A 281,280-nucleotide genomic window follows, 5' to 3' on the forward strand; every position below is an offset into this window, starting at 1 on the left:
CACAGAAATTGGTGGTTAACAGTAAATATGCTCATCTTTTTAAAAAAAAAGTGTGTTTAAGAATCAGAGCCCCTTCTTTTTCCAAAGTAAATAAATTGTGAAATCTCTAGTCTCCTGAAGACTGGACCATTTATGCAACTCCCTTGAGAAGAGGAAATAAGGGACAAAAATCCTGAACTCATCCCATCTCTGCCCTAGGAAAACCTAAGATACTTGTCAAGAGGAAGGGAACGAGAAGCTGGCCTACCAGGGGATTGTTCCTCATCCTAGCTGTACAGCCGGGGGCAAATGTCGTCTAGCTCTTTGCAGTGGGGGTGAGGGTGAATCAGAGCCAGCAACACCTTCCAGAAGTGTTCAATATTATAATGAGGAATAAATGAGATAGTTTCAAGAGTATACAAATTACCTAGAGATTTGGGCAAAATGCAGACTCTGACACATAAGTCTGGAGGGTGGCCTGAGATTCTGCATCTCAGCAAGTTGCCAAGAGGTGCTGATGCTGCAGATCCAAGGACCACATTTTGAGTAACGAGGATATAAGAGAATCACAGGTATTAGCAATTATTATTGGCGTTGTTAATATGATCTCTATAGCAAAAGTAGAATGCTGGTAAGTGGCAGAGCTAGGATTCAAACCCCGGACTACATCACTTCCCCACCAACCTCCATGTTGCTCTGAAAAAGAGCAGAATATGCTTGGAGCAAGGCACGCAGTGGCTTCAGAGTCATTATGCCATTGGTCTACCAGCCCAGTGACTTCCCTTGTGACATTTCAGCCCAATATCTTAAAGGCTGCAGAAAATAATCCCAGCGGGGTAGTTATGGATTCATTATAGCCTCCATCACATTATCACATGCTGAGGACTTTCCAGGATGCCCAGAAAACGTCTGTCAGCAAAGACAGATTCAATCAAAAATGAAAATCGAGGCTTAATTTAGCCTGGGGAGGAAACCGATTAACCAGGAGATGGGAGATTAACCCCCTGGGCCACATCTCAGGGGTGAGCAGAGGCTGACTGCTCTGTGTTCATTAGAATCAATTAAGGGCTGTCTGCCCCAGGAATCACAGGGAGGAGGTTCTCTTCTAAGACTGAACAGGCCCGGAGACACGGGCACGGGGCTTAACTCTCACTGCTTCTCAGTGGAGAGTTGGGCCTGAATAAGCAGACATTTGGCTTTATAGAGGGTGTGATGAGGCTGCTGAGACAAGCCTGACAGTATTATTTTACCCTTACTGCACTTTTGAGGCAAGAGTGCTTTGCATTTTTATATTGGTTTATCTTGAATATGCCAGTAATCACGGGAAAAGGAAGCAGAGATAAATTCCAAGATAGAGAAAGAAGTGGGCAGTCCTCACATTCTAAAACCTTGGTGTCAGACCCTTTATAAATGGTGTGCATTGGAGCTGGGAGTTTGTGTAGATGCATCAGCCACTAGCTGTAGAATGTTGAGGCCTAATGATATGCTTGCAATCACAGCAGTTTAAAATTGGACTGATAAGAGTCACGACGAAAAATAGCTGCTATTCAGTCTCAGGCACTGTGTTGAGCACAATAAAGGCATTATCACAGTAAATCTTTCTTATGGAGGATGGATCTGTGACCCCTATTTTACCAAGAACTGGAGTGATGTTACTTGCCTGTTTCCGTAGGCAGAGGCGATGCTACAAATAAATCTACCTTTTTATACCGATTGAATCTTTTGGTAGAGACAAGATATTCAGCACAAATTAGATCACAGAATTTGAGAAAGAATATGAGAGAAAAGGGAATGGAGGAGTCTTGTCATTATTGACTAGGATATAAGCACTATCACCCAATCATTTTTAGTTATACGAAGCATTCAACAGAATACCTGTAAGCTTTATTTGTGGGCAGCATGCTGGAGGTTCAGACTAGTTCTAGATGTGGCTGTAGTTTCTTAATGCTTCTCTTGTGTCTGCACTTAGAGCCACACCCATTTGAGGAAGGCAATGATGATCTGACAGAATTCTCACTAGGCTTGGCATCACAAAGCCTGAGTTTGGGGGTTATTCAGTTTTCCTGGGTCTCTCCCATGTATACAAGAGGCATACATGTTATTAAACTTCTGTTAGTTTTTCTCCTGTTAATCTGTCTCATGTCAATTTTATTCTTAGACCAGCCAAAAGAACTTATAAGGGTAGAGGAGAAATTTTACCTCCCCAACAGTTGGCACAGTCAGCAGGATCAAGCTTACTGGCTGGAACCCTGCACTTCCCCCTGAGGCTGCTGCAGCTGAGAGATCCTGGGACATCTGACAAAAGCCATCTGAAGGTAAAATTTCTTACCATGTCAGCCTCCCAGATCTCTGCCTGCAGGGTCCAATGGAAGCAAGAGTGTTGAGTTTTTTTCTTTCTAAATTTAGATTAGCAGGAGAAAATGTTGGTGGAGCAAGTTCCTTGGATATAGTTGACTCCTGTAAAAATTCGGTATGAGTACTCTTTTTTGCTCTGGGAAAGATTTGCTCTGAGCTAACATCTGTTGCCAATCTTCCTCTTTTTTTTTTCTCCCCACAGCCCCATTACATAATTGTATATTCTACTCTTAAGTCCTTCTAGTTCTTCCACATGACCCGCCACCGCAGCATGGCTACTGACAGACGAGTGGTGTGGTTCCATGCCTAGGAACCGAACCTAGGCTGCTGAAGCAGAGCTCGCCGAACTTTAACGGCTAGGCCATCAGGGCTGGCTCTGAGTACTATTGTTTTTATTGATACTTTTCCTCCCAGCAATGGTCACTGTATTTTTTTGTCTCTGTCTTGTTTTATGTCTTGAGATCTTGGCTTTATGACCAGCAAGAATATTCTCTCTGGTCTCTGCCAGCCAGAGGATGCACGTACTGGCATGCATTTGGTGACCAGTCGAGTAGACTGGGATTCCAAGCCAGTTGGTCAGAAGCATGGGTAATAACCTGGGCTTTGTCTCACTGTACCCGTTCTCAGGGGATTTGTCATAAGGAGTTCCATTCCATAGGGTGCCTTTGTCATCTCAGCCATCATCATCTTATTAGTGCTTAAAAAGTCCCATTCCAGTAGCACCTGTCTGGTGTCACAGATTAGTGGATATGTGGTTGGAGGCATCTCACATTCTCATGAGAAACTGGAGACACCATTTGGACTACACCATTCTTACTGCCTGTGACAACAAAAGATCTTTGCTTTCAACTACTGCCTTCTTGTTTGTCTCAATTTTTGGCCTTTCTTTTGGTTATCTTTGGGAACGAGCTTTCTTAATCTTATAAGGGCTGCATCCTTTGCACTGTTTTGTGATATGCCTCTTGCATCTTTGATTAAGCCATGAAAAACTTATTGGTTTTAATAACTATTGAGATTAATAGAGCCTACTCATCAATGGCCAGACAATGGATCTTTTAAATTGGAAAAACTTCTATATTGAAATTTTTTTTAGAAAGTTCTCAGTCTAAATAATTTTCCTGAAGTTATAGAAAATAGAAATCTTTTGATTTCCATCTTAGTTGGAAATCTCCCTGATATAAAAAAAACAAGTTTAGTTGGATAGGCAGATCATTCTCTTGATATTCAGGCTACAAACCAGTTCTTTGGAAAATTGAAAACAACTATCTTTGTCTTGCATATATCTACAAAACCAGAAATGTGGCTCTAGAAACAATTCAAAAGCTCACCTATCTTTGCCATCCCCAAAACCTCCCCTATTCATCTCAAAATGCTTGTAGATGTTGGGACATTAGAAACAGAATTGTTCTGCACTTAAAAGATTAAATTACTCTAGACTTCTGATAATAGACAAATATGCCCCCAAAACTCCACCCTCGAAAAAACTTGGAAACTGTCTCCGTGCCTTTGTAATGTAGATTTTCTACACTTATCTTCTCTAGAACCTAGGAGCCATGGCTTCTCTAGGAGCAATTCTTTGAAATGCAAACTTCAGAGAGATGTTTCTCTTCAGAAGAAAAAAAAGAGAGGAAGAATTTGGATATTGGGCTAATGAAAAATCTTAAATATCCTCTCCATAAATATTAGTAAAAATAAAAGCTATAAGCTCTGGGGCCGGCCCCGTGGCATAGTGGTTAAGTGCGTGCGCTCTGCTGCTGGCGACCCAGGTTCGGATCCCAGGCGCGCACCGGTGCACCACTTGTCAGGCCATGCTGTGGCGGTGTCCCATATAAAGGGGAGGAAGATGGGCACAGATATTAGCCCAGGGCCAGTCTTCCTCAGCAAAATGAGGAGGATTGGCAGGGATGTTAGCTCAGGGCTGATCTTCCTCACACACACACACTAAATAAATAAATAAATATTTAAAAAAAAAGAAAAGCTATAAGCTCTGTTTTCATCTGTCGTATGTTTGTGTGTGTCTATATATGTATGTTACAGATGTGTGATTTTTTTACCTCTGGATAGTATTGTCAAAATTAATTTGTAAAGAGCTCTGTTCAATTGACTTTAAAGCAACCAAGTGTTTATATAAATTAAGGATGGGGTACTCTAAATTCTCAGAAATATAGTAGAAACTAACCCAAATAAATTTCAAGTTCACATGATCTAGGATTAATCTTTAGTAAATAAAAGCTAGTTTAAGTTTGTTGGTTTAATCAAGACAGACATGTCTTAGGAATTATCAACATTGAATATAATGTAGATAATTTTTGTTCTACCTGGGTTTACTAGTTAAATTCATGTTATCTCTTGCAAAATGTGTCAGCAGGAAAAATAACAGAATGATGGCTGATTTTGTCTAATATCTCATGAAGTTTCCATGGGTAATCTAAACATAATTGTTGGAAGCAAATAAATTAAATAGATGTAAATAAGATAAGAGTTTATAGATAAACTTTTTAGCAACAATTATATTTTATGGTATGTGTGCTTAAAAATAGCTTACAGACCAGCCCTGTGGCGTGGTGTTTAAGTTCGGCACACTCCACTTCGGCAGCCCAGGTTCATGGGTTTAGGTCCCAGGCGTGGACCTACATCACTCAATAAGCCATACTGCAGCAGCGTCCCACATACAAAATAGAGGAAGATTGGCACAGATGTTAGCTCAGGGCCAATCTCCCTCACCAACAACAACAAAAAATTAGCTTCCAAAATCTTTTTGGTAACTTGAGTTAGCGTTTTGCTAAGTTAAGTTAAATGATGGGAATTCATTGAATGTCTAGATCATTTCCAAGTAGGATAAAATACTGAAACATTAATTGCTAAACAAGTCTAAGTTTACCTACTTTTGACCTCTTATTCCAGAGGAACTAAAGATGTTTGGATCTGTCAGTAAACATGGTTTTATGCCATGCTGAAAATCATATAAAATGTATTGATAAAATGTGCCAAGCTGCAGAATGCTAATATAAAAGACAGTTCACAATTGCTTACTTCTTAGTTTTCACTACAGATTAAGGGTCTAAGAGTTATGAATTCTAATTAATATATGTAATTAAAGCTACTAGAAATAAGAAAAACAACTCTATACAAGGAAAGTAAGATGTGTTTTTTTGATTAAGAGGAGGTGTGAAGTATGGAGTTGTGTTTCTGTTAAAGGGGGAAAAAAAGCAATCTTGTTCTGGTTGTTTTGGAATGAGAAAAGGGAGAGAAAGAATCTTGCCTTGAGTAGTCAAGTTGGCTAAAAATTGGATTGTTATTATAAGGGTTTTGGAAATAGTTTTTAATATCAATGGTGTGCTTGTATAAAACTGAAACTTGATTTTCTTTCGTCTACTAAAATGACAAAGTTTTCTTGGACTATTGGTCTGCTTTTGATAAGATATTGTGAAAGGCTTTCTTTACCCTTGATATTATCTGCCTAGAAAACAAGGATTCTGTGTTTATCAAAATAATTTTCTGTTTGCTGTCTTTATCATTAGGTCTTTGATTGCTTAAGAAAGCTAAATCTTTTCTATTAAAAGAGCAAGGTTTTTCCTTTTTACAAACATTTAACTTTCTGTATTTGCCTTTAGCAACTTCTACTGTCACTTTGGTTATATGGATAACTAAGCATTGTTTCATAGTGACCTATGATTCTATTTGACCAAATGTTTTAAAGCTTTTTTGATATTTTTGACAAATTTCCCAAAATCAAATTCTATATGAAGTCTTTTGACCTCAAGCTAAATTTGAAATTTTCCAAAGGGCCCCTAGAACACTTCAAGAGATTTGTTCTCTCTTGTTATAAAAAGAGAGATGTTAAACTAATTACGCTTATTTGATATGTTAAATTACATGGGAAGCATTTTCTAATAAGTGATGCTAAACCTTCTTAGATTATACTTGTGTGAATATATGTTATTAATATTAGTGTTCTAGAAATTATACAAAATTTCTAAAAGTCTGCTATGTACTGGTTTAATATTATTGGTCATAATTCTAGTTATTATCTTAAAAGTTGTGTGTCACAGAAACAGCCAAATTTCCTTATTGCATTATGATGAACTCTCATCTGACCTTTAATCAGGGCCATATTTAAGTCTTTGTCATTTACAGAGAGTTATTGTTTTACTCTGATTCTTTTGCAAATATGTCTCATCTTCAGAGAGATTCATGGAAAGGACTCTGACACTCGTTCTAGAATACAGGGTTTTTATAAAATTTCAGACCATACCACTGAACTGGGTAAAAATCTGCAGAACTAACAGAGAAGCCTATGGCTTCATAAAACTGCTAACAAATGATCAAGATCAACAAGAATTAATAACATGGGACTGAATGAACTGAGGGTGATTATAATTTTTATGACTTCTGTTTGAAACATTTCTGGTTCTTTATTTTTGCTTTCCAAATATAACAAAATATTTCCTCTTTAGCTAACTATGACTTACAGCAATTTGATAAATTATACTTTTGTAAGCAGAACTGAAATATTTATCTTTTTCTCCTACCTGATACTTCTGGAATTCAGAAACTCTTAGTGAGTATTCTTATTTTCATGGCAATATAGTTATATGCATAAGTTCAATAAGAATCTGTTCTCCTTGTAACAGCACACAATGGGAAACATTGGTTATATTACCAAAGCTTTGACTAGAATGTCATATTTGATAGAGACAGGCATAAACTCAGATATGACCAGACAGCTTTAAGGAACTAAGATTGACTTTATGGAGCCAAATAAAGCCCTTTGGAAATATCAGCCTGGTACCTTGCTTACAGGGTTCCTAACAAGTTTACCAGGTGTGTAAAGGTCACTTCATGGCAGGTGCAGGAACCTCAAGATATTTTGGGGACCTCGAGAAGAGAGGAATTCATCTAAATCTATAGGTATTACAGGTGAAGTCTGATGGCAAGTCATTGGCTTAGCTTTCCTGGCCTCAAGAGACCTTTAAAATTTCAATCCAAAATTCCTTATGAAAAGTTCCAGCAAAGCAGATTTTAAAAAGCCTATATGATCAATTGCTATTCTTGCTCTACTTATATAAATAATTGGACTAAGTTTATTGAAACTAGACTTATTTTGCAAACAAAGTGATCTTAAGTTGGCTATCTTTGGTAAAGGTGAGGGTGATTTTAGAGAGAAAAATTATGTTTCAGTAAGACATCTTTGTGGATATTGGATTCTAGTGCTATTCATTGCCTTTTAAGGTTTTATTTTCTACATGCAAACTGTACTCGATCCTGAATTCGTCCAGCTGTCTCCAATATTTGGCTACAACTCTCCAAACTAATGTTTCCAATTTTTTCTCCTACTCTTCTGACTTGGAATCATTAAGAACTAAAACTGCCCTTTTTCCAAATCCATGAAAACTACAGTTGAACAACTTGATATAAACTTCAAAGAAATCACCATAATAGCTCATGTTTAGACAATCTTCTTTGTGCCTGTTGCTATGTGGGCCACTCAGAAAGTGTACCTGAAGACCCAATGACATCATTGGAGATGGTCAAACTGTAAAATAGGTTTTGACTCCTACATCTAGAAATCTTCTCTTCTTTCAACTGGCTGCCCTCCACGCTCAGACTGGGTTATAGTTTGCTCCAATCATTAACTTTTGTTTTTCTTGTGTGTCTATAGAAAGACCTCTTATTAAATACCTGATTGTTTGCACCTTATAGGCTTAACTTTGGGAGCACACCTACATCACCCACCTCCTGAAATGAGACACAACTTTTTAACTGAACTGACCTATTCTCGGGACTGAGTGACTCGTTCAATAAGATATGGAGAAATCTATCAACTTAGATTCAGGACTACTAAACTTCTTGGGGAAGTTTCAAAGGTGGGACTGCAGAGGAGCTGAATTTTTCACCCCAAAATATGTCTCTATGGCATAAGGATCACTTTAGACTTGTATTTTTAAGAAACAGCAGACATGGGGGAAGCTTTGAAAACCAAGTAGACACTTTATAAACTACATTTACATTTATAAGGGAAATCTCCATTTGTAAGGGTGTCTCCCTCACTATACCAGAAAGAGGAGGATGACTTAATCTCTAGAAACTCTTATCAATGGAAAAGGCAAGGACTTGAATCTGCATAACAACCTTAACCTTGTTTACTGTGCTTTTCCTGTAACTTCCCATAACTGACTCCCCCCACCCCAACATCTTCTTTTGTCTTTAGCTGAAGATGGTATTTAAGGTGGTGGCTTCAGCCATTTTGACAAGTTACTCAGTTTTCCTGGGTCTCTCCCATGTATACAGGAGGTATACATGTTATTAAACCTCTGTTAGTTTTTCTCCTGTTAAAAAAACAAAAAACCTGAGTTTGCATTCAGGTCACCAATGTGCCCTGGGAACTTGAGGAATGCAACTAACCTTTCTAATCCTGTAAACTCATCTATAAAATGGAGCTAATCCTACTTACTCTACAGTACCATTGAGATGAACAAACAAGATAATACTTGTGAAAATTACTTGAGTGTGCTCTGTCAGTGTTAGGTATTATCCTTAGAGGGAAATTGCTCTCCTTTCTTCCCCAGAGAAATCCCCAATCTCAAGTAGCCTTTAGTTTCTAGTTCTCTCTCAAAGGGAATTGCAAGGGATACATGAATCATCAGAACACACAGCACTGCTTTTGCCTTCTTTAGAGTCATTTTTCATTTTTCTCCTCTTTCTACTGGCAACATGGCCTTTTGAAGACTGAGTGACCCTGATTGGTTGGCTCACTCCTTCATGACCAACTAGAAGCTCTCTTTAGGAAACATTAAAATGTGTCTGCTCCCAGCATCCACACTGAGAGAGGGAAGTTGGCATGAAGATAATCCAAAATCACAAGCAAACTACCCAATACATTTGTATCTGACTTTAGGTCAGAGACTTGCCCTCAAAAATTTCAGAAACATGGGGCTGGCCTGGTGGTGTAGAGGTTAAGTTCGCGCACTCTGCTTCTGCAGCCCAGTGATTGCAGGTTCAGATCCCAGTCACGGACCTATGCACCACTTATCAAGCCATTCTGTGGCAGGCATCCCACGTAGAAAGTAGAGGAAGATGGATATGGATGTTAGCCCAGGGCCAATCTTCCTCAGCAAAAAGAGGAGGATTGGCAACAGATGTTAACTCAGGGCTAATACTCCTCACAAAAAAAATTTCAGGAACAAACACAAGCACACACTCCTGGCATGTGCACACAACATACGCATCCTCAGTGGGACGAGAAACTCCTGCCCTATCTCATGCCACCTGTCAAAGCAGGCTTTCCTTCAACTCTCAGTAACAGCTGAGAGGACAAAAACTGGAAACAGAAGTCAAAGTGGGGCCATTAAGCAGTGGTCACGGAACAAAAGCCTCATTGACAGAGCAAAAACAGAGTTAGGAGTGGGCTGAGTTCTTCACAATATAAGAGCAGGACTTCCTAAACTCTGTGACCCTCCCCCAGTACTAAGGTTATCTTGCCTCTGGGAAGATTGACCTCAGCTTTCCTGGACATGTCCAGGCAGAGGCTGTAAAGTCATTCCGATTGGGATGTGTCCAGAGAGGATGGGAAGCTCCACTTCCTGGATGATTTCTTCAGTACCTTTCAGCATTTGTCCTGCTCCCACAGAAGAAAGCTCAGGAAGGAAAAACATGAAGCTTGCTTCTACATATGGTTTCTGTTTTCTTCCCAGCTTGTAATTGTTTTACTTCTTGTCTTTTTCCTATTTCCTCTCCTTCTTCCTGACTATTTCTTTTCATTCTTTTCAATTCTTATAATTTGGGGGAAAAATTAATTTATGCTAATGATTAAGAAAAAGAAGTCTAGGGGCTGGCCCCATGGTGTAGCAGTTAAGTGTGCGCGCTCCGCTGCTGGCAGCCCGGGTTCGGATCCCGGGCGCGTGCCAACGCATGACTTGTCAGGCCATGCTGTGGCGGCGTCCCATATAAAGTGGAGGAAGATCAGCACAGATGTTAGCCCAGGGCCAGGCTTCCTCAGCAAAAAGAGGAGGATTGGCAGGGGTGTTAGCTCAGGGCTGATCTTCCTCACAAAAAACAAAAAAGAAAGAAAGAAGGAAAAAGAAGTCTAATATTGTGAAAAACGCTAGAGGCAAGGGTTTTGAATCCTAAATTCCTCTCCCAGGAATTTCTTTGAAGAGTATGCCAAACCTCTCATCTTCCACTTCTGCCATTAACTTTGATTTGACGTTATACATTAACCTGGCATCTGTTTCCTTGCCGAGGAATTACAAGGGTGTCTTAAATGTACTAACATTACGTATTCTAGGAGTTTTCCTGTCACAGGGTGGGCAGCCTCTAGCTCCACAATTTCCCCCAGTACAATGTTCAAAGGGAAATGTGCAACTGGCCTATTCTCAAATTTAGTCACAGCTCTGAGAAGGCCCCAGTTGCCCACTCTATTTTGTTCACTGCCACATGGAAATACAAGGATCAACTCTAAGGCTCAGAATATGTGGAGATAATTAGACACTCCTGAGAGAAAAGGAAGTGAGGGATTAACCAACAAGATCTATTAACTAAAGGATTAATTCTTTTGTCTGAGATATTGTACGTAGAGTCTTTCTCCCTTCTCCAAGCTCCTCTTCCAAGTCATCCTCGATTAAACCAAAGCCTATGAGAGGAAGAAGAATGTTTCTTTCTTTATCTCTAAGATTAAAATTTTCTACCTGGAATTGTGGGTGCTAGTTAATGACAGGCAAGGCCCTGGCTTGTAGGGGCATATGAAGCAGAGTTTGAAGTACAGGGCAACAGAATGGATTTTCCAGTTGCTTTGGTAACGCATCCAACATAATTTTTAAATGCAATAATATCTGTCATTTTTTGCATGCCACATAGTGATTAGCACCTTACATAGTGTCTTAGTTGGGATTTTCCATAAACAGAGCCTAAGTAAAGAGTTAGGAAGGTGATGTCTAAATACACAAGTAAGGGGATGGAGAGAGTGAGGTAGGGAGGAGGAAAGGCCAGGAAAGGGTGTGTTTCAAAGTCACTGGGCAAAGCAACGGGGCTGGCTCTGCAGGGAGCTCTGAGGAGTGTACAAAACACCCCACAACTGAGCGCTGGGGTATTTATCCACTGCCTCCCATCCCCCCTCAAATAGGGCTGCCCTGAGAGGTGTTGACTGCCAACCCCCCCACTTCCAGGCTGCTATTCTGCATAGGCTGAGCCAGCTCTGGCTGTCTGGAAGAAAGCCCTGTGACAGAAAATGGAAAGAGGCTCACTGCATCGGAGGTGGGATGCAGTCATTGCCAATGAGAACAGATGCACAACTGTCCATCTCAGGCACAGCTGATGTCAGAGACAGACCACCAGAATGTGACGAGCAACAACAAAAGGGTCTGCTACGCGTAGATGCATATCATGCCCCGTCTGCTCCTTTCACCTCATGTCTTTTGTGTAACCTCTACGGAGAGCAGTTTAGCAATATCTTTCCAAATTAAAAATGCACATACCACTTGATCAAGAAGTTCAGATTCTAGGCATTTGCCCTATGAATATTCTTGCTCATGTGTGAAATGTATGTACAATATTTATTGAAGCATTATTTTTAATGGCAAACAAATTGGGAGGAAAAAACTCAGTGTCAATCAATATGGGACCAATCAAGTAAATAATGATATGTCCATGAAACAATGAAATCTGGGTGATAATTAACTATATTTAACAAGCTGCACGAAACTGTCACTAACAATCAGAATGGACACTCAATAGATAAGAACAGAAGCCAGATGGCATGCCTGTAACGATGCATACTGGCTGAATGTCAGTCGCAAATAGCAAACTACATGGGAGTTAAAAGAATGAGACCTCCCTATAGTCACAGTTACGCTCCTACTTTTAAAGTTGGTTTTAGATCATTGTTCTGTTAAGAAGCTCAGGCTAAAAGTTCAACCATCTTGCCCTCAATTCCCCTGGCTAATTTCTTCTGCTCTGAGAACACAGCCTTCCTGTAGCACAGAATGTCGATGCTTTTTTGAAGGGTGAATGGAAGAATATATTCAATATATTAGGCTTATTATGCAGTTATTAGTAGAGTTGAGTTTTTTCCTGTTCCAATCTCCATTTTATTCTAGATGTTTAAGCAGCTGATTGAATTATAAAGCCAGAGTCCTGCATGTGAATGGCCAGACCTTGCAAAGTTAAACTAATTCCACAGCAGGATCACTTCATCAAGAAAACTGATAAATCACACTCAGTGGGTTTTTTTCCTTCTTCCTGACAGCTTTCCTCTCAGTTTTAATATGCAAAAAAAATTGTACCAGCCGGAAGAAAAAGTGTCCAGAACCTGGAATCCTACTCAGTCTCCGCTGTGAGAACCAAGAGCCTGGAGAGCTATGTCTAGACCCATCTGACACAAACCTCATCTGGCCTCCTGCATTGCGTCTTTGAAGGCGGAGAAAATTCACCAGCCCAACCCACTCTCATCATGTTTTTAAATCTCAAAAGGGGCTCACCCAGGATTCCATGCCTAGAATCATGGCTTATTTTCAAGGTGACAAAGCAGTTCTCATCCTAGATTGGACCCTCCTGGGGAGCTGGTTAAGCCTGCAGGGTCCCTCCTGCACCCACTTATGCAGTCATCCCTCTCTTGGCTTCAATATGTGTTCAGTCACGGGCAGGATGTCAACATAGTGGGACGCACCCAAAGCAACCATCGCAGTTCAGACTATCAAAAAAGCAAAAAGCAGTCCCTGTACGGTGTGCTGTCTGGTATTCTGCTTTTATTGCAAATGGAGAGAAATCCCTGAAGATAAAAGGAAAACCTCCATGTCAGGGTTAATTCCAGGAGTGGCGTGGATTCAGCACAGTGTGGGAGAAAGTCTCTGCCCGTTAGAAACATCTTTCCCCAACTGGAAGTTTTATGAAGGACTGTGTACAATCTCATAAGGCAAATGCACTTGCCCCTTCTCTTTTCCCGTCCATGGAGACTGGAGTTTGGATCCACAGTGGTTTAAAACAAAGCACACGGTGAGAAGTCTCATTCATCACAGTGATAAGGACTGCAGTAAAGTTTTAAAGAGTTGGGCGTCGTTCAGCTCTGTTCACTGGGGCTGAATATGATGATAAAACTTGTTGATTTCCTAGTCTTCATGAGGGATTGTGAAGGAGCCACGGGGAGTTTGGGGCTGCAGAGGGAGGCAAAGAGGCTTGTGGGGAGATGAGTGCTCAGAGCAGACAAGAGAGGAGCGTGTGCTGGCACCTGTTTGGAGCATCAGTCTCCAGACCGGCTTGTCCTGGTTCTCTGTCTTGTCACTGAACCTTGCTCAGGACTGAGACAGGGACAGAGATGCAAAGCTCACCACATGAACTCTGGAAAGTCCAAAGTATAGAAACACAAGTTAGCCATTTCCTGCCTAGATCTTGCAGCTAATGGAAGGGAAAACATCAGACAAGGTTTTTTTTAATTTTTGATTTTCTTTTATAAACAAAATACTATTTAAATCATAGGGGTAAGTTGTAGAGGTAAATTTCTTTCCCATTAGAACCCTCCTTTCCATTTGCCATTAAAAATATTTCAGATACACAAAACACCCCTGTCCCCACCCATTACATTCTCTTCCTTCCCTACATGCCCTGTGACACTTACTCCAAGTTTGGTGTTTGTTTTTTCCACATATGCCTCTATACTTTAATTACATATGTATATACTACTAAACAATACCTAGTTGTTTTTTTGCATTCTCTTAACTTTTAAAAAATACACGTATTTTCTTCTGCATTTGATATTTACCCATATTGATACAACTCCTCTAGTTTAATCTGGCTGCCATTTAATAATCCATTTTATGAATCTGCACATTTATCACTTCTCCTATTGGTCGGTATTTAAGTTTTTTCCAACTTTTCACTATTTCAATACTGCTGCTGCAGTAAACATCAATAAACATCCTTGTACTTGTCTCCTTGTGCACATGTGAAATGATCGTGACATGTTTTTTTAAAAAACAGTACATCTTGGAGACATTTTCATGCCAGTACATGTTGTTTTAACGCATCCTTTTAACATCTGAACAGCATTCTAGCATATGAAAGCACTAAAATATATTTAATCCAGGATTACTGCTAGACATTTATTTATTTATTTATTTTTTTTAAAGATTTATTTATTTATTTTCCCCCCAAAGCCCCAATAGATAGTTGTATGTCATAGTTGCACAGCCTTCTAGTTGCCGTATGTGGGATGCAGCCTCAGCGTGGCCGGAGAAGCGGTGCGCCGGTGTGCGCCCGGGATCCGAACCCGGGCCGCCAGCATCAGAGAGCACGCACTTAACCGCTAAGCCACAGGGCTGGCCCGACTGCTAGACATTTAGATTGCCCCTCCCTTCGTTTGTGCTATTAACAACAATGCTCACATGTCTCCGTGAACACATGTGACGGTTTCTCTAGAGTACGTACCTAGAATTGCAATTGCTTGGTCAAAGGATGTATGTACTTTCACCTTTGCTACATACTGCCAAATCGCTCTCCAAAGTAGCTTTATTATTTGCACAACCACCAGCATTTTGTGAGGATCTCCACTGCTCTGCCACCTCGCCATCTCTCAGGACTGTCAGTCTTATTTGTTTTTGCAAGTGGATGGATTTGAAATGACATCTCATAACATTTATTTTCATTTGTGTGATTACTCATAATATTGAGTCTCTTCTCATATGTTTATTGACCATTTGGTTTTCATCTTCCATTAATTGTGTGTCCTTTGTTCCCTTTCCTTCTGGGTGAGCCCTATAAAAGTTTGTTTCCAATAATCCCTATATTCTATTTACTTTAGAAGAAGACAGTCCATTGAAAGACTGATTAAGAAAAATCTAATAAGTGAATAATTAGTAAAATAAGTCTATAAGTAAAATAATTTTAAAATTTAATAAGTAAATAAAATTGATACATCTGCTTCTCAGAGCTTTGGGAACTCAACAATAATGGCAGTACTATAGGTGAGAAATCTTCCCCCGAGGAATGCGGGTCTGTGCTTGCAGTGGGAACGTGACACTGCTTCATGCCCCCTTAGCTAAGGAAATAGTGTCGTACAGTGACTCTCCACCTAGAGTTTAATGGATAGCACCTAATCTAATCCTTGCAACAAAACTGTGAAAGAAGTATTATGTATCTCCTTTGAGGATGAGGAAATGGAGACTCAGAGAATAAATGTCTATCCTGAGGTCATAGATTTTGTAATCAGCAGAGCCAGCATTCAGACCCAGGTTTATCCGCCTCCAAAGCACATGAACTTTCTACCTTACACAAGAGTCGTAATCCTTATGGATAATGTAGTTTGAAGAAAAGGTTGGTATTTGGATTTGTAGCCATTCTTTCAGAAATAATTATTATTTGGGGAGCTAAAGATTATTCCTAACCTTTTCTAAATCTAACCATTAGAGACTTTTACAGGCACACTCTCTCCACACTACATCTCCAAGAGAGAACTGTGACGATCACATTATTGTTCAAATATTGTACATGCTGTGGGGAATTGACATGCATTCTCTTCTTCTTCTTCCCTTAGACTACTTGTCCTCCTGCTAAGAAAAGAGTGGTTAGTTTTTCAGGAAGCAATATCATCTGCTTCCTCAGGGGGTTGATGATTTGACAAGGCATGCCAAGGGGAAGAGATGAATCAGGCTTTGAGAGAATATAAAACAAGTTTTAGTTTCAAAAAGTGCTAGAATTTATTTGGAAAAATTTTAAATCAAACACACACCCAATCAATATATTATACATTTTTTTAAACCAATGGTTTGTTTCTCAAATATAGTTGTTGGATGATTACAGAAGGAAGCCAGACTGAGCCCTCACAGTATGCAATTGTGGGAAACTGCAGGAATTTCTGAAGTGATTTTCATAGCTTTTAAGATGTCTTGAACCCTGGAAGACTTCCCATGAGTTTTAGGGCAAAACATTTTTTTTTTACCCCAATGGGGAGATGGCCACGGCCCTCTGCATTGTACATAGTCACCATGAATGTGATTTCAGTTGAAGCTCTGCTGGACAGTTCCCACTGCAACCTCCTACCTCCCACAAACATTTCTCCACTTTCTGCCTTAAGCTTCTTTCTGAAGTCAAGGAAGCTTGCTTGGCGTTTTACAGAGCCAGAAATTCAAGAGAGTTAATGCCTCTGGAGGCAACTCTCATCCAATAGAAGAGTGAGTCAATAAATAAATGCCCTGTCTCTGGCCCTTCAAAGGGAAATTCCAAAGTGTATTCTACATCTCATTTGCCTACAGCGGTACTCAATTCAATAATGCAACCTTTCTTGGTTTTCTTCCTTCCCACTATCTTATTCTCCCTACTATCTTAATCCTGCCTCCTGGGAGCACCTCCCAAATAAACTACTTAGACCCAAGTCTTTTTCTCAGGTTCTGCTTTTGAGGGAACCAAAAGCAAGACCTCCAAATTCTCATACATACTCATGCATCATTTTAAATATAACCTCCTCCTCCAGGAAGCCTTCACTGACTTCTTCTAAGTATAAGAACTGTAGCTAAACTTCCTTTTTATCACATTATATTTTAATAGGCTGTGTATTTATCTATATCTCTCACTAGACTGTGAACTTTTTTTTTTTTTTTTTGGTGAGGAAGATCAGCTCTGAGCTAACATCCATGCCAATCCTCCTCTTTCTGCTGAAGAAGACAGACTCTGGGCTAACATCCGTGCCCATCTTCCTCTACTTTGTACGGGATGCCACCACAGCATGACCTGACAACCGGTGCATTGGTGCGCGCCCGGGATCCAAACCCGGGCCGCCAGCAGCAGAGCGCACGCAATTAACCGCGACACCACGGGGCTGGTCCCTAAACTGTGAACTTCTTGAAGATAGGGACTGTATATCATTGCATGCCTAGTCCCTAGCACAATATCTGGCACATTGTAGACACTCAATAAATATCTAATGAATAAATAGAAACAATAACTTATAGGTAGTGGCCTAGGTACTCAGTTATGTTCCCAGATGAACAATATTCACAACAATCCCTTTGGTCAAGAGGATTCAATGCACTGGAATTGACAGATAGAAAAATCAGATACATTGCAAAGCAACATGCTTTGAGCTTCAATGGAGACATGAAACAAACATTGCCTAAGCTCTCCTTGGAAGGGCAGGAAAATGCTCTCAGAAGAGATATTCGAACAAAGACTCAAAGAAACCTGGTGTATCTTCAGTGAAAAGATTAAAAACAATTAAAATATAATGACTCACATTTGTTGTGCCCTTGTTTTGTGCCTGCTACTTGTACAAAGGGCTTTCAGGCATTATCTCATTTAACCTCTAGGCAGGTATTGAGCAGTTTCATTTCCCAATTGAAGAGACTGAGGCTTATGAGGTTAAGAATTCGTCTTGAGTTGCACATGTAGCAAAGATAAAACCAGGATTCCAGTTTATTTAACACCTGGGCTCTTAACCCAGCATTTGTTATAATAAAACTTGCTAGTCTAATGGGAGAAGAGTCAAATCACAGGTTATTCCCCTTGTGCCATGGATTCTTATGTGAAACCAGCCACAGCAAAGACAAAGAAAGGTTCAGGTAAAAGGGGTATGGTGTCATCTTTGAGGAATGACAAACACTGTGACATATCCCCACACACCCGCAGCCACATGCTCACCCCACACCAAAGCTCGCATTTATCTTTCTGCAGTTGGAGAGTTTCCGAGCCTGCCTCCCTCTCGGGTTAGAACGGTGTGCACCAGCCTCTTTCCTCCCTCTTGCTTGATTCAAACTTTCTTGAAAAACAAGAAAATATGGTTCTACTGAAATCACCTCTTAGTTCTTCAAGCACTTCTCAATCATTTAAAATCAGTCCTCAGAACCTCCCAAGAGGTGCAGCTGTGCACATCACACATACACACACACACGCACACACACAGATGCACCAAAGAAAGATCTCCAACAATCACCCGGGGTATACAAATAAGGGGTGATCTGGGAACACTATTCAGTAATTAGGAGATAATGTAAAATATTTTAAGGCTAAACTCTTAACTCAAGACTTCAAATTTCCTCTCAAAATCTGATCAACTCCGCTTAGAGACACATTATTTCAGTTGTTTCATCCTCAGTAGAGTCAGAGTACTATTTTGGGAACTCCTCACAGGTGAAATTATGCTTAACATGATCTAGTATAGAAGTCACTTTATAAAGGTAAGAGGAAGAAAGAAACAGAGAGAGAGGGAGGGAGGAAGGGAGGAAGGGAAGAAGGAAGGGATGAAGGGAGGAAAAGGGGAAAGGGAAGGAGAAGGAAAGGAGAGGAAACTGCTTCTCCTTTAATGGGAATAAGTGTAACTGCTGAATAAAAAAAAAAATAAACAGTAGGGAAAGCTTTCTTTTCCATGAAAAGAAAAGAGGACACTTCTTACATTGCCTCTGTTCTGCAGGACAGCAGACAGAAGGGAAAATTCCAGAGGAGAAGAAAATATCCTTACCCTTATTTGAAATGCAGTGTGGATAGACGAAGAAATTGAGATCTTCTAATGGCCCAGATACAGCATAATTGATTAAGCGAGGAGACTGATTAAGCGAGGAGACTGGGATGAAATGAGTAACTTCACTTTATAGTCTTTAAAGGAACTGGCTCAGGCTTGGAAGAGGCAGAAAGACTAATCGCAGAGTGACAGGCAGTTATCGGTACCATATCAAAGGTCTGTTAATAGGATCTTGGAATGAGAATTGGGCTTTGAGTTGGTTTAGCTGAAGACCGTTAAGAACCTCTTCCGGTAAGACTGTAATCCCCACAGGATTGAAGAAAGTGACTGCACTGCATAAAACGTGACCATAATTTACGGCACACTGTCTGGCAAAGATCTCAGGCAGCCCCTGAGGAATCCACAGGTCTGTGATTCCTCATTAATTGATACAAAGGGTACTGTTTTCCAGATGACCTCACACCTAATTGAATAAGGCAGACATACTTACCACACGTGATCATGTTTATTGAATGCATTACCTTCATTTAGCACTTATCACCTTTTACCAGTAGCATGTACCGGTTAAGAGGGCTGGCTCTGAAATCTGATAGACCCAAGCCCTATCAAAAAATAGCTCTGTGAGTTTCATCATCCTTAAAATGATAACAAAGGGGGCCAGCCAGGTGGCACAAGTGGTTAAGTGCGCACGTTCCGCTGCGGCAGCCCGGGGTTCGCCAGTTTGGATCCTGGGCGCGCACAGAGTCTTCCTCAGCAAAAAGAGGAGGATTGGCTGATGTTAGCTCAGGGCCGATTCTCCTCACAAATAAATAAATAAATAAAATGGTAACAAAGAACAATATCTGCCTCAAAATGTTGTTGTAGGTGAAGGAGACTAATGCATGAAGACTATAATATCTGGCACACAGTAAACATTTGTAAATAGCATTGTTATTTGCATTTTCTGAAAGCAGTATGTATGGGTTTATTCACTATATTTTGCTCCCTGGGCAAATTCAACTAATATTTTTCAAGCACCTATTTTGTGCACAATGCTTTCACATATGCTTTTTATTCCTCACAGCACGTGACTGAGGTAGGCATTATTATTCCTACTAAAAGCTAAGAAAATGAAAGCTCAGGCAGCACAAAATACTCTACCCTTCATCACTTGGCTAGAAAGTTGTGAAGTGTTTGATTTGGGCTCAGTTCTGACTCCACAACGTGGACGCTTACACTACATGATACAGTGTTATGACCTTTTTTTTAATATATGAATTTCTATAGCCCGTGGAAATTCTATCCATTGGTGTTCTAATAAACCAGCTCTCCAAAAAGCAAGCCCAAATTTGCCATGTTTGCCAATTTCTGTGGTGTAAATATTCCCACCACTGGCAATTTCAAGCTACCAACAACCAGCTTGGAAAATTCTTCTATACTCAACAATCTGTTCTCACTAGCCATCACAAGCCAGCTCCAGCACACCACTGATCATATTCTTTATATGAAACTCATAGAAACAGAATAGAAAAGTGGTTTCCAGGGGCTGGGGTGGCAGAGGGACGAGTGATAGGAAGAGGTTGGTAAAAGGGTACAAACTTGCAGTTATAAGACGAATAAGGTCTGAGGATTTAATGTATAATGTGGTGACTATAGTTGATAACACCATACTGTATAATTGAAACTTGCTGAGAGAGTGTAAATTAAACATTGTCACCAAAAAGGGGAGGGAGGAGTGGCAGTAAATATGTGAGGTGATTGATGTGTTAATTAACTCAATGGGGGGAATCTGTTCCATGACTTGTATGTGTATCAAATCATCACATGTATACTTTAAATATATTACAATTTTATTTGTCAATTATACCTCAATAAAGCTGAAATAATACAGTCAGATAATAATTTAAAAGGATATATATATACACACACAATCTCCCATATCCAGTTAGCACTAAAATTCGAATTTCAGACCAGTGGTTTTCAACCTTGACTGCACATTATAGTCACCTGGTGAGCTTTTTAAACATTTCTGTTGCCTAGGCTGCACCCCAGACTAGTTACATTAGAATCTCTGGAGATGGGACCCCATCATCCATATTTCAAAGTGTCCAAAACTGATGGAGTTAAAGCTTTAGCCTATGCCTCTTTCTGCCTGTTACTGGCTATGTTCTTTCACACTCAGGGTCCCTGAGTGTCTCAGGGCTTGTGCTTGCAACCTTGGAACCACTCTGGAGAGGCAGAAGTGCGTTGGAGGGGCCAGGCCAGCACCCAGGCAGAGCCAGGCCGTAAGTCAGAGCCAGCAAACAGCAGGGAGCAAGGCAGGGTGAGCAGCAATTCAGAAACAAGACAGGCAGCCAAGAGCAAGGGAGAAATCTAGTTCCAGACACAAGGAGAGGGGCTGAAGAGACACAGAAGCTAAGTAACAGATAATCAAATGGGAGTTGCCAAGGCTCAGGTTGGGAATCACAAAGACTGGGGTTCAATCTTCTGCCCAGCCACTTACTATGCCCCTGTGGGCATCTTATTTAAATGCTCTTTGCCTCAGTTTCCTTTTCTATAAATGAGAGCAATGGTATCTTCATGTAAAGGATTTAATGATACAAGAGAACCTATTATATGGTAGTATGCAATAATATTAGGTTTTAAAAATTGGTCTTATTACTGGTAAGAAGGCCAACTCTTCCTCAACCAGCAAAGACTATTTTTATTTTACTTTATCCTGTTTTTTGAGCTCAGGTACACAGATTTGAATTGATCACTTTCTTAAATACATGACACACCGTTATCACCCGTCCATCCATGGCACTCTTTTTAATTGTTTTTCACTTTATTTCTTGCTCTATTTCTTCTTTCTAATCTCATTCTCTTCCCCTCATAAGCACCTTCACTCCAGTCTTTAGTATACATCCTTCAAATCTATATATATATTTATTCAAGTCCCTCTATATCTATGAAAAATACAAAGTATAGCTAGTGGGTGAACCCTTTAAATTTACATAAATAGTATCATATTAGTTTGCCAGGGCTGCCATAACAAAATACCACAAACAAAGTGGCTTAAACAACAGACATTTCTTGCAATTCTAGAGGCTAGAAGTCTAAGATTAAGGTGTCGGCAGGGCTGGGTTCTTCTTTCTTCTTCTGAGGCCTCTGTCCTTGGCCTGCAGATGGCTGCCTCTCACTGTGTCCTCACACGGTCTTTCCTCTGTGTGTGGAACATACCTGGTATCTAAATTTCCTCTTCTTATAAGGACACCATTCAGATTGTATTGGGGCCCAACCTAAAAAAGAAATTTTTTTTAACTTAATTACCTTTTTTAAGACCTTGTCTCCAAATATGGTTACATTCTGTGGTCCTAGGGGTTAGGGCTTCAACAAATGAATTTGGGGGGGACATAATTCAGCCCATACCAATTATTGTTCTATTGTGGTAGATTATTGCAGTGCTGACGCCCACATGCCTCCTCAGAACCATGTTCTCATGTACCCTCTTTGTCACTGGCTTCAGGTTTGGCACAAAACTTGCTCTGGCTAATGGGACATCAGAAAACATAATCAACCAAAGGCTTAACAACTGTTTGTGCACTGGGGCTTGCCCTCGTTTGCTGCTGGCAACCCTTCTGCTACCATGTGAGAAAGCCCCAGCTAGCCTACAAGTTGTTACAGACATGAGGCCCTCCCAGACATAAGCATCCAGCATCAATGGCTAGACGGGCAAGCAAAGCCATCTTGGACAACCTAATAACAATTGTTCCAATTGCCAACCAACTGCAGGGGAACAAGTGATCCCAGGAGAGACCAACAGAATTGCCCTGCTTATCCCAACCCAAAATGTTGACTCACAGCCTCATGAGCTAATAAACAGTTGTTGTAAGGCAGTAAGTTTGAGATGGTTTGTTAGCAGCAACAGATCTCATAGCAGCTACAGATCTCATTCTGTTTCTTGCTTTTTTTCAGTTAACATTACGGATTTGAGAAGTTACTATTTGTAGATCTGTTTCACTCCTTCTGGCTGCTATATGGCATTCTGTCATAGGCACATGTCATATTTTTCATATCCATTCTTCTAGGGATGAACAGTTGAGCTGCCTCCAACTTTTTGTTCCACACACATTCCTGTAGACATCTCATTATCTGCCTGTGTAAGAGTTTCTCTGGACATACTACTCAGAAGTGAAATTGCTGGGTCGCAAAGCATATGAATACTTAATTCCACTGAATATTGTTGAATTGGTCTTCAGAATAGCTGCAGAAATTTACACACCTTCCAGAAGTGAAGGAGGGATAGCCAGGAGACTTTTATGTTTCTTATTGGAGCAGGAATCTTTCCCTGATGGAGGCTAGCTTTTGGTCTGCAAGAGATAGTAAGTACTGGGCCGGCCCTGTGGCTTGGTGGTTAAGTGCGCGCGCTGCAATGCTGGCGGCCCGGGTTCGGATCCCGGGTGCGCATCGAGGCACCACTTCTCCGTCCATCCTGAGGCCGAGTCCCACATACAGCAACTAGAAGGATGTGCAGCTATGACATGCAACTATCTGCTGGGGCTTTGGGGGGAAAAATAAAATAAATAAAATCTTTAAAAAAAAAAAAAAAAAAAAAAGAGATAGTAAGTACAAATCCCTGGCTGGATCACAAAGGAGTGGACCAGAAATCAAAGCCAAGATATTGCCAGAGCAGATCTTAAGAACCTTTCCCTCTACTTCTCTTATTCACTGCCCTTCCCTGGAACTGACATAGTGTTGTTTTTGTTATTCACCTGATATATTATCAAATTCAGTTTTCTGTTCTCTAGTCCTAAACTGAAATTTTGTGATTTTTAATATTTTCATTACTCCAACATAAAAGATCTAAAAGGTAATCAGAATTACTAGTAGTAGACAGTTTTGTTGAAAACAACTTGTTCAAGTTATCAGTGTCCTTGAGTCATGTGAAGATTAAAAAAAAAATTTCTGATAACACCAGAAAACAATTATGTTATATTGTTAAGAGGAAACTATCAGTTACAGAATATGACACAATGCATAATCACAACTATGATTAGAGCATTTGCTCTGAGGCTCTTTGCCAATACCAACTGCTTAGACTCTGGTCCTAAGGCTTTGCAGAGCAAGAAGGCAGAATTTCAGGCCCAAAGCCTGCCCAAGGTTGGGTTTATTACAACAATTCTTTCCCTCACTAAGCATGACCACTAAGGATAGGCTCAACCAGATCAAAACCCATCTGCTATCCTCCTATACCACAGACATGCATAGCCTGGAAAAGGCCAGGGAACCTCAAGCTTCTAAGGCACTCTGGAAGAAGGCAGGAAGGCACATTCATCCTTGACCTCAGGGAAGCTGAATAAATAATTTTCATGCGTAATGACCAGCAAATTAGCAAAGATAACCAGGCATACAAGAAAGCGAGGCAACATGAGAGAAAATAAACAAAATGAATAGACAGCAGAATTACACATTAATCATAAAACAACCATGATTATTATGTCTACAGACTTGAAAAACAAGTTTGAAAATATTCAGTGGTAACAGGAAACTATAAGAATTGATACAGTAGATTTGAAACAAAAAAACAGAACTTCTAGATATAAAATACAAAATAAAAAGAATTAAGAGCTCAGTGGCTGCATTGGATAGAAAATTAGACATAGCTGAAGAGAGATTAGGAAAGAAGATGACGTTTTCCAGTGTCTTAGTCCATTGAGACTTCTATAACAGAATACCATAGATTGAGCGCCTTATAAACAACAGAAATTTACTTGTCACAGTTCTTCAGGCTGGGAAGTCCAAGATCACAGTACCAGCAGACTCAGTGTTTGGTGAGGGCCCACCTCCTGGTTCATAGATGGCCTCTTTTCCCTGTGTCCTCACATGGCAGAAGGGGCAAGCTAGCTCCCTGGGGTCTCTTTTATAAGGGCACTGATCCCAATCTCGAGGGTTTGCCCTCATGACCTAATCGCCGTCCAAAGGCCGCACCTCCTGATTCCATGACATTGGAATTAGGATTTCAACATACAAATTTTGGAGGAACACAAATATCCAGACCATAGCATTCAGATACAGCACAGAGACAGAAAGAATATAGTGATTAGAGTCTCGGAAGGAGAAAGAAAATGGAACAGAGGCAATATTTGAAGAGATAATATCTGAGAATTTTTCAGAGTTTATGAATAAAACTAATCCACAAATTCAGGCTCAGAAAACCCAAACAAGATAAATAAAAGGAAATCCATATCTATATGCATTATAGCAAAACTGTGACAAAAAACAAAATGACCAGGAAAAAAAGAAAAAAATTTAGGAAAAGAGAATAAAGATAGATTACCCTCAAAGTTTAGCAGTGGACAGATAACTGACTTCAACAGCAACAATAAAACCCCAATGTTCTGAAAGAAAATTAGTGCCAATCTCAAATTCTATACTGAGAAAAATTATCTTTCAAGAATGAGGTTGAAGTAAACACTCTTCAAACAAGCCAAAACTGAATTCATGATCAAAAGACACTCACTGGTAAAGGATAAGTATCAAGCAAAAGGAAGGTGATCCCAGATGGAAAGCTGAGATGTAAGAGGGAATGAAGAGCAAAGAAAGTGATAAACACATAGGTAGGGGCCGGCCCCGTGGCTTAGTGGTTAAGTGCGGGCGCTCTGCTACCAGCGGCCCAGGTTGGAATCCGGGCGCGCACCAACGCACCGCTTGTCCGGCCATGCTGAGGCGGCGTCCCACATACAGCAACTAGAAGGATGTGCAACTATGACATACAACTATCTACTGGGGTTTTGGGGAGAAAAAGAGGGAGAAAAGGAGGAGTATTGGCAATAAATGTTAGCTCAGGGCCAGTCTTCCTCAGCAAAAAGAAGAGGATTGGCACGGATGTTAGCTCAGGGCTGATCTTCCTCACAAAAAAAAAAAAGGTAAATGTAAACTAAATAATGACATGTACAAACACCCATACATAGAGAGAGTTAAAATATCACATAATAATAAGATAGGGGAGGTATAACAGAAGTTGAGGTATTCTAAGGTCTATCAAGGAGGAAACTAAAGAATTTTATTAGATTTTTATTTTATACAAGTTGGGTGTGCATGTTGTCAATTCCATGATAACTACTAACACAGTCATGGAAAAAACAATAGAATGAAAACATATTGTCTAGGTTAACCATTCTGAAACTGCTAGACATGTAAACAGGAATTAAACAATTAAGTAAATGTATAGTGGATACTGGGGTCAGGTTTCTCACTGTCAGAGTGTGGGTTTACAAATAAGCGAGAGAGCAAGCTAGAATGATCCATGTGGTAATGAAATAAAGTTGGAGACAACAGTAAGAACTCATGTTTAGCTTAATATAGATACACATGGTTACATAATAGCAATATTTATAGATATGCACACATATATTTCTTTGCTCTGTTAGCTAAGAGGACCTAAAAGAAATGACACCCGGTAGTAATAAGCACAGTTAGAGCCTAGATCTTGGTTTCTAACATCATTCTCCAATAAAAGGAACCAGGGCTCCCTGGAGAAATGGCTGATTCTAGGATCAGGGCAGGAAATACACAAGAGAGCCTGGAATATCTTGTAGTGCCAAAAAGTAAGGAAACGCTCAAAAAAAAGAAAAGCACATTGATAGAAGTATGTCAAAGGGTCACAGGAGCCAACTGAAAGAGCTCCTGATGACCAAAGATGCCACAATTTGGGCTACAACGTAAAGCAGTATTGGATTATAACCCAAAATATAAAATAAATATCCATGAGTCAATAGTGACATAAATACATAATTGAATAAATTAATAAATGGGGAAGAAGAGACAAATCTGTGTAGAAAAATTCCAAATAATGTTTGTAGATGATCCATCCTACAGGAGGGGAAGCATTCCCCACTCTTTAAGTATTAGCTGTACATAGTGACTTCCTTCCAAAGAGTACAGTGTGGAAAGAAGATAAAAAAAGTGACTTCACAGTGGAGAAATTTGACAAACACTACCTCAGCCAGGTGATCAAGGACGACATCAACAGTCACAAGTCACTCTAATGGTATGCATCTTTCAGATGATGTGATGAAAATATCACTTTTCCTGTGTGATCTTCCTCCCAAAAACTCATAACTCGAGTCTAATCATGAGAAAATACCAAAAAAATTACAATAGAGGGACATCCTACAAAATACGTGACCAATACTCCTCAAAAACAAGGAAAGTGTAAAAAATTGTCACAGCCAAGAGAAGCCTAGGGAGACATGACAGTGAAAAGTAGTGTGACGTCATCCTAGAGCAGAAAAAGAGCATTAGATAAAAACTAAGGATATCTGAATAACCTATGGACTTTAGTCAATAATAATGTATCAATGTTGTTTCATTCATTAAAACAAATATTGTAATTAATGTGTAGTTTAGGGATACACGTAAAGGGAGTAAAACTACAGAAAAGCTAAAAAAATATAGTGATTATCCAAAGAGAAGATAGGAGATTGCCATCGTAAGGGCCACCTTACGGTCTTTTCCGGGGGTGCCAGAATGTTGTATTTCCTGATCTGAATGATGGATAATTAGATGTTAAAACAGATGTTTGGTTTAGTAATATTCGTTAAGCTCTATTACTATATAGGCTATGCATATCTGTTTTATGTACTTTTATCACCATAAAAATGTAACAAAAGGGAGGGGGATGAAATACACTGAAATAATAAAGGAGATTTTTCTCTGAATGGAGAAATTATGGATATTTTTTCTTTTTCCTACATTTTAAAATATTTTCTAATTTTTCTGCAATGCACATGAATGCTATTTACTATCTGAGGAAAATTAACTCTACTTATTAAAGAAGGAAAGAAAAGCAGATTGTCAAAGAGTATCTGGCCAGGAATAGCCTTTTTCTTTCCATTTACAATTTTATGTTGTGCTAAAAGTTGACTAGAAATACACAAGTTATGGTCATCTAATTGTATACCAAATGGAAATGTAAAGTAGAGTATAATGCCTGAAAAATCTAGAAATGCTGTATTATAGTTTCCCGTAAGTCATTGTAATGCTTTAAAAGATCGTTTTCATAATTCCCAGTTCAGAAATAAGCTCACAAACAACAAAAATACAATGACTTTGGAGAAGACACAATGACCCACAGAAAAGATGGCAAAAAGTTGCTTATCATTTCACAGGCTCCATTTAGAAGCAATTAAGCATCTGGCCTTGTGCTTTCATTTATAATGTCAAATACCAGAGGGGAAATTATATGTGAAATAGACAACAGCCTCAGCTTGATTTTGTGCAGACATTTCAAGGGAACCACTCCACAAGATGTTTGTCCTTAGGGAAGTCGAATATTGGAGAAATTTTCAGTATATGTGACCTTCTGCAAGTCACATAGGCCTCTCTGGGCCTCAAGGTCCTCATCTATAAAATGAGGGCTTGGAAGAAATGACCACTAAGGACCCTCCTAGTATTAAAATCTTATGACTGAAGCCTATTCAACATACAAGAGGACAGATCTTACGATAAAATCAATGGTGAAGATAATAGCATTGAATATTCCATAACATTTTAATCTATAACAATGCTTCTCAATTTATGCTCATTTTAACCTCAGCAACTTCTGTTTTAAGTCAGAATAGAAATATCATTATACCTATCTTGGAAAACAAGAAAACTAAAATGAAGTGGATATTGACACAATGCAACAGAAAGTGCAAAATTTCGGTGTTTTCTGAAAACACAGGACCTTGCAGTATGTAACTGTGGGCTCTTGAGCATTCTGGTTCTAGAGGTTTTGTGCGGGTTTTTGGGGTTTTTTTTCCCCATCTGTAAAATGAGCAGATGATACTAGGCTGGATGATCTCTGTGATTCTCTTATTTTATGACTATAACAAATTCACATTCTAGTAAGGAGGGGTGGTTGGGCCAAAAGCAATGTCTCATGATTCTAAAAATAGCTTTCCCCTAGTTAATGCTCATCTCACACAGCTCAGACACCTTTGATGCATGTGGAGATGGTCTAGAGGTCACGCATTTGGACACTCCTCATGGTCCCCAACAACCAACACAGTGTACAGTAGTCTCCTCTATAATTGTCACTGAATTGAGTCTACGAAAATCCACATTCTAATTCCAACTCATGATCTCTGGACCGCAGTTTTTTAATCTATAAAATTAAGGGCTTTAAAACACTACATGGATGATAGATGTCTTGCCTGACAGCATTGTTATCCCCTCCCAATGTTTTTGAGGCAATGCAACCAGGCGGGTGTCATTCTCCATACAAGACAGCAGCTCAGCCCCAGTGGCCAGAACATTTCCCACGGTCACATTACCTGGACTTCACCCCTCCCCTCAGGCATTCGAGTGTGTGTCCTTGCTTTGATCATCTTTCAACAAACTTTGATTCTGGCGCTTTTGGATTCTGCGGCCTGGCCTTCATGACAGTGGGTCTCAAACTTCATGGGGCATCAGAAACACCTGAAGGGCTTGTTAAAACAGAGAGCTGGACTCCACCCCCAGAGTTTCTGATTCAGCAGGTGTGGGGCCTGAGAATGTGAATTTTGCATTTCTAACAAGTTCCCAGGTGATGCAGATGCTGCTGGCCCAGGGACCACACTTTGGGATGCTCACTGCTCTGAAAGGGATACAGCTCCAAGAGTAGGGAGACTTGATAGTCAGCAAGATTTTCACACTGAAAGCAGTCTGGCTCCCTTCACTTTTCACCCATCCTTGCACGTTCTGCCCTCTGGAGCAATGTTGAGGAAGTCTGCCCCTCTTCCACTTGACTGCCCTCCAAACATCTGAAGATAACTTTCCTGCCAACCCCCACCCCCTTATGGTCATTTCCAAGCAGGCCATCATAAAAAGTTGCCTGATAAAATGTAAACTATTTTCTCTAGTATTGTGGAGGAGTAGTGATGGACCACGTCAATATTAACAATTTTGTTAAAAAATAAAACAAAAAAGAAGTAATGAGACCGGTTCATGTGGTTTTTAAATTTCTCCAAATTCTAAGGACATTTGTTTAAAAAACAGTCAGTCGTCATACCACATTCTGCAGTGTATCATTGTCTGTTATTTTGAATAAATCTCCTCTCCCCAGTTTGATTGTATAGGTTGGATTCTGAGCTCCACCATTAATTATCTCTTGACTCTAGGCAAATTTTTTAAACTCTTGGCCTCAGTTTCCCCATACGGTTGTTCTGAGGACCAGAAGCAGTGCACGTGTGCATGCGCACATATACGACAGAACAGGGCCTGCGCAGAGTAAGCCCTGTATGTGTTTGCTATTATTGTAAGCTGCTTAAGGAAAAGGACAATGTAAATAGATATGTTTAAATAAGTGGTTGTCTTATAAAGGAATTGATTTCTCTAAGTAGCTAAATTCATTTAATAATAGAGGCTAATAGCTCTTAGACTTAAAAATCTACAACTGCTCATGTCCTAAGAAAATGGATTGACTTAACTTAGCAGAACGAATAAATTCAGGGTTTGCTCATAAATACATTGATGAGTTGCTGGGTTTCATGTTTATTTTTCATTTTCCCAACCCCCTCACAATTCTTCTGACACCCGCCTATCACATCTGACCCCTCCATCTAGGTGGCGACCGGGAGAGCCCCGTGAGTCAGTCACCGGTCCCCAGGTAAGCCAACCAGAGTGCTTGGGAGTCTTAGAGCTAGAACCCAGAAAGAAAGTCAGTCGCTCCTTGAATGGTTTCCTGTAGGAAGGGAAGCTCATGCTGTATTTATACTCTAGGTTTCTGTGACATAGATTAGAGAAATGGAGGAAACATCGTACGCTAAAAAGGGGAAGAGGGCCAGCCCCAGTAGCCTAGAGGTTGAATTCAGCCCACTCTGCTTCCGTGGCCCAGGTTCAGTTCCCGGGCACGGACCTACACCACTCATCTGTCGGTGGCCGTGACGTGGCAGCAACTCACATACAAAAAGAGGAGGACCGGCAGTGGATGTTAGCTCAGGGCAAGTCTTCCTCAGCACAAAAAAAAAAGGAAGAGAGAAACTAGTATATAGAGAGAATCAAAGGTAAAAGAAATAGAAAGTCAATTCTGAGAGCATTTGTGTTCCTGATCCAGGTGTTCCTGAGAACTGGTCGTATTTGTGTTCTCAGGTTCTATGAGGCACTCCAGGATCCTTAAAATACGTCCCCCTTTTTCTTAATGTAGCCAGCATGATTTTCTTCCTTTTGCACCTAAATGATCCTAAATAATAGTGTGTCCACCCAAGGCAACTCCTCTGAAGCTTATCACTCATTTAGGTGTAATTGAGCCTACCCCCAGAACTCTCTAGTGAACTGAGGTTTTAAAGTGACAAGTAAAAAATATAAGCATAAAAGTATTCATCTGAGATGTAATACTGAAGATGTTCTGTTCTCAAAAGAGAAAAAAAAGATGTAGTGAAATTGCAGGAGGTTCAAGTCTGAATCTGACATAAGGCCCAAGTCAGTAGGAAGAAGAATTAATGTAAGAGACAGGTGTAGCCCAGGCATAACCAGGCTCATTGTCCAGATCAGCTCTGAGATTCTGGCTTCGGGAAAAAGAAAAATCTCAGCCTTCAATAAATTCTGCAAATTCAAGTTCTGCCCCATCACATGAGGGATACAGGCTGCAATAGACAACCTTGGTGAGAGAGAGAGAGAGAGAGAAAAGGAAGAACTCCTCTAAGACAGGGAAAAAAAGGATGACTACAGAAGACAAAGCTTCTTTCTGGATCTTCTTGAGAAGTCTTAAGCCACATTTCCACTCTCCCGACAGAGCGATCAGAAGACAAGCCTCCAGGGCTAGATAGCAATGAATGAGGAAGATCTGCGGGCCAGGCCTTGAGCTGCCCCCAAGAGCGGCACTGTGTCCTCCCTTTACATGCCCAAGGTCGTGCTGTTTTCTTCATTGTCTAGAACAGCATTAGATGCTACCCTAGCAGGCACTTCCTAGAACTGACAAACCGTAATCTGAGTTTGATGGTTTCTTCCTTATCTCCAAAGAAAATTTACCAAAAATAATCAGCAAGGCTTACCATGCAAGTCATGGCCATAGTTAATATTATGACTGGCACTAACATGGCCTTAGATTCCAGTTTTCAAAGGGAAAACAGGCAACCCATCTGCTCTGGCTGATATGCTCTATCTCACTGCCCCCACTGATTGAAGACCTGAACTTTAAACCAGCATGCAGACTGAAAATTTCAAGAAAACGCAGGAGCTACAAAGCTCTTGCCTAATCAAGGCCACCTAGGTTGGGATCTTGCTGTCAGTCCCTGGCTGTAAATGAGTATTTAGGCAATATTAGTCTTTCAGCTTCCATTACGATAAACATCCTTTGTTCGTTTATTCCTTCTTTGTTGGATCACTGCCTTCACAAGTTTGACTTTAATTGATTCCTTTAATTGGCCTCTGTAGGGGGTGAAAGTGCAAAATTTCCCACAGACTAACAAGAGAGAGGGAGAGGTGGTCTGTCCCAGGAAAGCATTAGAATGAAGTAGGGGAGAGGGGTCATGAGAGGTTTGTAGTAAAGGGAGCTTTCCTTTAATTTAAAGACCCTCAGAAGGTACACTTGCTTATCTCGATTAGTTAGAAAAAACAATATTTCATCACATGTGAACGTCTTGATCTAACTATTGAAGTGGCTAGAATAGGGAGTGGTTTACAAACTGCAAGATGCGTATAAATAGGAGGTCACAGCTACTTTTTCATTCACTCATCCTACAAGAGTTCTCTTGCTTAGCTCATCAATCCTGCCTTAAAAGTTATGCTCCTTCAGGGAAGAGACTGGGTAAAGAGCTATGAAAACTTAACTCTCATCACTATCATTCTTCTGGGTTGACATTCCCGGTTCCCAAAATCAAGGCCGAACCCCCAGCTCCACTACTGACCATGTATATGACCTTGGACAAGTCACTGAATCTCTTTAAGCTTTACTATCCTCATTCAAAAAAAAGAAAGAAAGAAAGAAAGAAAGATGGGGTTGCTACGTGCCCATCCATTCTTTCTTTCAACCAGCAATTATAATTCACTGTAGTAACTGCAATAAATGGGTTTGAATAAAATCCTGTGGCGCAAAGAAGAAGGATCACTCGATTCTGTCCGGAGGAGCTGGGACAGGGTGCTCAGGGAAGGCAAATCGGAGCTTGCAAGATTCAAATCAACCATAAGCAGGGCTCATTGTGAGAAAAGGCAGGAAATCACAAGAGCCAAATGAGTTGATACCTGGGCTCCGTGGATGGAGCCTCCCATGAAGGGAACTGTGGGAGCAGAGACTGGAAAGGACGTTGGGCCCAGATTATGCACACTTGGAATCAAATGAGAAACTGCACTGAAAAACACTTTCTAAATTGCAAAACAAACATGAACATCTGCTGTTACGATTACTTCTTTTCCTCTTTCCTTCCCTAATCTCCTTAAGTGCTGCTGAGAATGCCAAATTCTCCCACCAGGGTTTCATAAAGAAAAACTTTGAAGGCTTCAGACCTGAGGGTGAACCTGGGCTCTGCACACTTGCCATGTCAACCTCAATTTCCTCATCTTTAAGCTGAGGATAGTAATGCCTACTCTGCAAAAATGTTGTGGACGGTGGAGATCATTTGTATAAAATGCCTGGCACCTTCTAGGTGGTCAATAAATGGTATCTATTAGCATATTTTTATTAGCAATACTGTATCTGAAGTGCCAAGATCAATGCCTGGCACAGAGGAGATGTTAATAAATCTCCTTCGTTACCATTGGAGGTGAGAAGGGCAGTCTCTGGATTAGCATTATTTGAGAAGGGCTCAGATTTCTACTTCTCCAACAATTCTCTTCACCTGAAAGTTCCACTCTCATCATTCAATGAGTTATGGAAAAACTTTTCCAAAGTGGGCTTTTCAGGCAAAATAGTTCTATGGTCTGAATATGTGCTAGAAACACACACACACGTGCACATGCGTGCACACAAAGCCGTGCAGCATTTCCCAAAATTATGTGTCCACAGAATACTTTCCTCTATGGAGCCAAACTCAGTTGGAGAAAAGGCAAGTCAGGACTTGATCTGCAAGAGGCCCCTATTAATATCCAGACTTCTTATCCAAGAGGAGATAAAACTTGAACACCTTACAGTAATAGTGACAATATCTACAGCTCTATGTGCTTACAATGTTACATACATTATCTCATTTAATCAATGTTCGTTAAGGTCTTAAGATAATAATAGCCATGCTTATATAACACTATGTGCCAGGAACTCCTCCAAGCATTTTAATAATTGTTTAATTCTTGAAAAAACCCTACAAGGTGCCATTAGTATCCTCCTTTTAAAGGTGAGGAAACTAATGCACAGAGAGGTTAAGTGATTTTCCCAAGGTGACAACATCTGAGGGGCTGAGCTGGTAGTCAAACCCAGGCAGTCTGGCTCCAGAGTCCATGCTCTTAACCACTGCATCATTTACCATCAATTCAGGGACCCATTGCTGGACACGTAAACTGAGGCACAGAAATAGAAGAGACACTTCACAGGAAAATCAAAAGATGCCCATGAGAAACATGATGAATCCTCAGATCACCCTCTGAAATTCCTGGACAAGACAAGATAGAATTACTCCTACAGAGTTGGTTATGATGTGATAGAGAGTTTAGGACACACAGGGAGCCAGTCTCACTTGCAGAAGGCCCTGGAACAATTCACAAGAAAGTGTTTATCAGACAACCCTAAACAAAGGTAGTTCCTTCTCCTGCCTGAACCAAGCACCCAGTTTGACATGGATCTTCTAGAGTCTAGTAATGGAACTAGTCTCAGCATCAGCGGCTTGCCATATGGCCCACAAAAAGAGCAGCAGCTTGCTGCCAAAACCCTCCCTAATTGGACCACACCTGCCCAGGTAGCGGGGTCCACCTGCTGCTCGTTGTGCTTGTTTAGTCACTTCCTCATTAAACCAATTCTAGGTCTGCTTCACTTACTGCTTCTAAATTTAACAAATGAGCTGATAGGGCTCCTTCATTGTGTTTACAAAGCCACAGATTCAGTCGGACGTCTGGCTAAAATATTTTAGACCACAAAATCAACTCAGTGGGGCTGGAGCCTGATGCCATGTGTCATTGTCATTGATAGCACCTGGAGATGGCTTTGTTTTGCCCCCACAGGCACAGTCACACTAATATAACGTGGAGGACTTGGTTCCTTTTCCAGCACACTTGCTTGTCTTCTCAGGGAAGAGAGGATTTATGGGAGCTCAAGAGCCCGCATGCCCTGAGATTCTCCCCGCCATCACTCAGCAGGTGCCAACGTCTGAAACCGACAGGACACCAGCCCAGGTAACTGATGCTCAGGCTGGAGGCTTCAAAACCTCTCCAAGCAATAGTTTACCTTATACGGTCCAGCCAAATGATAAACGATCACCCAGCCACAAAAAGGGATTATTAGAAAATCAGTGTAGAAGTATAAGACAGTGTTTTGATGTAAGAGAATTTAAAACATCAAAATTCAGAATGGTCTGTATACTCTGGATGCAACTATGCAAAAGTATTTATGCAAGTGGTATATAATTGACAAAGTGAAAGCTGTTATTGTACTGACGTGTTGGGAAAAGAATTTTTTAAATTATTGCATATACTTTTTGTATTTTACCAACCTGACCAACATAGTATAAGGTTTAGAACATAAAAGAATCCTATTCCGTGATAGCTTTTGTAAGGCAAGGAAGTTAATAGCCATTGATTATGTACTACATGCCTAAGGATGTACACAAAATACTGCAGTCAACCTTGCAACAAAATTCCAAGGTGGGCAGTATTATCTCCTTTCAGATAACACAAAGTAACTCACTAGTAAATGACTATAATAGACCGAGTTATGGTTCTAAATCTTTACTCTCTCCCCAGTAATAGGATCAAACATCCATTCCCTTTGCCACGTAAACCTGCAATGCCACTTGGACTCTGGGTTCAGCTACAGGACTTGTTTTGGCTGATGGGATGTTAGTAGATAAGATGCAAACAGAGGCTTCAGAAGTGCTTGCGCAGTTGGACATCTTCTCTTCCACTTCTGCCATCGCCAGCTTAGTCTTCTGCTTCCAAGAAGGAAACACATGAAGCAGAGCCACCCCAACTGAGCCAAGCCTAGATCAGTCTACCTCCCACCCACCCAACCCCCACACCGTCCCACAGACACGTGAGCTAAATTAATCCTTACTGTTGTACGCTCTGAGATTTTTGTGATTGGTTGTTGCTTAGCATTATTGTAGCCATGGTTAATTGAAATGGTGACCAAGTCAGAATTCAAACTCAGATCTCTCACTCCAAATCCATAGCCTTTTTTCTGTGCCATACAAACACATAGTCTAAATCTTGCACTAAAATCACCTTCATATATGGGAAATTGGGCTGAACCAAATGGGATATTGAACAAGTTCATCTTTGTCATTTTTCTGTCTTCTTACTATGACCTCCCCCATTTAAATATCCAAATTGGTCTGGTGCACGCCCTACAAATGTATGAGTTCTATTAAACCTATTCCAACAGAAGTATTACCCTGAACTTGTAAAATTGGGCTAGACATGGTTGGGAACAAATTTTACATATTAATGTCTGCTGTTAGATAAACAGAATCATAAAGATGTAGCAGGGAAATGGTTGAATAGGGAAATAGCTAAATAAACTGTGGTATAGCCAAACAATGGAATATTATCTCTCTGTTTTACATATGTAAAGGCAAAATATGTATACTTGCTTATTTTTGCATGAGCATAGAGAAAAGAATGGAAGGATACACACCACACTGTTACATTGGTTACCTCGGGTGGCGGAGCACAGTTGTGAGTGAAAGATTATCAGCATTTCCGTTATACGTCTTTCTACTCTTTTGCTTGTTACAATAATCTTATATAACTTTTAAGCCGTTATTTCTTTGAATGCTTTTCTTCTCTTTTTTCTCTCTCCTTTCCTTCTGGTACTCCCATTATGTGTATATTGGTGCGCTTGATAATCTCCCACATTTTTCTGAGATTCTCTTCCTTTTTATTCATACTTTTTTCTCTCTATTTCTCTTCTTGCATGGTCTCTATTAATCTACAAGTTTGCGAATTCTTTTTTCTGCCACTTCAAGTCAACTGTTGAGCCGCCCCCTAGTAAAATGTTTATTTCAGTTATGTACTTTTCAACTCCAGAATTTCCACTTAGTTGTATGTTATAATTCCGTTCCTTGATTGATATTTTCTGTTTGATGTGACATTGTCATCACTCTTTTCTTCTTGAATCAAGGTTTTCTTTAGTTCTGTGAACATATTTACAATAGCTATTTTGAAGCCTTTTCCTGTTAAATCTGACATCTGGCCACTCTCACAAGCAGTTTCTATCGTCTTCTTTTTTTCCCAGTGTATGGGCCACACTTTCCCATTTCTTTGCATGCCTCATGATTTTGTGTTGGTAACTGGATATTTCAGATTGTATAGTGTAGCAACTCAGGGTACTGATATTCCCTCCACAGCTTATTTTTGTATTTGTGTGTTTATTTTTTACTGACTGACTGGATTTTAGTGAAGTCAATTCCACACACATGCAGTGTTAAGCCTCTGGTGTTGCTCCTCAGGGAGGTGCAGATTTGTGCAGATCTGGGGACGCTCACAATCACCCTAGGATGACAATGGTATTGGTAAGACTCTTTCTTTCCCTGACCACCCCCAGCTGTTAAACTCTACTAATTGCCTACTGATCATTGTTTTGAACAATGCCCTGGGGCGCAAATTGCTCAATAAACTAATCCAAATCGTAACTCCTTTGGAGGAACAGTTTCTGAGCTTCGTGTTTGATATTTGTTCTGACTGCAGGAGGAATCCTCCCAGCTGTCTTATTCCCCAGATCTCTCCTGCAAACTAGCCTGCCTACAGCGTAAGCCATTTCTTCATTAAATCCATGTGTCTCCATCCAAATGTCTTTCACTTTCTTGAGAGGGTCCCTAGGTTTGAACTTCTCCACACTCCATTGCAAATGAAGTCAGTTCCTTTGGGAAGAGATTAGGAGCTATCTGTTTTATGGACTGCTTCTCCCCCAGGCAAAATCTCCGAGCCACATCTCTGAAGCAGGAGGTGAGGAGGATGGACGGCTTTGCTCTGAGTGACACCCTGCTCTATTTGCTGAGCACCCGGTCGGGGGTTGGGAGGGAGGTAGCACCTGAAGTCCTCTTGGCTTGCCTCTCCTGGGATGGAACCACCACCTCACAAGCCCTGACAAAGGCAGCAAGGCCCAGTTTTCACAGCGTACCACGCCGAAGATAGAACATTGTCCCACAAGTAGGGGCTGAGTGGGAGAAGGGAGCCCCTGCCTCCCAGCCACACACACCTGGGACTTAGCTCAGCATCACCGAGATGAGAACTACTGAAGTCTTGCTGTTCCTGGGAAGAAAGCCCTCCAACTGGAAACGGGGGGAGAGGGAGCCCTGTGTTCTTGGCTGCAGCATTCTGGAGGGAAGTCTCTACTTCGTTGAGCAGGAGTGATGAAGAAGGGAGTGGTCTTAGTTCAAGCAGCGGATCTCTTCCCTTTCATACCAAATTTCATAGATTTTCTTGAATAGGTGTTTCTTTCACTTTTTTTTTTTATTGCCCTTAGGACCATTCCAGAGTCTTTACGTGGCTGGGTTTTTTTAATAATTTCACCAGTTCCAGTGGTGAGTAGATTGGCAGAGCTCCTCATGCTGTCACGCCAGAAGACTCTGGCTAATCAAATGACCTTGTATAACATTGTAATGAATGAAAATGTAACATGAAAAGAAAAAGATCTGGAAGGTTTTTTACTCCAAACCTGATCGCTTATAGATGTAGAAACTGAGGCCCAAAGTCAGTGGTCCACCCTCATACCCTTCCTTTGGCTATGGCGTGCTGGGAGCCCAGGCAGGCCCAGGAGAGATGCAGCAAGTGCAGTCCTGGAGGCTGACTAAGGCAGACAATGAGAATCTTCATGCTGCCCAGCTCGGCCTCCCTAGTTCAACCAGGCAGCTCCCAGCAAGGGGGTATTTTATTTATGTGGCACAGGGACCCCAACAATGCCAGCTAAATCAAACATCCCTGGAGAGCCAATTCCCAAGTTTCCTTAGAATTCTACATTCGGTCATCACTCCTTTAATCTTATACTACTAAAGATAACTCTGGTTTGTTTGACAAAAATGTATCTGGAGTACAGATTCTTAAAAGAGAATGTTCCCAGTTGGTAGCAGTATTTAAGGAAATATAGTTTTCCAATTTGGGAATTTGTAACCCCCTCTGATTTCATTTGCATGATTCTTCAAACCCCGTTTTTGCCCATACACTGCTCAAATTGCCAGGGGAGTTGCGTAGTGTAGTCATGGTAACCATGAAGCCTCACTATCATACCCACACACACACCCCACACGCACACACGCTTCACACACTTACCCACCACCATAACTCACTCAAACCCAAAAATCATTTATATCCTGAAAATGAGCTTAAAATAACAAATACCGAAGTTGTATGAACCTCCACATGTTGTGTTTTTGTCACTATGTCTAATTACTATTCACACCGAAGGTGGAAAATATAAAGGGGATTTGGTAGCAGATTGCTTGTGGTGAAGGACTTGCTTTTTTTTGGGGGGGTGGGGAGGAAGATCAGCCCCGAGCTAACATCTGCCAATCCTCCTCTTTTTTTTTTTCTTTGCTGAGGATGATTGGCCCTGGGCTAACATCCGTGCCCATCTTCCTCTACTTTATATGGGACGCCGCCACAGCATGACTTGACAAGTGGTGGGTCTGTGCGTGCCCGGGATCCGAACCGGTGAACCCCGGGCCGCCGCAGCAGAGTGCGCGTACTTAACCGCTTGCGCCACCATGCCGGTCCCAGGACTTGCTTTTTAATAGAGGAGAATGGGGGATTTGTACGTTCCCCTCTCTGCTGGGAGGAAAGCTGGAATTGAAGGTGGCTTTCAAGATGTGCTCCTTCCTGATTGTTTTCACTTTCCTTGCAGTAATAATTATTCTTGGCTAATACTGTTGGTTTTTAATTAGTGCTTCCGACACTGTAGTTGAATTTCGTGAAAGCAAAGGCCTGCCTTCTACGATCTGGGTCCCAATTATTTGACCAAGAGCTGAATCGTAAGGACAGGAGGCAAGAATTCCCTTGCATTTGCTTTTGTCAGACCATACCCAGGAGAGATGCCCAGCGCTCAGGAGCCTGGTTCCAGGGAAACATTGATGAACAGATCTGCACTCAGGGGCAGGAGACCAAGTCAGTGAGCAGACCTGTAAACCGTGTCTTAAAACTAAGCCCTGGAGAAACTGAGAGTCTTTGGTCTGGAGAAGTGTGTGGGATTTTAAGTCACAATGTCTGTGTTTTATGTGAAATGATCTCTGAAGAGTAGAGGAATTGCTCCTGAAAAAGGAGAATCCTTAACCAGGGAGACACCTGCCCCAAGCATTTGCCACCCCTCCAAAGCAGAGGATGGGAGAGTGTCCTCACTATTCATTCTGAAGCCCCTGCCTACCCCTGCTCCCTACAGTGATGTGGTGGCATGTGCAAGAAGCTCTCCTGGGGAAGTGATTCCCGTCTCCTTCCCACTCTCAGTCTATTACTTTCCTAGCCTGGGTTAGCCCAGAGTAGAGCCCAAGACAAAGGTTGATGTGAGAGTGGTTTATTTGGGAGGATGATTCCAGGGAGCAGGACTGAGGGACAAGGGACAGAAAAGGAAGAGAGTAAGGGAAGCCAATACAAAGGTGCATTTGCGTGTCTAATTGGCCCTCACTCTTGGGCCACTTACTAGCCTAGAATCATCTGAGAATTCAGGAAATGTGTCTCTGAATCATCTGCCTGCAGTAAACAAGGGGAAAGCATTTATCCATGGGCTCCTGTCCCCTATTGGTGCAGGGCTTCCCCCACGGGGCAGGAACGACCCTCCATTTCAGAGTTGAGCATGTGCGAGTGCTGAGCAGTTCTTAAGTGTGCCATGCTGTGCTGTCAAATATGCCCGGGGCAGCAAGCAAGAGGTCCACAGCACAGACCTGAGGAAAGTTGCTGTCAGGTCACACCCACAGGAAACTTGTCACAAGTGTGTGGATTGATTGTCGCAGCAGTAGGGATTGAAATAAGAGGATGTGAGGTGGTGCCTCGGAGGTATCCAATCCACCCATCAGAAGAGTGACCATCAGGGCAGAGGAGAAGTGGACACTGTCCTGGGATCCACAGTCATTCCTTGGGCATATAGTACAAAGACCTGACTGGCCATTTTGGACCCAGGAATGCAGTTTCCCATTCACTTTTCTAGAATCTTCTCCAACTACTCTACTGTACTTGATTTACATCCATCTGAAACTGCCCGCATCCTCAGACATGAATTCTGTCTCCCTCGGACCTGTTGGAATGCACAGTGATGACCCAAGCCTATAATCTACGATTCTGCACTTTTTCAGTTTTCCCCTGCTGGAGGAATCAGGATCTCTGAACACACCCTCCTGCTGTATTCCTAGAATTCTCATGATGACCTCTTTCTTGCTTCTGTGGGCACCACCTGCTGTCCCCTTCTGACCTGACCTTGTTCCATGTCCCGGCCTCCTCCTCACCTTCTGTGCTCTTCTGCCCCCATCATCTAATTCATTCTCTCTCTCTCTCTCCTCTTTCTCCTCTTTCCCCTAGGCTAGGTTTCCCCAGGGAAAATCCTATACGCAGTGTAAATTACATCTGAGAACTTGATGCAAATGTAATATTGATTTTTGAGCAAGATTATGTCAATTGTGGATAGTCTATTATTTTGCTTGCCGAAATTCCTTTAATGAAATTATGTTCTTTGATATGAGGCGGGCCAAAAAAGGTAAATATATAGTGATCACATCATGAAAACCTGAGATTCTAAAGCATTCTATTGGTGTCACAGGCATTGCATTCAGACTCAATGAAAGCCTAACACCAGAATTTTGGAAGAGACAAAATTTCTGCTAAACTTTGCCCAGTCTTCTTACATCTCTTTTCCATGTAAGAAACCCAAATCTCCCTCAATCATTCTTTCTATGATGTGTGGCCTATGTTTGTATGTTTCCTATATGTTTCTAAGTTTCCTATAAACTGGGCCACATTTACAGTAATCACCCATGTTTCTTAGGGTTTTCTCCAGGCTGTTACTATATGATTTCTAATTCCATTCAGAGTTTCACCTGGTTATTTCTGGAAGTCCACAAAGGGTGTCACACGTTTGCATACAAGTATTTTCCTCATATTCTTCTGCCTGCTTTGCTTCCCCACTTTGATGTTTAGTGTCCCTCACAAAGCCTTTCTCCACTGTCACCACAGCTAGGGCTGCTGCTCACAGTCCCCCAGCCTTCCTTCAGCCCCTTTCCCACAGGGCTCCCATGCAAGTCCAGGGAGGTGACCAGTGACCGATCTCTGAGACGACCAATCTCTGAGATGAATTTTCTTCCCCAGGCATGGTGCACACATCTGGTCTCTGTTCCTCTCCAGCCAAAAAGAATTCTGCCATGCAAACTGATGCCAGGAAGGTCCATTTCATGAAACACACCAGAACTCACGCTCAGATACGTTTTCAGATACTTTATCCATCTGTCTCTTCTGGTCTCCTTTTTCTGCATGCTCATCTTTAGCTGAAGAACATTCTGGAGATGGCATGGTTCCTTCAGGCCAGACTTAGTGTACCCTGATTTTTCTACTACACTTGCTGTTGCGCTTTCTACCCGTTTGGCTTCAGGGAGAGTTATTTGTACTGAAGAGATGAAACATGAAACACTTTTTTTCCCTTAGAACTACAGATTCAAGGAAAGGCAAAGCGGGGAGGCCACAAACGTTTGCAGACATCAGATGAATAAAAGGAGGCTCAGAGAGGTCCCTCACTTGCCCAAGCTTACCCATCTGATAAATGATAGAACCAGGAGTTGAACCCTGGGACTTTCTGACTGCAAAACCAGCTCTAACTCTCTTTCTCTCTCTCTTTCTCTCTCTCTCTTTCTCTCTCTGTCTCTCTCTCTCTGTCTTCTTTCACAGTTTCCACTGAAGTGGCCAAACGATGTTTCCTGTCACTACCCTGTGGGTATCTCACTTAAGATACGAATATGAAACTAAACTCTGTTTTCTCTGTGGGTCTTTCATTTTTCTTTTTCCTTTAAGTTATCCCTGAGCCCAGATTTCCCTCCATATTACACTTACAGATCACCTGCCACCTTTTTCCTTCTGCGGAAGCCACTGGTAAGGATTAAGCAAAGTACATCCTGCCAAGTGTCTCAGAATGAAACACATCCCACATTGTGTGCATTTGCTTTCTTGCATCCTACCAAGACTTACACGTAGAAAATTCTATTTCTGTGTTTGGTTTTATATGCATTCCCTAGAGGACATTGTTCTCACCGGGGAAAGTCAAACTTAGAGGGACCCTACAGCCATTTGTCCACTTCTTCTATTTTAAAGATGAGGAAATTGGGGTTCGGCAACCAGCCTAAGACCTCACAGCCTTCCCTAGATCGCACAAATTAGGAGTGGAGCCAAGAACCTCTGAGCTCCCAAGTTGAGCTTCTCCCAGCGTGACTGCCTTTACATGGATCAGTTGTACTGAAAAGATTTGCTCCCATGAGCTCGGCTAGGGCAGTGGCTACACATTTCTAAATATAGATAACGTCACCTCCTATATGTGGAAGAGTTCAATGTTTGAGTAGACATATTACGAATATACAAAGCACCACTCACTGCTGCGTTCTTGTTTATAACACAATCTTCACAAATTCCTAGGTACACCCAGAGGTTTTTGCCTATAAGAAATTGTCCAGCAACATTAAATGGTGAAGGATGATTAGATAAGCATGGATTAAATGCCAGCCGTCTGCTAGGATGGTGCCAGTTGTTTCCACATAAGCATTTAATAAATGTTTGCTGAATCTGAATCTTGACAATTGCGCCAAAGATCAGGAAAGCCCCTCTATTTCAGGCCTGAGCATATTACAAATGGTTGAAGGACACCCTGGGCCCTCCAGCAAAAGTCTTCTGGAATCATCTCCACATTCTGATGCAGCCTAAAGAATACAGGGGAAATATTTCTAGTTTTGCAAAAGCCGTCTCATTCCAGAGAGACTGGGACAGAAGGCTAACCGAACTTGGAGCACAAACCTGTTTTACATCTTCAAGGTAGCTACTGCCCTCTAGTGTTATAGGAATAAAGCAAAAAGTATACCTTGGTGGAATCTGAACCCAACCTCACAAAGTTTTTCAATCAATGTCTCAGCAGCAGTAGGTACTTGGAAAACAATATCCAAGAGGATACTGCACTGGTGTTGACCAGCTGTGGCTCCCAAGGTTTCTACTCAGCCAATTCACATCGATACTTCCATACTTGTTAAAATATGCTTCCATACCAGCTGGCAAAAAGCCACTCTAAGCCCCCTGAGTACCTCCACCACCACTCTAAAGCCGGGATCCTCTCCTGGACACCCCCAGACTCTCCACCATTCAATAACTAAAGCCTTAATGCCCGGTGAAGCAGGGGCCTCTGAGACCCTGATCCAGAGCTATAACTGCAGCGTTAGGTCAGCGTTTGAATCAATCCAACGATTAAATATTTTGAATGTGACTCTTTAATTGCTCCTCAGCATTCAACTAGCATGCTCCTTCATCTGTCCATTCATCATCTATCAGCGCCTACTATGTCCCAGACACCATGTTAGTTACAATGCACAGGGAAAAACGAGGGTTCTATTACATCACAGTCCTGTGGAATCCTTTACACTTAAGATGGCATCTAATTTGGTTACCATTGTCCTAGTGGCCTGGAAATATCTGCAGCCAATGACTAATCTACACCCAGGCTTCTCTGGGAGGAATTCACTATGCTATATGCCAGGTGATGAGGGGCCAGACCTTGGTTGCACTTCTTAATAGCTCTGTGGCCTTTGGCGAGTTACTTTACCTTCCTGCACTTCAGGCTCCCCATCTCTAAAGGGAAGAAAATAACACTGAGATCATCAGGTGAATACAAGGATTAAAGGAGATAGTCTTTAATTATCACAGTCCTTGTCATATAGAAAGTTTTCACTAAGGGTTTGCTAATATTTGGATCACAGTATTAAAGGTTAAAAATGTATTCAGCAATCACCAAATTAAATGTTTCTACTGCTTTAATATACTAAAGAACAAAAAAAGCTTAGGTCATCAGAGCAATTCCACTTTCCAGGGACTGTCAGATGGAAAAACATTGAAAGGGAGATGGAAACTAGAGCATGAAAAATAGGAAGAGAAAACAAAAATGGCTTTGGTCGTTTCACACGCACAATATCAGTTTAATCACTCGGTAGATGCATTCACTGTACATGGCATTATTTACAGACTTATCCAAACAGCTCAAGGTGGACATATGGTAAAGGTTTATCCAGGAAGTTGTCAAGTCATTGTAAACCGGGTAAGGGTCCCTTTGCCCGTCACTTGCAGACTTCAATTTCACAGCTCACGGCATGTGCTCTGTGTCCTTCTCATGGCCATGGGACCGAGGACTGGTGAGTATGACAAGACTGTGAAACATAACTGACTTTTCATCATCTCAACTTGAAGGTGCTTTACAGAAAGATGGCAGGCTTCCGAAGAAACATCTTCCTCCACTGGCTGTGTGTCAGCACATTTCATCAACAGCAATAGTATTACAAATGCTTTCTATACCTACAAAGCATAATTTACAGATCTCAGAGCACTTCACAGGACCAACCACAACGGATACCTGATGAGATTGTCTTTATTAACTTTGTTCCCAGACACCACAGCAAATTACCATAGTGGACATTAATACTCAACCTCTCATGTCTGAAAAGCTAGAAGTGTCCCATCCAGTTAAAGGACTGAGATAGCCACATTTGTTGCAGCGGCTGCAGAAAGGATTCAAAACCATTGGTCAAACATTCAGGGAAGACCGTGAATAGTCACCCACATCTAGATACTTTTGACCCTTCCCCAAAAATGGTACCTCTCTAGCTCCCCTCCCACTAGAGAGAATAAAACCTCTTAATCTCTCAGCATTGCTTATTGGAGCCCAGAGGCTTAGCTTGGACTTTCCAAATTTAGCATACTATTTTGAAATAGAAAAGAAAACAAGATGCATAAGCATAAATCAGTATGGAAAGATGGACCAGCAACCTTTAAGAAAAGCTCTTCCTTGTATCTCAATCTGCTTTATCTACTTAACCCACCACATCAAGAACAGAGAAGTAATAACGAAAGATTAAGACACTCTCTTAGTCTGCGAGGGTTGGGGACCTCCAGGATTCGGGTGGACCAAAAAGATGGGACCAAATCTCAAGCAGAAAAATAACCTTAAAGACTCCTCCATTCCTGAAACTGCAAATGCACAGATCAGCTATTTTAATGCTTGACCCATTTGAAACAGGATTGACAAATCTGTTTAACTCCTTGATAAACATTTCAAACTTTTAAATTTTAAAATATGTTGTTGATTTTTATCCCTTATGTGAAAATAGCCCAAAGCAAAACTGACCAATCTATGGCATGTATATTAAACAATAAAATAGTTTTCATATCTATATGTGGGGGGGGTATTTTTTATTTTTATATGTCACAAATACCTCCATTTTACTTATCCAAAATGTAATTTTAAAAAGTTGAGCTATCTTTCAAAGTCTGCTATTAAACTTACTGGACATAGATCTGTCTATTCAGGACTACCTATAAAATATCTTTTTTCTGCCTCCCTTGTCACAGACTAAGTTCTAACACACTTCTCAGCAAAATATTACCCATATTCTGATTGCAAATCTTCAGTTTATAGTTTAATATTTCCACTGTAAAATATGTAGGATGTAGGTTTCTGAAAATTATTCTTATTAAAATCCTTAGTACAAATACCAGCAAATTAGCTAGTAGCAATCCATTCAAACATTTGTTAAAGTTGGGTTTTCTTGACTCATCCATACCAACTCCATATTGAAAAGAAAACTATATCATAAAACACATTTTAAAGAAGGTTAGTTTTGTCACTTTCAAATATTTTTGAGGTCGATAGAATTTGCTTTGTAATTCTTTGGGAGAAACACTTTAATAAACAAAAGTCACAACTTGTTCATCAATTGCTTACCAGTGATTTTTCTAAGCATTTTTTAAGCAATCGTTTGATATAGTCTGAAGTCTAATTTTCCTGGAAAGCCATTTGTATAGGTCCTTTGTCCATACCCTGTTGAAATCACAAATGCTGATTTAGAGAAATCCGAATCACTGAGATTATATATTGCATGTAAGAAATGGAGGACAGGACAGTTGGTTTTGAGTGGCTTGTTCTCCTGAGCGACAGTTGCTGTGATTAAACACACCTTTCCACCCACCCACATTTACTCTGGGAGAAGACAGCTCCTGAAAGACCTTTGCTTTCTAAAGAAATACATATTTATGGTCTCTGAAATTTTAAGACATTTTAAGCCAGCAGGACCAAAGGTGAATGGACAGCTAAGTGTGTGCTTTCAAGTGAGATGACAAGGACTCCTCGTTCCCCCGCTCAGGGCTTGATCCTTCTGGAGAATATATTATGGTCCTGCTAAGTAGATGCCCTGTTCATTCTGTAATTAGCAACAACTGTAACAACTTTTATTTCTCCATTTAACCTTCATGGATAGTTCTAGTCTCTGTTTCATTTCATCATTAATCTTTTTGGAAACCTCCTTGCTGTCACAAAAGCCATGCATATAAATTTCCCCACGATGCTTCTGAAAATTAAATAAAATGTGCTTTAAGCTTGCATCAAATTCAAAGGCTCTGTGATTTATTTCCAAACTGTTCTTAGGGCTGTGCTTAAACACAGCACAGCTACCCAGAAAAGCACAAAGTTTTTGATGGCGGGGGCGGGGGGAGGTCACTTGGAGGTTAAGACCCAGTACAGCCCGGGACACATAAGAGCCATTCCATAAATACATGTTGAATGGAAGTCTAAGTGGAGCAATTTATCCCACTCAGCCTTTCTCTTATCTAAAGGAGAAATTTTCACCCTTTTCAAGAGACATTTGCAAGCCAAGTTCAAGTTGATGTCAGCATGTTGGGTTCCTACCTAGGTATGTCTTTATCATCTGTGCATCCCTAGCTAGGAGAAAGCTTTTAGGATCAAAGAGTACAATTACAAAGCCTAATGGATTACAATGTGCCACAAATATATTTGTGTCTATAAAAAATCTTTACCACATGGAAATGGGCAAAACAGGGCTCATCAACCCCCAGGTGAGAGGGTGTTCATTCTCTGCTGAGCTTAGGAAACAATTAGAGGCCTACAGCCTGGCATGGCCTCATAAGGACAAGGTCTGAGTGAAACCAAGTGGTTTCTAGGGAAGGGAATATTTTCACTGACACTCTTGAGTTACTGATGCACTGCCACTAGTCGATTGCCTCTGAACTTTGGGAAGATGGTGATCGTTTTTCATGGGCTGCTAGCTTTTGTGAGTTTCTGGTTGAGCTGTCAGGTTTACATTATCAGGGCGATAGAACTTCCCCAACAAATCAAATTGGCAGGTTGTCAGTGCTGCTCAAAATATGGTTCAAGGACTGACACCATCCACATCACCTGGGAGCTTGTTAAAAATGCAAACTTTCAGACCCCATCCCAGATTTCTGGAGTGGGGCCCAGCAGTGTGAGTTTTATCACCTCTCCACGTGATTCTGACACATGTTCAAGTTTAAGAAGCATGATCCATCTATCCCCTCTCCCTTTCTCCCTTAATGCCAAGATCCTCAATTTGGAGGAGGGGAAGCAATGTTCCCAAGAAAATACACATTTCTCAGCCTCCCCTGCAACAAAAGGAGGTCAATGATATCTGGGTGGAAGCAACTGGAAGGGCATCCAGGAAAGCAGTTTCAGGGGAGGCTGGCTCAGCTGGAGGTGCTGCCCCTTTGCCCCTTGCCCTTCATCCTGCTTCCTTCCTGAATCGTGGATGGGAGGATGAGTGCTCCAGCAGCCATTTCAGTCCGTGAGGCAGCCTCAGTGACTAAAAACTGAGGAGCCTAAAGGCAGGAGTCTGTTCCCAATGATCAGATCACAAAGCAGCCATACCAGCCATGCCTTTCTTTCCTCCAGATTCCCTTCATATGAGAGACAAATAAACCTTTAACTTATTATAAAAGTATTCTAAACCTGATTATTTGGGTTTTCAGGTATATGCCATCCAACCTAATCCTAACTAAATCCCAAATATTGGTTCAGCTTTAGCTCAGATGTCCCCAAAAAGCCAGACATGGAGGTAGAAACACCTTCCCAAGACCACTGGTAGCCATGCCCCACTGACCAATGTCATGCTTGCATTCCTGGCCCCCATCCCTTCTTCCATGTAAAATTTTCTGTGAAATAGATTAAGTGAAAACTGCTTATATTCTTCAGAAAAATGAGCCAGTGTGTCTTTTTCTTTACCTGGTTTATAAAGAAAAGAAATTGGCACACTCCTTGAAGAAAAGAGAAACTGGAGAGGGCAACCACTTCAGAAATCCAGAGCTGACTGGTAAAGAAGCAAGAATTGTCTTAGAAGCAAAAGGTGCATTTTACCAATCATGAGACCATTGCACTTTGTTTTTATTGCCAATTTAATATCCATCTCGCCCACTCACTATAAGTAGAACAAGGCAGGAACTGTGACCAGATTTTTCAGCAGTGGATCCCCAGGGCTTAACATGGAGACTGGCTCACAGTAAGAGCTCAGTAAGGATTTGTTGAATGAATGAATGAATGAATACTAATTTTTCATATTTATACTGATCCTTCCACTCATTCTAGGTAAAACAAGTGAGTCTTCAATGCATAGCCTCAGGGAATGAAGGGTAGTGTTTGTCACATTGTCCCGTTCCCCCAAAGACTCTATGGGAGGCTCTGTAGTAGGGTATCAGTGACTGAGGGATTATTGTAGGCCTTGTAACCCACTCCTAGCACTACATGTCACTTTGGTCACATCATTTAACCTTTCAAGGTCCCTGTATGTAAAATAAGAAAGTTGAAGGAAATGACTCTCAACATTCCTCCCAGCTGATTCCATCAATTCAGGAATCCAGACGAGACCTTAGTGTCTGAAAATAATCTCTATCCCCAGTACTTAAAGGTTTGCTTACAATTATTTTTATTATTATTTTTAATGAACTAACACAAGGTACCAGGGAACCCTGGACATAGGGTTATTTATTACATGACGTCAGGCTAATGTGCTATAAACTTCACAAATCGGCACACCCCTTTCACTGATTATTTCCCATAAAACAAAAGATCAAAAATCAGCATCAAGAGATGACACAATACAGTTGAGACTACTAAAAGCAGCTACTCTCAAACTGGGCATCATAAAATACATCAATAACTGTGAACAGATTTGCTCAGCGAAGGAGAGCCTCATCTCTCTAACTCTCCACAGATGCCGTAGGGAGTTTCTCAGAGTAGAACATGAAATGAGAAAGGAACGGATGGCCAGGAATGCTGTACATTATCTCCCAATGACCTGCCACAGAGACTATTTTTAGATAAACATTTATCTCAGCAGTAGTGACAGCATTTAACAAGTGACCAGGTACCAGTGCCAGATAATCCTTCATGGGGAAAGGCTGCAGGGCACGGCGGCACCTTTACAAAGGCCTAAGTGATGGATGAGATGGGAATTGCCCTTGGTTGGTGAGGTGGTTGGTGTAAGGAGCCATAAAGATAACGCAGAAGTTAGAGCTTTGGAATCAAATGAAGTTCACCCCAAAATTACTGCAGCCACCTCAACACTCAAAAATTAATCCGATTTTAGATTTACAAAATCCATCTTAACCAGAAATGCAGATTCTAACTGCCTTGTAAATTTCTTAAGTGGTAGCTGCTCATTGAATTGCATTATCCCATTGAAGAATAATGTTATAAAGGATGTGGTGATCCCAGGTTTACACAATTCTCTTTTATGAACCTAGCCACTGTATTTCATCTCGCAAGAATATGGAAAGTATATTACATTGGGCCTTTCATTATTGACATAGCATTTATGTTAGGTACCTCTTGCAAAACAATTAGAGAAACACTAATACAAAATGGTATGTTTATATATCTGGAGGAATCAGGGTGTCAAATCAGAGATGATGTGTCTTTCTTCCCTGTACAGAGAAAAAAGGGGGTGAATAAAGAGGTGGGGGACAAGAGAAGCAGAGTAAACATTTTAACCATTAAAACCGATCTCAGGATAGAAAGATGTCTTAATATTTACTCCTCCCCCATTTACCTGTTACTCCAGAGAATAACAGACAGATGGCCTGAAGTTATCATGGAACCTAAGCGTTTCTCCAAAACTGAGAAAACACTCAGTGCAGCCATCATTACTCTGTTTTAAATTTTTGGAAATTTCTGGTAGGGAAACTGTGGCACTTGACAGCATTGACCGTGTTGCAAATCAACTCAAAGAACTAGTTCTTGCAGACTGATGTTCACCTGGCCTCGGCAAGTTCACCTCCAGTGGCAGGAGCTCATAGCTCACTGTCCCTTTCCCGCAAGACAGTTCTGATGGATGAAACGCTGTTCCTTTTCTACGTAGTCAAGACTTGAGTCTATTGCTGACCCTTGCCACGGCAGTTTGTCCTAGGTTCCTCACCCCACCTCCACTCCCGTTCATGTTCCAAACTGGATCTCAGGAAAGGTTCTGTTGGAGCACTCAAGGAAAACATATTTGACATCCACTGCACTCCCTACTCCCATGCCAGTGACATCTGTTTCAAATGCCCCAAACTGACACACGTAGCATAGATTTCTCACGGGACTTGACCATTATAACAAACATGGATCGTGTTTTACTGCTAAAAGAAATGGAAAGAATTACACTCTGAAGAACTGTGGCTATACTTTCCCATCCCTCTCTCAATCCCCCACATTGTCCACCACGTTGTCTTCTCGCCTACAAAGAGAGTGCCAGAGGCCACTGAACTTCTGCTGTTTCCGGGGGAGCGGCAAAGTCAAATGCCAGCATTGAAGGATGAGCTTGAGTTTCACAAGCGATCTGTGTAAGAAGAAAGTAACTACTCCACCTACACGAAGAAAAGTGCCTGGATTAAATGAACTGTACAACGTGAGCTTGCTACGTGCATCCTCCCAACAGCAAGTTAAATGACTATGAGAAAGTGTGCTTGCATTTCATTCAATCAGATCCAATTTCTTGGGACTCTAAACACCAAGTCCTCCCAAGATATGGCTAAAATGCTGGCAAGTATTTGCAGATACCATTTCTGCAAATGAAACCCAAATACAGTTATATACAAAGTTAGTTTACAGAATACCTATCCCATTAAGTTTCTTTGAATAGATTAAAATAGGAATAAATATCATTCTTAAATTTACCTCCTAATCATCATGGGAAGCTTAGGACACTTGGGGGGGGAAAGTAGATTTCTATAGATATTGCTCAAATATTTGGTTTTCTATATCAGAGTATCTTCAATGCTATTGTGCTGATTTTCAAATGGAAAATATGATAGATGATACTTTTAAATGCAAAAATATATGTATCCTGTACTTCAAGCCCAACATTCATATGATGACTCTTAACTTTCTGCCAAGTCAATTTATTAGGTCATTGGGCTCCAAGGAACTTTATGAAGGAACTTGAGCGTTTGTCACCCTCAAATTCGTTTTGAAATGGAAATAAGTCCTTGCACCTCACTTAGGGAAATGCGCACTCCTTGCTTAGTGTATGCACCCACTGGAGGGTTTATCCCTCTTCCTCTGCCTTGGGCTGGGGAGACCTGAAGCCAAGAACACAGCTCTGTGATTATAAGGGAAGCTCAGGACACCCCCAAGTCAGTCACCTGAGTAACAATCATATTGACAGCTGAAATGAGTTCTAAACTAGGGGTCACAAAATCAACTTCTCCTCCTGTGCTATCCAGGCGTTCTCTGGAAAGTGACAGACAAGAAGTGTGGGCGCATGGAAGGTTCCTGGACAAGGTTCTTCCAACATTTCCTTTCTTCATATGTTGTTCACATCAGGACCTGTTCTCGCGTCTCTGGCAGTCGAAGAGCGATCAGGCCACCCCCAACGAGAGAAGTGGCAGCCAGAAGGATGGGGACCACTTTGGTTATCCCAACAAAGGAAGCAAAGATGGTATTTCCCAGGATGGCTCCAAATTTGCATAATCCATTGAGGATGCCAAAGGCTGTTGCCCTGTAAAAGAAGAAGAAAGTAAATAATTCTGAAAGACATGAACTAGACTTCACTAGATGAGTGGGACTGGGGTCTGTCTTTTCCTTCTTGTGGGAGAAGGTATAGTAAAGGTATGGGAGGGAATTTTTTTCCTAAATATAAAAGTGATACATTTTCATTTTAGTCAAATTTGGAAATACAGAATAATATAAAGATGCAGGGATATATAATCTGACCACTGAAAGGCAATCACCACTGTTAACATTTTGGAGTATTTCCTTCAAACTTGTTTCTTTTTCTTTTCAAGTACATCTCTTTTTGAAATGTTCGCAGGTAGTACATGAGTATTGTGAAATACTAAAAGAATGAAGAAGAATGAAGCAGAAAGTGTGTTACTCTCTTAATAACACCCTCAACCCTCTTGTGGCAGAGACTGCTAGATGTCCCTAAATAGTATTTCTCCAAATGTAAGACTACATTTCCCAGACTCCCTTGCTGCTAAATGTGACCATGTGACTAAGTTTTGGCCAATGGGATGAAAGTACAAGTGGCAGCTCCTTAAGGGAGAGAAACTCCCTTAAGAGATGTCAAGAGTGGGCCTTTTGCTTTCTTCTCTTTCATCCTTTTTCCTTCCATCTTGCTTCCTGGAATGTAGATGGCCTCATCTTGGACCATGGCTGAGATCATGAAAGGGAGAACAACAAGATAGGAAGAGTCTGCAGGGCTTGCTCTGGACTTCTACAGGAGAAAAAAATAAAATGCCTGCCTTCCTAAGGCTGCAATTATTTGGGGTTTCTGTCACCTATGGCAGAACCTGATCCTAATTATTATTCCTCAATCACACTTCCCAGTGATAACTATTATTAACCATCTGTCCTTTCTTGACTCCATCTCTATACAGAGACAATATTCCTAGCACTCTCTCCCCAGCTGAAGTAAAATATTTCTTTTTAATGCCACAAATTTATTAAGAATGTGGCTTTATTTTTGTACTTTAAATTCTTTTTCACATTTTTTTCTGTAACTGCACCACACTATAGCTTTTTAATCACCAGCCCCCAATCCCAGTCTTTTTGTTTTCAGAATATTCTTGGGTATTTTCACATGTGTATTTTTCCAAATAAACTTTAGAATAATTTTTTCAAGTTCCCATGGGGGAAAAAAATCTTATTGAATTTTGAATGGACTCTTTTAACTCAGAGAAAAACTAAAGAAAATTTGATATTTTTATAAGATTAAATCTTAGAATTCAATAATGTATATCTTAACATACATTTAAATCTTCTTTTATATCTCTCAGTAAAGCTTTATGGTTTTCCTCACACAAGTGTTTCACCTTTCTCATCAAGTTGATTCCTAGATATTTTATGATTTCTGTTGTTATTGAATGAATGTCAATGTTATTTTTAATTTTTAATATATTTTAAAGGCTCTATATTAAGTTGCTTTTATCACTGACCACGTTACCAAATTATTTTATTGTTTCTAGTAGTCTCTTTAAGTAATTCTTTTGGAGTTCCTAGATAATACATCCCATTCAAATAAAAATTTCTCCTCCTCTTATTTTTTGTAAAACTTAGAAGTTCTTTGGTTCAGGAATGAGGGACCCCAAATGTAGCATGCTGTACTTTTCCACAGCCACCTATATCCCAGTACCTTGTCACCAATTTTTCTTTTTCATATACCTGCCTTCCACACCACTTCACATTCCTTTTTAACCACAGGGCCACTTTATCTGCCATCCTTAAAATTCACAATTCCCCCTCCATGAGGATAAATAACCACTAAGTAATGGCCTTGACCCCATGCCTTTAAACCAGGCCTCTTTCCATATGGCTTGTACGAAATAAAAGTAAACCCTACCATTCCTTCCACATTCTCTGCAGTGCTCTAGACTAGCATGCCTCATCCTCACCTTTATTTCTCTCCACCTCTCCCTCACTCTGGGTTTATCTGGTTCTTCACCTTTGCACTTTATCTCCCATTGGCAGACTTGTCCTCATCTCTCTTGTGGACTGCAGGACATCGATGGTTTTGCCCTCTTATCTCTCTCTCCTGGACATGGTATGCACTTTTCCTTTGCTTCTTGCCGTCCACCCCACCCTATCAAGCCTTAGCCTGCCCACTTCCAGGCCTATGCCAGCCCCATGCAGGAGAAACTCAACAACTTAAGAGACGTTTGGTCTATGGAAGAACAGGAAGACCAAGATGACCACGGTGGAGAATCACGGAGCAGACAGACTTCCAGCCAAAGAAGTCCCAATAAGTCCCAGAGGGAAGCCTGGGGAAGAACTGACCTCTGGTTGGTGGGATACAGCTCCACCGTGATCACATCCAGAGCATTCCAGGCAGCAATGCTGGTCCCGCAGAACAGGCACTGCCAGCCGATCATTGCGGACTCGCTGTTGCCAAAAAACAGGAAGAAGCAGCAGACCGCCGAGATTAGCATGGAGCCACCTACGGAGGGAGGTGAAGGGCAGAAAGAAACGTGAAACCCATGTCTTGGACAAGACTATCACCCAAAGGTCTGGCCCCATCTCCCATCCTTACAGGTACACCTGAAGTAACAAATGTCCATCTCTACACTGAGAGCACAGCTTGATTCCATGGTACCCCAGCCATGGAACTAGAGCCCTCTGCGTGGTCATGTCATCAGAGTTAGCCTCCAGGTAGGACTTTGAAATCATCATTCCGTGGTGCTGCCCAGCCCAGAATAACTGGGAACAAGGCAGAGGGGGTATTAGCTCAGACCTTGTTATGTGTCAGACATTGTTCTCGTGCTTGAGATACATCAGTATCAAAAAACCCCATTCTCGTGGAGCTTACATTTTGGTGAGAACATAACTGTAAATGGTCTACAGAAGGAAAACCTGAAGAAGAGCCATTTACCCCATCTCCACCCCAGATATCTGATCTGCCCTGCTCAGCCCTACTCTGTGCCCCAGGGAAGCTAACCCCTGTGGACCGCATACCCTAGTCAGTGGGGAGGAGCTCCCTTGTCAGCTAGGAGGAGAAAGAGGTTTGAGTATTTCTTCCCAACTCCCGTCCTGTTTTATAAGCCTTTTTTTGGCAATGGCTTACAATAAATGTTGATCAATGTTTGTTGAGTACAAAATACTATCATCAAATAAATCAAGTGATAGTCAGGGAACCGACCCTTCAAGTATGTTAGGTCTTCCTACTATAGGTGCTATGGCCCACTGTACTTCCCCTCTCATAAGTCTTGTGCCCTTTGTGATTGAGAGGCCTGAGTTCAAATCCCAGCTTCTCCTGTGTGACTTTGAGTGAATCACTTAACCTCTCTGTCCTGTGTCACTTTCCCCATCTATAAAATGTTGATAAAACTAGTACCGACCTCACAGGGTTATTGTGAGGGATAAATGTGTGAATATTTACAAAATGCTTAGAACAAAGCCTGAGCTATAATAAGCACTTCATAGGTGTTAGTTAAATGAAATTTCTAGTTTATGTCTATCTCTCTCAATAGATCATTTGCTTCTTAAGCACAGGGATGCTGTCTGTCTCGATTACTGTTGTATTCCCATTGCCTACCACACAGCCTGGCAGAGAATAAATGCTGCATAAATAAATGTTTATTGAATGAATAAATGAGGAGTGACAGCCTCATCAGGAAAACTTCTACTCTGTTGTTAACAAGAAACTGCTTCTACCCAGGAAAGAGCACAGCAGAGTAACAGGACAAATGATACTCCAGCAGATTCTATAGAGGGATTTGTCTGGGGACCATGGACAAAGTTATTTCAAAACAGGTCACCCACATCTCATTGAGATATTTATTGAGCATCTACTATTTACTGTGCACTGAGAATATCGCCATTGATCCATCATATGCCAGGCCTTTTATTTAAAGACAGAGGGATACAAAGGGGACACATTCTGAGCTCTTAACACTCTAGCTCAAAAACAAAATACAGACATTAATAAAAGAGTAGTATATAAGGAATGATTAAATATCCCAGATATCCAATTTGGGGAGTATGGCTATTTAGCATTATAGAAATCAATTTTAATCTGGGATATACTCATGACGACAGGAAGGGCTTCAATGGCGAGGAAAAGGCTGTCCACTGTCTCCTTGCCCTGCCTGCTCCCTGTGCCCAGCCTTCCCTCTGCTCCCGTGTGGGAGTGGGCACTGGTCACAGGCGGTGGGCCATTCTGATGCACATGCGCACCCACTCCACCCCTCATAGACGCCACTTTCCCCAGAACTTCCTCAGCTACTCCAGGACCTGACCATAGAATCCACTGTTCCTGGGACTCAAAAGGCCAGTGGCAGAATGGCAGAAGTGTCACACATCTACTCTTACACGCTTTATCTCATTGGAGCAAACAGAGGTATTATTTTAACAATTGTGAAAAGGAAGGTCAGAGAGGTAAAGGAAGTTGTGCAGACTCATAAAGTGAATGTTGGCTAAGCTGGCCACCCGACTCCCAGCCACTGGTCTTTTACGCGATGCCATCCTGTAGCACCTTCTGCTGAAAAGCTTGGTGCTTCAGACTAATCTAAGAAAGAGGCCATCTTCATTGGTTCCAGTCAGCAGCATTACCAAGTGGCAACTCTGTGGCAGGCACCGTGCTGGGCTCGGGCATTACAGAAGTTAATAAGCCACCACCATTCCCTCAGTGGGCTTTGGGTCTAATCAGGCCACTTCCCCTACAGAGGAGACAGCTCAACCTGCCATGTCTAAGAGATGACTCCATCCCCACCACAAGATGAAAAAGCTGAAATCACAGGCATTACTTGTGCTCACCATTCTGAATATTCAAGCTACTATTTACAATAACAATATTCAACATGAGCCAAACACCAGGAAAAGCATCCCTTCCCATAAAGACCCGATCAATTTGCTCTTTCGTCTCTGACAAAATGCCTATGTGATTTATCTTGTTTCCCTTTGAGCTTTGCTGCTAGGAATCTCGGAATTAATTTTACTGATCAACTACATTCCAGGGCAGATCTCACAGCAAGTTTATGAGTGTGTTGTCTGCTCCCCACCTCTGGCATTGGCTCACATTCTAATTTACATCTTCCCTGGACCTGGGTGTATACATTTTGTTTCCTGCTCACCATGCATGGCGTGTGTTCTGTAACAAATTGCTGCAAATCCCGGCAGAATGCAGCAAAGCATCCAAGAATATGGCTACCATTTTTGAGAACCTGCAATGCACCAGCACAAGGTGCTTTGGGTATATTTTGTTCAATCCTCATAAACCCCTATCAGCCTGTTATAGGTATCCTCATCTTACAGATGAAACTGAGGCCCAGAGAAGTAAAGGAACATGATCAAAGTCAAACAGCCTTTAGGTGATAGGATTCCAACATGAGTCTGTCTAACTCCAAAGCCCAAAGTGTTATCATTATTATTTAATATAATAAGTAATATGATAATAAGCAATATGATGTATTTTAAATCATCAAATGAAATCAATGCTCATTTAAGAGCATTTCATATATTTTTCCAACAATAATCTTACAAAGCAGGTAGAGTGGATATATTTAATTTCCCTTTTGAAGTGCTAATAGAATAAATGACTGTCACAGAGTTGCTGAATCAGGAAATGAAGACGAGTTTCTGGCCTGGACCAGACATCTCAGACTAACCCATGGGACCCTGGGGTGTCGTAGATGTGCCTCCTTGGCTCTACACCGTCAGATTCCATCTTACCTGTGTGGTTTCCTGTGCAATATTTCTTTCAGAAAAATAAAAATTCACTGCTTTAACACTTTAAGCCCCGGCCCTAGCCCACTAGAACACAGATGCGGCGTCCCTAACAACTCACCGATCATCTTGAGCCTCCCAACTTTATCCATGAGCAGGGCAGAAATGATGTTCCCAGGCAAGACAGAGAGACTACCAAGGAAGCTGACGAGGTAAATCAGGAAGTCATTATCTTGCTCAAAGTCCATGTGGCAGCCCTCCTTCTGCTCCAGAAAGGTGACGTTGATAAACCGACAGTTGATGAACTTATGCTCGTAGAGGTCTGGGGAGAGAAGAAAACCTCTGGTTCATGTAAAGGAAAGGGGGCTGGGGAGATTCAGGACAGAAGCAGGGATGAAGTTATGCCCCTTCGATGGCCATGCTGCACCAGCTTCTGGCAATCAGACAGTCTCAAAGTCAAGGTGACATGTGGCCAGACATAGATGAAGCGAGAAACCTCCCAAAATGTAATGTCCTATTCAAGGTCCTATTAGCAAGAAGAAATGAAATGAACATTAATTGAGGGGCATGTTTAAGTACATCATCTCTCAAGCCAGATAACAGTCCTGTTTGTATCAATGAGATGACACTGAGGGCCACAGTCACTGGGCCACTCCTCCAAGGCTACCCAGCTTACAGAAAGTAGAAGACAAGAGAATTGAGCCCAGATTGAGATAACCACTCAGGCAGAAACCTGAACATTTTTCAAAACAAAAACCATTTGTTCAGTGGTTGCGAGGGCAGGGCTGGGGAAAGATGAATAGGTAGAGCACAAAGGATTTTTAGGGCAGTAAAAATACTTTGTGTGATATTATGATGATGGATACGTGTCATTATACATTTGTGCAAGTCCATAGAAGGGACAAAACCAAGAATGAACCCCGAGGTAAACTATGGACTTTGGGTGATCATGATGTGTCAATGTAGATTCATCAATTGGAACAAATGTACCACTCTGGTGGGGGACGTTGATAATGGGGAGGCTATGTCTAGGGGCAGAAGGGATATAGAAATCTCTGTACTTTTCCTCTAACTTTGTCATAAACCTAAAACTTCCCTAAAAAAATAAATTCTTAGAAAAATAAAAACCACTTGCTTTGGAACCAGTTCCCATGTCTTCTGACACCTTCTAACACCAGCTCTTCCAGCAGAAAGATTCACTAAACAGGCTCTCAGGAAACCTGGGTTTGGGGAACTGGTTCTGCTGCTGACCCTCTTTAACTCCCTGAGGCTCCGCCTACAAAATTAGAGGAGGACACCTGATTATCTCCATTGCTTCCCCGCTCTGACATTTCATGACTATAAGGGTTTGCAAAAATCCCCAGGTCAAGAGTATGCAGAAAAAGAGGCATCATTAAAACTTGAAGGAAGAAAATAAAAGATATGCCAAGTTTTAATGATAAATAATGAATGTATAGAATTCATTATTTTTTTAAGTTCAGCCTAAAAAAAAAAAAATAGGAAGGTAAATCCCAAAATGCATTATTTAGAGACTGAAGGATATTTGGAGAGCAGATATTGAGCCTCTTCAGGCTGACATCATGGAGGAAAAAGATGTTCTTGCATAAACCCATAAACCATCCCTTGGTGCTGATGTCATCAAAAAGCCCTGATCTGGACATACTGCAAGTAGTTCAGTGGAAAGATCACAGACTTTAGAACCAAACAATTGAGGAATGAATCCGGGCTCCTCCAACTGGCTAGCTGTGGCCTTGGGCAAGTTGCTTAAGCCTCTGTTTCCTTAGCTATAGGATGGGGATAATAGTACATTTCTCACTTGAGACCGCGTAGGTGAAGCCCCTGGGAAAAGCTCAGTTAGTTTCCTTATATCCCAACTCCACTTGGTATTAATTTATGATGAGAGTAGTAAAAGTAACAAGCAGTGGTGGAATTTTGTGATTTTTCTCAATCATGGAAATCTGAAATGGTGTGATTTTAAAATATTCTGTCATCTCACTCCATGCACAAAGCATGAAAAGATGAAATTTTCCTTTTTCATTTATTATCGTGAGAATATGAGTTTTGAATTTTGCAAATTTCAAATTAGGCAAGGTCTTCAAGAATGCACTCCATGCATAAAATGCAGCCCTTCTGGAATGCTGTTTTTTTATCTGTGTTATACTTTTTTCCTACCAAAGACCCTCAGCATCAGTCTTATTGAGATCAGAAAACTTGCCTAGAACCTTTGTTTCCATTTTACATGTGATAAAACTGAGATGCAGATAAATTAAATGCCTTAGTAAAGAGTGTAAACCTAATTCGTGCCATACCTGGGACTAGAACTCATTTCTCTATCCTAAGGCTCAGCACTTGTATCTGTGAATACTTTCCTATTCCTAAAGCTTATGACTGAGTAGTTTGGTTCTTAGACAAGACTAGTCCACCTTTGTTGCAGTCTATCCACTGGGTCCATGTTCTTACCTGTGTTATAAAAGATGGTTGACTCAATGGTGCAATTTTTGAAATAGGTATCAGTAGATGTAACATCTTCAAAATAGCACTCATCAAACAACGTGTCCTCAAAGAGTACATGTTTAAAGTACATCTTTGTGAACCTGTGGAAAAGATATTAGCCCCTGAGTGATTCATCCAGGAAAAAAGGAGACTTGAGACTCAAATGGAGAACACAGAATGGCAGAAAAAGAAGAACTGCACACCAAAAAGTGCTGGAACGTTATTTTCAACCCAGGCTAGTTTCCCATTTCTTAGCTATGTGTTTACAAATAGGGAAGGGCCTCAGGACTGTGGAAGCTGGTGTTTAGTCCAGATACATATGGGGTTCTATGCATCAGCCTGGTGTTTCCCAAATGCAGGTCCATGGGCCTTCTGCATCAGAATCCTAGAAATGTGAAAGAGTGTGAAATGCAAATATTGATAACATCTCACTTTATGAGCTTTAAAAATATGCATGTCCCCTGGTTCGTCTTAGAGGTTTGGAAGCAATAGAAGCGTGAGGATCTGAGAATGTTCATTTTTTAAATTACCCAAACAAAATGTGGGGAAATAGGCACTTTCATTCACATTGTTGGTAGAATATAATGGTGCAGTCTCTTTAGAAAGCAATTTTGCAAAATTTAAAATGCATAATCCCTTTGACCTAAGAATACCACCCCTAAGAATTCATCCTACATATACTTTCTCATGCATTCAGAGATATGTTCACTGATCTTCACTGCAGCATTGCTTATAACAGCAATGGATTACTAAGATAGATAGATAGATAGATAGATAGATAGATAGATAGATAGATAGATAGATACCACACACATACCACACGTGGAATACCACGTAGCCATTATACTAATTAGGTAGATCTATATGTCTTAATATGGAACAATCTTCAAGATACATTGTTAACTGAAAAAAGTAAATGCAATACAGTGTTTATGGCATGTAACCATTTGTGTGAGAAAGGATATGGCACATATGCCTACAAAGGCATAGAATAAACCTACAGATTTACACAAGAACCTGGTAGAGGTGGTTGGCCCTGGGGAAGTGCAGTGGGGGTTAGGAATGAGACAAACTTAATTTTTCCTTTATACTAAGTGTATATATTACTTTTTCACTTAAAAATAAAACAGTTAATAAGGGATAAAGCACCTAGATGCTTATGAGGTGCAGCCTCTGTTGCCTATATTTACCAAGCTTGGTCAAACTTTTAAGCTAGAAACGTTTGGATACGTCTTCATTTGTGAAGAATTACAACTTGTTCATTCATTCAGCTGTGTATTCATTTATTTACAGATTCAGTCTTCAGCGAACACTTACTGAGCTTGACACTGGGTGCTATGAGTACAGGGCGGAAAGACATGGTCCCTGCCTTCAAGTCTAATTGAAAAAAAAAACAGACAACTACAATACAGTGGGAATCAACAGGATAGAGGTAGCACGGGGTACTGAGGGTCATTGTTCCTCTCCAGGACCACCAGATAACTCAGTCCATGACCACATACGATGGCCAGAGCCCCTTACCCTCCACGCTATATTGTGTTCTGCTCAGAACCCTATCCTAGAGCCACATATCATTAGCTTCTACAAAAAGACCTCCCACCCAATAAGAAGGCCTGGGCAGGTGCTTCCAAAGAGAGGTCCCCAGACCATTTACATCAGAATAAAATGGGAGGTTATTATGAAAGATGCAGTTTGCTACATTCCAACCGAGACCTCTTGAACCATAATCACCAGAAGCAGATGCTAGATTATTATACTTTTAAAAATGTGCGTGGTCTACAAAGCCAAATTATTTTGAATAATTTTTCTTAGGGTCAAATTTGCTACAGACTTTTAAACAGAGCTCTCCAAAAGCTATCACTGAACTCTGCAAATTTCCATGGAAAAACTAATTGGTAAGCCTTTTGTTACAGGAAGATGCCTCTGATTTCAAAATTAATGTAATTTGTACGCTAGATGTGTTTACTCAGGAAAGCTATTCCTGGAGACTGTCTCAGGTCTCTGCCTTTCTTAACGTATCCTTCTCTTTAATATAGTAACAGGCCGCTGATGTGGCCTTCATTGATATTTTAATGTTCTGCCAAGGGTGAGTGAGAAAGCAGAGCCATAAATCATAATGGGCCTGACGCAAGCAGACCTTAAAATGTATCTCCAAGTGAGTTATAAAAAGCCAAAGTTATAAAGGAAGAGATAAAAGGAGAAAGGGCTAACGCATATTTTATGAGTCTTTATATAAATCATCTCCTCTGATCTCTAATTTATATACTGAACTGGTCCAAGATTCTTCATTCAGAAGAGTTCAAAGGCTGAAAGAAAAGTTAGCAAAAGTATCCCGTGGAACTTTTCCTTCAAGGAAACAGAAGCCATTGGCAATCCAGAGTCTATGGCAAAATTATTATTACAAACGCTATTTCAGTTACCCTCAGGCCCAATGCTTAGTCCACCAAATGACCTAAACTGCTCCAAAAGTCATATCTATTTAGTCACCATGTTTTAGATGTGATGGCATCACCCTCAAGAAACTCAGTCTAATTAAAGAGATAAACAAGAATACTGACAATTAAAATTTAATGTGATAATTATCAAGATAGAAGTATCTTGATATACGCTATAAAATCACTTCAAAGGGGGCACTTGTGATCCAGTTGGGAAAAGCGTGAGAAGAACTTATCCTGAAGGGCAAGTAAAAGCTATCTAAGCAAAGATGTGGAGGAAGTGTATTCCAGGCAGAGGGAAGAGCATGTGCAAAGACAGAGAGGCATGTAATATATACATTCTAAGTGCCTTTTTTAAAAAGTAGAAAAATCTCCTTCACATAAATTATATCACCTTTCAGTGAGAAAATAAGTAAAGGGTGTAGTTCCCCCAAACTTCCACACATATACCCTACTATAATAAGCCTTCCAGATAGTGTGAAATAAAAGAGAATTCTTCAGAAAAGAACTGGAACCCTAGTCTCTCACACATGATCTCATATCAGGTCCTAATCTGAGGTAAAGCAAAGCACAAATAAGAGGATGATTCCCTCCAGAAGATATATGCTTAATTTGCTTAAAGAATGGGGGAAACAGAAAGTCTTGCCTCAATATTCTATATGACTTCTTAAATTCTCCAAACGTAGGCATCAGGCCTTTACTTTACCTCTGACACCACTCTCCAAAAAATGAAGAATGGAGTTCAACTACCAGGGCTTAATCACCAAAAGACCTCAGGCAAGTCTCTTCTCCTCTATAGGCCTGCATTTAAAAATCTTTAAAATAATGGTATTGAGGAGATGGCTTTTCCCAGCTCTAATATATGATTCTATAAATGAGGAGTACCTTTACTGTGTGTAGTTGAGGAAGAAATAAAAGAGTGAACTTAGAAGATAGCCATCTTATGTCTCCAAATCATTAAAATATTATTTCATGGAAAATTATGATGGGAAATACTGGTGCTAATGTCAAACAGATAGCCTAAGGACATGTTCTTGTGCCTCAGGGAATCTGACAGTAAATCCAACTTCCTCCCTTCCTCTTCTCTTACTCTCAAGCCTACCCCAGTGCTGAAATCACAATATCTCATCTTGTCTCTTTTACAAATATTCTAGCATATTCACAGACTTTGGGAATAATAAGTGAAGCAGAATTTTAAAAATCTAATATAGAATAAAAAGAGAAATAATAAAGATAAAAGCAATTATTAAATTTGCAAGAGAAAAAAAGCAGAACAAATTCATATACAAATATAGTTGTAAACATCCTAAATAAAACACAAATTTAACCATGTCAAAATCTGGAAACAATACAAAATTCCTTCAACTGGTAAATGGGTAAACAAAATGTAGTGTACATTCATGCCATGGAATAGTACTTTGCTATATACATTAAAGTGTTGAACATGTAACAACATGGTTAAATCTCAAGTGCATTATGCTAAGTGAAAAAAGCAAGATTCAAAAGGCTTCATATTGTATGATTCCATTTATGTGACATAGAGAAGATCATTGGTTGCAGGGGCTGGAGGTGGGGGGAGGACTGACTACAGAGTGCCATGGGGAAATCTGAGGGGTAATGGAACTGTTCTGTATCTTGAATGTGGTAATCGTTATGTGACTGTATGCATTTGGCAAAACTCACAGAACTATACACTAAAAAGGGTAAATTCTAAGGTATGAGAATTATGCCTCAATAAAAGAAGTCCCAACAATTTCTAAGGTAATAATAGCTACAACAAAACCCAAACCAAGCTCAAATACTGACTGGATTGACACAACACCCCCACACACTGTAAAAGAGGAAGTGTACCCATTTCTCCATCTCTCCTGTCCTACACGAGATATCTGACTTTCAACCAAAAATTACAAGACACACAAAGAAGAGTAAAACAACATGATGAAACAACAAAGTAATATAAAAAACCAGAATCAGATATGACATCAATGCTGGAACTATCAGATGGGTAATTTAATATAACTATTATTGACACATTAAAGCCTTAATGGAAAAAGTGTATAATATGAATGAATGGGTGGGGAATTCCAGCAGAGAGATGCAAACTGTTAGAAAGAGTCAAATAGAAATGCCAGAAATTTTTAAATGCAGTAAAAGAGATTAAGAATGGCCTTGATGGACTCATCAGTAGACTCATCATAGCTCAAGAAAAGAATTACTTAATTTGTAAATAACTGAAGATAAATTACCAAAACTAAAATATAAAGAAAAAAATAAGAGAGAAAAACACAGAAAAGAGCGCCCAAAAGTTGTTGGAAAATATCAAACAATCTAAAGTAAGTGTGATTGAAATTTAAGAAAGAAAAGCTCAGAGAGAGAATTTCGCAGAAGAAATATTTGAAGAGATAATGGCCAAGAATTTCTCTAACATAATGAAACAGATCAAACCACAAGTCCAAGAAACTCACAGACCCTCAAGTAGGGTAAATACAAAAAAAGAAGAGGAGAAGAGAAGGAGAAAAAGTACACCTATACACATGACATTCAAACAGCTAAATAAATTATCAGGGGAAAATTTTTAAAAGAAAAAAATTGTGTTGTATACAGTAAAACAAATTTAAGAATAAATCAGACATCATCAAAAACTATGCAAGCCAAAGACAATGGGGTGAAATCTTTAAATTTCTGAAAGAAAAAATGGCCAACCCATAATTCTATACTCAGCAAAAATATCCTTCAAAAATGAAGGAAAAACACTTTTGAAACAAACACTGGGAAAATTTATTGCCACCATAATTGCTTTACAAGAAATAGTAAAGGAAGTTCCTCAGCCACAAAGAATATAATACCTATTTACATTTGAAACTTGGATCTTCATAAAGAAATGAAAATTTCTAGAAAAAGTTAAAAGTATGTATAAAATATATTTTTTTCTTTTCTCAATCACTCTAAAACATAACTGAATGTCTAAAGCAAAAATAGTAGCAATATATTGTGTTCTTACAGCATATGTAAAAGTAAAATGTATGACAATAGCATAAAACACGAGAGGGAGAAAACGAGAGTGTTCTCTTGTAAAGTTTTTACACTACCTGTGAAGTAACATAATATTATTTGAATGTAGATTGTGATTAATTAAATATGTACATTGTAAGCTCAAGGCAACAAATAAAAATTTTTTAAAAGAGGAGTAAAAAATAAGCCAGTAACAAAGGTAAACTGAATTATGAAAATAATCTAAAAGAGGGCAGGAAAAAAGGAATAAAGAACAGATGTAACAAATAGAAAACAGCTAGCAAGATGACAGATTTTAATCCAACCATATCAATAATTACAATAAATATAAATGTTCAAAACACACTAATTAGATAGAGATTGTCAGATTGGGGGGAAAAGTGGAACCCAACTATATGCTATACCCAAGACCTGCTTAACCATAAGAACATACATAGGTTAAAAGCAAAAAAAAAAAAAAAATGTAAAAAGTAGACACTGATCAGAAGAATGCTGGAGATTCAGATAATATCAGATAAAGTAAACTTTGAATGAGGGATATCATCAGAGATTAAGAGGTACATTACATAAGGCCTGAAACCATGAAACTTCTAGAAGAAAACATAGGCAGTACACTCTTCAACATTGGTCTTAGCAACATATTTTCAAGCACCATGTCTGACCAGGCAAGGGAAACAACAGAAAAAATAAACAAATGGGACTACATCAAACTAAAAAGCTTATGCACAGTCGTGCTCGCTTCGGCAGCACATATACTAAAATTGGAACGATACAGAGAAGATTAGCATGGCCCCTGCGCAAGGATGACACGCAAATTCGTGAAGCGTTCCATATTTTTTCAGAGGGAGAAGGTCAAATACCGTATGATTTCCTTCATTAAGTAGTAGATGGTGACAACAATGGACGGATACATAGGGACAGAGATTGGATTGGTGGTTGCCAGAGGGGAGGGGGGAGGGAGGAGGGTGAAAGGGATAATTCGGTGCATGTGTGTGGTGATGGGTTGTAATTAGTATTTTGGTGGTGAACATGATGTGGTCCATGCAGAAATAGAAGTACAGTGATGTACACCTGAAATTTTTACAATGTTATAAACCAATGTTACTGCAATAAACAAAAAATTAAAAAAAAAAAAAAAAAAGCTTATGCACAGCAAAGGAAACCATCAACAAAACAAAAAGACAACCTAACAATTAGGAGAAGATATTTGCAAACCATATATCTGATAAGGGGTTAATCTCCAAGATATATAAAGAACTCGTGCATCTCAACAACAAAAAAACTAACAACTCAATTAAAAAATGGGCAAAAGACCTGAACACACATTTCTTCAAAGAAGATATACAGATGGCCAACAAGCACATGAAAAGATGTTCAACATCATTAACTATCAGGGAAATGCAAATCAAAACTACAATGAGATATCACCTCACATCCGTCAGAATGGCTATAATTAACAACATAGGAAACAACAAGTGTTGAAGAGGATGTGAAGAGAAGGGAACTCTCATACACTGCTGGTGGGAGTGAAAACTGGTGCAGCCACTATGGAAAACAGTATGGAGATTCCTCAAAAAATTAAGACTAGAACTACCATATGATCTAGCTATCCCACTGCTGGGTATTTATCCAAAGAACATGAAATCATCGATGCGTAACAATACATGCACTTCTGTATTGCAGCATTATTCACAATAGCCAAGACTTGGAAGCAACCTAACTGCCAACCAAAGGACGAATGGATAAAGAAGATGTGGTATATATACACGATGGAATGCTACTCAGCCATAAGAAACAATGAAATCCAGCCATTTGTGACAACATGGATGGACACTGAGCGTATTATGTTAAGTGAAATAAGTCAGAAGGAGAAAGTCAAATACTGTATGATCTCACTCATAAGTAGAAGATAAAAACAACCAAAAACAAACACATAGAGACAGAGAATGGATTGGTGGTTACCAGAGGGGAAGTGGGGAGGGAGGAGGGTGAAAGGGATAATTAGGCACATGTGTGTGATGATGGATTGTAATTAGTCTTTGGGTGGTGAACATGATGTAATCTATGCAGAAACAGAAGTATAATGAGGTACACCTGAAACTTATATAGTGTTATAAACCAATGTTACCACAATAAAAATAAAAGTACATTACAAATGATAAAGGCATCAATTCACATATAAGACACAATGAGTATAAATGTGTATGCACCTAACAACAGAGCTTTAAAAAAAGGAAGTCCTAACACATTTCAATTTCTAAGAATCAATATCATACAGACTGCATTATCTGGCCATAACATAAATATATATATAAATGATAATTAACAGCATTTTGACACTTAAAATGCCCTTCTAAATAACTTGTGAGATGAAGAGTGGAAATTATAAAATATATATTAGTAAACATTAAAAGTTATGTGAGGCAGCTAAAGCAAAATTGGAGGGAAATGTATATAGTTGAACTTATTCACTTTTTTAAAAAATCAAGAAATATGATAAAGAAACTAAAAATAAGAAATAAACAAAGAAAAAAGTAAATCTAAAGAGAGGAATACAAAGAAGCATAACATAATAAAACACTGATCCTTTGGAAAGACCAATAAATATGCAAAACTCTAGGAATACTGATTGTAAAATAAGACAAAAAGTACAAATGGACAGTATAAAAATATGATTGTACAAAAAAAAGGAGGATTTATAATTACAGATCCAATAAAGATTTAAAATACCATAAGACAATGTTATGAATAACTTTATGCCAATATACTTAAAACTTGAATAATTTTCCAAAAAATGAACTAGCATACCTGAATAAATTAATGCCATTTAAAAATGAATTGGTAATCAAAATCTATTGCCTCAATTGATGGCAAGCTCAGATGGTTACAGAGGCTAGCTTTACCAAACCTTCAAGGAATTAACCATCCCTACCTTATACAATTCGTTTTAGAGAAAAGAAAAAGAGGGGCTGGCCCAGTGGCATACCGGTAAGTGCACGTGTTCTGCTTTGGCAGCCCAGGGTTTGCAGGTTTGGGTCCCGACCGCACACCAACGCACCACTTGTCAAGCCATGCTGTGGCAGCATCCCATATAAAGTAGAGGAAGATGGGCACGGATGTTAGCCCAGGGCCAATCTTCCTCAGCAAAAAGAGGAGGATTGGCCACAGATGTTAGCTCAGGGCTGATCTTCCTCACAAAAACAAAGAAAAAGAAAATATATCCCTGATACCAAAGTTGAATGAGAATAGTATAAGGAAGATATAGACCAATCTCACTTATGAACAGATGCAAAAGTCCTAAATAGAACATTAGTAAATCAAATTTGTCAACATATTGCCATGAAAAAAAATTTACGACTAAGATATATCCCAGGAATCAAGCGTGGTTGAATTTCAGAAAAACTATTACTTTAATATATCATATTAAAGGTCCAAGGAGAAAATCATATGATTATCATAATAGATGCAGAAAAACATTTGACTGATTCAGTAACCTTTCATGATAAAAACTCTCAGTATATCTAGAATAGAAGAGAATTTCCTTAACTTTATAAAGGACATCAACCAAAAACGTACAGCAAATATCATACTTAAAGGTAAGACATCAAAAGCATCCCAGTAAGTCAGGACACTCATTAGCACTGCTTCTGTCCATCGCTGAACTGGAGGTTATGACCAATGCAATACAACAAGAAGAGAATAAAATTATAAGGATAAGAAAGGAAGAGATAAAACTGTCATTAATTGTCAATATGTTTGCCTAATAGAAGAACCAAGCAAATCTACCAAGAAACTATCAAAACTAATGAGAGAGTTGGATAAATGTGCTGGATCAAAAAAAAAATCATGTATAAAAGAAAAATAAAAAGGAAGAGGAGGAAGAAAAGAAAGAAGAAGAGAGTAGGAGGAGGAGAGAAGAGGGCAGAGAGTATGAAGAAGAGGGAGTTCAAAGGAAGAGAAGAAGAGGCGAAGGAGGAAGAGAGAGGAGGAGGAGAGAGAGGAAGAAGATGAGACAGTGGAGGGGGAGAAGGAGAGGAGGAGAAGAGGGGAAAGACCCCACTCACAAGAGCAACAAGAGCAATAAGGTACCAACAATAAGCCTAACAAAATACGTACAAGATCTGCATAGAGAAAATTGTAAAATATTATTGAAGGACATAAAGGAATGCCTAAGTAAATAGAGACAAATACAACGTGCAATGATTGGAAGATTCAATATTGTAAAGACGTCCCCAAATGAATCCAGACGTTCTATGTAATTCCAATCAAAATCTCAACCATTTGTTCTTAATGGAATTGTAGAACTGGATGCTAAAACTCATGTGGAAGGAGCACAGGGACAAAACTAGCCAAGAAAAATGTTAAAAACTAGGTGGAGGAACCTAATCCTCTTAGAAACAAGATTAAACAATAAAGTTATGGCAATTAAGTCAGTGTGGTTTTGGTAAAGGGAGACAAATAGGTCCCTGGAACCAGAGAGCCCAGAAACACAATAATACAGGTAAGGAAACTTGACATAGCGATAAACAATAGAAAAAAGATAGGCAATTTCATGAACTTTGTAGAGACAATTAGCTATTCATATGGGTGGGAAATCAAACTAGTTACTCTCTCAAACACAGAGAGCAAGCCACGGTGGTATAGTGGTTAAGATTCAGTGCTCTCACCGCCAGGGCCTGGATGTATTTCCCAGTTAGGGGACCACACCACCCATCTGTCAGTTGTCACACTGTGGCAGCTGCATGTTGCTGTGATGCTGAAAGCTATGCCACCGGTATTTCAAATACCAGCAGGGTCACCCACGGTGGACAGGTTTCAGCAGAGCTTCCAGACTAGGAAGAAGGAGCGGGCCACCCACTTCCAAAAAAATTGGCCACGAACACCCTAGGCAGTGTCTGATACAGTGCTGGAAGGTGAGAGGATGGCACAAAAAGACTGGGCAGCGTTCCATCCCGCCACACAAAGGGTCACTAGGAGCCAGAATCGACTCAATGGCACTAACAACATACACAGAGACCACATCCAGATAAATTAAGGATCCAAATGTGAAAGATAAACTTTAAAATTTAAAGAAAAAAGTAGAAAATTGTTTTATGACTTCAAACACAAAGGATTTCTTAAATAACAGCCAAAAGGCATAAACCTTACTGGAAAGGTGCCAAATTTGGCATTAAAATATAAAATATCTGCACAAGAAATGATTCCATAAGCAAAGGAAGAAGGCAAGCCACAAACTGTTGGAGTCGAGAGGAGCCAGAGGAGACAGGACTATTAAATGTGACAAGGTAACCTGGAAGGGATCCTGGAACAGAAAAAGAACGTTGGGTAAAAACTGAGGAAATCTGAATGACGTATGGACTTTAGTTAATAATAATGTATCAGTCTTGGCTCATTAATTGAAACAAATGTGCCACAGATAATATAAGATATTATAATAGGGGGAAGTAGGTATGGAGCATATGGAAACTTTCTGCATTATCTTTGCAATTTTCCTGTGAAACTAAAATGTTCTAAAATTAAAAGTTTATTAAAAAAAAAAAACAGAAAACTTTCAAACACATAATTGACCATTGTTTTCTACACATAATTTTCAAGAACCCATGTGCTATAGACCAAATGTTTATGTCCCTCCAAAATTCATAAGTTGACTCCTAATCCTCAATGTGACATTATTTGAAGGTGGGGCTTTTGGGGGAAGATTAGGTCATGAAGGCAGAGCCCTCATGCATGGGATTCGTGCCCTTATAAAAGAAGCCACAGGGAGCTCCCTCCTCCATTTCTCCACATGAGGAAACAGAGAGAAGACGGCCGTCTATGAGCCAGGAAGCGGGGCCTTACCAGATACCAAATTTGCCCGCACCTTGATCTTAGACTTCCCAGCCTCCAGTATTGGAAGAAATATATTTCTGTTGTTTATAAGCCACCCAGTCTGTGGTATTTTTATTATAGCAGCCTGAAGAGACTAAGACATCATGCAAATTAATACGAAAATGATAATCCAATAAATAAAATAAACAAAGCCCATGACAGGTACAGAAGAGGAAACCTGAATAGCCAATAAACATAGGAAAAGATACTCAATCCAGTTACTAGGACTGGAAAATGCAAATCAAACTACACTGAGACACCATTCACACTCATCAACCTCACAATCCTAAGGGTTAGCCCAGCTGTAGAGAAGTAGGCGTGCTCATCCTGCTGGTGGAGTGTAATTAGTGCCCGCCCTGTGGAGAACAACCTGGCAAGGCACACTGAAGTTGAAGATGCTCACCTCCTTCCACTCAGCAATTCCACTTCCAGGTATACGGGCTAGAAAGATTCATCCATAAGAACACTTATTGCAGCATTATTTATAATGGCAAAAAATTGTGAACGATTTATATGTCCATCAGAAGGAGAACAGACAAACATGTTGTGGAATGCTCATATAATGAAATTTAAATTAATGAAACTGAATTATGTAGCTATGTTAACAAACACAGAGAATTCTCTAAATCATAATTTTATACCAAAAACAAGTTGCAAAATTTATAGTATAGTAATTATACATTTACATATATAAGACAATATGATATTTATCTAAAATTTAAACCATGCAAAAGAATGTTGACAATGTTTATAGATATGTAAATAAATGGGAAAAGCATAAAAACACACATGAATGTAGACCACCAAATTTATGACAATGGTGATCATTACCCTTCAGGAGGGAGAGGAATCACATCAAGAAGGGTAACAGAGGAAGTAATGTTTAATCTATTTTAAAATCTGAAGTAAACATAGTATAGTTTATGATTTTATAAAGCTAGGTGCTCTGAATAGGGTTGTTTGTATTATTCTCTATTCTCTACATATTTGATATATTTCACAACAGAACAAAAAAGAAAAGAAAGGAGACAAAACGATTATTATTTGCAAAGAATTGACTTATATAACAATAACAAAGGGAAACTGTTGAAACTAATAAAAGTGCTCAGTTAGATACGAAATAGACATCCAAAAATCAATAGGATTTCTATTTATTTGCAATAACCTGTGTACATGCTTGATGGGGAAAAGCAATCTCATTTTCAGTAGCCAATGAAATTATAAAATATCCAGGAAGAGTCTCAATAAGATCTATGCAGGACCTATATTAAATTACAAAATTTTGCTGAGATATTTTATTAACGCTGAAGCATGATACACATTATATATTAATATGATCACTTTCAGATGTGGAATCAGAGGCTTAGACAGGTCAGAGATGGCTCAGCTGGTTACTGACAGATCAAGGCTTGGACCCAGTCCCTCAAACCATGGCTGCTTCCTCAGACCCAGAAGCCGGAAGGTGCACTGACACATTTTCCACCCCTGGCATCTTCACGAGCTTTACTGTGCTGAAACAGGCCCAGTGCAGCTGCAGAAAATTCTTATTTATCCCCAGTAAAAGGAGCCTTCAACAGTGAGGGCAACATTTCGGTGTGATGCCTGAAATCAACCTTCTTCTCTTTTCTAGATGTGTGTTTGCCTTCTTTCCCTCTCTGCTCTCCTCACCTCCTACTATACTACACACCTCATTTTAGAGTTAAATCTGGCAAGTTTCATTCTCATTCTGAGCTATTCACCCCTGACCTTCAAGAAGAACTCAGGAGAGCTTTTCTCCTATTTTTCACTGGCCATTTGTCTTGTGTGAATACCGCTCTTTCCCATTTGAGGTTGCAGCCCTGAGTAGAACACAGCATCAACTTCCTTTTAGCAGTGAGGAAAATGAGAGATTATAACATCACTTCCTGGATCATGACCCATCACAAACAGGAGTCAGGCACATCTCCCTGATGTCCAACAAGGTTTAAATCAGATAATCCCCTTCCCCATCCTAACTGTCACAGTCATGAGCCCTGCCAAGGAGAGCTGAGAGGGTAAGTTAATTAATTAATTAGTTTATACATACTCTGGGATGAAAAGCTACCCTGTTTTTAATTAACAGTAAGAGAAGCCTGGCCCGATATTTCGTCTCAGGGTTTAAAACATGAACTTCTTTTGTCTTTCTTGCATTTTCCAAAAACTCACGAATTCTGAAGCAAAAGCAGTGTGAGAACTCGGAGCCACCCGATCCCATAAGATGCACCAGGAGGCTGCAGATGGTGCTCGGGGAGCAGGCCAAAACTAATCTGTGTACTGTTGTTGCTTCTTGGGGCCAAAGAGATTGGTTGTACAGCAGAATGAAGTTTAGGTTTCAAGAGGATCTCTTTTATTGACAGAGCCGGTGGGTGAGGTCTGAAGCCCTGTTTACACAAAAGTCATTTTCCCCCATGTGTGGTAGTCAATAAAGTAAATAATTTCCATCTAAATTTTAAATCAGCGAAGTGTAGATAAAGTCAAAGGAGGAAGACCGGTGCGAATGGAAGAAATGCTCCACTCAACTAAAGAACAACAGTGTAACTCTGCAAAGAGCCTTGGGGTTTTCAAAGATGAGGTGTTTCCTAGCAGAGGACCAGCAGATGGCAGCATAATTCAAGAAAAGAAACCAGGTTCTTTCACTCTTTAGATCAGTTTCAAAGGTTCCTATCTTCCAAGGAGAAAAACACCCCCTTTATTCAAAAAATTTGTTAGGGGGAGAAGGGGGCGGGGCAGGGCAGGGGAAGATTACGGGCTTCAAGTGATAGTGGTTGTACTTTTAGTATTCGTTGGTTAAAAAACATATATATATATAACAAGTTAAAATCAATTCATTGTAACTTTTGAAGGAATTTATATTTTAATAATCACAAAAACAGCCACATGCCCTTAAAACAGAAACATGGTAGAACATGCGTGTGTGCAGAATGTTTACATCCACTCCCAGACAATCCATGGATGCCTAGGCATCCCCAGACCCTTGGCAATAACTCTACCGTCCCCTGGGGTCCTGGGTCCACAAGATGGGACTACAGCTTTCACAAACCCTTTCTTCCTCCTCACTCCACCCAGCAGCTTGTTGAAACTTCAGGAGGCTGAGAAAAGTTAAAAGAATCGAGTTGACCAAAAGTTCCCATTTTCTGCATAGCTAAGTCTTAGAACTCCAAAACCAGCCTGTTATAAATCTCAAGGGCTCTGGCATTGCAATTAACTTTTTAATGCAGAAAACACCATGTAAAACAGGGCCTCTGGGAATGGAGAGTTTCCCAGTGAGACAATATTAGTAGTTATCAAGGGTACGGGATTGGAGTCCGAATGCCTGGGTTGGGAGAGAGACATTTCTATTTATGTTGGGCATATGATCTTGAGCAAGTGACTCAACCTCTCTAAGCTTCTGTTTCCCCACCTGTAAGACAGAAAGCATATTTCTTGCCTCTTAAAGTTTTTGTGAGGATTAAATGAAATAATCTATGCATTTAAGGCAGCACCAGGCACATAGAAATGCTCGATAATGTTGGCCACCACAGTTATTATTATAGGCCTTATTATCAATGTCATTACTATCATTATTATTACTAATATCACAATAGAGTATCATTGAACAATGGGAACTTCATAAATAGTTGTCTTTTAGTGAATTTGTCTCTGCAGGGAATGGTGTCATAGTGTGGGTGACACCTAGCCATCTGTAATGTTTCTTAGTTTTCAACATTTCCCAAGTGTTCTGATAAAGCAAGGGCACCATTTCTTCCTTGGCAATGCCAACACAAGATTTCTTGACTCATATCAAAGAGCGCTAGAGTGAGAAAGGCTGGGGAGCCTGCATCTACCACCACTGGCTTTGGAGCCATCATCCCCGCAGTGGCCACTCTCAGCAGATCACAGTGACTCTGGAGTGTCTCCACAGAGGGTGTGTGCACGCTTGGGCACGCGAATGTGTATATGTTTGTGACTGAGCTTCTGCATTAAAAACAATCATCTGAAAATCTGAATTCCACGTCCACTGATAGTTGGTCCTAACCATCCTTTCCAAAGTTCTCATATTTGTAGAAATAATATTCCCCTTTCCTTTCACACTTTCTTTCTCATCCTAAATAACAGCAAATGTTTGCTAAAGTCTGGCCTGTAAGAGCCATATGGACTCGAATGCAGAAGGCATCCTCCTTAGACTTCACCCAGACATACACTCCTTTCCCAAGTGGCTAACAGTCACCCGAGGGCCACTGCACTTGGTCACATAGGTGGGTGTGGGTAGGGGAGGTAGACTATGCACTGGAGGAGAGAATTCATGGTGTTAATTCTTGTACACCACATTTACAGGTGGTAAATATGGAGCAGTTTATATCACTGAACTATCTGAGCCACAGCATTTCTGGTGCCACCACGCAGCCTGACCCTATGAGCTTGCTAAGTACAATTCAAGAAGGGAAACAGCAGAGGAGTAAATGCTCAGCTTAGTGAATAATGTAGCCTGGGGTAAACTTTAATGTCCTGCCCTGACCCATTTGGGGGGCTACAGAAGGCAGCTTCAAAGAGGCATTCTTAAAGCCCAATGGGCTGGACTGTCCATCTCATTTGTCTCAGGAGGAGAAAGAGCAGAAGTCAAACAGATTGAGGAAGCAGCCCAAAAAGATGTGGGCAGGACTTTTCTTATACTCCACTCATTCTTCTCTCAAAAGACAACGACACTCTTGATGACGCTGGGCCATGCTAACCAACACTCGGAGGTAAATATTAGGTGAAAGAATAACATAGATAGTATCGTGTTAGCCTTGGCCTGGAGAAGGCTTCCAGAATCAAAGAAAAAGGTCAACAACCAGGCCATGGGTTGCTGCAGGGACCTCAGCAATGAGAGCTCTGGGCCCTCTCTCCAGGCAGGCACCATTAAGGGGCCGCAGCTCTCTGTGCATCTCCATCAAAGGTGCGAGGTCTCAGGAAAGATAGTCTGACTGACGCTCCTCAGTCAAATGTCTCCATCCTTGAATGAATCAGTTACAGCCAGATTAGGGAGAACTGGGACCCAGCACAATACAGACAGAGTCACCCGGGGGAATTGTTGTGTCTCTGGCAGCCAGGATAAGTTGTGATATTGCAACAGCCTTAGAGATCCCCGCCATATTGAATTCCTATCTTTTCAATGGCTCTCTCCCAAGAATACTCCCCAGGACTGTCACCCTGATCTGGGGAAAGCCTGTGTCTCTCACTTACTTGTCATTCACCAGTTTCCCATGTTGGTGAATCTGATTTTCCATCGTGAAGTTGATGGTGGCACCATACACATGCTCACCGAAAAATACCTTCATTTTGGACTTGTAGTCCTCATCTTGAAAATACCGGATCATATCAGGGAACCAAACTGTCAGTCCATAGTAGCTGCAATAGAAAAGTCAGAATATTCAAGCAGCAACATGCTTTATTCTTTCATGATCAGAGTCTACATTCCTGACTTGATGTAGATCAAACTCCATTTAAATGTATTAACATGGTTCATTATTAGAAAATCTAATAATATAACTCATCACATTAACAGATCTAAGGAAAAAAGTCATGATATCTCCATAGATGCTTAAAAGGCATTTGATAAAAAACAACAACATTCATTCCTGATTAAAAAAAACACCAATAGATTGGGAATTGATGAACACTTCCTTAACATGTAAGAAAATACATATCTCAGCTCAAAAGGCAGAATCTTAACAAATAGGGAAACACTAAAGACATTCCCACTGACGTCCAGAACAAGACCAGGATAGTCATTATCACCACTACTATTTAACACTATAATGTAGGTCTTAGCCACCTCAGCTAGACAAGAGAAAGAACATAGGAATATAAAATTGCAAAGGAAGAGTTAAAACTATCTATTTGCAGATGATATGATTTTATACCTGGAAAACTCAAGATAATGGCCATTAAACATATAAAAAAGATGCTCAATCGCAGTCATTGGAAAAATGGAAGTTAAAACCACACTGTTACCATTCTGGCCTACCAGATTGTCGAAACCCCAAAGTTTGCCAAAACACTCTGTTGTGAGGCTGTAAGTAAACAGGTGCTCTCATGCATTGCTGGGAAAAGGGCAAAATTATACACTACCATATAGAGGAGAACTGGTCGATGTCTAAAAAAATTACTGATGGATTTACCCCCTTTGACTCCATAATCCCATTTCTAGGAATCTATTCCACTGAAAAACTTGCCCAATAAAAAGGAGCCCACAAACACAGTTACTCATTGTAGCATTGTTTGTAACAGCAGAAGTCTGAAAACTTCCCAAGAGTCTAGCAATAAGACCCTGAGTGAATAAGCGTGTTACTGTACTGTGGAGTGCTAGGCAGACATACTATGCCGCTGTGAAGAAGAATGAGGAAAATCTCAATTTACTAGTACGAGAGATCTCCAGAATACATTGTCGAGTTCAAAAAGCAGATGCAAAACAATGTGTTCCTTTGAATAAGAAAATAAGGAAGAAATAAGCATGTAAGCATATATATATATGTGTGTGTGTGTGTGTGTGTGTGTGTGTGTGTGTGTGTGTATGTGTGTGCTTGAATTGGCAAAAGGAAACACTGGAATGATGAACAGGAAAATAAAAGATAATTACAAAAAGGAGGCAGAATGGAATGGGTAGAGGGGGAAGGGGTGGGTGCAAGATTTCTCTGTTTCAACATTTGAAATGCATTACCTATTCAATAAAATTAAATTAAACACAAGTAAAACAGATTTGAAAACTACCAGTGAATTGAATCCTAGAGTCTACCATCTTTGGCTTCTGAAATGTCCTCTCCTAGTTTAGCTGGAACAGGTGGAGGGGAGCAGGGTCCAGCTTCCTCTCTACATTTACCTGTTTGGGTCTCCATGAATAGGTATTGGTAGGAATTTGATAAGCTACTGGAAGAAAGTGGGTCTCCCCATGTTCCTCCCATAATCAAAGAGGTCACTGGAGCCAATTTACTTTCCTGGGTCGAGGGAGTGTGCCTTTGGGCACGGCCAGTGGCGAACAAAGCAATTTCATAGATGGAAGTTTAAAATCTCGCTCAAAGTTCCTAATTGATAATAGCAATTTATTGAGCACTTATTATGTGCCAGAAACTACGGCAAGCACTTTATATATACACAGTAAAAAAAAAAGCCTCATAATGCTGCCAGTGAGCCCCAAAATTTGCATAGAGAGAAGGGTCAAGTTATTTGGAGGTGAATGAAATTACCAAGGTGAGAGCCTGCTGTTTGAGTGAGGAGCCAGCTAACCACCTATCACAGTATATTTAGTTGTCTTTATTGTAGGGCACACTATTGCAGTTTCACTGTTTTATCTATTTAATATTCACAGTGACACTGATGGCTGCCTACTCAGCATTCATTCCTTGCTTCTTCCTTGGGAACAGAAACTTGATTTTGTTCAAGTATCAACTCCCAGGAAAGCTAAAGTTACCTTCAGCTCAGAGGCAAATCCCGTTTAGCCTCAAATCACTGAGAGACCACACATCTCCTTCACTAGTGATTAGTTTAGCCCTATGCATGTGACACACATCTGGCTAATATAATGGGGAAAGTCTGCTGGGAGGATCCTGAGAAAGATTTCCTCGCTGTTAAAAAGGGAATCTCAGAGAGGCAGCCTCTTCCTCCTTGGGTCATTCGCCCATGTCCCTTGGCAGGACGCCAAGAGCAATGCAGGCATCTTGCAAGCAGGTGAGAACCAGCCTGAGGCTGAAACTCCTCCAGGAGCCTACTTCTCTACAGAATCTTTATTCCAAAGGATAAGAAATTTTCTCATTGTAGAAGCCACTAGAGTGAGTTGCCTGTTACTTGCAGCCAAAAGCATCCAATCTGATACAGCCTCTATGAGTTAGAACTAATTATAATCCTCAATTTATAGATGATGCACCCGAGGCACAGGAGAATGAATGAACTTAAGACAGAACTTACCTTAAAGCCATAGTGAACCATACCACGGCCAGAATCAGCGTGTTCATCCTGTAGGGCCCCATCACACAGTACAGAGCATTATCCCACACCTATAACCCATACCAGAGAAGGGTTGTTAAAGGAACTTGTGACTTGGCAGAGCTCATTTCTAAGATTTTCTAATAAGTTGCCTAGGAACCCATGGAGAGAATGGACAAGGATTATCTCCCAGAGGTGGCAATTCTGTTCAAACAACAAGGAAAGTCTCTTCTCCTCTTACTGGCTGGCCTCAACCTCTAACAGTCTTGTAGCATCTTCCCTGGAAACACAACAATATTCCATGCATGTGATCAAAAGCACAGACTGGGGATTTCAAGGCACTGAATAATCCTGAGTAATGAGTTCTGCTCCCTGCCTGTGGGGACAGGGACGGGTGATAATCCAACATTTAATGACCATACACCACAAAAGTCATCCAGTCTTGGAAGACTCTGGCCATCGGCTGCCTCAGTGCTCAACAGCTGACTTGCCTGTAGGAGCCACTTCTCCAGAGAAGTGGCCTTGCCCTTCATGAAGATGTTCTCAGAAATTACTAGCACAACCTCAAAGGGTCATTTCTTTCACTACCTCCTTTCTTCCTATGGATTCTTTAAAGAAAAATTGCTGGAGAGAAGGATATCTACTCAGACTTGACGTTTTCTCTACATTAAAAAATCTCTGCCTTGGGAAGGAAGAGCAAAGAAAAGAAACTAAGGTTTAGAGAGGTAGTTGCTCAAGGCACACTGCGAGTGAGAGGTAGGCCTGGGCTAGGATCCAAACATCCCCATCCAGGGGTGCCTCCTCCCCGCCACACTGCCTGGGGTTGACAGGGTGTCCAGGGTCTTTATTCTTTATCCACTGAGGTTACAGATTTCCACAGAGCCGCCCTCTCATCCACCACATGTCCCCAATCATACCTGCTTGAAAGTGGTCTTAAATCTGACCAGCCAGCGCTGGTACCAAGTTCCTGTTGAACTTTGGATCTCAATGAATTCATCCATTTGCTTGGGAGTTTTGATGTTGGAAACCTGTAAAGCAAAGATGGGTGAGAGAATCTTAACCCATTCTGTGTCAGACTTTTTAATTTTTAGTTTAATGTAACTGACTTTACTAACTTATTGAGGGCTAGAGGAGCCTTTGGTGACCTTCTCATTCAGTGATTCTTAAGCAAAAATGTACACAGCATCTCTTAGGGATCTTTGTCCCACTGTAGACAAAATGAATCAGTCTTCACTGCAGACAAAAATCAGTCTTTGGGAAATTAGTGGACCATAATACACTGAATTCCCATTTATATTTGATTTGCCTACAGTAGAGTTGACTCCACCTTAAAATTCATAAGTCTGTCCTTAATGGGTATTGACATTACAGAAGTCTAGATCCCATGTAGGCAATGGGAGGGAAGGAGTAGAGGTTGCTATATAAGATATTTTAAAAATACAACAGAATAAAAGAAACGATGTCCCTCCTTGCTGTCTCTGGTTTTCCTGGTGGAAATCAAAGATAGAGGGAGTGGGGATAAGGTTGTACATCTCAGCGCCCCCCTCAAAGGCCCTGGAAAGTGTCGATTTCACCAGTGTCAGCAGGTAGCCCCAATGAGCAATCCTGACTCACCAAGACACTGATTTTCAAGTTAATCGATGTTTAAAGCAACCACTGAATTCTACCACTAACCATCATTTTAAGGAGATTCCTGACTGTAAAAACCCTTTTAGCCAAGTTACCAAGGTCCATGCTTGCAGACCTATTCAGAGGAAAATGGAAGCGCATACTCAAAAAAAAATTCAAAAAGCTTCCATCGCCTCCTCCAACAAACTTTTTGTTTCTGGATAAATGGCTTTAGTCATAGGAGTGTCTCCATCTCCTTCTTCAGCCAAAGGACTGAGAATGTGAGGAGACAAAGGAGGAGAAATAGAGATGACACTGGAAAATCCACAAAGAAAAAAACCGTCCCTGGATTATGGAAGATTGACTCATTAATTCCAGAGCGCTAGGCCTAGGATGACTTGGCTGTGCTCTTCTGAACCCTAAAAACAGTGGTTCTTAAAATCTCATGGGGGCCAGGTGCCCCTTTGAGAATCTGGTAAAAGCACAGGTGCTTTTCCTGAAACTGCAGGTACATAAGCATGCTGAGAGCCTCCTGGGCGCGTCCTACCGTCCCAGGTGTGTTGGCTCTGCAAATGCTCTTCTGCCTGGGCTCAGACAGGGACATATGAGAGCCAAAACAGCAAGCCCTGCACAGAACTCTTGGCTGGAGTTGGGCTTCTCATCCTCAGATATCCCAGGGAACCACGAACTCTAGCTGCAGCCAGAGGAGGCCATAGGGAAGGTTCACCCAAATCAGGACACACCTTAAAAATCACACTCCAAAGCATTAAGATAGCCACTCAAATGCAAATTTTTCTTTTCTTTGCTCCTAGGGAAATAACACCCCATTCCCTAGGGATTTGGGAGTGGGTGTGTTGACAACTTCAAGCACAATTACTCTAATTTACAATTAACCAAGATACTTGTCTTTGATTCAGTCTAAATTAGAATATGGCCTGTGTTCACCCAGCCCTGCAGAACACTGGTTCTGAGGGGAATCCTGCAACACTCTCCCCTTCCAAACGTTTCACAGGGGACACTGCCACCTGGCAGTTAGAAGCTTGTGAAGCAGTGAATGAGGTTGGTGAAAACTAGGGCTCTGCAGGGGAGGAAAAAGTTTTCCTTGACCCTTTTAAGGTCCCTGACTGGGTCTGAAAATTAAACTGACAAAGACAGATTAATAGAAGAAAAGTATATATATGTTTTATTGAATTTGTACATGTCCGTGGGAGCTTTCACAAGAGAATGAAGACTCGAAGAACTGACCAGAGCAAGAGACTTTCACACATTTTAAACAAAGAAACAACAAATTTGTGAAGAATTGACGTGACAAAGGGGTTTGGGCTAGGGGTAGTAAATAGTGAAGAAGTAACTAGGACGATAAGGGTTAGTTTAACAAAGTTTGTTTACACAGCCTTCCCGGCCCTAAATTCCCTGTCTCTCGTGATAAGAACGTCTTCTTTCCTCCTGGTACAGGGAAGGTACCTTTCACACGGGAGATTTAGGACCTGGGCAAGCAGGGGGAGGTCAGAGTGACTTTCCTGATTCTGTTGTTTTCTCAAATCCCTTCAGCTTAAGATATTCAATATGCCAAGGTGCCATATTCTGGGGTAGCATGATGTGAACCCCATCAGCTCAAAGGTGAGAGTGAGGAGGGCAGCATCTGGTGCTCACCGTGAATACCAACCGAGAGCCTGACCTGCCCTGAGCTCCTCCCCCAGGCTGCTCAGAATAGTTATGGGGGTAGCACACAGGAAAAAGGCAGGAAACCCCATCCGGGGGGCTGAGTATTCACTCCTGACTGCCAGCCACAGGCCAGCTCTCTGAGATCAGTTGACACTTTCTGGTCGTTTCTTTTCTTTTCTTTTTCTCTGGCCCATCCAGTCATCCACTTCTACATAGTTAACATGGTCACCAAGTCAGTATGGAATACTGAGCCCACTTTTTTTATTTCCTTTCCTCTTGGGTGAAAACCACTAAAAGCAGAGGTTATGCCTAAGAACTCGGTAACTAGCATGGGTGTTGGGATAAGACAAAATGCCAGTGTTTCATAGCCCCCTGCTCATTGATTCCTGCCTGAACTCTCTTCATGGGGATGAACTCCCACCCCTGAAATGAGGGACTCTGGTCCTGAAGTAAAAGGCTTTGCTTTTGCCTTTGGAAATTGGAGTTTTTACTGATTTCCAGGCTAGCATTTCATTCCTCAAAATTAGGCTGCTTACGTTAGAATGAGTTGTTAATAGAGAATGTGGGATCACTTCTCTAGAAAGGGGCTCGCAGTCAGGCAAGCCCACGTGGCTGGTTTAGAAGTGCTCCTTCCAGAAGCAATATTAGGAAAACCATTGTGTGTTAGGTACCACACTGGAGTGGGGAGGCGGGGCGGGAAGGGTTTACAGTCACCTGGGGAAGGCAGGGACAGACACGCAAGTGAGGTGGAGAGTAATCTATGCATCAGGACCCCTCTTAGGAGAGCTCTGGGCTTGTTTGGAATAAATATGTTAATGAACTTCTGTGTGGGAGAATCCCAGGGAGACACTGCTCAAACTTGAAAGACCAGTAACAACCTGTGCATGAGCCAAGGAGAATTTGTTTTATTCCAGAGGGAGAAGATTAGAGAGAGGACAGGGGAAAAGAGAGGGAGATTAAAGAGGAGGAGGATGGGGCAAGGAGTAAAGGAGAAGGCTGTGTATTCTGTGAGGTAATTCCTTTGTTATCCTCAAATTTTCAGTAAGGTTATTAAACTCACAAATGCTTGGTATGGCTGATGTGTGTCTATGTATGTCTTTATATATGTGTGTGTGTGTGTGTGTGTGTGTGTGAGAGCACCTGTGTGTGTGTATGAGTCTGAGTGTGTGCATCTGTGTCTGCGTTTGTGTGTGTCTCTGTGTGTCTATGTCTGTATGTGTTTGTGTATGTCTGTATATGTGTGTGTCTGTATGTCTGTATGCCTGTGTGAGTGTGCATGTGTCTATGTGTTTGTGTGTCTCTGTGTCTGTGTATCTGTATAGTCTGTGTGTGTGTGCGTGTGTGTGTGTGTTTCATACCAGGTTGATGTGGTACAAAAACCAATCCAGACAATGTGGATTCAGAGGCTGGAGTCAGAGACAGAAGACCATGAAAACATCTCCCAGGAATAGGCAGGAGCTTGGAGAGCAGGCTATGGAATGGGTAGGGGTGTGGGGGGCAGGACTGAGCCAATCACACCCAGATCCCAGTGGCCAGGGAGCCCCCACTAACATCTGGGGTCCACACCTGCAGTCCAGCTGCAGCACTACAATCCATCACAGGGAGTGATGGGGATAGGGGGTTGGGAGAGCCATCTACGCCTTTAACATCTTTCATTTGGAGTATTTCTGTTAATTGTGCTTCTTAACAAATGTTTGTGATAAAAGCACTGGTCCCATATTTTGGCTAATTTTAGGAGCATTGGAATTGGGTAAATATGCCATTGAACAGCTCTCCATAAAATTTATTATTTGGGTTAATTTACGAAAACATATGTCATGATATTTTTGAATAATAGTTAAGATCTATGTAGTCCTTACTCCAAGGCAGGCACTGTTTTAGGTGCTTTATTTAATCTTTACCATAACCATATTTATAGATATTATTATCCCTCTTTACCCAATAAGAAATTGAGGCAGAGAGAGTACCTTGCCTAAGGCCACACAGCTAGAAAGTGTCAAAAGTGGGATTTGGACCCAGACTGTCTGGCTCCAGGTTGCAGATTCTTAGCTGCCATGTGGTCCTGCCTGAGAATCAGAGGATTTAAGCAACAGCTTAAGAAGAACAAGTGTTTTACTCCAGACTCAAATTATGGAAGCCAAAGAAGCCAAAGCAGTGAGTGGGAGTAGGTGAGCGTTAACCCAGCAAGGCTTCCTCGGGGAAATAGATGGGAAGTTGGTCTGAAAGGAAGTTATGCAAACAGGTGCACAGAGATGCCTGCAGCAGGCACTCCTCCTCATTGGCCACAGAGCTCAGTGGGGGAGGAGCACAGATCCCAGTAACTAACAGGACAGCTTCATGGAAATTACCATTTGCTAGTGTTTTACATTTTGAACTAGCAAGAAACAAAATTCAGCCAATGCTGGTAAGGTACAGAGAAACAGTTATCCTGTTGCTCGTGGCATTGTAGATTGGTACAGCCCTACGGAAAGGTAATTTGGCAATATATCTCAAGAGCTATAAATACTCATGCTCTTTGAGCCAGTCATTTTATTTCTAGGAATCTACTCTTAGAAAACAAACCCAGAACATGAAGGGGAAGGAACTATGTATATGAGAAGGTTCATTGCAGCAATATTTACAGGAACAAAGTCATAAAACAGGGTAAATAAATCTCTAACATTAGGGACATGGGTTAATGGTCCTAACGTAACTGTTCATTAAAAGGATGGTTATGGACACTAGGAGGCAACATATAAAATGCTTATGAGTACTCTTAAATAATATGTATATGTAAATATATGTACATATGTTTACCCCCACATGAATACAGCTAGTTTTTTCTGTTGTTTTTTAACAATTAGTGATACCGAGAAGGATATCGATCAAAATGCAAAGAATAATTATGACATGGTAATAAGAATGTCAGGGGTTTCAGTCTCCTTTTGACAAATTTTCTGTGATGTGCTTACATAATAAAATTATTTTTAGCAAACCAAAACAGTAAAGAGGAGAGGCCCCTTTTGCTGGCACAGGTGACCACACACTCACCGTGAACACCTTCTCCGGGGCCCCCTTAGCCCTCATGTTGGTGTCATGCACTTGCTTGAGAATCATCCAGGCTTCGTCATGTTTGCCCATCTGGTAAAACCAAGGAAAGAGACATGAAAAATCCACTGCTGTTTAGAGGCAGAAAACCATAAAAACCCAAGGGAGCCTGTGACGATTGGACATGGAGTCATTACTGTCTAGGGCTTGTGAAAGACGAGGACAAGTTTCTGTCCCAAGCCCACCTTGGAAGGATAGTGAGGCTGTGCCTTCAAGGTGTAAACACTAGGTATCATTATCATCACACATTACGAGTGACTACTCTTAGTTGTAAGGTTGGATGGACTGCTGGGTGGGAGCCATGGTCCTCACTAACAAGATAAAGCAAAGAGGCAACATGTTATGGACTAAACTGTGTCCCCCCAAAAGAAGATATGTTGAAGTCCTAACCCCAAGTACCTCAGAATTTGACCTTATTTGGAAATAGGGTTGCTACAGATGGAACTAATTACATTAAGATGAGGTCCTACTGGAGTAGAGTATGCCTTATTTCAATATGACTCGTGCCCGTATAAGAAGACGGCCATGTGAAGTTGCAGAGACATCCAGGGAGAAGGCATGTGGAGACAAAGGTGGGGATTGGAGTGATGCAGCTGCGAGCCAAGGAACACCAAAAACTGAGGGCAAACCACCAGAAGCTGGAAGAGGAGGGAAGGAGTTCCCTACAGGCTTTCGAGGGAGTATGGCCTTGCCGACATCTTGATTTGGGACTTCTAGCCTCCAGAACTCTGAGCCAATAAATTGATGTTACTCTGAGCCACCCAGTTTGTGGTTCTGTGTTACAGCAGCCCTGGGAAACTGATATACAACAAAGGGCAACTTTTGGGATATCCCTGGTTAAAACAATTTCCTGCTGCATCTGCCCCCTGATCAATGGGATGAAAGAAGAAATTCCACAAAGAGGATCACTCTGCAGAAAGCTCTAGCAGGAGCACATAGGGGGACTCTGAGATTTGGGGCTATAAGAGCCTGCAAGTCCTATTGTCCCTCCGCCAGCCCCACCCCGTCCGACCACTGCAAGCAAGAGAGGCCCCCCAAGTTGGAAGCTCCTAGGACCCATCCCTCAGGACACTGGCTGCAGCTTTCTGGTGGGGAGGGGGTCCTGCATAGTGAGAGCCCTGAAGGGCTTGGCAGCAGTGACCAGCTTTACCACAGATCTCACTGTCACAACATGGAAAAATGTCACGCAGCTTTGAAGAGCCTTATCATTGGGCCCTCTGGAGAGAATGGGTGCCAGAAGCAGCCTCAGGAGGGCCCCGTCCACCTCCCCCCAGGCGCAGGGAATAGTCCTGCCACTCTGCACTCAGTTTGCTCCTGAGCCCCGCCTGCTCTGACAGCCCGTGAATCCAGGGCATGTAACCATCACAAGCAGCAGTGGAGCCAGACTTAAAGATGGCCCAGGTCAGCCAACATGGGGGGTTTGCAAGCAGGAGAGGAGGTAGGACTAAGAGGCTGAGAAAGCAGGGCTAGCTCCTGTCACAGTCCCATCACTCTCATGCGGGGATGGGGGCGGGGGCACTGGCTCACCTCTAGCAGAAACCTTGGGCTCTCTGGCATGAACCTCAGGGCCACCATGGACACGGTGCAGGGCAGAGCGCAGACGATGACAAACACTCTCCAGCTGTGGAAGTGGTAATTGGTGCCCATGCTGAAGCCCCAGCCTGTGAAGAAGCAGTCAGAGGATTTCAAACACGCCATCTTAGAGTGACATTAAAGATACTGGCTTTCAAACTGGAGGGCACAAGAGCATTGCCAGGGGAGCAGGTTAACATGCAGACTCCCCGGTTGTGCCCCCAAAGCTTCTGATTCTGATGTCGAGGATAGGTGCTGGGAATCTGCATCTCGACAATCCATAGGTAGGCCTGGCCTGACATTTACAGAACCTCAGGTAGGAGTACAGATAGAGGCAACGTGTCATATTTCTATATATTCAGTAAAATTTAAGTTAACAAGCTGTTACATAACAGATGTTCTATCCCCCTGCCTTGACAAATAAGGAGCTGGAAGGCCAGGCCCAGAACCCACCCTAGCAGGAACCCCTTCTTTTCCCTCCCCTGGCCCCTCCTGCAGAGTGAGGGGCCCCATGTGACACGTGTGGACACACGCTCACACTACCGTGGTGAGAATGGACGTCCTTGTCGTGATCCCTTGAGTTTAGTGGGAATTCCTGGTCTTAAGCACCCAGAGGCTGATCTGGATGGAGGGGTGGTCACGGCTTCAGGGACCCCTTGCCTCATGCGAAGGGGTGTGGCTGGAGGAAAGCAGAGAAGGGCCCTACATGACCCAGGGTTTCACTCGGGGATCCCTCTTAGCCAGGTCAAAGGGTAATACCAGCTCCTGGTGATCCAGTGCACAGGGTTCAGGAGCATACTTTGAAAAACACTGTCAGCTATAATATTAAATTTCATTTTAAAGAAACTGAACTTCCATATTCAAATGAATTCTACCATCATCGAATGGGGAGGTGGCTAGCTGCTACTCGGGTGTCATTATTCAAAGCATTTCTAAGATTCATTTTCAGAAACTGGCTTCAGGATCTACAAAACATTATTTTGAATATCCTCACGGGTAGCAAACTTCCGTCTTTTAAGAAACACAGTGGAAAGAGCCTGGACATTTGCAAATCCTGGCTTTCTCACACCGTTAGTGTGTTGGTGTGTTTTCACAGCTGCAGAATGCAGGGAATGATACCGCCACAGATTTGCCACGTGCAAAACCTCCCGGCAACCAATAATAATTCACCTGCTTTGAGGGTAGATTTGATTTTTTTAGAAATAGCTCCACGACATTTAGTGCCAAGGATGTTGAGTAAAATAGATGAATATCAGGAAAGGTCAGCAAAAGAACTGTGTGTTTTCTTTTAAAAAAAAGCCAAGGTTATAAAATAAAGAGACTGATTTTCTCATGCAGCTACAAGTATCTCTGAAGACAATTCCAATAGCATTTGTTAAAAAGATAAAACCATACAAATAAATATATTGATTTCTAAAGCTCAAATGGTAATCATTATTGGAAAGTAAAATCTCTATTCCATTTACTTAAAAATATACCATATGGCCAACTCCAGAGGTGGGCAGCTTACGTCTTGAATTCTCTATTACTCTCCATTGCAGTTCAATTTGTTCTACTTGCAGTGGACTCTTAACCAATATCTGCTGTTTCTGCAGATATTTCTTGTTCCATTTGCACAGTGAAAGGACCAGCTGGAGGGAATTCCAGGTGGGAAAATGTGGGACTCTGGCCGCTTTGACACATGGCCACAGAACACACCACACACGTCATCCAACGTTCTCCATCAGGATCTAATCTCTTTTTGCACAGCATGGTCTCTTCTCCTTTCCATCTCACTGGGGTCTGTTTGTTCATTTAATTTTAATTAAAAAAGCCTTTCCTTTCTCCTGGGAGTGACACTCGAATGAGGAACATAAAAGCATAGTAATATTTACACATTCCCAGCTCAGATCCAAAAACTATTCTGGCATAATTAGAAGTAAAGTTGATCAAAGCCACATAGCAGTCAAACTCAGGTGGATAATGAGGGAAGAGGGGCAGAATAGGTATGTTTATAATGTATTCTGCCTCAGAAAGACTTTTTCTTTATGATAATAGGTCTAAATTATCCAAAATCCATTATTCTCTCATGCCTCTATGGTTTTTATGGTGATTTTAGTAATCTGCGCTTATCGTATTCATTAGGCACATCTTTGGGGCCTTAAATTAAATAAAATTAAACAGCGAAGTGCTTTCAAATATATGGAGCAACTATTAATTTGGAGATAGGGATTGTTCTGTTCAGTGATCTTTTAGCTCGCCCTGCTTTTCTCCATCAGGATTTCACAAACAGCTGGTGAGTCTGACTACAATGGGAATTAATCTTCCATAATATATCCATTTTTTCCAGGCTGTGCCCATGAGTTCCCAGGAAAACACTCTGAGTTTTGTAATTTTCTTTCTCAATGACTCAGTCTCCCAAATTACTGATGCCAAGACCTCCCATCACTTCATTCCTGCAAAAGCAATTAAATGGGTTGTGCAAGCCTTGCACAACATCAGTCTCCTTTCTGTAGTTACCCTTGCATTTGTCCCTGCTGAGCAGAGGGGGTGTTAGAGGATTACGTCTTAGGCATGTTGAGAAATACTGTCAAATGTCTGGTTCACTGTGGACCAAACATCTGGTTCTGGTAAAATGAGGCTTAAAATAAATAATCACTCCTGTTATACTGTGATTCTGGTCCACCATATTTCTAGGATGGGTTTCTCCCAAGCTAACACCTGTTTCCACGAAGCCCAACTATCCAAGAGGCTTGTATTTTAAAATGGAATGTAAAAGTCACAGATTTGATACAGGCATACAAATACGAAGACATCCTGTCCATTTGGGTAAAACTTTAACCACAAGCCCTTCTGTCAGCCGGCAGTGGTCAGCCAGCAGCCATGTGGCCCCTCTGCCATGGGCATCCCATTCCTCTTGGTCAACATGCTCCCAACCTGAATTCTTTTATTGCTTTCTTAGAAACCAGACACTCAGACACTGGCGTGTGTCTGTGGGTGTAGGGTGAGGTGAAATAATTATGCAGTTTGTAGTGACTATTGTGGGTTGCTCCCCTCACCACATCTCTCCTGTTCTTCCTTCTCCACTGTGTTACACACATGTGGTTTGGGTGGGACTGACACCACCCCCAGTGCCAGGGATGAGGAAGGAAGTATATGGAAACCATTCAGGATCTGGCATCCTCTAGGGTATAGTGATTGGCTGAGGTGGGCACATGACCTAAGCTGATCCAATCAGAGGGAAGCCAAAGACCTTTGCTCATTGGTCAGGTGTGAGGTCGTGGAATAAGCAGTCTACAAATAGAAGGCCTAGAATTAACAATACTGCTGGAAGGGAAGCTAGCCTGAGTACTAGAATCATCTCAAAAATTTTCTCAACATTCTTCTTTGCATCACAAGAATTGCTGAATGTTAGGGCTGGCATGCTTCACTACAGTCAATTCTCTTTGCTTCCTTCCCACCTCCATTTTATAGGTGAGGGAACCAAGGCTGGACAAGATGGAGTGAATTGCCCCAAATCACACAGCACCACCATTCTGACTCAGCATCTAGTCAGATTTTATTTGCCTCCCTTCCCAAAAAAGTTTTTTACTCACTTAATTTATATTTGGATATAGTTTCTTAGTGTTCACACATTTGGATCAGTTAACAGGGGAAATGATATAGCAAGAATGTGAGGGAAAAAAGGCAATTCCTGGTATAACCAACAGCATAGTACATGGAAAATTAAAGTATGCGTTTGGGTGAAGGGTAGAGGGCAAAGCCTGATATTAGGAGTAATACAATTTTGTATCTATAATTATGGAGATCTGCTTTTGGTGACAGAATTATCTGAAAAACTCTTCAACTCTTTATTTCATTATTCCTGTTCGTATTTCTTCTCTGTTTCCACTATAAAATCCAATGGGTTCTCCAATACTAGATATGGCAAAGATTACATGATGTTCCCAAACACATTTCCTCTACTTTCTGGGCACATAACTAGATTATGCTTCCAAGCATCCTTTGCAGGAGGATGTAATCATATTACAGATTTGGGGCCAATGGGATGTGAGCAGAGAGGGTGTGCTCCACTTCCTAGCCTGCCCTTTATAACTATCTACGTACAAATGCCTGTGCTGTTTCCCCAAACCAGGGGAAAAGACCTGCAAGAGAGACCTCCAAGCCATGTGTTGAAGATGGCAGAATCACACGCTGGAAGGAGTCTGAGCCCTGACATTACTGATGGAGCAGAGCCACCTGCAGATCAGAAATATCAGCCAGACTTTACAGGAGGGAGAAACCTCTATTGTGTTAAATCACTGAGATTTCAGGGCTTATCAGATTATCAGGATAATGCACCCAGCATCACCTTAACTAATACGGTAGACATTGTCTACACCAAAGCTTCTTCTTAAAAAGATACCCATGGAGACTCCATTTGCTCAGAACACACAGAGAGGGTCAGATTTAAAACAAGGACACCAAGGATGAATGGGTAGAGAAGTGTGGGTTAGCTTCAGGGGCAGTTGTCTGCGACCCTCTATCTGTTTGCAGAATTCTAAATGATGGCAAAGCCTATACCCATAATCGGTGGTTCACAGAAAATGATTTTGATGGATGTGGATGGTATTGCCCAGGATACTCAAAAGGCATAATTGAATTCAAAACTGCTGCCTTCTCCCTACTTTATTCTTGACAAAACCAATTGTGAAAGTTAATGTTGCCAGGTCTCTGTCCAGAGAATCTAGTTTTTGCAATTATCCAGGATAATAAAATTGTCCCGGCTGAAATCAAGACCTTGTCTATAAAGACTGCTTCATTTCTGCAGCCAAACAAGAGTGAGGGCAGGCACTAGAGTGGAAAGTGTACAAGAGTGCCCCATGGGGGCAGAGGAGTGGGGGGATCAGGATTCAAGGTCATGCCAGGGGCGTGACCTTGGCCAAGTCACCAACTTCACTTGGCTTCTGTTACATCATCTATAAAATGGTGTTACCAGAGCCTAACTTGCCAGGGGGAGGAGGGCTGGAGGAGATGAAGGTTGAAATGCTTTCAAATAAAAGAAAGGAAAGAAGAAAGAAAAGAAGAGGGCCGGCTCCGTGGCTTAGCGGTTAAGTGCGCGCGCTCTGATGCTGGCGGCCGGGGTTCGGATCCCGGGCACGCCCCAAGGCACCACTTCTCCGTCCAACCCGAGGCCGAGTCCCACGTACAGCAACTAGAAGGATGTGAACCTATGACATACAACTATCTACTGTGGCTTTGGGGGGAAAAAAATGAATAAATAAAATCTTTAAAAAAAAAAAAAAAAAGAAAAAAGAAAAGAAGAGAGGGAGGGAGGGAGAGAGGACAGACTGTGTTATTTCCAGAAAGACATGTGTATTGAAATTAGCAACATGTCTCCAGTGTTGGAAGTTCTTTAGAAAGATTAAGGTCATACACAGGAACTATGTGTGAGTATGGGGAATAAGACTGAGGACAGGAAATGTTGTTTGGATGCGGGTGCCATAGAAACAGGGGCCTCTGGGCTACTTTAAGCCAGTGCACTCACCGTAGTGTGGAATGATGCTCCAGGCCATGGCAGACGCATAGATGCCCCCGGTCATCCAGAAGATGCCCAACCAACTGAGATGCTCTCCTCGCTTCTCCCGAGACAAGAATTCAGAAAAATAGGCAAAAACAATGGGCAGAGCACCCCCACTACTGCAGAGAGAAAATTGCCAAAAAGAAAGAGTCAAGTCATACAGTAAAAACGGTCATAGCAGAAACCAGGTTGCCTTATACCCCAGTCTTAGGCTCTGTGGTAAAATAACTCAGTGAATTTGAAAGACCAGCCAACATGGTGGTGGATTACTTTAACCTTATACAATGACATTATAACCTAACCCCTTTCTAAGCTTCAACTTTAATACAGTATCTTGGAAGTCAAACAAAATACCCAGTCCTAGGTTTTCTGGAGTAAGAGTAACGTACCCTATGCCTGAGATGAGTCGGCAGAAGAGGAAGGCTCCATATCCCTGCACGAAGGAGGAGAGAGAGGCAAAGGAGGCGTTGATGGCCAGAGACATGCTGAGGACTCTCTTCCTCCCCAGCTTATCGGCCAGGCCCCCCAGGACGAAGGCCCCCGCCATCATTCCTAGGTAGACTATCAGCCCTTTGAGGAGGGGAGAGAAAGGGAAGAGGGTGGAGAGAGTAGACAAGACATTAGAGGCCATGCGAAGTTTTAGAAAATTTGACGCCTATTTTTACGCATCCTGGAAATTCCGTGTCACAGACATAAAAAGTGGAATGTAACAGATGTCGGTGGCAAATGAGAAGTGCTATCCAAATGTGTGACATCTTAGAAATGCTATTCAAAAAAAAAAATAGACTCACCAGGTTTACACATACGTACACATACTAAAATAGATCAACCATAAGTGAGATTGATGTACTTTTCTTAAAGACTACTCTTAGATGCATAATCCACAGATGAGGGAAATGCTGTCATTTTATTGTTAAGCAAAATGAAAAAAGTGTTTGTGCTACAAAAGTCCTTACCTGCAGGGTTGAGTTTAAAGAGAAAAATTTCAGGGAAAAGTGTGGCAAAGTGGATATTGGGAACACTGGGAAGGAAGAAAATGGTGCAAGTGAAAAACAACAATTGCCCACAAGATCAGCTATTTTATTAAACACCCAAGAAGGACCTTTTCAAGCTACAGCCAACGTTCAGATTTCTTTGTGGAATGTGGAAGAGAGTAGCAATGAGCTGTCCTTTCTTAAACACATGTAACTACTGCTTGCCTTATAATAAAATCAGTTAATTTAAGATAGCAAATAAATATATTGTGGTACACATGCTTATGGTATTCCAAGGAAAACCAGCCTCCTCACAAAGGTGGCAAATCTCCGGCACACGGATAATTCTTTCCTATTAAATATTGAATGCTTACTAATTATCGATGACTGTGTGAAGTACATACATTATTTTAATAGATCTTTACTAAACTCATGAAGGAAAATTTGCAGAACGTCTTTCATGCAGAGAAAATACTGAATACAAATTATGTAAGTATCCTTTTGCCCAGCCTTGACTATAACTCAAACAATGAACACAAATCATTTTTCACAGAAAGTAAGCTTATCCTGGACCTATGAATGCTTTATTTATGCAGAGTTGTGCTGGGAAGGGCCGACCTAAAGCAGAGAGCTTCAATTAGCTGGTTGATCCAATTGAAGGTAGGTCCCCAAAAGGAGAAATTTAACTATGCTCTGCTTTAACTTCTTTTGTGACAGATTCCCTTCTTTTATTATTTTACTCTATGAAAAGAAACAGCTTTGGTATTATCAATGGTTTTCACTAAATAGGATTTTCCTCACTCACCTGCATTGTAACTTTTAACCTCTATATTGCTCAAAGTCCTGAAATATGTTATGTCCCTTTTCTTTTCCCTATATGATGTCACTTCATGAAATAAGCCCATGAGTCTACAAGTATTTATGAAATGCCTGTTATTAGGTAAGCATTATTTTCATTACTGGGGACACAGCAGGGTACAAACACATGAAACTCCCTGCTTTTGAGGAGTGTACATATTAGATGGGGATAAAAGATGATAAACAAATAAGTGAGTAAAACATATAGTAAGTGGGTTACCGATAAGAGTTATAGAGAAAAGCAATGCAGAGGAGGGGAATAGAGAGAACCAGGGTGGGAGGTAGGCGGCAATTTTAAATAAGGTGGTTCAGGGGCCTGCCCGGTGGCGCAAGCGGTTAAGTGCGAGCGCTGCAGCGGCCCGGGGTTTGCCGTTTCAGATCCCGGGCACGCACCGACGCACCACTTGTCAAGCCACGCCGTGGCGGCATCCCATATAAAGTGGAGGAAGATGGGCATGGATGTTAGTCCGGGGCCAGTCTTCCTCAGCAAAAAAGAGGAGGATTGGCATCGGATGTTAGCTCAGGGCTGGTCTTCCTCACACACAAAAAAAAAAGATAAATAAGGTGGTTCAGGAATCCCTCACCAAGATGGGACATTTGGGCAAAGACCTGAAGGGAGCCAAACATAGGGCTATCTAGGGGACATTGCTGAACCTGTGCTGAACCCTGGACACGAGGTTTCTCTCCATACTTGGAAGACACACAGAGAAAGCGACAGAGCAAGGATTTCCCCTTCTCCCTCTTTCAACAGCTTCCCAGTCCACAGCTCAGAAAATGTAGTGAGCAATTTCCCACTATACTAAGTCGCTGACACTTGCATTTGAGCAAATGAGTCAAGACTCGCAAACCCAACTCATGCATATGTCATGCTGTGTTTTAATAACGTGTGGGTCGGTGTTCCCTACTAGACTAGGAGTTTATCTGCCTGATCCAGCCCTGACCAGCCAAGGGTTTCCAACATCTGGTTCCCTGTGGACTTAGTCTTGCCCAGATCTGAGCCACTGAGTGTTATGTCTAGCAGGACCAACTTACTCACTGATGAGCGTATCTTAAAACCATCTTCTGCTGCCATGGCCCATCTCCACCAAGAAGGAACCATGACCCATTTCCACCAAGAAAATCTGAGTGAGCCTCAGGCTGTAGCCTCCCTATTACTCTCACCTACTGGTACTAGGCTGCATGACTGGTTTTGTGGCTGGTCCTGAGATCCTGGTCCCCATGCTAGTTTCCTAACAGCATCTCATGCAGCAACCAACTGGAAAAGTCCCAAACTTTGTCTATGCCCAACCAGGTCCTCCCCGGGAAAGAACTGGGTTCTACTTCCTCTGACTTAGACAACATCTGAGATACTCACATCTGAAATAACCTGCCCTTCCTCTCCCACCTCAAGATAGACCCCAGAGATATCATCACCAGCCCAACTCACAGTGGAGTTTTACACAATTCCTTGAACTTGGTAATTTAGACTTCTAGAGCAGAGCAAAGAGGCAACTTTTTTCCAAGTCAGGTCTGTTCAGCTTCCAACCTTTGTTGGCCTCAGCTTAGTACAACTTCTTGCCAAGAATTTCCAACATCCCATTCAGCTAACAAATGCCTTGTAGTTCTCTCATGATACCTGGTCAATAGACATTTGAAGAAAGAAACAGATGTTGAAAGGAAAGAAGAGAGGGAAAGAGCAAAGGAGGGAGGGAGTCCTGCCCAAATTGTAGATCCATGAGCAAAGTAACTGCTATGGTCGATTTAAGCCACTGACTTATACAGTAATAGACAACTGGACAGTAAGTGCCTAACAACCTTAAGGAGCCTAATATATCATCTAATAGTAGCAAAATAGAAGCAGAAAGTGAGCATTTACCACTAGACAAGCTCCATGCCAAGCATTTCACAGGCATTGTTGATCCCATTTAATGCTTGCAACAACCCACTGAGGTAGATACTATTATTATCCCTATTTTATACAGGGAAACTGATTCACAGAGAGGTAAAGTAGTTCCCCAAGGTCATACAACCAGTGGAATTACCAAGATTTTGAATCAGTAATTCTGACCTCAGAGTTGATGCTTTAACAACTACACTTTACCACTCTTTATAGACAAGCGTTAGTCAGACTTCTTAGCTGTCTATTCGTTCATTCTTTCTTCATTTGCTCATCCCCAGGACTGCTTGCTAAGTGGAGCATGGTTCCTTCCATTCAAGGAGATAAACTACAAAATCTATGATTATCTCTCAGTGAGAAAAAGGGCTCCGATAAAGATCAATGTCAGGTATTGTAAAAACACAGAGAAGGAGCACAGCTTGGACACATCTCACTTGACATGGGAAGGCTTCCAACAGAAAGACATTGAGCTATTGTTGAAGAACAAACAGAAGTTAGTCAGGTCTCCATTTCAGTGGGGGAGTAGCAGAGAGCATGTGCAAAGACAGGGAGCCGAAAAGGACGCCTGATGTGTTTGGGCAACTACTCGCAAGTAGTTCAGTGTGAATAGAGCATAGTGGGGAACCTGGTGAGGGATTGGGGCTGGAGGGCAGGACAGAGGCCAGATCATAAATGGCTCATAGGGTGTGTATGCAGGTGTGAAAGAGAGAGAGAGAGCATGTATGCATATGTATGAGTGCATGCACGTGTGGTTATATGTGCACGTGTGGGTGTTTGTGTGCATATGTGTGGGCCTATAATTGAGAAGAGGGGAAATAGAGGAACGGTCAGGAGATTTGCTGAGAACCAATCTGTACTCTCTATACCCTGGCCCCATCCCAGAGAAAAATGCTACCACCCAATAAGAGTTTTTTTTTTTTTTTTTACTTCAATAAAGCCATCTTCAACACTTGTCAAATTTCACTGTGCACATAAATCACAGAGGAATCTTGTTAAAATCAGACTCTGAGTCTCCAATTCGCTAAGTCTGGGGTGGGGCCTGAGATTCTGCATTTCTAACAAGACTCGTGCTGCTGGTCCACGGACCACACTTTGAGTGGTGAGAGGCTGGAGCACGCCCATCTGCCTGGAAACACGGTGAGGGTAGTGGCGAGAATCCTGGCCCGGGAACCCAAAGATCCCATTCACTGGTTGTGTGATTTGGAAGAAAAGCCTCTCACCCTCTATGGGCCTTACCACCACATTTGTAAACTGATTACTGAGCTAGCTAATCTCCAAGATGCCATGCCATTTATTTGTTTTTTAAAAATATAAATCATGAAAGATGAAGTTCTGTGGATTCCCCAAGAAGAAGACACTCAGATTAACAAAATAAACCCAGACACAAATGTTTGATTAAAGTATTGTGAGAGCCACACAAGACATGTCTATGGACCATATGTGGCCATAAGTGGCTTCTAGGCCACCAGTCTGCAATCTCAGCAACAAACGTTGCCAGTTATTAAGCTACTGTCTCTCAGTTCTGAAGCCACCCTTCTAGTCTCTACTTTGTCCACAAACCACACGTGTGCTTTGCCAGCCACTCCCTGTTAGGCCCTGCCAGTACGGGGCACTAGAGAGAGACTACAGGCTAGAGAAAGAAGAAGGGACCTGTGCTTTCTGTTCCTGTAGATCTCACCCCAGCAGTACTTCTTCCCTGCAGTAGCAGTGCCTGTCCACGGAAGCAGCTGGATCCAAGTAGCAGAACCAGCCACATCCTGCCCTTCCCTCCTATCCTACCCCAGCATCAGCCAGCCAGGGCCCCCTCTCCAGAGATCTGAGTTGTAGCTCCATGGGGCCCCTTCTCTGACCTTCTAGAATCTCTTCCCTTTATTCCCCCAGACCGAGGGGCGGCAGGTGCTCCCTGCATTCACTACCTCAGTATGCTTTTTAAAAACATTTCACTTACCCAGTTAATAATTTTTATATTAAATTCTCTCTGTTCCAATAACTGGTATGATTTCTGTCTCCTGACTACACCCTGACCAATCCAGACACATAGGCAAATTGACGAATCTTAGAGCTTAGATCTGAATCCAACTCCTTTGCTTTACTAGACCGGGAGGCTGAGCCCCAGGGAAGGTCAGACTCTCGCGGAACCTCTCTGCTGGCCCAGGATCTGCTGGCACTGAACTTCTGGACGCCTGGCTCTGAGCCTGGTGCTTTTGCTACCAAACCTCACTGTCCGAGGCAAAGAAGGAACTAGAAAGAACAAGAAGAGCTTTTCAAAATGCTGTTGTAGGGGATCAGAATATGCCACCCCCACCCCCACCCCACCCCCAATATGCCACTTTGGTAGAGGAATTATTTTGAGCTGAAGACAGTTGAGAAAGAGCAGACTCCAGAAAAAAGCTCTCTGCCCTCCCCTGCATATGCCTGACAGGAAACTTAACCTCAGTCAGCAAAGACTCTTATCAGCCCAGACAGCACCACCAGGACTCTACAGAACAGACCTTACTAAAGCAACACTACCTTCAAATACTTTGCCCCATATATTTACCTTCCCACAGTTTGCCATCCTTGGAAGCCTAAAACCCTTTTCCTTTGTCTTGCCACTTCTCTACAAATGTATTGTTATTTGTGAAGATGCTGTCTAAGCCCAAGTTCTAACCACCTCTTTGAGTTACCCATATGTATGTGCACTGCACATGTGAATAAACTGCTTTTCTCTGCTAATCTGATTTTCATCAGTTTAATTCACAGGGCTCCCAGCCACTGAACCTAGCAGGGAAGAGGGAAGAAGCTTTTCCTTCCCTGCACCATCTGGGGAGGCTATGAAAAGGAAGAATGGAGGAAAGATGAGCCTAACAACAGAGAAGAGAAATATGAAATTAATGATGCCTCTGAAATGGCTGTGCTATTAAACTCACTTAAAATCTGTCTTTAGCAGAAGAAATTAAGACAATAAATTTGGAAAATTAGAATGCAGACTTATCAAAAATTACTTTAGCATGAAGCAGGTAAGAAACTGGTTAGAAAGCTAGAAAGTCTATTATCCTTCAATTCCACTCAGCAAGCTCAGTGGCATATTAAGGAAATGCCCCCCTAATACACGGAGCTTTTTAAGGGAATTAAAAACCATGATTGCTACTTGCAGAGTAGAGGGAATGGGGGTGAAGGGAAGTGATGTGGTGGGGTGAGAAGGACTTTTAATCAGCGATGACACCACAAAGGAAATGCAATACCCCTCCTCGGCAGAGGGAGGCACCCGCACTGATAGTGCCATAAATGGAAGAGCCCAAAGAGTGAGACATCTGGGTTTCAGTTCTGGCTCCACGGATGACCAGCAGCATGACCACAGGCAACCCGACTTCTCCAATTATTGCTCCTTCTTTGTAAAATTCAGATAATAGCACTGATCTTGAAGAGTTGTTAGGATTATATAGGACAGTGGATTGAAAGTGTCCGGCAGGACACCTGGCACAAAAGTAAATGCACAATTAATAAAAGTTGCTATTGTTATGAGCAGCGCAGCTTAGAATTACTGTGATCTGAGAGAGCCACAGGATTAGAGAAATGAAAATAAGTTGGTGGTATTTTAAAATCAAACCAACCATATAACAAAGGAATTTGAGGAAAGAGGATAGAGACCAGCAGACGAAACTGATTAATAGTAGTATGCCCTTTAAATGTACCTCGCTCTCTCCTACCTGAAGAAGCAGCCAGATGCCAATAAAAAGCTTTTTTTGACTAAAATATTTTTCAAGTTTCCTCTAACAAGACTTTGGAGAGAAAAAACTTTTTTTTTTTTTTGCTAACTCTTACATTTCTTAAGTTCCTAGATTAAATGTCATCTCCTTATAGAGACATCCCTGATTCCCAAAATAGTACTCAACAAACTTTTTCTGTAAAGGGCTACAGAATAAATATAATGATGTACACCTGAAATATTTCAGATGTAAATAATTTACTTTGTAGTTGTCCTACAGTCTCTATGACATCTTTTTCCTCTTTTTCTTTACAACCCTTGTAAAAAAATAAAAACAGGCCACAGGAACCAGCCATGATGGCCTAGCAGTCAAAGTACAGCACACTATGCTTCAGTGGCCCAGGTTCAGTTCCCGGGCATGGAACCACACCCCTCGTCTGTCAGTAGCCATGCTGTGGCGGTGGCTCACGTAGAAGAACTAGAAGGATCTACAACAAGAATATACAACTATGTACTGGGGCTTGGGGGAGGGCAAAAAAAAAGAGAAAGAAGAAGAAGATTGGCAACAGATGCTAGCTCAGGGCAAATCTTTCCCAGCAAAAAAAAAAACAAAAAACAGGCCACTGGACATAGTTTGCTGACCTCTATTCCAAACAAAATTGTGGTCCCCACTAGTCTTTCTGCAACATGGGGTTCCTTCCTTTATATCACATATATCTATTTGCTATTATATATTTATTGGTTCAATATTTGTCAAACTCCTTTGACCATAATTTCCTGGAAGAAGGGACGGCATCAGTTCTGTTGGAGTGGAGTTCCCACTATGTCTCTAGCACCTAGTGCAGAGGTGGCGTATACTAAGTACTCCATTAATATTTGTTCAAGAAATAGATAAAATAATATTAAAATAATTTATATTCACTGTATAAAAATCTGGAAAATACAAAAAATGCATAAAAGGTAAAGCAAAAACTATCCATTACACCACCACTCAAAGACAGCTGTTAATATATTTCATTCTTTGTCTTTGTACACATACAGCTACATGGTTGAGACCATCCTATATTGGAAGTTTCAAAACCTATTTTCCCACTTGATAAATAACTCAGCAAAGAACATCCTTGTGCATATGTCCTTGTCTGCATTGCTGGTTATTTGCTCAGAATTGAGTCCAAGAAATGGAATCCTGAGGTCAAAGGGGCTCAATGAGTTCGTGGTTCTTGAGACACAATGCCAAATTTCCTTCCAGAGAGCTGGTATGTATCATGAACCTCTCACCATCTCTAGAGACGCTTTTCACACAGACAGCATATACCCTTTCAGCACCAGAGGCAGCAGGTTGAGGAGATACACAATCAGACTGCACTGGCTTGTATGGTGACGTGAAAGAAGAGGTCCCTGCATGGTAATCTTTTTTATTTAGCAATTAACCAAGAACAAAGAAGCCATTTCTACCTTTTTTGTTTGTTTGCTTGAATACATAGAAATTAAATGCATTAATTATCCTGGGGCAATTCTGAACTCCCTTTTCTCGAAACCACTCAAATATTTATTTGACTGTATGCATATGCTTTGCAGGGATAAAAATCAGCACCTCTCAACTGAACAATTTTCATTCCATTTCTTTATTATTCAACTGTATACCTTCTTGAAGGGTAATATTCTCTTGGACTCAGGTCTGGGGTTCACAGATCTACAAGGTAGTAAATGTGATAAAGGTTGAACATATATGGGAGCCCCCTAGAGAAGACTCACTTTGGTATTAAATCATGGAAGAACAGCAGGGCATCTATCTGCACACCCCTATGAGATCAGATGCCTTGGACAAGTCAGCCAAGGGAAACTTGTGGGTTGAGTAAACACTTTCTCTTGGGTCCAGGTACTCAGCACAGAAAAGATTTGGCTTTAACAATTTGTCTAGTGGAAACCAATCTGGCAATCACCATGTTGGACTTTTCCAGTACATTATGTGTCCAATAAACTCAAGTGAATGAATCTTTGGAAGTGCGTTAACTTTCCCAATCTATCAAAAGTTGGAACTCTTTCCTAAATGTCGCATAAGATATTTGGAAAGAATTGTGGAGAGGAGAAAGGAAGGGACAAAGGGACTAGCACCCGTTAAGCTCCTACCACGTGCTAGGTACTATGCGAGGTAACATATATAATAATTTCAATTTGTCATTCCAACTGTGTGAGGGAAGTATCAACACTTTCATTTAACAGATGAGGAAACTGAGGGTAAGAGCTTTCCTCTCTGACCATGATTATTGAAATACTTAAGTAAGGTTTTCCAAATCTGATGGAAGAAATCCAGGTTTATAGTTGGGTGATTCATCAAATAATAGAGTAGCCTATAAGAAAAGATACACCACTACTATTCAAGGACACCAAGGTTGGATGAGGCATTTGTCCCTCTGTCTGAGGATGCAACACATTCATTCATGCCTGGCTCTTCAGCCCAGGAGAAGCCACAAGCCCACGGAAGAGCAGAATCATCCATCCTGGAAGTTGTAGGTTCTGTGTGTGGCCAACAGGGCCAGAGGTGGGAGTCTGCAGACAGATGGGGAGTCTGAGGGACAGAAGCCCCTTGCTTCAGTAACATAGTGTAAGGGTAGAGCCTTAAATCAGGACACGGTTCTTTCTGCAACCATAGTCATGGGAATCTAAAGACCCTGCAAGGCAGCCTAGAGACTTCATCATCCCAGGTGATGCATAACCAAGCTCAAGCCATGAGGTGATATTCTGGGCCAAGCAGCGAGCCAGGGAGGAAACCAGATCCCAGGCCCCTGGCTATGTCTTTGGTGAGTAGAAGACACCCACAGCCATGGTGGGACCAACTGTAACAGAAAGGATTCAGGACACTAGTGAGCTTTCTGACCAAGGCTTAGACTAGCCTGGGGCAAAGGGGTATCTGGCACTCCCCTTAATCTTCTCTCAGGCTGAAAACAAGAAGATTAAGAAATATTTCTTGAGGATGCTGTGAGAACACTGAAATTGCCTTACTTACATATTACCACACTAGAGATGTCTTAGAAAAGCACAGTTTCCCTTTTGGTCTCTCCCACAGCAGGTGAGAAGAAGTGTCACCTTGGCTAAAGCCAGTGGAGGTGTGACATCTCTGATAGCTCTCCTGGGCACTGTGGGCATCTCAGGTATGATCATTACCCAATGAGACTCAGCGATCCCTCAAGCATTCCACTAAAGGCTAAGTTGTGGCTGCCACTGTGGTCATTTCTAGAGGGTAGAACCATATGTCCAGTGAGATCTAGTACCAGAACAGAGGAATCACAATAAGGCTAATTAATCGCAGAATACGACTGAGAGCTAGAAGCTGGGACAGGAGTAGTTGATAAAAGATCAAGAGAGAAAATTAAAATCTTTACAAGCAAGTTTGCTCAGCCCCATTCTCTACATATCAGTGAGCATGGAAAAGGAGCATAGAGATTAAATAAGTCCCAGTCCTCTGCTTTCAAAAACACTCACAATCTAGCAGAAATAAAGAGGTGGAAACAAGGGAAGTGGTGGAGCAGGGCACCCACAGAAGAACTCTGGCAAGCTAGTGAGTGGAAAAAGGGTGGGAGATGAGCTTGGCTGTCTTAGAAGAAGCAGATGGTTGAGGGTACAGGGGATGATTGGGTGGGGGCAGCAGGATTGAGCTTCACATCAAGGGATCAGAAGGTGATGAGGCTGATTATTGACACAAGTCAAACTCATGGCCTTTCAGAACTTAGATGCCTTTTTGGTACAATGTCTCTGAAACGGCTGCCTTGTCTTCAAAGGGCATTATCTTCTATATTAGGATAGAGTTGATTTACAGCTGGACTGGAAAAGATCTATTTTTATCTCTAGGACACCTGGATATCTGGCTCTGACTCACGGCCAAGATAAGGGCAATGGCATTTGTGATGTGCTGTTTAAAGTCTGAAACTCCCCTGGTGACCCTAGGGCCAGTATCTTTACTGATGGTTTTCAATGGCTAACTGGTTAGCCAACCTGGCTCAACCACACAAACAGAGGGACACGAAAACCCCTCTGGGAACTTCTGCCTTGAGCTCTCCCAAAGTGAAGATTTCTTGCACAGAACTTGGTGGTTGCATCGGGAGATAGGTCCATGTGAGAATAAGAAGGACCCTGAGGACTGTGCCTGGATGTCTCTTGAATCCCCAGGGCTTGCCTATACTCTCTTTCTCTGTTCCACTGTGTCCTATGCCTTTAGATGAAAGTCGTGTGTGACTATACTCAGTGGAGTCTTGTGAATCCTTTCAAATATCCAAACTGATAAAATCTTTTCACCTCCTGGCCCAAGGGTTGCAAAATCAGATGCCTACAGGGGCCAGGCAGGGAATGCAAATGAGTGAAGCTGACCAGGCATACTTAATAGGGAATGGTAGAGACTGGGGAATGCATGCCCATCCAAAGGGACCAGCCATCCCTAACTTCAGCCAATTGTTGTGTTATAGAATATAGACCCTATTCCTCGATTTTCAAAAAGAGCCAGAAATATGGAATTTTAAATAAAATTCTTTGCTTTTTAAAACACTCTTGTAGCCAAGCAATTATTTTCATCCACTGTTTGAGAACTCTATGTGACATAGGGTTTTAATAATACATTAGGGAAGTGAGTGCTCACATTTTTGTTGAAATAAAATGTATCTACTGGGTCAGAGCTCTTAATTTTTTTATTCCTATGACAGTTACTCTTAATTTCCTATTTACCTTTTTATCAAGTATTCATTACCCCCTGGATAATGATGTTCTAAGCTCTCTCCCACCTCAGAGTCTTCACACTGCTCTTTTCTCCATTTAGCATGTTCTTTGTCTAGATCTTCGCATGGCTGCCTCCTTCTCACACTCTAGGCCTAAGCTCTGAGAGGCTTTCCTTGACCACCCATCCACAGTGGTCTCTCCTTCCAAAAGGTGGAATCATAAAGGCCAGTCAGAAGGCCGTTACTTAATTCCAAGTGAGTGACATTGATGGCTTGGGGAGGGGTGGTAGGGAGCAGCGCAAGTGGTAAGAATTGGCTGGATTCTGGATATATTTTAAAGGTAGAGTCAAGAGGATTGATGGTGTTTAACGCACAGACTGGATAAGATCCCCAAAGGAGTGAGTGGCAATAGAAAGGACATTCAAGGACTGAGTACTGAAATGTTCTAATATTTAAAGGTCAGGAAAATGAAGAGAAATCAGCAATAGAGAATGAGAAGCAGCCACCAGAGGAGCAGCAGGAAAACTAGGAGACAGTGATAGCCTAGAAGCCCAAAAAAGAAAGTGTATCAAGGAGGAGGGAGGGATCAACTCTTAGAATTGCTGATGACAGGTCAAGAAAGCTGAGGACTGAGATTGGATCACTGGATTGACCAAGCAGGGGTCACTAGTGATCTAGATAACAACAGTTTTCTGAAGTGGTGAGGACTAAATCCTGCTCAAACTAGGTGCAAGTGAGAATGGGAAGTGAGGAATTGGATTCAGGGAAGTTTACTGAAAAGGGAATAGAAAAGACACGTGCTGGGTCAAGAATGGAGAAACTGTATCATATTCGTGTGTTGATGGAAATGATTCCATATAGACAGAAGAAGAGCTGAGGAGGAGAAAGGTGAGAATTATGAAAGTGGTGTCCTGGAGAGGTGAGAGGGGATGGGAATCTAGTGTGAGAGTGGACAGGTGAGCCTGACAGCTTCTCCACGGCAACAGGAATAAGGTGGAAGCACGGGGCAATTGGGAAGGTAGGTGTGGTGGTAGGAGCTGTGGGAGTTCTTTTCTGGTTGCTTCTGTTTTCTCAGTGAAAGAGAAACTGAGTTCATTATGCTGAGGGTGAAGATAGGGAAGAGATCCTGGGAACTGAAAACAGCAGAGAAGGCGTGAGACAGTCATCAAGGAGAGTGGGAAAGTGAATGGACTAGGGAATGAAGGACGAAGGCCGACAGCATGATGGGTCCCCTTGAGGGTCTTGATCACGAATTTAAAGTGAGACCAGTGGACAATATTGTGTGTGTCTCACCAGCCACACTCAGCTACAGGGTACAGGGGCAGACTGATGAAGAGTTAGATGTAACCAGAGTTGAGGAACACAACAAAGTAAGAGGCTCAAGGAAGACGATGGTGTATGCAGGGAATGTTTATGATTCTGGTCCACGAATTTAAGTTCAGTGAAGAATGTGGTGAGGACAAGAGGGTAGTGAGAAACAGACCAAAAGGCTGTAGGTATCCATGAGGTTGGAGAATTGTGAGCCGGAAGACTAGAGAGATTGAACTGGAAAGACAGAAGAAGGGGTGCTTGACATTGGGATGGTGGAGAGGTTGGAGTTACTGTAGCGGTAAGACCTGAGTAAGACCAGGAGAGTAAATGAGTGGGATGGGGGATATCACTGGAGAGGACCTTAAGGAACTGAGAAACTAAAGCGCTTCTTTAAATCACCAAAATTTATCACTGAAATGATAACAGAAATAATGTTGGAGTGTGACAGTAAACCTGGAACTAAAATTCTCAAGGAATGAGGGGGTGTTACCCAGGGGTCAGTAGATAACTGCAACAAGGATACATGGTAGGCAATATACTCTGACCACAAGAGGTTCAAATATGGGATGTTTTAGGGAGGATGGTGGTATTGGGGAAAAAGGAGTATTGGAGGGCCTATCAAGAGCACACTGAGTTCTGGAGCCCCCCTCCCTCCTGCCAATGGAGGAGTGGAGGTTTGTGGGGTGAGAACCGTCTTGTTTATTGTCTGTTTCCCCCTAAAATGTTAGCTCCATGAAGGAGGGATTGGGTGTCATTCATCAATGAGAAAGTCAATAAATAATTGATTCCTTAAAAAGTTATTCAATAAAATAAAGAATATACAAAGCAAGCTCATATTTATTGGATCTTTATTGGGCACTGTGATGAGCCCATCATGTGCATTATCTTATTTAATCTTCTTAATGGTTCTGTAAGGTAGCTACTAATAATATCTTAATCTTACAAATAAAGAAACCAAGGTTCAGGGAGGTTAAGTGACTTGTCTAAGGTGGGAAAGGTGGTTAGTGGTGGAACCAATATATGAAGTCAGACAGTCTACCTTTAAAGCACTTACACATATGGTAGACTCTGTTGGTCATATTCCCAACAAAACTTTTTCCCTCTTCTTCCTTGTTAAGGGAAGCTTGGTTTTTGTTTAGGTATTAAGATATACTCAGAGAAATTGCCACACACACACATCCAACCCTAGTGAGTGAATCATAGTTAATATAAGATGGTCATCTTAATCCAATTCTTAATTCAGACACAGTAATAAGACATATGGGGATGTCTGTCAGAGGCTTCTGGGCAATATTTTTGTGCATAATAAAAGAGGGAGCATCTTGCCACCATCTCTCTTACTTCCTGCTTGGAAAGCCATTATGGGAGGACGTAGAGCTTAGAGCTATGGTGGTCATCTGGTGACCCTGAGGGAAAGGCAAGAAGAATTACAGAGATGCCAGACCTCATGCCCTGACATCAGTAAGCCACTGGCCCCAACCCTGGAACTATCTACTTTGGGAATTCTTGGTAAGTAAACAATAGACATCGTTATAATTCAAAGCCATTGTTACCAGCAGCTGAATGCATCCTAAACACACACTGCCTCCTAAAAAAGAAAATATACAGCTAAAAGATCACCTGATTACTTATATAGTCATTCCTTAAGAGCAAAAGGCAAGACAACTCGGTGCAGAGGAAGAAGCTCTGAGCAGTAGTCAAGGGGTCCAGATCCTGGTCCTAGAGCATGTGACCTTGACCAACTCGCTTCTTCCTTGGGGCTCAATTTCTTCAAGATGGAAATGAAGGGCATGCTATGAGTTCTCCTTTATCCCTTTCACTACTAATATTAGATGATTCTATAATGTAATTAATGGCTTATGTCTTATAATCTATTATCACATCTCCTTTCAAGGATAAGATTTTCCTTTCTAGGACTCAAGAAAAGGGGAGGCAGAGAGGCCAAGGAAAGGATGAGACTTCTTTGGGCTATTTCCTGCACATCCCCAGCAGAGATTGATGTATGCCTCTGAGTCAGAAAAATCTCCAGCAGTTAAACAGAAAACGCTCACTCGGCACATCTGAACAGCCCAGGCCAGCCCCATGGAGAGGAGGGTGTTCACCTTCAGTCTGTGCAATGGACCCCATGGGGAGGTCAAATGTTATTACATCCCCAGGACCATCTATCTGACTCTCCCTTCCCTCCTCCCTGCCCTGCTTCTGAGACTTTCAAGCTTCCTTCTCTGGAAACTAAATCAATTCTTTGTAAAGTGAAAACCAGCTCATCTGGGCTTGTGCTGCATAAAAATGATAAATAAAGAGGAATTTTACACCCACTGGCCTACAAAGGGCCATTTTAACTGTGCAGTCATGAACTCCATGTTGGACCTGACTGTTCTCTGTCTGATATGGTTCCTGGTGGAGGCGATGTGGGGGAGTCCTTTGTGCCTCTGCTGCTCTGGGTGATAGATCATTCCTTGGGACACTTTTCATGGCCTGACACGGGAGGATGGTACTGTTGCTCTTCACCTCTCTAGACAGCCTATGCTGGACTGATAGTCTATGCCTCAGGGATCACTGCAAATCCCTAGTAAAATTGGCACCTGGCCTTTCTGGTCCAGCTGGCTGGGATATGAACTATGCCACTCTCTTGCCTACAGAGATGGGCTGTAACTGACTCCAGCACTCTGATGGAACCCAGCAACTACTTTTCAACTGCATCTTATTGGAGTGATGCATTTTGCATAAAAAGTTGTTTAAGCTTATATATGTAATGGGCACCTGGAAACGTCTTTCATGAAGAGGACAGCAAGGTGAAGGAGAAGGAACAGACTCTGAAGTCAGACACAACTGGTTTCAAATCCTAGATCTGTCACTAACCGGTTTTGAGAAGTTACTTTAACCTCTCAGAGCCTACGTTTTCTCATCTGTAGAATGGTGAAAATAATGCTTCCTCTGCAGGTTGTTATAAGGATTATAAACATCATATATAAAATGCCTAGTACAAAATGGATACAAAGTAAGAGCTCATGAAATTATAATTCTTGGTGGTGGTGGTAGTATAATTATTATAATTTGCTTTTAAATTAGAAGAAAGGTAACAGAGATTGTACCAGGCCCTGGGAAATAACTACTCATTAGCATCAGTCCCTTTCGATTTCTATGAATAAATCTGTACATGAGAAAATAAACCTTCCAGCCTCATCATTATAAAGTAACCCACAGTGAACACGAGGGGAGATGAATGACAACACAGGACAAGAAAACTTCATTAGGAACTGCAGCCCAGTATGCCTCACTTAAGGTCTCTGAGCAACACTCACATAAACTGGAGATTATCACTCTGACCGTCTCACAGGGTCATTGAAAGATCAAACGAGAGTATCTATGAAAACCATTGAAAATCTGTAAAGTACTGTGCAAAAGTAAACACGATTTTTGGGTGCAGCCCCATTTTTTCATGCTGGTCAAAGTGTGTAGATATCCCAACCACCACCACAAGCACAAGAAGGAGGCTTTGGGGGATAGTCCCCACGTAGCACAACAAGCAAAAACCCTCACATCTCAGCAGCTCCTACTGACACTGAGTCTCTGTGTCAACTACCTAGTTCTCGGCCCCGGCTGCACAACAGAATCACCAGGGAGCTGTTAAAAAAGGCCTATGTCCACGCCTCACCCCCAGAGAGTCTGACTTAATTATTCTACAGCAGGAACTGATTGTTTGTTGTTGGGTTTTAAGAGCTCCTCAGGTGACTCTAATGGACAGCCACGGTCACAAACATTCATCTCAAGCAGTGGTTCTCAACTGGAGGGGATCCCCCCACCAGGGGACATTTGGCAATATCTGGAGACAGTTTTGGTTGTCATACTGGGAGCTTGGTGCTATGGGCATCTGAGTAGAGGCCGGGGTGCTGCTAAATATCCTAGAATGCACCGGACAGCCCCCAGAACAAGAAATTACCCAGCCCAAAATGACAATAGCACGTGCTGTTGAGAGAAGCCACACAGAGGACTGGGTCAAAAGAAAGTCAGTAGCTGATGGTATGGTACAAAATGGCTCAGCAATATTTCTGGTCCCATCTGCTCTCCAGAACCTTGTCACTCCTCCATCAGGAGATGGAGACTATTTCCCCTGTCCCTGAACTTGAAAAGTTCTTTATGACAGCTTCAACAAAAAGAATGCAAAGGAAATAACACTGCTTGACTTCTCAGGCTTCATCACAAAAGGCAATACGGCTTCTGCTTGTCTTTCTCTCAGGATACGCACCTTGGACGCCCTGAGCCAACAAGCACAAAATCCAGCCACCTTGAAGATGCCATATTGGAAAGGTCATACGGAGAGACCATACAGCATACAAATAGCCCCCAGCTGTTAGTGTCTTCCCAGCCTGGGCACCAGACATGCGGGCGAGTGAGCCTTCAGATGATTCTAGCCCCCACCTTCAGGTGCCCCAGGTACTGCCAAGTGGAGCAGAGGCCAGGTGTTCACCTAGAGTGAGGTTCATGAGCAAAGAAAAATGATATGAAGGTTTTGGTTCTAGAGAGAATATACATTTGTTTGTTTGCTATGCAGCAACAGATAGCCAGAACAAAGTCCATTATGATTCTGTGAAAGATCCATGTCTGAACCCCCTTGATTGGGCCACTGATGTCAAAGGCTTGCACATGCTTGTACACGGAATGCGCTACCTATATATATCCAGCCCATGCTGAACCCTGTAGCTTCCCCTTCATTCCCATTAAGAATTCCTCCCATTCATCCCTGTTTTATTTTCCATGGTCTAGAGATTATATTTTCAAATATGTGGATTAAGAGTCTTATGAGCTTTTTTAATTTGCCCAAGTTTTCTATGGTGGCGGCAAATATAAATATAAAGGGATCAGTATAAATAAATAGCTAACACATTTTTATTCTGATAATTAGTAAATTGATAACTACCAAACATCTTTTATTTACAAGGTCTCAAGGAGTGTGCATACAACCATGGAGAAAAAAAAAATCCTTCAAGTTTTTGAAAGTCTTCTTGCCAAAGGAGATGTCCTGCAAGCAGAATAGACAGAACATACTGAAACAGCCTCACCACAGCAAAGTTAAAACAAGTTAGAAGCTAAAACATCAGGTCTTGCAGTTGGATCCGAAGAGCAGGATGAGTATTGACTGAGCACATACTATGTGCAGACTCTGAGCTGCACAGTTAGTCTGGGCAATCTCATTTAATTCTCCCAACAACCCTGAGAGCTAAGTACCATCCTCTGCTGCCCTCCCTTTTCTCTTTCTCTCTCTCTCTCTCTTTCCTTCTCACTCTCTCTCCAGATGATGCTATTTACTCCAAGCAAAACTAAGAACTACACACATACACAAGCTCTAAACATCTTTGATTCTATCTTGATCAAAATCAGAGTAAAAACCCAGGAGCTGCAAGTTTGAACCAGCAATTAATCATTTGAAGTAGTTGACACAAGTGCTTTGAGACTGAGGTAGGCTCTACCCTTCGATGTAGGAGTAAGTTGAAAGGCACAAAAGACAAAATAGCTGTAGACAAGTGGGAAAGTGCCTCACTCGAAGCTAAATCCATACTTAACCTGTATCCCACATCAGAAAAGTGAGGGTTTTGTTTGCAAGAAGGTCTCCTTGAAAGATTTTTTAGACCTCAATAGTTAATTGTGAAATAACTCAACCTTAAGACTACAATGCTAGTTTTTTAGTTAGTTGGTTGGCTGATGGATTGTATAGAAAATTGTTTTTTTATTCATTGCATGTTTTTTACAGAAAATTGAAGTTACTCATCAGCTTTGTAATAGTCAACCCTCTGACTATGAATTCACTGATCTTATTATAATAAACACAAGCAGCTGTGTAAAAATGTAATTCTCTTGAAGTTAAGAGGTGTTGTCTTCTTCGCATAAGTCATCTGTTTTCTTCTCTGCATAAATTAAACAAGAAAAAAATGGTGCTTATAGCAGAAATATTTTTAAATTCTATATAAAAATCTCAATTTTTCAAAAAACTCAAATGGCTTCTACTACTATCTCTACTTACTAGTCCAAGAATTGCACATTTTTCCCCTAGACTACTACAATAACTAACCTTCTGTTAGGTCTCCCACCTCTAGTCTCTTTCCCTGACAAACTATTCTTCATCAGTGTGGGGCTTTTTCCAGTTGCTGAGTATGTCTACTGCAATTATGCACTCCAGAACTGGAGAAATAACTACAGGATAGATATGGGGACTCCCTGGGCCCACTGACAGATGGATCTGAGCCAAAAGTCCATTGATCACCTGACTTTCATTAGCCTCTACTCTGACTGGTAGACCACAGTGATGTTTTGGGTCTCCTGGAATTAGTGTCAGTTCAGATCCAGTGCCCAGTAATCCTCAAACGTCTGATTATTTCATTTGCCCCAATGCACAGTCACCCTGGTAAAAAGCCATAGGTCCCTTGGGGAAGCCTGGCAGTATAAATTTTTGGCAGATCTTTCCTCAAGAGGACCCAGCATCTCCTTCATTCAAGGGTTCTGGCTCTATAAATTGGCTCAAGTCTGGGAATTGTTTGAGGGCCCATGACTCTGTCTTTATGATACAAGTTAGACTTTTATTCCCTCAACCTAGAATTTTTCTGCTTGTACAGATCAAGCAAGAACTTAGTAGGCGTCCTATCTATTTCGCTTCTAGGTACACCGTGGTCTCCAAGAGTCAGGCTGTTCTGATTGCTGCTTTGACTCTGTTACCCATTGCAGTAATCACACCCACTTTGCCTTTGGTGGCTGAGTGCCGCCACTTGGCCTCTGCCACCGGGATCCAATTACTCCCATTACATTTAGGTTTCTCAATTCAGTGACTGAAGTCCCCACTGTGAGGTTGGCTTACATAGAAGAGCCATCACAGAGTTCTTCAAGGATGGTGGGGCTTCTGTCACAAATTTATTTCTCACAGTCATGATAAAAGATGTGTCTTCTGGAAGCCTCCCAGTGTGGGTTAGCAGGTCTTACACGTCAAATCCACTCTAACATTCCAATCTCCCTAAGCCTTAGAATCTCTTCCTCTGCGGTAAGCCACGGTAGGTCTGGCATTTCAAGGTCATTCACTTCGGGCCACCTTTTGTTCCATGTTTCAGCCAACAAACCAAACAGAGCCTTTCTAATTCCCCAAGCTGCAACATTAAATGGAGAATCTCTGCTTAGTAGGTCCATATCAATAAATGCAGCCTGATCCAACTTTATGTTCCTTCTACCATTATCCCACACCCTTAATATCCATTCCCACACATATTGGATTTCTGTCTGTGTAAAATTAGAAAAGTCAAGCAGAACTTTTGCAATATAGCACACCTCCTTGTGGGTCATACTTTGTACCTCACCTTACAGGCCTGATGGGATTTGAGGCTAGTTAAGTCTAGAAGCAAAGAGGGGTGTTGAGGGCTGAGTCCTGAGGATAATCAACAATGTCTTGCAAGGCAACTGCCTCAAGGGAGGACATTACAGTTTCCTCAGTTAATGCAGGGTTAATCCCCTCAGACAGGGGTGGAGAGGGCACTTCTACTGGCAAAGAAGACTCATCAGAATTTAGGGGCTCCATGTCCCCAACTTCATCAGGGTCTTCCCACACATCCCCATGCCAGCTTTCAGGATCCCATTCCTCCCCTATCAATGCTTTCACTTTAACAGTAGACACCCTATGAGGCTAGGTATTCTATTTGTGCTGTATTCCAGCGGCTCACAGGATGAGATTCTGGGTTTGGTTTTCAGCAATCTCAAAAGATAAAGGTTGCTTGCAAGGCAGACATAGAAGCTTTCAGGTGATTTATGCAGTGCTTGTGCTGGGAATTCTAATCCCAGAGCTCATCCTCTTCTTTTCCCACTTTGTCAGCAACATTAGGAGCAACCAGCCAATCTAATTATACTCATTAGTTTGACGAAAAGTTCAAAGGTAGCACGTACATGGTCACCTAAATCCTTGCCTCTTATAAGTGTTTGATTAGGAGCAACCAATGATAATATTTTGTGTATCTCTACTGCCACATCACGCCATGAACCATCAGTACTGTCTTTACTACTGGAAATAGAATCAATAGTAACCAGATTAGAGAGTCAACTCCAGAAACTCCAGAACCAATTCAGAAAACCCATCCTTAAGATTTCATCCTCTAGAACCACTCCCAGTACCAAAATCACCTGTGTAGAGTGATCATCCTAAACCCTAGGTCCCACCTTGTCACTCCCTTCCTCAAAGGCATTTAATAGCTCCCCATTAAACAGCTCTCTATTGCCTGTAGAACCAAGGCCACATTCCTAAATATGGCAATCAGTGTAGACTCTGTTAAGGGAGTTCTTAGCTTTCATTCTATTCTAAAGAATCTCATGATCTAAAAAATATAAATAAAAACAACTGATATAAATCAAACACAAAAAGAATATATGAAAATTCCTAGTGGTGGATTTTACCATCATGAGTGTTTGTTTTCATGACTGTAAATAAGTATTTACTGAGCTTGTATTTTGCGTCAGGTCCTGGGGGCCAGAGTGGCCACTCCTTTCAGGAATCGACACTCTGAATTCAGCGCTAAAGAAAAAGTAGCTCATAAATCAAATGTTCTGTCCTGATGCTCATCTAGAATTTGCATATAAAACAATTAAAGGATAATCTTTCATGATGGCAGAGTAATACATCCATTTCTGAGCGGCTATGGAAATTCAACTCACAATTTATTCTAAGGAATCCACCCCATCTGACATTGCTCCTTGTCCTCCCTATAGCACAGACACCAAACCCCAGGGGTCCCCTGTCAGGTTCTAAATCAGTGTCTGAAGCATAGGACTCCTTGAGCCTTCCCACTGCAGATGGCAAGAAAAACTAACAGCCAATAAAATACACACCAAGCAACTAGACCCTTCCAAGAAATCAAAATTCTCAAGGCAAAAATGGAACTCTTGCCTAAAAACAGGGCTCTCTTTTGGTCAGCATGAAAGGGGAACTAGCCCACGGCTCCAGCTTAAGGCATATATTTACAATTATGGGGCAACTTTAGTGTCAGTTTACCAAATGCAGGCAGAGGTGGATGCTGTTGGTTTGTCCTATATGCCACCAATATTAAGTACCATCTCAGCTGCAAGGAAACAAGGCTTTGAGATGCCAACAATTCGATGTCACTTGAAAAAAGCAAATAGCTTAACATGCCAGCCCGTCCTGAATTTTCTACCTTTGAGTCATTTCTTTGAATGATTTTTTTTTTTTTACGTATATGAGATAATGCAGAATACATCTTGGTCTCTGCCCCTAGTTCCTGGCACAGAGCTCCTGAAACCCTTGTAATTTCCTAAGTGACAAGAACACTAGGAGCATCTCTTGTTCTAATATTTGTCTTTGACCCCATCCCTGACATAGGGCTCCTAAAAGCCTTGTAAATTCTTAAGTAATAAGAGCACTATGAGCATCTTTTGTTCTAATGAGGCAACTCTGGGTGGGCTCCTGGATGGGGGCTGGCCACCAGAAAGACCATGCCATGATTAGAAGCTTGGAATTTTCAGCCCCATCTCCCATCCTCCAGGGAAGGGAGAGGGGCTAGAAATGGAGTTAATAATTGACCATGCCTACGTGAGGAAGCCTCCATGAAATCTCAATAGCAAGGGGTTCAGGGAGCTTCCAGGTGGGTGAACACATCCACATACTGGGAGGGTGAAGGACCCCAACTCCACAGAGACAGAAGCTCCTGCACTCGGGACCCTCCCAGACCTTACCCTATGTGTCTCTTCATCCGGCTGTTCATCTGTATCCTTCACCATATCCTTTAATCAACTGGTAAACATAAGTGTTTCCCTGAGTTCTGTGAGCTGCTCTAGTAAATTAATCAAAACTGAGGAGGGGGTTGTGGGAACCTCCAATTTGTAGCCAAATCGGACAGAAGTTGTGGGTAACCTGGGGACTTACTGCTTGTGATTGGCATCTGAAGTAGGGTGGGAGCAGTCTTGTGGGACTGAGCCCTAGCCTATGGGATCTGATGCTATCTCTAGGTAGAAAGTGTCAGAATTGTATTAGGTTGTAGTATACCCAGTGGTGTCAGAGAATTGCTCGGTGGATGTGTGGGGGAAACTGCCCCCTACATTGTCGTTGGGTCCTAGACTCACTACAACGTATAAGTGGAAAATACATAAGTATTACCCAAAAAGAGATTAAAAAGAAATGTAAATTCACTCATCAACCACCTAAAATCATGGAATCTCGGAGGAAGACTTCAGATCAGCACACGTTCACACAACAGTTAAATTATAGAGCAGATGCAAAAACAAGCCACTTAACTCTAGAACGTAGAACCCAACTACAGGTTCTATCCCTCACACTGTCTTTGTTTTCTTCATATCTGAATAAAAGTTATAATATTGAAGGTGTCATTGCATAGTTGCATGTGCTGCTTTCTATTTTATATTTCTTGTGTGAGCTCTATTTCTGCCATTAGAATAAAACTCACTAAGTACAGGACTTGCCTGCCTTGCATTGCCATAAACCAGAGGGAATACCAGGAACACAGTAATGTTCAGCAATTTTTTTTAAAAAATAAAGAATGAAGAGCTTAATGAACAAATGAACGCATTCCCCTTGTCTTGAAGGGGACTGACCACTTCATATTAAGCAGGACTGAGCCTTTGCCGCTAACATTTTCATAGACCTTTTTTTCCCCAAAGTGAGACAGTTCTAGACAAGCGACCCACTAAAGCACAACCCTTGAAGGAAGCAAACTTTCATCTTTCTAAAAGCTCGTGAAAGCCGCACAGCAGCACGCAGATATTTTTGTTACCTGGCCTAGGGACACTTCTTTTATTTTCTGAACTGATTCATGCAATTCCAGGAAGAAAATAAAATATTCTATGATTTGAGGCCTGAATTTGGGGGTCGAGGGAGTTCTCTTTCTGAACTCTTTTCCTGGAACATCTGCTAGGACTCAAGTCTAGAGGCATCACTTTCAGTCTCTTTAAAATAAAGGAGAGTCAAGAAAATGAGAAGACAGGTCACAAACCAGGAGAAAAATTTGCAAAAGACACATCTGATAAAGGACTGTTATCTAAAACATACAAAGAACTCTTCAAACTCAATAAGAAAACAAATAACCTCATTAAAAAAAAATAGGCCAAAAACCTTAACAGATGCCTCACCAAAGAAGATATACAGATGGCAAATAAGCGTATGAAAAGATGCTCCACATCATATGTCCTCCAGGCAATGCAAATTAAACAACAATGAGATACCACTACACACCTATTAGAATGGCCAAAATCCCCGAACACCTACACCAGCAATGTTGGAGAGGGTGTGGAGCAACAGGAATTTTCATTTATTGCTGCTGGGCATGCAAAACGGCACAGCATTTTAGAAGACAGTTTGGCAGTTTCTTACAAACAAAACTTATTCCTACCATACAATCCAGCAATTGCACTCTTTGATATTTACCCAAAGAGGTTGAAAACTTATGTCCACATAAAAACCTGCACACAGATGTTTACAGCAGCTTTATTCATAATTGCCAAAACTTGGAAGCAACCAAGATGTCTTTCAGTAGGTGACTGGATAAATAAACTATGGTACATCCAGACAATGGAATATTATTCAGCTCTAAAAAGACATGAGCTATCAAACCATGAAAAGACATGGAGGAAACTTAAATGCATATTACTAAGTGAAAGAAGCCAATTGGAAAGGCTACATACTGTATGAGTCCAATTATATGACATTCTGGAAAAGGCAAAACTTTATGGAGACAGTAAAAAAATCAGTGATTTCCAGGGATTGGAGTACGGGATAGGGATGAATACACAGAGCACAGAGGATTTTAAGGGCAGTGAAAATACTCTGTATGATATTATAATGATGGATACATGTTATTATACATTTGTCATAACCCACTGAATGTATCACACCAAGAGTGAACACTAAAGTACAAGTGAAGTATGGACTTTGGGCGATAATGATGTGTCAATGTAGGTTCATTGATTGTAACAAACATGCTGCTCTGGTGGGGGTTGTTGATAAGGGGGAGGCCATGCAAGTGTGGGGGCAAGGACATATGGGAACTCTCTGTCCCTTCCCCTCAGTTTAGCTGTGAACCTAAAACTGCTCTAAAAAATTAATTCTTAAAACACACACACACAGAGGAAGGGGAAAGAAAGAAAGAACTGGTTTAGCACCTGAACAGAAAAGAACTTTTCACCAGGCAAGGTAGTGTAGCTTGACCTTAAAAGCCTACAATAAATAATTTGGAGTGAAAGAAATGTGCAATGTCACCTGAGAAAATCTAGTCCTGAACTTGGTTGGCTCATCATTATCAAGCAACCAGTTTAATAATAATAACAACTTCAACAATAATAACAACCAAGATATCTTGAGCACCTGTTATGTATAGGCACCATTGTAGGCAAGTTAAATGCTTTAAACTCATTTAATCCTCACAAAAACCCTATGAAGTAGATACCATTAGCATCTCCATTTTGCAGAGAAGGAAACGAAGGCTAAGCAAGAGAAGCTAAGCGACTTTCCCAAAGTCATCCTACTAAGAATTGGCAGAGCAAGGATTCAAGCCCAGGCAACCTGACTCCAGCATCCATGCTGCTGCATTATCTCGCTGCAGCTGTAATTCACTGCGAATGCTCCAAGGGAGAATGTCACAATACAAGGTAATAAGAACTAACACTTGTTTAGCAGGCATGGAGTGCTGGTTGCTTTACCAGCTTTATCTCACCTAGTCCTCACGACAAATGTATTATTCCCCTTATTCCACATAGGGGAAAACTGAGAATTAGAGAAGTTATGATTTGGCCAAGGTCGCTAGCTGATAAATTACATAGCCAGTTTCCAAACCTTAGCAGCCAGACTCCAGTGCCCACACCGTTATTTCCCACACCATGCTGGCTCTCTGTTGGAAGCAATCTATGGTGCTCTAAGCAATCTATGGGGTGCTTAATGACACAGAGAGAAGGCCTGCCCCATGGCATGACCTCTTTTCCAAAGACTATGTATGAGAGAAAGGCAGTTTGGTGTAACAGCACAAGGAGCGCAGACTTTGAAATCAGACAGAACTGGGTTGAAATCCCAGCTCCAGCAATTACTGTGTGACCTTAGATACAGCCCTCTGAGTCTGTTTCCTGAGACGTACAAATGGGATAAAAATCCTCTAACCACCATGGTGACTGTGAAGGTCAGATGAGACAGCAGGTGGAAATGCTGGCCCAGGAAGACCCTTCAATCATCCACCTCCCCAGATCCACTTAGACATTCATTTCCTTGACCACAAAGGGGACCACACAAATGTATAGGAAGTCCATCTCTGCTCAGGTACTCTGCCTGCCCCTCTTGGGCTCAGTCATAGCATCTTCTTGGCAAACACCGAAAGCAACATTGCACAAATGTGGGCTCTCCAGACTAGGACCATGTCCCCTCCACTCCCAGCATTTGCCCTGGGAGCCAGCAGGAGCTGCCACCATGCTGCAGCTCTGTTCATGAGGCACCAGGGTGGCAGAGAGACCAGGGAGGTGTGAAATCGTTACTGACATTGCCTATTTGGGCTAACAGGCACCCAGGGTTTTTTCAGCTGAGATACCACAAAATAAATTAACGCCTTAGAAATGTTTGGATCAACTGGGGACAGCTGGGTTTGATCTGGGGTTTTGGGTGTGTTTTGGTTTGGTTTGGGTTTTGCCCTTTTAAAAAAATCTATTCAGAGACCGGCCTGGTGGTGTAGTGGTTAAGTTCGCATGCTCCACTTCGGCAGCCCAGGTTTCACAGGTTCAGATCCCGGGCATGGACCTATGCACTACTTATCAAGCCATGCTGTGCCAGCATCCCACATATAAAGTAGAGGAAGAAGGGCACAGATGTTAGCCCAGGGCCCATCTTCCTCAGCAAAAAGAGGAGCATTGGCAACAGATGTTAGCTCAGGGCTAATCCTCTTCACCAAAAAAAAAAAAAATCTATTCAAACTTAAAGGCATCTAGCAGAATATTTTAATTAAAAAAATAATAAAAATAGTTTTTAAAAAAACAAGTAAAATTCTGCTGGTGTTTAGAAACTCTGGGTGATAACCTTGTTTCTCAAGTTATTTCTCCTGCCTGTATATACTCAGTCTCTTTTGGTTCCCTAATGGTCATATCTGACACAGTTCAGTTATTTTAAATGGCCATTTAGTTAAATAGGAAAAGATAAAACAATTTTTAAAAGCCCCCAGAAACAATTCTTTATGCAGATGTTTATTTTATATCTCAATCTTATTTATAGCGGCTCTAAATCAGGGGCCAGCAAACTACAGCCCATTGGCTAAATCCAGCCCCCTGCCTTGTTTTGTAGATAAAGTTTTATTGGAACACAGTCATACCCATTTGTTTACATGTTGTCATTGGCTGCTTTTGTGCTACAGAGGCAGAGTTGAGTAGTGGTGACAGAAACTATCTGGGCCTTTACAGAAAATGTTTGCCAACCCCCGCTTTAAAGCAAATGACAGGGACCAGAATCAGACAAGGTATTTCATGGCACTTATCTCTACAGTAATTAAATAATTCTCCATGTTTGTTAATGCCTGTTGTCCTGCTGTATGTAAGTTCTTTGAAAGGCAAGGACTATGCCTGTCTAGTTCAATATTTTCTCCCCAAGTGCTGAGCACAGAGACTAGCACACAGTGTACAAGTAATAAATATTTGTTGAATGAATGAACTAAGTTGCTAGATAGATTTTGAGTTCTTAAGGGTTCCTCAAGTTCCTGACTCATAGTAAGTTCTTAGTAACTGTATGTTTGCTAAACAATCAATTGCATGGACTCTAAATTTAGAGAATGGATATGTTTTACAGGACATTTAATGACCAAGACAAACCCTTGTCTACATTATGATGAATCTCATCTACACCACACCATTCGTGCCCATCCTCTCTTTAATTTCACAAAATCCTTTCTGCCTCATGCCCTGATATCTGATTCTCGGCTCTGATGGTGCTAGTCTCATCACTGATTTGCAAAGCTGGTCCTCCATCCTGCGGAATCCATCTGTGCTTCACAGCGTGGTTCCCAACAGCCTGCGGGGGCTCCACAGGTGTGCTCAGCCCAGCATCCATCCCCAAGGTACATGGGCATTCAGCCCACTAACACTTATATACAAGAGAAACCAAGAGCAGATGCCGTCAGATTCTAGAAGGACACAAAGAGAAGGACTGAGTGGAAGAGACCTCTGGCCTGCTACTCCCAAAACGTATTTGTCATTTGGATATGGAAGATGGCTTAACAAGAAGAGAGAAATCGGACTCTAAAGGACACAACAAGATTTGGAAAAAGAACAAAGAGCTTGAGAGTCAGACAGACCTGGATAGGAATCCAAGCTCCAATACATACCAGCTGTGTAAACTTGAGCCAATTAATTAATTTCTCTGAGATAAAATTACCTTAATGGCAAAATGGGTGTAAAATGATAACTTTGCAAAGACATCATGATAGATTTAAGGTGCTATACCAATTTTACTACTCTTTCCCCTTCATATTTTAATGCCATGAAGAGAATGATCTTTGGAAATTTCTACTTACCAAGCATTCCTTTCTTGGAACTGGACAGACACATATCCTTCTCTGCACTGGGCAGGACAAAACTCACCACAAACACCTCCACCCCATCTGCCATCAAGGCCAAACCCAAGACGAAAAAGAGGGTCCACTGGAAGCGCCCGTGGCCGCACTCGTCAATGATGGTCTCATACTGGTGGGCCAGCTGCTCCTCATCTTCCAGCCTCTCAGCCATTATGTCTGCCCGGCCCCGAAGGCCGTCTGCCCTGGAGGGTGCCATCTTGGTCTGCTTGGCCTTGACGTCATCCGGGTGAGGGATCCCCTGGTACTCGCCCTCATAGATTTCATCCTCTTCATCATGGCCTTCTGTAACATCACTCTGTGCGTCCTCTTCTGGGTTGGACTCACTGCCGCGGTAATAGCCATCATTGGGAGCATAGCCCTCATAGTTATCTTGATATTTGTAGTCATCCATTCCTTGGTTCCGGGACTGCCTGTTGGCCTCTCGAGCTATATCTCTCGCACCATGGTAGAGGTTTGGGCTGTTTCGGTAACCATCATCCATTATATGTGCAGAGCTTTTAATGTAGAATATGTTCTTGTGACTTCTTGGGTGAAAGTGAGACCTGTATTCCCACCCCTTGTCTCTGAAATAGAGCAGATCTGTGCAAACGCAACCTAAATATCCTTTTGCATTCGATGTCTAGTAGAAGTCTTTGGAAAGCTTGAAATTCTGGTCTGGTCTCCTTCAATGACCCAGAGGTGTTATGCTGGGAGATGTTGATTAGAAATGGGTCCAGCTGGTTTCCTTGACAAGGAGCCTGCAGGACTTGGCAGCGTGCTGGCTGGCCTGATTTGTTCTGCTACTGAAGGTTATGCCCTGGCAGTACAGAGAAGGGAGAGAGGAGTGTTATGAAATGCAGAAATTCTGACAAAATATTCTCAGAATTAGACAAATAAACTAATGCCAGTGCTTCATGTATAAGGTGGAGGAAATCTTGATTAGACATTTGGATTCATATCAAATAAATGAGGCTTGAATCAGTGAGACAAAGATATAAGGAGAGAAAGAACAGTGGTCAGAGAGGCCCTTTGAAATGCTGATTAACTCGTGAAAGGGGTCAAATCTTACCCAAGAAAGAAATATAAAGTAGGCAAGGCATTTTCAATACAAAACAATTTTGTGTTATGGATTTTCTGTTAGAATTTATCAAGCCTTTGGCAACATTGCGGGTTTATTACAGCTCAGCTTCTATTATGAAAATGCCAGCTTTTCTAACTTTGTTATGAAGTGGCTGTACAATTAACATCTAGAAATGTGGAGCAAAAAAAATATCCAGGACCATTTTTCCCAGCTCACTTTCGAGACTCAGCATTGTGGTTCGAGGGCCACTCTGACCTTGTGCTTGGCTTAAATAGGCAGGAAAGTTGCTGAAGACCCAGAGCCAGAGAGCTTAGGTCTAAAACTTGCTTCTGCGACATAATATCTGTGTGACCATTCACATGTCTTTCTAAGCCTCAATTTTCTCATCTGTAAAATGGTGATAACAATAGCACTTAACTCATAAGGGTGTGCAAAAGTGCTTAGAACAGTGCCAGACCCGCATGGTAAACACTATTTAAGCCTGGACATTATTGTTGCTCTTCTTTTTTTAGTTCCGATTCTGGAAATCAGGACCCAGTATCGTCAGAGCTAAGACCCTACCCTATATCCCAGTTCCAATCACTGGGTCCATGGGTTGATTCCTATGCCCAACAGACCAGCACACCTGCCCTAATTACCTTCCTAGAATCTCAATTCTCACAAGGTCTGGAGCCACCATTTAACGATGCCTACTGTGCGCCAGTAACTGTGCTGTGTGTCACATCCCTTATCCCTAATTGTCACAACGATCAAAAGAAGAAGAAAAAAGTATTTGTATCTTTGACTTACAAATAAAGAAACTGTGGTTCAGATGGGGATAGATCAAGGTCACATAGCTAGGACTCAAAGCCAGGTCCACTGATCCCAAAGTCAGCCTTTGGCGTGGTCCCCGTGCTTCTCAAGTGCTTTTCTGAGGGACTGCCACTTTAGATCACCTGGGGAGATTTGGAAACGCAGATCTGCAGAGCATGCAGAAGGGCTGTTCAAGCTCAGAAATCTGAGTTCTCATATAGCTCCCCAAGTGGCTTTGAGCAGCCCCTCAGGGGTGGAGGCCAGGCCCCTCCCACACCCCTTACCCTACCCCAACTCTCCCCCACTGCCAGACCCTTGGACACAGATGGATGCTCGGATCTCTTATTGGAGCTGCCAGAAAACCACTCCCCAGCTCAACCCACCTACCAATAAGTACATACACCATCAACCCTTACGAGCCTCCCTGTCGCACTTGAATCCACACTGTCCTTTCACCAAGCTCAGCAGACATCACTTCACAATGGACTGAACACCATGCTCTCTGCATGGCAGCTGGACTCCTCTCCCTGCCACAGCGCACCCCTGGGTCCTCCGCCCCACACCTGCCTGCCTGGCTCTCCTCACCCTCAGCCCTGGACAGACTCCAGCTCTGGAACTCGTTTGATTCAAACAACACATGTATTTCTTTGGGGGAATGCCAGGGATCAGTGGTTCTCAAACACAGGGTGGGCCAGAATCCCTTGGGGCATAGGGGGCTCATAAGAAATGCAAATCCCGGGACCCCTCCCCCAAAGACTCTGAACCTACTGAGTGGGGGTGGGGCCTAGAAAACTGCATTTTTCACAAACACCTCAAGGAATCCAGCAGACTGCACTTTGAGAGACAATACCTTAAGAGCCGGCAAGAAATATTTACTAAGAACTGATTTTCACTTTACTCTTTTCCCCAGTAAATGAATTTGTATTAGACCATGCTGGCCTAAACCATGTCAGATTCATATTCTAAATCTGTTTTTATTATATTCATTTAGGGACCACAGGAGGAATATAAATCACATGTAAACAGCATGAGAGTTTTGCAGAGTGCTATAAAAAACAAAGAAAGAATGCCAACGGCTGGAGATCTGGTGTGTTATTTGCATCCTGGGGGCTCTGCAAAAATGTCGTGAACCAAAAATGATAGATTTGCGATTCCAAAAGCACATATGGGAAATACCACTCGGGGCAAAGGTCCTGGGACCTGCTTTGTGGAAAGAAGCAGATCTTCGTCAAAACTGACTCCACTCACCTGATCCAGTTAAATGAACTGCTGTGAATGGCAGGTGCCGTGCAGAAAGAAGGCTTCACTGTCAAGTTTTGGGTTTTTTCCCTCCTTGTTTGGCAGCCCCAGAAAACTAATGCATTCAACAACGTTGACACTCCTAGTGTTATCAACTAAACAGCAATAATGAAGCAACCAGAAGAACAACTATGAACTGAGTACTAAGTGAGCGTTTTATAAGCAATCCCTCATTTATCCTCATAGCCAACAGTGGAGCAAAATTATTCTCCCTGTTTCACAGATGAAGAAACCTGAGGACTAAGAGGATTCGAGAATGTGCCCAAATTAACATAGAGATCCAATATCAGGGCTTGCATTTGAAGCCAGGTTCAAAGAGAATGTGAGGGATGACATACAGTGGAGGAGACTGGGACTCCAAGAAAACAAGTCAAGATCACACATTGAGTTGCGCGCAAAGCTAAGACTGACATCAGGCTTCTGACTCCTAGGGTCAAGTTTGTTCGCCCATCCTCAACACACATTCCCCAGGATCGTTTGTGCTTAAAGCATTGTAATAGATATGACATGACTTGACCCCCATTCTTAAGAGGTCTACCCCTCATGAGAGAGTCAGAGTAAAGCAACACAAAGCATCATGTGGTAATAAAAATGGCAATTTGAATTATTAACAATATTCTTTCTCATTTATTGAATACTCACCTTGTGGCTTTGTGCCAGGTACTATGCTAAGTTCGTCATGTGCTTTACGTCTTTTAACCTGGACCACGACCCTATGTGGCAGGGACTGTTACACCCATTTTACAGTAAAGAAGACTGATGCTGAAGAGGTTAGATAGATGACCCAGGGTCACAGACAGTGGGTTCTCCCAGCGGGTTCAGAGGAGAGAAGGGTCACTACGGGCTGGGACCCGCTGAAATAGCATCCTAGGGGTCGGGGGAATTCCAAGGGCAGGAAAGAGCTCAGAGAAGCAAACAATGCAGGCTGGAGAACAAGGAGAAGCAAAGGCATGGAGGCAGGGATGGCTTTGCTTGTTTGGGCAGCAATGAAGCATCTGCCTACAGCAGATGATCCGAGAAGGGGAATTTATGGGAGATACAATGGGAAAGTAAATAGCTCAGTTTGAATGCCCCGCTCAGGCACTGGGAATTTTTCTTGGAGCAGGGGAGCCATGAACGTTGTTAAAGTGAGCAGTGTGTGACGCAGAGCAGGGATCTGGAAAGATCTCCCTAGCGGGGATAGGCGTCCTGGTTTTTTAGAGAAAACCGACAGACAATGAAGCTAGGTAGAAGTTTTCGAATGCATGTGCGTGTCTCTGTGTGTGTGTGTGTGTGTGTGTGTGTGTGTGTGTGTGTGTGAGGTTAGGCCTGGACAAAGGTGGTGGCCATGGAACTGGGAGAAAAGGGTGCACACAGGAGGACTCCCAAGGGAGAATAAGCGGTGCATACCTGTCAGGTGAGAGGGAAAAGGCAGGGGTGACTGGGACAACGATGACTCTAGGGAGGCAAATTCTGGACTGAAAATCTTTCCAGCATCCTACAGGTGCTATGCAATGAAGACAAAAATCTTTTTTCAGGCTGATCTGCCCTTCCGGTGTGGTGGTAGGATATACAGCAGAGTGGTTCAAGAGCAAACTCTGGTGTCAGAGCCCAGATTCAAATCCTGACTTGGCCGCTTCCTATTACCTGTGTGCAAGCTACTGGTCACCCTGAGCCTCAGTTTTCTTATCTGTAAAATGGTTGTCATAATAGTGCCTACATCATAGGATCATTGTGTGGATTCGGTGAGATAGTCCACAGAGAGTGCTTAGCACAGTGCCTGGCACAGGTGTGATCCGTATAAATGTGACCTTATTTTCATGGTTGTTGTCATTATGATTATCTGACTGAGTATTGACAATTAAAATGTAGGCAGGATCTCAGCTTTAGCCCAGCCTAGCTCCTCTTGAAATTTAGGGCCCATCTGGGCTGGGCTGGGGAACCAAGTACAGAGAAAAACAAACTGACATTTAGGTATTCGTGATCACCACCACCTCTCATAAAAGTCCCAGCGCCAATCTCTTAAGCATCCTCCTTTAACTCTTACAGTCTATTAACCTCTGAGTCCATGCTATTTGATTCAAAATCATTGTGTGATAAACACTTGCTCATAATTAAATATCACAGAGAACAAAGCTAAAAATAATATTATAATCAAATAATATAATGCTTCCCAAAATGTGTTCTGTAGACCATTAGGCCTTGAATATGCTCATGTAAGGGGAAAAAAGAATTCCAGGAGCAAATAAGTTTAGGAAACATTGCATACTCTATTCACCATTCTCTTTCAGAGATTCATAATGCACATTGCTATATTAAAGGCTGTGAGAAGACCTGAACAAAAACCTATTTCACATCACAGTGAGTTACCACTATACACTCATCAGATAGCTACAATCAATAGACAGACAACAGCAAGTGTTGGCCGGGATGTGATGAACTGGAACTCTTATCCATTGCTGGTAGGAATGAAAAATGGTTCAGCCACTTTGGAAAAGAGTTTGGCAGTTTCTTAAAATGTTTAACATACACTTGCCAAATAACCCAGCAATTCCATCCTCAGAATCTTCCCAAGAGAAATAAAAACATATGCCACACAAAGACTTATACACGAATGTCAATAACAACATGATTTATAATAGCCACAAACTGGGAACAATACAAATGTCTGTCAACTGATGAATGGATAAACAAAAGGTGCTCTACCCATGCAATGGAATAATAATTAGCAATAAAAAGGAACAAACTACTGATACGTTCTACAACATGGTTGAACTTCAAAAACATTATGCCAAGTAAAAGAAACCAAACACAAAAGACCACATAATAGATGACTCCATTCACATGAAATGTCCACAACAGGCAAATCTATAGAGACAGAAAGTAGATTAGTGCTTGCCTGGGGCCAGAGGTGGGAGTAGGGATTGACTGCAAGTAAACTTGAGGGAATGTGAGCTGGCAGAGTGATGGGAATGTTCTAAAACTGGATTATAGTGATGGTTGCATAACTCTATAAATTTACTAAAAAAAATTTAATTATAAGTGGATTTTTATGGTATATAAAGTATACCTCAATAAAGCTGCTGTTCTTCCCTCACCCTCCCAAAAAAATCCATTTAACTTATTGAAATCAGTGTTTCCTATGATCGTGGGCCTTTTTTTCTTTGGAACCCATGTTAACATCCATGGAGTATAGGCTCTTCTGAATAGTTAAGTACTGATTTTGTACCTAGAGCCTAAGGTCTATTCACCCCAGGATTTTGTCATGTCTTGAAAGCCCATTTGGCAAGCATCCTGGAGTCTATTTGCATGTAAGACCAAGAGCTTCCCACTGGAAGTGAGAATTAGAGATCACAGCCTGGTCATGGCCCAATGAGTCACAGTTGGAGGGAAGGATAATCCCGAGATTCTTCACCAGATTCAATCAAATCTTGGTGGTATATCAAAAGCCCAGAATGTAGCAACTTTGATGCAAGCAATAATAGAAGATAGTCCCCTTACCAAAGATAACAGCATCCTCAGCACCCATCCCTGGAAAGCTAAGTGCCCTTGTTGGCCCCCCTGGCAGGAGTCAGTAGCAGCTGTGTCTTCAGTTGCAATTGGCCTTGATAGGAGATTCACTACAATTAGTCAGGGCAGAAGGAAATGGCAGATACCCTGTGCTCAGAAGGACTAGTGCACCAACACACGAGGTAGCCTTGGGTACTCCTGAAACTGGCAGGAATTTAGGGGGAGCCGAGGCATATAGGGCTAAAGCCTGAGAAAACGTCATTTGAGAACTTTATTGTAATTCTATTTTGCAGGAACAAGAGATGGGAAAACCAACAAACTCAAATGGGTACTAATGTGATGTCCAATGTGCCAGTTAGCTTTGCAGACAGCTCTTACTTAAGCTCGTATCCTAATTGTGCAAGTCATGCCAATAATGAGTACTAAGAGAGGGCAGGGGACTCCATACAAAATACTATCAGTGTGTAAGAGAAAGGCCGCTGGACCACTGGATAGAGGACCTGAATTACAGTCCTAGCCCTGCCATCAAGTCATTGTGGGACCCTGGATGGGTCACTGGCTTTCTGAGGCCCTCAGTTCCTTGCCTCTAAAATGAGGGGCTGTTCCCAATGACTTCTAAGGTCCTTTCCAGCTCTCTGATTCAATATTTTCCATGTATCTGTGACAATGCTTTGAACTATCTAAGAAATATAAAAAACATAATTATTATTATTTTAATATCTAGGATAGTGCCTATTTTAAGAGCAACAATTTACAAACTGATTAACCATTTTTCAGCAATTTGATGGCTCTTTATTCTTAAACATTTAGAATTACTCCAAAAGGTCCCATGGCATTATGCACATACCTCTATTATCACATTATATTGTAATTATCTATGTGTCTCTCTGCCAGGAGAATGTGAGCAATTCCAGGGCAGAAAAAGCCCTTGATTCTACTTATTTTTGAACCTCCAGCACCAAACACAGAGTCTTTAAATGTGGACGGTCCTTGAAAATGTTTGCTCAATAAAGGAGATTAATAGTTATTCACTGCCTGGCTGAAAGCAAGTCAAAAATGGCCCATGGGCCGGAGCGCCCCTGCCCTGCTGTAAATAGACCAACTGGTTTACCTTTGTTTAAAAAAAAAGAAGTCAAATCAGCTGACATCCTGAACACACCACTTGCACAAGGAGCCATTCACTCTCTTACTTCCTTACTGGGCTTCTATTAACACGAGTTCCCAGCTGAAATTGCTGGGGGTGGGGGAGTGAGGTGGTTCCAAAGACTGCTCGAGTTATTTATCAACCGCTTGACTATAAAATATGCTTTAACCACCTGCAATGCTTCCTGAAATACACTGCTTGATGTTTCTGGGGTAGGTTACATCAAGCTGTGGGCTGAAAACACCAGGACTTATCCGGCTGGTATTGGAGACAGTGTCCTTAGGCTTCCAGCAACCACTGTCTGTGTCCCAATCACACCAGCGTCTGCTCGTCAGTAGGACGTTGAAAGTACTCTCTTAGCTGAATCACTCAGTGATTTCTATTGTTTTAAAACAGAAAGCTAGTTTCCAAGGTATGAGAAACAATTGATTATTAAATACGAACCATACCACGTGATCTTTTTGTTGGAACAAAAATGCTTTAAAGTAACACCAAACTCTTTAAAGTAATGCCAGCCTTAATTTGAATGTTCAGAATGGTTCTTTGTTTTAAAATACAAAAGCAAGATAATTTATGGAGAAGTATGTTAATCAAAGCAGTATTTATAACATCAAACCTAGAAAACAACACATATATTAAACAACAGGGGCTAGGTAAATAAATGTTAGCATACTTACACGGTTAAATATTATGGGGATATAAAAACTATGGTTTTTGAAGGACTTATTAAGAAAATGAATATGATCACACTATAATAGTAGGTGAAAATGCTAGGTAAATCATCTCTTTATGTCATTATGCCAACAGTTTCCATAATATTATATATTGTAAATATGTATTTATATTATGCAAATGTATCTGGCAGGATGGTCTCTTTAAGACGTCAATGTTTGCCTAGTACTGCCTGAAATGCTAATTTTCTCCCTCTCTGCTCCTCTGTGTTCTAAAGCCAGGTCAGTGTTTTTCAGTGTGGAGCTCAAACCACGCACAGGAGGATCACTTGGTGCCAGTTAAATACAGATTCCTGGACCTCAACCCAAACTTTTTGAAACAGAAGGGGGACAGTAATCTGTTTTATTAGCAAGTTCTCCAATTAATTCTTGAGCTCACTCAAAGTCAAGAACCTCCGGCCTATGCTCTTCTTACCCCAGAAAGCAGTTAACAGTTTCTTTGTGATTCAAGGGCAAGGCCACAAAAGCCCTCAACCAAGTCTTCAGACAATTAGACTTTTCCAGGAGCCAAGCTGGAAGGGAAGGGGAAGAAGGGCTGGTGCTTTGACTTGTAGGGAAGGTGCCCAAGCCCTGGGAGAGGGGGACTCAGAGAAGCAGGGTGTGAGTTTCCTGAGGAGGAGGAGCCCTGTCCCTCCTGCAGGCACTCTGGATGAGGGACAGCTGTGGGGCACCTATGCGGCTATTAACCCTTCAGCCTTAGGATCAGCAACAAGGGTCTCACCCCACAGTACAGTCTATAAACCGAATCACAAATTGTTGAACGGTGTCACTGTATTCACCCAAACCAGAACTGCCCAGCAGATGGCTGAAAGCTTGCTACTGTAGGCAGCATCGAGTAGCAGAAAGAACAAGGAGAACCACTGTGGCTACAGCCATGACTAAGAGCCAGGCACCCCCACTGTTTGGGGAACCACTTAAGTGGTCCAAGGCAGTAGGGAAGGGAATCCTAACAAAGACTGATAATGGCCATCTTACCAATCCTACTGTAATGGGATTAAGAAAAACATTTTGTAATGATATTTCTTGCCTTGGAGTGATGTTGTAAAGCAAATTCTTGCCCACTGCGTACATTGACAGATACCAGCTCTGCCACTCCCAAGCTCTGAGATCAGAGCAAGCTGTTAACCTTGAAGCTTCAGTTTCTTCATGTGTGAAATGAAGAGAATACGGATTCCTACTCACTGGGCTGTTATGAGAATTAAATGAGTTAATATGCTCAAAAAGCTTGGTATGGTGCCTATCACCAAGAAAGAGTTCAATAAAAATAGCTATTATTATACAAATATACAACACACAGACACACATTTCTACGTATTCACTAACGTCTGCGGCGATGCATAACAAGCCAAAAAGACAAGAGCCTTAACTTCATCCCACAAGCAGCGAATCTGTAGTCTTTGAGGTGAGACTCTCTGGATTTTTAGCATCTCACTCTATGGGAGGCTTGCCCTGAATCCCCACATCCCCAGGCCGGGGTCCTGACCACCTCTCCCCACCACTCTGTGCTAGCTCCTTTCTTTGGAGACCCTGACCATGACCCACATCCCTGGAGTCACCAGCAGATACTTTGCTCCCAAACAGCTGGCACCCGAGGCCCGTGTTTCCCAAAGTGGAAGATGCTACCTTTCATGGTACCGGACATGATTTCAAACATAGCATTAAATAACATTGAACCACATAGAGAAAAGTGATTGCATTTTCAATGTTCTTGCAATCTCCTTTGATCGTCAAGGAAAAAGTCTCCTTTGGGGGACCAGCACAGCTCTACTACTTACTAGCTAATTTGTTAACTGCCCTTTTTAACAAAGTGAAAACAAACTTTAGACTCAGAGCCTTTACCAGGGAATAATATTTGTCTAAAGGTCAATAATATAACATTGTATTGTTTTCATTGTGTTTAATAGTTACCCTATATTTACAGGAGTGATACAGTTTCCTTCCTAAATAGATGTATTCCATTTATAAGAGTGAGTTGATTTTTTTAAAAAATTAAGTAACCGTACAAGTGCTGTATGATCTTTGCTAGGGATAAGGCAAAAATCTTGAGGATTGTGCATGAGTGATGGAAGATAGGTAAATACCACCCAGACAGAAAACACTGCCTTCAAGGTAGAATGAAAGCAAAAATGTTTTCTTACCTGAGTACTTCAAATTTATCATCTCATTTCAACTTTACAATACTGTGAGATAGATAATCTTATTTTTCTATTCCATAGATGAGAAAACTGAGGCTCAGAGAGGTCAAATGACTTGCCAAGGTCACACAGCTAGTAGGTTCAAGGATCAGGATGCAGACTCTCCATCTACCAAGCTTCCTCTCCCATAATATTATTGTCTCTCCTGCTGCCAGATAGGTACCTCTTGGAAACCAATGCTAGCCTGAAGAAAAATTAAATGTACATAGGAGTCTCTTGGCTACCACTGGGAAAGCCTGCCTGTCAGACAACTCAGAGCCCCCAACCCAGGCCCTTGGGATCCTGGCTTCCTCTATTCTATACCAGAACGTTCCTCTACAATTCCACTTTACCTTATAATCAAGTACACTCAACAAGTATAAGCAACAACTGAACACATCCCTGTATGTTTACTTAGGAACATATGTGCCCTGAGTAAACTCTCGGACTGACAAAATTATACAGTGAATCTTAGCAAATTTGGGTAATGTAGGGGTGAAAAATTTTCCCTTCTTCCCTTCCCTAGGTTCTTTGGCTGGCCTAATAATTAAACTGACATAAAACAGATTAAGAGGAGAAAAACAAATTTAATATCATACGTACGGGAGCCCCGTAAAAATATGAGACTCAAAGAACTGACCAAAGCAGGAAGCTTTTATATCTTTTAGACAAAGAAACAATAAATTTGTAAAGAATTGACAAGACAAAGGGGTTTGGGCTTAGGGTAGTAAATTAGTGAGGACATAACAAGGTTTGTTTATACAGCCTTCTCGGCCCTAAAGTCCCTATTTCTGGTGATGAAGATGACTTCTACCCTCCTGGTACAGGGAGGGTAGCTTTCACATGGGAGATTTATTCCCTGCTTTCAGGGGGGACAAAGGAGGGTCAGAGTATCCTTCTTGCACTGCTGTTTCTTACGTAACTTTAATTCAAAATAACCAATATGCCAAAGTGGCATCTTTTGGGGTGGCATATTCTGCTCTCCTTCAGTAATGTCAACTTATCTAATGATGGGATCCAGGTGGGGGCTGGTGAGTTTAGAGGGAGCTTAGGGAGACTTTGGGAGGATGGCTAGGGATATCTGTGGGAAGCAAGGTAAGGTCAGATTGAGAAGGGCCTTGAGTGACAAGAGAGGGTGTTCAACTAATTGACACCTTGAAGCTTGAGGAGTGACGCCAGCACGGATACCTGTTAGGATAGGCCAGAGGAACGGAAAAGAACAGGGGCAAGTTTTTTGTTTTGTTTTGTTATTGAGAAGCAACATTTCCTCTGGAAAGAAAAGTAAGAGCTATTAAAATGGAATCCTCTGCACTGCCCAGATCTACCTGGAGGCCCATAGAACACAACATGGGCTATCAAAGGGAGCATTTATAGACAGGTCACATCACTGGTAGACTTCAATCTCCCAGAGCAAGAAGAGATGTTGGAACCTGCTGGGTACTCCAGACACATTTTTTTTCCTTCTCAAAATAGATTTGATTCAAAAACAATTCTACTGATTGAAAGCTTGGCTTAAAGATAAGAAACAAATAGCCTAGACCACTACGGCAACAGCAGAATTGAATACAACCTTGAAGACTGCCATGGCCGCCATCATCTGTGAAAGCCAAACATCCAGGATCCTCTTCTTGTGTGGTTTACAGATTTTGCCTGATGACCCTATTGGCTTTTAAATTTTGACACTATGCCAAAGAAATAAGGTCAGGCGACAAGCCCTCCACTCCATCCCGCTGACACTGCCTTAGCGCATCTCTCACCTGAATTACCCCAACACCGGCAGCCCACCTCACACGGCTTGACGAAAATCTCATGGTGGTTTCTCAAGACCTTCAAACCATGTCCTTAATCTGGCCTTGAAGGACTCTCATCAAACAACACCCACTCCACCTCCCTTGCTTCATTTTCTCCCTTTCTGAGAGCTCCTCCCTAGGGGACTGGCCTTACTAAATTGCCATCACTACAGTTATTTGTGTATTCCATAAATACTTTGGGGGCACCTACTCCATGGTAGGTACTGTGCCAGGTCCTGGGAACGTTGAGGAGGATGTAACAAGCTCCTTGCCTCATGTCCCTCACAGGCAAGTCAATAGACATTTTACTAAACCTAAGAACAACTGACTTTCCGTAAGGGAAGTGTCTTCTCTTCACACATAAGATATTTTCCATCTTCTCGTTCATTAGAACCATTGGAAGTATATCCCAAAAAGTAAAAATACAGAATTGGCACTAAATTTACGCCATTTATTGCTCCAATAAGGGGCACTGGTTGAAAATTCGGATCTCTTCCTAAAAGACTTAAAAAACTTTGTGGATACAGATCTATGAGGAAAACAAAGACTGGCAGACACACAAACTAACATAGATGATACCAAGGAGGATCCAAGATCTCCCCAACTTGCCTCAAAGGCAAGTCTGAGAGCCATGGCAGGCTGAAGGGGCACTTCTTCATGTCTTGATTTGCCTCTGCCCTCATCCAAGCCCTCATGCATTTTTTTTCTTGAAACTAACCTGCTCTTTACTACATTCTAGCCTTGCAATGACCCAGCCATGGAAATGCCTCCTCTTCTAGGATTGCCCATAGTTAGCACCCTCTGCGGCTCAGGCCTATGGACTTACCACACCGTTTGGTTAGGGTCCCCTGGTCTCCTCTACCAAGTTACAGGTCCACTCTCGGTCTGTCACTCTCCCAGCCCCTGCAATCCTCCCGCACCTTTTCTCACTTTGGGGAAACTGTAAGCAGAGGCCTCGTAGCTTATCTTGCTCCGATCAGCCTCATGTATTTCCCTGAAATAATAATTTTTTTAATTTACCCCAGGATGATTGAATTCCTGTCTCCATCTCCTACTTATCCTGGAATTACTCAGCCTCTGGGTGTGATTGGCCCTGTGGTTCTCCTCTGCCCTGCCACTCCAGTGTATTATGTCTCTATAATTAGTCCCCTCCTTCTCTCCATGCTCGCCCCTAAGTCAGCTTTGGCAAAGTATAAACTTTGTAATTAGAAAGGGCTAAAATGCTGCCAGGAATGCAAACATATTTAGTGCTAGAGCCTAGTGTTTTGTACAGTTCTGGGCTCCACTCCAAATCCTAAAGTAACAGCTAAAGAAAAGGAGAAAGGAAGAAACTCTTTCATGAGCTTGTAGTATATGTCAGGAGCTTTCTCACACACAATCTCATTTAATCCTCACAAAGACCTGAGAGGTGGGTTTAGGTAACAGGAGCTCAGAGAGGCCAAGAGAATTGCCCAAGGTCACAAACCTGGAGAGAAGCAGAGCTGGATTCAAACCCAGGTCTCTACCTCGCTACCTCTGTAGTGGGCTTTAGGTTTCCCCTTATTTTCACAGAATATCACATATTATCTCAATCTGGCACCTGACAGGTTTGGCTAATCGGGTGATGGAATTCCTCGACATGCCTCTTTCCACTGTTTGGCTTTCCTGTTGAAAGGACTCCTACATATTTGGCAAGGAAAGATTTCAAATGATGTCAACATTTTAAAGAACTCTGCTTAAGCCACCCAAAGCAGTATTGCCACAATCACTTACTCTTGCAGCTGACTGCCTAGATTGCAAGCACCTGGAGGGCAGGTGCATCTCATAGTCATCTTTCTCTTCCATATAGCAGCTTGCAGGACTTTACACTGATAGTCACTTAATAAATCTATTATTACAAAAGAAAAATAAAGAGAAGATTGCACTCCTGCCCAACTGCAGCCCAGGGCAGTAGAGACCCAAATGGTCCATCACACCATCTTTTAAACTGTCCTTGGATCCTAAAATGAACTCTGAGAGAGCTCTGTCTTGGAGTCCTGAGCTGGACAGAAGAAGGGAGGAAGCAGGTAGGATAGAGCCACACTGGTGACAGGAAGATCATTTTTTTAAAAGATGCATCTTCCTTGTTCTCCTATTCCTAAAATGCCTTATTATATAGAGGGTTGTCATACACAAGGAGGGAAAAAGATGAGTTTTGAGCAGACCCGGCAGGCATATTTTCATGGGCTCCTCAATAGCTACTAGAATCATCCTAGAAACAGATGGCACATCACTGCAACATGCCGCGTGAAGGACAATTCTTGCTCAGGCATCATCCGGGGTCCACCCCCAGAGCCGCCTGCTGCTGTCATCGGGAGCCTGGAAACCAAACACCCGATGTCTTTCTGTGTTCTGTGAATATGCGACTGTCATTAGCAAAATGATCTTCGGAAACTTTCACCTCTGAAACCAACTAACCTAGTCTTGTTTTCTTTTCAAGGGAAAAAAATACTTTCTTCTTCATCATAAACCACACGGTAATGACTCCCCCTAGAGATCTACGGAAAAAAGAGGTCATCTGCAAGCTGTGGTACATACAAATAGAAGTGTAGATACACAAGATTTTGCAAAATGGGAGTGGTCTGTGCCGGGGAATTTGAAACCAGCTGCTCGGACATCACTAAGTTTCCACTACATCAGAAAAGCTGCAGCTGCTCCCAGACCCTGGGAGTCTGGGCTCCAAGACCCTGGCTAGACTGTTGATATCAAGCTGACCAAACAGACTTGATGGACATGCCCCTAGTAAATTGGCCCTTGGTGTGCACAAACTGGATGAATCACTGTCTTGGTGGGCTTCACACAGACCACACAGGCCATTCTCAGTTACAGGCACTAGAAAGACTTCTTACTGAGCCAGTTCTTTGCTCTTGACACAGGTTACTTTCCGCAAAGGGATTCTTCAGTCCTACTTTTTTAAATGTACAGCAGAAGAGTGTTTTAAACAAAACTGCTTATGGTTTTTGATAGAGTTAACATCTTGCCCTTTGTCTCAACCAAAATGCTCACTTCTCCCTCTCTCAGGCCTCTCTGGAAAACACGTCCCCACAATTGGATCAACATCTTCTTTCTTTTGGGGTGACGTAGCTAAATAAGGGATCCTAACATCAGAACATTAGCCTTTCAAACTTCTAAATTGATCATTTTCCCTCCTCTGGACACCTCTGACTTTAAACTTGCTCTCTTTATAATATAACCAAGTCAAGAGGAAAGATAACAGGTACTAGGTCTAACATCTATATCCTTAACAGCACATGAGTTAAGGATAACAGACAACTCCATTATCCTCTTAAAGAAGCATGGACTCCCTCACCCCCACTCACTCAAAACGGTTGTGTAATTATTAGCTTCCAAGCAGGCATTACCCACAATGTCCCCAGATAGACAGCCCTTCTCATGTCCCAGGTAAACTGAATGTTTTCAATCTGATTCTAATCCAAAGGAATTCCTGAAAGGGTTTCTGACTTTTCCTGAACTGAAATTCAAAGTCGTAACCATAGACAGGCTTTTGAAGAGAAGTCCCATGTGGATCAGTGCACCGTCCATATATGAAAATGGCATGTATATGGCTATACGCATGAAGAACCTTCCGGAGGGGTGAACTTCCTTAACAAAATATTAACAATAGTTATCTCTGGGAAAGGGAAATCATGTGCATTGTACCAAGACAATAAAGCTTTCTAGATGAAGAGGAGGCAAAGGAGGGAGAAGAGGGGAAGCAGCAGCAATAGGAATCTGTGAACTTCTTTCCAAAGCACAGTGAGTTGGTAATCTTTCAGCACATGCCTATTTCAGAAAACAAAAACTGGGGCCGGTACTTTAGCATTAGACCAACCTGAGTTTGAATCCAAGTTAAGATCACCTGCAAGTTATTTAATCCCTCCTAACCTCAGTTTTCCCTCTGTAAAAATTAGCTATAGGGGGCCGGCCCGTGGCTTAGCGGTTAAGTGCGCGCGCTCCACTGCTGGCGGCCCGGGTTCGATCCCGGGCGGCTACCAACGCATCGCTTCTCTGGCCATGCTGAGGCCGCGTCCCACGTACAGCAACTAGAAGGATGTGCAGCTATGACATACAACTATCTACTGGGGCTTTGGGGGGAAGAAAAAAAAATTAGCTATAGGGTATTGGTGAGGAATAGAAGAAAGTAAGTGGATAGATAAATAAGCACCAGTGGATGTGTGTAAACCTTAACAAATATGACCTAATTATCATCAACTCTCAACAAATCACAAATGCAGGTTGATTTTTCTTCTAAACAAATATCCCTATGCAAAACTAAAAAACGCTAGAAATTAAAAGCGAAGGTATTATCTTCATGCACTGTTCTGTTGAACTTTCTTTGCTGCCCATTAGAGTAGCCAAAAGCCACCACTGGCTGTTGAGAACTTGAAATGTGGTTGATACTGGCTCAACACAAGGTTGACATAGGGGAAGCCATACTGTAGAAAATAAACCATACTGCAACTTTGAATGACCTCTGGCTAACTAACCCAGCTGGATATGCACCCTCCAGGAGATCTACCTGCTCTGTAGATTTTATGACCCCTACTTATATATGTACCTCCCAGCTGCGATAAGATGATAATTTTGTTCCTTTGAGTTTCTTAGGAATGTGATGACCCCTGGACAGGGAGACTATGCTGATAACCATCATCAATGACAACAGAAAGATCTGGTATGGCAGCTTCCAGTCTGTAACACCAGAGGGTCAACATTCCTAACCTCCTCCCCTATAACCCACTGACCTATATAACTCCTTCAAGATTACGCACCCCCCTTAAGATGGCTCTTTAGGATGCTAGTCTACCATCTTCCAATTTGCTAGCTTATCACTTAATAAAATGCCCTTTCTCTGCCACCATCTTGCCTCTTGACGGATTGGCTTTTGTTTCACAGTGAGCAGATCGTGCCCTTTGCATGGTAACATGGTTAGTATAACTGAGGAACTGAATTAAATTTGAATTTGAATTTTAATGTGAATAGCCACACACGGCTAGTGTTGGACAGCACAGACCTAGATCTCTCCCTCTTTTCACCCAAGAGGGCATGAGCTTCAGAGACATTAAGGAACTTGGCAAAAGTTCTCAGCTTGTTAGAGTAGATCTCACACCAGACTCCAGTTCTCCAGACTCAAGAGGTCTTTTCCTACTGTACCCCAACTCTCCTCAAAGAAAATGCCCAGATGAAGAAATCTGGACTATTTTTACTGAAAGTGTATGAAACCCAGGCTGAACCATAACATGATGGCCACATTTAGAATACTTTAAAATAAGAAACTTAATAGTGTTTTTGAATAAAGATGTAAAGGCATTTCATTGCAAAGGTTTAAGCCGTTAACTTTTACAGAGTTATTTGCATTTCAATAGAACACTCTTGATGCTTTTTAAAATGCTTTAATACATAATGGGATTCTAATGATAGGATTCCAGGCGGTAGGGGGGTGGGGGGGGATTTCCTTTAAATGGCACCACGCATTTTCCTGCCAACCTAGACTACTCAAAAGGCTCGCTCTATTTTGTTCTGAATCACCTTAATCACAGGGGATGGGGTAGAAATCGCTGACACCTCAGCTGCGACCTAAGCAATTCGGCAGCTGGGCAAGTCCCCCACTTGAGGAAGTCCACAGGGAGAAAGGCTGGTAGATCAAATCCAATCCTAAATCTTTATGGGGAAGCCGAGACTCACAAAGGATGGCTTTTGTTCCATGCTCAATGGGCACTAGAATAACTAGGAGTTCTAAGCAGGAAACTGATTGCTGGGTTAAAGCAACACAGTAAGAAGGTAAGATCCCAAGCATTTACTGTGAAGTTTACCACAGTAGGTGCTGGCATGCTGCACCCAGGCCTCCACATGCACCCACACCCAGGACTGAAGCTTTCATTCCCCAGCTGCCAGGAGTGTGGGTGGCTGTCAGCCCTCCCTAGAGGTTGCCTGAGACCAAAGAGAATGACCAGCCAAGACCACACCCCTCCCAGAGCAGCCTGAAACCAATGACTGAGAGATGCAGGGATACAAATGCCAGGCCCACTTGCCCCAACACAGCCAACTCTACTGGGTCTTTCCAGCTCCAGCATCGCCACCCCTCCCACCCCCCAATGATGAGACTGCGGCCCACCTTCTCCCTCTGGCCATAGTGAGGTGTTTCACTCTGCAGGTGTTGATTCCAACAGCACAGATCCCGTATGCTAATCTCCCTCTGCTTCCCAAGGAACCCACATGCAACAGGTACTATGTGCCAAGCACAATTTTCAGAACTTAAGAGCACTTACTCTTAGAGGTAATTACCATTACTATCCTCATTTTAGAGACAAAGAAACTAAGGCTAACCAGAGATAAATAATTTTTCCAAAGACACTCAGGTGGCTTTGGGAGATCTTGTGAAGATTCAAAGAGATGAGGCATATAAACATGTTTACAACAGTGACTAGCACAGAGTAAGGCTTCATTTGTTCTCCAAATATTTATTGAGCACCTACTATGTGCTAAGCACTATTCTCAGCACTGCAGATACAGCATTGAGCAAAAGAGTCTAAGTCTCTGCCCTCACAGAGCTAACATTCTAGTGGGAGGAGCAACAAATATACAAATAAACAAGTAAATGTATATGTCATGTGAGTGCTGTGCATAAAAGTAAAGCAGGCTAAGGGGGACAGGAGGTTACAGAGGTGAGGAGGGGGCTATTTTATGTAGGGAAATGAGAGAAGACCTCATTGATAAGTTGACATTTGAGTAAAGAATAGAAGGAAGTAAGGGAATGAGCCATGTAGATATTTGAAGAAAGAGTATTCCAAGGAAAGGGCCATGTGCAAAGTCAGGAACAATGAAAGCTATTGAACAGAGGTACGACATGATCTGATGGATTTTAAATGGGTCACTCTGGCTGCTGCTGTGCTGAGAGTAGACTGGGGATGGGGGGACAAGGAAGAAAGCAAGGAAGCCACATCAGAAGGAATCTCCCGCCATGATCCAGGCCAGCAACAGCGGCTTAGATGGAGACGGTTACAGTGGAAGCGGTAGGAACTGCCAGATCTGGCTCCATGCTGGAGATAGAGCCACCCGGATTTGCAGATGGATCAGACGTTGGGTGTGACAGCAAGAGAAGAGTCAAAGATGACTCCAAGATTTGGGGCCTGAACAGTTGGAAGGATGAAGTAGCCATGAATTGGGATGACAAAAATTTGTGGGAGGAGCAGCTATGGCTGAAGATGGGGCAGGATCAGGAGATATGGACTGATGCAAGTTAGCAATTATCAGGCAGTGGCGTTCAGGGAGAGAAGGTTCAGCACGCTGGTTATGAAGATAGATTCCAGAGCCAGACCACCCAGAGTTGAGTCTCGGCTCTACTACTATTAGCTGTGTGATCTTGGGCACCTGCTGCACCTCTCTGGGCTTCATTATTTTCATCTATAAAATAGGTAGAATATTTGTACTTACCTCATATGGTTGCTACGAGACTTAAATGAGGAAATATATGTAAAAGTGCTTAGAACAGTGGTTCTCATACAATAAGCACCATATTAGTGTTTAAAAATAAAAACTAGGCCCTCGATTAATGTGAAACTTGAGAATTCATATACAGTATGTAGGGAAGAAAAATATTTTCCTCCACTCTCTTAGGGTCCCTGGCTGGGTCTGAAAATTCAAATGACAAAAACAGATTAACAGAAGAAAATCAAACAAATGTATTTAAATAAGTTTTTTGTGACATGGGAGCCTTAATAAGGAAATGAAGACCCAAAGACCTGACAGCATTTATGCTAGGTTTGATGACAAGTGGGCAGTGGTATAGAAATACGCTAGGTTAAGGAATATGAGGTAAGTACAGCAACCTGGGGGAGACTTGGCAAGGCCTGCTTGTTGGGATTCTTCTCAGCATCCCTTTGTCTTCAGAGATAAGGATGCTCATTTCCTCCAGGTATAGGGAGGGCACCTCTCAACTGAGGGTTTTACGACCTGTTTCAGGGGACAAGGGTCAGGTAGCAGGAGGTCAGAATGACCTTCCCATTTCCGCACTTCCGCCATTTTCTCAAACTCCTTCAGCTTCAAATATTCAGTGTGCCAAGCTGCCATATTTTGGAGCAGCATGTCCTGAACCCCATCAGGTACAAGTTGCTGCCCAGGAAGGGTGATTCACTGCATCTGAAGACTTGCTTCCCAGAGGAAGTGAAACCTGAGCTTGACTTCGAAAGATGAATAGGAGGCACCAGACGGACAAAGGGTAGAGGGGGTGGGAGAGCATTCAAGACAGAGGGGGCAGCCTTTTGCCATTTCACCAAAAATAGAGCCAATGTGCAGTAAAAGCCAAGCATGAAATGGTTATCTTATGCCACTTGTATTAATCCTTCTCCCTGATGCTCTGTGATATGCTCCGCCATACGTCTAAAGAGAAGGAGAATGGCTTTCAGTTTACTTATTCAAAATAAACAAACACTAATATGGTCCATCTGACCTTCTCCTGTGTCTGTCCTCACTGAGTGGGGGGCTGCCACCACTGACCATGTGAAAGCCCGTGTTGACATACTGGAGTTTTCCAACAGCTGCCCAGTGGCACCTGCCGACACCCCGAAGTCTCCTTCCTTATCCCCCAGGCAAGTGTGTTCAAAAAGTAATCAACAGGGGCTGGCATTTGCCTTTCTTCTAATTATATTTGAACAGGTTTCAAGGCCATATAGCTCAATAAATATCCCTAAACTCTCTGTACCTTACCGTTCCTATCAATTCTCCTGGAGAAACAGCATTTCAAAGGTCAAAAGCTTGATTCTGGCAGGGCAATTCTGCCTGGATCTCAGTGAAATGAGCCACAAAGACCAGACACAGAAGTAAAGCATCCAAGTCCCTCAGTCCCGCAGAAACCTTACCTCTTGGTAAATTATCAAATATCAGAACAAGAGCAATAGGAGAGGCTTGACCTTGTGTGGGATCGAGGCACTTCCTGGACTCTTGATTTCACCTTAGATACAGAAACATGGAAAATCTTAACCAGTGATAACAGATAGTTAAGAAGAAAGCTAGACTCTAAGCTGTCTGTCGGTGCTCACCTCTCTGGACAGGCCACCCACGTGAAGCCCCTTTGCCTGCAGCCCCAGCCCCATCTAGTCCCCACTCAGTGAGAAGCAAACTTAGCCAGCCAGCTGCCACACCACCCAACAGCAATATTTTCTGAAGGGTAGCAGAATACACCACCCCCAAATATGCCATTTTGGCGTATTATCTATTTTGAGCTGAAGACAACCAAGAAGCAGCAGATATAAGAAAAGCTCTGTGCTCTCCCCTATTTGCCTAAAACAGGACATAATTTGTAGAGGTGGCCCCCTTCCTCTCTACCAGGAAGTCTAGAAGTTAACCACCAGAAACAATTCTAGACCCTTAGGAGCCTAGAGGCAGCACCAGAGGAACCTACATAACAAACCGTACTAACTAGCCTTTATCTTCCATTAGTTTCCCCATAGATTTGCCTTCCCACAATTTGCCTCCCTGGAAACTCAAAGTCTTTTTCCTTCACCTTGTCCCTTCTCTAAAAATGTTATTGTTCTCTTATTAAAATACTATATAAGCCCAAGTTCTAACCACACCTTTGAGTTCCAATCCCTGAGTGCTCCCATGTGTATCTGTGCTGCGCATGTTAATGAACTTCTGTTTGTTTTTCTCTTGTTAATCTGTCTTTTGTCAGTCTAATTCACAGGGCCCCAGCCAAAAGAACCCAAGACAGGTACAGGAAAAGACAAGTTTTCCTCCTCTAGAGTTTAAAGCTGCTTCCTCATCAGCAGGTGGACCTAAAATTAATAGCCTTCACCCCTGAGCAACCCACCAAGCCCTCATCCCCACTTTGTGTGTCCAGAAACTTCCATTGGGCCTCGGCTCCATTACCTGGCTTATCCATTGCCCCACCTGGGCACTGAAACCTGAGTCCCTAGATGGTTCCTCTCAGCCCTCACTGCCTGTGGTCCTGCTTCAACAGTGACAAGCTTGGAAACAAACAAGGAACAGCACTGTCTGCAACTGGGATTCTCCAAGCATTGCACTGTCCCCAGACACCTGAGAGCCTACTATCTCCCCATGGGCACCATGATTTACAGCAGCAGTATTCAACAAATGGAACCAAGACTCACTCACCCCAACTCCAGGTAAGGGGATCTCAAGGAAGAAGAAGACCATCCCCTATTTGTCCAACCACCACCCTCCCCATCATCACCACCAAGATTCCGATCCCCTGAGCACCCTGGCCTAGAGCAGTGTTATCAACCTTTTTCACCTATGCTCCCCCTCCTTTGACAAATCTCACAGCCATTCATTCTCTAATCCTCATTCTTCCCCCCAAGAGTGATGGCTCCTGTTAAGAGTCAAACTGTTTTCTGAAAATTCTTCCCCCAAGATTTGTTGAGTTTAACTATCTGTAGTTTACATGGCAAAAAAAAAAAAAAAAAAAAAAACTTTTTATATTCAAAATAGAAAATACATTTTATAATGCCAAATATGCTGTTTCCAACTTTAAATACACATGTGAAACCACAGGAAACTCTGCCAGTCATAGAGAGGCACCTGCACATAGTTAGAATCACTGCTATTTACTTTCCCTCCACCAGATCAGGCCACATGCACACAGCAGCACTAGTCTGGGTCAGGCCCAAGTTGGCCACATAACTTGAAAAATCATAATTAAGATCTCCAGCCACTCTCCCCGGGGAAGATCACCACAGCCAGATAGTTCCTTTCCCCCATATAGTCCACGCTTACCCCTTCAATTCCCCTCATCTTTTGTGGCCTAGGCCCAGTTAGCCACAGCATAAGCCCTTCTACTCATTAAGGTAACATATTCTGCATTTCATTTAAAGAGAACATGTTTTTAGATTTCTGGTACAAACACAACACTCCATTTTGACAAATGTGCTCACTTCCTCTAAAAGACCTCCAAACACACACCTACACACACAGGTACATCATGGATGAAAACCAAAAGCTGTCATTGGGAAGAAAAAGCAATTCGAAAATCCATTCAATGCCAAAAGTAAGGTCTTTATTTGAGTAGGTCTTGGTGCCTTGATTAAAGCATTTCCTTTTAAAATCTTATTGTATTATAGAATTTCTCTTCAAACTCAGAAATAGGAAGAGAAAATAATATAACAAAATGAACAACCATGAACTCACTGCCTAGTTTACCTATACATTGACCATATGGATTTTTGCTTTCAAAACAAAGGAAGCACTACAGATAGAGTTGAAGCCCCCTGTGTAGACCTTTCCCATCTTGTCCCTCTCTCTTCCTCCGAGAGATTCACCAGTTTTTATATCTTCCTACATATTTTACAATGTTTATATCCAATGTGTTTTGTGCATTTTTAAAAAACTTTATATAAGTGGTATTGTATTTAAGTACCCTTGCTTTTTAGCCCAATGTTATATTTTAGAGATTTAGTTCCAATTAATTTAACTGCTATAGTACTCCCTCATGCACCTCTCTTTAATGATCCATTCTCCTCTTTACAGTGACTTAGTTTTTTGCTGTGAGAAACAACGATCACGGCATCCCTTTATATTAACCGATAGTGACTCTCTGGGATGAAGTGGGATATTTTGATAAGGCCAGCCTCCCTCCTATATCTATCAGAGGCGCGGCATACAGGACTTTTGGACTTGCTTCCATCTAAGACCAGCATCTCTGGGCCAAAGGCTGCCCCAGCAGACAGGCTGAGGGGAGGAGGGGCAGAATCCCCAGCCCTTAGGATTGGATATCAACTTGTCCTGCAGCAGGGCCCCTTGTGAAGTGCCTGTAGGCAGGCCCAGCACGTTTCTGGCACTGTGTAAACAACAGTCATCATTATTATTATCATCTGCCTGACACCCTGCCTGGCTAGCATCCCAGGCCTCTCTTTTTCAGTCTCCCCTTCAGGCTCACTCCACAGTTAAACTTTTACTCATTAACAGTCCCAAATGGCATAGCATTCATTTTTGTGCAATTTCATCTCAACAAACCTATGTAGGTACACCTTGTTCAGCAGACGAAAAGCTTTGCCTGATATACAAAGAGAGGATAATTCATAACTTTGCTGATTTTCCTTGCTCTCTGTCTCTGGTATTTATTCAAAGCGTATGTGCTGAACGCATATGTATCTACAACGTCGCTCCCTTGCCCGCAGAATCCAGTCCAAATTCCCTAATATGGCATCGAGGGCCTTACAACCAACCTCAGCTACTCATGTCGTCTTTAGCCACATCCCACATCCTGTCTCCCAATCTGTGTCTCCCTCCACCCCACAGGACCCTATATATCCAAGAGGTGTCCAATTCGCCTATAAATCCCAATCTAAATGTCACTTGCTTTCCAAGGCTTCGGGCAGGACCCACCTAGACATAATATATCACTCCCACTTCTGTGTTCCCGTCGCTTTTTCTATGTAACTCTGTAATGCAATAGCACTTAGAGCAGCTCATCTTAATTCTTTATACGTGAGCTCGTCTCCTCTTCTAGACTGTAAGCACCTTGGCACAGAGGCCCTGCTTTATGTATCATTTTATCCCTGTGCCTTGCCCTGGACATAGTAGTGAATAAATGTTTCACAAACACATCAAATGTGATTTTTCTTTCCAAGACTAATTTCTAGCAAGAAGAATAAAATTTTAGTATCTTGGCCTGTGTGCGAACAAGTGATTTACTTTTGAAAGAAGACACTTTTAGCAGCAGATCTTTAATAAATTATTATGAACACAAAGTTGAAAGCACTTAAACAGGTTTCCCTTGTATGGATATTTTCCCTGATGCAGACTATTTTTAAAGAGAGAGACATATTTGTTCCAGTTGTAATAGAATAGAATTGCAGAACCCCAGCCCTGCCCTGGGCCCACCAATTCTGATGTTGACAGAAAGTGTACCCAGATAACAACATCAACATCCATCAGACAACAAGGGCAACTACGGCAGGTAACCTCCAGCATGGGTCAGGCACTGTGCTGTGCTTTATCTCTACTTACGAAGTTAACCTGCTCACCACCCTATAAGGTGGTGATGGTTCATTTTATGTGTCCACCTGACTGCACACGGGGTGCCCAGATTAAACGTTATTTCTGGGTGTGTCTGTGAGGGTGTTTCCAGATGAGATTAGCGTTTGAAACGCTGGACTCAGTGAAATAGATTGCCCCCTCCAATGTGGGAGGGCATCATCCAATCCAACCCACTTGAGGGCCTGGATAGAACAAACGTCAGAGGAAGGGGGGAATCATTCCTCTTCTGCCCGTTGGAGCTGGGACGTCAGTCTTCTCCTGCCCTTGGACTGGGATTGACACCATCAGCTCTCCTGTTTCTCAGGCCTTCAGACTTGGACTGGAATTACATCACCAGCTTTCTTGGGTCTCCAGCTTGCAGACAGCAGATCATGGGACTTCTCAGCCTCCACGATTATATTATTATATTATATATAACTATATATATACTGTGCCTCCCTCCCTCCACCCCACAGGGCCCTACATATCCAAGAGATGTCCTATATACATACATATACACATATATATACATATATATACACATATATATATACACATATATATACATATATATACACATATATACACATATATATATACATATATATACACACATATATACACATATATACATATATATATACACATATATATACATATATATATACACACACACACACACACACATAGGTGGATACTGCTACTATCCACATTTTTTAGAGCTATGGGAACTAAGGCTTAGAGAGGTTAGTAACTTACCCTAAGTCACACAGCTAGTAAATAGCCCAGCTGCTTGACTCCAAAGCCTGAGCCTTGAACCACTAATTAGGTTACGCTACACTGCAACTATAGAAACCAAGCCTCATATTTGTAGAGAATTTGCAAAGCAATTTCACAACTTGTTGCTGATTTCAGTCCTCACAACAATGCTGGGAGGTTGCATTAACCCAGTTAGATGCCCATCTCCCCATTTTATAGATTAGGCAGAGGTGGGTCAAAGAATTTAGGCGGTCCGCCCAAGGATCTGTGGCTAGGAAGTGCTGGATCAGTCAGCACAAGGCTAGGTTATGCTGAGGTAACAAATAACCCCCAATATCAGTGACTTAAAACACTAAATGCTTGTTTCTCACACATGCTACATGTCCCCCGTGGGTCTGCTGTGGTCCTGCTCCACGCCGTGTTCATTCTGAGAGCCAGGCTGGTGGAGCAGGCGCAGCCATGATCTTGAATACAGCCAGGTGTTATGGCGGAGGAGAAAGAGAACATGGCAAACTATGTGTTGGTTCTTAAAACTCTAACCACCAGGACACAGGTCATTTTCATGCACATTTCAATAGCCAAAGCTAGTCATCTGGCCATGCTTGAATTCAACCGGGGAAGATAAATAATCCTCCATGATCCTCCCCCAGAAAAGGGGACCACAAGGATCCCCACAAGAAGTAAGAGTATCAGGACCTAAATGCAAATACACTGCCTCCCTTCAAGTCAGTGAGTTTTTCCAGAGTAGAGAATTTCTTTCACTCATGCCTGCATCCCCAGAGGGTTTATTGAATAGATGAATCCTTGTCTAGCGAGTTCTCAAGACCTCCAACGTGCTTTATCAGAGGTTGAATTTTCCAGAAACTTCCAGAGAAAGAGCTAGTTAGCTGAACGTATATATACCTATGACTCTGCAGATCCACTTCTGGGTATTTACTCAAGAAAAAGGAATGCATACACCCACCAAAAGACATGGACAAGAATGTTCACAGTAGCTACATTCATAGTTATCCCAAACTAGAAGCAACTCAACTGCATAAAGGCATTATCCCAACTAAATGGAAATGAAGCTCATGAGGCCCAGAGACATGAGTGGGCTGGCCCAGAGTCACACCTTTACAAGGCAGAGCTGAAGTGGGAAGCAAACATTCTCAAGCCATGTGCATTGCTCTGTTCGTCACCCCTCAAGTCACAGAGCCAAAGCTCCCTGCTTCTCAGTCCTACTATTTCTGCTTAACTGAAACATCATCATCTCTCTCTAGTTCCCTTAGTACAAGACACTGATTAAAAGTGCCCTTGACTGATCCCAGCTGACTTTGCCTAAATTCAATTCTCTCCTGCACCGGCCAAGCACTTCAGCATCCCAGGGCCCTGGCCAGGATCCTATAAGAAAGAAAGCTCTCGGATTCACCTATACCCTGATGATTATCTAGCTAACACAAAAATAGGTTTGCAATTCTCACATTTACACTATAAGAGAGGGGAAAGTTTTGTGGGTCCTCATGGTTATAATTTCAGTTTGATATACCTAAACATGTGGGAATATGGAGGAAAACAACATCTTTTCTGGCCTGCTGTTTCTGAGATGATAAGCACATTCCCATCATTTCAGTCTATTCCAGTGATCTCTTTTGTGGTCATTTATAAGCACTTCACTTGATAATTAGTCTTCATGTTAATATAAATGGACAGATATGAAAGCTGAGTGCTTTCTAGAACTAGGATGTGAGGCAATTTTGAGAAGCTGAAAGCTGCTTTCATTTTGTGTTGGTAAAACGTCCTTGTGCTTTTCTCACATATTTGGATGGCTTCAAAGGCCTTAAAATTTTTAAAAGCATAGTGTGGGTCTACTCTTAGATCTGCCTCTTGCTTAGACCTGGCAAGTACAGCCACCATCTGCCCTGCTCCAAAGAAGAGAAGGAAGCACAGAAGGTCTGGGTCTTCCTAAGGGGGTTCCTTGGCTCCGATGTTGTTTTTTGTTTTTTTGTTTTTTTTGTCATTTTAAATATCAAATTTGTAAAATGCCAGGACAAAGCAAAGTTAACCCTGCTTCCTTGGAAATGAGAGGCTAACCATACACATTAAGTCAACAGGTGCATTTTTCAACAAACATTTGTGGAGGCACCATTATGTGGCAGGGCACCAGGCAGGTGTGGCAAACACTCCCTATACAGGTCCTCCCACAACACTTGCAGGGGCTCCTTTCCATCTTGCCGCCTTCTTAGACTCACCTCTCCTGACTCCCTCACTCACTTCCAAGAGCTGAACAGGGCATGATACAGAGCAAACCCAGATGCCTAAAAACAGATGCCTCACTGAGTTAAGGTGACCACTATGTATTAACAGACAGAAAACAAATTAGTGACCAGATTTGTTTCCTTATTTTTTTTTTCCCTTCAGAGAAGAAAAGTGGGGAAAAAAAATAATGTATGGTATAAGAGCAGCCACGAGCCTGAAAATGACAGGTTTGAACGGCCCAGGCCAACTCACCGCATCCGGGACAGCATCCGTCCTGCGCGGCCTCAGGAGCCTGCACAGCGGGTGCTTGGAAAATAGCACAGCTTGGTTTCAAGCTGGGAAGCACACGCCAGTCCCCATGGCCCGTCTCATAAAAAGAAGCTGCCGAAAGTCATTAATCTGTCCACAGCAAGAAAAACTTTCTATGATGTTTAAAAATGGGAAAAATTGCAGTGAATTTCCTAACCTTGTGAAATAGAAGAAAATGCCACCTGCTCTCCCCTTTTCTTCCTATCCTTATATAAAGGGAAGAATTTTGTCAAAAATCTTAAAGCCATTGTAGCAGCAACTCAGTGACTATTCTCTTCTCTATAAACACATCAAGAATATCACACTTTGTCGTACACTACTTCATTAATTTCTATCACATTCCTTGCAAAATATGTACTGATGTCATCTCATTTTACAGATGAGGAACTTGAAGTTCAAAGAGGCCAAAGGTCACTTCCACGACTGACCTCAGACCTCACATAGAAGCACTAGTCTCAAGAAGACTTATTTCCAAACACTTAAAGAAAGAAATTGAATTCAAATGAGACTAGATTTTATGTCAGCCCAACTTTCAACTAAACAGAAGAGTGAAATAGAGATATTTTTATTCATTCAAGGCCTCAGAATGTTTATTACTCAAAAACCCACTTTGAAAATAAATTCTAGAAGGACACTGCTAGATACAGGAAGGAAAAGTGAGTAAACATGTTAACAGAGTTTATTTTCTAAATAAGTGATGACTCAAAAAAAATACACATATGAAAACCTAAAACTAAAGAGCAACACTAACGTGGTGGTAGACAGAGGAGGGCCAGACCAGAGTGAGGTGAGAGCACGATAATGTATTTACTTCGTTTGGTGGAAGAGTTGGAAAGATAAGCGTAGTTTTAATGATCTAGTGGTAACCACCAGAAAACTAAAACTTTAACTTGAAAACCTGTAACTATTCAACATATGCACTAGAAAATAGGAAGAGAGAAAAAAAGACTTACAAAAGGTATGTAAAATTAAAAACAGAAAACAAGATAAAGCAATAAATCCTAATATAATAATAATTACAATTAAAGTAAAAAGTTAAACTACATGATTAAAAGATAGTATTCTCAGGTTGTATTTTGAAAAACGTCTAGTAAAATGTGGCACATAAGAGATTTATTTAAAACAAAAGTGCGTAGAGAGGTTATATAAAGGAAATATTTTGCACCAGACACTTGTTAAAAATGGCAAAAGAGATTTTATTTGAGCTACTGCAGCAGGGGAGAGAGACTTCAGGGTAGAGCTGAGCTCAACTCCAAATGCAGCAAGGACAGTTGGGGCTTTATAGCAAAAGAGTAGAGTGAGGGAGTCAGTGGATGGAAAATTACTAAGAAGAACCTGGCTAGATATCAAGTGCATGGGGATTTTTGCTAAACTGGCTTAACAGGATTCTTGCTAAAGGCAGGCCAAGGACTCAGATATCAAGGGTGACAATGAGGAACTTGATCAGAAATCAAGGGTGGGGGGATTCTCCCTAAACTTACTCAGCAAAGTTCTTTGCTAAAACTGGACACAGCAGGCCAAGGTCAAAGTCTAGTCAAGAAGAGGGTTAAGAGGAGCCTGACAAAAATTTGGTCAAGGAGGGAGTCTTTGTCAGTTGAAAATAAAGGAATGAAAAAATATGAACCAAAAGAAATTCAGAGTAACAATCTTAATATCAGACTAAGTAGAATTCAGGTAAAAATTATCATAAGAAAAAAGACATATGATATACACTGATAGAAATAACACTAGATCAAGAAATGACAACAATCATGAACATAATACTGTAAATAATACAGTATCAAAATATATGAAGCATCATTGATAAAACTACAGAAAGTAGATAAATCAACCACGTAGCTGGAGATTTTAATGTTTCCTTCTCAGAAAAAGATAAAGCAAACAAAAAGAAAAGTCATATCATAGAAGAACTAACAAAGTTTGTGTGTATAGGTGTGTTAATACATATGAAACACTTGCAAAAAGTTACAATGTACCAGGTCACAACAGAAACTTCATACAAATTAGTTTCTGATCATAAAGCAATAAAATTAGAAATCAATATCATATGTTTATATGAACATATCATATGTTGATATTAAAAATAAGAAATATTCTATCTCTGGAAGACATATGAAATAAAAATGGAAAGTTGAAGACACTTGGAACTGAATGAAAAAGAAAGCACTCCAGGTAAGTATTTATTACATATATTAACACTGATTACCAAAAATCTACAGCAAACATCACACTTAATGAGAAAATTTTACATGCATTCACTTTAAGATCAAGAATAAGAAAAGAATGCACACTTTTACCACAACTGTACAATATAGTATTGGAGGTTCTCACCAATGCAATTAGGCAAGAAAAAGAAATAAGGAAAAAATAGAAAACATCAGAAGTGAAAAGGCATAACAATCATTACTGATGAATATGACCACTCATGTAGATTATTCACATAGATGTAATAATCCAAAGTTGATGGATAAAAGATCTACATACTAAAATCAATAGGATTTCTCTTCATCAGTGATAACTAAGAAGAAAATATAATATGAAGTAAGATAACATACACAATAGCAATAAAATCTAAAAAGTATCAAGGAATTATTCCAAAAGTGAGTGTATAAGACCTTTATGGAGAAAATCTAAAACTCTGTCAAAGAACACTTTTAAAAGATCTGAATATATGGAGAGATTTACCATATTCATGTATGAGATTAAACATTATATATAAAGGGAAAATTTTCTTAGGATTAAATTGTATTGGTAAATTAATTTGGAGAAAATTGACTTCTTTATAGAGTGAAAAGCACTGAAATACATATAAACATATATGTGTATATATATATATTAACATGGGTAGATCTTTAAAAATAGCACTGAGTGAAAAAGGAAGAAACAGAACGAAACTGTGGTACAATGTCATCTATGTATATAAAAGTAAAACAATAAATGTATTTTGAGAATATATATGAGTGGACTTATTAAACATGTTGGAGTGGATGCCTATGAAAGCAGACAAATGGGGATGGAGGTGAGAAAAAATGATTAAATTAACACAAAACACAGTGCATCTTTCCAAGGACAAATTATGACAGTGTGCCAGGAGCTAAATGTGGTCCAAAACAAGGAAAATAGGTGAAAAAAAAATGACATCTGGAGAAAAATACTAAGGTAGGAAACAGAATGCAGATAAATGAGAGTTTGATATAAGAAGCCATTAGATCATGAGAACAATAAGAAAGACAACCTGCAATATTTGATGGGTCATAAAAGTAAGAGCTTTCAAATTAATTTTGTTTTTCAAAAAAGTCTCTAAATAACTTTCCCTATTCTAACCACACAATTATGTTCAAAGTAAAAGGCATTCGTTTGGCTTCCAAATTCTCTGGACTCAAGAAGTTAAAGCATGTACTCAACTGGCAGACCTCTTCCTGGGATCTGTCTTGGCCTCTGTAGAAGGCAGGTCGTAGAGTTCTAATTATGTCACTTAGTCTCTCTGAAATTCTTCCTTTTAAAATAAGGTGAATATAGAAAAACTTATTGATAAAATAAAATAATTAAATGAAAGCTAATACATGGTCTTAATACAATACTATGTTAAGCTTTCAGCCCCAAACTTCTTACTAATTCATATTTGGATATTTTATGAGTACAAGATAGCTTCATTATTATTGCTATTTTGTTTATTATAGCATATTACAGTTTTAAATTAAATCCAAATATAGTGAATCAAAGCTATTTTAACTTTCAATTACGTGGTCCAGTTCTTCTTCAAAATATAATCGGTGTTCTGCGAAGATGAAAAACCACAAATCCCGAGTGCTGCTTCCTAGTAAATGAATATAGAAAATTATTAAATTAATTATAATTTACACTCAATAAAAATTATACAAATCCACTTATCTTTGCAGCAAGGAGAAATTTTATTTTTTGCCAGAATAAAAAAAGTCAAATTATTTCAAGATTATCACTGTTTTTCTAGGTATGAAAGCAGTATTTGACAGGTTATCCTAAAAGCCACAAAAAGCTTTACTTTAAATACTGTGAAGTATTTTTAAATGTTGGATTATATATTAGAATGAGGTGTTTTCCAGAAAACAAACCAATTGCCACGTTTCATAAGCAGGAGCAGCTTTCAGCACTTTGGACAGTGACCTTTACCTGCTGTTTTCTGATGCTGGTGAACAAGCTGGTTGGAATGCTCTCCTACTCTGCCATCAAGTAAAAATTTATTCATTAAACGTGAGACTCTGGAATTCATCTTTTACTGAGAAACATTTAAGAGCATTATAGAATTCATTTTACCCATGCAATAAATCTATTGAGAAATGAGAAAGAAGAATCCACTTGCAAATATGGGGAAATATTTCCTCAAGCAGTCACACCAGATAAATTATTCACCTCCAACAATATGCCACAAAATGTAATGCCAGTAGTTTTTTTTTTTTTAATGCAGTGTTCACGCCTCCAAGGATGGATGCCTATGAAATGTTAATGCCTGTCAGTTTTTCGTGACAGTATGCCTTGTGCGTGACTCAAGACTTGTCCTGCACTCATTATAAGAATGGAGCATGTTCAATCATCTCTTTCTAGTGCAAAAAAAATGTGTACTTTTAAATGACAAACAAGTCCCAAAAATAAATCTCTTGTATTTGGTTGACACATCATGCTTCCAAGTTAATTGCCTAAGAAAGACTTGAGTCTTCTCACATTTTTTAAAGTTCGTTAAGCATCCAGGATCTTTTCACGTTTCTACAACTTGTTCAATAACTCTGCTGGTAGGTGTGATTATTTCCCCTGAAAAATTGGAAAACTCAGTCTCAGAGATTCAAGTGACTTGCTAAAGGACACACAGCAAATAAATTGTAGAGCTGGACTTTGAAACTAGCTTTGACCAATTCCATGTATAATGCTTTTTCTATGTATCATGATGCTGCTCCACTATGCTTTACAAATAATTTTTGCTCAGTGGTTTATCTCACTTAAAGCAAAACATAAAGAAATAAATTTAAACTGTATCATTAGTTCTATCTACCTAAAAGAAAACATGTTTATGACAGTGAGCTGCCAAATAGGTCTCCTGAGGGCTTGCAGTTACTAGCTTTGAGTGTAAAAGAAATCCATCTCAGCCTTCTTTCATTCCATGTCTCACTAATAAATATCCAGATTGGCCAGGGCATATTTTGTTAGGAGAAAGTAGGTAGGTAATTCCATGCCAACACTCACACCCTTGTTCAAAGAAGAAAAATGCTGTAGTATAATAATCCCTTGTAAAGAATCCTCCTGTTTATGATGATGAAGATACAAGAGAGAAGGAGCAGGGATCCAGAGACAGCCTCAGACAGGCAGAAGCTCATCTTAGGAGGGGTCTGGTTACACCCTATTGGGGTGTCAGGACACACAAATGCTAAAGTACTGGTCAACCTCACAGAGGGGTGTAGTGGTGATGAGCTTGGGTCTTAGAGTCAGGCCACAGCAACATGATGTTGGGCAAGACACTTTACCCCACTGAGCTTTAAGTTCCTTCATCTGGAAAAAGGAGATAATGAGATCTACCTACAGAGTATTGTGAGAGTTCAATGAGTACAGGGTAAGGGATGAACAAACGCTAGCCATTATCATCATCCAAATTACTGTCATACCACTTTTCCAGTCTAGCAATTTGACATTTGAAAATTGTCAGTACCATTTTCCCCAGGAAACCTCAAAGGACACTGACCTATGGGTGTGAAGGGCAGAAACACCTTCATTCCATTCCTTATTCCTATATGATTTGATGAGAAAAACCATAATATCTTCTAATATAGCTATGAGCTCTGGACCAACAAGAGCAGCACACTTATCAGTGTGCTGGAGACAGCTGCCTACCCTGTAGGTTAAGCAGTGTCCACTGACTACTTAAATGGAAGGAAGGAAAACATCATCCATATCATGTCAAAAGAACTACATGCAAAAATTCAAATAGATACCAACAGACAAAAGCAAAACAAAACAAAAAACAACACCAGAAATATGCTACACATCTTTGTGAATTAGAAATCAAAATAAATTTGATTTTGAAGAGATTAATCTTTTCTTAAATGTCTGTTAGCTGATATTCAACTGGATGAAGAGAACATCTGTTTCAAAAGAAAGTTCCAGTAACAGGATGGAATAATTTCCAATATCATATCTCTTTAAACATAAAAGTAATTTTTATAAATATTTATCTTAATTGAAGTAGATTCATAAAAATTTTATTATACTAACGTTAGTAAACCAAGTATATATGTATATTCTCTTGTGTAAATTTATGCAAAATAGTCTGAGAAATCTTAAAAGACCACGGTGTTAGAGTTTTTAAGCAAACATTTGAGGAGATGAAGGGTAATTGCTTCTGACTGCTTGAATTCTGAATAAAGTGATGAAGGTCAGATAGATAAGTTGGATGCCAATGATAAAATGAAACATATGGCTTTGAAGTAACAGATAAGTCATGAGTAAGCACTTTTCAAGCTCACAAAGGAAGCAGCTGATGAGCAATGGAAAAAAACAATCTAAAGAAGAAAGAAATTGAGGAATAGAAAGTACTGGGGTGATGAATCAGAAGGCAGTATAGGCTCCAAGAGCAGGACCTTGGGGAAGACTCTAAGAGAAAGGGACATTTTGGACAGCATTACCAAAGCCAAAATCTTCCCCAGGAAGTAATCGTCACCTATTCATCAAGTCTCACACCATCTGACATCTGCTCAAGGTATTAATAGGTAGCATTTACTGAAAAGTTACTATGTGCCAAGCATTGTGCTAAGCATTTTACAAGTATTCTCTAATCCTTTGAGGTGGGAACCACTATCATCTCCATTTTTCAGATGATAAAACTAAAGCTCTCAGAAATTCCATGACTTGCCTAAGGACGTGTAGCAAACCAGTGGTGGAGCCCAGGTATGAACCAGGAAATGTGACTCAGAGCCCATGCTCTTAATACAAAATTGCACTTCTGTATACATGATGGAATAAATTGCTTGAAAGTTAAAAAAATTTTCATACAGTTCAACCTAATGAAATGAAGAAGAAAGAATTCCATGTGCAGCCCCTCTTCCTTCAACAGTAAAATCTCATTGTATGATGATCCATTCAAATTCTCACCAAGCCGTACCTAGGTTAGAACTGACATCACAGGCGAGTCCAAGAACCTTGGGGATAAGAATTCCACGGTGTCAGGGATTTTCTTAAGCTAGGTAGTACTTTCTTCCTTTCCTGTTCATACATACAAAAGAACACTACTTCTTACCATCCTAAAGCTTTTTAAAAAGTTTGATTTCATCTCATTATCTTTAAATGATGACCCACCCGATTAACCAATTAGATAAACAGTAGACAAATGGAATACTCAGTTTGACGACCATCATGAGGCTGTCACTTCTCTAAGTAAAGGGGTTGTCACCAGTCACTTCTTCCATGTGGGAGTCATTGTTGAACCTGTATTAGCTATTTGTAAAGTAATGTAAGAAACTTCATAGTATCTGATCTCCTAGAACCAGAAAGACATTAGTTCAAGCTGCATTGTATGTCTCTGTAATCTATATCTGGAGATAGATGATTGATAGATAGATAGATAGATAGATAGATAGATAGATAGATAGATGACAGACAGACATATATATGTATATTTACATTATAGGCATTTTTTAAAGAGCTTAAGTCTAAAAGACAAGGAGAGAAAATAAACTCTTGGAATATTGCACTTTCTTCTTTCATTTTGAAATACTTACACATCTCAAATGTAAGACCGTCTAGAACCACATTATCACTGGCCTTCTGATAAAAAAAAATGCATTCAAATTAAAAACATACCGACACTTCAAAATTAATTCAAGTAGGAGAAACAGGCTTGTATGAAACAGAAGAGGGATGTTTTCCTATGCTTAACTTAAAGCAAGGATCAGTTCAAGCAGGAAATGCTTTCGTTTCTAGAACTGCTCAAGGCCTGATGTGTGAACATCCATCTAACCAGCATTGTGATGGAGCGCCTGCTTGCTTCAGGCTTGCACTAAATTTAGTGCCTTGCATTGTAGCCGGCACCTAGCAGGTCCTCAATTAATATCTGTTGAATGCATGCTTACATGAATAATTAAATAAAAGGTATCTCAAAAACCTCAAAATCTAAAAGTTTCTATTTCAAGAGTCTGAAATAAGATTATGAACCTGAATGTAGTTCATATGATGATGATAGTACTGATGATACTCTTCAGGCCATGCTCATGAACTTGATTCCCCTGGAGGCCACTCAGCTTTGGTTCTTCTGAGCTGCTACACTAAGCTGTAAGCCCAGGCAGCCATCCCTCAAACACGTGCCACTGACCACAAGGGCATCTAAGACGGGTCAGCCTTGAGTCACAGCTGGGTGAAACAATTCCAAGTGCCTGTTCTCATGGTGAAGGTCAGGAGCACCTCTTTTGTTCTTTCATTCCAAGAACTTCATCTAAATTTTCTGGTTCCTACCACCTTCAAAAATGCCATTTGTGAACAGAGAAAAATCTACAATTCTGCAAGATATTAGTTAACCATGCGGGGGATCAGAATTGGCCACCTCAAAATATGTCTCTTTACCTTGATTATTTTCAAAAACAAAAGACTCTGAAAGAAACTTTGACCTCCCCCAACTAACTGCCTAAAAGAATTAAAGATAGAAGGGCTGTCCCCAGGACAGGCCATCACCATAGATAACTCTGGGTATGGATAGACTGGGAGGGTCCTTGCTAAGCCCATTCTTATCAAATCTCTGAAAACCAAGTAAAAGTAGAAGTCACTCTTTGTAAGAAACATTTACATTCGTAAGGGAAATCTGCATTTGTAAAGGTATCTCCTTCTCTGTACTGGGAAGAAGGGGGAATGACCTTGTCTCTAGAAACTCTTAATGTGGAAGACAAGGACTTAAATCTGCATACTCTTATTTACTGTGCTTTTCTGGTAATCTCCCATAGCTGACTCCCCTACCCCCAAACTCCTGCTTTGTCTTTACCTGAATATACTATTTAAAATGAGAACCTCTGCCATTTTGTCAAGTTTGACCCAGTTTTTCTGGGTCTCTCCCATGTATACATGTTATAAAGCTTTGTTTGATTTTCTCCTGTTATTCGGTCTCATGTCAATTTAATTTGTAGCCCAGCCAGAAAGGACCCAGAGTGGGTAGAGGATAGTCTCCCTCCCCTACAACCACAAACTAACCTCAAAGGCACATAGAACTATCAAGTTTGGAAACCGTTCAGAGAATTGTCAATCATCTGTATATCCAGAGACTCTAAGATTTCCTCTACCACTTCATGTTTACTTGTTCAACAGCCTCTATTGAGCATCTACTGTGGCCAGTTACTGTGACAAGGCTGAAGAGACTTACTGTAGATCCTGCCCTCACAGAATACATATTCTAGGGAAGAGATAGACGTTAGAAACATATAATCCTTTATAAAGCAAAGGAGAAGGCATCATTTGGAGTAACCAACATGAGGACTTAACCTAGTCTGGGATCAAGAAAGACTTTCCTGAGGAGGTGGCCTTTGAGTTGAGAGCTGAAAGATGAAAATTAGCTTAAAAATAGCTACAATCACCACCATATAACCCAATTACATACAAACTGGGGTTAAATTACCTAGATAAACATGGGGTAAGTTGACCTTCACTTGAATTACTCAGATACTTGATTTGATTTGATCTGATTTTTTGTTTTGATTTTCTGTTTTGAACTATGGAAATATTAAGTGGAGATCAAAGCAATTGACCAAACAATCGACCAGAAAATATTTTTCCCTTACTTACTAGACACTTCATGCAAAGTAGTTAGATAGGAACTGTATAGTCAGTTGCTCAAGTTCTCTACTTCAGTTGGTGCACTTACATCCAGCTTAAGATTTATGACTTGTTATAGGTCAAAACTCAGAGGCATATTTCTCCAAAGCTTGCCACACAACATGGTAGATTCCATCATAGGTTATTTCCTTGCTTGTAAGATGTCATCTAGCCTTCCCCACAGACTGAGTTCTACTGTTGAATCGGTTTTATTGGACTTCATAGTCATTTTGCTATGCAATTGCCCAGGCATTCATCAAAATGACAAAAGAAATGAAAACCCCAGTCCCAAAGCTGTGTGAATGTCAATGAACAAACAGATCAAAGAAGTAAACAAGCCAGATCCACATTCACTTGTGATTAACAGGAAAACAGAGGGGGAGGAAACTATTTGCCAAGGACAGGATGGAACACAAATTGAATTTTCCTCCTGGCCTTTGAAAATGTTGACATGTTCATCTGTTCATCATTTCTCCATGTCTTATTTTCACAATTTGCTTAACACCCTAAATAACTGCCTGAGGCCAAAATGATAAGTGCAATACCATCAAGACTTATTTAGTTGCTGGTCTTATTAAGAAGATACTGTATCCTCCTTCATCTTTTATGAAGTGTTGAGAACACAACATTCATAACATTGTGAACTCATTATGCGTGAGAGAGACTTGAAAAATATGTCTCATTTATCTCTGCAGCCCTAGTATCTAGCACAGACCTGTCACAAAGTCCCATTAAATAGAGCCTCCTAAAACCCTTGAGCATGAAAGTGACTTGCCAAAGTGCCCATCATCAGTAGGAAAGATAATTCAGTCAGTAGGAATTCACGGTTTCTGGAGTCAGACAGATGAGAGTTTGAATCCTGACCTCTATTTCCTAGCCACATGACCCTGGGCACATGGCTTAAATTTCCTAAACCTTAGAATCCTCATCTATCAAGCAGAGATAATTATCACCTTCATAATGCGGATAAGGTGAAAAGCAAATCAGATCATCATATGCACATAAAATGTCAGCACGTACTAGGAAATAAGGAAATGTTTGTTCTCTTTCCTTTACTTAAAACACCCAGTAGATCAGCTTGTGACATGTCAGGGATATGGAATTTTTATTTTTCCTTTATTAGTGGGGGAAATGTGGGGGGATGGGGGGGTAGACCATATTACATTCAATATGACAAATATTTTGTTGTAAAGTTGCTCTTTTCCAGACTTGCTTCATTTATACCAGAAGAGTGTACTATGTATTCACAGAGCTCCCTACAGTGACATAGCTACAGAGCTGATAGAGAGGACTCCACACACCCAAGCTCTTAGAGACCCTCTCCCATCATCATTCTCATCTCCTCTAATGCAATGAACACAAATAACTTCATGGCCATCCACCTCTCCCTGCCATCTCTTTTATGAACTATAGGATGCGAAAGGTCTCCCCCATCTCCAGATCAAGATGGCTGGATCTAAGGTCACCTTCACTCTGCTCAGTGTCTACAACTCAAGCTGAATCCTACACTGGGGATGCCGGTAGGCTCAGAATGCTTGATACTGAGAGATTGGCCCATCCAGGAATGACCTGAACCATCTTTTAATGAGCTACATAGAAATGTCACAAATTTGGAGAGCTATTTTAGAAAAAGCTTTTCTTCCATTATCACTACAGTAAGATTCCACGTGCCCCCTGAATTAAAATCCCCACCATGGGCTGCTCCCTAAGGTATAAACTGCCTGAGCTAGCCAGCAGCTTTATGCATGCTGGATCCCATCTAAGGAAGAATATTATTTAATGATAAGATAAAGGAAGTTAGGATGGGATAGCGCAGGGGACTTAGACTATTAAGAGAATGTGACCTTTGGCTTTAAATTAAGTCTGTTTTCCCCCTAACTAAGTGATAACACAGCATTCAATATTCAATTTCCAGCCAGGAATGGAACTAAAATGTATAGAGTATGTACTATGCACTATCAGACAGTTTACATAACCACCACATGCAGAACTCTCAAACTGGTAACTGCAAAGTCTAATTATCAACCCCAATGAAGCACAGAGAACTTAAGTAACTTGCCTAAAGCCACAAAGATAGTCAGTGAAGCTGAGATGCAAAGCCAGGTTTCTCTGTCTCTCAAGTCAAACGTCCTTAACCACAGAACCTTCTATTGTCAGGCTCTAGCTCACTTCATTTATTTGCTCAAATCAGAACTGGAGCTACTGAAGGCTATATCTCGACAGTGATCCATTGGCTCTTTAGGAATCCATTTATTGTAAGCCCCATTAGACAAGTGATCAGAAGCCCCATGCAATCAGTGCCTTAAATTGCTAAATGAGGGGAAATGATGATTGAGTGTATTTTCTTACATAAACACTAGCTGGCTTGATTTGAGGACCGTTGCAGTGGTTCTCAACATACACTGAAACCAAGATCCCAAGGATGAAATGGAAATCCTCAGACAGGTAAGATAAAGGCAAACCCACATCAAAGTACTGAAAAGACGACCAGAGGAAGAGACTTCCACGTTAGAGACATGGCAAGATCTGAGAGAGACACAAAGAACAGTCCTTCTGCCCAACATTTTCCCCAGCTGGTTTGCATGATGACTGATTCTGTTGCTGGAAATATTTACCTATGCATATCTGCATTTCCTCTGTGGGGCTTCCTGTTAAAGAAGTGTCAGTCATTTGGAACAGACTGGGAACATTTCTCCCAGGTTGGAGCTGGACAGTCACTTAGGAAGGTCATGAGGGTGTGGACACAGGATGGGTAAGTTTGGATGGGTTGGGGGACAAAGAGGTGAGCTGGAAGGACTTTGAGGACAGGGCAGGTGTGGGTGGTCCACCCCACTGGGGAAGTAGAATCATAACACCACCATGGGAGAGCCTTTGCAGGGAACAACCCAGAAGACAGTGCTCCTGGTTTGGCTTCAACTGGAAACTGAAGGTATTCAATGATCTGGCAGGATTAGACATGCGTAGGTCCCTCCAGTGGCTTCCAAAGCAGGTAGAATCAAATTCAAGCTTCTTGCCACAGCTGGCACACACTTGCCTGACCAAGCCCTTGCCAATCCCACAAGCCCAGCCTCTCTCTGCTCCAGCCACAGCAGCTCCCTTCTGTTCTTCAAACATGCCAAGCTCACGCCCTCCTCAGGGCCTTCTCACTCACTGCTCTCTCTTCCTGGAATGCCCCTCCTGTGGTCTTTGCCTGCCTGGCTCCTTCTCAGCACTTAGGCTTTAGTCCAAATGTACCCACTCCCCATGACCCCAACCAAAAAGTCCCTCTTCTTCTCCAAAAATAATGTCCCCTAGCATGTCATCCTCTTTTTCCTTTCATAGTAATTATCACAAGGTGGTATCATCTTGGTATTGACCTGTTCACATGTTGACTGTCTGCACTTCACTAGAAAAAATACCCCTTCAAGGCAGGCTCTTACTCATCTCAGCATATTTGATGAGTGATAATAATAATAGCAATACTTATATAACCTTTATTATGAACCAGATACTGTCTTTAGTACTTTACATATATAAATCCACTCAATCCTTTGGGGTGAGAACTATTAGTGTTCTCATTATCTTACAGATATGAAACCATGGTGCAGAGAGGTTAAGTATCCTGCCCAAAGTCACATAGCTAGTAAGGACCAGAGCTGGGAACCTCAACAGACTGTCTCCAGGGTCCAAACTCTTTTTTTTTTTTTTTTTTTTGCAGAGGAAGACTCACTCTGAGCTAACATCTGTTGCCAATCTTCCTCTTTTTTTGCTTGAGGAAGATTAGCCCTGAGCTAACATCTATGCCAGTCTTCCTCTATTTTGTATGTAGGTTGCTGCCATAGCATGGCTGACAAGAGGTGTAGGTCTGCGCCCAGGATCCTAACCCGTGAACCCAGGCCGCGAAAGCAGAGTGCGCCGAACTTAACCACTACGCCACAGGGCCAGCCCCAGAGTCCAAACTCTTAACTGCTCTGCTCTCTGGCTTCTATTTGTTGGAGGGAGGACAGGAGACTTCTTGGAAGGAGGCACAAAAGAGAAGCTTTGGGACTCTTATTTACATCAGCCTGCCCGTCTTCAGGCCGTCCTATCTACTCGTGTCTTTCCTCCTTTCCCTCTGTTCTGAAGATCCCATGTGCCACAAGAAGAAGAAAAAGGACTCACTGGGGACAAAATGCTCTAGAGGGGAAGCAGTAGGCTTGCTGAGTTTGAGCTGGAGAGGCTGGGATGCGTCTTCTACACCTCTGTGGCACTCGTGCCCAGCACAGTGCCTGGCACATAAGAGGTCTTGAAAGGAAAGGAGGGAGGGAAGTTTCCTCACTGGAAGGGCCGAGATGAGTTTTCCTGGAAGAAAGAACAGCACATGCAAATGTTTGGGCTTGTGGGTGGGTGTGACACAGGCAGGGAAAGCTGTGTGGCTATGGTGTAGGGGACAGTAAAGCAGAGTGCGAAGAGAGGAGGCCGGGAAGAGGCTGTGTTCAGGCAGAGAGCTCAGAACCACCAGGGACGGAGTCTGGCTTTTCCCTGCTCCTGATTATTCTTATTTTATTGAAGTGTGATTTACATACAATACATTGAACCAATTTTAATGGTGCAATATCAGCGTACAGTTTCATGAGTGTTTACATTTGACCACCACCACAATCATGATCATCAATATTTCTATCACCCCAAAAAGTTTCCTCACCACTGAAGATTTTTAAGCAAATGAGTGACACAATCAGATTGGTATTTCACAAAGATGATTCTGCAGCTGGATAGAGAGAGGGTAGATCAAGGAACCAATGATATCCTCAGTCATTTCAGTTTTTTTGTTGTGGTTTTTTTTTTTTTTTTGGTTTTTTGGTGAGGAAGATTAGCCCTGAACTAACATCTGTTGCCAAGCCTCCTCTTTTTGCTGAGGAAGATTGGCCCTTAGCTAACATCTGTTGCCAGTCCTCCTCTTTTTACTGAGGAAGATGGGCCCTGAGCTAACATCAGGGCCCATCTTCCTCTACTTTATATGTGGGACACCTGTCACAGCATGGCTTGATAAGTGGTGCATAGGTCCACCCCTGGGATCTGAACCTGCAAACCCCAGGCCACCTAAGTGGAGTGCGTGAACTTAACCGCCACGCCACCAGGCTGGCCCCTCATCTCAGTTTTTGGTCCATGGAGCAATATAGATTCGTGAACAGCCAGCCACTTTAAAACACTCCCTGGAACGTTGTTAATTCACAGACATTTTTAAAAATGCCAAAAGAAAAGAGAGCACGAAACGACAGAACTGGTCTGTGCAGGTTAAGCATAGGGTTTTTCGTAAGAGCAAGAGAATGCTGCCTGATCAATAAAGCCGCAGTGATCTGTACACATCACAAGGAGAGATGATGACCATTTTAGCTGGATCTGTGTGTTTGATGACTATAGGCACAGCCTCTGAGTCCCATTCCAACCAAATGCTCTGAGAAAATTAGCTGCCAACTTGACACACGACCCAAACCAGCAGACCGGGCAAGTATAAAGTGTCTGACATCAACTGCAGTCTATCACAGAGGGCTGCGCTATTGCCAGAGTTACCGCAGTGGCAGGAAGGCAGCCTGGCCCAGATGATCATGACAGTATATGCCACCAGCCCAGTACTCCCACCAGCTGGAGAGACCAAACTCCTGAACTCTCTGTGCTCAGAAATAATGATAGGAAGATATTCCTGTGAACTATTTACTATGTGCTTTACATAAAAGCTTATTTAATTATCTTAACAATCCTATTAGGTGAGTACTATTCTTATCTCAATTTTAGAAGGGATGAAACTGAGGCACAGATAGGTCTAACTACTTGCCCGAGGTCACACAGCAGAGCCATGATTCAAACCCAGGAAGCCTTGCTCCAGAGACCCAGAGACCATGATCTGCAGGCTTCCCTGCCTTTCCACAACATAGTGGTTAAGAGCACAATTTCGAAGTCAAAGGGATTGAGAACCAAATTCTGGTTCTGCCACTAACCAGCTGCACAACCTTGAACTTAACCTCTCCCAGCCACACTTTTCTAATCCGCAAAAAGGGCAGAGTTGTCGTGAGGATTTAAATGTGCAAAAGCGCTGGGCACAGAGTGAGTCCACAATGAAGAGTGGACGTGATCGTATTTATTTGGGAGCTCACAAACCTCTTTATTCCAAGATGTATATTATTCAAGCTTCACTGTCAAGTGGCCACCTAAAAAACCTGAACCCTAATGAACTTTGTTGGTTTTAATTAAAGCCTTATTATTCCATTAGATGAGAAAAATTTCCCAGAAGCATTTATTCATTTGACATATATCAAGCACTTACTCGGTGCCGAGCACTGTCCTGGTTCTGAAAATACAATGGTGAACCTAGGAGGAAAGGCCTTGACCTCACAGGCAGGGACGATTAGATTTTTTTTAAATGTGTTTTTAATCAAGTTTGTATAATGTTCTTTTTAATTTTAAAAAACTCTAACAAACATGTTTACCTCTAGTAAAACTGCACAAGAATCTAAAAAAAAAAAAAGTCATAGTCTTTGTCTTTTGTCTGAAATAATACCAACCCCATGTACCAACACAGCAATCTCATGAGAAATCTACTTAATGAATTAAGGAGTTTTTTTGGTGGTCAAATTCTTTGAAAACATGGACCTATGGAGACTAATTAAATAACAGTAATTTTTAAAAATTAACCTTGATGAGTTAAAAAAACACTGGGCTAAAACAAATCATTGGATGGTCTCTAAGACCCCTTCAACAACATGAAAGTAACTGATTCTCTTCAAATTTAACAATTTTTCCTTCAGTCTCATTTACCCTATTGATTTTCTCAGTGAAAACAATGGGCACGTTAAGCAAGAGGAAAACTCCAGGTTGGAATGTGACCTGCAGATGAATGAATGAATGACTGCTTCTTTCTCATAGCTCAGCTCAAATGTGACGTCCTCAGAGAATTCCCTGACCATCCCAACTAAAGTAGCCCACATCCCCAGGGTCTACCCATTACCCTATTTTATTTCTCCATATCACTTATCACCACCTGAAATGATCTCATTGTTTATCAGTTCCTTGTTTCTTGTCTGTCTCCCACACATTAGAAGGTAAGTTCCATGGGGCTGGGATCCCATCTGCCTTTCCCCGCCGTATCCCCAGCAGCCAGAATGCTGTCTGGTGCACATATTTGTTGAGTGAACAGGTGAAGAGCAAAACTGATGTATTCCTTTGAAAGGGTCTCTCCCCTCAGCTGCAGTGAGGGAAGAGCAACATATACACATTCCTAAAGTCTCCTTAAAGAGCCTACAAAGCTATTAGGGGGCAGGGGGATCTTGCATGCATTCATTCACTGAACAGAAATTTACTGAGCACCTACTACCGACCAGAAACTGGCCTAAGTGCTGGGTGCCTGTAGGAGAGTGAAGTAGACATAGTCCAGGTTCTTAAAGAAGACATTATTGCATAAGCCCAAGCCTGGAACATCTGCAAAGTATACACTGATGGGACTACCTCAAAGATACATAATGTATGTGAAGCCCTTAGCATGCATGGCTCTTGAAACTTAGTAAGCACTCAGGAAGTGACGAGGAAAAAGAGGAGGGTAACCACGACAACGATTTTGATGATTACTACCTTATAAGCAGAGAGATAAAGTAACCTCCTACAGACAACAAATGAGCAATAAATATTTACATTTAAAAAGTATCAATAACCTACCCCTGGACTAACTAGGAGAACTCAGTATAGGTTCTTTCTGCAGATAAGAATCACCACTGCCAAGGCTAGTGATGTATTTCACTTTCTTATCTAAAGCCACAGCTATGTCATCATTTATATTCTTAGTAATCTACCTGGGACTTCAGTTCTGGGGAAGATGGAACGAGTACACTCTGCTCTCTCTCCACTGATTACCGGTAAAATCTCTGGACCAACTAGATAAAGCAGCTATATGAGGATTCTAAAAAGTAAATAATAGCAGGTGTGCTGGGGAGAAAAATCAAAACTCAAACAACCAATACAGCAGTGAATTTCCTGGTTCAATTTTTGACTCTCAATTCTCCATCTTAGATTCCAGGGCGGCTCAAATCCCAGAATGCCACAGCAAGCACAGATAGAAAAAATCTCCAAGAAGAACTTTCTTTTCTGGCCAGAAGACTGGAAATGGGGGCCCCCGTGAGACAGAGAATGTGGAGTTATCCCCATCTTTTTTCTTCTTTTTATCTGCACTGGCCCTGTCCTGAGCAAGCTCCAGACATGAACCCACACTTCTACAGCAATTGCAACAGTGTCAGCCACACAGGCACCAAAAACTCTGAGAGAAAATCCTGCTCTTTGACCAGAGGAATGGGCCTCCTTGCTGTGAAGAGTGTGAGAAGAATCTTGTTATTTTTCTGTCTCTCTTTATCTCACTGCTTCACCCTAAGGTGGACCAATACACATAAAGTGTAGAAATGCAGGGAAACTAAAACTCCAGATTTCTAGCCAGAAGATCAAAAAAAGAGGACCTAGAAGCCCGAGAGCATGGAGGCATCACAAATTGGAAGAGGCTGGCAAAAGCTATTCTCTAAATCTAAGCATGAAATTCTAGGCTCACTCTCAAGCTGCCCAAGTGCAAAATTAACCCAAAGCAGCATAGCAAAGACTCTGAGAACTGAACTACAGTATAAACCATCCCCTAGATCCCAGACTGGCCCTTGAGTGAGCAGACCCAAATAGTACTATAAGGCTCTGAAAACTCAATAGACACTGGAACCAGAGCCTACAGACTGCAGGACTTGCAATCTGAATCTTACAGAATTGATTACCTGCTTAAAAAAAGATTGAATAAAACCCCACAATATTCTCCGGGGAATTTTAACAGAACCCAGAGTCTCATAACAATATTCAACATGTACAGGATGCAATCTATGGTAGGGTGAATAATAGCCCCCCGAAGATGTCCATGTCCTAATTCCCAGAAACTATAAATATGTTACCTTACATGGTAAAAGGGATTTTGCGAATGTGATGAAGTAAAGGATCTTGAGATGGGATTATCCTGGATTATTTGGGTGGGCTCAACATAATCACAAGGGTCCTTATATAAGAGGAGCAGGGAAATAAGGATCAGACAAAAAGGAGATGTGATGATATAACCAGAGGTTGAAGTGATATATCTTGAAGATGGAGAAGGGGGCCACAAGCCAAGGAATATAAGAACTTCTAAAAGATAGAAAAGACAAGAAATGCATTCTCCCTCAAAGCTTTTAGAAGGAACAGAGACCTGCCAACACCTTAATTTTGGACTTGTGACCTCCAGGACTATAAGAAAATAAATTTGTGTTGTTTTAAACCACTAAAATGTGGTAATTTGCTACACCAATAATAGAAAGCTGATACACAATTTTAAATTACTCAACAAAAAATTGGGAAAACCTTATTAACTCTCAAGGAAAAGACAGCAGATGCCAACCCTGAGGTGACCCAGATGTTGAGATTATCAGACAAAGACTCTAAAATAGCTACTGTAACCATGTTTCATGAAGTAAAGGCAAACACTCTTTAAATGGATGAAAAATCTTCAGCAAAAAAATAGAAACTACAAAAAGAACCAAGTAGAAATTTTAGAACTGAAAATTACAATAACTGAAATTTAAAATTCCCTAGATGGGTTCAACAGAAGAATGATGGCTCAATAAAGAGTAAGTGAACTTGAAGATAGAGCAACAGAAATTATCTAATCTGAATAATAGAGGAATAAAAATTGAAAAAATAATTAACAATGTTTCAGGGACCTGCAGAACAATCTCAAAAGTTCTAAAATCCATGTCACTAGAGTCCCAAAAGTCCCAAAAGGAGAGGAGAAAGAGACTGATGTAGAAAAAAAAATTTGAACAAATAATGGCTGAATACTTCCCAAATTTTTAGGACATAAATTTACAGATTCAAGAAATTCAGTGAACCTCAAACAGGATAAGCTCAAAGAAAGCCATGAGCAGATACATTATAATCAAACCACTGAGAACCAAAGAAAGAGAGAGAGAGAGAGAGAGGGATAAAGGGATAGACTGATAGATGGTGGAAAGGAAGGAAGGGAGGGAGGGAGGAAGGAAGGAAGGAAGGGAGGAAGGAAAGAACTGCTTTGTTTGGTGAGGGGTAGGGAATGCTAGAGGAGAAAGAAACACCTGGGTTACTAGAACTTCAGAGATACTCTTGGGTGTTCATCCTGGCCTGAAATGCCCTTGTGTTGCTCTCCACTGTCAGCTCCAACCTCGACCAGTTTGTGTTCCATTTTTTCAAGGTCACTTATTTCCTTATTAGAATCTTATCTAGAACCATTTTTGCAAGGCTCCCATTACATTCCAGCCTCTTTCTTACCATTTTATCATAAAATCTTTGTTCAAAGCAGAGCCTTGACCCGTTGTGCTATTTTTAAGCATCCCTCATCCTGGGTTCCTTGTCACCCATTAATAGGAACATGATCTCTCACTACCTTTCCACACGCTCCCTTTGTAGGAAGAAGCTTTGCCCCCTGTGTCCATCCTGGGCATTGCATCTTTTACAACCAGCTTGTTTACCTGATCATTTCCTGCTTCATCATTGCTTCAGTTGCATAATTTAAGTAAATTCCTTGCTAATTATGTGCTCACTAAATACACTAAATGCATAAGCTCTGTCCACAGCCATGGGACAGAATTCTTTCCTTTAGGAGCCTTCTCCCCCTAAATTTCTCTAATTTTTCCTTTGAAAGGAACAGCACCATGCCTTAGGCTATAAGCAGAAAAATAATGAGAGACAGTGTGACCTGAAGATGGACAACTTTCCTCCCTCAGATGTGTCTACTGCAATGGTGTCTGGGACCTTAAGTGTTCATGAGTCCTTAGGGTGTGCATTCTTTTATTTTAAATACTAAAAACCATAAAAAGATAAATATCCATCACTTTATAATTTTAAAAATGGAAAAACATAAGAAAAAGTAAAATTCCCCTCTGTCCCATCCAATCCCACTCCCAGAAATAACTAGTGTAAACAGTGTGCCCTTGAATGCCTTTGAATGGCTCACCACTGCCCAGCTCCATAAAAATCTATGTCTATACATATGTGAACATATCCATCCATATATATAAACATTTTTAATGGATTCATGCACAATCTTTTGATCTAGGAGTAGCTTTTTCATTTGCAGGATATCATTGTGGTAGGCAGAATTCTAAGATGGCCCCCAATATTCCTGGACCCTAGTGTACACACACGTTCTCCTGTTAGTCAATCAAATATGAATCTAGGCATTACCGTGAAGGGATTTTGCAGATGTAATTAGGCCCCAAATCAGTTCACCTTACAATAGGGGGGTTGTCCAGGTACACCTGACCTAATTGTATGAACTGGTTTAATCTGGGTCTAGAGTTCACAGAGGAAATCCGAGTTCAAATGATGAGGAGGATTTGACATGCTATTCTGGCTTAAAGATGGAAGGGAAACATGGCAAAGAATGCAAATGGTCTCCTGGAGCTGAGAGCAGTCCCTAGTTGACAACCAGCAAGGAAAGGGGGACACCAGTCCTACAGCCACAGGGAGCTGAATTCTGCCAACAAGAAGAATCAGGTTGAATCAGAAGCTGATTTTTCCCCAGAGCTTCCAGATGAGAACTCAGTCCAGCTGATGTCTCAATTTCAGCCTTGTAATACCCTAAACACAGGACCCGGCCATTCTTCTGAGTAGGTCTTATTTTAAGCTCCTAAATTTGTCGTAATTTGTTACACAGCAATAGAAAACTGATACAATAATATACAGCTTTCCAACTCAACATAGATAAGTGTTTGTACTTATTTTGAAGGTTGTATAATACTATATTGTTTTCATATACATTTTGATACAGCAAAATATATTCAAACATCCCTATTTAGAGAAATCCACCTGGTTCCTATTTCTTGTTATTTTCAAGTAACCCATCAACAAACATCCTAATGTATTTGTACTGACATATCTGTGCTATTTTTTTTCTGGAAGACAGACTGAAAGAATTATTTTACCAAAGGTATGCATATTTTCTATTTTAATAGCTATTATCCAGTTAACCTCCAAAAATGCTGAATTGATTTACACTTCCCAAAACAGATTGTCCATTTCCTCACACCCTCACAAATAATACTAAGTATTATCAAATGTTATAAATTTTGCCAGTCAATAAGTTTTAAGTTTTCATTTCTATGGCTACCTAAGCAAATTTTCTCATTTTATCGTCCATTTATATTACTGTCGTCTGTGAATTTGCTAATTTGAGATAGATTGTTTGCCTCTTCTAATTTTTACAAGGTTTTATGTAATAGAAGGAGTCACTCTTTGTTTTTTACATATGATGCAAATACTTTCTCCAAATCTATTATTTGCATTTTTACATTTTAAATGTGTCTTTCACCATGAATTCTGTTAATTTTTATGTTATCAAATGTATATTTTTCTTAATGGCCTTTGTTTTTCATGACTTGCTTAAGAAAGCCTTCCTCATTACAAGGTTATAAACAATATTTTCCAATACGCTACTCCAATATTTTTTTTTATTTTATACATTTCCTTTTTACACTTAACATTTTTAATAGCTTTATTGAGGATAATTTACAAAAAAAAAAAATCACCCATTTCAATTCTACAGCTTGATAACTTGTACCAAACTTATGCAGTTGAGCAACCATCACCACAAGCCAGTTTAGAACACATCCATCACCCTAAAACTATCCTTCCTGCTTATTTTCAGTCGATCCTCGCTCCCATTCTAGCCCCTAGGAAACCACTGATCTCCACAGACTTTGCCTTTTCTGGAAATTTCATTTAAATGGAATCATACCAGAAGTAGTATTTTGTGTTTGGCTTCTTTCATTTAGCATAATGTTTCTGAGGTTAATCCAGGTTCTTGCTTGTACCAGTAGTTCAGTCCTTTTTGTTGCTGAGTACTATTCCATTGTATGACTAAGCCACATTTTGCTTATCCACTCACCAGTTGATGGCCATTTAGACTGTTTCCAGTGTGGGGCTATTCTTAAAATCCACATGACATTTATTTTGATTATAAAGTTTGATGCAGGGATCTATTTTTTTTCTAAATGGGTAACAATCCTTCCACCACTATTTAATGAATGATATTATTCCCATTGATTTGAATTACTACATTTATCATGCATTAACTTCCCATTTATCCTTGAATCTATTTCTAGACTCCCTCTTCTGGTCCACCGATTATTTCGATCACAGTAGCTTTATGCTCTGTGTTAATATCTAGTAGGGTAATTATCTTCTAGCTATTTTTCTTTTTCAGTCTTCTTAGCCATTTCCACATATTTAGTATTTGATCTGAAATTTAGGATACATTTTTCAGTTCCCTACCTCTTCAAAAAGATAACATTATGATTCACATCAGAATTCTATTAAATGTTTATATTGATGTTAGAAGGATTTTATCTTTATGATGTTAATCTTCCATCCAAGAACATTGCATATCCCTTCATTTATTTCTTTGATAAAATCTATATCCTTATGAAAAGCTTATAATTTTCTTCATATTGCTATCATATTTCTTATTTAATTGATCCTTAGGTATTTTATAGCTTTGTCACTAATTTTTATTCCATTTTATTTATTTATTTTTTTGTGTGTGTGTGAGGAAGATCAGCCCTGAGCTAACATCCATGCTAATCCTCCTCTTTTTGCTGAGGAAGACCGGCTCTGAGCTAACATCTATTGCCAATCCTCCTCCTTTTTTTTTTTTTCCCCCAAAGCCCCAGTAGATAGTTATATGTCATAGTTGCACATCCTTCTAGTTGCTGTATGTGGGACATGGCCTCAGCGTGGCCGGAGAAGCGGTGCATCGGTGCGCGCCAGGGATCTGAACGCGGGCCGCCAGTAGCGGAGCGCACACACTTAACCGCTAAGCCACGGGGCCAGCCCCGATTTCATTTTCTAAATCATTTTTGATACTGGAAAAAGAAAAACTTATTTTTGCATATTCATCTTATTTCCAGCTAAATTCTCTCATTAGTTATAATAGTTTTTCATTCAGGCTCTTAGAATTTCTCTATATAAAGTGATATCAGAATTATGTAGTGATAATTTTATCCTTCTCTTTCAATATTTAAATCACTTATCTTTATTTTTGTGTTCCATCAATTAGAACCTTCAAAATTTTGTTGAATGGCAGCAGTTTTAACAAATATCTGCCTTATTTAAAACTTGAATGGAAATGTTTTATACCACTTGTTATAATGATTGCTGTTGATTTTTAATAAATTTCTTTATCTTCTTTATGAAGTTTTCTTCTATTCTTACTTCACTTAATGTTTTGTCAGAAATGGTTGCTGCATATTAGCAAAAGTTCTTCTCTTATTTATTGACTTAGCTGTATGATTTTTTCCCTCTAATTTGTTAATGCAATTATTTGGCTAGATCGATTTCTCAATGTTGAATCATAATGGCATACTTATAACACCCCTTTTTCAGTAGGGCAGAGCTTCATTGGGTAGGCTGATAATCTGAATAGCCAGACCTTTAATTTTCAACCCTACCTCCAAATACCCAGTAAACCATTTGGATTTCTTTGTGCAGCTAGGACTTTTCAATCTGTAATTAGATATGCACTTGAGGGAAATAATTTTGTATGAAAGATAACTTCACTGATTGCATTTTATGCATCTTCAACTTTGCTGCAGACAAATGGAGTCTCTGCTTCTCTTCTGAGAAAATATGAATAGGTCTGTAGGAGAAAACAGGATAAAACTTTTAAATAAGTTCAGAGTTGTTGCCAGGTTTCCTTCACAAATAAAAGTCAACAACAACAAACAGATGCTCAAACCCATGTCTCTGACTCCAAATCTGTGCTTTTAACCACAAAGTAATCATATCTAATCAGAGAGGCACAAGGTCAGGTTCTTTTTGTGTTTTTAAGCTGTATTAGACAGGCTACAGGAAGTGTCCGTGAAACCTCAAGGGATTCCTTAAGAAAAGTGGCCCGAGTTGGGTCTTCTGAATCCACAGTTAAGGCTTTCATCACAGGCGTTAGGTAAAGCCAACATGCTCCGCTGGAGAGAGAAGCTGACTCCCCCAAGGGCACACAGAGGTCACAAGCAGAATGACATTCAACCAAATCCTCTGAATCCAAGACGAGTGCTCCCACCTGCACTCCCAGAACTGGACAGACTTAGAAGAAAGCACCTGGTCTGTTGAAGGTGCACAGAGTACTTGGAGGCACACACAGGGGACAAGGTAGATGAGGCCCAGGTGGTGGAGGACACTGAACGCCAGGCTAATGAACTTGTTCTTCATCCTACAGGCACAGTGGATGGGAGCTTGGACTCTCAATCCAGATTCCAGGTTCAAATCCTGGCTCTGCCACTTATCGGCTCTCTGACCTGGTACACGTAAAGTAAGCCCTCTAGGTCTCAGTTCCCTCTTCTCCAAAATGGGGATGATAATAGCATCTACATCAGAGTGTTGTCTTGAGGAACAAATGAGCTAGAATGTGCAAACACCACCTAGCATATTGTAAGCACCGAAGTGTTTGCTTTATTATTATTTTTAATAAAGAGAGAGTCATGAAGAAAGCTATGTTTTCAGATTCTTACTCTGGCTAAAATTATCCTGCAGCCAGGGAGTGATGAGGGAAGTGTTAAGATCTCCTCTTGTGGGGGATGGGAAGAGAGAGAAGAAAAAAAACGGAGCAGGACGGCTGGGTCTCCCATGGGCGATCTAGAACACCTCTTCTGATTTCATGCCTCGTTTTCAGAAACTATAGAGACAGCCTAACACAGAAACCATTTAATCTCTGTGCATCCAGTGATTTTACACCCAGTTCTTCCAGAATAGAGATGGAAATGGGAAAAGGAGAAAATCCTCCCTGAATCCTACTCTCGTTTCCAAGCTCAACTCCCCCGCCATAACCTGCCCTCATGACTTCAGTATTTAATACACACAGGGCCTTAACCACACCCTCATGATGGCCTGACTGACCCTACAGCTGGGGGCTCAGGGCAGCGACAGAGAGCCCTGGGCAGCAAGCAATGGGCTTGCACCTGCACCTGTTTACCTGAGGTTTTAGTTTCCAAATAAAGCATCTGTCCCAGCACTTATATAAACACAAACATCACAATTAGCAGCCCACATAAGGGAGGTAGGGAGTTCTCTATGTGGCTTACACACCAGGGGGGTTCGTGCCCAAGAACAATGGGCTGAGAGGACATTACACCTGGAGGTTTTCCAGGTAGTGTTAGAGGCAGTGATACTGAGCTCCTCTGGGGATTCTGGTTGTCATCTGGCTTGATGACAAGTCTCCATCTATCCAATTCTGCCTTCGACTAGAGATTTCTGGGCAGGAATGAGTGCATGGACCTGTATGTTTAAGCCAGGCCAATGGCCATCAAGGGTGGAACACCCAGAGCCATTAGCACCAGTCTCTCCTGTCCATCTTCCCATCACTAACCAGCTCCCATTCTGCTGTGGTTTCTCCCATCACCTTGCCCTTGGCTTCAGCTACTGGTTCCCACTCTGCTCCAGCCATTTTGTTTAGAGCTTTGGCTTGATTTTTCTGAGCTTTGATTCATTTGATGTTTCAACATTCCTGCCCACCTCCAACTCCGGGGCTCATCTAGCTTCTGCTGCCTTGTGTAGTGTCTCCTGCCACAGTTGCATCCCAGGGAATTAAAATCCCAGCAGGTCCCACGCTGGCCCCTAAGAAGGATCGTTAGGAAAAGGAAGGCCATGCCTGTGGCCCTGTGGCCAACTGAGTCACACTTCTCTGACACTGGAAGTCCACGAGTCTCTCATCAGCCTTTCCCAGGTGCATGCACTCATTAAGTGACTTCACACAAGAGAACCCATCTCCAAGAAGCTCTGAGCAGTCACACTGGGCCTCTCATTCCACTCCAGGGAAGGAAGGATGGCTATTTGTACCCTTTCCTGACAGTTTTACAGAGGATGCAATTTACTGGGGCCTCTCCTTTCCTTAGTCCCTTGGGCATTGCTGCCAAGTTCCCCTGAAACATCTCTCCCCAAGCCCCAGCCTGGAGTGACCTGGAGGCCCCCATGACATGAACATAAACACTTCTCCATTCCTTGTTTTCCACTTGACCTTCCTGCTTCTCTCAAAGCAAACGCCTGTGTTTGAAATTCATGTCTATATAGTCTCAGCAGAATAACAGCATCTGAACCCATCATTTCTTAGAAAGAAGAAAGATAGCGTTCACAGTTAAATATGTCACAGTTAAATACCAGAGTGGCCACATGGTTTTAGGGAACTGCTTAAAATGTATGAGATTCCACTCAGTCCAGATGACAGTTTGAACTGTCTAGAACAATGAGCACCACACAATATCAAAAAACTGATGCAATCCTTCCAGTTTGTCAAATGGCTCAGATTATTTTAAGCCCCCTCTTTAGATTAAATGCAATTCAACTGATGAGGTTTTTTTCTTTTCATAAAGGCTATTGTGAGGGAGAAGGGCACCCTCCTGGAACAAGCAGTGGAGGGAGAAATCAGTCCCCAGCCCTGACCCTTAGGTCTCAGGCAGAACACTTAGTCATTAGACCTCAGGCCCCATGCCCTGACCCAGGGGCCCAGGCAGAAAGCCCTCTCCCACATCCAGGGATCCAGAGGAGTCCAAAGAATATACAAGAAATGCTGATCACAACCCCAAATCTAGATGAACCATGACCCCAATTCACTTCATCTGCCCTTCAAGCAAGAAATGTCTCTAAACCCGTGTGCTGATGACCAGGCAGAGAGGATGGCCGAGCCAAGACAGAACTGGTGTTGGAGTACCATACCCACCTACAGTTGGTGCTCACTGGGAGTGACTTCAGCCCTGGGTCCTGGGTCCTAGGACGCCAGTGATCTACTCTTGACCCTCCAGGAAGGAACTCTGTTTTTCACATCTCTTGCTCCTCCCCTGCATCTTACCCCTCCTTAATCATGCCCTCCCCTTTCCCCTGTTTTGTTCCAAGGCTCCTGTCTTCTACTTTCAGTGGCTTTTTTTGGAAGGTGGGAGCTGGGAAGAGGATGGCAGGTGGGTGGGAAGAATCAGAGTCCCAAGGAAGGGCATGGAGCAGTATTTGAGGATATTTAGGCACATTGAGGACATGTAACTCATGAATAACAAGTGATCAGCAGTAGCCACAGAATGCTGGGACCTCACTCCTCTTGGTCATCCCCATCCTGCTACTGCTGTCTGCCCAAAGACTCATGCTCTTGGATCAGAAGTATGAGTTTCCTAGTGCTACTATAATATATAACTACAAACCAGGTGGCTTAAAACAATAGAAATTTGTTCTCGGACACTTCTGGAGGTTAGAAGTCCAAAATCAAGATGTCAGCAGGTCTGTGCTCTCTCAGAAAGCTCTAAGGAAGAATCTTTCCTTGCCTCTCCTAACTACTATTGTTTTCTGGCATTTCCTGGAGTTCCTTGACTTGCAGCTGCATCACTCCAATTTCTGACTCTGTTATCACAAGGCCATCTTCCCTCTGTGTGTGTCTCTGTGTTCAAATTTCCCTCTTTTTATAAGGACACCAGTCATTGGATTAGGGCCCTCCCTAATCCAGTATGACCTCATCTTAACTTGATTACAAAGCCCCTACTTCCAAATAAGGTCACATTAGCAGGTACTGGGGCTTAGGACTTGAACATATCTTTTTAGGGGACAAATTCAAGCCACAACAGGAGAGTAAGGACAGACACTGAGACCACTAACCTGACTGTACACAGCCAAGTGGGGTCTAAGCCTCTGTCTGTCCTGTCCCTTCCTGTTCCTTCCAGCACAATTTGCCTCTCTAGGACTCAACTTCTGTCACTTGATTCCAGTATCTGCGGGACCCCACACCCTGAGCCTTTCTGGCCAACCATGTTTCTGTGCTACCTTGCCTAGTGCCTAGCACTGTACCCAGCACATAGTAGGCATACAAAAAAGTGATGAATGCATGACACCCAACTGGTCTTGTTCTGGAGATAAGACTAGGGGCCCTAGACATAATTGTCTCAGGGGAGCTGAGGATTAGAGAAGCTGTATCTCCCTTAATCAGAATGGCCTGTCCACACAGAGGGGAAGTGAGGGCCAGCAAAACCTCAGGCACACCTCAGCCTATGTTTTGGGGACCCTTTCTCTTGCTCCCACCATGTTCTCGGTAGATGTTCTGTTGTTGCCCCCTGCCCGGGGTTCTTATTGATTTTGTTTTGACCCTCATCTCCAGCCTTGCTCTTGATACAACAGAGATTTGACCCTCAGTACTCAGCTTGTCCTTCCCCCCTGGCGAGTTTGAATGGACATCCTCTTTGACTCAGATCTGACCTCTAGGATCCATCCCAGCACTGGCCATTTGGCAGATACAAAAAGCAAGCTTTTCTCAGCATCCTAGCTTGCAGCTATGGAGAACTCCGTATGTGCCAGACACGGTGCGAATGGTTTTCCATGAACCTGCTCACTAAATCCTCAGCGCAACCATGAGAGGTAATAACAATTACTATCTCCATTGCACAGATGAGGAAACTGAGCCTTGGAGAGGTTAGACACCTCCCCCAAGGTCACACACCTAGGAAATGGTGGCACTTGATTCCATCCTGGGCCTGTCATTGTGTAGCCAGTGGTCTCAAAGCACAATGCCAATTTCCCAGAGCATGGGACACATGGTCCTAGTGGCACCACAGATGATTTGGGGTACACAAACATAGCCCTAATATTGAATCTTGGTGTGAGAGTCGTCTTTTAACTCTCTGCTATCTTTCTGATCATATCATGGACAGAGACTTGGTTTGGCGTCAAATGGGATGTGACTTAACACCTTTCTGACATTTGCTGTCATCTTCTTCACCCTTCCTCTTTTTTTTTTTAAGACAAGCCTCAAGCTCAGGCTATTTGACAGGCAATCATCTAGAAAAAAAATGATACTGGTCATCATCTCATTTCTTTTTTATGGTTATTTTGAATTTATGCAAGTGACTGTTTTTCCTTTTAAGGTAGTGATTAAAGTCTTCATTTTCTTTAAGTACAAGACGTGAATCCATTTCTTCAAAATTAAGTAATAGTACATGCGATACACCCACTGTGGAAAACTCCGGAAGGCGGAGCCTAAGAGACTGCAGAGTGGAACAGTGCCGTGTTCTGCCCCCTCCCGCCCGAGACTGGGGATCTCAGCTGGGAGATCAGCCAAGGTGGTAGTCCCCATCTAGCTCCTCCTCAAACACCTTTAATGGTTTGTGTTCATACAGAATAGCTACAAGCGTTCACAAGTGTGTGAAACATTGAAGAGCACTGACCTCTTAGCCACCACATTCTCCTCCAAAGAGCCCCAAAGTTTTGAGAAAGTAAAATTTAGCTCAGACTGAGAAAGTAAAACTCTGCCCTGCCACTCACCAGGCTGGGATAACAAATACAGATAAAACCAGCTACAAAGAAATAGGAAACAATATTTCTCCCAAGGACACACTGCAGATGTTAACCTTTTTTGAGTTAACTACTGCTTTCTACATCCTGAAAAGCCTTGAGCTCTAAAATCAGAGACTACCAGGAACTTTGCTGTTGGAAATTACATAGGTAAGAATGAAACACTTCACTCTTGCCTGGGGTAGGATCTAAGTCACTTCGACACAAAAATGCAGCCTCAGTTTCCAGCCAGGTGCAGAGCTTCAAAGTGGAGGGTTCTGAAGACAACATTCATATTTATCTTAACTTTGTAGTTTCCAAGGAAACAGGAGCCTGGGGCCAATTTGCAGCCCAGACCTGACATTGACACCCTTACGCCCAGCTCTGCTTTGCTTGGAACATGCGTTTCCATTTTACCTAAACTTTACCCTTCCTAAAAATCCTATAGCAATTCTATCTTTTCCTGCGTTTGGTGAGATGCCCGCGGGCCTTCCGGTGTGCAGGCTGCCCCATTGCAATGGGCCGATACCTCTTTATATTTAACTTTTGCACATTCCAGGCTTTTCTGGTTATTGTTTACCTTTTTAAATAAACAAACAAATCACAATTGTCCCCATAGGGATATCAGAGCAAAATTATAAAACTGCAATTTAACTCTTAATAGAAACCACCTGGTAATTCGACTCAATTTTTTTTCTGGATAACCGTTAATGTTATGGTTCATCTTTTTTGATGGTTGTAGTTTTCTGTTTCAATTAGGAGTTCTGGCCTTGATCAACACTGCAAGTAAACACACAGGCTTGATTTTCCACAAGCTGCTTAATTGTCCGTGTTCCATGTCAGCACAGGGCAAAGTTCTATGCCCATCGTGAGGTGGCATCTGTGGTCAAGGCCTACGGGCTCTTACACAAATTGTCTTGACCAGGGGTCATCTGGTTGAAGAGAAACCCAGGTCCCCTCCCAGCTACACGTGTAAGGGAGGTTTCTTTAAGCATAATCACGTGGCTCTCTTAGGCAAGAGGAAGAAAGTCTAGCCCAGGGAGGGATGGGGGTGCAGGGTCCTAACTCTTTCCATACAGAGCCATCTGTTTCTTGTCTGCTTCCCGGCAAGCATCTGCCTGCTCTCTGCTCACCCTGAGCTCCTCTGCTCCCATATCTGAGGCTCACACTTGATTTTGCAGCATGGTTCGTCACTGTGTGACTATTTCAGTCTCTCGTAGCCTCAGAACTAAATCCCCAGGACAGGAAACGTGGTCATATTGGTTCCCTCTCAGGCGTGGGTCCATCCTTGTACTCAAGAAAGCAGACACAGACACGGACACCTGGTCCTCACTTCAGCAGGGGCTGTGGGTCAGGAGCAATTCCCAGGAAGGAGAGGGGCGTTGTGCATCCACTCATGTATTAACCTTAATAACAAGGACCCAATAGAGCCAAGTTTTACTCACAACTTATGTTTCTCTAACTCAGATATTGCAGCTATCTGACTACTTTATTTTTCAGGAGGAAGTAGCAATAGGTCAAGGGTATGGTTAGCCCAGCATCAGCTGACTTCATTGGCTCAGGAACATGACACCAGATGCTAGCAACAGCTGCATGCACCTGTTCTGAGCAAGAGAGAGAGAAGAGGGGATGGGAGGGGAGGGGAGAGGAGATGAGAGGAGAGGGGAGGGGAGAAGAGGGGTAGGGAGGGGAAGAGAAGGGAAGGGAAGGGGGGGGCAGGAAGGGAAGAGGAGAGAAGTCAGAGAGAGAGTCAGTACAATCTACTCCCCCATCAGAAACACAACTTTCTGCCACTAGCCTGGATGTGAGGCAGCACAAGAAGTGTAGAAGTGTATAATTATACCATTATTAATTCATACGGTGCCTCTGAAAGGTCATTTTCCTGGGGGGAACAGCTGGGTATCATGCAAAGGGCACCAGTTTTATCATTAGGCAGCCCTGGACTCCACTCTATGTGACTTTTCCAGCTGTGTGACTTGGGCAAATTCCTCCCCCTCCCTGAGCCTCGGTTGTCTCTCTTGAGGACAGTAGACAGCACCACCTTGCCCAAGGTTGAATCCAAATGTTGCCTAATGTGATTCACCCTCCCTTTGGGCTCCAAACGCCATCCAAGATGGGAGGCCAAGAGCCTCGGCTCCCGGTAGTTCAGGTGGTAATGTCAATAGCGCAATCATCGAAGATTCTATTTGCAGAGTCCTCATTCTCTCTGTGGTAGGTTGTTCCCAGGGAAAATGTCACAAGAGCACAAAGTTAAAGTCCCAAAGGTCAAAACATCTGAGACTTAAAATCAATCTCCAGCTTTTTTATTTTTTGTTGAGGCCACGTTGGTTTATAACAATATATAAATTTTAGGTGTACATCATTACATTTTGATTTCCATATAGACTGCATCATGTTCACCACCCAAAGTCTAGTTTCCATCCGTCACTGTACACATATGCCCCTTTACCCCTTTCACCCTCCCCCTCCCCCCTTCCCCTCTGGTAACCACCAATCTGTTCTCTGTATCCACGTGTTTGTTTGTTTATTTTCCACATATGAGTGAAGTCATACAGTAATTGTCTTTCTCCATCAAGGAAACCATCAACAAAACAACAAGAGAACCCACCAACTAGGAGAAGATATTTGCAAATCAGATATCCAATAAGGTGTTAATATCTAAAATATATAAAGCACTCATACAGCTCAACAACAAAAAAACAAACAACCCAATCAACAAATGGGCAGAGGATATGAACAGACATTTTTCCAAAGAAGAAATACAAAGGGCCAACAGGCACATGAAAAGATGTTCAACATCATTAACTATTAGGGAAATGCAAACCAAAACTACAGTGAGATATCACCTCACACCCATCAGAATGGCTATAATTAACAAGACGAGAAATAACAAGTGTTAGAGAGGATATGGAGAAAAGGAACCCTCATACATTGCTGGTGGGAATGTAAATTGGTGCAGCCACCATGGAAAATAGGATGGAAATTTCTCAAAAAATTAAAAATAGAACTACCATATGATCCAGCTATTCAACTTCTGGATATTTATCCAAAGAACATGAAAACACTAATTTGAAAAGGTATATGCACCCCTGTGGATATATTCATGTTCATTGCAGCATTATTCACAACAGCCAGGACTTGGAAGCAACCTAAGTGCCCATCGATGGATGGATGAATGGATAAAGAAGATGTGGCCTATAAATCTATGCATATATTTTGCTAAGTGAAATAAGTCAATCTGTAGCTTTAAATTTTTTTTTTTTTCTGAGGAAGATTAGCCCTGAGCTAACATCTGTGCCAATCTTCCTCTACTTTGCATGTGGGTCACCTGCCACAGCATGGCCACCGACGAGTGGTGCAGGTCTGTACCTGGGAACCAGACCCAGGCCACTGAAGCAGAGCTCACTGAACTTAATCACTATGCCACAGGGCCAGCCCTTCAAAATTTTTTAAAGATAAAAAAGCATTTGTTGACCATTCACGTGCTTTACCACACCTATGTGGCAGACTGTGTTGGTTGATGTAGCTGATGCTGTCAGCGCCCACCAATACCCCTTCACCTTACTACTTCAGAGCACCCACCAGACTTCCACTGGCCACGGCCTGCACTGCTTTGCCTGAAGGTATTCCCTGGCCAGAGCCTGTTTGCCAGCTCATGGGCAGGACAGAAGTGTCAAAAGCTTAAACTCCCCCAGCAGCCCTCAACCAATGACTGGTGGAAGTATGAAACTCCCAAGGGCATGTTTTACTCTAGCTCCCAGAGTTGCTCCAACAGCATTAGGCTCCAGCTACCTGCAGTGGTAGCCAGCTTGACAAAGCCCTCTTTCATGGTGTGATGGTTAACTTTATATGTCAACTTGATGGGGCCACAGGGTGCCCAGACATTTCCTTAAACATATGGGTGTGTCTGAGAGGGTGTTTCTGATTGAGATTAACATCTGAACCAGTAGACTGAGTAAAGCAGATTGCCCTCCCAAATGTGGGTGGGCCCCATCCAATCCGTTGAAGGCCTGAATAGAATAAAAGGCTGAGTAAGAAAGAATTCTTTCTCTCTGTCTGACTATCTTTGAGTTGGGACGTGGATCTTCCCCTGCCTTCAGACTCAGACTCAGACCGGAAATTACACCACTGGCTCTCCTGGTTCTTTAGCTAGCTCTCTGCCAGTCTTGGACTTCTCAGCCTCCAGAGTCTGTGTGAGTCAACGCCTTATAATAAGTGTGTGTGTGTGTGTGTGTGTGTGTGTGTGTGTGTGTGTGTGTGTGTGTATCTTATTGGTTTATTGGTTCTGTTTCTCTGGAGAACCCTTACTAATACCTGTGGCTTCTTTTCTTCTTTGTCTCGCTTCCCCACTTCTCTCCCAGGGTTTACAAACTACTATCACTCAAATCTTTGTGTCAGGGTCTGCTTATAAGGGAACTGAGACTAAGACAGGCTAACCCAATGGCGCTCCTGGCCCCCTTCTCCCTTGCTGTGCTCTCACTGAGGCCGGAAACCCAGCGTTTGCTTTCCCAGCTTCCTGTCCAGGCAGAGGTGGCTGTGTGACCCAATGCTAGTCAGTGAGATATAAAAGTTAATCTGCTGGGAGGAGGTGGGGCTCTAAAATGCTATTTTACTTCTTGCTAAAAGGAAAAGCATGAAAAGAAAACTCTTGTCTCTTCTATTCTTCTTCCTGCCTTAAATGCTGAGATGATGCCTGGAGTTTCCTCACCATCTGACAACCATAATGATTCAACAGCCTCTACAGTCCTGTCACATTTGCCATCTCTAACAAGACCAGCCCCCAGAATCTAATTATTTCCTCCTGGGCACTATGTATACAGTATTTTAAGATATTACCTCTCCTTTCCCCCATTCAAACAAGTCGTGAGTTTTGCATGCTGACACCCAGGAGAGATTTATGGCAGAGCAGAAAATAAATCGCCTGAAAGTGTTTCTGGCTCATGTGTTCCAAAGACCAAAGGTTTTTGAGAAAGAGGGATTCTGGGTATGAGACCAAGTTTCTTAAAGAGCAGACAGGGAGAGTTGCTCTCACACAGGCTAAAAAGAGATTCTCCTGGGGTCGGGGAGGAAGAACAGAAGCAGATATTAGAGAGAGGTCTCTGTCAGCAGAGACCTACGCCCTGCTGCCTGCCGACCACACTGTCACTGACAAGCCCTAAGAGAGGAGTGGCTACACGGCACGTCTGTGCAGGCCAGACCACTGGCATCTCTGCAAAGTTTTGCATCCACCTCACATCTCAGGGAGACTCAGAAGACTCCCAGACCAGAAGGACGGTGCAGGAAGGAACAGTGTATTTCTCAGTGCAGCCTTTGTGGGCTGACAAGCCCAATACTCTGCCAAGCAGGCTAAGGAGGTCTGAGTGATGGGTCCAAACTCCTTTAGGGACAGAGACACGTTAAGAGTTTAGGGCTGAAAAGTTTGTCCACACTCCAACACTAGCCACTGCACAATTGTGCAAGTTACTAATCAAATAAGACCAATTCATCTTTCATTCTTTCAAAAAATATGAGTTCCTACTGTTACTAGGCATTGGAGACACGAATCAAATAGGACACAATCTCTGCTCCCAAGGAGCTTACAGTCTGGTAGGATAAACGCTCAGGCCCAACTTGTAGGCTCATGAATTTAGTTACACGTCTCAGAAGTTACCCAAATATTGCCTGAATTAATTCTGACACAAGGAGGTGTTCTGTGCCCCATTTTTGAATGAGCAAACAAGACTCCGATTGGTTAAGCGACTTACCAAAGATCACACAGTCACTATGGGGTGGCGCTAAGACTCAGACCCAGATCTGACTGATTTCAGTGGACAGGTCCCTTCCACTTTGCTCATCAACCCCAAATGCCCACAGAGAGCCTAGAAGACTCAGGGGACCACTCTTTACACCTTAGACCCTGGTGGACTTCATCAAGTAGAATTAGTTGTGCCCTGCTATTCAATGTGAATGTTTCCCAAAGCCAATTGCTACATCTGCTAAAGCTCTAGGTGACTTCCATGAAAACTAGTTCTATTCATCACACCTTAAGGGAAAACAGCAACCTCCTGTATGCAAATATTAATTAACACAGCAGAAATAGGCTAGAGTTAATTATAGAGCCTTCCTAGTTAAAAAATAAAGAACAGACCAGCTGCCAAAGAAGGCTCAGCATCACGGAATAAAGTGAGAAAAGTGGAGGAAGGCACCACCTCTCTACACTCTCTCTTTGCCTGAGGGATTCATTGAGAAGCAAAAGGTTTAGCGGTCGATGCCTCGGAGCTGGCCACAGACTCAGCAAGTCTTTCAGCTTTGTCCATGTTACATCTCCCTTTAAGGAGAGGCCTTTTGCCACTAGAAAAGATGTGTGCATTAATTATTAAGAAGGACTTATATCAACGAGGGAGGAAAATTGCATGTCATTTTCCTACTATTCGATATTTTTTTCATTATTTATTACCAGCCTCCATCTATTTGGAGAAGAGTGAGCCAAAGCTTCAAAAAAAAAAAAAAAATCCATGAAAGCTTCAACACAAGAATTGGAGAGATATAGGGCAGTGTATTCTCCAAGGCCCAGAAAATATACGTTTACCACTGAATCCCCTGAGAAGTTTTCTTCTTCTGCTTCAAGCATGCCAAAGAAAAGTGTGTTTAAGCATCCTATATTCCCCAAACCACCTCAGTCCTGTGTTTATCCTTCCATGTTTTAAAATAAATGTGATATTAACTAAGAATCTCATCTTGATCCCTCTAGCTAGTTCCTGCAGATGTATAAACATTATCCAGCGTCTTCAAAGTAAAATGTGTGTGGTCTGCTGGCATCATCAACAAGTACTACTAGAGGAAGTAATATTTTCCGTTACAAGAGAATGTGCAACCCAGATATTTTAAAGGCAGCTCAGTATTCTATCTTCTCCAAGAATGAAATAGAAATAGTGCTTGACCAGTCATCACTGCCCACATGAGTAGAACATTGTGCTTTAAAGAATATAAGACAGAGAAGACTATGACTCGCCCTGCTCTAACAGAAAACAGAATTTATAGAATCTTGCGATAGAGTAGACTTTAACGGCAACCTGTTCCAGTAGTCCCGAAACCTGTGTATGCATTAGAATCAGCTGGAGAGTACATTTGAAACGCCACTGAGCCATCCCAGACATACTGAATCATCTCTAACAAGACACAGGCATCTGGATTTTGAACATGTCTTCTCCCAGTGATTCTGACAGACAGCTCTATTTGGGAACCTCTCTTTCAAATCAGTATCCCCCACAACAACATCCCAACCAAGTGGCCCTACAGTCTCTGCTGAAATGCCTCTCATGACAGCGAGCCAACCCAGTCTATCCCCAGATGGCACTAACTGTTGGGAAATCAGCCTCCCTGGAATGCCCAACCACTCATCCTGCACTGACACGTAAGTTGTACACATAAGTTGCACTTATGAAGTGGTGGACTCTTGACACTTTCACCTGAGAAACCAGATAAAGAAAGATTTACACCAGGATTCCAATCGCAGGTTATAAAAAAATAATGGTATACCCTAAACTTTATTTTTATCAAAAATGGTTTTGTACTAAATTAGGTTAGAATAAGAGCTGGACTAAATCCAGTTTTAGAACGAACCTTACGCTCACTACGGCAGAAGCATAAGTGATTAAGAACACAACGCAAAGAACACAGATCTTTAAATCCTACCTCGGTTGGATCCTGGATCTTCCATTTAGTGTTTGAGTTGCCTTGGGCATATTATTTAATCGCTCTGAATTTTGCAGTTTCCTGGAAAATTGTGATAAAACCAATCTAATAGGATGGTTGTTGGGATTACACAAGATACTGGCATACAAATAAATGTTGGTTTCTTCCTTCTCCTTCCTTTTGTTTTTCTTCTATGCTTAACTTGTTATGAGATCTTATCATTTCTAAATACGTCTTGGATCCAGTCTCTCTCCATTACTAACACCACCACCACCACCCACATTATTGTGCCTATATTTGTTCAGCATCTCATTGCTTAAATATTTAGGCTTGGATGGGGATAAGAAATAAATCACCATTTTAAGAGCAAGCCCCATAATTCCTTTCAGGGAGTTATTCTCTTTGTTCTGGAAAATATCTTGCAATGCCACTTGGGGCAGCAGATACCCTGAGAGCACGGATTAGCAAGAGAAAAAGTAGCAAAAGAGGTCGCTATACTGTTCTGCATTTGAAATGAACGGGATGAGCTAAGCATAAAAGAGAGGAGAAAGGGCAGGGGAGAGAAAGAACAGTGAGATTAGGGGTAAGCAACAAGGAAGAGGGGTCTTACAACAGGAATGTTTAATATTTGAGTTTAAGTTGCTGCCCTGCTGCGATATGAACTCAGGTCCATTTCCCCAAACTTAGGTAAAATTCTTTACACATACAGAATTTTTGTGGCAACCAAGGAAAGGAGCTGCACAAGACAGAGTAATAGAGAAGAATCAGCAGAGGAAAGAAGTCAAAGTTGACCTTGGCATGAAAGCCCCCAGAAAGTGCAAGAAAGCTTGGACTTTTCCACAGCGTTGATTGGAGCATGAGCCAACCACATCCAGCTCTGAATGATCAGAGCGCCTCCAGCTGATACCTAGGCTGCAGTGAGATGCCTGCAGAAGCCGCCTACATCTCTTACATCTCTGCTCCCTTAATGCCACTCTCCTGCTCAGAAGCTCTGAGGGAGCCTTGCACTGACATTGGTGGGACCCTGTGTTCTTTATTACCAATTTCTATCATAAAATGTCAGTCTTTCAAACATACTCTTTCAGGTACAGCATTCACTTCTCTGAATGAAGTTTCTATAACCTCCCTTAGCAGAAAAATGTTGCCAAAATGTGACCTCTGTCCAGGAAAAAAACTATTTGGCAACTCTATAGACTTGAACTTTTAAGGAAAAAAATAATAATATCAACTATTTATTGAGTATCTACTATGTGCCAACCTATAGACAAAGTATTTTACCTATATTCTCTCATTTGATCTTCACAAGAGCCCTCTCGAGTAGATATTATTCTTCCCATTGTTCAGATAAGCAAAGCGAGGCTCACAGGGGTTTGGTAATCTGCCCAAAGTCCCCGGTGGTGAGTGGCAGAGTCAGCCTCACCTTGTTTGGGCTGGGACCTGTCTGTGCTCCTGACCAGGCCCCCTTGATGGGCTTACCCCTCACCGGATTGGGACTAGGTTGGAATAGCAAACTGCAAAGATGCTCCTGAAAACCTCAAGTCTTCTGAAGAAGACCATGCCCCTACTCTGCAAAAGACCCAGAGGACACCAGCAAAAGATGTGGGAAAACTTCAAGCCTTCACTAGAACAGCTCTAACTCCACATTAGCAGTTCCAAACTCAAGCTGCACATCAGAATCCCCTGAGAACCCTTCCAAAATTGGGGTTTCTTAGGTCTCAGTGCAGATCTGCTAAAGAAAATTCTTTTGGGAATAGGGTGCAAAAAAGACTATTTTTTAAAGGTCCCCCAATAATGAAGCCAGTTCCAGAAATGGGGTTTAAGAAACATTGTGATTCTATGCCATTCTTAGGTACAATCCCTACCACTCTAGTGCTTGTAGCACTTCTAGCTTCCATCCCAACAATAGCTCTATTTTTAAGAGAACTTGGGGGAAGTGTGGGGAATCTTAGCGTGAACATATGTTCATCTGAGGCTGTATGGGTTTCTGTTTGGTGCCTGTGGCCATAAGAAAGCAGAGAGACTTCTATCTCTCCATATGTTTATCAACTTCCAGCAAGGCTATAATTAATGAGGGGCCCATCCTATTATGCTTAATACGAAGGTGATAAACAGCCACTGAGGCATATCAGAAACCTGTTCAGGACAAGCACCAGCATGCCTGTAGCAGAAGACGATGTGTTAAGCCACAGAAATACCTGGTACATGCCCCAAATCCAGTCTGGGTAGTTGAGGAAGCCTAGCGGGGAAAGAAACAGTGAACATCAGCCATGTTCTCCAATCTTTGTTGGAGGAGATCAAAGAGAACAGACAGGAACAGCTCCTGCTCAGATCCCAGGTGAAGTGAGATCAGACCTAAATGATCTAGTGCTAACTAAGGGCCAGTTCCAGCCAGTGTGTTTGAGAACTTAACTCGGAGGAAGATTACACAAATTGGTGCACAGGAGAGGCATATACCTAATTAAAGCTTCTTTTTTTTTTTTAATTGAGGTCATACTGGCTTTTAACATTGTGTAAATTTCAGGTGTACACTATTGTATTTCAGTTTCTGTATAGATTGCATCATGTTCACCACCAATAGTCTAGTTTTTATCTGTCACCATACATATGTGTCCATTTACCCCTTTCACCCACCCTCCTACCCCCTATTCCTCTGGTAACCACTAATCTGTTCTCCTTATCTATATGTTTGTTTATCTTCCACATATGAGTAAAATCATGAGATATTTGTCTTTCTCTGTCTGACTTATCTCACTTAACACAATACCTTCAAGGTCCATCCATGTTGTCTCAAATGGCACAATGTTTCTCTTTGTTTATGGCTGAGTAGTATTCCATTGTATATATACACCACATCTTCTTTATCCATTCATCCATTCATGGGCACTTGGGTGGCTTCCACATCTTGGTAAAGCCTCTCTTGAGAAGGTAATACTTTTGTGCTATTTCTCGGAGAATCACTATTCCTTTGGGATAGAAAATGTTTACATAAAGTGCTAAAAGGTATTTTTATTATTTTTAAATCCTTCTTAGCAGATAATTGCTGAATGACTTTTATTAGACTTTATTTATAGAATTACCTGGTACCATTAAAATATTTATTATTTGGAAAATGTAACTTTTTTCCTGTCTGCTGTTACTTTTAAGAAAAATATCACTGGCATTGTGATACTCATAGAATGCTTCTAATAGCTGATGAACACCAATTAAAAAACGTTTACCTGGACCAGTGGTTCTCAGGCTTGGTGCATGAGAATCACCTGGAGGGCTTGTTCCAAAATAGCTTGCTGGGCCCCACCCCCTGAGTTTCTGATTGATTAGGTCTAGGATAGTGCCCAAGAATTTGTATTTCTAATAAGTTCCCAGGTGATGCTGAATCTACTGGTCTGAGGACCACAATTTGAGAACCACTGAAACTAAGCATGTGATCAACTTCCAAATGATCTGGGGTGAGATGCAGGTTCTCACTCCCATCAAACTCCAGGAGCAGAAGAGGCTGGATCTTCCCTCCTCCCCTATTTGCAGGGGGACCATACGACTTGGTTTCTCCAGGACAATCCTGGTTTATCTCTTTTGCAATAATTTACACCTGTTAATTATTTTCGCAGCCCCTTTCATCCTCAAAGTGTCCCAGTTTAGATGATAATTTTTATATTCACCCTTGAACGTTTGTTCATATTTGCTTGATCTTAATCTGTAGAATCCCACATACCTAAATGGAGGATGCTGTCCTCCAGAGGGAATTTGCTTTTGCTTTTCCTGAGAGCCAGGGACGCCGCAGACCTGGGATCACTATAGCTGAGGTTGCAGCTTAATAGAGACGTCCTAGTTCCAGGTCCTGCTCCCCAACGCCACCCTGGGCCCAGGGCTTACTCTCCTTATTGCACGGTTGACAGTGCTATTTGCCCTCAGGGGACCCTGCTTTTCCTTCTGGGTACCATTTGTACATCCTTCCTGGCCCCCAGTTCTCAGCTCTGACTTTAGCTCAAGGTGATGTTTTTGTGGTTGCTGCTGTTATTTGAGGTTGGAGAGAGGTTCCTTGGAAGTTTTCCTTGTTTCTTTTCGTTTTTCAGATTTTATTGTGAAAATTTTCCAACACATTCAAAAGTAGAGAGAATAACCTAATGAACACCCATGTACCCACTAGCCAGCTTCAACAATTATCAACTCATTCCAATCTTGTTTCATCTGTACTGCACCGAATTCTCCACCCCACTTCCCTCTTCACACACACACCAAATTATTTTGAATTAAATCCCAGACGTAATATGATTTCATTCATAAATATATCAGTAGTGTCTCTAAAAGAACAGGACTTTTTTTGTGTGTGTGAGGAAGATCAGCCCTGAGCTAACATCCTATGCCAATCCTCCTCTTTTTTGCTGAGGAAGATTGGCCCTGGGCTAACATCTGTGCCCATCTTCCTCTACTTTATATGGGACGCCACCACAGCATGGCTCGACAAGTGGTGCTTCAGTGCACACCCAGGACCTGAATCTGCGAACCCTGGGCTGCCGAAGCGGAGCACGTCCACTTAACCGCTGCGCCACCAGGCCGGCCCCAGGACTCTTTTTTCAAATAACCAGTAAACCATCATCATACCTTAAAAATTAACAAAAATTTTGTCATATCATTGTCTCATAATTTTTTAAATTTATTTGTTCAAATCATGATTCAAATAAGCTCCATATCTTGAAATCAGTTGATATCACTTGTCTTTAATAATTTACATGTTCCCCAGACTACCTCTTTTTTATTCGTTGTATCTTATTTGTTGATGAAACCAGAGAGTTTGTCCTACTGAGTTTCCTGTAGAGTGTATTTTGCTGTTTGCATTCCTGTGGTGTTATTTAACACGTTCTTTTATCCCATGTCTCCCATAAGTTCACAGGTAAATGTAGAGCTGTGTTGTCCAATGTAGTAGCCCTCAGCCACATGTGGCTATTTATATTTAAATTGATTAAAATTCAATAAAGTTTTAAAATTCAGTTCCTCAGTCACGCTAGTCTTATTTCAAGATCTCAACACGTACAGGTGGCTAGTGACGACTACGCTGGACTGCACAGATACAGAGCATTTCTGTCATCACAGAAAGTTCTTTTGGACACTGCTACTCTTGCTCATATTCACATTAGCTTTTTTTTTATCAAGACTACTTCACAGGCAGTGTTGTGGTACTTCTATCAAGAGGCACATAAAATCTTGTTGTCTTTCCTCTCGTGATGGTATAGCCATTGATGATTATTGTCTGGACGCTGCAATTCAGGATTACAAAAATCTAATTATAAAATTCTGTCTTCAGTTATTAGCTGGAATACTTCTATAAAGAGAAACTTCCCCATATCTCCTATTGGGTTGTCCTGAGATAGTCCACATAGGAAAGACAAGGCAAACAACTGATCCTTTCCCTTCTTTACCCTTATTTTCAAAATAATAAGTTGGTTCCCTAGCATCTTCCAAAAGTGACCAAGGACGTGTTTTATCCTGAGTACCATTATGAACCTATGGGTTTTGGTATATTTGATGCATTTAGATCAACTGATGTTCTTAGCTGCAATTAATAACCATGTGTATATATTTTTTATATTTTTCATATTTTTGTCTCTGTAATTTTGGAATTAAATCTTAGAAGCAAGATTTCTGAGTCTAAAGGTAAATGCATTTGTAATTTGTCCACCATCTCACGCCTGGCATGTGGCTACTCACTAGCTATTTGCTTACTCTTTATCCACAATAAATCTAATTATAAGTCAAAAATAAGTAATAGTTTTGTGGTAAATGCTTTAATGCCATTCTCATCTTCAATCTCACATTCAGAATCACACAATTTTCAAAACAATTGAGTTGGCTGGATTCTGATATGAGGGTGGCTTAAACACTCATTAGTAATTGGGGTGATAAGTAATTGGAGTCTGGATGGGTGTCCCATCAGCATATTCAAGTTTTCAATAAAACCATTTAACAAATTTATAGAACCAGAAAAAAGATCAATGGGATGTGGAGGTTATCTGACCCAACCCTCTCATCTTATAGCTGGGGAAACCAAGGCTCAGCAACAGCCTGATTTTCCCAAGTCATCCCAACAACTGGTTTATGAGTTGGGACTTCCATTCCCTGAACATCAGGCACAGACACTGCTGATTTGCCTACAGATTGTCTTCTGCACAGGATTCATTTTTTCATTTAGGAGCAGATATTTCTTCCTTAATCTGCCACAACCCCAGTCAGGTTAAGTAGCCTGTCACCAGGAGAGCAGGAATGAGCAGCATCCTCAGAGCCATCTCGCTCCTCTGGCCAGAGCTGCCACTCTCTGTTTCATCACCGCCAGCTCTGGATCCCCACGAGCCAGCCTCCAGATGCCTCTCAGCACGACAGGAGAGCCAGCCAACCCTGGCTGTCACCGCCCCCGCCTCCCCCAGGGAAGGAAGCAGCCTGCTCCTGGAGAGATAGACACGATGACAATTAAAAAGGCAGTTTACCTACCAGAGCTTAAAGCTTCCTTCCTCCAGAGGATAGAAGGAACGGTTGGTCCTACTTGGCCGTCAGGTCAGGAATCAGAGAATCAGGCCAATGATGAAACGAAAGATGTAAGGGGCTTGCTGACAGCTGCCCCAAGATCCCTTATTCCACTGCACAGTTCTCTGCTGGGACAAAGCACCCCAGGGGGCTGGGTCCTCCCACTGGTGCTCCATTGGCTGGGATCAGTACACGTAGATTAAGTTTCTCTCCCCAAAAATATACCAGAGGCCCCTAGAGAATAAACCCCACAGACTGACTCCTTATGTTCTGGACTTATCAGATGCATTAACCCTGATTCAAACCTCCCCACAATACGCTGAAGTAGGGCCCCTGTCTTCCTGCTTCCTGAGGGTCACGCCTAAGCCACACCCTCCACCATGACTGCCTGAATGCCATCCTGCTGAACTTTATCTCCAGAGAACACGGTCTCTCTTTGGTACATCAGAGACCAGTGATTCAATCTGGGATTCCCAGATCCCCAGGAGTTTGTGAAGGTAGTGATATTTACAGTTTTCAAAACATTACAGTTTATATTTCTCCTCATATCTAACTGTGCCCCCACCCAAAAACAATTGCGTGTGTGTGTTGGGGAAGGAGGGTTGAGCACATAAAAAACTGGCCAAGGGAGAAAGCTACAACTGTGGGGGTTCTCTCACCCTCCCACAAGGCAGAGGCTCAGAGCACCTCCTCCTGGGAGTCACGTAATGACCAGACAGAGGAGGTTGAGGAGCAAACAGGCTGGGTTATAATCCAGCCTTCACGAACACTTGCCGTGTGAACTTTGACAAACCCCTTTTTGTCTCTAAAACTAGAGCCATCCCACCCACTTCAAGAGCGGAGGTGAGAATTAAACGAGATAAAGTAGATGAAACACCTAAGGGAGCCCCAGGCACACAGTGGGAGCTCCGTTAATGCTGCTTTCCTTCTACCATTGCCTTCTCCCTGACCTTCACGAACAAAGAGGTGGTGTGGCACAGAGGCTTCAATTTTCATATCTGACAAACATAGTCTTAAATTCTGTCACTCAACAGCCATATGGCCGTGGGTGACTTAACCTCTCTGAGCCTGAGTTTTGTCATCTACGAAAGAAAAATTTTCTTGCAGGGTTGCTGTGAAGATTAGAGATAACATAGTTGGAAGCATTTGCTCAACAGAAGGTGGCTCTTACTGATTTTCACGGCTCTTCCCCTCCCACCATGTGAGAGGCACCACAGCCCAGCGTGGGAGAATCTGAGACGGAGGGTGGGAAGAGTCAAAAATGACCGTGCTATATGCTACCCATTCTCAAAGCCGGTGAAAAGCACTTCTTGGAGGGGGTGAAATTGGTTCTGCAAGGGTGGGGGGCTCTAAGATATCACAATGGCTGGTGGCTCCTCAAAGGGCCATGTACATAAACAGACATACAGTGCATCTGTGGTAGTAAAATTTCATGGTGGGGAGGGAGGGGTTGGCAATTAGAGGGAAAATGTCTAAAAGGCTCTTTAGAAGGTAATAAAAAAAAAAAAAAGGGTTGAGAAACACCATTATATACACATTATATACAGACCAGAAACGTCTGAGAAGAAAAGGAAACGGTTGATGGGGAAAGCAACACTCCATGTCTGATCAGCAGGAATGCCGGGTGTGGGGAGGTGGTGACAATGGGTGGAATTCAATCCCATCCGCTGGAAACGTACCACTGTTTTTTGGTGCAGAGCGGTTTTTGTTGTCGCTGTTGTTTTTATTGGGTTTGTTTCTTTTATAAAGAAAAAGAGCTAATATATATTAAATGCATGTGATAGGAAGTGTGCCTGGCATCTTATATATATTACGCCAACATGATCATGAAATAGGTTTCAGCTGAACAGATGAGAAAACTGAGGTCCTTTGAAGTTAAACAAAACACTTAATTGCAAAGCGCCTGTTTTTTCTAGAGTGGCCATCTTCCTAAATTGCTCTGGACGGTGCCTGATTATGCCTGATGTCCTGGAGTCATTATTAAAGAGCATTCCTTTTCACTCTCATAAGTGTCCAGGTTTGGATAATCAATTAAACAACCATGCTACGTTGCAGCTACATTGTTGCTCTGTCCGTCCCTCCAGGTGTGTCCACAGGGAGGGTCTAGAATCAGAGCAACCCCAAACGGCCTCTTGCAGCAACATCCTCAGCAGAGGAGGCAAAGAAGTTCCTGTGGCAGAGGAGGATGGGCAATGAAAAGAAAGTGGGGGACAGACATGAGAGGACTGCCACGTTGGGAAATCGCAACATGCCTCACTTTTGGAACCATCCTGCAAGAAGCCTTGATGCACGTGGGGACCTTTCGGAGCTCAGAGCGAGGCAAAACCACACATGTGATCACATAAGTGTGCGCAGGAGGTCCAGCTTCTGATGGATCGCATCCTCTGCAGGTCCACCGACACCCACGTGGAGGCGGACGAGAGGAACCTGAAGAGGCCTCAGCCAGGGCCTGGTTGCCATGGCGGCACACCTTACCCAGGGACCCTGCAGCCTGGGACTGGAAACAGGGAGGGTTTGGAGTTGCAGGCTCCTGACAGCAGCCAGCGAGCCTTGCTTCCTGGGCGCCTGCCCCCCGCCCCGACATCACTGCAGACCCTCACAAGGCTCGACAAATTGACATCCGCAGGTTCAAATAGGAAGTCGAGGCTGCTGGAGACATTCTATTTGTGCTTGCGTCTGAATAATTTAACACTCCCTCCAAAATAGACTATCATTAGAATTTGTCGATTCCTGTGTATTAGAGCAGACAGCCTCAAAAAGAAAAACAAAAAGGAAAACAAAGAGAGAGACAGGAAGAAAAAGTTCCCACACATATTGCCTCAGATTAGTGGAACAGGAGGGTGGTGGTTCAATGCTGTTCTTTTTCTAGAGTCAAAGCCACTGCTCATTGGTGCAACTGACCCAACAGGAAATGCTGCCCTTTCATGTCTCATCAGCCCTAAAACCAAGTCGGCACTGCACACACAGGATGCAGGAGAAAATGCCTGGTTCTTACAGAGTCACAGGTGTCCATTTCCACCTTCACCACTTACTCTGTGTGACCGCATTCAAGTCACTTAACTTTCATGACCCTCAGTCTCTCCATCTGCAGCATGTGAATAGTAACATGGCCTCCCTCATGGGGTTTGCAGAGTATTCGATGAGCTAAGGGGGGTCATGCACCTCTCTCAAGGTCTGGCGCACAACAGACGCCCCATACTCTTTAGTCTCCTAGTCCTTATTATGCACTGACCTCACCTGAAGTGGTGCTAGTTCCCATGAGGCACCACAGACAGGCAGTTTCCAGCCCTGCATAAACCCACTTTCTTTTTTCCCATTGCTTAGACTGCCAAGGCTCGTGGTAAAAAGAAAACATATACATATATACACATGTGTATATATAGGGATATATATATACACATGTGTATATATATACATATATGTGTATACACATGTAATACACATATATGTAGATACACACACTCATGTGCTCATCAACTCAACTCCCAATACAGATGTCAAATCACCAGAGCCCGGTCCTGCTTGTCAATGTTTGTACAGCCTTGAGTTAATAGTTAGCTCTGTTCCCCACGAGGGCTGTTACAAACCTTTTCCATAAATCCCACCCCACTTCCCTTCCCTCTTACTTCCTGGCCTCGCATCCTAGGTCACTGAATACTGTAGCCTTCTCTCAGAAGGTCTCCAGTCCCCGCCCGCCCCCCCCCCCACGGCGCCTCTCTCTGCCTCCACAGCATCACTACCCATGTCTAAGGCTAACCTCCCCCTGTGCTCAGCCCCACCCCCTGCCATTTGTTCCTGAACTTCGCTCCATCCACCACCTCCTCCTTGTGCATCTTCAAGCTCTTTTTCGTCACATTCTTCCTTTTTACCCTGTAAAAATGCTCAGATATCGCACAATCTGAAAACATTTCTCTCAACTCTCTTTCCCGCTACCTCAATCTACATTCTCTCCTTCCTTTCACCACCAAACATCTTAAGGAATGTCTGCATTCACTGGCCTGTGTCCCTCACATACTCGTTTCCTCGCTCCTGGCTCTGCGGCTCTTGTTCCCACCGCTGTGCTGGCAACGAGTCCACGAGACTCACTCACTCACTCCTTAGGTCCTCCTTCCCATTCAGGCGCCTCCTCTGGGTCCCCACCCTCCTGGACCCCTTCCTGGTCAGAACTCTCCTGCTTTGGGGTCCATGACACCTGCTCTCTCCTGCTTCCTCCCTGCATGCTTCTTCTCTCTCTCCTTCCCTATTCCTTACCCTCCACCTCCATTTTAAATGGAAATGTTCCCGAGGGTTCTATGCACAGCACTTCCCTCTTCTGCCTCTGCTCTGTTTCCCTGGAAGACTGCAGCCACTTCTACCACATCCCCACATAACTTGACCCCGACCTTGCCCCTGAATTTGCAATAAGCTCATGAACTTGCCCAGTCAGACATCCACCAGACCCTGAAATGCCCAACAGGGGATTCCTATTCCTCCAACACTGCTCTCATCCTCCCCCGACTCGCCCTAATCTAGGAACCTCCGAGGTCTGACTGCTCCCTCTTTCCTCAGCCCCGCTTCCCATACTTGCCCAGTCCCAGCCATTCGGTCTCAACATTATGAGTCATCCTCAGTCCTCCCCCTCCCCTCCCCCTCACTGTCCAGGTTCAGGCAGTGACCTACATGCACAACAATTGCCCACGTGGCCTCAGGCCTGCAGTCCCTCATCTTCCCAACCCACCCACTCCCCGCTGTGAGGAGCCAGCTCCTTGGAATGGCTGTTAACACGCGTTCCCTTTGCTGAGCCTTGCCAAGTACCAGTCACCGAGCTAAGCATTCTGCACGTGTTATCCCACTGAACTCTCCCAAGATCCCTACTACTGCTGCCCCCATTTTACAGATGATGAAGCAGAGGCTGAGGAATTCATACTCATGGGCACACGGTTAGTAAGTGACGGGGCTAAGACTCTAACCAGGGAACAGGTCTAAAAGCACACAGTCATAGTGCCTCCAACCACAGACCAGATCAGACCAAAAGAATCCCCCCAAGGAAGCCTTGGGTGGCTCCCTACTGCCTACCCATTTCCCCCACATAGTCCCCAAGGCCCTCCCTGGTAGCCACCATCTGTGCCAGGCTCATCATGCTAGATGCCCCACATGTTACTTCCATTTGAGTTCTGTCCACCTTTGCAGCCACATCTGTGCACGCAGACCACGGTCCACTTCCGGGTTTTCCCAAACGTACTACACCTTTGCTGGCTTCGCCGTCTCACTTGGCTCAGCCACGATGCTCCCTCTTCTCCTAATTCCAACTCCGGACAACAATTTCTCCTTTCTAGCACACCCAGCACTTTCCTTATATCTTTGCCACAGCCTTCATTTCAATCTACCTTACGTGATGGTCAATTGCATGTTTATTTTGCCAGTTACACTCTAAGCGTCTGGAGAGCAGACACTGTCAACATACTCATTTCTGTATATGTCCTGTATCTAACCCAGAGCATATTAAATATTTGTGAAATGACTTGACTCCAAAGATCTCACATACACACTGTCACTGTGATTAGATTACCCCTGTTTGAGAAGCAGCGGGACAAGAGACTTGCATGTGGCAACACACGATCTCATATTCAATCAGGTGGGAGGTAGGCGGGTGGGGGGATCCAGACCCTGGGTCACTACCTGGTCCACTCACTTGTTCTGACTGTGCAGAAAAATCACCGCTTACAAGCTGCAAAGTTAATCTTCAAGGGAAGAACAGAAGAGCTTTCGTGTTCTGACACCTCCCCCTGCTCTCCCATCCCACCTTCTCGGAGAACGGCCTCTGAGGATGACTCACTGGTGGGAGAGGGTGGAAACAGCTCTGAGGAGGGGCCGACAATCTCCGCTAGACACAGAGAAGGGCTGGTGATGGGATGTGTCCCCGGAGGGTGGCAGTGCAGTTTCTGCACAATCTCAGGTTTGATTTGAGCCCTTGGGAGGAACCTAAGAAAGATAAGAGCGTTCACGAGTGTATTCACCTCCTTTTCTCCATGGAATGTGCTCAGACAGCTGGGGGATGTTTTTCTCTGCAGAGCACCAAATGTCATTATTCACTACCTCCTCCCAAGTCTCCTTACAGTCCACAAAATGCATGCCACTTTAATGCGTATAATGACAAAAAGAAAAGCTCAAAGAACTACTGAATCTGCTCAGCTTGACAGAGTTAACACAGAAACCCTGGTGAACTCCTGGGACTATTTCTGCACCCCAGTAATTAGGGGTTAAAACCTGAACTCCACCAACGAAGGCGTCATGCCAGAGCCCAGCAGAACACTTAGAGCACGAGTCTCGCTCCCTCCCCTCCAGCCCACCACGTCCCCACTGGCATCACACTCCTGACACATCCATACCCTTCTGGCTGTGCCTGGACCCATTCTGTGTCTGTTATGTCTCTGGATCATTTCTTTTCTTTCTCATCCTAGAAGCTATTCTTTCCATGGAAAGAGCTTTTCTTTTCCAAAACCAGGACAGAGTGGACAATCTGCTTTCTAAACACCGACTGAGCCTTTCTGCCAGAAGATACAAGAAGAGCTACTGCACAGCACTGTCAGTGTGTGGGCGCCCTCAAACAGAGGGCCTGGCCGGCATAATGAGCCTGCTCTGGAATGGCCACACAAAGGGTGCCGTCGATCTGTGTCCATCCTGGTCTCTGCCCATTGATTAGAACATCCCAGAAATGCTTAAATTCACCTCCCATGCTCCTCACCCCATCTCATCCACATTTTTCTCTTTTCTCTAAAGAGAAACCTAAGCCCCCAGAGGAAGGAAGGTAGAGAACAGCTGACGAGCACCTGCCATGTGCCCAGCTCAGAGCTGGAAGCTTGACATTCATTCAGTCCTCCTAAGAATCCTCCAAGGCAGGGATGGTTATTATCCCATTGTATAGAAGGAGGAACTGAGGCAAGCTCGGAGAGGTTAAGCAACTTGCCCAACATCACACAGCTAGTGATTGACGGAGCTGGCATTTGAGCCCAAATCTTTCGATTCCAAAGCCCATGCTATGTGGCCTACAGGACAAAGGACCAGACTGAACTGCTCAATTGTAAACTCCTTGAGAACAAGAGCCATATCTTACACATCTCTATATTCCCCACAGCACTCACCAAAGAAAAGACCCTCCGTGGGTGATAAAAGAATGAAAGAATGCATGCATGAAGGAACAATTTAATGAAATAAGAGATTTTCCTGCTTCCTTCTTGAGGTAGTTTGTAGCCTGACTTGCTGATTAAGTTTTACAATAAAGCCAAATGCAGAGCAACACCAGCAACCAAGGAACGTTAGCTTTCGAAGCAGACAGAGAAATCCCTGGCGCACCACATGAACATCCACACCTAGATGCTTTGTTTCTACCTTTCCACCACCTGGTTGGGAAACTATATTCCTTCCTGTAGTTCTCCACTTACTCATCTTAATGGAAATAAGTCTCAGTGTCCCTATCTGCTAAATGGATTGGAAAGGAAGAATGGTGCAATGGAAATGACCGGGCTGCTAGCCAGAACAGGTTCCAATCCCAGAAAACTACTCAGCCTCTGTGAACCTCCATTACCTTGACTTTCATGTGGGGTGGTAATACCCTCCTCCTTGTCTCACCAGGTAGGGAGGATCAACTTCAAAAATTAGAGTGTACGGGGGCCAGCCCGGTGGCGTAGTGGTTAAGTTTGTGTGCTCCACTTCAGCGCCCAGGTTCGCAGGTTCAGATCACGGGCATGGACCTACACCACTCATCAAGCCATGCTGTGGTGGTGTCCCACACCCAAAATAGAGGAAGATTGGCACAGATTTAGCTCAGGGCCTATCTCTCTCACCAAAAAAATAAAATAGAATAAAACAGAATGTACAGCCAACATTAAGCTTGGGTGTAGCTAAAGCAGGCAGCTGACCATCATCCAAGGCTAAGGATAACTGTGATGGGCAGAATAATGGCTCCCAAAGATGTCCAAGTCCTAATCCCTGCATCCTGTCAATATGTCATTTCACGTGGCAAAAGGGACTTGCAGATGGGATTAAGTTAAGGATCTTGAGATGGGGAGACTGTCCTGGGTTGTCTGAGTGGACCCACTGTAATCACAAGGATCCTCATAACTAAAAGAGGAAGGCAGTGGGGTCAGAGTCAGAGAGAAATTTGAAAATGGTAAGCTGCTGGTTTTGAAGATGGAGAAAGGGGCCACAAGCCTAGGAAGGCAGTTGGCCTCGAGAAACTGGAAAAGGCAAGGGAACAGATTCTTCTCTAGATCCTCCAGAAGGAAAGCAACCCTGCCAACACCTTGATTTTAGCCCAGTGAGACCCATTTTAACCTCTGGTCTCCAGAACTGTGAGACAGCATATGTGTGTTGTTTTAAGCCACTAAGTTCGTGGTAATTCGTTACAGCAGCCACAGGAAACAAACACAATATCCCAGCCCAAGGTCTGGCTCCCACCCCAAATGAGGCTTCATCAGCCTTACGACACAAGTCTCTCCCCATACCCAAGCATTCCAGACTGAGATATCAACCAGAATGCCACTTTACTTCTTTGCAAGGAGAGATCTACCTGTAAGACAGAATCCTCATCTTGGCATGACCAGCACCCCCTCCCCCATTAGGCACAGCAGCACAGGAAGCCCATCCATATTTGGAAGGATGTTGAGGAGCACGGCAGTGGAGCAAGCAGAGGGAGACGAGCCGCACTGCTGGGCTCCAGCTGAGAGCCTGCTGCACTCGTGCCCACAGTAGGCACAGCCTCGCCAAGGGAACCCTCATACCTGAGTCTTTTGGCTAGAATGTCCTCTTTCTTGGGCAGTATTTGGAAGGCACTGCCAACATCGCCTTCTGAGAAGCTCCTTTCTCTATGCATACTTGGCTGACCAACACCTCTTAAGAGCGTTAGATGTATTTTTTCCTTAGAATTGTGACTACTAAATAAGTAATACATTCAAAGCACTTGGAACACAGGAAGCTCTCAACAAATATCAGTTATTAGCATTATTATCATTATTATTATCATGATTATTAATCTATTCAATCCAGTTATGTTCAAGTACAGTGGGGCCAGGGGCACTTTTCTGTCTTCAAGGTGACTTCATTTTCCCACTCTGCTCTTTACGCCCTGGGGTTAAATTCAAGTTCTGAAAGGAAGCCTCACCCCTCGTACTGACAGTACCATGGTGATTATACGAAGGTCAGCTGTGATCACTTTTGGATGATCTGTAAGATCCTTTTCAGTAAGTGAGAAAATATATGTGAAGCTGTGAATACAGTGCCCAGCATAGAACAGAAACTCAACAAGTGCTTATATCCTCACTCATTCCCTCTCTGTTATGGGCTGAATTGTGTCCCCTCAGAATTCATATGTTAAAGTCCTAACACCCATGGCCTCAGAAGGTGACTCTATATGGAGACAGGGCCTTTAAAGAGGTGACTAAGTTAAAATGACTAAGTTAAAAAATTAAAAACCCTGCCCAATCTGACTGCTGTCCTTATAAGAAGAGGAAATCAGGACATACAAAGAGACACCAGGGATGTAGGCACACAGGGATGACCAAGTAAAGAGGTGTCAACAGGGCAGCTGTTGCAAGCCAAGGAGAGAGGCCTCAGAGGAAACCAAGCTGCTGCACCTTGATTTTGGACTTGCAGCCTCCAGAACTGTGAGAAAACACATTTCTGCTGTCGCAGCCGCTCAGTCTATGGTATTTTGTCATGGCAGCCCTAGCAAACTAATACCGTTCCCTTTTGAGAACAAATATTTTTTGCACCTCTGGACAGCAGAAATCTGTAGCATGACTTAAAAGAAGTCCCGATCCTTCTGTGGACTGGAAGTCTGTTTTGTGAGGGAAGGACACGTGTTTTCCCAGAAGGACTTGGCTGCTGTGCCTGGCAATCAGGAGAGGGTTTCTCACTTCCTGAGGAAGGATGTGCCATTAGCTTCACAGTCCCCCCAAGAGTCCTGCATGGAGAGCTGTGCTTCATAGCCTCTCAGAGGAGGCACCGCGGAGATGAAAAACCGTAAAATCACAAATGACAGATTCGTGACTTCCCTGAGGGAATAAATAGCGAGAACAGATGGGCCCTGAGGCTAGGAGATTTCATGTAAATCTTAACAACGTTTTGATAATTTAATGAACGTGGTGAGAAAAGAATGCAAACCAGTACCAGCAAGCCAAAACACAGTTGCCCACCCTAGTGTTAACCCGGGATGATTTTCTCATAAGGAAAGGCACAACAAGGTTCCACAGACAAATTATTTCCCAAGGGATTGAAAGCATCCTCTCTGAACTGGCAAAGCTAAACACCTTGCGATGAAGGGACATCCAGAGCAACCCCATGCACCCCATTTCCCCTACACACCTCTTTAGGGCACCTCTCTGGGCTACAGTCCTCTACACAGTCCCAGGTGACTTCCAGGTAAAGGAGTAACTTCAAGACATACAGGGGACACAGAGAAAGTGTGCTCAGAGCTCAGGATTGTCTCCCTTGGAGATGGTTATCTAGCAAACCCAGCCTGTTCCCAGGTAGTCTCTCCTTGTGCATCTCTGGAGACCTTCAGTGAAGACATGCCCAGTACAGAGAAAAGAGCACTGGATGAGGAGTCCGAAGGCCTGGAACATAACTCTACCATGCACCAACTATGAGACTGGATGAGAGACTTAGCTTTTCTGTAAAGTGAGAATAATGCTTCCTACCTTGCATGAATTTGTTGTAAGGAGCAAACAAGGTCTACTCTTGATAAAATTGTATGAAAATAGCTGGCATTCACCAAATGCAAATCCCCCCCATTTGTTCCCACAAATAGCATGGTGTGCACAGGGGCCCATGAGTGTTTACTGCATGGATCTTGACTTTCTAGGTTATTCCTGGATAAACAAATGCAGGCTCTATGGTTTTATGGCCCACCCACACTGTCTCTTCCTCAAGATCTTATTCAAATAGATGTCTTGGAACATGCAGGACTAAGAACAGACGAAAGGTTGGGGAAGATGAGCCCCAGATGCAAAGTATCGTAACTGGGACGTCCAGTTTTGTTATATCACTCAGAGACAAAAACAACAACTAGAAGCAGCAGAAAGGATGGAGAGGGAGCCAGAATTAGGGGTGCCAGCTCTGCAGAAAGTGTGCTGGCACAGAACAGGCAGGGGACTGGTGTCCAAATGGCTCACAAGGCATAAGGATGGAGCAGAATCAACCCAGCAGGAGAAAGCTGAGTGATTAAAGATGATTCAGACAGGGAAATCAACCCCAGGCACCCCTGCTTTCCCAATTGAGTCCCCAGGGAGGATGTCTGGGACCCCAATTGTGAGATCATGACTTAAGTTTTGACAGAGGGAGGGTGGGCATCTTTGATAACCACCTACTCTGAATCAGGCTCTATGCTCATCTTACCCACATCCACACCACCTCTGGCCTAATGCAACTCCTATCAGTGAAATAGGTTTACAGTGCCTGACATAGCAGGAGTTTATCAAAACGGGGACTGTTCAGCACATATTGGGAATACAGTCTTTGTAGTCTGGAGTCAATGGACAAGCATGACTTTAAAAAATATTATTAATAAAATAGATGCTTTTTTGAGGTGGGTACAGGAGGGAAGGGAGTGGCAGAGAGGAACTAACTCCCTAATTGGGATGAGGCCCCACACGGTTCATGAGAGCTGATGTTCTGATCTCATTTGCTTCCATTTTTAAGCCAACTCCTCTCTCATCCCTTCCAGTTAGTGGGTGCCCTGTGTGGATTGCCCAGCTGTTGAGTCTACCTTCAGAAAGAAAAGAAAAAATTTTATGAAAAGGTAAAAATTATGAGAGAATATCATAGATATGAAAGACAAAGAAAGAAGATTCTACCCAAGAATTATGGGTGACTCTAGAAGGAAAATAAAAACAATCGAGACAGAAATAATAATCAAAGGTTTACTCTGTCACTGGGTCTCAACCATTGGCTGCACACTAGGATCACTGGGCAGTTTGTTTAAAAAAATTCAATTTCCCAGCTCCATCCCTAGTTTAAGTGTCCTCAGGAGAGTTAGGAACTGATTTTTTTTTTTTAAATAAACTCCTCAGCTGGTTCTGATGTACAGCCAGGATTGAGAACCATAGCACTAGATAAAAACTTGCCTAACATGAAGAAAACCTTGACTCTTCAAATCAATAGTGCTCACTAAATTCCAAGCAAAGTTAACCCTACTCTGACAGTTTTTTTATTTCAAAGAGAAAATTTAAAAATAAGAACAAAGATTCATATGTTCATAACTAGTTCCCTGCCACTTTAAACTATGGGAGATAATTTGCAAGAATCTTAAGGATGGGGATATATTGCAGAGGTTAACAGCTCAGCTTCAGAATCAGAAAACCTTGGGCAGGTGCCCCAGCTCTGCCATTTACCATCTGAATCATCTGGGGTAAGCTTGGAGGATTAAATGAGACACTGAATTTAAAGCCTAGCACATAGTAAGTTCTTAATAAGGATTAATTTCTATTATTTTATTATTATTGTTTTAAAATACAAAGCTTTATAGAGAGACTGAAAATAATCATTGCATAAATAAAGAAATACACCATGTTCTATAACGCCAAGTCTCACCAAATTAATTTGTAATGTAACTACATAAATATAAATGTAAATTGTAATGGAATTAAACCGTAATTCCTATCCAAATTCCAACAGGATTTTTTAAAAACTTGATGTGATGAGAAAAACAACTTTTGTTTTTCTGAGTTGCTGCCTAGGTATTTTACAGTATTTCAACCCTGCTCACACCCAGAGTCTGGACATTTAGATAAGGACCCAAGCTTAGGATTCTCGCCATAAATTACCACTTTGCTTTTCCAGGAGGACCTTTTAAAATAACCACTTAAAGTTAAGCCCACAAAATGTTAATGACCTCTCCCCCAATCACCTTACCACTAACAGGTGCTTGCTACCCTGCTCTCTATCTCCTGCCCACTCATGACCTGGGATGGAGAACTGCCCTTCTCCCAGCTCATTGTGCCCCCTCACTTCTGATATCTGTAATAAATCTTGTGACTCTACTTCCTTTGTGTGGGTGTATTGAAATTGCATCTCGAACCAAAATGACCCCCTGGGTTTCACTTCCCCAAACTGGGAGCTTAGATGCTAAGGGAGCTACCTGCCTCCCCCATGTGGATGACTTGTGCACCCTCATTCAACAGGTCATAATATGCATATTCTTAATTCAATACACCAGCTGCAGCTTCTCAACACACTTGGCAACACGATTCAATAATTCATCTGGAGGAATAAATGGGTGAAAATAGCCAAGGAACATTTTAAAAGTAAAAACAAAGAGGGACTTGTATTGCTAGAAATTAAGACATAATACAAAGCTGTAATAATTACATTAGTTTGAGTAGAAGAGACAGAGAGATCAAATGAAACAAAATATACAGGTGGCTTTTCAACTCCTTGGGGAAAGGAGGAGTGGTCATTAAGTGGTACTGAGGGAACTGATTAACAACAGTGAAAATGGACTAAATAGAGATAGATCCCTACCTCACACCATAAGTCATAATAAAGTGCAAATGATTGATAGATCACCTACAAAATTAAAATAATAAAAACAGTCAAAATTTACAGGTGAATACTTATCTGATTTGAGGATAAAGAAGGACTACCTAAGCATGAAAAGAAAAAACATTTTAACTGAAAAGTCTGGTAAGATGTATATATAAATGCTAGATTTCTACATGGCAAGAAGTCCATATATGTACAAAATTAAAGGCAAATAAATTGGGGAAATATTTACAGTAATTATGAGAGTCACTGATTTAATATCCTCAATATACACAGAGTTCTTACTAGCAAATATGGAAAACACTATCACAGTTTAAAATGGACATAGAGCATGGAAAGACAATGCTTAGAAGAGGAAATACAATTAGTCAATAAAAGCGCTCAATCGCATTAGCAATCAAATAAATGAAAGGTAAAATAAGATATTTTCTCAACTAACAAATTGACAATATTTGATTTTTCTTTTAATGATGATACTAAAGCAAGGATGAATTGAGGGGGACTCATACATTGCAGGTTGTAGCGTAAATTAGAACAAACTTTCTGGCAAGCAACTTGGTGGCACAAATAAAGAGCTTTATAAGTTTTGCTATTTTCCAAATCTCATTCAATAGCAAGTACTACTTTTCTACTCAGATGAAAAATTGATAAGCATAATGAAACCAACTACCTGGAGAGCAAATCTGGATACTCACTAGTTTCACCAATAGATTTGGGTAATTTCAAATTCCCTTGCAAACACAAGGCTTGGAATAAGTCGCATCTTGTGTATTATATTAGTTTACAACAACCAGAGCCAGGAGTGGGATTTGTCACTTGCTAAATTCAGGCAGGTCACCAAGCGGCCCAGACCCAAGCATGAGAACAAATTAATTGCTCACCATAGCTTTGTACTCACATCTCAAATGACAGAGTACCTTAGGCATAACTTACCCTCTTTCCTCATCCACTTTAGCCATTTACTCTTTCCCTGAAATCTAAGAGATTGTCAAATTAGGAAAAGATTTATCTTTAAAAGATAGCTCTTACAATTGGGAAAAGCTCATTCCCCCAGAAATGCCAACTCTTTGTTCCTTGCAAAGATATGCTCCCTACCAGCATTTTATTTACATATTTTGGACCCCACCTAATTCTAAAAAGTGGAGCAACTTGGCTGAGCATCTTGCAGAGGATTCCATCTGCTGCCAGTCAGGCAGAAGCTGGGATTAGGAGTAAAAGCTGGGAGCCCCAAGCGGATCAGCCAGCGTGCCCACACCCCCAGGCCCTGCCTCTGTGCAGAGAGAGCTCATTAGCCAGTGCACAAAATTTGTGAGGCGCCAAACAGAGCTGAAGGGAGGAGTGAAGGAGCGACGAAGAGGAGCCAGAAGTGGAGGAAGGAAGTAGACTGATTTTGTTCATTCAAACTGGAATGTGAGTGAAGCATGACAACACCAATAATAGTTACGATAGAGAGATGTCCCGCCCCAGCATCGCTCTGGTTTGTATTGGCCTCTCTGATGCCATTAGCTCCTGTGTATGCAGTTTTCTTGGGGCAGTGTTCAGCCTCCCCTTGATTTCCTTTGGCACTGAGGAGCCTCTCAGAAAGGAGCAGCTGGGTCCCACTTCAGATCCACCAGCTGTCCATGCATCCAGCCACTTCTTCAGGTATATTTCCCGCCATCATGATTCAGCTGCTACCTGGGCAGCCCCGGGGCTCCTGCCCCTCCCCTAAGCTTCATGCTTCCTCCTGTGGAGCCTTCCACACCTTCTGAAGCCCTCAATGAATGGAATAGAAAAATGTTCTTTTCTTCTTTTGGCACTGTACTACCATCCATCTTTCCTTGCTAGTATGGGCTACTCCATTAAACCTCGTGCCTGCCAAAATTTCCAGACTAGAAGGAGGCACCAGGTTCTATGTCTTCATTGCCCCAAACTCCAGGGGCCACACCAAGCCCTCCAAGGAGCTCTCTTGCATAGCCCACCCCACCCCACTAGTACCACAGAGGAGCGGAGTGTCTGCTGACTTGCAGGTCAGCAAACACTCAGCCAGGGTACCAGATGCCCCATCTCTCCTCCTTGCAAGCATCCCCCATCTTCACAAGTCAAAGTCCCCTCACTTGACTTTGTGGAGAGTGAAAAGTCTTTCACCTCAAGCAAGTACTTCCCATAGGCCAAGATTCCAAAGATTCTACCCTCTCTTTCCATCTCCATACATCTATAGACCTGGGGGCTTAGAGTTGAGAGCTCCACGGCCAGTTTTGATACCTCTTGGAAAGTCTTGAGGGACTCTAGTTACTTGTGGCTCACTTTAAAAAGCAGAGTGCCTAAGACTACTTTTTTTCAGATTTGCACTCTGAATGCCCATTCTGAGACAACAGAAAAGTCCCCCTCAACATCCTGTTACACAGTTAACTTGCTTGAGTAGATCAAATTACTATTCCCAATTCTTCTCCCCCACATAAAATGATTATAATCCACATTCTTAGCCACGTAATGCTGCAGTGTTTTCCACTGTGAAAAGTATGCTTTCCCACCTCACTGATGTTGGGTTTGGCTGTGTGATTTGCTTTGGCCAATGAAATGTTAGTAAGCAAGATAAGCACAGAGGCTTTGAATGTGCTCCTACAGTTTGGCATCCCTCATGTCCTCCTATTTGCCACAAGAAGAATATGTCCCTAGTAGCTGCTAGTAGCATCCTGGTAGCTGAATGAGAGACACATGGTGCAGACCTGCACCTGACCTGCAGCGTGAAGGAGAGCCACTCCAGCTGACTGGCAAACTCACGAGTGAGATAAATAATGTTTGTTGTGTGAGCCATTGAGATATTTGGGGCTGTTGGTTACGCAGCATTTTTATTATGCAGTAATAGCTGACTAATACACTTGCTATATGCCCAGCATTATGCTGAGCACAGTATTATCTCATTTAACTTATTTCTCTTTTCTTTTTTTTTTGTGAGGAAGATCAGCCCTGAGCTAACATCCGATGCCAATCCTCCTCTTTTTGCTGAGGAAGACTGGCCCTGGGCTAACATCCATGCCCATCTTCCTCTACTTTATATGGGACAGCACCACAGCATGGCCTGACAAGCGGTGTGTCAGTGTGCGCCTGGGATCCGAACCTGTGAATCCTCGGGCTGCAGAAGCGGAGCATGCGCACTTAACCGCTACACCACCAGGCCGGCCCCTAATTTATTTCTGTTTAACCGCTACACCACCAGGCCGGCCCCTAATTTATTTCTGTTAACAACTGTATGAGCTAGAGCACTATTAATATTATCCCTTGGACCTTGAGGGTATTATGCTAAGCAAAATAAGCCAGACAGAGAAAGACAAACACCATATGATTTCACCCATATCTGGAAGATAAACAAACAGGTGGATAAAGAGAACAAATTAGTGGTTACCAGAGGGCAAGGGGGTGGGGAAAGGGCGAAAGGGGTAAAGGGGCACATATGTATAGTGACCGATAAAAACTGGACTGTTGGTAGTAAACACAATGAAGTCTATACAGAAACTGAAATACAATAATATACACCCGAAATTTACACAATGTTGTAAGCCAATATGACCTCAATAAAATAATTTTTAAAATATATATTATCCTTGTTTTACAGATAAAGAAACTGAGGCACAGAGCTATTAAGCATAATTAGTAAGTAAGGGAGATAAGTTTGAAACCCAGTAATCGGACTCCAGAGCCTACACTCTACCCACCTTGGAACATGAAACAGACAGAGAGAGCGGCATGGCTCTGTGCTCTTCTGAGTCTGTACCCTGGTGCTGTCCTTAGGCTCAAAGCCACAGTGGCTGCTTACAAGCTCCCTATCAGCACAAACCTGACCAGATCCCAAGGGCTGAGGCAATTTTTCTAGCTCTGCCAATGCGTGCAAAGAGAATGAGATAGGCTTCCCTTCCAGAATGCATGACCCTTCCCTGAACTTTGAGGAGGGGAAGTCCCACGGGGAATTCTAACCAAGGAACAATCCTGCCTTTGTGACGAGCAGTCCTCCAACGTTGTGCACGGGACTGCGCAGCACACCTCATTCTCTGCCTGTTTTTATTCTTTCTAAGCAAATATCTCCAGCTTTTTCTTTTAAAAATTATTACACAATTGCCAGCTGCTGGGATTATACAAATAACGTGATAATAGCCAAGCAATATGCTGTCCAGTGTTCAGACACCACCACACAACAACAAAGCAGCCTGGGGCGCCAGTTCCCAGTCACAGCCTGACACAGAAGCCGCACAAATGAAAGCCACCCACTCTCTCCCAGGTTTGGGAGAACAGAGTAGGAAGCGGTTTGGTCCCAAGATGGATTTTTTCTTTTAAACTTCCAAGATGTTCTACGCACAGGGAGAATGCAAAGTCACGTTCTTTGGCAGAATAACCTGTCAAAGTGATTCAACAATGCACTCTTTTTTTTAACCAAAGTTAGTACCCCTGACTGCAGCAATGGGGCTTACAGGACTTCAAGTTATAGACACGCTAGCAATTCAGAGGGCAAGGATCACGTCTCCCTTGCCTACCACTAACCCCAAGGCCTAGCACAGCAGGCAATCAATAAAATATTTGTTAAATAAATAGATGTAAAGGGACTTAAGGGGCAAGGGGAATCCATCTTTGAATTTTGCACATTTTAATTCTTAAAAGAAAGACTAGGGCAAGCAAGGACAGGATTATGAACATTGGAACCCTTAGAAAAGGAAGGAAAGACAGAGATAGAGCCTGAGTTGCAAAGTCTTTGATACTCACCCACAAAGGTAATACTTTGTAACCTTTATTTCAGCAAGAAAAGCCAGCTCAGTGTGTGTTATGGGTTTCGCCTGCCCAATAGCCATGCCTCCTTCTTTTGGCAATAAGTCCTCAATTTTCCTTTGAGAAACTCTCCTTTCCTCACTCCACATGGGACTCATAGTTAGGGTGCCATCAGCTATGGCATGTGACCCCAGCTGAGCCAGGCAGATTTCCTTCATCCCATAAGGGAATGTTGAGCTGAACACACAAAGCGAGAAAAATGGTGGGGAGACTCAGCCCCTTGGGCTTTCCAAATAACCCATCTATTATCAAGAGAGCAGGCTGGACTTTTCACAGGCAGACTGGAGACTTCCCCAGAACACAATACGGACTATGCCTCAGTACTCGAGCACTTCCACTGATCCAGTGTTTTGCTCTTTGGGCTAAGCTCCTTTTCCTGAATCCTTCATTGGAGACTAGCACAGAGCAGAGGAGAGAACTCCAAGCTGGAAACGCATTCTGATCACAAATCTGGCACAGGAAATAATAAGTTACCTTCCCTGTCGGGGCATCAGTCTCTCCCTCCATAGTATTGAGGGGCTGGGATTAAATAACCTCAAAGGAGCCTTGTGTGCTGGGTCATAGAAATTGACCCCTGGAAGCCCTGGTTCTTGGCAACACAAAGCTCACATTGTCAGGGCCAGCGAGGACTGGAGTTTAAAGCAGTTAATCCCCAGGCTAGATGACTCGGACAAAGAGGATTACCCCTCGGACAAGAGAGTCATCATCCAAATATAGAGCAATCTCAAGCACACACATTAGAAATGAGAAGCACCCCCACCTTCTCTTGCAAATTCTTGTTCTCTAACCCTTTTGGTGAGCTGATCAATTAACCCTCCAGCACCCCCAGGTCAAGGCATTAGACCTTCTCCACGTTCCTCTACCACTTTTCTCACTTCTCCAATCCTTTGAAATACGTTTCTCCTTTGAAACATGCAAGTTTTTTTAAGCCACTCCAAGTTTGGTAAATAACTAATCATTAAGCACCTACTGTGTGCCAGGGACTGTGTTAAATACCATAACTACAGTGGTAGACAAGATGACACGGTCCCAGCTCTCAGGGAGCTTTCAGTCCAGCAGGAAAACACCTGTTGAGTGCCATGTACCCTGCTAAGCACTAGACAACCATTATCTCCTCAATAAATGCCCCTCAATAACCCCAGAAAGTAGATCTTATTATGACCATTTTACAGATGAGGAAACTCAGGCTCTGAGAAGTTACACAACTTGCCTGAGGTTATGCAACTTATAAGGATCAGAGTAAGCTTCTTGGCTTAAAAATGATATAGGACACAGAAAGTCCAACACCAAGAATGAACTGTAAGGTAAACTACAGACTTTGGGTGATTATGATGTGTCAATGTCGGTTTATCAATTGTAACAAATGTGCCACTTTGGTGGGGGATATTGATAACAGAGGAGGCTATGCGTGTGTAGCGGCAGGGGTGATACAAACTCTCTGTATCTGCCTCTCAATTTCGCTGTGAACATAAAACCGCTCTAAAAAAATAAAATCTTAAGAAAAAGACAACATCATTTGTAAATGAAAATAATCCAATTTACAATTGCATCAAAAAGAATGAAATACCTAGGAATAAATTTAACCAAGGAGGTGAAAGACCTGTACATTGAAAACTACAAGACATTAATGAAAATAATTGAAGAAGACACAAATAAATGGAAAGATATTCCATGCTCATGGACTGGAAGAAACAATATCGTTAAAATGTCCATACTACCCAAATCAGTCTCCAGATTCAATGCAAACCCTGTGAAAATTCCAAGGACGTTTTGCAAAGAAATAGAACAAATAATCCTAAAATTTGTACGGAACCACAAAAAATTCCTAATAGCCAAAGCAATCTTGAAAAAGAACAAAGCTGGAAGCATCATGCTCCCTGATTTCAAACTACATTACAGAGCTACAGTAATTAAAACCGTACAATATTACCATAAAAACAAACACATAGATCAATGGACCAGAATAGAGAGCCCAGAAATAAACCCATGCCTATACGGTCAGTTAATTTACTACAAAGAAGTCAAGAATATACAGTGAGGAAAGGATAGTCTCCTCAATAAATGGTGTTGGAAAAACCAGACAGCCACACGCAAAGGAATGAAACTCGACCACTATCTTACACTATTCACAAAAATTAACTCAAAATGGATTAAAGACTTGAACATAAGATCTGAAACCATAAAACTGCTGGAAGAAAACATAGGTGATAAGCTCCTTGACATTGGTCTTGGCAATGATTTTTTGAATCTGACACCAAAAGCAAAAGCAACAAATTAAGAAAATAAGTGGTCGGGAGGAAGTCAAGATGGCGGCGTAAGCCGACTCTGAACTCACCTCCTCCCGTGGACACAGCCAATTTACAACGACTCGTGGAAAAATTACCCCGGAGACAGAACTGAAAACTGGATAAGAGGAACTCCTGCAACACGGACAATCTTAATTGAGGTGGAAGAGGCAGAGACTCCCTTCTGGAGAGGAAAAATGCCGTCTTCACCAGCCGCCAGCGTCACGGCCGCCGGGAGCAGCTCACAGGTACGCAGCCTCCCTGGAGACGCGGGGCCCTGAGCCGGGGAGCACCCCCGCTGGGGGCATTTTGTGGACCCAGCACAATCGAGACCAGCAGCATAATATCTGACTGTGCCTGCTACTAAAGCACTGGGGAGCACCCCCAGAAAACCCGGTTCACAAAGAAACTAAAACTGGCTCTTAAAGGGCCCGCGCGCAAACTCGCCCGTTTCACAAAGCATCCTAAAATCACCAGAAAGAAAGGTGCACAGTGCTGTGGTGAAAAGAGACTCACCTGATAGGCCCTGAGTGCATCTTGGTGAGGGGTGAGACCTCTCCAGGGACTGGGACATTGGCGGCAGCCATTGTTGTGGCCTGGTGTGGATGTGCTGACACAGATGCCATTGGAGTTCTTCCTGAGGCCTGCTAGCTCAGGGTCTGTCCTACCAGCTAGAGCATCGATTTAATCCAGCTCAGCCAGGGCAGGCAGCCCACCCTAGGGACTGGCCCCACCCAATAACAAGCCCTCAGGCAACTTGTGGGCCCGCATAGATTGGTGACTGGATTCTCTGCAGCCTGGCAACTGAGCCCACTTCAGTGCCGCAGGGCGTGCACAAGGAGTGGGTGGAGAGTGTGGGGCAGTGGCGGAGTGTGTAGGGCTCCCGCGGTGGAGACACTGGGTCCGCTTCGGGAGGTCGGGGCGGGCACACGGGGCAGGACTGTGTTGACTATGTGTATGGACCTGTGGGCGGCAGGGCTTGTCAGCTGCAGAAGACTTGTGCTTCTCAAAGACCCACATAGGGGGTTTGCCCCACCTTCCAAAGCCTGAAACAATTGGGTGCTCCTGTGCCTGAGGCCAGCCCCACCCAGCTGCAATCCTCAGAGAGCTGACAAGAGACCTAATAGGCTAGAGGCTTACAGCAATTGTAAGGCCCTGAGCCTAACAACCTGCCATGCTGGGGGCCTACTCAAAAGAAATACTGCAACACAAATGTAGTATTAGAACTTGCAGCCAACTGTGCTGGGGCTCCCCACACCTGATAAAGAGACTGAAGGGCCCACAACAACTACAAGCAGCTGAGCATTACAACAGCTGGCCAGGAGCATAACTCGGCCTCCCTGGGCACCTACAGGGAGAGCAAACAGGCCACAACAGAACGACACATGTAGTCCACATAGGGGTCACCCCTGGAACATTGAGAACTGAGGTAAGCACACAGCAGGCCTCCTATGCCATCACTTACATACGGTCACCTATCCAAGAGCAGGAGATGTAGCTGCCCTACCTAATACGTAGACACAAGCACAGGGAAAGAGGAAAAATGAGGAGGCAAAAGAATACATTCCAAGTAAGGGAACAGGACAAAACCCCAGAAAAGGAACTAAATGAAACAGAAATGAGCAACCTACCCGACAGAGAGTTCAAACTAAGAGTGTTAAGGATGCTCACTGATCTGGGGAGAAGAATAGATGAACTCAGTGAGAATGTCAACAAAGAAACGGAAGATATAAAAAAGAACCAATCAGAAATGAAGAATACAATACTGGAAATGAAAAATTCATTAGAGGGACTCAAAAGCAGAGTAGAGGATACAGAAGAATGGATCTGTGAGCTGGACGAAAGACTAGAAGAAATTACCCAAGCTGAACAAGTAAAAGAGAAAAGAATTAAAAAGAGTGAGGACAGTCTAAGGGACCTCTGGGACAACATCAAGCGCACTAACATCTGTGTTATAGGTGTCCCGGAAGGAGAAGAGCGAGACAAGGGGGCAGAGAATCTATTTCAAGAAATAATAGATGAAAACTTCCCTAACCTTAGGAAGGAAACAACATCCAGGTACAGGAAGCACAGAGAGCCCCAAACAAGATAAACCCAAAGAGGCCCACACCAAGACACATCATAATCAAAATGTCCAGAATTATAGATAAAGAGAGAATCCTAAAAGCCGCAAGAGAAAGTCAAGTTACATACAAAGGAAACCCCATAAGGTTATCAGCTGACTTCTCAGCAGAAACCTTACAGGCTAGAAGAGAGTGGCACAATATATTTAAAGTGCTAAAAGGAAAAAACTTACAGCCAAGAATACTCTACCCAGCAAGGTTATCATTCATAATGGAAGGAGAGATCAAAAATTTCCCAGACAAGCAAAAATTAAAGGAGTTTGTTAACAAGAAACCAGTGCTACAAGAAATGTTAAAGGGACTGATTTAAGGGGAAAAGAGAAGACCACAAATAGGAAAAATTATCTATTTCCATGATAAGAACGTAATGGATACAAATGCACAAAAAAGAGGTTAGATATGATATCGAAAACATAAAAGGAGGGAGGAGGGGAGTTAAGAGTACAGCTTTCAGACAGAGGTCAAACTAAAGTGACCATCAATTCTGTATAGAAGAAGAAAGGAACAGAGAAGGACTACTAAAACACTGAGAAAAAAAAAAAGTTAAAAAATGGCAGTAAGTACATACTTATCAATAGCTACTTTAAACGTCAATGGACTAAATGCTCCAATTAAAAGGCATAGGGTGGCTGACTGGATAAAAAAACAAGACCCATATATATGCTGCATACAAGAGACACACTTCAGACCTAAAGACACTCACAAACTGAAAGTGAAGGGATGGAAAAAGATACTCCACGCAAATGGCAATGAAAAGAAAGCTGGGGTAGCAGTACTCATATCAGACAAAATAGACTTTAAAACAAAAACTGTAAAAGAGACAGAGAAGGGCATTACATAATGATCAAGGGAACAATCCAACAAGAGGATATAACACTTGTAAATATCTACGCACCCAATGTAGGTGCACCTAAATATATAAAGCAATTATTAACAGACATAAAAACAGAAATAGACAGTAACACAATAATAGTAGGGGACTTTAACACTCCACTTACACCAACGGATAGATCATCCAAACAGAAGATCAATAAGGAAACATTGGCCTTAAACGACACCTTAGAACAGATGGACCTAGTAGATATATACAGAGCATTCCATCCAAAAACCGAAGAATACACGTTCTTTTCAAAGGCACATGGAACATTCTCCAGGATCGATCACATATTAGGCCACAAAACAAGTCTCCATAAATTTAAGAAGATTGAAATAATACCAAGCATCTTTTCTGTCCGCAACGGTATGAAGCTAGAAATCAACTATAGGAAGAAAATCAGAAAAGCCACAAATACGTGGAGATTAAACAAAATGCTACTGAACAATGATTGGGTCAACGAAGAAATCAAAGAAGAAATCAAAAAATACCTGGAGACAAATGAAAATGAAAATACGACATGCCAGAATTTATGGGATACAGCAAAAGCAGTTCTAAGAGGGAAGTTTATAGCGATACAGGCCTATCTCAACAAACAAGAAAAATCTCAACTAAACAATCTAGCAAGGCACGTAAAGGAACTGGAAAAAGAAGAACAAACAAAGCCCAAAATCAGTAGAAGAAGGGAAATAATAAAAATCAGAGCAGAAATAAATGAAATAGAGATCAAAAAAAAATAGAAAAAATTAATAAAACCAAGAGCTGGTTCTTTGAAAAGATCAACAAAATTGACAAATCTTTAGCTAGACTCACCAAGAAAAAAAGAGAGAAGGCACAAATAAGTAAAATCAGGAATGAAAGAGGAGAAATTACAACAGACACCTCAGAAATACAAAAGATTATAAGAGAATACTATGAAAAGCTATATGCCAACCAATTCGACAATCTGGAAGAAATGGATAAATTCTTAGAATCATACAACCTTCCAAAACGGGATCAAGAAGAAGTAGAGAATTTGAATAGACCAATCACCAGTAAGGAGATCGAAACAGTAATCACAAACCTCCCCAAAAATAAAAGTCCAGGAGCAGACGGCTTCCCTGGGGAATTCTACCAAACATTCAAAGAAGACTTAATACCTATCCTTCTCAAAATCTTCCCAAAAATGGAGGAGGAGGGGAAGCTCCCTAACTCATTCCACGAAGCAGACATTACCCTGATACCAAAACCAGACAAGGACAACACAAAAAAAGAAAATTACAGGCCAATATCACTGATGAACATCAATGCAAAAATCCTCAACAAAATACTAGCAAATCGCATGCAACAATACATTAAAAAGATTATACACCATGATCAAGTGGGATTTATTCCAGGTACGCAGGGATGGTTTAACATTCGCAAATCAATCAATGTAATACACCACATTAATAAAATGAAGAATAAAAATCACATGATCATCTCAATAGATGCAGAGAAAGCATTTGACAAGATACAGCATCCATTTATGATAAAAACTCTGAATAAAATGGGTATAGAAGGAAAGTACCTCAACATAATAAAGACTATATATGACAAACCCACAGCTAATATCATCCTCAATGGTGAAAAACTGAAAGCTATCCCTCTAAGAACAGGAACCAGACAAGGATGCCCACTGTCACCACTCCTATGTAACATAGTACTGGAAGTCCTAGCCAGAGCAATCAGGCAAGAGAAAGAAATAAAAGGGATCCACATTGGAAAGGAAGAAGTGAAACTGTCACTATTTGCAGATGACATGATTTTATATATAGAAAACCCTAAAGAATCCACCAGAAAACTTTTAGAAGTAATAAACGAATATGGTAAAGTTGCAGGATACAAAATCAACATACAAAAATCAGTTGCATTTCTATACACTAACAACGAAGTAGCAGAAAGAGAAATTAAGAATACAATCCCATTTACAATTGCAACAAAAAGAATAAAATACCTAGAAATAAACTTAAGCAAAGAGGTGAAAGATCTGTACACTGAAAACTATAAAACATTTCTGAAAGAAATTGAAGAAGACACAAAGAAATGGAAAGATATTCCGTGCTCTTGGATTGGAAGAATTAACATAGTCAAGATGTCCATACTTCCTAAAGCCATCTGTAGATTCAATGCAATCCCTATCAAAGTTCCAACAACATTTTTCACAGAAATAGAACAAAGAATCCTAAAATTTATATGGAACAACAAAAGACCCCGAATTGCTAAAGGAATCCTGAGAAAAAAGAACAAAGCTGGAGGTATCACACTCCCTGATTTCAAAATATACTACAAAGCTATAGTAACCAAAACAGCATGGTACTGGCACAAAAACAGACACACAGATCAATGGAATAGAATCGAAAGCCCAGAAATAAACCCACACATCTATGGACAGCTAATCTTTGACAAAGGAGCCAAGAACATACAATGGGGAAAAGAAAGTCTCTTCAACAAATGGTGTTGGGAAAACTGGATAGCCACATGCAAAAAAATTAAAGGAGACCCTTACCTTACACCATACACAAAAATTAACTCCAAATGGATTAAAAACTTGAATGTAAGACCTGAAACTATGAAACTTCTAGAAGAAAACATAGGCAATACGCTCTTCGACATGGGTCTTACCAACATCTTTTCAAACACCATGTCTGACCAGGCAAGAGAAACAATAGAAAAAATAAACAAATGGGACTACATCAAACTAAAAAGCTTCTGCACAGCAAAGGAAACCATCAACAAAATGAAAAGACAACCTAACAATTGGGAGAAGATATTTGCAAACCATACATCTGATAAGGGCTTAATCTCCAAAATATATAAAGAACACATGCATCTCAACAACAAAAAAACTACCAACCCAATTAAAAAATGGGCAAAGGACCTGAACAGACATTTCTCCAAAGATATACAGATGGCCAACAGACACACGAAAAGATGTTCAAAATCACTATCAGGGAAATGCAAATCAAAACTACAATGAGATATCGCCTCACGCCCGTCAGAATGGCTATAATTAACAAGACAGGAAACAACATGTGTTGGAGAGGATGTGGAGAGAAGGGAACTCTCATACACTGCTGGTGGCAGTGCAAACTAGCGCAGCCACTATGGAAAACAGTATGGAGATTCCTCAAAAAATCAAGGATAGAACTACCATACCATCCAGCTATTCCACTGCTGGGTATTTATCCAAAGAACTTGAAAACACCAATGCATAAAGATACATGCACCCCTGTGTTCATTGCAGCATTATTCACGATAGCCAAGACTTGGAAGCAACCGAAGTGCCCATCAAGGGATGAATGGATAAAGAAGATGTGGTATATATACACAATGGAATACTACTCAACCATAAGAAACAATGAAATCCAGGCATTTGTGACAACATGGATGGACATTGAGGGTATTATGCAAAGTGAAATAAGTCAGAGGGAGAAGGTCAAATACTGTATTATTTCCTTCATTAACTAGTAGACAATAACAACAATAAACAAACACATAGAGACAGAGATTGGATTGGTGGTTACCAGAGGGGAAGGGGGGAGGTAGGAGGGTGAAAGAGATAATTCGGTACATGTGTGTGGTGATGGGTTGTAATTAGTATTTGGGTGGTGAACATGATGTAACCTATGCAGAAATAGAAGTATAGTGATGTACACCGGAAATTTTTACAATGTTATAAACCAATGTTACTGCAATAAACAAAAAATTTAAAAAAAAAAAAAAGTGGACTTGGAAGCAACCTAAGTGCCCATCAAGGGACGAATGGATAAGGAAGATGTGGTATATATACACAATGGAATACTACTCAGCCATAAGAAATGATGAAATCCAGCCATTTGTGACAACATGGATGGACATTGAGGGTATTATGCAAAGTGAAATAAGTCAGAGGGAGAAGGTCAAATACCATATGATCTCACTCATTAAGTAGTAGATAATAACAACAACAAATAAACACATAGAGACAGAGATTGGATTGGCGGTTACCAGACGGGAAGGGGATGGGCGGAGGGCAAAGGGACGATTAGGCACGTGTGTGTGGTGATGGGTTGTAATTAGTATTTGGGTGGTGAACGTGATGTAATCTATGCAGAAATAGAAGTATAATGATGTACACCTGAAATTTATATAATGTTATAAACCAATGTTACTGCAATAAACAAAAAATTTAAAAAAAAATAAGTGGGACTACATCAAACTAAAAAGCTTCTGCACAGCAAAGGAAACCATCAATAAAATGAAAAGACAACCTACTGAATGAGAGAAAATATTTGCAAATCATATATCTGACAAGGGACTAATACTCAAAATATATAAAGAACTCATACAATTTAATAGCAAAAAAACAAGCAATCTGATTAAGAAATGGGCGGAAGATCCAAATAGACATTTTTTCCAAAGAAGACATACAGACAGCCAACAGGTACATGAAAAGATGCTCAATATTATTAATCATCAGGGAAACACAAATCAAAACCACAATGAGATATCACCTCACACCTGTTTAAAATGGTTATTTTCAAAAAGACAAGAAATAACAAGCACTGGAAAGTATGTGGAGAAAAGGGAACCCTTGTGCACTGTTGGTAGGAATGTAAATTAATGCAGCCACTATGGAAAATAGTATGCAGGTTCCTCAAAAAATTAAAAATAAAACTACCATATGATCCAGCAATTCCACCCCTGTGTATTTATCCAAAGAAAATGAAAACACTAACTCAAAAAGATATATGCACCTCCATGTTCATTGCAGCATTATTTATAATAGCCAAGATATGGAAGCAACCTAAGTGTCCATCAACAAATGAATGGATAAAGAAACTGTGTATATATACACAAGATATAAGAAGATATATACTTCTTTATATATATAAAGAAACTATATATATATACACAATAGAATATTATTCAATCATAAAGAAGAATAAAATCTTGCCATTTGTGGCAACATGGATGGACCATGAGGGCATTATGCTAAGTGAAATAAGTCACACAGAGAAAAACAAATACTGTATGATCTCTCTTATATGTGGAATCTTAAAAAAAAAAAAAAGCTCATACATACAGAGAACAGATTGGTGGTTGCCAGAGGTAGGGAGTCGGTGGGCAATGGGTGAAGGGGGTCAAAAGGCAAAAACAAAAATAAACAAATACAGTGCGTTACTGAGCAACACCAGACAACAGCTTACTATTGTCTAGTAATTTGTGATCCCTCCTAAAAAAAACTCTTTAAGTGAAGAAAAACAACCTCAAATTGGATGTAAATTGCATATATACTGAAACTAAACAGTGGCAACAAAGCCATAACTCAAATTCTAAACGTTACCTGCTAGATAATATACAATTTATACCTAGATGAAGTACTTCACAATTCAACAAATATTACCTATAATCCTAAATATAACTAACAGTGTAGAAGGTGAAAAAAAATCTATTCCTATTAAAAAGATTTTCCTGAAGCCCCACTCAGATATTTTCATCTATATCTCAATAGCTAGAATTAGATGGGTGATATGGCCATCTCGAGCTGAAAAGGAATCTGAAGAGGAAGCATTTTTTAGCTGGGCATATTGCCCTTCCCTCCCTGAAAAAAAAAAAAAGTGAGGTCCTCATAGCAATAAAAAAAGGGGAAAAAATATTGAGCAGGCAGCCAACAGTGTTTTCCACATAAAAAACTATTTTGTCTCAATGAAACAGAACTACCTTAAGCAATAAGGAAACAGAAAGTCCAGATGTAGGGATTCCAGAATGAGTTGATTCATAAACTCGATGATATCAGCTGGAGCCCAGGTTCTTTCCACATCTCCTCTCTGCCGTCCCTTCATATCGGTTTTACCCTCAAGCTGATAGCAATAGCTACCACCATTTCAGTTGTGACATCTACATATGACAATGTGCAGAGGAAGAAAATGGACTGTGTATTCTGTGTGTTTTTCCATCTTAGGAACAAGAAAACCTTTCCCAGAAGCCCTTTTGCTAATTTATCTTTATGTCTCATTAGCCAGAATTGAGTTCACTTTTCTGAGCCAATCACTAGTGAGTGGAATTATCACTGTTGACCTAGACTAATCATCTGGGTGGAATGTCAGTTGGGGAATCCACCAGTGTTCACTACAATACTTCCTATAGTTCACCAGGGGAAAGAAGTCTCGCTAAGACCACACTGTGGCAGATCTTGAAACCAATCACTTCATATTAGAATAACAGATCAGTAGGATCCAAAATAATAATAATAATGAACTAGAAATATAACTGTTAAGTGGTCACTTTTGAGCAAGAATAAAATTTATACTATGCTGCACTTGGCCCCAAAACCCCTTCTACACCCACAAAACATTAGCCTTTGCAAATACACTGGCCAATAAACCTCTGACCACGCCTCTCCCCCTGCCCTTTGAGAATCTACACTACAGCATCAGGAGCAAAAAGATTGAATTCATCTGTTAGTTACATCCAAGTCTCCATGGATGGTCAGATCTACAAAGAAGGATATACATAACCGACTTATCTGGAGAAGTCAGCTTCATCTGAGGCACATATACTACACAGTGTTCAGGTGCATGCCACTAAAGGTAGAGCTTATGTCCAGGAAGCTTTCCAGCCTTGCCTAGCACAGTTCTCAGCACAGAAGATGCTAGATCACATCGTATAATACAACTAGATCCAATACTCAATTATTTATGTGGCAAGCATTTCCCAGGTCTTCAGGAAAAAAGATTATTATTTGTGGAGCCTAATCTTTTAAAAAATGATACCGGATTCTACAAGATATCCCCATCATTTTGTAGAAGTCAGAAACAATGGGGAAGGAAAGGGAAAATATCGAACTTTAGTCTTTTCGGAGTGCATACACTCCTGGAACTGTCATCAGAGGAAAAACTGTGTGTTTAACCTCGTAGCCTTTTCTGCATTGAAGGAGCTCCTAGGAAACAGGCAACCCAACAGTCAGCCCAGAGGTATCTTTTTAATCTCTATATTATCAGGAAACACTCCTCTTGATCCTTTGCCATGTGTTCCCATAAGCTTGTGAGAAATCCCTAATTAAATTTTCAGATTCTGTATTGATAAAGGTAGGCTAACTGCTGTAACAAATAAATTTTAAACAGTCAGTAGCTGAACACAGGCAGAGTTTATTTCTTGCACCTAAGGCAGCCCCAAGCAGGGCCAGCCAGTGGATGGGAAAAGGGCCTGGAGGAACACACGTGGAGCTTCAGGGACCAGGCCTGGAAGCGGTGCCCGTCACGCCCATCCTCATCGCAGCAGCAGACCGGTCACGTGGCCACGCCCACTTGCAAAGGAGGTTGGGAGATGGAGTCTGCATGCCCAGGAAGAGGGGGCAACAGGTTTGATGAACGAGCTTGCCAGTCTCCGCCACAGGCACCAAAACTGCGTACTTAATGTGGTTATTCCTGAATAAAGAAAATAATTCAAAATGCTTACATAGATGGTGGGCTTACAGGTGAATTTTCCTTTTCTCTCTTTTCAGGATTACCTGTAATGTGGTCGTAATATATCCAAAATGGTGGCGAGAAGGGGAAAGGGGGGAAATCCAATATTAGTGACTCTTGGAGCAGTTACGGATGGAACCATGTAATCCAGGCAGCTGCCTGAGAAATAACGCTGCTTCCCTGGTTCCCTTGCATCTCTTTCATCTATTTCAAATACATAAAACAGAACTTTCTGCTCCATTTGTCCTGGGCGATTATGGTCTAAGGGCTTCTTTATATTTCTTAAATGTTTTCCATGCTCTCTTGGGTCTTTCTGTACCTTAAAACATCTTCAAGACATGAATCACAGTTTCCAAGGCTGTTGTTTCTCTAATTGGATGGATGTCTGTGATCGAGGCTATATCAGACTTCCGATCAACTCAATTCACACACAGCCAAGCCTTGTGGCTGAAGCACAGGACAGTGGTTATCTCCACTTGCAGGACCATTTCAAGGAGCCAAGACAATCAGCTCCTCTGTTATCTCAGTAGTTCCTGAGCTTTTCCCTCCTCAGCACACCTGATGATAACCTTTGAACCTCCAAGAGATTGCAGTGGGTGTCCATGCCACTTCCCACCAAACTTCTCCTCCCCATCCCCCTCTCCCTCTCTTCCACTCCCGTAGCCAACACCACCTCACACCAGACTTTAGCCACACCAGACTGCTTATTGTTCCCAAATCAACCTAGCACTTTCAGGTCTCTGTGCTTCTCCTCAAACTATTTTCCCTATCAACAATACCCTTCTCCTCCTCACCACCCACCTGGAAAACTCCTACCCATCCTTCAAGGCTCAATTAAGCAATACCCCTTCATCCTGTCCAATAGCTTTTCCTGGCCCTCAGTTTTCTCTCCTCATGCAGGAATAGCAAGTGCTTGTAGTTTGTGCTCCCACAAACATTCACTCAGTATATATCTCCATGATGTCACCTTCTTACCATGCATTATAATTATTAACTAATGAGCTCCCCAATGGCACAGCCTAGGCACTGCAGCACCTGTAGGACCTGGCCAACAGAGAAGCTCAGTCCCGGCCCAAGTCATGATCCTGCTTCCCTGATGAACCAAGAGGTGTGGGGCCAAGAGTATGTGACCACGTGAGCTCTCAAGATAGGAAAAAAAGGTATGAAGAGATTGTACTTGTGCCCTGCTTTAATTGGGCAGACAAATCACCTGGGGATCTTGTTAAAATGCAGGTTCTGATTCAGCAGGTCTGGAGTGGGGCCTGAAATTCCACATTTCTAACAAGCTCCTGAGTGATGCTGATGCTACTGGTCCAGAGCCATACTTTGAGTGACAAGGCCCTGAGGTTTGTTTGCATGGGCACATGATGCACCTGGGGCAGCAAGGGAGGCAAACCTCAGAGACCCCTGCTTCCAGAGGATGAAAGGGTTTAGAGAGAGGAAACAGAGACCCTTCCAAGAAGAGAAAAGCTTAAAAAACGAGGCCTAGAATGTAGCAGTGGCTCAATAAATCTTTGCAGAAGAGTATGGTTTGGGCGTGGGCCCAAAATCAATCTTAGAGTCTAGAATTAACGAAGTCAATCATGCAGAGGAACACAAGCAGATTTCTCTCAACCCATTCTTGGGGAAGATAGGAGACTGGTCTCAAAGTTATAGAAGAAACTCAGTTATGAGCCATGGAGCACCAAGTTAGGGCCCATTATCATCAAGGATAGCTGGGAAGCAGGTTGGATCCAGAGCCTGGTTTAAGCCCATCAGGTATTAGCTAGATATTTGCAAACTCCCTTTAGGAGAGAGTAGCTTGTAGCAGCAAAAGTGGGGGAGGCTGCAGTTGGGGTTGTGGGTTGAGGCCCAGTGCCACCCCTAATAAGCCTTCATGGACTGTGTGAGGAGGGAACATAGCACAGTGCAAAGAACACGTTCTAGAGCATTAGGCGGCTTCTATAGTAGACACTAAACTTTGGGCAAGTTATTTAACTTCTCTGAACCTCAGTTTACTCCATTATAAAATGGAGACAATAATCCCCCACTTTATAGGGATTGTGAGAATTAAATGAAATCATATGTGCACGATAATAATCATTATTGTCACATGATCAAACTTCAAGGCTCCTAGAGGAACAATATCTGATGCATATGTGTGTCCCCAGTACTTAGTACTAAATTAATGTTTGCTGCAAAATTAAACTTCTCAGTTTCCATCTCTTTATCTATAAAGTAGGAATAAAACAGATTTACAAGCTGCTTATTCAAGGGTTGTTGTGAGGATCCCATGCTTGCGATACTAAAGTGCTGAGTCAAGGCTGGTGGTGATCCTCACAACCTGAGGGTGACTGTTCCCCTCGATTCCCAGATGGGCAAGCCCTAAGCATTCTCTTGTCTCTCCACGGTGAGAGCAGAGGGGGCAGACCAGAGCCCTGAGCTTGCTCCAGGGAATCTAGGGTGAGACTCTCAATCTGGAGCTGCAGCTGCCACAAATGGACCTCAGCGAGTTGTTGGATTCAGGAAGTGGCATTTAATATGTCTGCCATCAATGAGCACTCGCTAGGAGGCAGGCACTGTTCTAGGCCCTTTGTGCAAGTTAACTGATGTCTTCTTCCCCATAACTCTACAGAGTAGGTAATACTATCATCATTCCCATTTTACTGATTGGGAAACTGAGGCACAGAGCTGTGAATGACTTCCCCAAGATCTCACATTAGTAAGAAGCAGAGCCAGGCTGAGAACCTAGGGAGACTGGCTCTGGGGCTCTTTACCCTCTGCCATCTCAAAGAAGCTCAAGAATCCAGGAACTGACTAGTAGGTCGAGCCCACCAGAAGGGGCCTTACTTGTCTAGAGTCAATGGGCTGAAAGTACCAGGACATCAACCTGGGAGTGACACAGATGAAACTGAGAACCTGATAGGACTAACCTGGCCTCTGACAGCCCTCTGTGGTGTCCCAAGAGCCCGCACACTGGGCCACTTGGAAACAGAGGCCACCCATCCCGTGACTTAAGGACTGGAGCCCGGCACAGCTTCTGTGCCAGACATCGGCCAGCACCACCGAAACAAGAAAAGAAAAGTTATCCATCACGGGGAGGAGAGGAGAACTTGGCTCAGCACCCCACCCTGTTTCCCTATTGCTTCTGACCCTTTCCAGTCTACCTCTGCATTGTTCCACTTGAGCTTGTCTTCTGTGACTTTAATTTTTAAGCTACTGCTTTTACATTGCTTCCTTATAGCTTCCCTTTCCTTAGAGCTTAATTTTATGCTTTGCTTACAAAAATAAAAGTGGCTGCGTGTAACCCATGGACGTTTAAGCGACCACGGTGGGATGCGTTCATCACTCATGGTAGGAGTCAGTGTGCAGCTGAGTCCCTGGAGCTCTCCAGGGCCAAGGTCAAGAGCTCCTGCCACTGCTGTGACCCCTCCAGCCCCATCCCCAGGCCCAGCACTCTGCCTGGAGCAGGCCACCCCACAACGGCGTCTCCTCTCCCTCAGAGCCGCCCACGTGCCAGCTGGGCTCCACTCCTCAGCACCATCTGCTGCACCACGGATCAGGCGAGAGGCCACGGCCGGATTCTGTGCATGCAGGAGAGCAGAGGCCGCAAGCAAAACAAGAGCAGCCTTCCCTGGGCCTGGGCTTTGGGAGTCGGCACGGGAAATCCCAGAGGAGTTTTTGGAAGAAGCTATCGCGAGGCCTAACCAGGCTCTCACCTGCCTGGGAAAACTAGTTGTGCTGTTTCAGAGGATTTCTAAGCACAGTAATGAAGGAACCCAGGCCTTGTTTTCCTGTTCTTTCTTAATCTCTACCCTCAGCTGAACTCATGTTGGTGCGGCCCTGACTTGGGCTGGATCCTCTCTCCATCGTGAACTTACTGTAGGCTCTTAAATAAGTCATTTCCTTCTCCGGACTCAGCTCCCTCCTTCGCTTAGTAAGGAGTTTAGATTCCTGCTTTCTAAGGTCCCTTCAGCTCTGAAACATGAAGATCCTGTGGTTCAAATAAGTCCTTCTATTACCTTGAACTTGTTCTGGATCTGAAAAGAAACCTGTCCATGAAATATTTATTAAGACAAAACCTGCACACGAGGCAATAACGATGGATGGCACATTTATCCAAGGACACGTCCATTCCATCTCCTTAGCAATACTCATTTGCAGCTTTCTGTCATGGAAGGACCTTGAAAACTCACACCTATCTCTGCTTAGGTGAGTTTTAGGAGCTCAGAGCTCCTGCCAACACAGGTGTCATCTGGGGTTGACACAGGAAGCAGTTAATGGCACCCAGCTCCTGCCTTAAACAGCCAACTTCCAGACCCAGACAGCTGTGATTCTAGAAGGCCCCAGAGATCTGGCAAAATTACCTTCTCTTGCATCTATGCAGAGCTGGAAGGAAAAGAAATGAGGTTGTTCAACCACTTCTCCAAGGGCACTTTTGTCTGTGATTTCTTTTCCCTGGGCCTCAGGTTTCCCATCTATAAAGTGGAAATGGGAGAAAGGACATGGCCTGTATGATCTAGCTCCAAGAAGAGGTTCAGTTCAACTCAATTCCTGAGGGATTACACAGTCACCGGTTAGGGGAGAATTTTCAATTGAATTTTGGGAAAAGAAAGCTAATGCTACTCTCTCCACTGCCATCCAAGACAGAAGCAAGCTCTAACGACTGAAGGGGACAGGAAGTGGGTGGAGCAGGAGTCTTATAGAAAACCAGAGACTTGCTAGGACCACAGGCTTCTGTGTGGTGAGTTGAAGGAGGGCATCCATGGTGTGAGTCTCCATTGCTAGAGCACGAGACACTGTTGGGTGAGCTGTGATCAACGGGCAGTGCAGCAAGGGAGCTGTGGCCCTCGCTGCTGATGTGTCTGAAGGCTAACAGAAAGCTGAGTGCATGTTCCTTGATCTAGAGGAGGCCAGAATGGCAGCATAGGCACGGAGGTGGGGGGAGAGAAACCATTAGCTGTTGAGTACTGACTAGGTGCTGAAGACTTAGCTCTTCACTGTGACTTACACTCATTTCTTGTCCAGGCCAGTGAGGAATAACCAGGAAGAGGCTCAGCCAATAGAGGAACCACAGCAGCATTTACTCATTCATGCATGTAATAAATATCTATTGAGTGCCTACCATTTGCCTGGAACAGGGAGAACAGCAGACTTATCCAGTAGAAGACACCATGGGGCAGATTTTGTGGGAGCAAAGCCCAGAGGCATCTGACGGAAAGTTTCTGCATCTACATAATCCAAGCGACTCAGAAGTTTTCATCATGGAATTCCAACAAACCATGGGACATTGCAGAGCTGAGCTAGTGGGGTCAGTTTATTGCAGAGAAGCAGAGAATAGAAGGTTGGTTTTCCTCCAAGGCACCTTGGAAATCTCTAGCCCACAAGGCTGATTATTATCTACTTGTTCCATTTTGAACAGCATGGGCCCCATGCAAATAATCTTCTGAATAGCACTGGCAACGTTAAATGACAGGTTGTCAGCTGCCTCTTCACACAGAATCTTTAAGTCCCTCAACAAATACAGCGACCCCTTAATCAACATTTAGACCAACATATTTCCAAGTCCAGGAGCATGAAGGGAACTGCAGAGCACTTGAGTATTATTATCATCACCACCATCATCATTTTACAACTGAGGAAACCAAGACTCAGAAATTAAATAACTTACTCAAGTTTACTCAGCTAGAAAGAAATGAAGTTTGAGTTCAAACCAAGTTCTATCTGATTCTAAACCCCACTGCTCCATCCTATGCCCACATGGTAAGGCCTGTTACCCACTCACAAAAATAGAGGTCAACTTGCTATCTCTTTCTCATACTTCCTTCTGGACTTCAATTCTTTTTTTCCCCCACTATTGGCGCTCTCTCTCTCTCTCTCTCACACACACACACACACACACACATACACACACACACACACAGAGGAAACCGCTTTCAATTATAGTACCTACTTTTTTTCAACACCCCCCCCCCAATATCTTTGCAAACGAAACTCACACTCACATATTCAGCCACACCATGGGGAGGAAACGCACAGCACGTAGTGTTTGAGATTGAAGTCATTCCATCCCTCCCCTTTCCCTGTAAAGCTATTGCCTATTTCTCTCCTTTTATAAACAGGAACACATTATGCAAGATGCTGTAGATGTGGGATTTTTCAAGCAAGCTGGTGACACTCTTCCACTTGGCATAAAATTGATTTAAATAAGTTTCTCCCTTTTTCAAGATTCTTCCCTGCTCCTGCTTAATCTTAAATTAAGAGCAGTACAATAATAGCCCAAGAACATCACACCCCTGAATTTCAACCACTTCTCTCTGGAAAATCTTGTCTCCATTTTTGAAAGTATGAGCTATTTTTCAGTTTCCACTTGTTTCTCTTTCTTACTTGTCACCAAGCATTGCTTTCTATAAGCTATAAGCAACTGGAGTCTTCACATTTAAAATCTGTTTTTAGTCCACAAAATCTACAATAAGGCTCCCATGAGACCTTGGAAACAAAGGAAATAACTTCAGGGAGTCACACTTCTAGATCCACTGAAGCAAAGATCTGCAGTCATCTCCAGTGATTAAATGGTTCCATTCATTCATTCAGTAAATAGTCACTGAGCACATACATGTGCTAGGCAATATTCTGGGCACTGATAATACAGCAGTGACTTCGCTCATCGAAGGGACAAATAAATAACATGCTAATGATAATCAAATGTATATCTCCTTCTAGGACCTCTTCCTTTAACTCTAGACTCATATATATAACTGTCTATTTAACACCTCCCATTGGATGTCCAACTGAACCCCATAATTGTTCCTTCCCCACGTCAGTAAAGGGCAACTCCTTCCAGTTACGCAGGTCAAAATATGTGGAGTCATCTTTGACTCCCTTCTTTTTCTCATACCCTAAATCTATCCCATCAGCAAGTCCTATCTGCTTTATCATCGAATACATCCAGAATTTGACCACTTCTCACCATGACCACTACACCCTGGTCCACACCACCATCATCTCTCAGCCGGATCATTGTAGTAGCCTCCTGACTGATCTCCCTGTTTTCACCCTTGAGCCCTCAGAGTCTATTCTAAGAGCTAAAGCTCAAGTGATCATTGTAAAACATAAATCAGATAATGGCAACTTGTGCTTGAAATTCTCCAGTGGCTTCCCATCTCACTCAGAGTAAAAGCCAAAGTCTATACAAGGCCCTATAAGACCCGGTATTACCTAGCTCCCTGCTATTTCTATGATCTCATCTTCCACCATGCTCACCCTCTCTCAGATCCTTCTACATGAGTCTCCTTGCTGCTCTAGAACATGCCAGTACTTTGCTGCCTCAGGGCCTTTGCACTTGTTTCCCTACCTGAAAGAGTCTTTCCCCAGATCTCCATATGGATCACTCTTTCACTTCCTTCATGACACTTTGATCACTTTATATAAAATGCCCACCCCCTACTCCACCCTACCCCCAACCCCCACTCAACCAGGCACTCCCCATCCTCCCTTCCCTGCTTGAGGTTCTTTCATCATCTAGTATTACACATTTACTTGTTTACGCACATATTATGTGTCTCCTCCAACTAGGATGAATGCTTCATGAGGATAGATCTTGTTATTTTTACTGCTGTATCGTCTGCCTATAACATGGCTGGCACATAGAGAATGCTTAATAAATATTTGGTGAATGAATGACCGGCTAAAGAAAAATATGTCTACAGTTGGTCAGCCACGGAAACACAGAAAAAAAGAAAAAGAAAAAAAGGCCAAGTTGCAGACATTGCTCATTCAAGCAGAGCTCAAGAGAAAAGAAGTCTTAGCCAAGGGGACCTTAAGTATTGAGGTCCCTATGGTAGATTGATTGCAAAAATATCCCCAGTTCTTCCCCTCCCCATATCAATGCTCTTTGTAATGTGACTGTGCAGTTCCTCCCAACAAAAAGTGCAGTCCATTCCCTACTCCTTCACTCTGGGCTGGCCTTGTGACTTACTTTTGTCAATAGACAGGATGAAGTGACAGTGTGGAAGTTACAAGCTTAGGCCTCAAGAGGCCATGTGAGTTTCCACTCTCTCTTGGATTCCTGCCACTACCACGTGAACACGCTGGGCTCACCTATTGGAGGATGAGAGGCCACATGGAACAGAGCCACGTCATCCCAGCTGAGGTTACCCTAAAGCAGCCAGCCTTCAGCCACTCCATCAGCAGACCAAAATCACTTGAGCAAAGGCAGCTGAGATCAACCAAGCTCAACCCAGATCTGCAGAACTGCCCAGCAAACCCACAGAACAAAACTGGTGGGCAAGCATTACCATATTTCAAGACTTACAGTAAAGGTAAACTAATTAAGACAGTGCAGTATTGGCACAAGGATATGTACATGTGATTGGCACATGTGTTGCCAAGATCAGCTCTAATGTGTGTGATCAGTCCCAAAGGTCTGCATCTAAGTTGCTTTGCTCTGAGTACGTGCTCATCAGGAAAATTCCTTGTGATTTAGTTCTCATGAAGGGGGTCTGCAGGAAGAAGACACACTAACCATGCCACGCTGTGTCTCAGCCATTGCAAATCAACAGACCGGCATACAGGTGAGCAAGGTCACTGTGATGTGGCCTCGAGAGACAGGTCAGGTTTCTGAGGCAGCAAGACTAAAAGCATTGGGGGACATTCACAGAGGTAAATGTCACCTTCTGCGGTGACTTGGGGGACACCCACCCAGCCACCCTGACTGTGACCCAGCCTCACCACATCCTATTTCAGAGAAACTTGGACAAGGTTCTCAGGCATCCAGTCCCATTTCTGTCCGTGGAACACGCTGCAGTAGCCCGACCGCACCACGGACAGCTGTGGGATGGAGCTCTCAACTCCCCAGACACGCTCTCGAGAGGAACAAACCTCAAAAGGGCATGGCAGCAAACTGTGACTTTCATATGAAGCCTACAAGATGGGAGGACGTCTCAAATAAATGTGTCATGTGATATTATGTAAATGCAGCCCATGGTACACCAAAGGCCGGTACATTTCCAGTTGACTCCAACACCTTTCCATAACCGTAGAAACTATTATCACTCTCAAAGGAAAAAGAATAATAACCAGCAAGGACAATACCTGCAGGACCATTCACTAAAGGTGACCCTTTCTTTCATTATGGGGGAAAGGAAACAAACGAAATACTAAGCTTCAACAGAAGCACAAATACAGTCCTTGATCTGGATGAAAGATATCTGAACAGTTTTGCACTGTCTGCCTAATTCCTGTGCTTCTTGTCGCCTTGCAAAGATTTATACCTCTTCTTGCTGCGTTCATTTACACTCTGAGTGACCACAGGAACCTATGTCTACCAGCCAGCCTTCTTCTAAACATAGAGTGTAGGATTCCCGCCAATTCCTTAAACCAGAGCTCAGGTCATAAATCTTAGTGACAAATATAAATCATAAGAGGCACGACCCCAGTGACCTTGCCGCATTACCCTCTGACCTCAAGTCCTACTGCTGCTCCCCTCACTCACTCAACCACAGCCTCCTTGCCCTCCTTTCTGATTTTCTTATGAACACACCTCTCTCTTGCATCAGGGTTTTTGCAGGTGCTGTAACTCTGCCCAGAATGCTCTTCCTCAGACATCTGCCTGGCTGGCTCCCTCACCTCCCCAGGGGTCTGGTCAAATGTCACTTATCAGCAAAGCCTTCCCTGACCAAGCTGCATAAAAGAATAACAACCCTCCTCCCCCCCTCTGGCAGCACTCTCCACTCCACTTAGCCTGCTTTATTTCTTTCCACTATAATGCGTCATCGGCTGATACACTAGTTACTTATTTATTTGTCCATTATCTTGCACACACGCAAGTTAACCTCCTTGAGGGACTTTATTTACTTCAATTCTGTATTCCCCACACATAGAGCAGTACTTGACACGTAGTAAGTACTCAATGAACAAACTGCCATTTCTTGAGTACCTACTTTGTGCCAAGCAATCTATATACGACAATCATTTCACAATGAACATATATTTTTAAGCAGCTACTATGTCATTATTATAACAACTCTATTGTTATCTCCATTTTACAGATCAGGAAACCAAAGCACAAAGAGAGGCTAAGTAACCTGCCCAAGACACTTACCTGGGTCTGTTTGAGCATCAAAGCCCATGCTCCTTGCAGTGCGCCAGCCTGCTTTTCACATACCTCCATGATGGCTTAGGTTACAAAATGCACGTGATATGCATCTCTGGCAAACATGCACAACACAAGAGCTCTGCATTTTGTCATTTTTCATCACCCACCACAGCTTTTGTCCAGGAAGAAATATTCCTGAGATTGGATTTCCATCTCCCAGAGCAGACTGGTGGTAATGGTTTCAGCTTTCCTCTATTCTACCCATTTAGATATAATCAAGGTCAGAGCTTTCCTTTTGAACTGGGCTGGGACAAGCACAGACAGGTCACGGATCCAGGGGGGAAGAAGGCAGAAGTTCATCTGCTCTGAGAATCCCTCAAAATTTTCCAGAATCCCTGACCTGTGAAGTACTGCTTCAAAACCTTCCTGGCTCTGGAATTTAGGAAAACCATCCATTAAAAAAAAACAAAAAAGCCTGACCTGCTCTGGGCGCCCTCCTCCTTTGGTGTCAGCCTGTGTCTGTGTCTACTGGGGTCTGGTCACGTACGGCGAACACCAGCCTTGCTGTGACTGGGAAAACTCTGCCCATCCAGCGGCCCTGATGTAAATGGGGTGGGAGAGCGATGTGGGTCACTCACAGACCAAGGGACCAAGGGAGGGACCCAGTTCCTACTGAAATCCGTGTAATGCCCCATCTCTGAGGGCTTCATTGTAAAAATAATCATTGCCACAATTGATTCCTTCCTCTTCTCCGCTCCCACCACTCTTTTTTCACACCTGCATTACTGAACTTATCGCACTTCATTATTACAGGTGTTTCTCCCCAACCAGGTGTGAGCTTCTGGGGAGCCGGGACTTTTGTTTTCATCATGTCTGCATCCCCAAGGATTAATCCGGCCTCTGGCACACACTAGGTGCTCAGTATTTGCTGACTCAAGAAACATGCAGAATGAGCCTGCACTGTATCTACTGCATGGACTGGAGCAAGCAGGACAAGTCACCTCTCCTGGAAGGGCAGGAGGCAGACACACAGAAGAGCCCAGAGTGACCATTGAGCTGGCTGCAGTACCCAGTTCTCCCCCAAACACACACACCTCTCATCCCTCACCTGCCCTGATCCTCAAAGTCACCCACATTTACCTCTCAAACAGGCTTTAAAAAAAGAGGAGCAGGCACCTCTCAGCGCACCACCCCACCCAACCTGGGCGGCTCTTATCAAAGCCCAAGACACCGGCTTCAAGTTACCTTTAAACGGAGCTAGTTTGCATCTGTGACCTCTGGATAAAGGATCGTGTTTCAGCAGCCCGGCTGAGCCCTGGACAGCAAAGATTTCTAACACCCGTCTGCGGAAGAAACGGCGGTGCCTCGCTCCTCCCTGCCTGAACGCGTTTGCTCACCCATCCCTGCAGAACAAATCATGTTCTTTTCCTTGCGCTAAAATCCATCTATCAACAAATCCTCTCTGGGTCCCTAAGAAAACGGCTCCCACGCCCGCGGAGGGCGCCCTCCACATACAGAAATACTCACAAACCCCAACCCAGAGCCACCAGGTGGAAGCATGTTTTTAATCTGTTCTTTAAAAACAAACCAACAACAACAACAAAATCCATCTAATAGGAATAGAATTGAAACTAAAAGCAGTGGCTAGGAAGCTTGTGGAAACGGAGTTATAAATGTCAGTAGCCCAAGTTGCAAAACTATGAATGGCGCTAACAGTTCAAACAGGGTTTAAAAACAGCCCTTGGGGATGCCACCTTCCAAGAAGCGCGCAGCCCCAGGCAGCGGGCAAGTCCTTGCTTTTCTGCGCCGGCTGTCCAAGACCTTCCGCTGTCTTTTGTGCCGTTTACTATAAACAACATTCAGAGGCACCAGCGTGTACGTTTCAGCCCCGGCAGGCGAGCTGGGGATCCCCCAGGAGCGCGCGGGGTCCGTGCCCCGGCCGGGGCTGCACGCGCCGGAGAGAGCAACGCCGTCCCCTACCTGGGTGGGAATTCCGCCGGAGGCCGCCTCCGGGTGCGGACGGAGCAGCGTCTGCCCTGGCGGCCCCGCCGGCAGCTCGAGCTAACGCTGCGCTGGGGCGATCCGGGCGGAGGCAGGAGTCGGCGGGTGTCACACCTGCATCACCGCGCCCACGCCGCCGCAGCCGCCTGCCCAGGCGCAGCGCGCAGCGCGCCCCCGCCGCACCGAGCACCGAAGGTGGGGAGGCTCCTGGGTCCTCGCTTCAGCGAGATCAGATCCTAACCCGCTTTCTTCCCGGCCTGGGCATTAAAGGTATTCGCGGCGGGCAGCTGTTAGCTTCCAAATCCCCTTCTGATTCAAGGCGGGGCTCAGTGGAAAGGAACCCAGTGAGGCCCCAGGCTCTCTGGATTTGCAGACCAATAGATATTAAACTTCTTATTCCTCGAGTTTCGAGTTTTGTACCCAACTGATAGTAGTCTTCATCTCGCTTTGCTCTCTCCACCCCGCCTGGGGTGAGGGGGCGCTGTGTACTCCACATCCCTTTTCACCGACTCCCAACTAGGATACGTCAGAGAACAGGACTCAAATTCCTGGGAAGGAGAATCCTCTAATAGTCCCATCCACAAATATCTCACACGATGGATGTAATTAAATCTCTCTGTCGTCGTTACCTCATCAGAGAACTGAAAAGAACCTACTTGCTGAGTGGGAGGAGGGAGGAAGACTTGGAGGGCTTGACGCGTTACAGGAAGCCCTCCACCTGCACCTGGCTCCCTCCTTCCAACCCCAACTCCGCCCACGAAAGAGTTCAGCAAATTCAACTGCCAAGGCTCACCCTGCAATGAAAGGCTCTCTTCAGGAGCAAGACGCCTTGAGAAGCAACGAAGTGACGCTGGAAATTCAGAGATGAAATCAAACAACAACTCCTGAGGTGCCTGGCTTTCTCTAGGGTCTGGAACTACATTCCTTTCTTAATAGTGCTGAAACAAGTCATGTCCTGAAAGTCTCTTCCCTCTTCCTCATCCAGCATAACCGCCATTGCAAGGTCTTCGGTTCCACCTCCTCAGGTCTCTACCATCAGCACCCTGCTGGCCAGCTCCTCTGTCCCTTCCCTACTTCAGGCCCCCAGCATCTCTCACCTGGACCACCTCAAAGGCTTCAACTGCTCAGCTTCCTAGACTCATTTCTTAATATGTAAACGTGATCTTGACTCTTTCCTACCTACAACCATGCTCTGGCTTCCCAACATCCTTAGAAAAACTAAAACTCTTTTAACACATCTCATATAGTCACCAAAGAGCAGGCACCTGCTGAACCCCACAGCCTCACCTCTTCATCCTCTTTTCCCCTCTGCTCCAGCCGTACCAAATATTTAATTCCTTCTCACTCTCTCACCTCCAGGCCTTTGCACATACTGTTCTCTTCCTCCCAATCCTCTTAGCCCTGCCTAATGCCTAAGGGTTCTCACTTGAGCCATCTCTTCCTCAAGGAAGTCTCCCCTCATCCCTGGAATAACGGAGTTTCCCTGCTCTGTATCCCTAGAGCCACCACTACTTCCTATACCACAGCATCCAATGCAGGTCACTAAAGTTAGGTGTCTCATATCTGTCTTCCTCACTTCAATACAAGCTACAAAAAAAACATGCCTCTCTCATTTGCCATGTGCGCACAGGGCACGCAGCATACAGTGTCGGCTCAATATATATTAGGGTGGGCCACCAAATTAAGATATAGAACAGTTCTGGTATTCAGAGATTTCTTTATACACCTTCTCTGGCAATAACCACTCATCTTCTAGATGTAACCACTACTCTCACCTCTTTCAGTATCAATTTGTATTGCCTGTTCTCAAATTCATACATATGAATGGAATCATACAGTATAGTATGTGTCTGTTAATGTATGGCTTCTTTTACTCAAAATAATGTCTGAGATTTGTCCATATTGTTACACACATTAATAAGTCATTCTTTTTTATTGCTGTATATTGCTCCCTTGCCTGAATATAACATGATTTGTCCCTCCTCCTGGAGATGGACATTTGGGTTGCTTCCAGTTTTTAGCACCTATGAATAAAGCTACTGTGGACATTTGATAGACATAAGCATTCTTTTCTTTTGGATATGTAACTAGGAGTAGAATTTCTAGGTCATAGGGTAAGTACATGTTTTGCTTTAGTAGATACTACCAAACAGCTTTCCAAAGTGGTCGTGCCAATTTACAGTCTCCCCTGCAGTATTTGAGATTTCCAGATGTTCTACTTCTCTGCCATAACTTGGCATTGTCAGTGCTTTTAATTTTAGCTATTCTTATGGGTATGTAGTGGTATTTCAATGTAGTTTTATTTTGTATTTCTTTGTTGACAAATGATGTTGACCTTTTCAAATGGCTTATTGGCCATTTGAATACCTTTTTGCGAAGTGCCATTTCAAGTCTTTTGACCAATTTATTGAGTTCTTTGTCTTTTACTTATCGATCTGTATATTTTAGATATTAGTCCTTGATTGGATATACGTAGTTTCAATATCTTCTCCCAGTTTGGGGCTTATATTTTTATTTTCTTAATTTTAAAGAAATACAATTTATCCATTTTTTCTTTTATAGTTAAAATATTAATCATATGGCTTTTAGGGTCTTGTTTAAGAAATCTTCATCTACCTCAGGGTCAGGCACCTATTGTCAAATGTTTCCTTCTAGAAGCCTTTTTGTTTTTTCTTTTATATTTTGGTCTATCTTCTATTCATGTGTGGAATGAAGTTGGTTCAAGGTTCATTTTTTTCCCCATAGATATCCAGACGCTCCAGAATCATAATGGAAAAGACCCTTCTTTATCCCTTGGCTTGCAACAGCACCTTTGTTGTAAAGCAAATGACCATCTATCTGTGGATCTATTTCTAGACTCTCCATTCTATTTCATTGGTCTATGTACATATCCTTGTGCCAATACTGCACTGTCTTAATTAGTTTACCTTTACTGTAAGTCTTGAAATATGGTAATGCTTGCCCACCAGTTTTGTTCTTCTTTTTCCAAATTGTCTTGGCCCCTTAGGTCCTCAGCTTTTCCACATGAATCTTAGAATCAACTTATCGATTTATACACATATGCACATGCACACACAAACCCTGATGGGATTTTGATTAGAATTGCCTTAAGTTTATAGATCAATTTGGTGAGAATTGACCTCTTAATAATATTGTTTTCCACTCCTTTTACATTGTATGTCTCTCCATTTATTTAGATCTTCCTTCATTTCTCTCAGTGTTATTTTATAGATGACAGTGGAGGTATCTTGCTCATATTTTGTTAGTGTTGTGCTAAAGTATTTGATGCTCTTGATTCTATTGTAAATGGTACTTTCATTTCATTTTCCATTTATTGCTAGTATACCATCTTTATATTGAATTATATCTAATACCAAAGTAAAATTGATTTTAATATATCGTCCTCATATCCTGTATCCTTGTGTTATTACTAAAGTCATTGATTAATTTTAATAGTTTGTACATTATTTTAGATTTTCAAGGTATATAATATATATGAATAAAGACGAATTTTACTTTTTCTTTTCCAATGTTTATATCTTTTATTTAAGCTTTTTCTTCCCTTATTGCTCTGGCTAGGACCTCTCATACAATGTTAAATTAAAGTTGTGATACTGGACATCCTTGTCTTATCCTTAAATTCAGGGAGAAAAGTCTTTGTACTCTTATGTATGACGTTAATTGTAAAAGTAATGATAATGAACAGCCTTGCTTTATTCCTAATTTCAAAAGGAAAGCACTCTTACCATTAAGTATGATGTTAATCATGAGTGTTTATTTTTTTAACCTTTATCAGATTAAAGAACTTCACTTTTTCTTTTAGTTTGCTGAAAAGTATATAATAAATATGTTGTCAAATTTTTTTGCATCTATTAAGATGACCATACAGTTTTACTCTTTTATTCAATTAATGTGAGGAATTACATTGATTGACTTTTTTTTTTTTTTTTGGTGAGAAAGATTGGCCCTAAGTTAACATCTGTTGCCAATATCCCTCCATTTTTTTTGCTTGAGGAAGATTGTCACTGAGCTAACATCTGTGCCAATCTTCCTCTATTTTGTATATATGGGATGCCACCACAGCATGGCTTGACAAGAGGTGTGTATGTCCACATCTGGGATCTGAACCTACGAACCCAAGGCTGCTGAAGTGGAGCACAGAACTTAACCACTACACCACCAGGCCAGCCCCACATTGATTGACTTTTGAATGTTACACCAATGTTATATTCCTCAAATAAACCCCGCTTGGTAACGATGTAGTATCTTTTTATATATATATATATATATCATTGGATTTTGTTTGATAATATTTTGTTTAATATTTTTATATTAAAAATATTCTGTGTTCATGGGAGATGTTAACTTATAATTTTGCTTTCTTGTAATGTCTCTGTCAAGTTTTTATATCAAAACTGTGCTGGCCTCACAAAGTGAGCTGAGAAGTTTTTCTCATTCCTACTTTCTGGAATAGTTTGTGTAGATTGGTATTCTTTCTTTCTTGAAAGTTTGAAAAAATTCACTAGTGAAACCATTAGAGCCTAAAGTTCTCATTGTGAAAAGATGTTTAATTACAAGTTCAATTATTTTCTTAGCCACAGGACTATTCAGGTTTTCTATCAGCTTTACTCAACTATTACTTTTCAAGGACTTTAACTATTTTATTTCAGTTTTAAAATTTATTAGCTGTGATCATATCCAATTTTTCATTCCTGATTTTGATCACTTGTGTTTTTTTCTCTTTTTTTTATTACTCCTTGTATGGAATTTATCCATTTTATTATCTTTACCAATAAAAAACAAATTTGTGAATTTTCTTTTGTTGTATTTCTATTTTATTAAATTCTGCTCTTTTCATTTCCTTCCTCCTTCTTTCATTGGATTTAATTTGCTGTGTTTTTCTTCCTCAAATGGAAACTTAGATTATTGATTTTTAATAGCCTTTGAAGCTATAAATTTTTCTCTAGACACTGCTTTGATTACATCCAACAAGTTTTGCATATACATTTTTGTTCAGTTCCAACTATTATCTAATGTACATTGTGATTTCTTTGATCCATGGGATTATTGGAAGGTAAGTGGTATAATTTCCAAACACTTAGAGGTTTCTGTTTGTCCCATCTTTCATTGTTTCTTTATCTTTTTTCCACCTTCTTTTTTCATTAATCAATGTTTTTAATTAAATCAGTCTATATATTCTATTCACTTTTTAGTTTTCCCTTTTAATATTTTTATTTTGTTTAAATACTCTAGAGATTTTATAATGCAGCTCTAACTAATTGCAGTTTACCTTAAATTAGCACTCTTATCACTTCCCAAACAATGCAAAACTCTTACAAAAGTTTACTCCATTTAATTTTCCTAACCTTTGTGCTACTGTGTTCATATATATATAATACATGTTATGTATATATTTTTTATATATGAAAGATACAAAACATATATATATATATATCTTTTTACAATGACTGAAGTTTAAGTGTTAGGATTAGTAAACAGACTTAAATCTTCTCTTTTTTTTTTTTTTTGGTGAGGAAGATTAGCCCTGAGCTAACATCTGTTGCCAATCTTCCTCTTTTTGCTGAGGAAGATTGGCCCTGAGCTAACATCTGTGCCCATCTTCCTCTACTTTATGTGGGATGCCTGCAACAACATGGCTTGATAAGTGGTGAGTAGGTCCGCACTGGGGATCCGAACCTGCAAACCCCGGGCTACTGAAGCAGAGCATGTGAAGTTAACCACTACGCCACTGGGTCTGCCCCTTAAACCTTCTTTTTAAATAATTAGGTCAGCTGCTTTGTCCAGGCAAGTGTTCTTAAGTATTGATCTCTCATGCAGAATCAGAAAACTGATCCAATGATCTCTATCTCCATATACATTTCAAATAAATCCTCTCAGATTACATGAGTGAATTTCATTTTATCATCTGACTCTTAGATGTCAGTGTGACACCACATTTTAAAATTTGCTATAAAGTAGGATCGATGAGCCTTAGCATACCATCCCTATCATGGGGAGACAGATATGGACTGAAGAGAGTTCTTAAAAAAATAAAGCTGTCCCAAGCATTGGTCAGGCTATGGAGTATTGATAAGGCAACTTTTTATGTGGCAAACTAATATATTTATATATATATATTACTATATATATTTTTATGTATATATTCCCACAAGACATTGCTGTTATTGTTCGTTTAAAAAGTCAGTATTTTTCTATATTTTACCATATATTTCCAGTTCTGGTGGTCTTCATTCCTTCCTGAAGTTCTGTGCATCCGTCAGAGATCCTTTTACTTCAACCTGAACAACTCTTTTTAGTATTTCTTGTGGTGAAGGTCTGCTGGGGACTAATTTTCTTAGTTTTTTTTGACTCAAAATGTCTTTATTTCACCTTTATTTTTGAAGGCTGTGTTTCACTGTGTATAGAATTTGTAGATGAAAGTCTTTTTTTCTTTCATCACTCTGATGATTTCATTCTATTGTTTTCTTGCTACCATACTTTCTTTTGAAAAATATGCTGTTAGTCTTGTTATTGCTTCTTTGAAGGTAATTTCTTTCCTTTTGCTGCTTTTAATAGTTTCTCTTTATATTCTCTTCCAGAAGTTTAATTATTCTGATCCTATGCTTTTTTTTTTTTTCTGTTTGTCCTCATTGTGGTTCTCTGAGCATCTTGAATTTGTGGGTTAAATACTTTTATCAATTTTACACAATTCTCAGGCTTTTTCTTTTTAGATGTTGTTTCTGCCCTTTTTCTCTCTCCTATGCTCTTAGATTGAGACAGCACATATGTTACACATAATTAAACCATTTTATTGTCCCGCATGTCTCTTACAATCTATTCTTTCTATTCCTTTTTTACCCTCTTTGTGCTTTAGCTTGAATATTTTCCTTTTTTTTTTTTGGTGAGGAAGATCAGCCCTGAGCTAACATCTGACACCAATCCTCCTCTTTTTTTTTTTTTTAATGAGGAAGATCAGCCCTGAGCTAACATCTGTGCCCATCTTCCTCTACTTTTATATGAGACACTGCCACAGCATGGCCTGACAAGCGGTACGTTGGTGCGCGCCTGGGATCTGAACCTGCGAACCCCGGGCCGCTGAAGCACAGCATGTACACTTAACCACTGCTCCACTGGGCTGGCCCCTAGCTTGAATATTTTCTATTGACCCTTCTTTGAGTTCACTAAACTCATTTTTTGCTGTGACCAATTTGTTGTTAAACCCATCCAATGAATTTTTAAGTCTAGATATTACATTTTTCAAATGCCCACTTGATTATTTTACATAGGCTTGTTGACATTTTCTGGGTTTTAATCCATTCTGTCTATGCTTTCCTCTAATTTCTTGAACATATTTATAGTAAAATCTACTAACTTCAGCATCTGGATAATCTAGTCTATTTTATTGTCTTTTCTTTTATATTTATTTTTAGTCAAAATTTTCTTGCCTCTTTGTATGTGTCTTGATTTTTTTAATTGTATACCAGACATTGTGTGTAAAGGGGCAATTAAAAACTGAGTTGATGTTATTTTCCTCTAGAAATGGTTCACCGTGTCCTCGGTTATGGAGATGAGCTGTGAAGTTTATCACCCCAATCCATTCAGGAATTAAGTTTCTAAGGAGCTGGGTAGTAGCTTTACTTAGACTCATTTCATCCCTGTTTTCATATGTCTCAAAGATGAGACCTGTCTTGTGTTTATTGTGGGACATTCCCTCAGAGAGAATTATTTTTAAGCACTGTGAAACTGAAAAATATTTTGTTCTGTCTTTCCAGTCCAGCACCTAGCTTCTTATACCCCCCCAACTCAGCATTCAGCAAATATCCCATCAGGCAAATGGTCTGTACGTTTGGGGTTTCACTAGGTTTTAAACCAGCGTGCCAGGCCATACAGTGGTCTAAAGCTCTGCTGGTTTCTTTTCCAAGAGTCTAGTCCCTCTGCATATAGAAAGCCTGATCCACAACCCATGCTCAGGCTCAGCAAACCTCCATAGAAGAAAAGAGTAATAGCTCACCTGGGAAGAGCCCTTCCCTCTTCAGAATGTTAGTTCGTTTAGTCCTTTCTGTTTTCACTGCCCTCCAATATCTCTTAAAATATGATTTCTATAATTTATTCCTTTTTTTCTAGTGAATACACAAGATTAAAGATTTACCATTACCTTTTAAATATTACTGGAAAGTAGAAATTGATTTGCCAACTCTTTAATCCTCACATTTTTATGAGGGAAGTACATTTTTCAGACAAGTTGTGTAACTTGCCAAAGATCACATAATAGTAAGTAATGAAGCCAGGAGATGAACCTAAGCTATCTCATTCCAAAACCAAGGGAGATAATGACCATGATGATATACTGCTTCTAATGGATGGGAATATCCTTTTTTAATAGGTAAGGAAACACTAATTCCAATTTCTAACTGAAAATCTGACGGGAAGATCATCTTTTTGTTTTTTGTTTTTTGTGTGTGTGAGGAAGATCAGCCCTGAGCTAGTTATCCATGCCAATCCTCCTCTTTTTGCTGAAGAAGACTGGTCCTGGGCTAACATCTGTGCCCATCTTCCTCTACTTTATATGGGACGCCGCCACAGCATGGCTTGACAAGCGGTGCCTCGGTGCACGCCCGGGATCCAAACGCAGGCCGCCAGCAGCGGAGCACGCGCACTTAACCGCTACACCATGGGGCCGGCCCCCGGGAAGATCATTTTTAAAACCTTCTTTTGAGATTTGTTTGAGTCAGATGTGTAAGTAAATTACTTTAAATTTAAGGCACATCTCTCACCAATATTTTTCGGTAGAAACTGAATTACCTTTTCCTCTTCCTTAAGACCCAAGAGCCTCACTTAATCAAAAGTCTTCTTTGTCCCTATTTTCTTCAGGAAGCATGAGGGACAACTGTCAAATTTTCTGTGTCCTCTTCCCACAGGAGACTATTGTTAATTATGACAATTCTCTCCATTAATACAAATGCATCTAGGGGAACACCTTCATTTTATGTTTTCACTTTTGCAATGTAATGCAATGACCTCCTAAACTACTTGCTTAGAACAGCAAAAGTTAAGATAATTAGAGCAGAAATGGGAAAACCCACAATCAATTTGTGTTTTGAAAAGGGCCAAAGAATACCAGATGAGAGCCTAGAGGCCGTCAGGCAGCTGGTGGTTTGTGGCTGCAAAGAGTGAGTCACGGCTGAAGCTGCACTAGGGAAGCCAGCGCACTCGGAGAAGCACTGGTGTCACTCTCTGTGCGCCTTCACCAAAGAATAACGTGAGAACGACAAAGTCCCTTCTAGCTACAGTTTTATCAGGAGGAAAATTTAAGATGCAAAGAATCAGAATGTTTCACTCGCTGCACTGGCAGGGAGGAACTTCAGATTTGACCACGGCAAAATTCAATATATGAACTTACTAAGAAAGACTTTTGGTTGCTGGCTTTTAGGAAGGAAAGTGTCACCTGATACTGCAGAAAAACCAAACAATTCTATAAAGAAAGCAACGGTCTGCTTGAAAGAAGAATTATAAAACTAGATCTGAAAGAAGAAAAAGGAACCCACAAAAATCCCATTACAGGATTAGAAATATTTCCATTACCTTCTGCTGCTTCCAATCAACCAAAGAAGGCAGTGAGTTCCATGCATTGGTGATGTCTGGCAAACTTACTGGTTCATTTCCTGGATTTTATCGCCCTGTAAATTTTGATAGTTCAATTATACTACCACCAAATGATGTTAAAACGCCACTCTTCCTGTACAAAAAAAGCTTTTAATGCTACCTGCCAGTGTAACAATTGACTTTGCTGTCTTTATCATGTGCTTACCATTTGAAATGCATTCTATGTATATTTTTGCTAATCTTCACGAAAACACTGCAAGTTATACACCTTATTTTTATTTTATAAATGAAAAGCCAGCTTAGAGTGGTCAGATGATTTGTCTAAAACCACACAACCAGTAAGTGGTGGGGTCAAGAGTCAAATCATGGTAGAATTCCACAGTTTTCCACAAAATCACTCTTCTGTTGGAATAGTCCCGTCTCCTCTTCAGTTTGGTTCCAACCTAGCTGTCTGTCTTGTCCCTCCTCACTTCCACTCCCACACCTTCCATTCCATCTGGTTGGTCTGTTCCTTCACATATTCTGTACTTATTTTCTCTTCTATATCTTTACACACACAATTCCTTATATTAATGCTGTTTCCAGTCCTCAACCCTGTATAAAGCCAGCTTATCCTTCAAGTTCCTGCTGAGATTCCGCTTCCTCCAGTAAACCCACCCAGACCACCCTATCCCCCTCACCCCCTGCTCTCCATAGCAATCCCTCCCTTCCAGATATTTATATAGCATGCATTCTCTGTTTTATTTGTTCATTCACTCATTCAACACATCTTTATTCATTCAGGCGCTGGAAACACAGAGATGACTAGAAGTGAAATCTTATAACAGATATATAAAGGTAAAATATGTTTTAAAATATATTTATATATATATATATATATCCAACAATATTAATAATAGCTGACATTATTTAGTACTTACTATGTACCAGGTATTATTCTAGGCTACTGACATGTTTTAGCTTATTTAACCTTCACATCAACTCTCTGAAGTAAGTACATTTTTACTTATGAATATCAACAACCAGAGAGGTTAAACAAATTTCCCAAGGTCACACAGCTAGGAAGTTGGGCAAGCTGTCTTCAAGGCCTGTCCTTTCAAAACCACTACCCCATATAGATTTAGATGTAGCAGAGAGAAGACAAGGCTGCCTCACAGAAGGCTTCACAGAAGTGATGTTTTAATGGTGTCTTGAATGAAGACGAGAAGTTCATCAAGGGGACCAGGAGAAGAAGGGTGCAGTGGACATTGTGGTTGATTCTCTAGCATCCAATCCAGTCTCCCTCAGCAATTGTGAAGTTTGGAAATGTTTGGAAAAGATGTAACCCCCTGAGTGGCCCATGACTGACCTCAGTTAACCAGGTCAGGAATTCCAGTAAGTAATTCCAGTGCCCTGGCCCATGATTCTTTCAGAAACCCAAGATTCATAGCATTTCTTTGCAATAGAAAATGGTTCAAGGAGGTCCATGAGATCACACTAAAGAAAAACTACTCTTTCTCTTCTCCTGGACACAAAAGGGGAAGCAAATAGCCCTGCTTGCTACTGGCAGCCATTTTACAACCATGAAGAGGACCAGCATTAACATGAAGGTTATTGTCTTAGCCTAGGTTCCCTTCACTTAAGCCAGTGTTTCACCTTCCACCTGCCTTTCATCCCAATTCTTAGTTGTTGTAATGGTGTTGCACGCCAAGGGTTAGCACCACCCTACTTCCCAACAACAATGGGGTCCTCACTGCCATCTGACCAGTGAGTGATCCAGTCACAGAATCCCTCCTGAGTAACTAGTTTCCAGGGGCGTTTCTGGTACCAACTGTCATAGCCTAGGTTTTTCCCTGAAAGCAGAGCTTGAGGCAAGGGTTCACATGCAGGTACTTTATTTTGGGAAATGAGCCCAGAGAACAAGGCTGGGGAGACTCTGAAGAGTGAAATAGGGAGAAAAGGAAAGTAAATTCAAGGACACACTAGCAAACTGGTCACTACTGTTGGCAACTGGACATTGGTTCTGTTGGGAAACTCTGAGGAATTGTATAGAATATGACTCAGAAATGTTACCCAAGCATTGGAGGATTGAAACATTTATTTGTCAGTTTTCATCTCCCATTGGTCAAAGGTTGCCCCCTGGAATGTTAACTTTTTCAGACTTGCAGGTTTGCATATACATAAATGTCCAGCTGCTCCTCCAGTTGATTTCCACAAGAGTCCCATATCTGGTATCAGAGAAGCCCTGGGGCAGGAAGTGAAAAATATGCTGTGCGGCTGAGGCAAGGTGCTGATACACTTGTGCAGAGCTGATTCCTACACCAACAGCTGGATTAAAGGTGGACTGAAAGGATGCAAGATGGGGCACAGGAGGTGCCAATACAAAGTATCAGATGTCAGAGAGAGAAACAGAAAGCTCTCGCAATCTCAAGGCCATCATCCAGCTGCTGGAATCTGGTTACCTCTGTACTTACAGTAATATGAGCACGTTAACTTCCTTATTGTTTAGGCCACTTCTTTCTTTCTAATCCCTCCTTTATTCAAAGGAGACTACTAGACAAAAAAATATATTTATGAATTGTGGCATGGCAGGTAGCAGCCGGAAGCAGCCAGAGACATAGGATTTGTTTTCCTTGACTATAGGATTTGTTTTCCTCGTTGGTTGTGAAGCCTTCGTGGTATCACATTGTCCATGTTCAAAATGGCTATCCGTGCATGTAAAATAAAGCACACTGTCTTTTCTGTAACCTGAAGCTGAAATCATGCCAACTCTTACAGACAGCATTCTATACAGAAGACGTAATATGTACAAAAGAAGCAAGCAGTTCGTTAATCAACTCAGTTTTTCATTCAACAGATTTGGGGTGCCTCTCATGTACCAGTCATTGCTGTGGTCACTGAGGACACAACAGGGAAACAGACAAAATTTCCCACCACCAGGAGCTTGCAGTTTACTGGGGGTAACAGACAGTAAACATAAAAATAATAAGAGACAGGGGAAAAGTAAGACTGCATATATTTTTAAAGGATCATCTAGTCTCTGTATTAGTGACAGACTGTAAGGGACGAGGTGGAAGCAAGGAGACCTTTTAGATGGTAATGCAGTAATTTGGGCTGGAAATGATGGTGGCCTGGACAAGACTGGTGGGAGTGGAGGTGGTGAGAGGTGTTCATTCCCATCCCCTTTCCTGTGCATATCAGTAAAATCTTTGAGGAAGGAAATGTCTGAGGAAGAAAACAGATTCCAGAAGAAAATGGAGAAAGGAATAAAATAGAAAAGGCCACTGGAAAGGGGTTGGGGAGGACATTCGACTGGGGGAGAAGGACAGTCGCAAAGTGTGAAAGAGCCAGAGAGTGAAAGAAATGCTAGCTATGAATTGAATCCACTGCAATGTTAATCAGTAGGCATATGATTGATAATAATGGAATTAGTTTTAATTACTTTCAGTTGCTGGGTTATGTATCTTTAAATACAACAGTATACAAAGACTGGACTATATGGGACCCCATGTACATAGGGTCCCACAGGTTTTCACTGAATGAAATTTGCCCTGTTTAATACATTTTTAAAGTGATTTTAAAATACTTTTACTCATTGGTTTATTAAATCTTCCCCTCTGAGATATATTAAGTACCACCTCCTGCAAAGAAACTTACATGGAAGGCAGTTTAGACATGAATCAAACTAGAATCATCATTAAAGGGAGTCTCAGTAGATAGAAAGTAGTTTAGAATCTAAGTTAGCTAAGTTTGGACTTCCCACATTAATCATTTCATAACTCATATTTTCAAATATTTATAGTTCATTGAGCAAGTCCATTTTCTTTCCCCGTGGGAAGATGCGTGGTTCTTAAGGAGGCCTGTGATTTAGTAAGGAAAATTATGTGAAGTAAAATATGAATTACACATGACTATGAAGCCCAATTTTTGTGATTTGCTTTGCCTCCATTCCAAACTCAGTGGAACAGTGAAGTAGGGGAGAAACTGGATGACAGTTAGGGGGGGAGCACTGGATGACCTCCTTATTAAAAAATATTGGAGAGACTGACCTCGTGGCATAGTAGTTAAGTTCGGCGTGCTCCCCTTGGGCAACCTAGGTTCACAGGTTCAGATGCCGGGCACAGACCTAACACCACTCGTCAGCCATGCTGTGGTGGTGACTCATATATAAAGTAGAGGAAGATTGGCACAGATATTAGCTCAGGGACAATCTTCCTGAAGCAAAAAATATATATGTATATATTGAGGCCAACAAATTCTGCAAGTATACTCTGAGAGCATAAGCCCCATCACACTTCTGCGTGATTGTAGTAAAGTCTCAGTTATCTAAGACAGTTGGGGATAATGGGGTACTGACAAAGAAGAGTAGGGGAAGCCCTAAAAACTTGGAATCAGGGAACTGGGGTTCTGGCCCCATCTTTGCTACTATCTAGGTGTGTGGCTTGAAGAAATTCACATTGCTTCAACAAGTGGTGTTAAGCAAAACTGGATATCCACATGGAAAAGAATGAAGTTCAACTCTCACACAATATACAAAAATTAACTCAAAGTGGAGCAAAGACCTAAGTATAAGAGCTAAATCTATAGAACTCTTAGAAGAAAACATATAGGAAAAGCTTCATGACATTGGATTTAGCATTGATTTCTTGGCTATGGCACGAAAAGAACAGGCAACGAAAGCAAAAATAGATAAATGGGACTACATCAAAATTAAAAGCTTCTGTGCTTTTGTGTGTCCAAAGGACACAATCAATGGAGTGAAAAGACAACCCCCAGGATGGGGGAAAATACTTGCCAGTGATATATTTCATAAAGGGTTAATATCAAGAATATAGAAAGGACTCCTACAGCTCAAAAACAACAACCAAAAAAACAAACCACCCAATTAAAAAATGAACAAAGGACTTGAATAGATATTTCTCCAGAGAAAATATACAGCTGGTCAACACCACTAATCTATAGAGAAATGCAAATCAAAACCTCAATGAGATACCACCTCACACGCATTAGGATAGCTATTATTAAAAAAAAAGAAAAAGAAAAGAACAAGTATTCGCAAGGATGTAGAGAAATCGGAACACTTGTGCACTGTTGATGGTGCTGCTGCTATGGAAAACAGTACGGTTGTTCTTCAAAAAATTAAAAATAGAATTACCATTTGACCCAGAAATTTCACTTACGAGTATATACTCAAAAGAATTAGAAGCAGGGACCTGACGAGATATGTTTCTATCCATGTTTATAGCCAAGAGGTGGAAGCAACCCAAGTGTTCGTCGACAGATAAATGGATAAGCAAAATGTGGTATATACATAAAATGGAATATTGTTCAGCCTTAAAAAGAAGGAAATTCTGATACATGCTACAACACGCATGAGCCTTGAGGACATTATGTTAAGTGAAATAAGCCAGTCACAAAAGTACTAATATTATATGATTCTACTTACATGAGGTACCTAGAGTAGTCAAATTTATAGAGACAGAAAGTAGAATGGTGGTTGCTAGGGGCTAGGGGGAGGGAAATGGAAGTTGTTGCTTAATGGGTACAGATTTTCAGCTTTGCAAGATAAAGACTTCTGAAGACAGATGGTGGTGATAGTTGTACAACAGTATGAATTACCTAATGCAACTAAACTATACACTTATTTTTTTTTTATAATTTTATTTATTTTTTTTTCCCCCAAAGGCCCAGTAGATAGTTGTATGTCCTAGCTGCACATCCTTCTAGTTGCTGTATGTGGGACGAGGCCTCAGCATGGCCGGAGAAGCGGTGCTCCGGTGCGCACCTGGGATCAGAACCTGGGCTGCCAGCAGCGGAGGGCGCGCACTTAACGGCTAAGCCACAGGGCCGGCCCCTAAACTATACACTTAAAGATGGGTAAGAGCCCGGCCTCATGGCCGAGTGTTTAAAGTTCCACACACTCTGCTTCGGCGGCCCAGGTTCGCGGGTTCAGCTCCTCAGCCATGCTGTGGAGGTGTCCCACATATAAGTAGAGGAAGATTGGCAAAAACGTTAGCTCAAGGCTAATCTTCCTTAAGCAAAAAAAAAAAAAAAAAAAGAGGAAGATTGACAACAGATGTTAGCTCAGGGCAAATCTTCCTCAACCAAAAAGAAAATGGTTAAGATGATAAATTTTGTTGTACGTATTTTACTACAATTCGTAAAAAATTTTTAAAGATAATGAATAGAAAATGATTTCACAGTGTGAGATACACAGAAAGTGCTCCAAAAATAATAAATTTTTTATTCGTTATTATTACACTAAATTTTCTTGAATGCAAGCCCAAGGTGCTCCCATTATGTCAAGAGCTCTTTTTTGGGGAGAACAAAGCATGTGGTGGGATAAAATCATCAGAATTTTTAGAAGTACCTGAGAAACCATTTGGTCCCATTGCCTGAAAAAGAAAGTTACAATGCCTTGCCAACTCGTTGAGTTCCTATTTCTAAAGTGAACTGTTTGGACAATTCATTAAAGCATCTTTAAGTCCTTTCATCTCTCATAGTCCTCTGTTCTAGGTCATAGTTTGTAAATTGTATTCTGCAGTTCTAGATCCTCCAGGGAAAGGGTGTGCTGAGTCATCTGAGCTCTGGAGGCTTTAGTAAACACACACACACACCCCCCCACACACACACACACTCCCTGCTTCAAGCAGAGATGCTCGCTTTTTATATACTGTAGTTATGTTCAATATTTACTTTTATAAAACATTCTTCTAATTTAAAAAATTGAAAGCTATATTTCTAAGGAAGCCAGGTAAGTGAATTTTTCAAGTGAATGAAGTTTATGTCCTCTAAATCACAAAACTTTCATTTTAAATTCCATGTTTGGTAAAAATCCTATACAAGCTGACCCTTGTCCCATACCTTCTAAAAGAGGATTCCTTGACCATAGTCTGATTAGTAAGGCTTGGCTTTACCAGATTGACATGTAGTGGACTCTGCTCTACATGGAATTATAACTATGAGTTTCTGTTCTCTTTTCAAGAAAAACACAAGAATTTGAGATCAAAATGAAAATAGCTAAGGAGGAGCTTGGTACCTCCTACCATTCCAGTTCTCATTTTTTCCTACATCATTGAGCCTTCAATCTTCATTCGCCATCCAGTACCACACCTGGTTCCACACCTCCAGCTTTGCACAGGCTGTTAGCTCTATTTAGGTCACCTGCTCCTCCTCTGGTCAGCCTAGTCTTCATCAGGCTGAACTCTTGTCATCATTAAAAACTCGGCTCATTTGTCCCCCTTAAGGAAGCCACCCAAGCTGGGTAAAGTGCTTCTCCTCCCATCCCCGTGTGTATACCATGTCTACACATGTACACCATAGCACTTTCCATTTTTTACTATGACTATCTGTTAGTCTTCTCCTTAAATAGATATATGCCCCTCAAGCCAAAATCAGTGTTCTGTCTGTATCTTCAATGCAGATGACAGGGCTGGAGTACATAATATATATTTTTTTCTTTTTATTATTTTATTTTTAAAATAATTTTATGTCATCTTAGAGGTTCACAGATAATTTACCCTTTTTTAATAGTCAAATTTCCTTGATTTCATAGGTGAGTTTTCTACCATGCTTCATCTTTTAGTTACATCTAGATGATTGAGTGTTAACTCCTGTTAATGAGATTATTTAATGACATAGAAAAATACAAATGGAAATCAAGTAAAAACTGTAAATACAGAGCTGTGCAGAATTCAATCAAAATGTTGCAAAAGGAGTAATATGTATTGTATATGTATGTAGCAATTATATGCATGTACTGTATATGTATTTATATATATGCATACCTATGGAAATGCATCAAAACAGTTAACAGTGTTCATATCTTGTAGGGATGTCTATAGACATTTAAAAAATATATTTGTGGGGCCGGCTCGGTGGTGCAGCGGTTAAGTGTGCACGCTCTGCTTCAGTGGCCTGGGGTTTGCAGGTTCAGATCTCGGGCATGCACCAACACATCGCTTGTTAAGCCATGCTGTGGTGGTGTGCCATTAAAGTAGAGGAAGATGGGCACGGATGTTAGCCCAGGGCCAATCTTCCTCAAGAAAAAAAGGGGAGGATTGGCATTGGATGTTAGCTCAGGGCTAGTCCTCCTCACACACACAAAAAAAAACACACTATTCCTTAAAAATATATATATATATTTCTGAGACTTCTAGTTTCCAGCCCAGCATATAAGGAGCTTGGAAGTTGCCACTCCATCCTAACAAGTAAAAAGCTGATCAAACTGAAAAATCAATAGCTCTTATTAGATCCACAAGAGAAGCAAGGTCACTGGGCAAATCACTGCTCCCAAAATTGGAGAGACAGACAGACAGATACACAGAATCACAATTACTGGAGCAGAAACCCATGAGTAGAAACCTCCACAGGAACCGATACTGGGGCTGGAAAACCAGACCTGCAATTGATAAATTTCTGGAGGCTCACTGTGGACAACTCTGTGAGATAAAAACTCCAGGGGGGCCCAGTCACGAGGGGTATCCCCATACTTTTGTGAGTTTTACCTTCAGATGCTTGACCAGATTCTCAGTGAACATTGGAGAAAAATATCCTCGTGCTTCCTGCAGGTGGAGAGGAAAGTGACCATTTTAAGTATACTAGAGCATTCTATTCTTCTCAACAAGGCCTGCCCTCAAGAGAAACTCTTTTGCCAGACCCTAACCTATTAGGGTTTTATCAGAGCCTAACCAACCTGGGGGAAGGTAAAAACCCAACTCTAGCCCCCTGCAGTCATCCTGTTCTACTTAAGGGGGCAGGGCTAAGAGGCATTGGTGAAGTTCACAGCCAAGGGGCATAGGCTCACTAAAAAGCTGAGACCTAGTCACAGGACTACAGAACGCTTCCCCTCCCCCCACAACTCACCATGGCATTACTAAAGGCCTCTTTACTGCAGTTCCTTTTACATGGTACATCATATCCAGCTTTCAACAAAAATTACAAGGCATACTAAAAGGCAGAAAACAGTTTGAAGAGACAGAGCAAGCATCAGAACCACACTCATATAGTACAGGGCTGTTGGAATTATAAGATCATGAATTTAAAACAATTATGATTAATATGCTAATCATAATTATAATGGAAAACATGGAAATAATATAATGGAAATATTATAATGGAAAAAGTAGACAACACGCAAGAACAGATGGATAATGTAAGCAGAGAGATGGAAATTCTAAGAATCAAAAGGAAGTGCTGGAAATCAAAAACACTGTAATAGAAATGAAGAACACCTTTGAAGGGCTCATTAGTAGACTGAACACGGCTGAGGAAAGAATCTCTGAGCTTGAGGATATGTCAATAGAAACTTCCAAAATTGAAAAGCAAAGAGAAAAAAGACTGAAAAAACAGAACAGAATATCCAAGAACTGTGGGACAACTACAAAGGTATAACATACAAATAATAGGAATAAGAGGAGAAGAGAGAAAAGAACAGAAGAAATATTTGAAACAATAACGACTGAGAATTTCCCCAAATTAATGTCAGACACCAAACCACAGATCTAGGAAGCTCAGAGAAAGGCAAGATAAATAGAAGGGAAAAAACCTATGCTTAGGCATATAATATTCAAACTGAAGAAAATCAAAGATGAAGAAAAAGTCTTGAAAGAAGCCAAAGAAAAAAATACCTTATCTATAGAGGAGCAAAGATAAAAATTACATCCAACTTCTCCTCAGAAACCAGGCAAGCGGGCCAGCCCCGTGGCTTAGTGGTTAAGTGCGTGCGCTCTGCTATGGTTCGGATCCCGGGTGCGCACCGACGCACCACTTCTCCAGCCATGCTGAGGCCACGTCCCACGTACAGCAACTAGAAGGATCTGCAACTATGACATACAACTATCTACTGGGGCTTTGGGGGAAAAAAAGGGGGAGGATTGGCAATAGATGGTAGCTCAGAGCCAGTCTTCCTCAGCAAAAAGAGGAGGATTAGCGTGGATGTTAGCTCAGGGCTGATCTTCCTCACAAAAAAAAAAAAAATCAAGAAACCATGCAAGCAAGAAGAGAGTGGAGTGAAATATTTGAAGTGCTGACAGAAAAAAACAAACACCAACCTAAATTCTGTATTCCGAGAAATTATCCTTCAAAAGTGAAAAATAAATACTTTCTCAGACAAACAAAAGTTGAAGCAATTTGTTGCCAGTAGACTTGCTTTGCAAGAAATGTTAAAAGAAGTTCTCCAGAGAGAAGGTGTTAGTTCGAAACATCAGGAGCTTCCCCGGGTGAAATCTGAAATGGGCCCCCAACATGGAGGGCAAAGAGAGACTGAAGACAGAGGCAGGCCCCTCCAGATTGGGAGGTGGTGGGTTTCATAAGCAAGGGAACTTACATGTGAGGCTTGTCTTGTACGGTTCCAAGACAAGTAGATCTCTGCACCTCCCGCCAGAAGCTTAAAAGTTTATGTATGGGCCTTAACTGGATTCAGTCTGTCCAGAGGGTCTCAACAACACATTGCTTTCTGAAGGCTGTGTCCTTGAAAATGGCTCCCACTGTGGGAACGATGGGCAGAGCATACATTCCAAGGACAGGGAAGGTGTTGAGGAGGCTCAAGCTCTCAGGTCAACCATCAGTCATGTCCTCTTGATGACCTCCAACAGAAGGAAATTGATATAGGTCAGATATAGGAGCTACATAAAGAAAGGCAGAGCATTAGAGAAAGAATAAATGAAGGTAAATAAAAACTTTTATTTTTCTTATTATTAATTGATCTTACAGATAACAGTTTATTAAACATAACAATAGCAACTATGTATTCAGTTATATATGCTTAGGTATTACATATATAATTATATATATATTACATATATACATATATATTACATATATAATTATATATGTAATACCTAAGCATATGCAATTGCATATATAAGTATATATATAGTTCTATATGCTTCTGTATAAGTGAGATGAATGACAGTATTGATTCAAGGTACAAGCAATGGACAGGAGGAAGGAATTAGGAATATTTAGTTTTTATAAAGTACTTGCACTACCCAAGAAATAGTGTAGTGTTATTTGAAAGTGGACTTGGATTAGCTATAAATGTATATTGCAAACTTTATCTAGGGCAACCACTAAAAAAAGTAAGAAAAGAAATATAGGGCTGGCCCCATGGCTTAGCGGTTAAGTGCGCGTGCTCCGCTACTGGCGGCCCTGGTTCAGATCCCGGGAGCGCACCGACGCACCACTTCTCCGGCCATGCTGAGGCGGCGTCCCACATACAGCAACTAGAAGGATGTGCAGCTATGACATACAACTATCTCCTGGGGCTTTGGGGGGAAAAAAAAAGGAGGAGATTGGCAATAGATGTTAGCTCAGAGCCCATCTTCCTCAGCAAAAAGAGGAGGATTAGCATGGATATGGCTCAGGGCTGATCTTCCTCACAAAAAATAAATAAATAAATAAAAATAAAAAATAAAAAAAAGAAAAGAAATATAACTGATAAGCTAAGAAAGGAGAGAAAATGGAATCATATAAAATGCTCTGTTAAAACCAGAAATAACAGAAAAAGAGTGGAAGACAAAAATAGGAATAAAGAACGAGGACAATGAAAAAAATAGAAACAAATATGGTAAATATTAATCCAAATATATCAATAATCACTTTAAATGTCAGTGGTGTAAATACACCAATTAAAAGATAGACGTTGACAGAGTTGATCAAAAAGCAAGACAACTATATGTTGTCTACAAGAAACTCACTTTAAATATAAATATGCATGTAAGTTAAAATTAAGGAGATAGAGAGGTGAAGCACAGAGGATTTTATGTTTGATACTATAATGGTGGATACATCATTATACACTTGTCCAAACCCGTAGAATGTACAACACCAAGAGTGAACCCTAATGTGAACTATGGACTCCGGGTGATAATGATGTGTCAATGTAGGTTCATTGATTGTAACAAATGTACCATCTTGGTGGAGGATGTTGATGATGGGGGAGATTATGCATGTGTGGGGGCAGGGGGTGTATGGGAACTCTGTGAACTTTCCACTCAATTTTGCTGTGAACCTAAAATTTTTCTAAAAATAAAGTCTATTTAAGTGGAAAAAAATGTTTAATTTTAATACATTTCTGCATTCTCCAACTTTACTAAGTGAGTATGCATTCTTTATAGGTAAACAGAGATAAAATATGTTAAAATTCCACCATTATCCTTTCCCTACCATCAAAGCGGTGAAAAATCAAACTGACCATCAGGCGTCTCCAAGTCTTGAGTTGTTTGATGAGTAAAACACTCCTGTTCTCTGGCACTGATTGACCTTGTTCTGCAGTAAAAACTTTGAAAGAGGGATTATGACCCTTCCGGATTGGTCTCTTCCTCTGGTTTGTGCTCCTAGTCCTCCCACCCTGTAACCCAAAGAGCAATGATAAGTGTGAGTTTGTGTCACTCTTATGCATAATGCAAAGCTTATTGATGTGGAAGGGACTGATGCTCTCTAAGTGTTCGAAGCAGAGTCAGTAACAAACCGTTAATATTTCACGGCTTTTCTGTTCCTGTGTGAGGACCACTCACACTGGACTTCCTGAGTCGTGAGGGAGAGGGCAAAGGCTCCTGGGGACTGCAGAGTCTCCTCTGCAACTGCTGGGCTCAAAGTGGGACTTCACTTCAGGTACACAGGTCATCACAGACTCTGAGACGTGGGTTAGATACTAAGATGTATATTTAGCCAGGAAGCGTGTTTCCATGGCAATCTTATATTCCTGTCTCTGCCTTCGTTCCCCGACCCAGTGTGTCAAGTCCATACTGAGCCTCTGTGGGCTTTGCCCATCTGAGTGCAGCTGGGGCCTCAGCTGCCTTATGGGCCGCTAATAATTCTGGAAAGTTAAGCCAAAAACTAGACAGTAATGTTCACAGTACTTATCTTGTGATTACTCACCATTTTTTAAGAATCTGTTTTCAATTCAGAGACGTTCACAAAGATTTCACGAGGAAAGTCATTGTTATATTATTTATAGCGGCAAAACACTGAAAATCACCTTAATGTCCAACAAGAGGGGATTTTTAAAGTAAATCACGCTGCCTGCATATGCTCTGAAACCATTAGAATCACTCTCTGCGAGAATATTTAATCACAGGAGGAAAGTGCATGATTAGATTGTGAAGGGGAAAGGCAGGGTCTTCAAATAGGCCATACAGTATGATGCCGATTTTGGATGTCTAAGAGATGGGATACGTGCTCCAGAACCACGGCTGGGTCTTTCCGTATGACCTGGCCACTGCCAGTCCAGGTGTCCAGGGCCCAGGCTCCAGCTGGGCTCACAAGTGTTGTTGACAGATGAAGCGGGCACTGGCCACACAAGGTAATTCAGATGGAGACTAGCAGCATGTCGGGGAACAGATGGACAACACTCACGCCAGCTGATCAACGTGCCAGAAACACTGGCTGATCTCTGTGGACGTTCCTAGTGTGAGGGCAGGGAGGGAACACCGAGTTAGTTCCTTGGCACTGGTAATACAAATGCTTACTTGCGTGAGACCCAGTGGTCAGTGGAGCCTGACGCAGCTCCCTCAAGGCTCCCCATTGTCAGCCCCAGATGGTGCTCACTCAGACAGAGGATGGGGAGCAGCTCAATGCTGGGTCCCCTTGGGGTCACATAGTCCCTCTCAGCCCCACCCACCGCTCTCTTGACAAGTGCTCTGTGTCCCCTCAATGCCTTCCCCCAGGCTGGAGATCCCTCATCTCCCTTGAGAGAAGAGAGCCTGGCTTCTCTTCCCTTCTACTCATTTATCCCCATGCAGTTTTATGCACTGAACTCTCTGGGGCATGGACTTTCGAAATATTCACATCCCAAAGCTTGACGTTCAAGGCATTTAATTCTGACAAAAGTTTCGCAAGGCAGTGTTGAACCTTTAAGAAGTGATGGAGTGGAGGGCAATGAGGGATGACCCCAGGATGAAGTACAAGGGTATGCAGTGGGTGAAAGTACCTAGAATAATATCTCAAATTTGTATCCTACCACATAAATAGGTGCATAGAATGAATATTGGAGAGCTATACACCTTTAACAAGCATTACAATTGTTATCTCTATGTAGAGGGATTAGAGATGACTTTTAGCTTCTTCTGCTGTTCTATTTTTTCCAATTTTCTGCAATATATATTACAATAGAAATGGACTTTATGTCAGTATTAGCTTCCAATGGCAGCTTGTAATGTGAAAAACGATCTATAGTCAAAATCAAATTTCTTTAATTGTCCAGTAAATACAGTACTCAGACATACATTGAACAATCCAACCAGTAATTCCTGTGGCATTGGAACAGATGGCTATTTCTTCAACTAAGCACCAGGTAAGGAAGTCACCTTGCATTTAAAGTCCATGCTGTATTAAAAATAAGCTCTAGAATCACATATGTATAGCCCAATTTGCTTAAGTTGAATGCATTTGAATTGCAATCTCACTATACGCATAAAATCAAAAAAGGCTACGTTAAAAACTTATTACTCAAAAAAAGTTATTGAAGGAAGTAGAATAACTTCAATACCCTACAAAAAAAAATTACACAAGGGGCTTGTGTAATGCCTTTTTAATTCCCCCAAAAAAATTGCCATGCTAGGGGCCAGCCAGGTTGTGTAGTGGTTAAGTTCACACACTCCACTTCAGCAACCCGGGGTTAGCGGGTTCAGATCCCAGGCAGGGACATACACGCTGCTCACCAAGCCATGCTCTGGCAGCATCCTACATACAAAATAGTGGATGACTGGCACAGATGTTAGCTCAGCAACAATCTTCCTCAAGCAAAAAGAGGAAGACTGGCAACAAATGTTAGCTCAGGGCCAATCTTCCTCACCAAGAAGAGAAAAAAAATTGCCATGCCATTTGCCAACTATGATACTTAATAATAAAATAAAATAAATCACTATTCTGTCGGCAGAATGGGCATAACCAGACAGAGTAAATGCTCAATGAATGCTATTTCCCAGTCAGGCTGGATGGACGGGGACTTACTGATTGGCCAGCCTGGCTCTATTGGGACTGGTCAGATGACGCATGCAGAGCTCATGTAAATATTATCAGATCACAGAGTTCCAGAGATGGACAACACAGTGCAGAGAGGATCTTATCCAAACCCCTGTTTAACAGGTGCAGACTCAGAGGGTCAGAGAAGCAATGCACTAACCCAAGTTCACGAACAAGCCTGGAAAAGCGGGGACAAGAACCCAGGTCTCCTAACTGTCCGTCCTGAGTGCATTCCGAAGCTTTCTTTCTTCAGAGAGGAGAAAACCTAGAAACAGAGAAGGCAGATGATTTGAAAATATGGGGTGAGGAAATATAACAGACACAGAGCATACAAGCAAACTGAGCACACAGTGGAACTCAACACACATTTGCTGAATGAAATTCAGGATATGTTAATGACCTATTTGTTTTAGATTTGAATTTTTTAAAACAAATATAATATGTGCTCATTGTAAAAAATAAATACTAAAGTATACAAAGAAAAAAATTAAAACTCTACCCTCTCTATCCCACCTCTAGAGGTACCCACGGTTAACCATTATTGACAGTTTGAAGAATATCCTTCCAGCTATTTTCCTGTATATACATATAAATAATTTTTAAACAAAAGTTGATACATAATACATACACTTCTGCATCTTCTTTTTCACTTTGATAATAAGGGACATTTTTCTATGTCAGGACACCTGGATTGCCTTATTTGTTATAATGTCTGAATAATACTTGTCCACCTCTCTCACACTAGTGTTCTTCCTTGAAGAAGAAGGTGAGAAAACTTAAAAAAGCATTGTGAGTATAGACGTTTTATAAATAGTCTTGGGAAATTCGGATAGTCATTTGGAAAAATACAAAATTAGATCCATTCTTCACGCCATACACTAGAATAAATTCCAAGTGGACCAGAGGTTTAAATATAAAATATCAAATCATACAGAAGAAAACGGCTACATGTGTCTAACCTGGGAGTGGGGAAATCTTCCCTAACCATGACACAGAATCCAGAAACAGTAAGGCAAGAATGGGTCAATTTAACCACATAAACTTTTTTCCTAATGGTCAGGCAAGAGAAAGAAGAAAAGTGGGAAAAGGAACCTATAGATTAAAAAGAACTTTAAAAGGTAAATCAATCAAATATAGTGTAGGAACTTTGTTTGTATCCTGATTCCAAGAAACCAAGTACAAACACACACACGAATAAACACGCATGCACACACACATTTTTATAAGACAATCAGGGAAATTTGAAACACTGATCAAATATTGAAGATGAGAAAGTAGTAATGTTTTATGTCATTTAATGATATTGCAGGTTATTTTTTTAAACGCATATCTTTTAAAGATACATAATTATAATATTTACGGATGAAATAATATGTCTGGGATTTGCTTCGAAATAATCCCAGGAATGGGGTGGGAAGAAGTAGCTGGCAATACGGATGAAATAGGAATGGTCATGGACTTGATCATTGTTGGAGCTCTGTAATGGATGAATGGTAACTCACCACTGTATACTCTTCCTCTTTGTATGTATTTAAAATTTTCCACACTAAACATTAAAATTTAAGAAGATTACTGACATAACGACACAATCAAAAAGCTCTCTCCTGGCTTTAGTTCTGCCACTTGACTTGTTGAGCATCATAGGCAAATACAAATTTCTTTGTATAGTTATAAAGCATGTGCTGCCTTATTATCCTGCTAATTTATGCATATTTTCATCTCCCCCGTAGATTTCAAATCCTTGCTATCAAGAAGAACATGTTTTGTTCATCGTTTTCCCCAATGCCTAGCTTGGAGTAGAATTAGATGGGGAAGTTTCTCAAATTTTTCCATGTGTGGAGAGCTTAATGCTTCCTCAGCACACATGTGGACCACTAGTTTTAGGTAAATCAGGTAAAATTAGTATTAATGTTAAAATATGTTTATTAAAAATAAAATATTGCTAAAATTGAGTAATAACACTTTATCAATGACAAGAATAATCGATAGAGAATAGAAAATAGAATTGGTAGACAAAAGTAAATGATAAAATATTTTAAAATTAACACTAACAATGATATATTATAAATGATAATATAATATTTTAAGACCATAAAATAAAATATTTAAAATTAACATTAATAGGAACATTTTTTTCTCCCTTTTTTTTTTTTTTTGGTAAGGAAGATTGGCCCTGAGCTAACCTCTGTGCCAATCTTCTCTATTTTGTATGTGGGATGCCACTGCAGCATGTCTTTTCTTTTTTTTTTTTTTTTGGTGAGGAAGATGAGCCCTGAGCCAACATCCATGCCAATCCTCCTCTTTTTGCTGAGGAAGACCGACCCTGAGCTAACATCCATGCCAATCTTCCTCCACTTTATGTGGGACGCCGCCACAGCATGGCCTGAGAAGCGGTGCGTCGGTGTGCACCCAGGATCCGAACCCGGGCCGCCAGCAGCGGAGCGCGCGCACTTAACCACTACGCCACGGGGCTAGCCCCAATAGAAACATTTTATCAGCTCTAGAAATGACATTCTTTGCAATCTTTCACCAATGTCACTGCATCTGGCTCAGTGTCCTATAGTTTGAGCCATAGGTCAGGTTCTATATCACGTCTTATAGTTTACTTTCCTCTTCTATACTTTTACTAAATTAGAAAATCCCAACTCAGCGTTCAGGTCATGAAGAATGCAGTAAATGCCTGATTTTACACAAATTTGGAAAGCCAAATAGAAAACAAAGTGGTTTCTCCTTTGTGAGGTAATGGATATGTTTATGGCCTTGACGATGGGAGTGGTTTCACAGGTGTATACTTATCCCCAAACTCATTGAGTTGTATACAGTAAATATATACAGATTTCACATGCCAGTCATACCTACATAAAGTGATTTTTTTTAAAAGATAAATTAAGTTAAATTTTTGAAAGCACATGAAGTGGTTTCTTGCTGAATACTACTTTCACCACCCTGTTGGATGCTACATTGACAAGTAATCACTTCTGAAAGCCAAAGGGTCAACGTTCCTGCTGGAAAATGACTTTGAATCCAGACTTATTCACTCTTCCATTGACTATGACTCTAGAAGGTATTGTTTCATATTCTGTTGCAGTGCTTGGATGTGAATGTGGATTTTTTTCATATCCAACACTACATCTTGTTTTTCATTTCTTTCTCTAACAAGTAAAGAAAACCATTAACTGTTGGTAAAATCAGACTCCCAGCCAGCAAACTCTTTGCACCCTAGTTCAGCCTACCCAAGAAGTCCTGCCATCCCCTCCTGAGTGTCCATCACAGAGCTATGGTGCCACTAGCGAGAGCTTAGACTCCTGGTTTACACTATTCAAGATTCTGAGATTTATTAATTAAAGCATAAACAGTATTATGTAAAAATTTATTTTAATTTCACCGTTTATTTCAAAGACAGAAGAGTACTATTCCCATCCAAAACAGTGCACTGACTGAGGAAAAGCAGCATTGCCCTGTGTGTTTCTCCTGTCAGCGTGAAAAGATGTACGCACAGAGGTCATGATTTGCTCTTGTTCACAATTTTCAGTATTTCCTTCAATGCTAAATGAAGATTAGGAGGCATGCAGTTAAGTGCCAATTATTCCTTGTGAAAAAGCATTTTGTGGTTTGACACTCGAGGGTCACCTCTTTGATTCATGTGGTGAAGCTCTTTCTGGCTGTAAATTAGCTGGTGCTCCATCAATATTTTTCCCAATAACCCTACTTAAGTCCACATCATGACCCACAAAGTATTATTGATTAATTTTTTAAAAGTCTTTCCTCTTGCAACATGCAATTTCAGTGATAAACAGAGTAAAAAAATCATTGTGCACATCTTCATATACATACCTCAGTATGTAAACCACTGTGTGCCACTGGAGTGGGCTGAAGGGTGGCCCCCCAATATATCAGTCCCTAATCCCTAGAACCTGTGAACGCTACCTTACCCGGTAAAGTTTTTGCAGATGTGATTAAATTAAAGATCTTGAGATGAAGAGATTACCCTGGATAATTTGGGTGGGCCCTAAATGCCACCACATGTATCCTTGTAAGAGGGAGGCAGAGAGAGATTTGGCCTCACACTGAGGAAAAGGTGATGTGAGGACAGAAGAAGAGGTTAGAATGATGTAGTTACTAGCCAAAGAAAACAATGATGATTGCAAATGATACAAAAACGTCAGTGTTTTTATGCCCCAGACCAGCCACCAGAAGCTGGAAGAGACAAGGAACAAATCTCCCCTAGAGCCTCCGGAGGGAGTGTGGCCCTGTCAATGCCTTGATTTCAGCCCCGTGAAACTAATTTTGGACTTCTGGCCTCCAGAACACTTTGTGGTCATTTTTTGCAGTGGCCCCAGGAAAGTAATACAGCCCCTCAACGGCTATATCCAAATGTAAAGTCATACATCTCCCAGAATTCTCAGGCAGCGGGGACTGCTCCTGCACATTGTATACTGTTGATATTATTTGGCATCCAACATTGTCATAATAATCTCATTCTGTCAGTAGCTCTTTCTGTGTCTTGCTGGATATGTTTGTTGTTAACTCCCAGGATGCTTTTATAAGCTCTTCAGCAATAGTATACTGTGCCTCTTTTTATTTGAAGAGGGCTCCTCTGAATGATTCCTCTGTAGTTTTGGTCTCTGTGATAAAATTAATCAACTTCTTAAGAAAAGCACTTTGTTTTTGCAATTTTCTGGAGGAAGAAAATTTGTTTGGTTTACAAAAGGTCTTGTGCTTTGCAAGAAAATGACACAAAAATGTCAATGGTTTTACGTCACTAAGGGGAAAATTTGCATGGGTCTAGGGGTAAATGAATCAACAATTCATTGAAATCCAACTTTCAGATATTCATCATTCTACCTCCTTTTTGAAATCATAGTTTTTACTTAAACAAAATCAATAAACAGATTCAATTTGTCCTAAATTGTAGAGATTCACATTCTGTTTTTGCCTGAAAATCTGTTCACTTTATCATGAATTGTAGTATTTATTGATTAATTTTTTGCCTCAAATCCCACTAGGATTAATACAAACACTTGAAAATAGCCTAGTAAGGTGTAATATCTGCATCCACTGTGACACAGCTGTTCTACACCTAGGTTTGTAGCTTAACGAAACTTTCGCATCTACATGTGCACTAGGAGACATGAACAAGAATGTTCGAGCAGTGTGATTTATAAAAGCAAACCAACTGAAAGCAAACCAGCCAGAATGTCCACTAACAGTAAAATAAACAAACAAATTGTCATTTATTAATAAGTTCATTCTTTTGTATTGAAGCTGGGTACCTGAGGGTTACTGTAAATATTCAACAAGAACATGATTACACTTTGACCCTATTCCCAACACAGACACAGATGAAAAGAAGTTAATCTTGTTAATTTTCTATTTTCTTGTTTAACCTGAGGGATGACTCAAAAGTCACAAGGATTTATGAGCTTGTTTTGCAGAAGAGAAAGAAGGCCTTTAGTGAAGTTATGACCACCAGATAACCAGCCCCCAGCTGCTGCTGGCACCCAGAAGTCTGGATGCCCAAGGGCTTATCCGGAGTGAAAGGAACACAGACTTCCCCTTTGTTTCTCTGAAACTCCACCTCCCAAGCCCCTTAGCTCTATGAAAACCCCTCCTTTCTTCTTTCGTTAAGGTGGATTTGAGAGAACCTATCCTCCTGCCATCTCATTTTGGCCAATTCAAATAAATCTTTCTCCATCTACAAGGACTAACGTCTCAGTGATTGGCTTATGGTGCATCAGGCACATGAACTTGCGATTAAGAGGTTTGGCATCAGTATGAATATGTACAGCAGAGAAAGTGAATGAATCAGACCTAAGTACATCAACATGGAGGAATATCAAAAACCTGTGACTGAATCTCAAAAGTCCTATGAAAATAGAACCATTATTGTTAATATTTTCAAATCTAAGAAAAGTATTGGTTCTTCACTTTTCTTTACCCAAAGGGGCCCTATGAGTTGTCTGGAAATTTGATTATATTGTATTTTCAAAGGGAATTCATGCATACCAAGCAGGCACCAGGAGAACTCAAGAGGTGACATTATTTTTCTAAACTCACCGAGCTCCAGAGTCTATTCCTCAGGCAAGGAATTTGCACATCAAGAATCAGAAAGAATGTCTTCGTTTCTCACATTAACACGATTTGCAGAGACTGGTAAGTAACTCAGAATGTCAGTTTCTTCATTTATAATGAGTATCATAACTACCACACTGACCAAAAGACTCATGCTTGTAGAACACATGAATAAGAGCACAAATCATCAGATCATTTCTTGGTGTGTATAAAATAAGAACAAGGATACTTACATGTATGATTCAGATGTCTAATGGCATCCCAATGGGAGTCCACCTTCCACAGAAGCCAGGAAAGTCAAATATCTTGGGGAAGATAAACCCTCCTTGGATGCAAATTCAAGGAGTCCTGTGACTTATCTATGCTCTAAGCCTGTGCCTCTCGAATTCAAGTTCCCCTGAGGACTCTTCCGCAGCACAATGCCTGGCACAAAGCACACCTGCAATAAATAGATGGCAAAGAGATAAAGAGAGCAGGAAATAAGATTACTCAAAGCCTACAAACACAGTGTATCTTCCTATATATACCACATGTTTATTATATTATATTATATTATATTATATTATATTATACTATACTATACTATACTATACTATATTATACTACATTATATTATATTACATTTAGCACTAACTATGGAGAAGAATGAAAAACTCTATGCTTATTTCTGATAAAACACTAAGCCACAATGAAAACATTTGATTGGCTCTAGCTGTGCCTCCACTCCTCCAGCAATGTGAATCACTTTATTCTGCCCTGCTCTCCAAATTCACCATTTCCCTTCTCTTCTTCTGTCACTCTTAATACAATGAGCCAAGAGTTGGATGGACTTATGCCTTGGAAGGAGGCTGACACAGTCAGTGGCTCAGTGTGCAAGTTCTGGAGGCGGACCCCCTCAGGTAGCATCCTGTCTCCACCACTATTTAGCTGTATGACCGTGTTTCTGTGCCTTTGTTTCCTAATCCATAAAATAGAGATGAGAATAGTACCTCCCTCACAGCATCGTTGAGCTAATACATATAGAACCACTTTTAGTCCAGTGCCTGGAATATATAAGTGCTCCTATAAATGTGCACAATTCTTTTTGAAAATTGCAGCCACATCTGGTTGTCCCACCTCCTTGAAACTGTGCCCTAATAATCTTGATGATGAAGATGGCCATGTTGATGACAATCTTTTACTCAATACCTGTGATGTACGAGAACTGTCCAAGGTACATTGGATAAATACCTCATTTAATTGTCACAATAAATTCTCTGCCATATACATTTCCACCCATAATCTGAAAACAAGGAAGCTAAGATTTAGAGAAACTAAGAAATTTGTCCAAGATTTCACAAGTAGTAGATGGTGGAACCAAGATTTGAAATGGATTCTTTCTGACTGTAGAGCCTGGTTTTTCCACTTGATTAGAGCCCAGGGTGTCCTCCAACTGTTTGCTTAAACATTTATAGACAAATAATCTTATGGTTTATTCCACAGATAGATAATCTTGTCTACCATGAATTTTTCTATGTAATTTTCTCTTTTTTTTTTTTTTTAAGATTTTATTTATTTATTTTTCCCCCAAAGCCCCAATAGATAGCTGTCTGCCATAGCTGCACATCCTTCTAGTCGCTGCATATGGGACGCGGCCCCAGCATGGCCAGAGGAGCAGTGCGTTGGTGCGCACCCGGGATCCGAACCCCGGGCCGCCGGCAGCAGAGCGCGCGCACTCAACCACCAAGCCACGGGGCCGGCCCTCTATGTAATTTTCTGAATGCAACCTCATTTCCCCTATTTCCAGATTTGCGAGGGCCAGGAGGCTACCTTATTGCAGCCTTCTTGCATCAGCTTGGAGATCAGAAAGCAAGGGAGAGAGAGAGAACATCAAAATGAGCCTCAAGAAACAAAGTTATCTCGTAGAAAGAGGTCCATTTTCCTAGAAGAGAGTAGAACTGTCTCTGCCTGGAGCCCCTAGGTTGTAAGCAAGCTAAAAATTTCTACGATTAAAAAAAGAAAACCTTGGCCAAAACCTCATCAATCAAGCAATGAGGCCTCACCAGTAAGTTCTGTGACACTGAGAATCAGATTGAAAACTGTTCATTGAAGAAGCCACTGTCAGCTCCCCAGGTTTAGTATTCAGACTCACAACTTCCCTGTGCACACTGCAGCTAAATGATCAAGGAGGAAAAAGGATCTAAAGACCCAGCATGTTTTTTCTGTTTGTTGGTCACAGATGCTAACCTGTCCTCTGGGTCTCCACAGACCCATCAGCCCAGAGGGGAGCTTGGCCTCTGCAGAACCTGCACCAGCTCAGAGCCCTGCTCACAGATCAAGACACTTGGGAAAATGCTGCTGAGTGAAAGAGCCACTGAGGGGCACACACAGAGTGGGCACAGTCCTGCTCCCTGCTGAGTCACAATGGTCTAAAATAGTAGGCCAGGTCTCTGCTTTGAAAAATATTAGGGAAGCCAATAAAATAAATTAAAATAAAATAAAAATTTAATGAACATAGCCTTTTAAAAGTACTTCCCATGACAGTCTTCACTTGACCTTCCCCACAACTCTTATAGGCAGATACTGTTTCCCCTATCTTACAAATGAGGTAATTGAGGCTCTGTCCAGGATAACAGAGCAGCTAAGGTGGCAGCCAGTGTCTGAGCCCAGGAGAACGTCTCTGAAACCTCCCCTGTTCCTGCCCTGTGCTCCAGTGCATCCACTGCACATGCTGAGCTCCAGCTGTATGCCAGACACTGTGCTGGGTGCTCAGAGAGAAAGAGACAGGACACGGTCCCTGAGAAACAGTGCACTGAGGGATGCCACGAATAAACAAGCACGTCAAATCCTCAGCAGTGACTGCCACGACAGGGCCCCTCCACCATGGAGGGAGGGAGTAACACCAGATCTGGGGCCAGAGAGATGACCAGCAACTGTCAGACAAAGGGAATGTGGCATGAAGGCTTTGAGCCTGACACCCCAGCTTGAGCAATCTCCAATTTGACAGCCAAAATCACAACATTCCCCTGCTATTTAGCATTCATGGAATTGGAATTCATGTTCTGCACATTTTTATTCCGTCAGGCAAGTATTTTTAAAAGAACCATCCTTTCTGGAAAAAATGTATATATAACACATATATGTTATGTACATGTATATATGTATGTGCATGTATGTGTATTTACATATACATGTATTTATACATATCTGTGTCTATAGACAGAGACAGATATAGATACGGCTATATTATATACAGAATGACAAAAAAGCCATTAAATTCATTGGGTACTATTTTTCCATGTAGAACATTTCCTAATCAGCCAGTTTTTTCAGTTATTCATTATTTAATTGTTTATAAAGCACTTAAAAAGTATTTACTGGGCCAGCCCCAGTGGCCTAGTGGTTGAGTCCAGCTTGCTCTGCTTCAGTGGCCCAGGTTCTATTCCCAGGTGTGGACCTACACCACTCATCAGTGGCCATGCTGTGGCAGTGACCCACATACAAAATAGAGGAAGATTGGCACAGACATTAGTTCAGGGTGAATCTTTCTCAGCAAAAAAAGAGGAAAATTGGCAACAGATGTTAGCTCAGGGCGAATCTTCCTCAGCAAAAAAAAAAAAAAAAAGTATTTACTGATCATCTACATATGCAAGCGTTGTGGAGGCATGGAGGACACAGCAACAAACAAGATCCCTATCCTCAAGGTACTTACATTCTACTGGGGGAGGCAGATCCAAGTAAACCTAAATAAACAAGATGCTTACAAAGTAAGTGCTATAAGGTAAATAAAGTGATAAGAAAGAAGAAAACAGAGAGGGTCACTGTAGATAGAAATGTCAGAGAAGTCTCCTCCGAAGATGTGATGTCTGAACAGAGACCTGGCAATTTCAAGATCCGGGAACAGCACTCCAAGTGGAGGGGACAGCAAGGACAAAGGCCTAGAGGCAGAAAAGAGCTCTTTGTGTTAATGCTCTGGTTTTCAACCTTGGCTGCCCATTAGACTAACTTGGAGAACTTTTTAAAAATACTGATACCCAGGATTCATGCAAGCGTTGGGTATTTTTTTAAGTGTTCCGGGTGATTTTAAAGTGCAATTAGATTGAGTATCACTGTGTTAAAGGATCAGAAAGGAAGCCCAGTGTGACTGATGCATAGTGAGTAAGGAGATTTGAGGTTGGTACCAGTCTGTGCAGGACCTATATGCCTTGGGAAGGAATTTGAATTTTATTCCAGGAGTAAGGGGAACTATAGGAGCCTTTTTCAGGGGCATGTCATTAACTGATTTACCTTTCTAAAAGGTCACACTGATTACAGAGTGGAGGAGAATGGAGAGTGGGCTGTAGGGTCAAGAGTGAAAGGATGAGGACCAATGAAGATGCCATTGCAATTATTTGGGTGAGAAGTAATGGTGGCTTGGGTTGAGGAGATGTCGGTAGAGATGGGAAGAAGTGGGTGGGCTTGCGCTACATTTTGAAGGCAGAAATAATTGGAATTTCTGGTAGGTTGGATGTGGAGAGTGAGGAGAAGAAGGAAATAATGGGTGACTCCGCACTTTGAAGCCTTAACAAGTGGGTAGGTGCAATGCAATTCTGACAGTAACTACTGCAGTCAGGTCACACTTCACAGGTTCAGGGAACGGTCCTCCACAAGGTTCCCTTCACCTCAGACACCAGCCACAAGCTCCAGGGTCCCCAGGCCACACACACGCATTCTAACCAACTGGCTATCTACTTGGGGGTTCCACTACCCTTCAGTTTCAATAATTTGCTAGACTAACTCATAGAACTCAGGAAAAACTATACCAACAGTTTTATTATAAAGGATGCAAATCAAGATGAGCAAAATGAAGAGACATATAGGGCAAGGTCTAGGGGTGTCCCAAAGTTGAAGCTATGTGTCCTCAGGAAGTGTCACTCTCTTGGCACATCAATGTGTATCTCCAACCAGGAAGCTCACCTGAGCCCTGGTGTCCAGAGTTTTCACTGGAGTTTCATTACATAGGCATGATTGATTGGATCACTGGCCCAGAACTGAATTCAATCTCCAGCTCCCCTCCCCTCTCCAGAGGTCAGACTGATATCACCAGGCTCAAAGCCCCAACCCTCTAATCTCATGGTGGGTCCTCCTGGCAGGGCCAGCCCCGGTCCTGAGTCACTTCATTAGCATAAACTCAGATGTGGTCTGAGGGGCCCACTCTGACTAGCAAAGACATTCCTATCACGTGGGAGATTCCAAGGGTTTAGAAACTCCCTCCCAGGAACTGGAGACAGAGACCAGACATTCTTCATTACTGATGTGGGGCCAGTGGAAGAAGGCAGGCCTGGTGAGGGTCCAGGTCTGGAACCAGGACTATGGTTTTGCACGTGTGAAGTGTGGGTTACCTATTAGATAGCCAAGGGGAGATGTCATGTAGGCAGTTGATGGACAAGACTGGCCTCAGGGGTGAGATCTGGGCTGCTGGTACAAATCCAGGGGTCATCAGCATGTTAATTGTATTCAAAACCAGCAGACAGGGTGAAATCACTTAGCAAGTTGGCATTAAGAGAGAAGATGGCCCAGGTCTCAGCCCCAAAGCAAACCAACATTTAGAATTATCACCAGCTAAACTCTGCTTTTCCTGCTCCTTCACCTGTAGCTGCTCAGACAGTGAAAAATGAAAGTTTGTCCCATTTGAGACAAGTCCCATCTTTTAGATACACAAAGCTATTCAAAAATCATGTGTTACAGGAGCAGGGCCAGGAGGCTCCCCCAGTGGACACCAGACTCAAGCTGGTGAGGACCCATGCTGTTTATTATCTTCCAAAACAGACAATAATATAGAAAAAAACAGTAATCCAGAATATTTGAAATAACACTTGGGATATAGCCAAGGCATGTTCCTTTCACCAATGTGAAAATATAAAAGGATAAAAAGCAGTGAGTTTGTAATTTCAACAGCAGTTTCCTCTTACTGATCATGTTCACTTTCCCTATAGTAACTAACAAAAATGATTATATTGTTTGAACTTTTCAAAAAAAAAAGAAAAACTTGCTTATTCCTTATTGAAAATAAAATTTACTTATTCAACTTTTAAAAGTTAATGTAAAACTACTCTAAGTCCAACAGACGAGCTATCCTTAAGAGCAGCACCACCTTGGGACCAAGATTATCAGGGAGATATTCAATAACATCTTCATCAAAACCATCCCAGGAGTAACAATAATAATAATCAATGAAAAAAAGGAACAATTAACATTCATAGACTTCTTATTATATGCCAACCCTCAGCTAAGTGCTTCATGGACATTATTTTATCCAATAATATATTTAATATTTATTGAACACATGCATTTAATTTTTATTTAATAATGTGTTTGATATGTGTTAAACAATAACTCCAAGAAATGGGAATTATTACTATCCCATTTTACAGGTGAAGAAACTGAGGCTTAGAGAGATAAAGTAACTTGCTCCTCTAGAAGTGACAAGTTGTCTAACCAAGGTAACAAGGCCACACGGTCAGCAAGCCACAAAGCTAGGCTACTAACCCAGTTCTGCCTGAAGCTGAAGCTATACGAGCCCCGGGAGTTAAAGAAGAGATAGTCACTGATGCCCTTAAACATGTCTTGGATGTATAACTGCTTCACTGATGTGGGTTGTTTCCGATGGGTTAATTTAGTGCGATGTGCGGATCCTGGGGGTTCCCTTGCTTTCCCAGCCAGTAGGAGCGTGAACAGGCGAGGCTGACAGTCTGCCCACGGCACAGGGATGACTCTTGGGCTGAGGAAATGCAACAGTGCAGTAATGCAATCGGTTGTTCGACGTCCGGTGAGCTTATTTAGGCTTTTCTTTTTTTCTCCTCTTCCAATCTTGGAGGCCTGTCTGGATTGGAGGCCTGGCTGTTCTGGAAACTCAACTCAGCCGTCTGTGAATGGGTGAGTGAGTGGCCACCAGAGGTCAGGTCGCTGGCATAGTGCGGATTTATTTGTCAAATGCCCAGATAACCAAATGTCTAGACCTCAAGACATCAGATTATCAATAAAAACTACCATTCGTTCATCATGTATTATTTGTTATTGTGTAAATATATCATAAGTATAAATAGTATTATAGATTAATGATTTCTTAATCATTTCTATAGTCATAAGAACTATCATTCATTAAGTGCCTTCTATACATCAGGCACTTGACAAATATTTTTATTTAATCTTCAGAGCACTCAGGATGGTAGACATTATAATCCCCTACAGGGACTTTGAAGATTTAAAATTTGTCCAAGGTCACACCATGACAGAGCTGGGAGCCTAAATGCCTGTACTTTCCCACGTACATGCTGCCTCCAGTGCCCTGGGTAGCAGCCCCTCAGCCCCAGTCAGAGTTCAGGAGTATTCTTTATCATTGGTGTCAGTCTCTGCCAACTGCGTTCCCGCTTAGCTGCAGGTAATAAAGATCTCCCACCTATTTTATTAAACTGAATACATTAACGTTATTTGAACAGCCATTGTCACTCAGAGCTCTGATACAGAGAGAACCTCAGGGGTTATCGACATGCATGGAGTTCTTTGCCCCATACTAACCCGTGCCACACTGACATGCTTTAGTAAATTTAATTTTTTGAAACTCATGTATTTGTTTTTCTCATTTTTTTGCCTGCTACCTCGCTGTTGGGTTATAAGCTGCCACACACATCTTGCTGATGTCCTCCTGCCTGCTTCTAGGGCCACAAAATGGACATTTGGGGCCAGATAATTCCTTGTTCATGGTGGGAGCTGTCCTGTCTATTTTAGGGTATGTATCAGCATCCTTTGCCTCATCTTCTAGATGCCAATAACAAGGCTCTCTTCCTCCCCAGTCATGACAATCAGAAATGTCTCCAGACATTGCCAAATGTCCCCTAGTTGGGGGAGAGGCAAAATCACCCCCAGTTAAGAACCACTGTTCTAGGTGAACACACACACACACAAACACACGCACTTCTAATTTGTTACTTCTTACAGTGCTATTTAAAGGAGGAAATAGCTAGCCAGGCTTATTAAACAAAAACACAAAATTAAATTAAACAAGCTCTGAGCCAGACTGTGAGGAAACCACTATGAGTAAAATGCATGAGCTTTAGGGACCAGCCCCATGGCGTAGTGGCTGAGTGCGCACGCTCCGCTGCTGGGGACCCGGGTTCTGATCCCGGGCGTGCACCGATGCACTGCATATCAGGCCATGCTGTGGCAGTGTCCCATATAAAGTAGAGGAAGATGGGCACAGATGTTAGCCCAGGGCCAGTCTTCCTCAGCAAAAAGAGGAGGGTTGGCATGGATGTTAGCTCAAGGCTGATCTTCCTCACAAAAAAATAAAATGCATGAGCTTTAGCCCAGGAAGTCTGTGACGCGTTTTTTACTCAGAGGCATAATTTATTTTATCTACATTTTATATTTCCAGCATATTCTGAAGAGCTGAGGTCCTCAGATAAAAAATTTAAAAATATATAAAAGGAAATTTACTATATATGCCATTATTTTGGCCACCCAAGCTCTTATCATGTTACTTGAATAGTCAGTCTGCAAAGAAAATTATTATCTATAGATCTCCACTTATCCTACAACAGATAAATTCTATAGATAAATGTTTCCATTCTCCCTGAAGCAATACTTCTGTTAATAAACAAAAACTAGTTAAAATGTTACTATAAATTTTATAATTCCTTCTCAGGTATTTGCCCATCACCTCTAAGAACTGCTTAAGATAATACTTCATTGATTCTTCTTTGCACAGATATCTTTACCTGTTCAAATTCTGACTCTCAAGTAGGCTGCTCTGAGAACGTCTGTGAGGCAAACAGCACGATGGTCTCCAACACTTAGAAACTTGCTGCCAATGTGCATTTTCAGCTACCGACAGCAGCATTCCAAAAGAATTGATTTCTCTCTCATAAGAACTTGGTCAATTTTTTCCTGCTCTTCAGATGTCATCTTGTCAAAAAATGAAACCACTAGGAGTCATTTATATATGCAGTTGTTTGCATATTTAGTTGTCTGGGGTTGCTGACTGGGAAATAAATCCTCATCAATGGTACTGATGGAATTGCTGGGCATGGGACTCCTGCATCTTCAAATTTAAGATACAATACCAATTTGTTCTCCAAATGGCCGAACAAATTAAAAATTCTAACAGCAGTGTTTTAGAGGTGTAGCTACTTCTTACACAAAAGGGTATTTAAGTAGACTAATCATATTTGGAAATACATATTACATTTGACATCCTTTACAATCCATGGAGGATTTTTACCCTTCCAAGAATTTGTTGACAGATATGCTTCCGTGTGCTATCTGATCACTCTGCTGAGCCGATATCACATCTGTCAATCAATAGTTTGTGCAAGTTCAAGCAAGAAGCTCCAGTATGCCTGATCTGAATCTCCGACGTTCTCCCTGCCTTAACTCCAAAAGACGTCTCTTTCTTGTCATTCATTGCTAGTTGGAAAGTGACTTTGATGAAATTAAATATTGAATTTTTCCAGGATCCAAAATCATTTATTTGAGTCATGAGTATACCTGTTGTAGAAATGATTGGATAACATTCAAAGATACGTGACACACCCCCCATAGTGCAGAGTTGTTGTGGGGAAGTGGCTGCCCAGTAGGCATTACATTCCCCAGGCCCAGTTCCTAGGCAGGACCGGTTCTTACAAAGGAAATCTGAGCAGAAATGTTGTCTCATGCCGGCCAAAGTGATTAAGAAACATGTGTGTATATACACAATGGAATACTACTCAGCCATAAGAAAGGATGAAATCCAGCCATTTGTGACAACATGGATGGACATTGAGGGTATAATGCAAAGTGAAATAAGTCAGAGGGAGAAGGTCAAATACCATATGATTTCCTTCATTAAGTAGTAGATAATAACAACAACAAACAAACACATAGAGACAGAGATTGGATTGGTGGTTACCAGAGGGGAAGATGGGAGGGAGGAGGGTGAAAGGGATAATTCGGTACATGTGTGTGGTGATGGGTTGTAATTAGTATTTTGGTGGTGAACATGATGTGATTTATGCAGAAATAGAAGTATAATGATGTACACCTGAAATTTTTACAATGATATAAGCCAATGTTACTGCAATAAACAAAAAATTTAAAAAAAAAGAAACGTGTGTCTTCCATACAATCCCTCTCCCCAAGCCATCAGCTGAATGAAAAGAACCTCTGGGCACCTAGTGGAGGGCAGAGCCACAAGATGGAAGGAGCCTGGCCCTGAACAACCACATGGAAAGCTTCCCAATCAGTTTGAACTGGGAACTAAGAAATATATTTTTAATGTGTTAATCCACTGAGGGCCTGCCCGGTGGCGCAAGCGGTTAAGTGCTCGTGCTCCGCTTTGGCGGCCCGGGGTTCGCAAGTTCGGATCCCGGGTGCCACTGATGCGCCGAGTGTCATGCCATGCTGTGGCGGTGGCCCATATAAAGTGGAGGAGGATGGGCACGGATGTTAGCTCAGGGCCAGTCTTCCTCGGCAAAAAAAAAAGAGGAGGATTGGCATCAGATGTTAGCTCAGGGCTGATCTTCCTCACCAAAAAAAAAAAAAAAATCCACTGAGAATTGGTGTTAATCTGCTACAGGGGCTAATATCACCCAAACTAATACAGAAAACACATGCAGCTAAAGTAGGCTTTAATATATATTTGGACAAATTTGAATTCTCCCTTTTCATAAGGAAGTATATATATATTTATTTGCAGTTCTCAAGTTCACAGATGCAGGAGCTAAAGCCAAGTGTCTTTAAAAGCCAGCATCTCCTCCTTGGTATTTACCCAAAGGAGTTGAAAACATATCCACACAAAAACCTGCACACAGATGTTCATAGAATCAGCTTTATTCATATTTGCCAAAACTTGGAAGCAACCAAGACATCCTTCAGTAGGTGACTAGACAAACAAACTGTGGTACATCCAGGGAATATTATTCAGCACTAAAAAGAAATGAGCTATCAAGCCATGAAAAGATATGGAGGAACCTTCAATGCACATTACTAAGTGAAAGAAGCCAATCTGAAAAAGCATACTATATGATTCCAACTATATGACATTCTGGGAAAAGGCAAGACTATGGAGACAGCAAAAATATCAGTGGCTGCTAGGGGTTAGGAGAGAGGAAAGGATGAAAGGCAGAGCACAAAGGATTTTTAGGACAGTGAAACTACTCTTCATGATACTATAATGGTAGATATATGTTATTATACATGCATCTAAAGCCATAGAATGTACAACACCAAGAGTGGACCCTAATGTAAATTATGGACTTTGGATGATTATGATGTGTCGATGTAGGTTCATCAAAGAAAACAAATGTGCCACTCTGGTGGCGGATGTTGATAACAGGGAGGCTATGCATGTGTGGGGGCAGGATGTATATGGGAACTCTCTGTACCTTCCGCTCACTTTTGCTGCGAACCTAAAACTGCTCTAAAAATTAAAGTCTATTAAAAAAAATGAACTGGATAAAAAAAGCCAGAATCTTTAGATTTGCTCTTAATCCCTCTTGGACCTAAAGCCTTCAGGCCATGAGAGCAGTAAAGCCACTGGTCCAGTGCTCATTGCATAGTAGGTACCCACTAAAATCATCTCCTCAGTTTCTAATCTCTAACTAAATAAGTGGGTGCTACTCAGACACTCCACATCATGGAGGCATAATCAAATGGAAGAACATAGCCACCAACCACTTGATCAAAAGTAAAAACAGCA

At 41.8% G+C, this 281,280-nt stretch overlaps 1 protein-coding gene and 1 non-coding gene across 3 annotated transcripts; one reads left to right on the top strand and one right to left on the bottom strand.

Annotated features, from left to right (window-relative positions):
• Window positions 1–49,444: 49,444 nt before the first annotated feature.
• On the bottom strand, window positions 49,445–239,091 carry SV2B (synaptic vesicle glycoprotein 2B). Of its 2 annotated transcripts, none has more exons than XM_087428900.1 (13): window positions 238,947–239,091; window positions 122,666–123,521; window positions 94,115–94,295; window positions 93,693–93,844; window positions 88,142–88,275; window positions 86,558–86,647; window positions 81,172–81,282; window positions 80,237–80,325; window positions 77,519–77,683; window positions 60,951–61,084; window positions 58,612–58,812; window positions 55,107–55,266; window positions 49,445–52,830 (listed from the first exon to the last, which is right to left on the bottom strand). In XM_087428900.1, exons 2-13 carry the CDS (start codon window positions 123,204–123,206, stop codon window positions 52,647–52,649), a joined length of 2,142 nt encoding a protein of 713 aa, XP_087285026.1. In that variant the 5' UTR covers window positions 123,207–123,521; window positions 238,947–239,091; the 3' UTR covers window positions 49,445–52,646. The 2 variants fall into 2 exon arrangements, with proteins under 2 accessions (XP_087285026.1, XP_087285027.1); XM_087428901.1 differs by lacking the exon at window positions 238,947–239,091 and adding an exon at window positions 216,942–217,027.
• On the top strand, window positions 67,162–67,268 carry LOC147917679 (U6 spliceosomal RNA). Its single transcript, XR_015551815.1, has one exon. It is a non-coding gene; the product is annotated as a U6 spliceosomal RNA (small nuclear RNA).
• Window positions 239,092–281,280: the final 42,189 nt, after the last annotated feature.

This window comes from Ceratotherium simum, chromosome 3 (assembly GCF_057802395.1).
Source record: "Ceratotherium simum simum isolate JZ-2026a chromosome 3, ASM5780239v1, whole genome shotgun sequence".
NCBI lineage: Eukaryota > Metazoa > Chordata > Mammalia > Perissodactyla > Rhinocerotidae > Ceratotherium > Ceratotherium simum.

Coding starts and splice junctions, on each gene's coding strand:
- SV2B (XM_087428900.1), bottom strand. CDS start 123,206: ATGGATGATGGTTACCGAAACAGCCCAAACCTCTACCATGGTGCGAGA. Junction 93,845..94,114: donor CGACTCATCTCAGGCATAGG/GTACGTTACTCT, acceptor TTCTCTCTGCAG/TAGTGGGGGTGCTCTGCCCA. Junction 80,326..81,171: donor TTAAGACCACTTTCAAGCAG/GTATGATTGGGG, acceptor TATGGGTTATAG/GTGTGGGATAATGCTCTGTA.